This window comes from Macaca nemestrina, chromosome 1 (genome assembly GCF_043159975.1).
Source record: "Macaca nemestrina isolate mMacNem1 chromosome 1, mMacNem.hap1, whole genome shotgun sequence".
Taxonomy (NCBI): Eukaryota; Metazoa; Chordata; class Mammalia; order Primates; family Cercopithecidae; genus Macaca; species Macaca nemestrina.
Window position 1 is genome coordinate 181,288,825 of NC_092125.1, and position 274,587 is coordinate 181,563,411.

The 274,587-nt window shown below is 41.9% G+C and overlaps 2 protein-coding genes and 3 pseudogenes across 6 annotated transcripts in view; 2 read left to right on the plus strand and 3 right to left on the minus strand.

Annotated features, from left to right (window-relative positions):
- Window positions 1-15,076, plus strand: part of LOC105495052 (coiled-coil and C2 domain containing 1B) — a 15,265-nt gene extending 189 nt beyond the window's left edge. Inside the window, exons 2-25 of one of the 4 annotated variants that reach the window (XM_011764202.2) lie at window positions 1,409-1,491; window positions 2,969-3,113; window positions 4,113-4,219; window positions 4,597-4,752; window positions 5,177-5,302; window positions 5,493-5,652; window positions 5,843-6,027; window positions 6,200-6,275; window positions 6,377-6,484; window positions 6,577-6,707; window positions 6,975-7,047; window positions 7,271-7,401; window positions 7,838-7,955; window positions 8,038-8,210; window positions 8,610-8,735; window positions 9,302-9,360; window positions 9,442-9,558; window positions 9,906-9,979; window positions 10,089-10,147; window positions 10,306-10,357; window positions 10,817-10,916; window positions 11,058-11,148; window positions 12,103-12,232; window positions 12,514-13,206. In XM_011764202.2, the coding sequence (XP_011762504.2) occupies window positions 1,426-1,491; window positions 2,969-3,113; window positions 4,113-4,219; window positions 4,597-4,752; window positions 5,177-5,302; window positions 5,493-5,652; window positions 5,843-6,027; window positions 6,200-6,275; window positions 6,377-6,484; window positions 6,577-6,707; window positions 6,975-7,047; window positions 7,271-7,401; window positions 7,838-7,955; window positions 8,038-8,210; window positions 8,610-8,735; window positions 9,302-9,360; window positions 9,442-9,558; window positions 9,906-9,979; window positions 10,089-10,147; window positions 10,306-10,357; window positions 10,817-10,916; window positions 11,058-11,148; window positions 12,103-12,231 (2,562 nt within the window). In that variant the 5' untranslated portion in view covers window positions 1,409-1,425 and the 3' untranslated portion in view covers window position 12,232; window positions 12,514-13,206. The other 3 variants (XM_071092981.1, XM_011764200.3, XM_011764203.3) reach the window with 3 other exon arrangements.
- Window positions 15,077-19,168: 4,092 nt separating this feature from the next.
- On the minus strand, window positions 19,169-222,274 carry LOC105495054 (zinc finger FYVE-type containing 9). 2 transcript variants are annotated; one of them, XM_011764205.3, is made up of 19 exons: window positions 222,138-222,274; window positions 153,829-153,931; window positions 140,786-140,891; window positions 134,504-136,611; window positions 107,741-107,840; window positions 104,798-104,974; window positions 102,999-103,168; window positions 96,992-97,112; window positions 93,140-93,262; window positions 90,248-90,403; window positions 78,374-78,598; window positions 76,068-76,150; window positions 66,580-66,684; window positions 35,320-35,470; window positions 31,838-31,918; window positions 28,310-28,472; window positions 26,002-26,107; window positions 20,905-21,081; window positions 19,169-19,450 (listed from the first exon to the last, which is right to left on the minus strand). In XM_011764205.3, the coding sequence occupies exons 3-19, from the start codon at window positions 140,853-140,855 to the stop codon at window positions 19,289-19,291; spliced, it is 4,278 nt and encodes a 1,425-aa protein (XP_011762507.2). In that variant the 5' UTR covers window positions 140,856-140,891; window positions 153,829-153,931; window positions 222,138-222,274; the 3' UTR covers window positions 19,169-19,288. The 2 variants fall into 2 exon arrangements, with proteins under 2 accessions (XP_011762507.2, XP_011762509.2); XM_011764207.3 differs by lacking the exon at window positions 104,798-104,974.
- LOC105495198 (anaphase-promoting complex subunit 10 pseudogene) lies at window positions 117,484-122,446 on the minus strand (annotated as a pseudogene).
- LOC139362319 (phosducin-like protein 3 pseudogene) lies at window positions 191,208-202,046 on the minus strand (annotated as a pseudogene).
- On the plus strand, window positions 204,026-204,567 carry LOC139362321 (transformer-2 protein homolog alpha pseudogene; annotated as a pseudogene).
- Window positions 222,275-274,587: the final 52,313 nt, after the last annotated feature.

Below are 274,587 nucleotides of genomic sequence, written 5' to 3' on the forward strand. Positions count from 1 at the left end.
CCGCGGGGGAGATGGAGGCGGCGCGGGCGGGGCAGGGCGGCGCGTCCCGCAGCGCGGGAGTGGGGGTCCCGTGTCGCCTCCCCCTACGGACTCCGTTGCCCATCTCTCCTGAGGCCAGGCTCTGTCATCGGGGCCGCAGCCTTGGAGTGTCTGACTGGCCTCGCTTTCACCTGAGCCGGGGTCACTCCCGGGGCCCTGCCGCTCACCTAAGTCCCGAAATCTGACACTGAGAGTCTCCCGGAGCCCCAGCCAGCTCCTCTGCCCGCTCCCCGCCGCCCCCACGCCCGTCAGCTGGTCTCCCCGCCTGGGCTGTGGCGAGATGCGCCGGCTTCCTGCCTTCCCCTACCTCTTGTGCAGCTACCCTTTGCCGCCAGAGTGGGGTTTCTGAAACACCGATCCGATTCTGCCACTTCTTTCCCAGCGCCCTCAGAATAATGCCCAAACACTTTTCGGCTTAGAGGTTTTCATGTTGTGCCGCTTCCATCTCGGCTTGTGCATTCCAGCCTCACCGCTTATGCCCCAGTCATACCAGGCCTCAGGTTCCCTTGTACGAGCCAAGCTGCTCCCCACTTCAGAGCCATCAGGTGTTCCCTCGGCTAGAAATCCTCTTCCCCTCTTTCCTCCAACTTATTTGCGTGACTCAGCCCAGGCATCACCGCCTCGAAGGAGGCGGCTTTTTTCCCAGTGCTGAAGAAGGGGTCACCTCAGGGCACCCATAGCCCCTGGGGCAACCCCGTGTAGTCCACCTCCACCATATACATGGTCCTTGAGGGCTGAGGCCGTCTTAGATTCATTTCTGCGCTCCCAGTGCCCATCACACAGTCTGACGCAGGAGGTCCTGTGAATGACTGTGAGATCTTTATGGGAATCAGAATGCTGGGACAGCTTTCTCCAGAGCACAGCTGTGAGATGGAACTTTGATGAAGTGTCCTTGGATGATGAAAATGTTCTGTGTGTGTGCTGTCTGGTCATAGCCCCTTGCCACATATGGCTGTTAAGCACTTGGAATGTGTCTGTTGTGGCTGATGGACTGGATTTTTAGCTTTATTTCATTTTAATTCATTGCAATTTAAAATTAAATAGCCAGCTGTAGCTTCCATAAACACAGCTTTAGAACCTTTCTGAATTCTACCCAGCCTTCCACCCACCCTGAACCTAGAGTACTTCCCTGAATGTGCTTTTTAAATTTGAGTCCGTTCAGAACACTCCCCAGTAAACCCATTGACAGGTGATCCCCATCCCTTCCATGGCCTGTGCTGCTTCAGTGCTTTAATTAAAGGTAATCCATCCTTTGGTGTTCAGCATTGCCTTCTTTGGGAGTTTACTATCCACACCTTACCACAGGTAGCACTGTTGGGGGCGGGGCTTATGGGCTACTCCAGCCTGAATCTCTGTAACTGTTCCATAGGTATCTAGGCTGCCACGATGCCAGGGCCAAGACCTCGGAAGGGCCCTCAGGCCAGAGGCCAAGGGGTGGCCGCTGCCAAGCAGGTATGGAACTTAGCCTTCTAGGCTACTGGGTCGGTTTGGGGATGAGAGTCCCTAGACAGCTTAGGCAAACTGGATCACATGTAGTTCCCCCATTAGTTCAGAGACTTGGAGCAGTATCTCCTGGAGGTGGCAGAGCCCTTAGGCACCCTCCTACTAGTCCCTGTCACACACAAGTGGGGAGAGGGTTCAGGAATCACCAAAGTTTAGGATGTTCTGATGGGACCTCAGTGCTCTCATGGGTTCCTCAGATAGGGTCACAACTTTGCTTGTTAGTGAGGGATGCCAGGGTGTGAGGGCGGTAGTCAGTGGGAGGATTTCACTGCCTAGGAACAGATGGCTGTGCCCCAAGTGGAAGAACAGGGGGGTTTCCTCACCAATTTTCTTCCTTTATTTCTTCTGGGCCTACGTCTTGAGATTTCTTAGTCCATTTTTACTGTCTTTAAAAAGGTAAGAAAGGAGGTGGGGTAGAGGGCATAGACTCAAGTCGCAAAGAGCTTGTTTTAAATTCTGACTGTCTCACAAGACTCTCAGTTTCATCTGAACATTGGGATAAAAACAGAATGTAAGCTGGGCACCGTGGCTCACGCTTGTAATCCCAGCACTTTGGGAGGCTGAGGCGGGTGGATCACCTGAGGTCAGGAGTTTGAGACCAGCCTGGCCAACATAGTGAAACCCCATCTTTACTAAAAATACAAAAATTAGCTGGTGTGGTGGCATGTGCCTGTATTCTCAGCTACTTGGGAGGCTGAGACAGGAGAATCACTTAAACCCGGGAGGCAGAGGTTGCAGTGAGCCAAGATAGCACCTCTGCACTCTAGCCTGGGCAACAGAGCCAGACTTTGTCTCAGGAAAAAAAAAAAAAAAAGGATGTACCTCTACCTAGAGTAGTCAGATTCATGGAAACAGAAGAATGGTGCTTACCAGAGGCTGGAAGGAGGGGAGGAAGGGGGGTTAATGTTTAATGGGTAGAAAGTTTGTTTTACAACATGGAAAGAGTTCTGTGGGTGGATGATGGCGATGGTAGCAGGATAGTGTGAATGTCCTTATGCCATTGAACTCACCCTTAACAGTGGTTAAGATGATAAATTTCATATTGTATATGTTTTACCAGAGTTTTAAAATATAGGACCTTCTCAGAATTGTGAGAATTACCTGAGATAGTTAAGATAATCACATAGAACACTAAGAACAGTACATGGCAGCTATTGCTGTTAGTCGTAATAATGGTAGTGTGTTTTAAATTCTGACTCTCTCACAAGACTGTCTCAGTTTCAGTGTGGCCTTGCTGGGTTTTTTGTTGAGTCCCTAGGAAGGTTTCTCAAGGAGTAATGTTGCAGGCCTCAGTTTCTTTCTGCACATTGGGCCTCACAGGCTGAAGGAGCCACTGATGGGGACATGGAGAGTCCCAAGTCTGGCTCTGGAGCTGGGCTCTACCCTCCCTGTTGTGTGGTTCCTGAGAGTCCTGCTCTGCTCTCAGATGGGGCTGTTTATGGAGTTTGGCCCTGAGGACATGCTGCTGGGCATAGATGAGGCTGAAGATGATGAGGACCTGGAGGCTGAGCTGCTGGCTCTCACAGGGGAAGCACAAACTACAGGCAAGAAGCCAGCACCCAAGGGGCAGGGTGAGTTTGGACACAGGGCTGGGCTTGGTGCTGGGACAAGATGGGCACAGGCTGGGACAAGATGGTAGAGGGGTTCCCTTGCAGCTGGAGGGAGCCAGCCAGATCCCCTGGTCCTTCCAATACCCATGTACCTTCTGCAGCACTCCCTCCAAGAGGCGGCCTCACCCTGCTTCCCCACCTTGTGTCATGGCCTGGGCTGGCCCCTCCCCATTGTGGACAAATGTGTTTCTCAGACTGACTCAGGTCCCCATCCTTAGCCCTAGCCACGGTACTGGTGTAGGGTAGGGGCCCAGTTAGCACAGACTGAACTGGGTACATAGGAAATACATAGAAATTGTGTCCAGTGAGTTAAGTGAAATCTCCCTCCACAGCCCAGATGAGAACAGAGACTTTAGGCCTGGGAGGATCAGGAGGTCTAAATCTTCCTCTCTTTTCACCAGGAACCCTCAGAGAATTCCCCCGCCCATCCCCACCATTCTGTATGTCCCTGAGCTGAGGATAATGGGAGGACCTAGGAAGGGGCTCGCTGCTCCTGCCTTGGGGTGGCACAAGCCTAGGTTTGAATCCTAGCTCTGCCACTTACTAGGATTGCAGTGATAGGAAAACTAATGTTGGAAGTTTCTCAGTTTATTCAGTATATGAAAAGGGGATATTATCCATCTTGCAGATTTGTTGTGAAGCTCAATTGGACTTTGAAAATCTTTTCAGATGTGAAAGGTGTGGTTGCAGGTTGGAGAGAGTGGATGGTCATGTCTATGTCAGGCTACTGTAGGCGGAGGTGCAGAGAAAGGAGCAGCTTGTTGCTTGGTGGGGGGCCGAGGAAGGGTTCCCTGTTGAGGGTCTTTTGAACTAGGTCTAGAGGAAGAGCAGTTTTCCAGGTGGGCCTCTGCCGTGGGAGGGAAGGGGGATTTCTGTCTGGGTGGATCTACCAAGCCCCTCCTTTACTCATCCCCGACCTTACCTGTGCTGTGCTGACCTGCTGTGACCTTCTTCCCCCAGCCCCCCTGCCCATGGCCCACATCGAGAAGTTGGCAGCAGACTGTATGCGGGATGTGGAGGAGGAGGAGGAGGAGGAGGAAGGGCTGGAGGAAGATGCAGAGCTGCTGGTGTGTCTGCCAGGCTGGTATCCCAGGGCTCTGAGGCAAGCTTGGGGCTGGTGGAGGAGAGGGCAGTGGAGAGAGGCTGGGGGTGCCCCTCTGTTCTCTGACTCTGAGTGAGTGCTTGCCCCTCCTGGCCGTACAATGGGTGGCGTGTCTCTAACTTCTGGGCTAAGCTCTGCGGTTGAGAATTCTCAGATTTGGAGTAATTACTGTTTTCGAGGCTATCCTTGGTCAGATTAAAGAAATGTTTTGGTGAAGGGGACTGAGGCACAGTGACTGACGTTAGGGAATATCGCTGGGAGAGAGGGTCCTTTACTCTCAGGTCATGTCGTGGGTATGGTCTTGAGGCCCCCAAGCTCCTGGGCTGTGTTTTGTCTCCCTAGACGGAGCTGCAGGAGGTCTTAGGTGTGGACGAGGAGACTGAGCCCCTGGATGGTAATGAGGCAGCTGGCCCAGGCGGCTCTGAGGAGAAGGGCCTAGAAGACACTGAACCTCCAGTGCAGACAGCTGTCCTGACAGCTTCAGCCCCAGCAGCTCAGGTGGGTTCTGGCGCAGGGCCCCTGTGCCTCTGATGCTCCTGTGTGCCCAGACATAACATGTGTGTGGCCTGGCCTGCACGGCAAGGCCGCAGTCACCCTTTCCAGGACCCTCCTCCGGCAGCCGCCCCAAGCAGAAACTGAGCACAAGAAACTCCTCCGTGGCTGCCAGTCTCAAAGGCCTCTCTGTTCTCCCAGACCACCCCCGGGAGCCATTTCCTGGCTTCCACCAACTGGGGCTCTGTATTTGCCTCTGCCATGGCCTCTGGCCTCTCCAGTGAGCCTTTGCTTCCTGCCTTGAGGCTTTTAGGCTCTTCTTTCTCCTGGAGTCCCAGAGCTCCATCTTCTGGGGGCAGCTTCCGCAGAGGGAGAATGGTAGGCCTAGCAGGCCCTGGAGTGGCCAGGCCCTTAACCGAATTGTTCATAGGCCGGAGCATCTCAGGGGCTGCACGCTTTGCTGGAGGAACGAATTCGCAACTACCGAGAGGCTGCGGCCAGCGCCAAAGAGGCAGGCGAAGCAGCCAAAGCTAGGCGCTGCGAGCGCGGCCTGAAGGTGAGTCGGGCTAGGCTGGGAGCAGGGCAGGGGAGGGGACTTCATGGAAGGCGGCTGGTGGAGATTGCACCAGTGGAGGGGAGGTCACCCCACCAGACTTTGGGGGTGGGGGAGCCACCTCTGGCCTGTCTTGGAGCAGGGTCTGGGCTAAGATGGCTGGCTGGGTTTCTGGACCAGTTCTCTCCCTCAGACCTTGGAGTCGCAGCTAGCCACTGTGAGGAGAGGCAGAAAGATCAATGAGGATGAGATCCCACCTCCAGTGGCCTTAGGAAAGCGGCCCCTGGTCCCCCAGGAACCAGCCAACAGGAGCCCTGAGGCAGACCCTCCAGCTCCCCCTGCCTTGGAGTCAGGTATCTGCAGATGCCCAAATCCTGGTCTAGTTCCTGGGGTCATAGCCCACAGCCTGTCTCCCCAACCTGCCACCACTGTTCATTACCATTGGTCACATCCTCCCCAGGACATCCTCAGGCCAGTGAGGTCCATGGGCACCTTCTTCTGTGATGCTCATGTGCTCTCTGGGGACTGTTTGCTTCCTTATAGACAACCCCTCCCAACCTGAGACCAGCCTCCCTGGCGTTTCTGCCCAGCCCATTTCAGACTCAGACCCAGACCCAGACCCACGGGCCCTGCTGTCATCCCGACAGAGAGAGTACAAAGTGGCTGCCCTCAGTGCCAAGCGGGCTGGCGAGCTAGACCGTGCGCGAGAGCTCATGAGGATTGGGAAGGTATGGCATCTGGCTCAGGCCACCCACCCTCATTTTATAGATGGGGGAAACTGAGGCTCAGAAAGGGAGCTAGACTGAGATTGAGTGAGATTGGCCTGAGTGGGGGTTGTTTCAGCCCAGGCTCTTGGAGTCCCCCGGCTTTTGCCCACACCTGCTTTTCCAACTTCTGCAGAGATTCGGTGCTGTCCTGGAGGCCCTGGAGAAGGGGCAGCCCGTGGATCTGAGTGCCATGCCTCCGGCACCTGAGGGTCAGTATGTATCTGCTCAGGCTGGGGTGGGGTTGGGGAGGAGTAGCAGGCCTGGGGCTGACCAGGCCCTCCCACCTACACTTCTACTCTGGGTCCCCCAGATCTGAAGCCCCGGCAGCCGTCTCAGGCTCCCACAGCACCCTCAGTCATTCCCCCAGCTGTGGAGCGAGTGCAGCCAGTGAAGGCCCCTGACATCCCAGCAACCCCAGGTAGGGCAGGATGGTGGGACTGTGGTGTGGGGACCTGCAGGCATTGGGGGGCAGGCTGAGCTGATGCCCACTTCTTCCTTCTTTCCTTCAAGTGGCCCCTACAGAGTCACCGACAGTGCTAGATGCCCTGCAGCAAAGGCTGAACAAGTACCGCGAGGCAGGCATCCAGGCCCGGAGTGGTGGGGATGAGCGCAAGGCTCGGATGCATGAGCGCATTGCCAAGGTGGGCCCGCGGCTGTGCAGCCCCTGCCTGTGCTGGCCTCTTCCCTGGCTGGGTGCTCTGTCTCCCTGGTCCTCCGGCTAGTCCTCATCTTTTCTGAACCTTCATCTCTTTGTCTCTCTGGGGCTCTTGCTGCCTCAAGGATCTTTTTTCTCCCAGGGCTGCTGTCTTCCCACCAGTCTCCGTCTCCTTGCCCCACTGTGTGTTATGTTGGGCAGGGGGCCTATGGGCTGCTGCCAACCACAGGCCCCTCCCTTCCTCCCCTTGCAGCAATATCAAGATGCTATTCGAGCACACAGAGCAGGACGGAAAGTCAACTTTGCTGAGTTGCCTGTTCCTCCAGGTGAGTGGGGCATGGCCTAGGGGTGCTGTGAGGAGGTGGTCCCTGGGCAAGAAGGGAATGGGGGACAGCCAGTGGGGATGACTTCTCATGCATCTGCCCTCCCACTGTGGAGCCATCCATCCCAGCCATGCTCAGCAGAGCCATGCCCCAGAGAGAGCCCTGGGTAGCTCTGTGCTGCTCTGAGGCTGCTCCCTGCCCCTCCCATGCTGTCTCTTTCCCACAGGATTTCCCCCTATCCCTGGCCTGGAGCCCACTATGGGTGTTGAAGAGGACTCAGTGGCAGCGACATTGGCAGCTGCAGAGAAACTGGCCTCCGCAGAGGATACAGGCCCAGCTGATGAAGACGAGGACGAGGTTTGGCTGAGGGATCGACTTCAGGGCTGGTGGGGAGAATAGCAGGTGAGGGGTAAACCCAGACCCTGTTGTCCATACTAACAAGCCCAATAAGGTACATATTCTTTTCTCCACTGTACAGAGAAAAAACTTGTCCAAGGACACCCAGCTAGGAAATAGCAGAGCTAGGATTCAAACCAAGGTCTTTCTGAACCCAGAGCTCCGGCTCTGTCCCCATTATCCTGCAGTCTGTCTCCTGTTGGGGAGGTTAGATGTGAGAGCTTCTGAGGCTGCTTCTAGCTCTCAGATCTTTTAGGGCCCAGGAAGAGAAGCCACCCATCTCAGGTCACACAGTGATTTAGTACAGTGTTAGGAAGATAGCCCAAGCAAGTCTGGGAGCCACCTTGGCCATGCTGGGGAACAGATCCCCTCCTAACAGCCTCCTGGGCACCTGCAGGGTGAGCCCCCAGCACAGGCCCCAGTGGCCAAGAAACCTGCACGGCCCGCGGTCCCTTCATCTCAGCCCCTGCCTGAGCCCAAGGCCTCAAGTTCTAAGGAGTCACCTAGTCCATCTGGTGAGTTGGGGACAAGCAGGGTAAAGAACTGAGGGCCTAGGGAGGGCAGGTGTGGCCCTAACCAGTAGCCTTCTCCCTTCAGTGCGGGAGCAGCTGGCACTGCTGGAGGCACGGAAACTGCAGTACCAGCGGGCAGCCCTGCAGGCCAAGCGAAGCCAGGACCTGGAGCAGGCCAAAGCCCATCTGCGGGTGGCCAAATGTCTTGAGGCTCAGATCATCCAGGCCCGAGCTGGCAGACCTGTTGATCTGTCCAAGGTGAGTCCCACCTGGTTAACCACCAGGACTTCTCAGGCGGAGAAGGTGACTGGCAGGCTTGACAGGCTGTGAACGAGGGCAGCTTCTGGGATGAGGTGGGGTTTGGACAGGACATGATGACAGCTGGGAAAGAGCCTTTTGCTTATACCCCTCTAACTCACGGCCCCAAAGGAAACCAGGAGAAGGGAAGGTGGGCTGCCCGTGGTCAGAGATGACAAGGCTGGGCCAGGCCATGAGAGGCAAGAGTGTTATCTTGGGATAGAATGGGAGGCGATGAATTGTCATCAGTGGACTGTAGTAGAAGCTGAGGAATTGTTTAGTTTGGGTTCCTGCCTTTGTTGGACTTGGTAGAGGAGTAATCTGACTCTTGGGGCCCGAGGGGCCTTGTGACCTGGGTAGGTGCCTTCGCCCTTGACGGATGAGGAGGGTGACTTCATCCTCATCCACCATGAGGACCTGCGACTCTCCCAGAAGGTGGAGGAGGTGTATGCCCAGCTGCAAAAAATGCTTCTGGAGCAACAAGAGGTCAGCAGGCCCCTCGTCTGTTCCTCCCCTCTGTGCCCACAGCTTCCCCATGGAAGAAGGCCTGGAGCTCAGACCACACGGCCCTGGACTCAAATTCTTAGCTCTTCCACTTACTTGCTGTGTAACTTGGGCAAGGCACTTCCCTCTCTGAACTATATTTTCCTCATCTGTGAGATGGGGTGATAATACCCCTCTTTCAGGGTGGTACAGAGTTCAAACAATAGAGAAGAGGGAAAGAACATTGTGATGTGCGTGTATGTTTATGTGTGTATCTATCTGAACTGCCACCTGTTCTGGAAAGGCTGCCTTCTGAGGGGATGTTTGAATTAGGTTTTGATGGAAGGAGTTGCTAATTTGGGGCATGGCTGACCTCAGAAGAGAAAATGGCAAAAGTGTAGGCAGAGAAACCTGATGGGACTTGGGAGTAGTGCCCTTGGGGTTGTGTTATGGGAGGAGAGAGGTTAGGCTACAGAGGAAGGTTGAAGCTTTAAGAAGTCTACCCTTGAATGCCAACCGAGGCAGGTCCTGCTCTGGGCTCGGGAGTCACTCTGGGCCTCTATTTTCAGAAGTGCCTCCTGTTCTCCAAGCAGTTCATGCACCAGGGCAACGTGGCTGAGACCACCCGGTAAGTGCAAGGGCTGGGGCTGGGCTCCTGGGGTGGGGAGCAGAAAATCCATCGTCATGCTGACGTACCCATCCCTGTCAGATTTGAGAAGCTTGCTCAGGACCGCAGGAAACAGCTGGAGATCCTGCAGCTGGCCCAGGCTCAGGGCCTCGACCCTCCCAGCCACCACTTTGAGTTGAAGACATTCCAGACTGTGAGGTACCAAGGCCTAGGGAAACAGGGGCTCCAGGCAGGGAGGGGCAGGAGGCTGGGAGCCCAGGCCAGAGACTTCTGCCCCTTTAGTGAGGCTTGCCAAGCCTAGCCCCACTGTGGGCACTGGGGCTGTTGAGGAGTAGGACAGGGTGCATGCCAGTGAAGAGCGCACAGCTGTCCAGGTGCTGTGGAAAGAGCTCTGGACCAGAAGTCAGTGACCAAGGTCTGCATACCAGCTCTGCCTTCCCTCCCTCCTGTCACCACCCAGCTGAGCATACAGGCCCTGGAAGAAGGGACCTTGTTCCACCACTGTCCTTCACTTTGAGCATTTTCTCCTTCCCTCTTGGCTCTAGGATCTTTTCCGAACTCAACAGCACAGAAATGCATCTGATCATTGTCCGGGGAATGAACCTCCCAGCCCCTCCAGGTAACCCTAGGGCCGCCCCTACTCCAGGAGGCTCTTGCCCGGACACTCCACTCCAAGTGCTAGGCTCCTGGCCACTCCCTCTGACTTGACTCCCTTTTCTCCTTCCCAGGGGTGACTCCGGATGACCTGGATGCTTTTGTGCGGTTTGAGTTTCACTATCCTAACTCGGTGAGCTTCAGGTAGAAGTAGGATCCTCTGAAACCCGCCTTGCATTCCAGGACCCTGTGCTCACTTTCTTCCCATCCCTGGGAGGCCTGGCTGCAGTGCTTGCCCTGTGTGCCTCTGTGTTTATACGCTGTCCTGACTTCTCCCTCCTCACTGCTTAGGACCAAGCTCAAAAAAGCAAAACAGCTGTGGTGAAGAACACAAATTCTCCAGGTGAGGGCCACATGTGGGCCTCTTTCTCCTCTCTCTCAGAGAGTGTGGGCAGCACTGGTGTTTCCAGAGTGGGTTCCCATCTATGCCCTTACTCGATCCACCCCGCTTGGGAGATAAAGGTGCTGTTAACATGCCTCTTCTGTAGTTGGAGAAATGCGCAGAGGTACAGGGACTTGCCTGGGGCCTCATGGCAAGGAAGTGGTAGAAATGGGATATGAACCCGGGAATTCTGTATCCCAATTCCAAGTCTTTCCTACTTTGTTATAATCTATGTCTAAAAAGAGTACAAAAACTCACTTCCAAGGCCAGGACCTCGATGCTCTACCACCCTTTGGAGGCAGTCACCCCAAAATGCAGGTGGAGAGATCGGGGGAAGGCAGCCAGCCCTGGGCCTCCATTTCCACTTCCTCAGGAAATCCCGAGAGCCAAGCCCCTCCTTGCTTTCTCCCCCTTTGCCAGAATTTGATCAACTCTTCAAACTAAACATCAACCGAAACCACCGGGGCTTCAAGAGGGTGATCCAGAGCAAAGGCATCAAGTTTGAGATTTTCCACAAAGGGTGAGGCTCCCATCAGTCACACTGCCACGCGGGCTGGGAGGAGGGAAAAGCATTTGTCACTGCTGCCCCTGCATGAGCTCAGCCAGCACATTCCTGCCTTCCCTGCCCAGTCCAATCCTCTGCTGCTTCTTGGCTCCCCAGGTCCTTCTTCAGAAGCGACAAACTGGTTGGCACAGCACACCTGAAACTGGAGCGGCTGGAGAATGAGTGTGAGATCAGAGAAATTGTGGAGGTAGGGACTGGGGTGTGGGCAAGCCAAAGGGGTTGGTACAACAAGAGCCAGTATGCACTGAACACCACACCTTGTTGTAGGTTTTTGTGCTCATTACTTAATTTGAAATTCTCCACAAGTGTGCTTAGAGTAGGTGGAATCCTCATTTCACAGATGGAGAGGTTCAGAAGGTCTGAGAAATCTCATAGAGGGACCCAGCAGAAGGCAGCCTCCTTGTTTCCATGAACTCAGTGGATTCCACAGGCAAGGACTATACGACCTTGCCTCTGACAAACGAGGAAACTCAGATCCAAGAGGAAAGGGGGTTCTGTAAGCTCATATGATGTGTCTTGGCAGAGCCACGACCAGCTCCTTACTGATAACCTGTGTAGGCTGAGGCTCTTCCCACTGCAGCACACCTACCCCTACTGCCTGCCTGGGGAAGTTGTTCTTAAGTGGGCCCTGGTCTCTATTGGAGCCACTGAGGGTGATTGGACTTCTTGGGCCTGTTGTACTGCTTTGTATCCTGACTGCCCCATCTTCTGCCCAGAAGAGGGAGTAGTGTGGTGAAGGGGAAGAAACCCTGGGCATGGGGTTCCAGTGCTGACTCTGCCACATAGAGGCATCTGCTTCTCTGTCTTGGCCATCTGTGAAGTGAGGGTTTAGGTCAGTGGAAGGCTGCTTCTTCAACCAATGTTTCTTCCAGAAGTTGCCGTGGGGATTGAGGAGAAAATGAACAGAGCTCTAGCATGCTTGTCTAGATTTATTTATTACTTTTTAAATAAGACTCACCTAAAACCACCACCGCTTCCTCCTCTAAATACTGGGAGGGTAGGGTTGTCATGAATGGAGACTCCTGTGTTCATGCCACAGGACATCTTAGCTCCTCTCACTTCTTTTCTGGGAATGTAGGGACCTGCCTGTTCCCCATCTCTGTCCCCTTAGTTACCATCTCCCTCTCTGTGGCCCTCACAGGTCCTGGATGGAAGGAAGCCCACCGGGGGGAAGCTGGAAGTGAAGGTGAGGCTGCGGGAGCCTCTGAGTGGCCAGGATGTGCAGATGGTCACGGAGAACTGGCTGGTTCTGGAGCCCAGGGGCTTGTGAGGTGGGCAGTTCTCTGGGCCTTTAGAACTTTTGCCCCCTTCTTTTACTTAACTATTCAACTCATATCTGGAGAGAAAACCTAGGAGTTTCTCATCTATGAGAAAGACCAAGAGGCCAAACTGTTGGGTAGGGCTTATGGGCTGAGTTTCTGATGTTCCTCAGTAGAACTGGGGAGAGAAGGTAACCTTCCAGGGTTTAACTATCTTCAGGAAACCCTTTCTAAAATCTTTGTGTTTTCACTGCAGTTTAGACTGACTTCTTGTGCTTTGCACCCCTGTGTAGCCGATGGCCAGCACCAGGAGAGGAGTCAGGCCGCGACTGTGCAGGAGTTGACTTCCCCAGCTTTGCTGGCTTCAGAAGCCTTTGTACATAAGAGAGATGCTGCTACCCAAGCACCAAAGAACTGTTAAGCACCTGCACTACTGACCCCAACCCTGGTCTTTCCTGTTGGCCCCTTCGGGGCCTCTACAGAAACAGGCTGGGTTCCAGGAGCCCATCTCCCTGCTGTCTCCCCCTGCCCCCAGTCTGGATGAGGGCAAGGACACCTTCGTTCCTCTGTGCCATGGAGTCCTGCAGCCCCTTAACCCCTGCGTGGCAACTGTGTATAGCTTACACCTGCCTCCAGTTGCACCACTTCTAGATGTGCCTTTAAAAGATATAACTATGGGATGGGAGAACTTGAGGGTGATCGGGAACCTCCCCTGCTGAGGGTGGGGTCAGGGTTCCGTGACTCCAGTGGGCTAGTGGTAGCCTGTCCCAGACAACTCCATCACCCCAGCTCTGCCTGTGCCTTTATCCCTGACAGCTGCTGCACTAGCCTTCCTGCTTCCCTAAGGACTTTTAGTGGAGGAGGAAAGTTGTTTTTGGTACTACTTGGTGGGAAGTAAGGGGAAGGCTGGATCTTGGGTTTGGTCCACCCACCCAAGAAAAAAGACTGTTAACTGGAAGAAAAAAATATATATATATAAAATTTTATGTAGCCATGTTTATTTATTTAGGAAACTAACTCTAACTCATTGTAGGGATTTCATACTCAACTACAGAGTATCCATCAAAGTCCTAAACAAAAGTCCTGATCCCTGTCACTTTTTAAAAGCCAGGGTAGCAGTAACGTGACAAACGGCTGCTGTGGCTTCCCTCTTGAGGGCAGGGAAAGCCTTTCCTCTTCATCCTCTTCGGCTGGTTACCTGGGGGACTTCCTTAGTTTTTTCCAAGAAATTCTCCTTTGGCTTTGTATTTTTGAATGGATGGAGACTATGAAGGGGTCTGTAGTTGTAATAGATTTAATATTCAAAACTGAAATGTTCTACATTTCTTAGAAATACCCCATCTTCCCCCACCCCCTTTTTGAAGCATGAATTCAAGATCAACAAAGCATTCCTCAAGATCACTTTTAAAAAAGGTTAGAAGTGAAGCAAATACATTTAGCTTACTGATCACTATAGTATTGCCTAAGCACAGCTCGAGAACTGAGCTTTGTGTGTGTCCTTTTGGGGGATAACAGGGCTGGACCATGCTTCCTTGCCCTTAACAGCAGAGCTTTTAGTGGGTCACAGAGCAGGAAGCACACACAAGTGACTTTTCCCCAGGAGTCCTCTGGCCTTTTTTTGAGACAGAGTATCTCTGTCGGCCAGGCTGGAGTGCAGTGGTACGATCTCAGCTCGCTGCAACCCCCGCCTCCCAGGTTCAAGCGATTCTCCTGCATCAGCCTCCTGAGTAGCTAGGATTACAGGCGCCCACCACCGGCACCTGCACCTGGCTGGCCAATCTTATCAGAAGTGAGCTATCAAAACTTCCACAGATGTGAGATTTAACACTTAATTGCGGTCACGTGTATGCAACACAGCAATAATCTAGAATGAAAAGGAGGGTGGTTAGCCTTCATAAGATAACCTATAGAGCAAAGAAAAGTGGCTGGAAGGGTTCCCGACCCAACCTACTCCCCTTAGGGTGTGTATCCAACCCAGTGCTTCCTAAGAGGGTTAGGGACCACTATTATCCTCTAAAGTTCCAGCCAGAATTTAGAACTCTAAAGTTCTAAATTTAGAGTTAGAAATGGCCTATTTTGATAGATAAAAAGTTTTCTATGGCTCCAAAATTTCTCCTTTGCAACCCATTCAATTTCAGTCTGCTTCTCTGCTCTTTCAAAACAGAACCTCCAGGCTGAGGAAGCAAGACAAAGCCTCCCACCAGACTTGGAGACTGAAGTTCTTAAAAGGCCTTTGTTGTAACCAAAGGCATGCATGTGTCACTGTTGTGGGAGGAGCCTGTCCCAGCCTCATCTTGTCCTGAGATTTATCCACATACAGTAACCAGGCCGGACACGGTGGCTCACGCCTGTAATCCTACCACTTTGGAAAGCTGAGGCAGGTGGATCACCTGAGGTCAGGAATTCAAGACCAGCCTGGCCAACATGGAGAAACTCCGTCTACACTAAAAACAAAAATTAGCTGGGCATGGTGGCCGGCGCCTGTAATCCCAGCTACTAGGGAGGCTGAGACACAAGAATTGCTTGAGCCCAGGAAACAGAGGTTGCAGTGAGCCTCGATTGTACCACTGCACTCCAGCCTGGGTGACAGAGCAAGACTCCGTCTCAAAACCAACACAAATACAGTAACCAAACATTGGAGATTAGTGACACCTGCAGCTGGGAGCCAGCTACAACCCAAATCATTTAAAAATTTTCAGTTCTTTGATCTCATGCAATGCACGCTTTCTTCTGAATTAGTGAATTGAATGAACTATGGAAATTTTTTAGAATCAAGAAGTCTTACTTACAATTAAAGGGCAAACTCCTGTGACTCTAACATTTTTCCTTTCTCATAGCACCATTCTGAAACTTGAATTGTTGCTTCTGGATTTTGACGCCTTGTTTTCCATGGGCAGCTCCTAAAAGACTTTGTCCCTTAAGTAAGGGCAGCTGCTTTCAGGATGAAACCATGCAACTGAGACTGGCAGATCTTGGGAGCTTGCACCTGGGTCAGCTCCACAGATGGATGTTTCTTCTCTGCCTCAGCTGCCCAGGCTTTAAAATGGCATCATTTCTCCCTACTCCTTAGCCCTTCTGACTACATACAATCCCTGAATCCCCCTTGCCATTATTATTATTTTAGCATTATAAAAATAGAAACCAGCCAGGCAAGGTGGCTCACGCCTGTAATCCTAGCACTTTGGGAGGCCAAGGAGGGCAGATCACCTGAGGTCAGGAGTTCGAGACCAACTTGACCAATGTGAAACCCCGTCTCTACTAAAAATACAAAATTAGCTGGGCGTGGTGGTGTATGACTGTAATCTAATCCCCAATACTCTGCAGGCTGAGGCTGGAGAATCACTTGAACCTGGGAGGCGGAGGTTGCAGTGAGCCAAGATAGTACCATTGCACTCCAGCCTGGGGAACAAGAGCAAAACTCTGTCTCAAAAAAAAAATAGAAACATTACAAACTTGCTAATTCCAGAAACAATGTTCAGCAGGTTGATTGTTGTTTGAAATGTGTTAAATGCATAAATTATTTCCCAGGTGACCTATCTAGAGGTAAATTTAACTGAAAATCTTGGGCCCACCAGTGTTCAGGAACCACTGTGGCTGGGGGAAGACAAGATGTGGGGAATTTACAGAGGCAAAATTTCCAATCTCTGTAGCCCTACAGTCCCGTAGTTCCTCAGAAAATGTTGATAAAAATACATTACCTAGCATTTGGTAAGCATTTAATAATTCTTAAAAATTTAATAAATTACCAGAATGGCAACTCTATTCCTCTTCAGTACAGAAGGATCGCTGTATCTCAATCTTTAAATTTACAATCCAGAAAATTTGCCTATTTCGAAATGTGGTGGTTCAGTCCCTTGCTTTATATAATTCTTACAATATACATTGTATAAAAGCAAGGATAAACAAGGAAAACAATTAACTAGCATTGGCTATTTTATGGCCAATTCCACAAATGATTTTACTAAACACAGAGGACATTTGATGCCGCTGAGAAAGGATCTGGGCCAGAGTTCATCCTTAGTGGGAGAATTTAAAAGCTTGCAATGAGCCAGAAGAAGTAAGTACTATGGCAAGCAGGAGGATAAACCACAGGAAAACAGGACCAGTCCCTGTCGAAGTTCCAAACTTTTGAGGTATGTTCAGAAAAAGCTGGCTATTAGACCAAAAATAAGCTGCCCCTGTTAACAAGTGCTTCCTGTTCTTGTCAGGTTTGCAGGTAGCGGTTCCCAGGGCTTGGCCCTGATAAGCTACTGCTGTGTGGGCTAAGCTTCCCCCTTAGAAGCTCTGAGTACCTCTGAGCCTGTGGGAAAGGTCACAGTAAGAGTTCTGTGCAGCCACCATTGGTAAAACCTTTGGAGAGGCAGATGTCGACTATAAGCTCCCACCTCAGAGAGCAGGATGAACCTACACAGACATTTTCCAGACCAGCCTGGAAAATGGAAAGTTTCCACAGCCTGCTGTTGCCTCATGCTAAACCCAGCACTAGCCACTGGGGAGCAGCCTGTCGCCGTCCCAGAGGCCTGCGCTAGTTTCCAGGGAATTCTTGGAGCTGTACTAATAACTGCAGAAAAACTAGTTTAGCCTTGACTTTCAGAAGATGCCAGTAACAATGGAGTACATTGCCCTAAAGCAGTATTTTCAAAATGTGTGTTGTGGAATCCATTTGGTCTAAGACCAAAATAATTTTTTAATGAAACAGAAAAAGGTCAGAGTGCATCACACATCATGGATAAACCAGATTTTGGTTTCTAATACCACTCCCATTAAAAGAAGCCAGAGCTCCTTGCAGAAATGGCTGATTCCAGGGCTAGGGTAGGGTCACCACAAGATAAGCCTGAAGCATCTTGTTAGGATAGAAATAAAAAAGAAGTGCTCAAAAAAAAAAAAAAAAAAAAAAAGCTTGTCACCAGGATGTTGGAGCCAGCTTGAAGGGTCTCTTGTCTAGCTAAAGCTGAGACCATTTGTGTACCAAAATAATGAATTGGAACCACTGAAAAAGGCCAGGCTTGGTGGCTCATGCCTGTAATCCCAGCACTTTGGGAGGCCAAGGTGGGTGGACTGCTTGAGCCCAGAAGTTTGAGGCTGCAGTGAGCTAAGATTGTGACACTGCATTCCAGCATGGATGACAGAGTGAGACACTGTTTCAAAACAAAACAAAAAACAGTCTATGAGTGTATAATGATAATTAAATGAATAAATAAATTGGGAAGGAAGGGCTTCTGCTTATAGTAGATTACCAAGTGCAACCTGTAAAGCTGAAGAATGCGCTAGAATTGGAAAATCATTTTGCAAACATCATAGTAAAAGATCAGTGCAGGTAACGAACATCAATGCATACTAATTTAAGGGGACACTTTCATAGGCAAGATATTTGCATGGTCTGAAAGTCTATATATACTGGTTATAAGTTCCAGGTGGGGGGATATACAGAGAAGCTGGATAACACCTTGACCAAGTGATCAAAATTTACCACTGTCAATGAGGGGGCAGATGGATATCAAGTCATTCTGGGCAAAAACACATAACCCGATTCTAAATGTAAGGAAACATCAAACTGAGTTGTTTTCTGTTAAAAAAAAAAAAAGAAAGGGTGGGGGTGGGGGGGCATTTACCAAAAATATCCATGAGGCTGAGCGTGGTGGCTCACGCCTGTAATCCTAGCAGTTTGGGAGGCAGAGGATGGCGGATCACTTGAGGTCAGGCCTGGCCAACATGGTGAAACCCTGTCTCTACTAAAAATACAAAAAAATTATCTGGGGGTGGTGGCAGGCGTCTGTAATCCCAACTACTCCAGAGGCTGAGGTAGGAGAATCGCTTCAACCTGGGAGGCAGAGGTTGCAGTGAGCCGAGATTGCGCCACTGCACTCCAGCCTGGGTGACAGAGCAAGACTCTGTCTCAAAAAAATATATATCAATGACATAAAAGATCAAGACGAGTCATGACAGTCATAGCCATGTCTGATTCTCTACTGGAAGGTTTACTGGAGAGAAAAAATGCTACGAAGAACATCACTGGGCAGATGCCAGGTTAAAGTATCAAATCAATGTTTGAAGTAGAGAACTGTCCTACAGTTGTATAAGAGAATGTCCTTATTTTTAGGAAATAAGCATTTAGGAGTAAAGGCCTATGATGTATGTAATTTACTTCAAATGCCTCAATTTTTTATGGAGAAGGAGAAAGGCAGAGAGAAACCCTGACAAATCAAATGGGGCAAAATGTTAATAAGTGAACAAGAGGGGAATCTGGGTAGTGTGCATGGGTTTTTTTGTACTTGCAACTTTCCTAGAAGTTTAAATTATTTCTCAATAAAATACATTTTTAAATTCTTCCAGTATTTATAACTAAAAACGTCCTGGGTGTATTCCATCAGCATTCACAGAAATACCCAGTTGAATGCCTGCCATCCACACAGGCAGATCTCCAGCAATCCTGAACTCAGCTCTGCTCTCCAAATGACATTTACACTGAGTTGCCCTTCCGAAACTAGAAGAGTAGATTAAGCCCTTGAGTCTTCGATTCACTTCCATGAATAATCTGGTAAAAACAAAAATCTAAGTGTGACTTCTACTTGGTAAACAGCTGTGATGTAACTGGGACAAGATCAGTGGGGAATTATCCTTTTTATACCAATGCTGTACAAAGAGTGCAAGAATGGATGCTTCATATTTTATTTCCCTTCTGCCCTCCCCATCCCACCCTTGGTGATGGTTGTACCCATTTGAGCATTTCTGAGCACATGACCGTAAGTAAATCTTGAGAGAGGAGCAGAATTCTTGTCTAAACAGTAACAGAAGGGGATTAGCTGCGAGGATAGCATAACTGTTGTGCAGGAACAGAAGCTGCCCAGATCTTCTTGGTGGACAATGCATAGAAGACTTAGAATTATGGAACATCTGTCCCCCCAACCACCCTTTCCCACCCGTCTCCCAAACCCCCACTCCCACCCTATTCCCCACCCCATTAATAGTGTTAACAAAAGCTTAATCTTCCAGTTTTAAAGTGCAAATGATTTGGGTATGACTGCTGTTGCAACAAGTCTGAACAGAAAAAAATGAAGTCTTCTCTGTTTATGCGATGTTTTCCAGAATATAAAAGATGAGTTCCATGACGACAGGGCCCTCACTGAGCTGGCAGGCCCCTCCATGGATCACCGGCACCAAGGCGCTGTCCAGATCATTCATGTACTGCGAGGGAAGGGGCTGGCCATTGCTCCCTGCTTGATAGCCAACCTATACCACAGAGAGAAAAGGAGGAGAGGTTACTGAACAGAGGCCTCTCCAGGGCTGAGGGCAAGGAGGCTGAGCAGAAAACGAGATGTCCTTTTTGGCCATAGGCTAGACATATGGCAGTGAATACAAATTTATCCTCTTTTCCGGATTGTCACTTATCCTGTTGTTTATTCCTGACCACTTGACAATCATGAGGCACTGGGTAAGCCACTTAACCTGTTATGGTCTTAGTTTTCTGGTGAAGGGGAGAGGTGCATAAAAAGATATGGAGTATCAGAAATAACACCTTAATAAGCTTTGGTTGTGAAAATTGAGAAATGTACAATGTATAGCTCCCTAACATAGTAGGAACTGAATATTTGTTCTTGTATCCATCTGTTCATTCATGCACCATCTTCTGAGCACCTACAAATGCAGGGATCCAAAGACGAATGTAACAGGGCCCTGCCCTCAAGAGGCTCACATATTTAGCAGAAAAATGCTTTTTCTTTGTTTTACGTGAGGTAATTCCCTCCAGCCGAATTATCAATGTCATTTGAGACAGGACCAGAATACTTCATGAGTATAGCATTGGGCAAGCCGTTAAGTAGAAAATAAATATTTGTTTTTTTTTTTTTTTTTGAGACAGAGTCTGGCTCTGTCGCCCAGGCTGGAGTGCAGTGGCCGGATCTCAGCTCACTGCAAGCTCCGCCTCCCGGGTTTACGCCATTCTCCTGCCTCAGCCTCCCGAGTAGCTGGGACTACAGGCGCCGCCACCTCGCCCGGCTAGTTTTTTGTATTTTTTAGTAGAGACGGGGTTTCACCGTGTTAGCCAGGATGGCCTCGATCTCCTGACCTCGTGATCCGCCCGCCTCGGCCTCCCAAAGTGCTGGGATTACAGGCTTGAGCCACCGCGCCCGGCCGAAAATAAATATTTGTTGATTGATGAATAGTCAGGAACTGGGGCCAGACACAACCTTTCATCATTCCCTGATAATGGCACAACCCTGTGCTCGGGAACCAGTTTCTCCTCATAAGCACTCAGGCCAGAAGCAGCTTGCTAGGCAGAATTAATACTCAGGGCGAAGGGTGATCAAGCTGAGTCTACACCCAAGTTCTAAGTGACTCGAAGTTAAAGGGTTGAGGGAACAGAGAGGTCTGGCAATTTGTAAGCATCAAGGCAGGAACTGGCAGGTCCTACCACATGTTCCCCTCTTTACCCCACACTAAGAAGGAAACCAGCTCCTTGGTAAGCTATGCAGGTAAAGAAGCCACAGTTCAAATGGTTCTGAGAGAATCTGACCAAGCATCACATGTGGGTATAGTACTATTAAAGAGAGGGCCAGAACACTATATCTGGTCAGGCCAGAAGGTCGGAGAATTAAGCTCTCCAGGGTGATGCAGAAAAACTCGCATGTCAGAAATACAGACGTTGCCCGAGGCCAGCTTTAAAAGCTGCGGAAGACACATCGTACCTGATCTGAGTCAAGTGTCACACGTAGTCCCAGTTTGGTCATTCCATCTTCCTTCAGGAGCTTCAGGTGAGGACAAAGAGCAAGGCAAAAAGCTTTGGCAACATGCTCAGTCAATCTACTATGATCTGCAGGATCACTGAGGCAATTGTGCTGGTCATCGTTTTCTAGGAAAAACACCTGTTCCCCAAACAAGAGAGACTTTTAAACTTATACCTAGATTTTGGGAGAAGTAGATTAGCTCACTGTATATGAGCACCCTGATTCTCCAAGATCTGCAAGAAGACATGACGGGAACAGGACACCATAAAGTCCCTGGGCCAGGAAAAGTCAGGCATTTATGTCTTCCACCTAAAAAAAAACAATCCGTCTCTCCGTCTCTGTATCCACAAAGTGGCAGCAGAAGCCTGCCTAACTCCCTGCAAGCCTCCATGGTTGCAATGGCACGTTCTTAGAACTACAAAAGGCCTCCATTTTGCATTGTATGCCACTAAAAGGTAATCCCTATATGTGGACAATTTACCTAGAAAATGATCTTAAGTCTAAGAGAATGGCTCTTATAGATGATGTGACCCAGCTGCTTTATTTTACAATTACTCTTAGAAGGGAACTGACTGGCTCAAGAGGACAGAAGAACTTAAGAAACAGAGGAAGAGCTGGGCTGAGCCTAGCATCTGAGCCGTTTTTTTTTTTTTTTTTTTTTTTTTTGAGACGGAGTCTCGCTCTGTCGCCCAGGCTGGAGTGCAGTGGCGCGATCTCGGCTCACTGCAAGCTCCGCCTCCTGGGTTTACGCCATTCTCCTGCCTCAGCCTCCTGAGTAGCTGGGACTACAGGCGCCCGCCACCGCGCCCGGCTAATTTTTTGTATTTTTAGTAGAGACGGGGTTTCACCGTGGTCTCGATCTCCTGACCTTGTGATCCGCCCGCCTCGGCCTCCCAAAGTGCTGGGATTACAGGCGTGAGCCACCGCGCCCGGCCTTGCATCTGAGCCTTTTATTGCAAGCTTTTTCCACCACACAGCCCTGCCACTGCAGAGGCGGGAGCTGTGTCAGCATGCCCACACAGAGCCATGCACTGCACTGTGCACAGGCAGAAGCGGAACACACGTGGAACTGATGACCCAAGTCCTAGCACCATAGAGGAAGGGTCATGAGCAAGTCCCTTAGTCAGAGGACTAAAGGAAGTTAGAGGACCTTTTTTTTTTTTTTGAAACAAAGTCTCGCTCTGTCACCCGGCTGGAGTGCAGTGGCATGACCTCTGCCCACTGCAACCTCTGCCTCCTGGATTCAAGTGATTCTCCTGCTTCAGCCTCCCAAGCAGCTGGGATTACAGGCATGTGCTGCCATGCCCAGCTAATTTTTGTATTTTTAGTAGAGATGGGGTTTCACCATGTTGGCCAGGCTGGTCTCGAACTCCTGACCTCAGGTGATCTGTCCTCCTTGGCCTCCCAAAGAGCTGGAATTACAGGCATGAACCACTGTACCTGGCCCAAAGGACTTACTTTATTTTTTTTGAGATGGAGTCTCACTCTGTTGCCCACTACCCAGGCTGGAGTGCAGTGGCATGATCTCGGCTCATTGCAACCTCCACCTCCCAGGTTCCAGCAATTCTCCTGCCTCAGCCTCCCGAGTAACTGGGACAACAAGTGCGCACCACCACACCCAGCTAATTTTCGTATTTTTAGTGGAGACGGGGTTTTACTATGTTGGCCAGGTTAGTCTCAAACTCCTGACCTCAGGTGATGCCCCTGCCTCAGCCTCCCAAAGTGCTAGGATTACAGGTGTGAGCCACTGCACCTGGTCCAAAGGACTTCTTTTTTTTCTTTTCTTTTTTTTTTTGAGATAGAGTCTTGCTCTATTGCCCAGGCTAGAGTGCAATGGCGCGATCTTGGCTCACTGCAACCTCTGCCTCCCAGGTTCAAGCAATTCTCCTGCCTCAGCTTCCCAAGTAGCTAGGATTACAGGAGCCTGCCACCAAGCCAGACAATTTTTGTATTTTTAGTGGAGACGGGGTTTCAGCATGCTGGCTGGGCTGCTGACTTCTTAATAATTAATTTGCCTTGGGTGGGCGCGGTGGCTTACGCCTGTAATCCCAGCACTTTGGGAGGCCAAGGCTGGCGGATCACGAGGTCAGGAGATCGAGACCATCCCAGCTAACACGGTGAAACCCCATCTCTACTAAAAATACAAAAAAAAAAAAAGCCAGATGTGGTTGCAGGCGCCTATGGTCCCAGCTGCTCGGGAGGCTGAAGCAGGAGAATGGTGTGAACCTGGGAGGTGGAGCTTGCAGGGAGCCAAGATCGCACCACTGCACTCCAGCCTGGGTGACAGAGTGAGACTCCGTCTCAAAAACAAACAAACAAAAAAATTAATTTGCCTCTGTAAAGTGGAAAGCACCTGACTTCTCTGGTTATTGTGAAGATAAAACTATATAAAGGCAAAATATAAGGCCAGGCACGGTGGCTCACACCTGTAATCCCAGTACTTTGGGAGGCTGAGGTGGGTGGATCACAAGGTCAGGAGTTTGAGACCAGCCTGGCCAACACGGTGAAACCCTCTCTCTACTAAAAATACAAAAGTTAGCCGGGTGTGGTGGCACATGCCTGTAGTCCCAGCTACTCAGGAGGCTGAGGCAGGAGGATCGCCTGAACCCAGGAGGCAGAGGTTGCAGTGAGCCGAGATCAATACCATTGCACTCCAGCCTGGGCAACAAGAGCAAGAGACTCCGTCTCAAAAAAAAAAAAAAAAAAAAGGCAAAAATATAAAAGATACAGAAATGCAAATACATGATGTTTCCATATAGCTACTCCTAGCTTATTGCTCCATAAGGAGCTTACACTGAGAGGACTACAAAGGAGGCAGCTCCGAAGCCCTGTACCTGGATGCATTGGAGAGTGGTGGCATGAAGTGACAGAGTGGGAGTCAGGAGACCTGAGCGCTGGCCCCTGCTCAGGTTAACCAACATTAGTCACAAAGTTACAGTCACATGACCTGTCTGAGCCTGTTTTCTCATTTGCATCTTAGGATGGGTAGCTTGCCTACCTCACTGCTACTGGGGAGCAAAAAGGAGGGAACAGAGGTCAAACTGCTTTGTAAGCCATAAAGTGTTTTACACGTTCCAGACTCTGCGCTGCTCAAAATGTGTCAAAGGGACAAATCATTACATAGCAAGCAACTAAAATCCCTTGGCTGCATATGAAATCAAGGAGACTGTTATGCAGGATGAGTCCCTTAGGACCGCTGCTCAGAACTGGAGAACCAGGTCTCCTCTCTGCTATCAGGAACCAGCCATATGAACTTGAGTAAGAGACTTAACAACCCTGGGTCTGTTTCCTTTTGTGTGAAATGGAAAAGCTAGAAGTCACAGAATTTTTTTTTTAAATGTAAGAGTTTCAAAGCTGAAAAGAATCCTAGAGATCTTATAATTTAATCCTTTACAAATGAGCATACATGAGGTTCCAAAGTAATAAAGGAATCTAAGATCTACCTGTTTACTCACTGAGAACTTTTTTAATTTTTTTCAAATTTTTTTTTTTACTCAGACCTCTTGGGGATGAAGAGAATAAACTTTCTGGTCTATATGATATGTACATACAAAAAGGGGTCACTGCCCTGGCTCCTCTCATTTGCAGGTGAGCTTTTAATACAGCTTTCAAGGAACAAATTAATACAGTGGGAAAGAGCTTAGGAGTTGGCCAGATCTGGATTTTAATCAGGATTTTACCATTATTTATTTGGCTTGTAATCTTGAGCAAGTTAATTAGTCTCTGAGCTTTAGTTTTGTTTTTTTGTTTGTTATTGGAGACGGAGTTTGGTTCTTGTTGCCCAGGCTGCAGTGCAATGGCACGACCTCAGCTCACCACAACCACTGCCTCCCAGGTTCAAGCAATTCTCCCGCCTCAGCCTCCTGAGTAGCTGGGATTACAGGCATGCACCACCACTCCCGGCTAATTTTTATTTTTAGTAGAGATGGGGTTTCTCCATGTTGGTCAGGCTGGTCTCAAACTCCTGACCTCAGGTGATCTGCTCACCTTGGCCTCCCAAAGTGCTGGATTACAAGCATGAGCCACCACGCCTGGCCTAGTTTTTTTTTTTTTTTTTTTTTTTTTTTTGAGACAGAGTCTTGCTCCGTTGCCCAGGCTGGATGGAGGGCAGTGGCATGATCTCGGCTCACTGTAACCTCTGCCTCCCGGGTTCAAGCAATTCCCATGCCTCAGCCTCTCAAGCAGCTGGGACTACACACATGCACCACCACGCCTCAGCTAATTTTTGTATTTTTAGTGGGTATGGGGTTTCACCATGTTACCCAGGCTGGTCTTTTTTTTTTTTTTTGAGACGGAGTCTGGCTCTGTCGCCCAGGCTGGAGTGCAGTGGCTGGATCTCAGCTCACTGCAAGCTCCGCCTCCCGGGTTTGCGCCATTCTCCTGCCTCAGCCTCCCGAGTAGCTGGGACTACAGGCGCCCGCCACCTCGCCCGGCTATTTTTTTGTATTTTTTAGTAGAGACGGGGTTTCACTGTGTTAGCCAGGATGGTCTCGATCTCCTGACCTCGTGATCCGCCCGTCTCGGCCTCCCAAAGTGCTGGGATTACAGGCTTGAGCCACCGCGCCCGGCCCAGGCTGGTCTTGAATTCCTGACCTCAAGTGATCCACCTACCTCAGCCTCCCAAAATGCTGGGATTACAGGTGTGAGCCACTGTGCCTGGCCTAGTTTTCTTATTAGTGAAATAAGTCTATTTTTTAAAGACCATCATGTTATCTAAGATAGTTTGTAAGTGCAGAATAACTGACCCAGCTTTCTGAAGAATACAGCAAAGATGGAATGTACCATTCAGAGATGTACTTTTCTTGAGTTCCAATGCAAAGAAATCTCTAAAAGTTAGTTCACAGGAAGGAGGATACATCAGACGGGTGCAGGCTGCAACTGGCAGCATTTCTTCCTGGTAATTTCAGATAGACCAGGGGGAATTGGAGTATAAACGAGAAAGATTTTTCTCAGAGATATTTTTTTCTTATCCTACAGAGTCAACCCAGAATGTGGCTCTTGGCCTAGCAAAAAGTTGTGCTCAAAGTGGGTCAAGTATGCCAAGTTTCATTTCCTTACCTCTGTCCATCTGATGACTTTTCCATTTGCTTTATATTCTGATCCATGGAATATCTTCACATTCGTTATAGTCTCCATGGACTTCCCATCTATAGGACTTACGACACTAAAATAGAGGCAAAGGAAAGATAAAAGCAGCTCTTGAAGTTAGAAAAGCCTTTTTTCCTATCACATTTTGCTGCAGAAGTCTTCCTGCTAATCCCACTGGGCACCCTGCTGAACACACCTGTGCCGCACATCACAGCAAGAAGCAGCCACTGTATAAAAATGGACGTGAACTGAGCTCTTGGGAAAGGATCTATGCACTGCAATAATTCAAAGAACACACATGCAAAAAGGAATCATTTTTCCAGGAGCTAGTTCTCTTTAACGTAAAGAAATTGATTAATCAAACCTGCTCTTCTTCCAGTATTCCTTCTTTCAGTGAATGCATGGTCACTCACTCAATCTTGTTTTCACTCTGCTCCTGACTCTGTAATGATACTCGTCATGATATATTCTTCATGTTTGCATACCTGACTTACAAATGAACTTCTGAAGGGGAGGGAATATGATATATTCACCTCTATGTGCTTATATTCCCATTACTGATCCACTGCTTGGAACTTAGGAGTCTAATAAATATTTATTAAGAATCATTTGCTGGGCATGGTGGCTCACACCTGTAATCCCAGCACTTTGGGAGGCTGAGGTGGGAGGACTGTGTGAGCTCAGGAGTTCGAGACCAGCATCAGCAACATGGCAAAACCCCACCTCTACTAAAAATACAAAAAATTAGCTGGCCAATAGTGGTACACGCCTATAATCCCAGCTACTGGGCAGGCTGAGGCATGAGAATCACTTGAACCTGGGAGGCGGAGGTTGCAGTGAGCCGAGCTCGCACCACTGTACTCCAGCCTGGGCTACAGAGTGAGACTCTGTCTCCAAGAAAAAAAAAAAAAGGGAATTATTTGACCAAGTTGCTAATTATGACAGTGCTGGTATAAACAAGTATCTATGTATCTGTCATAACACATTCCCTTTAGTGCTAAATTATCACTCCTAGATTCCTAAACAGAAAGGCCACTTCTGACAGTCATTTCCTCCCTGAAATACAACAAGTATAAATATGTGGAGATACACATTCATTCTGATTAGGATTCAAAATAATTGGCACAAAGATTCTAAACTTTCCCTAACAATTTTCAAACCTGTTTATGTTCTTGAATCGCTATGTGTTTTTTTTTTTTTTCTTGAAACAGAGTTTTGCTCTTGTTGCCTAGGCCGGAGTGCAATGGCGTGATCTCAGCTCACCAAAACCTCTGCCTCCCAGTTCAAGTGAGTCTCCTGCCTCAGCCTCCTGAGTAGCTGGGATTACAGGCATGTGCCACTATGCCCAGCTAATTTTGTATTTTTAGTAGAGACGGAGTTTCTCCATGTTGGTCAGGCTGGTCTTGAACTCCTGACCTCAGGTGATCCACCTGCCTTGGCCTCCCAAAGTGCTGGGATTACAGGCGTGAGCCACCACACCAGGCCAAATCTCTATGTATTAAAAGTCGAATCTAACTTAAACTTCAATATCAGGCATTCACTTCATTTAGTCAAAATTACTTGAATTTAAGTTTAATTTCTAACTCATCAAATAGCAATGTTAAAAAAAAAAAACAACAACAAGAGCACCCTTCGTTGTGTAGAATCCTTTGAGAAAGGATACAAAGTTCAGTTTGTAATGTATAAATGCAATGTTTTCCAGCCTGTCCCTGAATGTCTGGGTATGAGAAAAAGAAAAGGGTGAGGGGAAAGAAAAGTGTCAAAGACGTCTCCAGGGTTTTGGTTTGAACCATTAGAAGAGAGTTGTCGAACACTGAGAAAGAATATAGAATTTGAAGCCCAAGAAGGTGGTTTTAAGAGCTAGTCTTATCACTTCCTAGCTTTGTAGACCTGAAAAGTCACTTAGCCTTTTGGTACTTGTTTACTCATTTATAGAATGGAAATGTTAACACCTGTTATTATATCAAACAAAACAATGTTGGCAAAAATGTGTTGTAAATCTTAAAAGGCTCAGGTATTACTGTTATCTCAATAACTACAGAGGGACTCTTGTTTCATCAACCCCTCTACTTATATTCCTCTCAAAAATACATACAGAAACTCTTTCAGAAACTAACTTACAAAACCAGAAATTTAAAATTCTATGTTAAGCATACAAAGCAGTCTTTCTTAGGCAGGGCTTTCAGTAAAGCTATAAAACACCAATGTAGACAGCAGACAAAACCCAGAGCCTAACCTATAACTAAAAGCCACAAGGAGGGACATGTACTGCATTTACCCCTTGCTAACGTTCTTGTCATCATCCACCCACTGGATGTGGATGTGCTCCTGGGGATCCTCTGCATCCGCCTTCCCACAGGTGATGGTGAAGTCCTTCATCTCTCGCAGTGCCTGCCTCAAGGAATCCATGTTCTCTGCGGTAATCTGGACCATAACGCCATCTAGCAATCAGCACAAAGCCAAAGGAGAGGCAAATGAAACACAGCACCTGGCATCTAGCAAATCCCTCCAAGTTTAATGTAAATCTTTGCTCTGCTTTCCAAAGCTGACTGATACAGAGGTTTGCTCTTTGAGCTGAACCTCTTACTGAAAGTGTGAAAAGCAATGCCAAGATTAAAACACTTGCTAGTTGATTTCACTTCCAACACAACTAAGTTGATTTCACTTCAGACACAACTAAGAATTTCTCCTGAGACTACTTAAGGGGAAAACTTAAACACAGTCACCTTCTTCTGGACACACTGAACATTTTGTTCCTATTTTCACTCCTGCATTTATCATCCTCTGATCATATTTATTTGTTTGCATCTCCATCTCTCTCACCTTACTATGACTGCCTGGCATAGAGTGAATGCCCAATAAATGTTTCTAAATAAATCACTGAATAAATTATAGTAGTGGGCTTGGAGATAAATCCATTTATTGACTAGCAAATAAGGCAAACCTACCACAGAGTTTCATATGGGCTACCAGATAACCAACAGATGGTTACTTTTTCAGCTGCTACCTACCTGAGTTGAAGGCAAACACTGAAATTGAGAGTAAAAGTTGTCACATGCTGAGCAATTACTCTGCTTCATTGACACACAATGAAATAATTTCTAAAGAGTCTCAATAAAAATTTCATAAACAGGCAGCCAATTGCTCCACTGAAACACACAAATGAAATGCAAGACCCAAGAAATTACCAACCCAGACACATAAACACATAATTTTTAAACACACTGCTTTGAATTGGTAAGGATCTGTGTCAGGTCAATGTATCCTCTTTTTTTTTTTTTTTTTTTTTTTTTTTAAAGAAACGACTGCACAGGTTGGAGCACAGTGGCTCTTCACAGGGACAATCATAGTGCACTGCAGCCTCAAGCTCCTGGCCTCACAGGGTCCTCCCACTTCAGCCTCCCAAGTAGCTGGTACTATAGGCATATGCCACCATGCCCAGTTCATTTTATCATTTAACAACATTTAAGGGGTATTTTAAGATCACCTTGTGAAGTCACAATTTCAACTATAGTCAACACTTGATCATATAGGCTTTAACTAGTTGCTTTAGACCAAATGACTTAACTCCTAGATTTTAAGAAAACAGTCCTTTCTTAGGCTGGGTACGGTGGCTCACGCCTGTAATCCCAGCACTTTGGGAGGCTGAGCCTGGTGGATCATTTGAGGTCAGGAGCTCTACACTAGCCTGACCAACATGGTAGAACCCTGTCTCTACTAAAAATACAAAAAAATTAGCTGGGCGTGTTGGTGCACAACTGTTATTTCAGCTACTCAGGAGGCTGAGACAGGAGAATCACTTGAGGTAGAAGTTGCAATGAGCCAAGATTGTACCACTGTACTCCAGCCTGGGCTATAAGTAAGACTCCATCTCAAAAAAAAAAAAAAAAAAAAAAGACCCCAAAAACCTCTTAGATTTTGTAACAATTTATTAACATGTTTCTGTTTTGTAGTCAGAGTTGTAAATTTTAGTTGTAAAATAGTGCACTCTGTGTTTCACTGTTTTATTAAATTTACCAAAAGAAGACCAAAGCCAGTATCTATAAATATATGTAAGATTATTTATGTATTTCAATCAACACACTGGAATCCAGCCCTAAGAAAGGACCTTTTTTCTTTCCCGAGACAGAGTCTCGCTCTGTCGCCCAGGCTGGAGCGCAGTGTTGCGATCTCAGCTCACTGCAAGCTCCGCCTCCCAGGTTCACACCATTCTCCTGCCTCAGCCTCCGGAGTAGCTGGGACTACAGGCACCCGCCACCACGCCCGGCTAGCTTTTTGTATTTTTAGTAGAGACGGGGTTTCACCGTGTTAGCCAGGATGGTCTCAATCTCCTGAACTCGTGATCTGCCCACCTCAGCCTCCCAAAGTGCTGGGATTATAGGTGTGAGCCACCACGCCTGGCCTTTTTTCTTTTTTCTTTTTTTTAAGATAGAGTCTCACTCTGTTGCCCAGGCTGGAGTGCAATGGCGCGATCTCGGCTCACTGCAACCTTTGCTTCCCTGCTTCCCAGGTTCAAGCGATTCTCCTGCCTCAGCCTCGCAAGTAGCAGGGATTACAGGCATGTGCCACCACGCTGGGCTGTTTTTTTTGTATTTTTACTTGAGATGGGGTTTCACCATGTCGGCCAGGCTGGTCTCGAACTCCTGACCTCAAGTGATCTGCCCCCCTCGGCCTCCCAAAGTGCTGGGATTACAGGCATGAGCCATTGCACCCAGCCTAAGAAAGGACTGTTTTTATACAGAGCTTTGGAGTGAGCTACTGTAATAATGAAAACCTGTCATCATGTGAGGCAGACTACATTTTCCATAGATGGCCATATCTCCCATCTTATTTTTCTACAATGCTATCTTCCCATTCTCCCATGTAGAAGTGAAGTCTAATTCCCCTCCCTTTTTCCAACACCAGAGTATGGTGGAAATGACACAATATAACTTTAAAGGATGGGTCACAAAAGGCAATGCAGCTTCCACCTTCTTGCTAGAAGATTCATGTTTGGAGTCCTGAACCACCATGTAAGAAGTCCAACTATCCCAAGGCTACCAAGCCATGTGAAGGGGTCCCCAGGGAAGTACGCCAGTCACCACTCCTAGTCTTTAAATCATCCCTGGCCAGGCCTCAGATGTGTGTGTGAACAAACCTTCATATAATTCTAGCTCCCAGTCATCAGAGAACTTCAAGTCATCCCAACTAAGACTCCAAACATCATGAAGCAGGGTTAAGCCATCCCTGCATTGCCCTGTCAAGATTCCTGATCTAGAGGATAAGCAAGCACGATAAAATGGTTGTTTTAAGCCAGCTGTTATGAAATAAGAGTAACCAGATCAAAACACAATGAATAACCCACAAAGAAAATAAATGGTGTGCCAATTAGCCTTTAGTGTAATTAACTTTTGTCAACATGTCTGTCATGTCTAATTATAGCAAACTAGCAGCCAGCACATCCCATTTTGTACTCCAAATAATGACAACAGCATTCTTGTGGACAGGAGAGACTGACTTTCATCTACACACTTACATATTAATGTTTCCACCCAATGATACATTTGAACTCAGACTACATGTCCTCAGGTACCTTATCCCAGAGCTCTGAAAGGCCATCTCCTAGTTTTAATGTCATTGTCACATGGTATCCCTGCCACTGACTCCTTTCTTTAGAGAACTAAGTACTCTCATGGCAGTTTTAATTTGCCGAAGAGATGCTACTGAATAAACAGGAGTCAGACATCTACAGCAGAAGTGTAAAGGATTCCCTTTATGTACATAAGCTCAATCTTTATTATAAGGACTGAACAAATTCATTCCTTACCTTCCACAATACTGGACTTGGCAAGGTATCCAGAAGAGGATTTCAGAGCGCCACTGAACACAAAGAAACTGGCACCAGTCACTAAAACAGCAATAGAAATAGTTTAGTAAGACAGACCCTAAGCTGGAGGGATTGAGAACAATAATGAAATATTCAGAAGTTGAGAATTCCAACCACCATCATACAGAAAATTTAAAAAAAATCAAATCTATATTTCACAATAAACATGTAACCAATAATTCTGGTGCTTACAATAGTTTTGGGAAAGAGGTTTTAAGATATACTCCTCCATTTTGTTTTGTTCTTCCTCTAATTAAGAATTCAAGTATCTTACAAGAAAAGGAGTCTTAATGGTTGAGGTCAGGGGTTGGCAAGCTATAGCCTGCTTGGCCTCCAGCCTGCTTTTGTAAACAAAATTTTATTGGAACACAGCCATGTCCATTCATTTACTTACTGTCTATGGCAGTTTTTGCACTATAATGCTAGAGCTGAATACTGGTTGACAAAAACCACAGGCTTGCAAACTCTAAAATATTTATCATCTGGCCCTTCATAAAAAAAGTTTGCCACCCCCAATCTAATCCATTGATTTTCAGATTTTTTTAGATCAAATATATTCTGGAGATGGAAATATGGCTGCCAAATATCTCGTCTGCCAAGTAGAGTTATTTTTTTTTAAAAAGCATCCATTTAAAAGATAAACTCTTATTACCACTATCTCTTCATAAAAGGAAAAAAAACAACAGTTACATTTAGCTTTATGGAAACTTCACTGTTGTTTCCTGATTTTTCCAGATCTTACTTAAACTGGACTGGACTAATCCAATTTCCTACCCACTGGCCCAATAATATTTCTTTTTTCTTTTTTTTTTTGAGATGGAGTCTCGCTCTGTCACCCAGGCTGGAGTGCAGTGGTGAGATCTTGGCTCACTGCAAGCTCCGCCTCCTGGGTTCATGCCATTCTCCTGCCTCAGCCTCCCGAATAGATGGGACTATAGGCACCCACCACCATGCCCTGCTAATTTTTTGTATTTTTAGTAGAGACGGGGTTTCACCATGTTAGCCAGGAAAGTCTCGATTTCCTGACCTTGTGATCTGCCCGCCTCAGCCTCCCACAGTGCTGGGATTTCAGGCGTGAGCCACTGCACCTGGCTGGCCCAACAAATTTCTAAGAGGTGGTCATCAGCTTTTTTTAGAGACTCCTAGTGACAGGAGCCAACAATCACACAAGGCAACCCACTGTACCTCTGGATAACTCCCAGGTTACACACTGCTCTCAAGTTGAGCCCAAATCTGGCTCCCTGTAACTTTCACCCACTGGTGCTGGCTCTGGCCTTTTGTAGCAATAGAGAAGTTCAGCCTTATTTCCACATAATAAAACACCGTAAGAATTGAGACGGCTATTTTTTCATCCCCTTCTAATCTCTACCTTTCCAGGTTACACATTCATACTTTATTCAAGAAGGCTTCCTTTGACCTAGGCTCCAGCTTTCTCACAGGTATTGAATCATCCTCTGGAGACCCTCTAGTTTTATGACTATATTTTCATTAATGATATACAAAACTTATTTGAATATTCTAGATACAATATGACTAATAAGGAGCATTGTATCCTTAACACCTACCTTATTTTGGATACTGCATTTGAATATACCTGTGCTAAATACCTTTTATAGATTTACTGAATAACTGATTTTAAAAATATATTGGCTGGCTGTGGTGGCTCATGCCTGTAATCCCAGCACTGAAGCTGAGACAGATGGATTCACTTGAAGCCAAGAGTTCGAGACCAACATGGTGAAACCCTGTCTCTACTAAAAATATAAAAATTAGCTGGGTGTGGTGATGCATGCCTGTAATCCCAGGATTACTCAGGAAGCCAAGGCAAAGAATCGCTTCAATCCAGGAGGCAGAGGTTGCAGTGAGCTGAGATCACACTACTGCACTCTAGCCTGGGTGACAGAGCGAGCGAGACTCTGTCTCTCTCTCTCTCTCTCGTTGTATATAGATACAGATATATCATATTTCATATCTATATATAGATATAGATACATACTGAAGACAGTGACCTACTGTATTCCTACTAGACAAGTGTTTCACAAAACATACGAAGGAACACTGGCTTTAGAGAAACACTGAGGAAAAAAAGACTTGTGGTTCAAATAAACTTGGGAATAGTTAGATGCTATCTTCCTTTTGAAAAATTAGATTACACACCAGCTTGTTAATGGATCTATAAAGTCCTATAGTAAAGAAGCCTGTCTAAACTTGTTTAACACACAGGGTTTGTTCTTTTTTTTTTGAGACGGAGTTTCACTCTTGTTGCCCAGGCTGGAGTGCAATGGTACAATCTTGGCTCACTGCAACCTCTGTCTCCCGGATTCAAGCGATTCTCCTGCCTCAGCCTCCCAAGTAGCTGGGATTACAGGCATGCGCCATGACGCCTAGCCAACTTTTTTGTATTTTTACAAATACAAAAGATGTGGTTTCCCCATGTTGTTTAGGCTGGTCTCGAACTCTCGACCTCAGGTGATCCGCCTACCTCAGCCTCCCAAAGTGCTGAGATTACAGGTGTGAGCCACCATGCCCAGCTCTTTTTTTTTTTTTAAGTGACAGGGTCTTGCTATGTTGCCCAGGCTTGTCTTGAACTCCTTAGCTCAAATGATGCTCTTGCCTCGACCTCCCAAAGTGCTGGGATTACAGGCATGAGCCACCACAGCTGGCCTAACACAGGGTTTCTTAGATGAAATGTATTAAACAAGACTTATATTTTCATGTGAACAGTTTTTAACACCATAGAGCCTAAGAAAACACTTTAGGTAATGTCTCTTGAGCAATGCTTCTCAAAGTCGAATGGGCACTTGAATCACACAGAGATCTCATTAAAATGCAAATTTTGATTAGCGAATCTGGGGTGTGGAGACCACATTCTGAATAGCACTGAACCTTCCTTCAGAATCCTGTCAATTAATTAGCATTCTGTGGGAATGGTCATCTAACAAGCTTCAAATTTACCTAAACATACTCTCATTATGGGGCCTAGTCTCACCTTCAAATGCCAGTGCTGGCCCTGTCAATATCCTAAGGGCAAATTTTCTTTCTTTTTTTTATAAATTATTATACTTTAAGTTCTAGGGTACATGTGCACAACATACAGGTTTGTTACATAAGTATACACATGCCATGTTGGTTTGCTGCACCCATCAACTTGTCATTTACATTAGGTCTTTCTCCTAATACTATCCCTCCCTCCTAAAGGCATATTTTCAAAACAGTTCCCTCAATAACAGATATCCCATTTGCAACTCTGAGTCTGGCCACTTGGGGAGTCAACATAATCCTGAAGAATACGGTTGGAAAGGTTAATTAATTTGTTTGTGGTCACCTATCTAGAAAGTGAGTGTTAGGGGACTGAGGTATCTAACTGTCCAAATCCAGTATAATTTTCCATTATCATAATCTCAACCAGCTCAAATGCTCACCTTTTCTGGGCTGATTGTGAATACTGATAGCCTGGGTCTGATAGTTTCCGTCATCATTCTGCACACACACAAGATGAGAGTCTGCCTTTTCATTGAAGCAGGCACCTCCTGCCAGGACATGCTCATTGGACTTGTTCATGGCTTTCATCATCTGCAATCAAAGACAGAACCTTTTTCTTGCAAGAATGGGCATTTTTCTATCTGACATGGAGCAACTCCATCTTCTCAAAAACAAAACTAACAGAATATTACATATTAAAGTAACACAAAGGGCCACCAAATAAGGAAACAAAGTAAAAAAAAAAAAAAAAATCAGTCACCATTGACAAATCAACGTATACAAAAATTCCCTGTACATTTTACAAGCGATTTGTACTATGACCTAATAAGCACAAAACACATTTTGCATTCATTTTTTGTCTTATTGCTGCACTGAACTCAAGTAGCTAAAATTAGTTTAGCTAATTGTAGTTTCTCCTATATACTAGATTCTCTGAGGGATTTAGATTTAGAGGGAAGATTCAACTTCCAAAGGAGTGAATCTTCTCTCTAAAAACATATGAAATTCATTGTTTCTTAATTTTACTAACTTATGTTCAAGATCTTTAATGAAATTAGTTACTAATATTTTGCTTTATTCTTCTCAAAAGATTTAACATAATTCTGACCTAATCCAAAAAAAAAAAAAAAATTCATGGGCCACTGTTTTGCATGTAATATGTAAGAACTCACCTTGATGTTAAACTCCAGCCCCTGGCTGAAACAGGTTAATGATAATTTGTTGTTATTTATTTATTTATTTGAGACGGAGTCTCGCTCTGTTGCCCAGGCTGGAGTGCAGTGGTGCGATCTTGGTTCACTACAACCTCTGCCTCCTGGGTTCATGCCATTCTACTGCCTCAGCCTCCCAAGTAGCTGGGACTACAAGTGCCCGCTACCATGCCCAGCTATTTCTTTTGTATTTGTGTAGAGACAGAATTTCACCATGTTAGCCAGGTCTCGATCTCCTGACCTCATGATCCGCCCGCCTCGGCCTCCCAAAGTGCTGGGATTGTAGGCATGAGCCACCGCACCCAGCCGACACCATTTTTTTTTTTTAAAGAGATAGGGATCTCACTATGTTGTCCAGGCTGGATTCGAGCTCCTGGGCTCAGGTGATCCTCCCACCTCAGCCTCTTGAGTAGCTGGGGTTATACAGACACATGCCACCTAGCCCAGCTAGGTTAATGATAATTTGTTTTTATTTCCCATTTTTTCCTTCATGTCATCCCATTTGTCCAACTTTCTGATCTAATCCTTTAAAATTAAGCCTTTAAAAATCTAATTCGAAACTTATTTTTACTCCCTGGTTCCTCCTATAGGTTGTAGTGTTGCGGGCCAGGCCCGGTGGCTCATGCCTGTAATCCCAGCATTTTAGGAGGCCGAGGTGGGTGAATCACTTGAGATCAGGAGTTCGAGACCAGCCTGGCCAACATGGTAAAACCCCGTCTCTACGAAAACTACAAAAAAAATTACCTGGGTGTGGTGGTGGGTGCCTGTAATTCCAGCTACTCGGAAGGCTGAGGCAGGAGAATCACTTGACCCCAAGAGGTGGATGTTGCAGTGAGCCAAGATTGCGCTACTACACTCCAGCCTGGGCAACACAGGGAAACTCCATCTCCAAGAAAAAAAGCTGTAGTGCTGTCAGAGTTGTTTGACTCCATCTTGAACAGGGGCTGGGTAAAATGAGGCTGAAACCTGCTGGGCTGCATCCAAGGAGGTTAGGCATTCTTAGTCGGGATGATAGGAGGTCAGCACAAGATACAGGTCACAAAGACCCCACTGATAAAAACAATGGTGTAAAGAAGCTGGCCAAAACCCGCCAAAACCAAGATGGTGATGAAAGTGACCACTGGAGGTCCTCACTGCTCATTATACACTAATTATAATGTATTAGCATGCTAAAAGACACTCCCACCCATGCATGACAGTTTACAAATGCCATGGCAATGTCAGGAAGTTACCCTATATGGTCTAAAAAGGGGAAGAACCCTAAGTTCCAGGAATTCCCCACCCCTTTCCCAGAAAACCCTTTGTTTAGCATATAATCAAGAAATATCGTAAGTATACTCAGCCAAGCAGCCCTTGACACTGCTCTGCCTATGGAGCAGTCATTCTTTCATTCCTTTTTTGAGATGGAGTCTCGCTCTTGTCGCCCAGGCTGGAGTGCAATGGCATGATCTCGGCACACTGCAACCTCTGCCTCCCGGGTTCAAGCAATTCTCCTTCCTCAACCTCCTGAGTGGCTGGGATTACAGGTGCCTGCCACCATGCCCGGCTAATTTTTGTACTTTTAGTAGAGACAGGGTTTTGCCATGTTGGCCAGGCTGCTCTCGAACTCCTGACCTCAGGTGATCTGCCCACCTCGGCCTCCCAAAGTGCTGGGATTACAGGCATGACCCACCAAGCCTGGTCTTTTTTTTTTTTTTTTGAGATGAAATTTCGCTCGTTGCCCAGGCTGGAGCGCAATGGCATGATCTCAGCTCACTGCAACCTGCTTGCCTCCTAGGTTCAAGCGATTCTCCTGTTTCAGCCTCCCGAATAGCTGGAATTACAGGCACCTATAACCACACCCAGTTAATATTTTTTGTATTTTTAGCAGAGATGAGGTTTCAACATGTTGGCCAGGAGGGTCTCGAACTGACCTGTGGTGATCCACGCGCCTCAGCCTCCCAAAGTGCTGAGATTACAAGCATGAGCCACCGCGCTCGGCCTATTCCTTTACTTTCTAATAAACTTGTTTTCACTTGGACTCAGCTGCGCGAGATGCAAGAATCCTCTCTTGGGGTTTAGATCTGGATCCCTTTCCAGTAACAGTACCACAGTGCCCCATTTCCCCCCACCACCATCTGCATCATCTCTATGTCTGTTCTGAATATTTCATACAAACAGAACTATATTACATGTGACAACTGTGTCTGGCTTCTTCACTTGGCATAAAATTTTGAAAGCTAACCCACATTGTAGCACTTATTAATACTTCATTCTGTTTTATGGTGGAAAAATATTCCATTGTATGTATATACCTCAATTTGCTTATCCATTCATCTGCTGATAGATATTGGAGCTGTTTCTAACTTTCATCTATTTGTAATGGTGCTATTATGAACATGTATATACATTTACTTATTGGAGTACCTTGTTTTCAATTCTTTTGGGCATATACTTGGGGACAGAATTGCACGGTCATATAGTAATCTATGTTGAACTTTTTGAGAAGCTGCCAAACTGTTTTTTTTATAGTGGCTGGAACATTTTACACTTCTAACCAGCCATGTACAAGGGTCCCAATTTTTCTACATCTTCACCAACACTCATTCTTTTTCTTTTTTTTTTTTTTAAATAATTCTAGTTGGTGTTTTTGATTTGCATTCCCATAATGACTAATGATGTTAAGCATCTTTTCATGTGATTCTTTTTTGAAATGTCTATTCAAGTCCTTTAACCATTTTTTTTTTTCTTTTTTTTTTTTTTTTTTGAGATGGAGTTTCACTCTTGTTGCCCAGGCTGGAGTACAGTGGCACTATCTCAGCTCACTGCAATCTCCACCTCCCGGGTTCAAGCGATTCTCCTGCCTCAGCCTCCTGAGTAGCTGAGATTACAGGCATGTACCACCACACACAGCTAATTTAGTATTTTTAGTAGAAATGAGGTTTCTCCATGTTGGTCAGGCTGGTCCCAAACTCCTGACCTCAAGTGATCCGCCCACCTCAGCCTCTCAAAGTGCTGGGATTACAGGTGTGAGCCATCGTGCCAGGCCTGCCCGTTTTTTAACTGGGCTGTCTGTTTTTTAGACACCACGTTGCTATGTTATGTTATGTTATGTTATGTTATGTTATGTTATCCAGGCTGGCGTTGATCTTCCCAACTTATCCTCCCAAGTAGCTGCAACTACAGGTACATACCCACTTTGCCTTGCTGTCTTTGCTGTTGACATGAAAGAATTCTTTTTCTTTTTTTTTTGAGACAAGAGTCTCGCTCTGTCTCCCAGGCTGGAGTGCAGTGGCGTGATCTTGGCTCACTGCAAGCTCTGCCTCCTGGGTTCATGCCATTCTCCTGCTTCAGCCTCCTGAGTAGCTGGGATGACAGGTGCCCACCACCACGCCCGGCTAACTTTTTGTATTTTTAGTAGAGACGGGGTTTCATCGTGTTAGCCAGGATGGTCTCGATCTCCTGACCTTGTGATCTGCCTGCCTCAGCCTCCCAAAGTGCTGGGATTACAGGCATGCACCACCACGCCTGGCTGATATGTAATTATTTACATATTCTCAATACTAGACCCTTATCAGAGATATGATCTGAAAATATCTTCTCCCGTTTTATAGGTTGTCTTTTCATTTTCTTGATAATATCCTTGAATGCACAAAAGTTTCTAATTTTTATTAAATCCAATTCATCTATTTTTTTCTTTTGTTGCTTGTGCTTTTGGGGTCATATCTAAGAATCCAATGCCAAATCTAAGGTTGTGAATAATTACTCCTATGTTTTCGTCTAACAGCTTTACGGTTTTAGCTCTTACATTTAGTTTGTTGGTTGATTGTTTTGAGTCAGTTTTTACATATAATGTGAGGTAAGGGTAAGTTTTAAAATTGAGAAGTATAAATCCACCAATTGTGTTCTTCTTTTTCAAGAACATCCACGAAGGGCTATTCAGGGCGCCTTACGATTACAGCTGATTTGAATATTGGCTTTTCCATTTCTGCAAAAAGGCCATTGAAATTTTGATAAGGCTTGCAATGAATCTGTAGATCACTTTTAGTTTTGACATCTTAACAATATTGTCTTCTAATCCATGGGACATCTTTCCATTTATATACATCTTTAATTACTTTCAGCAATGTTTTGTAGTTCTCAGGGTACAAGTCTTTTACTTCCTTGGTTAAATTTACTCCTAGGTATTATATTGATACAACTCTAAGGCATCATCATCTCTTGGCTTTACTTTGTTACAATTCTTGCAAAGCACCAGAGGTATCCAAACTATAACTGAATACTCCTCTTACACTGACATTTATCAACCTCACTAATCCAAACCACTTCTACTCAGGTTTTCCAAAGGTTACTTTGAAATAATTCTTCTGCAAACAGGATGAGTCAGCTAGAAGATTTTTGCTTAGCAAAGCCAACTGACAGACACATTTAGGTTCTCATTTGCGATTTACATTTGTATCACATGAAAGAAACTGAGATGATCACAATTTTAAAGAAATCATTTCTTCCGAATCATTAGGCTAAAGTGGTTTCTAATTTTGTCTACACGAAGCAGACTAAGAAACATTTTCAATCCAGACATTCTGAATAAATTAGCTGGCCTCAAAGGAAATCATTTCCTTGGATGTAAATTACAAGTCCAATGAAAGAAACTTCATATTTCTTTAGAGATAAATGAATATATTTTCTCTCTCTTAAAATAATGCTCAGTTACAACAAGAGCAGAGTTTCCAAGATATTCAAAGGACCTTACTGACCATAAAATAAACTTACAGTTGTCATATAATGATATAAATACTTGACTATCCATTTTGGTTGTGTTATTCTGCTGTCAATTCAAATTCTGAAATGTTTCTTGTATCTATACCTATCTTCACCATACTTCAAGGCCTAATTGCCTCTTCTCGGGACATAATGACCTTATAACTGGTTTTCCTACAGGGAATCTCTATCAGTTCTGATTCATCACATACGACGCTTCCATACTTATCAAAGCACAGCTCTATGTCACATCTTCTCCAGTTTGTCTTCCATTCAGAATCTCAAGGATCCTATGCTCTAACCCCACATCAGCTCTCCTGTCTTGCCTCCCTCCTATAGTATCCTTACATGCTGCTTACATGCAGGACTACTTCCTGATGGCCTACCATTTCCCATCCCTGAGGCTTTGCATTACTATTTTCTTTTTGGGTTTGTTTTTGAGACAGAGTCTTGCTCTGTTGGCCAGGCTGGAGTGCAGTGGTGTGGTTCTGGCTCACTGCTGCCTCTGCCTCCTGAGTTCACATGATTCTCCTTCCTCAGCCTCCCAAGTAGCTGGGACTACAGGTGCCCGCCACCACGCTGGGCTAATTCTTTGTATTTTTAGTAGAGACAGAGTTTGACCATGTTGGCTAGGCTGGTCTCAAACTCCTGACCTCAAGCGACCTACCCACCTCGGTCTTCCAAAGTGATGGGATCACACACGTGAGCCATCACACCTGGCCTAGCTTCCCTTTTCTTCTCCCATATCCAAGCACCTGAAAAAGTCATCCCCTGAAAATGCCAATTCCAGCATGAAGACTTTTTTTTTTTGAGATGGAGTCTCCCTCTGTCGCCCAGGCTGGAGTGCAGTGGCACCATCTCGGCTCACTACAACCTCTGCCTCCCAGGTTCAAGCAATTCTTCTGCCTCAGTCTCCTAAGTAGCTGGGACTTCAGGCACATGCCACCATGCCCAGCTAATTTTTGTATTTTTAGTAGAGACAGGGTTTCACCATATTGGCCAAGCTGGTCTGAAACTCCTGACCTTGTGATCTACCCGACTCAGCCTCCCAAAGTGCTGTGATTGATTATAGGCGTGAGCCACTGTGCCTGGCCAGCATGAAGACTTCCTTAACCCTCAATAAGACATTAACATGACCATTACCTTCTTTGAAATGCCATAGCACATTCTCTGTATTTTTTATATGCCATCATGCACATTCAACCTTGAATAATGCTTAATTGCAAGACCAACAGTATTTCTGTTTGTTTCTGAGACAGAGTCTCGCTCTGTCACCAGGCTGGAGTGCAGTGGTGCAATCACGACTCACTGCAAACTTCACCTCCTGGGTTCAAGCAATTCTCCTGCCTCAGCCTCCCGAGTAGCTGGGGCTACAGGTGCGCGCTACCATGCCCAGCTAATTTTTGTGTTTTTAGTAGAGATGGGGTTTCACCATGTTGGCCAGAATGGTCTCAATCTCCTGACCTGGTGATCCACCCGCCTCAGCCTCCCAAACTGCTAGGATTACAGGCATGAGCCACCGTGCCCGGCCTTGTTTGTTTTTGAAATGCAGTTTACTCTCGCTGCCCAGGCTGGAGTGCAATGGTGCAGTCTTTGCTCACTGCAACCTCCACCTCCCAGGTTCAAGTGATTCGCCTGCCTCAGCCTCTCAAGTAGCTGGGATTATGGGCACAGGCATGTGCCACCACGCTCGGCCAATTTTTTTTTTTTGTATTTAGTAGAGACAGGGTTTCACTATGTTGGTCAAGCTGGTCTCGAACTCCTGACCTCAGGTGATCCACCCACCTTGGTCTCCCAAAGTGCTGGGATTACAGGCATGATCTACCGTGCCCAGCCTTTGACCGTATTTGAATACTAGCTTTGCTAGTAACTATCTGTGTGTCTTTGGTAAACTTACTTAACCTCTCTGTGTCCCAGGACCCTCTTCTATAAAATGTGATAATAAAAGTAACTATTTCATAGAATTATGAGTTAAATTAATATTTACAAAGTGCTTAGGACAGCACCAAACATATAATAAGTACTGTTTTAACAAACAATTTGTTAAATAAAATTTGTATGCTAATCTTCCCTACCCTGCCTACTGAACCTTAAAGCAACCTTAAAATCAGCAGCAAATAATTCAACCAGGTAGCTCCTATACCTCTTATAAGATAATGAAATTAAGTACCTTTCCTAGAAGTTTACAAATTAATGAAAATGACATACCAGTAAAAGGCGGAGGAACAACAACTGCTATAACAACAGAATGTGCAAAGTAGGTAACATTTCCAGAGCACCAAGCATGAGCCAGGCACTGAGCAAGCTGAGCTAAATGCCACAGGAGTATTATCTCAAAAGAACCATTTTAGCACATCAAGTGAAACAGCATGATCTTTATCTCCCTGTGTTTCCCACCCTTGGAGTCCCTGAAAATCACAGGAGCCAATTAAAAGAACACAGTTCTATGAATGATTATGCTGCAGAAGTGTGTGAAGAGTTATAACATCTAATCCATCTTCGAGTTAACACATCATGTACTTCAGTTTCCTCTCTGAGATCTCATGTTTAAAAAATGACTGTTTATTTAGCCTTTTGATTTGAACTGGAAAGGATTTATAGAGGAGTTTAAGCAGGGTCTTGAGGAACAGCTACAATTTGTATATGTGTTAGGCTTAGCATAGGGCCTTTGTCATGGCAGGCACTCCATAAATACTTGCTAAATATACGAATTAGTAAAGAATAAGTAGGAATATATTTGGATGGTTTGTAATAGTCATAAAACTACACTGAAAGTTAATGTGGTTAGCACGATTTTTTTTTTAAAAATCTTGATTCACTTGTAATTAGTGTCACATAGATTAGGTATCTAATAAAATAAGTTTGTTTTTGTTTTCATTTCTTGAGACAGAGTCTCACCTTCTCATCCAGGCTGGAGTGCAGTGGCATGATCACCACTCACTGCAGCCTTGACCTCTGGGGCTCAGGTGGTCCTCCCAAGAAGCTGGGACTACAGGTATGTGCCACCACACCTGGCTAATTCTTTCATTATTTATTTATTTAATATTTTAGAGACAGAGTCTCACTCTGTCATCCAGGCTGGAGTGCAGTGGCATAATCTCGACTCACTGCAAGCTCTGCCTCCCAGGTTCACGCCGTTCTTCTGCCTCAGCCTCCCGAGTAGCTGGGACTACAGGCGCCCACCACCACGCCCGGCTATTTTTTTGTATTTTTAGTAGAGACGGAGTTTCACCATGTTAGCCAGGATGGTCTTGATCTCCTGACCTCGTGATTCGCCCGCCTCAGCCTCCCAAAGTGTTGCGATTACAGGCGTGAGCCACCACGCCCAGCCTAATTCTTTTATTTTTAATTTCGTATGGACAGGGTCTTTCTTACTATGTTGCCAAGGCTGGTTTCAAATCTTGGGGCTAAAGTGATCCTCCCTCTTCCGCCTCCCAAAGTGCTGGAATGACAGGCATGAGCCATTCCTTGTACCTGGCCAAATAAGGTAAGTTTTAGTGATTCAATTCTATAAACATTATGAGTGATTAACAAAGGCTTTAGATAGGAAGATCCAGTACAAAGATGAGGAAAATCTATGAAAGTGAACAACTACAAGGATACAGGGAAGCATGAAAGACACTCTGCCCTCAAGAGGCTCACCATTCAGAGGACAGGATTCATACCCATCACCCTGTGCATGTTACAGAAATAAAGAACATCAGGAAAATGGAGGAGAAAAACAGTGACACTGTCAAGGGTATGGAGAATTTTAGGGAGGTTTGCTAAAGGCTTTCAGGTACACAAAAGGAATATTCTGGACAGAGGAAACAGCATGAGTGAGGAACAGAACTAGAACTGAGAAAGAAACACTGAGCTGAAGAATCATGGAAAAGGTGGAAGAATATCCTTTCTTGGAGTAATTTTAAGAAAAATGTAAATATGTACCCTTCCAGTTAGCTGAAATTCACTAGTGTCCAGAGGCTAGACCCCATCTTCAAGTCCTATGAATGTACATATTGACAACTATGGGCCTACATTCATTCTGTTTTGGTTGTTTTTGTTTTTGGGTTTTTGTTTTGTTTTGTTTGAGACAGCGTCTCGCTCTGTTGCCCAGGCTGGAGTGCAGTGGCATAATCATAGCTTACTGCAGCCTCCAACTCTTGGGCTCAAGTGATCCTCCCACCTCAGCCTCCCAGGTACACAGACTAGAGGTATGTACCACTACGCCCAGCTATCTTTATTTCTTTTTTTTTTTCTTTTTGATACAGAGTTTTGCTCTTGTTGCCCAGGCTGGAGTGCAATGGCGCAATCTCAGCTCACTGCAAACTCCGCCTCCCAGGTACAAGTGATTCTCCTGTCTCAGCCTCCCAAGTAGCTCGGATTACAGGCATGCACTACCATGCCAGCTATTTTTTTTTTTTTTTTTTTTGTATTTAGTAGAGACGGGGTTTCACCATGTTAGTCAGGCTGGTCATGAACTCCTGACCTCAGGTGATCCATCCACCTTGGCCTTCCAAAGTGCTGGGATTACAAGTGTGCACCACCGCGACTGGCCTATTTATTTATTTTGGAGACCAAGTCTCACTCTGTCGCCCAGGCTGGAGTGCAGGGGGACACGATCTCAGTTCACTGCAACCTCTGCCTCCTGGGTTCAAGTTTTTCTTGTGCCTCAGCCTCCCGAGTAGCTGGGACTACAGCATGTACCACCATGCCTGGCTTACTTATTTTCAGTAGAGACAGGGTTTCGTCATGTTGTCCAGGCTGGTTTCAAACTCTTGGCCTCAAGTGATTCACCCACCTCTCACCTCAGCCTCTCAAAGTGCTGGGATTACAGGTGTAAGCCACCACTCCCGGTCTATTTTTTTTTTTTTTTTTTTGGAGACAGGGTCTTACTGTGTTGCCCAGGCTGGAAGTGGCGTGATCTTGGCTCACTGCCACCTCTGCCTCCTGGGTTAAAGTGATTCTCCTGCCTCAGCCTCCCAAGTAACTGGGATTACAGGCATGTGCCTCCACACCCACCTAATTTTTGTATTTTTTGGTAGAGACGGGGTTTCACCATGTTGGCCAGGCTGCTCTCAAACACAGGACCTGAAGTGACCCTCTCTCCTTGGCCTCCCAATGTGCTGGGATTACAGGCATAAGGCACCACACCCAGACCTCTGGCCTATTTTTTACTTTGTAGAGCCGAGGTCTCACACTACGCTGCCCAGGCTGCCTTCACTCATTCATTTAGAAAATACTTATTCATTTAGCCAATGGGCACTGAGTATCTAATATGTGCCAGACACTGTTTTAGTGTTTGCTTTATTCAGTAATAGACAAGCAGACAAATTCCTGCCCTCACAGAGCTTATATTCTTGTGTAGGAGCAGGAGACAAAAACAATAAACAAATAAGTAAAATACATAAAACCATTATACATAAGTGCTACAGAGAAAAATAAAACATGGAAGGAGGACTGGGAGTATTGGTGGGTACAATTTTAAATAGGAGAGTCAGAGGATGTCTTACTGAAAAAAGTGAGGGAAAAGCCAAAGGCTGTTATCCCACTGTACCAGGATATGTGCAAGGCCCTGGAGAGCAGTACAGTAGAATGCCCTGGAATTTCAAGGAACACAGAAGACAGTGTGGCCAGAGCTGAGTGACAGAAAAGGAAGAGGTATAAAAAATGAGGTCACAGAGATAATGAGTCAAGAAATACAAATGGTGTAGAGGACTTGTGTCATTCTGATTGGGATGAAAAATCTGTGGAAGGTTTTAAGCAGAGGAATGATATGATATGAATTAGTTTTGAAAGGACCAGGCCGGGCGCAGTGGCTCACTCCTGTAATCCCAGCACTTTGGGAGGCCGAGGAGGGCAGATCACAAGGTCAGGAGCTCAAGACCAGCCTGGCCAATATAGTGAAACCCTGTCTCTACTAAAAATATAAAAATTAGCCGGGCATGGTGGCACGTGCCTGTAGCCCCAGCTACTTGGGAGGCTGAGGCAGAAGAATCGCTTGAACCCGGGAGGTGGAGGCTGCAGTGAGCTGAGATCGCGCCATTGCACTCCAGCCTGGGCGAAACAGCGAGACTCTGTCTCAAAAAAAGACAAGACCAGACCATTTAAGTTTCTACATTGAGAACAGACTGAGGCAAGGGTACTAAGAGAAAGACCAGTTAGGAGGACACTGCAGAAATCTAGGTCAGAGACCAGACTGGTCCCAGGATTGAGAGGCAGCTGGATTATAGATATATTTAGAAGGTAGAGGCAGCAGAATTTCCTGATAGATTTGTCTATCAGGGAATGAGGGAAAGAAGATTCAAAGATGACTCTAAAGTTTTGGGCCTGGGTAACTGGAAAGATGACAGCACTGTCATTAATTTAGATAGAGAAGCCTGTGAGACAACCATGTCAAAGTTGAACTTGCTAAGCTTGAAATGTGTATGCAAGTGGAGATGTCGAGTGGGCAGTAAGACAGTCAAGTCTACAAAACAGGAGAGAGATTCGGGCTAAAAACAAACATTTGGAAGATGTCAGTTTAGAAACACTATTTAAGCCCATAGAACTGGATAAGTTAATCAAGGAAATGGATAGAGGCAAGTAAGACTTACAAGAACTAATATCTTGGGTTCTCCACAATGGGGTCAGAAAGGAGGGTGTACAGAGATGGAAATTAAATTATGATAAATGAGGGATGCCCTAGGACTCCAGAACTTCTTGTGGTGCTTGACATAAACACAAGATTGGAGCTGATGGTCTCAAGGACAAATATGGCAGTGAGGCTGTGAGTTCTGGGAGACAGAGAAAGTCAGGAGTTTGACTAGAAGTCCAGTGTAGTAGAACCACTCCCGTCAACGGACATGTACATAAGGGAGAAGACAGTACTATCCTGGGTATGCGGGGTTCAGCAGTGGCCTCCTCTTGTAGTCAGTGGAGGTACAGCATCACGGGCTTCTTCTTGAGGATTCTTTTATTTGAACATATCTATTGTTAAGTACTTGTATGTATAAACTAGGAAAAGCTATACCAATAATCAATGGGACATCATCTCTCTCCTCTGCACTATTCTCCAGAGGACCTTTGACCAACTCCTTTCATTCCTTTGAGAAGAGGACTATCAGCTCCTAATTCCCTAAAAGAAATGTATTCCTTGAAGGACAGAGAATCAAACATTCCTCAAACAGACTTTAGCACCATCTGTTCTCACCAGTGCTACAAAGAACCTATGAAATTATGCTTTTGTAATTTCACACTTCTCTGAAAAATATGTGTAGTTTCAAATTAAAATAAACCAAAACTCCTATTTTAGAAGCTCAGAGTGGGAAAGAATCTCAAGAGGCCATTCAGCCTATTTTTCAGCCTGTCTTATACAAGATGGAGAATTGTACAAATACATGATTTCACAGATTCTTGTATCACAACCAACATAAACTTCTCTATTCCTTTTTTGGTGTTGAGTAAAGAGTTAACAAAACCTTGTTCCTTTTTGTGTGAGACTTCAACAGGTTAACTCTTTGGCTATGTCACTGCAGTGACCTGATCAAAGTTTGAATGTCTACTACATTACTAGAAACAAAAATGATGTATTTCCTTTTACAGTTATATTTAAAATAACTGAAGAATTACACATATTTACAGTGTATAATTTGATGAATTCTGACATGTGCATATACCCATAAAAAGGCACTTGCAATCATCCCCCCCAAAATTTCCTTGAGCCCCTTTGTAATAAATTGTTCCCTCACCCTCCTTCAAGCCAAAGGTCACTAAGATTTTTCTCTTACGTTTTCTTTCAGAAGTTTTAGTTTAACTCTGTATAAATCTATAAACCATTTCCCATTAACTTTTGTACATGGTATGAGGTAACGGTTGAGGTTCATCTTCTTTTTTTTTTTTTCTTTTTTTTTTGAGACAGAGTATTGCTCTGTCGCCCAGGCTGGAGTGCAGTGGCCGGATCTCAGCTCACTGCAAGCTCCGCCTCCCGGGTTTACGCCATTCTCCTGCCTCAGCCTCCCGAGTAGCTGGGACTACAGGCGCCCGCCACCTCGCCCGGCTAGTTTTTTGTATTTTTTAGTAGAGACCGGGTTTCACCGTGTTAGCCAGGATGGTCTCGATCTCCTGACCTTGTGATCCGCCCATCTCAGCCTCCCAAAGTGCTGGGATTACAGGCTTGAGCCACCGCGCCCGGCCTCATCTTCTTTTTCAAACAACTGGTTATACAATTACCAAGACGATTTTTGTTCAAAAGATTATCCTTTTCCTAATGAACCGCCTTGGCATCTTTATGGAAAAGCAATTGAGCATCTGTGAGCATCTATGTTTTGACTCTCTATTCTGTTCCATTGGTCTATTCATATATATTTACACCCAAACAATACTGCTTTGATCACTCTACTTTTAAAATACATCTTAATAGGCAGGCACGGTGGTTAATGCCTGTAATCCCAGCACACTGGGAGGCCAAGGCGAGTGGATTACCTGAGGTCAGGAGTTCAAGACCAGCCTGACCAACGTGGAGAAACCCCATCTCTGCTAAAAATACAAAATGAGTTGGGCGTGGTGGCACGTGCCTGTAATTCCAGATACTCGGGAGGCTGAGGCAGGAGAATTGAACCAGGAGGCGGAGGTTGTAGTGAGCCGAGATCACACCACCGCACTCCAGCCTGGGCAACAAGAGTGAAACTCTGTCTTTAAAAAAAAAAAAAAAAGAAGAAAAGTCTTAACATCATCTAAGAAGTCCTGGAATTATGTTTTCTCTTTTTTTTTTGAGGCAAAGTCTCCCTCTCTGTCACCAGGCTGGAATGCAGTGGCACAATTTCAGTTCACTGCAACCTTCACCTCCCGGGTTCAAGAGATTCTCCTGCCTCAGCCTCCCAAGTAGCTGGGATTACAGGCACGCACCACCACGCCCAGCTAATTTTTGTATTTTCAGTAGAAATGGGATTTCACCATGTTGGCCAGGATGGTCTTGATCTGACCTCGTGATCCACCCACCTCGGCCTCCCAAAGTGCTGGGATTATAGGCCTGAGCCACCGCGCCCGGCTATTATGTTCTTTTTCAAAGTTGTTTTGGCTGTTCTAGGTTCTTTGCATCCCCATATAAATTTCAGGATCAGCACCTCAATTGTTATGTATTTTTATTTATTTATTTATTTTTGAGATGGAATTTTGCTCTTGTCGCCCAGGCTGGAGTGCAATGGTGCGATCTTGGCTCACTGCAACCTCCACCTCCCAGGTTCAAGTGATTCTCCTGCCTCAGCCTCCTGAGTAACTGGGATTACAGGTATGTGCCACCACACCCAGCTAATTTTGTATTTTTAGTAGAGATGGGGTTTCACCTTGTTGGTCAGGCTGGTCTCAAACTCCTGACCTCAGGTGATCCGCCCACGTCAGCCTTCCAAAGTGTTAGGATTACAGGTGTGAGCCACTGTGCCTGGCCAATTTTTATTTTTTAAAAAGCCTACTAGTATTTTGATTGGGATTGTGTTGAAGCTACAGATCAATCTGGGGAGAACTGACATCTTAACAGTACTGAGTCTACCAATCCATAAATATTATATATCTCTATTTATTTAGGTCTTTAAATTCTCATAACAATATTTTGTAGTTTTCAGTGTATTACAGATCACCTAAGAAATTTATCCCAAATTATGTCACATTTTTGAAGTTGTGGTTTTTTCTTTTTTTTTTTTTTGAGACAGGGTCACACTCTGTCACCCAGAGTGAAGTACAGTGACACAATTTCAGCTCACTGCAACCTCTGCCTCCTAGGCTCAAGTGATCCTCCCACCTCAGCTCTTGAGCAGCTGGGATTACAGGCATGTGCCATGACACCTGGCTAATTTTTGTATTTTTTGTAGAGACGGGTTCTTGCCGTGATGCCCAGGCTGGTCTAGAACTCCTGGGCTCAAGCAATCAGCCCACCTTTTCCCCACAGTGTTGGAATTACAGGTGTGAGCCACCACACCTGGCCTACTGTACTGTTATTAAATTTCTGTATTCAATTGTTCATTGCTAGTATACCAAAATGCTACTGATTTTTACACAATAATCTTGCAACTTTGCTAACTTCACTTAGTAGATCTAGTGGCCATTTTGTAGACTCCATAGGATTTTCTACATAGCCATGTTATCCATGAATACTGACAGTCTTTTTTTAATATATAATTTTATGACTCTTATTTTTCCCCCTTATTACATTGGCTAGAAGCTCCATTACAATGCTGAATAAAAATAGGGGTGAACATCCCCTTCTTGTTTCCAATCTTAAAAGGGAAGCACTCAGTCTGTTACGATTAGATAGGTTAATTATAGGTTTTTCAAAGATAATCATTAACTTGTGAACGTTCTCTTCTCAGATTGCCAAGATGCACACACACACACACACAAAAACACAATCATGCTCTCTCAAACCTTGAATGGAAGTAGGATTTTTGTCAACTGCTTTTGCTGTATTATATGGTTTTCCTTTTTCATCCTGCTAAAGGATCCTGTATCCTAAATTATGGATTGAGTTTTGAATGTTAAACCAACTTAGCATTCCTGAAATAAACCACATTTATTCATAATATACATTATTTTATATATTGTTAGAGTGGATTTACTAAAAATTTGTTAACTATGCAAATATCTTCATGAGAGGTATGATGTATAGTTTTCATTTCTTGCAATGTCTTTTTTGGTTTTGTTATTAGTATAAGGCTGACCTCACAGAGTAAGATTCCTTCTCTTCTATTTTCCTGGTGTGTTTGCACAGAAATGGTGTTATTTCTTCCTTCATTGTTTGTTAAGTTACCTGTGAAACCATCTGAACTAGGACTTTTCTTTGTGGGAAGGTTTTAAACAATAAATTCAGTTCTTTTAATAAATACAGGCCTATTTAGGTTATCTATTTATTCTTGAAAGCTGTGAAAACTTACTGTTCAAATAATTTGCCTACTTTATCTAAGTCAAACACGCACACTGGCCAAAACATGTTCATACTGTCTATCGGACCTGTAGTAATAGCTTCCCTCTTTCATATCCTAAAAAGGGAATTTGTTGTTTTCCCTAACTAATCAGTCTAACTAGAGGGTTATCAATTTTATTGCTCTTCTCAAAGAACTAGCTTTAAGTTTCATTAATTTTCTTTATTGTTTTTGTCTTCCATTTTATGGATTGCTTATCTTTATTATTTCTTCTATTTTGTATTTCATTTACTCTTTGTTGTCTAATTACTGAAGGCAGACAAGTAGGTCATTGATTTGAGATGTCTTTTTTCTTTTTTTTTTCTGAGACAGAGTCTCGCTCTGTCACCCAGGCTGGAGTGCAATGGCGTGATCTTGAGTTACTGCAACCTCTACCTCCTGGGATTACAGACATGCACCATCACACCCGGGTAATTTTTTTGTATTTTTAGTAGAGATGGGGTTTCACCATGTTGGCCAGGCTGGTCCCGAACTCCTGACCTCAAGTGATCCGCCCACCTCAGCCTCCCAAAGTGCTGAGATTATAGGCATGAGCCACCGTGCTTGGCCTTTTTTCTAATATAAGGGTTTAATGCTATAAATGTATCTCTAATCATTGTTTTAGCTATATCCCCCAATTTTTATATCTCATGCTTTCATTTTCAAGCAGTTCAAAATACTTCGTAATTTTCCTTTTGGTTTATTCTTTGACCCATGGATTATTGGGAAATGTACACTTTATTTCCAAATATTTGGGAATTTTCTAGAGATCTTTCTAGTATTGGTTTCTTATTTACAGCTGTGTGGTCACAGACCACACTCTGTATGATTTGAATCATCTTAAATTTATTAAGACCTCTTTTACGCCAAAGAAAATGGTCTATTTCATAAATGTGCTGTGTGCACTGGAAAAGAATGTGCATTCTGATGCTGTGGTGTGGAGTATTCTATAAAAATCAGTTAAGTAAAATTGGCTGTGTTGTTCAAGTTTTCCATAGTCCTGCTGATTTTCTATTTACTACTTCCTTCAATTAGTGAGAGAGGGTTATTGAAATCTCCAAATATTATTGTAGATTTCTCCATTTAACCTTGTAGTTTTACCAGTTCTTGCACTGTGCATTTTAAAGCTCTGTTATTAGATACATGTTTTGAAATTGTTGTATCATTTTGATAAATTGATCCCTTTATAAATATGGTATGTATTTTTTTATCCCTGGTAATAATATATGTCTGAAATACCTGGATATTAATGTAGCCATTTAGCTTTCTTTTAATTAATATTACTATGGTATATTTTCTACCCATTTACTGGTTTTTGTTTTGTTTTTTTTGAGATGGAGTCTCACTCTGTCGCCCAGGCTGGAGTGCAGTGGCGCAATCTTGGCTCAGTGCAACCTCCACCTCCCAGGTTCAAGCAATTTTCCTGCCTCAGCCTCCCGAGTAGCTGGGATTACAGGTACCCACCACCAAAGCCCAGCTAATTATTGTATTTTCATAGAGACGGAGTTTCACCATGTTGGCTAGGCTGGTCTAACACGCCTGACCTCAGGTGATCCACCCACCTTGGCCTTCCAAAGTGTTGAGATTACAGGTGTGAGCCACTGCACCCGGCCGTGGTTTTCTTTTCTTTTTTTTTTTTTTTGAGACGGAGTCTCGCTCTGCCACCCAGGCTGGAGTGCAGTGGCCAGATCTCGGCTCACTGCAAGCTCCACATCCCGGGTTCACGCCATTCTCCTGCCTCAGCCTCCCGAGTATCTGGGACTACAGGCGCCCGCCACCTCGCCCGGCTATTTTTTTGTATTTTTTAGTAGAGACGGGGTTTCACCGTGTCAGCCAGGATGGTCTCGATCTCCTGACCTCATGATCCGCCCGTCTCGGCCTCCCAAAGTGCTGGGATTACAGGCTTGAGCCACCGCGCCCGGCCGGTTTTCTTTTTTGAGATGGAGTTTCACTCTTGTTGCCCAGGCTGAAGTGCAATGGCAGGATCTTGGCTCAAAGCAACCTCTGCCTCCTGGGTTCAGATAATTCTCCTGCCTCAGCCTCCCAAGTAGCTGGGACTACAAGCACAGACCACCATGCCTGGCTAATTTTGTATTTTTAATGGAGACGGGTTTTCGCCATGTTGGCCAGGTTGGTCTCGAACTCCTGACCTTAGGTGATCTGCCCGCCTCGACCTCCCAGTGTTGGGATTACAGGCATGAGCCATCGCGCCCAGCCCCGTCCATATTTTTCTTGTACGTATGTTTCTTACACAATATATAGATGAATCTTCCTTATTCAGTCTGACAATTTCTGCCTTTTACTTGAAGGTATTTAGATCATTTATATTTGAGTGTTTTTTTATATGACTGGATTTAAATTTACTATCTTGCTATTTATTATTTGTCCCATCTCTTCTTTGTTATCTTTTTCAGCCTTCTTTTATTATTACATTTTATTTTTTTTGATTAGCAATACCTATCCATTAGATTTTTTTAGTGGTTGCTTTTGGGTTTATATTACGTATCTTTAACTTACCAATAAACTTTTAAGTAAAATTATACCATATCACATGTCATATACTTCCATATCCTCTTCCCTGGCCTTTTTGCTACTGTTCTACATTTTGTCTCTACATATGGTATAAATTCCGCAATACATTATTATTTAATATATGTTAGTTTATTTTAGAGACAGGGTCTCATTCCATTGCCCAAGCTGGAGTGCAATGGTGTGATCATAGTTCACTGCAACCTCCAATTACTGGGCTCAAGCAATCCTCCTGCCTCAGCCTAGAGAGTAGTTAGGAATACTGGTATGTACCACCATACCCAGCTAATTTTTGTATTTTTTTGTCAAGATGGTGTCTCACTTTGTTGCCTAGCTGTCCTTGAACTCCTGGCTTCAAGCAATCATCCCACCTTAGCCTCTCAAAGTACAGGGATTACAGGCATGAGCCACTGCACCCAGCCAAACATTTAATTTGAAACAGTTAATTGTCCTTTAAAGAGATGTTATGTTTACCTGTAAATTTATCATTTCTGTCACTTTTCATTCCTTTGTGTAGATCCAGATTTCCAATATTTGGTATGGATGGACTTTAACATTCTTGTGGAACAGGTCTGTTGGTGATAAACTCTACGTATCTGAGAAAACGCTTTGCCTTAGTGGCACGATCTCAGCTCACTGCAACCTCTGCCTCCCAGATTCAAGCAATTCTTGTGGCTCAGACTCCTGAGAAGCTGGGACTACAGGTGCCCACCACCACGCCTGGCTAGCTTTTGCTATTTTTTTTTTTTTCTTTTTGAGGCCAGGTCTCACTCTGTACGCTAAGCTGGAGTGCAGTGGTGCAATCTCGGCTCACTGCAACCTTTGCCTCAAGTGATTCTCCTGCCTCAGCCTCCCAAGTAGCTGGGACTAGAGACGCGCACCACCACACCTGGTAAATTTTTTTGTATTTTTAGTAGAGAACGGGTTTCACCATGTTGCCCTAGGTGGTCTCAAACTCCTGAGCTCAGGCGATCCACCCACCTTGGCCTCCCAAACTGCTGGGATTACAGGCGTGAGCCACAGCGCCTGGCCTACTTTTGTATTTTTAGTAGAGACGGGGGTTCACTATGTTGGCCAGTTTGGTCTCGAACTCTTGGCCTCAAGTGATCTGCCCACCTCGGCCTTCCAAAGTGCTGGGATTATGGGTGTGAGTCACTGCACCCAGCCTGCCTTCATTTTTAAAACATTTTCACTGGGTATAAAATATAGCATGACAGGTTTTGGTGGTGGTTTTTTTTTTTTTTTTTTTTGCAGCATTTTAAAGATTTTGCTGCACTCTCTTGCAACTTGCATTGTTTTCATGAGAAATGTGCTGTCATTCTTATATTTGCAAAATACCTAAGTATATAAGGAAGATTTCTTCCCTCAAGCTGCTTTTAAGGTTCTTCTCTTTATGTGAATTTTTATACAATTTCATTATGATCATAACATTTCCTAATGTAGTTTTTATCCTGTTTCTTGCAACTGGGATTCATTGAGCTTCTTGGATCTATAAGTTTATAGTTTTCATTAAATTTGGAAATTTTTTAACCATTGTTTCTTCAAATATTTTTTAGGTCCACCACCTTTTCTCTCCTTTGGGTACTTCAATTACAGAATTTGGCTGCTTGACATTTCCACAACTCGATGATGTGCTGTTCATTTAATTTTTTTTTTTTTTTTTAAGACGGAGTCTTGCTCTGTCACCCAGGCTGGAATGCAGTGGCCGGATCTCAGCTCACTGCAAGCTCCGCCTCCCAGGTTTATGCCATTCTCCTGCCTCAGCCTCCCATGTAGCTGGGACTACAGGCACCCGCCACCTCGCCCAGCTAGTTTTTTGTATTTTTTTGTAGAGACGGGGTTTCACCGTGTTAGCCAGGATAGTCTCGATCTCCTGACCTCGTGATCCGCCCGTCTCGGCCTCCCAAAGTACTGGGATTATAGGCTTGAGCCACTGCGCCTGGCTTTGTTCATTTAATTTTTAAATCTTTTCTCTTTGTGTTTCATTTTGGATCATTTCTGTTATGTTTTCATGATCACGAGTTTTTTTCTTCAGCACTCTCTAATCTGCATTTAATTTCATCCAACATACTTTTCATCCCGTTGTCACCTTCATTTCTTAAAGCTTGATTTGGGTCTTTTTTGTATCTTCCATAGCTCTCCTTAATGTGCCCATTCTTTCATCCTTTTCAAGCTTTCTTTAAAGCTTATCAGGTAGGATCAGAGCAGCTTGAATCTGTACATAATTTGAGTCATTAGACATAATGTGGCCCATGTAGTACAAGAACCTTTGTCACTCTGGCTGGTAAGAATACAAACTATTCCTGACCCTATGAGAATTGTTCTACCCATTTCTTTCCAGTGCTTTCCTCGTATAGATACACTGACAAGTAAGTAATCAGCTAAGACTCCAGAAATCTTTCCAGATCTCCTGAATTTAAAAAAAATTTCTGGCAATTGGTCCTGCAAATTCTAACCATCAGGGGCTCTCTACATTCTCAACTCCGTCTCAAGTCAGGGAGACCTCTAAGTCAGTTTGGGTTCCCCCTACCTGCACTATGGCCTGAAAACTGCAGGCAGTAAGATAAGGTAAGCACAAGACTCACCTCTGCCCATTATCTTTTGTTTTTAACATACTTTGTCTTGATATTTAGTTGTTTAAGGTGGACTGGTGTGATAGCATGCTTGCACAGCTATATCAAAGTACAAGCTGGATGGTTTAAACAACAGAAATGCATCGTCTTACATTTCTGGAGGCTAGAAGTCCAAAATCAAGTCCAAAATCGACATCAGCAGAGAGAGTTCTGTTTCCGTCTGAGGGCTGTGATGGAAGGATCTGTTTCCAGGCCTTTATCCTTGGCTTGTAGTTGGCCATCTTCTCCCTATGTCTCTTCACATCATCTTCCCTATATGTGTGTCTGTTTCCATATTCCCCCTTCGTATAAGGACACCAGTCATATTGGATTTCGGCCTGCTCCAATGACCTCATTTAAACTTGATTACCTTTGTAAAGACCCTCTCTCCAAATAAAGTCATATTCTGAGGTACTGGGAGGTTACAACTTCAATACATGAACTTTACAGGGACACAATTCAATCCATACAATCAATCCCTATTATTCCAACATGGGCAAAAGTGAAAGATAATAAATTATACTTGAACAGGGAGAACCATAAACCCCTGATAGATAAGTCATAACTTTGGTCTTACTTGAACAGTCACTCTTGTAACAGAGCAAGTCCCCTAGAGACACCCTGGAATCTATGCCTATGAAGTTGTTACAAGAGATATTCGTTGCTGTGAGGAATAAGATTTCTAAGCGGACAGCTCTTACACCTGCCTGATGTGAATATTGTCATTTGAGCAGTTATCTGGGGCTGGAGGAAGGCCCAAAAAGATGCTCCCAATTAGCTATGTCAGATGCTACATGGGCTGTTGCAAAGACTGTCAAAGGTAACAAACGCCTGACACTATACTACTATCAAGCTATGGTTCATGTTCTATATCCCTATGGGAACCCTAGGGTTAAATATATCCTATAATCAAATAACCTCATGAGTCTCAAAGTGTAATAGAGCCTACACATATTAATGGTGGATGCTGTGCTATTCCTTTATAGTCTTCTTTTCCTTATATTAAATATTTACAGTTAGATTCAATCTATATATTTTTAAATGATTTTTTGAGTCTTCATCACTCTGGTTAAGCCTTCTTGTAGATTTACCCAGATGCCATGTACTTCCTAAGGGAATTTTGCTATACTGGGAAGTTAGATATATCCTATAACCACATGAAAATGAGAAGTTTGTAACACAAGTTCAATAAAAGTTAACCAAATGAAGCCCGACGTGGCGGCTCACGCCTGTAATCCCAGCTCTTTGGGAGATTGATGCGGACCGATCACCTAAGGTCAGGAGTTCAAGACCAGCCTGGCCAACACAGCAAAACCCCGTCTCTACTAAAAATACAAAAATTAACTGGGCATGGTGGCGTGCGCCTGTAATTTCAGCTACTCAGGAGGCCAAGGCAGGAGAATTGCTTGAATCCAGGAGGCAAAAGTTGCACTGAGCCAAGATTATACCATTGCACTCCACTCTGGGCGATGGAGTGAGACTCCATCTCAAAAGTAAATAAATAAAAATAAAAATTAACCATATGAACAATTAATCTAAGTGATAAAAATGAAGACAACAATAGCATACAATTTATGTACAATTATAGTATACCAGGCTAATATACAACACTAGTTATTTGACACGTGATTGAAATGTCACAACACTTCATAATATGAGCATACCCATATTGCAGAAGAGAGATTAACCCACTAAGGTAATACAGCTAGTAACTAAACATCAATCCAGCCAGGCACGGTGGCTCACGCCTATAATCCCCGCACTTTGGGAGGCTGAGGCAGGCAGATCACCTAAGGTCAGCAATTGGAGACCAGCCTGGCCAACATGGTGAAACCCTGTCTCTACCAAAAATACAAAAATTAGCTGGGCGTGGTAGTGCGTGCTTGTAATCCCAGCTACTCAGGAGGCTGAGGCAGGAGAATCACTTGAACCCAGGAGGTGAAGGTTGCAGTGAGCCAAGATTGCACCACTGCACTCCAGCCTGGGTGACAAGAGTGAAACTCCATCTCAAAAAAAAAAGAAAAAAAAAAAACCAATCCAAGATCTATTTGATTCTAACATATCTTTTTCTTTTACTATGGCTCATCCTTTTTCCAATCTTAAACAAACATATTAAAAAACAGTCATGGCTGAGTATGGTGGCTCATGCTTGTAATCTCAGCACTTTGAGGAGGCCAAGGTAGGAAGACTGCTTGAGCTCAGGAGTTTGAGACCAACCTGGGCAACATAGTAAGACCTCATCTCTACAAAAAAATATAAAAATTAGCTGCGTGTAGTAGTGCACACCTGTAGTCCCAGCTTCTTCAGGGGCTGAAGTGGGAGAATCCCTTGATCCCAGGAGGTGGAGGCTACCAGTGAGCTACGATAGCACCACTGCACTCCAGCCTGGGCAACACAGCAAGACCCTGTCTCAAAAGAGAAAACAATGATGACAACAAAAAACTAATCACATATTAGGAAATGCCCCAGAGGTAATTTTAGTTTTACTGTTCCATGAGACTTCAGTATTTAAGTGCATGTACCAGCTACGCCAGTGATCTGGTTACATACAAAAATGTGAATAGAACCACATACAATCACTTTAACTCATCAGCCCTAAAACTAAATTGGTAATTATTTAAACTAAAGTCTACAGTGCAGTGGTTAAGAGTAGGGACATGAGAATCAGACGCCTGGGTTTGATGGCAGCTCCACCATTTGCTAGCTGTATGATCATGGGCAAGTTACTTAAGTTCTCTGTGTCTTTTTTGCTTCTTTAAGAGATGGGGTCTTGCCATGTTGCCTAGGCTGGCCTCAAACTCCCGGGTTCAAGTGATCCTCCCACCTCAACCTGTACCTAGGACTATACACATACACTATGGCACCCAGCTAAGTTCTCTGTATCTTAATTTCCTCATCTGTAAAAAGGTACTTAGCATACTCATGTCATAGAGTTAGTATAAAGATACATATATGCTTAGAATAGTGCCTGATACATACTAAATAATATTTATTTATTATTAGTTAATACAATGGTGAAAATAATCTCATTGTAAGAACATGAGGCCTGGTGTGGTGGTGCAATCCGAGCACTTTGGGAGGCTGAGGTTAGCAGATCGCTTGAGCCCAGGAGTTCAAGACCAGCCTGGGCAACATGGGGAAATCCCATCTCTACTAACAGAAAATTTGGCTGGACATGAAGGTGTGTGCCTGTAGTCCCAGCTGCTCAGGAGGCTGAGGTGGGAGTATTACCTGAGCCTGGGATGCAGAGGTTGCAGTGAGCCGAGATCACGCCACACTGCACTCCAGTTGGGCAACAGAGCAAGAGCAAGACTCTGTCTCAAAAAATACATATATATGTAAGCCAGGTGACCTTAACCAACAAGGATCTTTAATGGCCTTGACAAAATAGATTAGAAATTTTATATACAATGCTTATTTATTAAAATTTCCATGCTGTCAGAAGTACTATCTTCTAGCTTTCTAAGCTTAAAGTCTATCCTTAGTTCCTCCCTCTCCTCATTTTCCATATAGCCACCAAACTCAGTTTTCCAAAATCCTGCTTTCATTAAGTCACTTTTCCTGCTTAAGAATCTATAAAAGCTCTTTACAAATTATCATATTAAAATCTAAATTCATCTGAGTGGATTTTGAAGCCAGCAGTCTTAGTACAACCTCACATCCCACAAAGCCATCAGTCTGCTTTAACCCCCTCTTTGCTAGGCAGTTTGTTGTCTCCCATTTCCCTACGAGATATGCTCCTATGCTCCTTCCCTTCCTTTGTGTAGGCAGGTATCTATTCCCCTTTTCACTTAAGGTCTTTTCTGCCCTTTTTTTTTTTTTTTTTTTTTTTGAGACAGGGTCTCACTCTGTCACCAAAGCTGGAGTGCAGTAGAGAAATCTCAGCTCACTGCAGTCTTGACTTCCTGGGCTCAGGTGATCCTCCCACCTTAGCCTCCCAAGTAGCTGGGACTACAGGGCACATGCTACCATGCCTGGCTAATTTTTTGTATTTTTGTAGAAATGGGGTCTTGCCATGTCGCCCAGGCTGATCTTGAAATCCTAGGCTCAAGCAATCTGCCCACCTTGGCCTCCCAAAGTACTAGGATTACGAGCATAAGCCACCATGCCCCGTCTGCCCTTTTCTTTCTAGTGCCTAGGTATCATTCATTATCAATTTCAAATCTTTCATTCATCTAGTTATTTGGTGAACATTTATGAATATCTCCTACATGCAATGTGTTGGTTGCTCTGTTAAGGATTCAGGGTCAATAAGAAATTAAGAGACGTTCATGTCTATTCTGTTCATCTTCTAGAGATCTGCTTTCTCTGTACCTTTAGTATACTTGCAATAAATTTCACCACTTGTTTTCATATTGTTTTATCTATATTAGTTCTGTTTCATGTCTTCATCCAACAGATATTTCTTGCTCACCCACTCCGTACTAGGGTGTTTGCTAATGATACCTGTGGTATATAAGATAGACATAGTAGAGAAAATAGACACACAACAAGGAATTACAAATGTACTGATTATTACAAATAGTATGCATAGAATTCTAGGAATGCATATAATAGAGAGAGTTACCCCAGTTGGGAGTTAAAGTATATTTGAAAAAATGTCATTTATGGTGACACCTGAATAATGAGTGGGGGTTAGGCAGGTGAAGAGTAGGGGAAGTATGAATCAATAAGGAACCAGCTCTGCAAAAGCCATGAAGCAAAAGAGCACACAATATGGGCAATAATAAGAAAGACTATGAGTATAAATGGAAAAAAATGAATGAGAGGAAAAGAAGAATATTGTGATTAAATACAATGTACAAGAAAATTATGGCCAGGTGTAGTGATGCCTGTAATTCCAGCACTTAGGGAAGCCAAGATGGGAGTATCACTTGAGCCCAGGAGTTCAGGATCAGCCTAGACAACATGGAGAAACCCTCTCTCTACAAAACAAAAAAATACAAAAATTAGCTGGGTGTGGTGGTATGTGCCTGTAGTCCCAGCTACTTAGGAAGCTGAAGTGGGAGGAGCATTTGAGCCCAGGAGGTTGAGACGGCAGTGATCCATGATTGTGCCACTGGGTGACACAAACTTAGCCTGGGTGACACAGGGAGACCCTGTTTCCAAAAAGAAAAGAAAAAAGAAATTACTTTTTCAACTACGAAATGGAATGATTAGACACAACACAATTTAACTGTATGGGATTGTGTGAGACAAAATTTTGTTGAGTTAAAATAAAAATTTAATTAGAAAGAAAATTCAGTTTGCTAAATCAGGTAAGAAAAATACCTGATACATAATCCATAAAACAAAATCTAATAAATGACAAGAAATACAGTTACTCTTTTAGAACAAAGGATTCTGAACCTGCACACCATAAATGGAGGTAGCAGAGTTCAGATAAAAACAGGTTATATGAATAGGAGCTGTTGTGAATGTGTCCAGTCAGTACTGAAATAACTATGGGGGCTGCACGTAGTGGCTCATGCCTGTAATTCTAGCACTTTGGGAGGCCAAGGTGGGTAGATCACCTGCAGTTAGGAGTCTGAGACCAGCCTGGCCAACAGGATGAAATCTCATCTCTATTAAAAATACAAATATTAGCTGGGTGTGGTGGTGTGTGCCTGTAGTCTCAGCTACTCAGGAGTCTGAGGTGGGAGAATTGCTTGAACCCTGGAGGCGTAGGTTGCAGTGAGCCAAGACTGTGCCACTGCACTCCAGCCTGGGTGACAGAGCAGGACTCTATCTCAAAAAAAAAAAGAAATAAATAACTATGAGGGCCTCATAGCTTTTACAGATATACTTGTACAAACAAATAAAATTTCTAAACACACAGCGCTACCTCACAAACATCAAGGAGAGCAATATATGTTATTTGCTTGGGAATGACATCTGATCATCTAACTGTTACAGGATCCTTGGAGTGTTGCTTTTCTGGCTGGAAAGCTCTGTGGCCAGTGGTGCCTTTGCCCGAGTTTTGCTCAGGCCTGCTGTGCTTGTTCTGGCCACTCAGCCTGGCAGGCTGTGCTAGGCTTACACTACCAGCCTGGATCCCATGTCTGCCAAGCGTGAGCCAGGCATGGAGCAGCAAGGGGTGTGTGAGAAAGCAAGTATGGGTTCCAGCCACTGCACAGTCAGGCATGCTGGCTGCTGCAGTGAGGCAGGTAGCTCCAGGTGCCGGCACAGGCCCTGGCTCTCTGCCAGGCCATGGCTGGACCAGGTGCACCTCAAGCAGCTTCCACAGCTGCCACCAGGGAATGTGGTGGCATTCGGGAGCTTGGAGACTTCAGTAACCACAGGGCCCCAAAGAGGGAGTCACAGCCCTGGCTCAGGGAGCTCCCAAGTTTGGACTCCCCAAGGGGCTGCAGCTCTTCTCTCCTTCTCTTCACTTGCAATGTGGCAAGCAAAGGGCATGTTTCAGCCTTGTTTGTCACAGCTCTTTCAGCCCTGCCATTCAGCAGGTCCCGAGTTCTTGTCCTGCATCCAGGAAGAATGAGGTATGCAGACAAGTGGAGGGTGAGCAAAGTGAAGGGGAGCTTTATGAGTGACATAATAGCTCAGAGGAGGCCCTGGAGTGGGTGGCTCCTCTCTACAGGCAGGTCGTCACATCGAGTATTCAGCTCTCAGCAGAGAGGTGGCCCTGGAGTGAACAGTTCCCTCTCTACAGCTGGTCATCTCAACGTCTGCAGGTCTCAGCAGAGAGGAGACCCTGGAGTGGGTAGCTCCTCTCTGCAGTTGGTCATCCTGGCATCTGCTCAGCTCTGGCTGACCCCGGGGCTTTTATAGGCTTCGGAGGAGGGGAAGCGTGTGCCGACTGGTCCATGGGTGGCCATGGGCAGGCCGAGAAAAGGCACCACAAGTTCCTGCTACTGTCCATGGGACTGGTGGCCTGGCCCCCTAGCCTTCAGGCCCTTCCTGGGCCTTCACTGGGGACCTGCCCCCTTCTGTTCAGGAACGTGTTTGCCTCCTGCTATTCATGGTACCCAAGCTGTAGGTTCCATAGGGTATCTGCAGGCCATCATCGAGCTGCACACATCCCCCCATCAGCTTCCCTCCTATGCTCGTCAGTGCCCAAGATCCAGAGGGGGCCAAGGTGGCAGGGCACTGGTGTGTCAGCACTGCCCCAACTTTGCTCTGAGATTGGAGTGGGTGCTGACAGTAGGGAAAAGCCAGACAGTAGGAGCAGGCATTTCCAGGCCTGTGAGGCAGGGGGGCCTTCCCAGGCACCCAAGAGTGCAAGGATGCCTGGGTCTGTAGCCACAACTTGGGTAGCTACAGCTGCACCTGGGAGGGTGGGGCTCCTGCCTGCTCCATGGAGCAGAAGGCCCAGGTCTGCAGCCATAACTTGGGAGGCTGCACCTCGGGAGGTCCCACCCCACCAACTCGGAAGGGGTGGGGCTCCCACTTGTCCCTGGCTCCTACAGGCTCCACGGAGTATGCAGCCCTGGCAGCAACTCCCTGCTGCAGCCAGCATGATGGCAACAGCCACTCCAGACAGGCCACTGATGCCATCACTTTACTGGACAGCAAACTCTCAGAAAGCAGGCATAATGTTCTCTTTTTTTTTTTTTTTTTTGGAGACAGAGTTTTGCACTTGTCACCTAGGCTGGAGTCCAATGGTGAGATCTCAGTTCACTGCAACCTCTGCCTCCTGTGTTCAAGCAATTCTCCTGTCTCAGCCTCCCAAGTAGTTGGGATTACAGGCGCCTAGCTAATTTTTGTATTTTTAGTAGACATGGGGTTTCACCATGTTGGCCAGGCTGGTCTCAAACTCCTGACCTCAGGTGATCCACCCGCCGTGGCCTCCCAAAGTGCTGGGATTACAGGCATGAGCCACCCCGCTTGGCCAGAAGGCCTAATGTGCTTACTCTCATCTTTATATTTCAAATCACAGAATATATTTAATAAATGTTTGTGAAATAGATAATAATATTTCAAATTTGAGAAATAAAATAGGTTTTCAAACCACAATCTCTTTTAAAACTCTTTAGGCCATGAAAGATTGCACTACTACACGCCAGCCGGGGCAACAGGGCAAGATCTGTGAACTACAAATAGTTCACTTTAAAGATTTGACTCTACCTAGTCTTATCTATTACTCCTTGATATTCCAAGGCAGGATTATCTAAATGCTGAAGACTGCTAGTTGTATCCCAGAAAAAAGTAAGCACAGCTACTATATTCTAATATCCTTAAAAAAAAAATCACATGGAAAGTCATGGGTAAAAGCTTTCTTCACAGAGGTCGTTCTCATAATAATGCTGAGAACTGAGCTCACAAATCCAATAAAACATCTGTGTGATTCTACGTGCATACCAAGTACATAATGTATATTCAATGCATAAATGATTTAGTGACTAAATGAAGAAAAAAGGGAAGGAAAAAGGAAAAAAAAAAAAAAAAAGAAAAGGAAGGAAAAATTATTTTATACAAAGAAACCTGGCTGGGTGCAGTGGCTCATGCCTGTAATCCCAGCACTTTGGGAGGCTGAGGCGGGTGGATCACCTGGGATCAGGAGTTCGAGACCAGTCTGGCTAACATGGTGAAACCTCGTCTCTACTAAAAATACAAAAATTAGCCAGGCATGGTGGCAGGTGCCTATAATCCCACCTACTTGGGAGGCTGAGGCAGGAGAATCGCTTGAACCTGGGAGGTGGAGGTTGCGGTGAGCCGAGACCGTGCCACTGCACTCCAACCTGGGTGACAGGGTGAGACTGTGTCTCCAAAAAAAAAAAGTGAAAGAAATCTAAGAAAGAAGTGGAATTATCACCCTCTAATAAAACAAATTTTAATCATTATTATACCAAACTAAGTTTAAAAATAAAATCTCTTTAAAAGCCCAATAATTATCATTAGACATTTTACAACTGATTTTAAAAAATATTTAAATTCAAGAAAGACTTCACGTGCAAATAGGCAAAGAATATTTATATAATTCTGTTAATTGTGTATAGTATGCACAATTTCACTTTAGTTACAAAATATAGCTTAATTCAAAATGAATCATTTCCTTTTGGAACCTTATTTAAAGCCATTTTGGGACTTACACTAAGCTGTGTTTAAATATTAACAACAGTTAAAAATAATAAATATTGACCAGGCGCAGTGGCTCACGCCTATAATCCCAACACTCTGGAAGGCTGAACGGGGTGGATCACTTGAGGTCAGGAGTTCAAGTCTGGCCTGGCGAACATGGTGAAACCCCGTTTGTACTAAAAATACAAAAACTCAGCCGGCTGTGGTGGTGGGCACCTGTAATCTCAGCTACTCGAGAGGCTGAGTGAGGCAGGAGAATCGCTTGAACCCAGGAGGCAGAGGTTACAGTGAGCCCAGATCACACCATTGCACCCCAGCCTGGGCGACAGAGCAAGACTCCATCTCAATAAATAAATAAGTATTTATAGTAGGAGGGGGGACATTTTAAAAATCTCACCACTAATATTATAGATACGAGGCTAATTTTATGACCTAAATGCAAATCTAACACTAATTATCATAACATAAAAAGGTAAAATGACACATCCAATGAACAACTAGGTTACAAATTTGACATCTTGTCTTTCTGTAATGAAATTCCCCATAAATGAACTAAACCATACAATATGAACTGATTTCACTGTTAATTAATTATAAATAAAACTTATACATAATCATGCTTTTTTCACCTTCACTCATGTTTTCAACTATGAAAAATACGCCTTCATGGTAAATCTTACCTCATTGTATCTGTTGCTGGGAATTTTGATGCTGGTTTTCCGAACTTCCATATCAACCACCAAACCTTGAACTACTGGCAAGGTATACTGGTAATTTCTGAAGTCCTGCGCCAAAGCAGATTGAAGCAGAATAAAATAATTCATCAATGGTAGGGTTTAATTTATAGTAATAAAATTAACACAAATGGAAAAAATGTCAATATTGAAAGATCCTATTTATTTAAATAATAAGGAAATGTATAATGGAAGCCCCACTGTACATATTTTAGCTCTTCAGTTAGTCTTTAAACTCTTATAAGTAAACCAAACATTATCATATACCTCTTATACCAACATTAAAAAGTATTTTTGGGCCGGGCGGAGTGGCTCCACCCGTAATTCCAGCACTTTGGGAGGCTGAGGCGGGTGGATCACAAGGTCAGGAGATCAAGACCCTCCTGGCTAATATGGCAAAACCCCGTCTCTACTAAAAATACAAAAAAAATTAGCCAGGCATGGTGGCAGGTGCCTGTGGTCCCAGCTACTCGGGAGGCTGAGGCAGGAGAATGGCGTGGACCCGGGAGGCGGAGCTTGCAGTGAGCAGAGATCATGCCACTGCACTCCAGCCTGGGCGACAGAGCGAGACTCCGTCTCAAAAAAAAAAAAAAATTTTTTTTGAATGTTTACCCTGCTTTACCAGCACTTAACATTGTCAATATTTATTTGTTAACTATCTGTCTCCTCCCTCTAAGGTGAAGATCCAAGAGAGTATAAATTCTCAGTTGTTTTGTTCTTGCTATATCTTTAATGCCTGGAACATCTTAGGCACTCAATTGAATATCTATAAGGAAACACATACACACTAACACACCATCTATCTGGTATTGGTGAAACAAAATGAGCAAGAGTGTTGGAGTCAAGGTCAAAGTAATAGCAAATGGCTAGATTTTATAGGTTCTTATAGGTCACCACGAGGACTTTTGCCTTTAGGCTTCTGACCTGTTTTAACAGATCTGACTTCTCTGTAATGAATAGGCGGTAAGGGAGGAAGAATAGAAGAAAAGTTCAGATAAATACAATAAAAACAATCCAATAAAAACAATCCAGGTAGGAGATAGTGAGAGCTTAGTTTTTTTGTTTTTTTCTTGTTTTTTTGTTTTTTTTTTTTTTTGATATGGAGTCTCACTCTGTTGCCCAAGCTGGAGTGCAGTGGCGTGATCTTGGCTCAGCACAACTTCCGCCTCCAGGGTTCAAGCAATTCTCATGCCTCAGTCTCTCAAGTAGCTGGGATTACAGATGTGTGCCACCATGCCCGGCTAATTTTTGTATTTTTAGTAGAGACAAGGTTTCACCATGTTGGCCAGACTGGTCTTGAACTCCAACCTCAGGTGATCCAACTGCCACAGCCTCTCAAAGTGCTAGGATTACAGGCATCAGCCATCACACCTGGCCAGGATGTTAACAGTTTAAGAAGAGATAAGAAGTTGTCAGTTTCTAGATAGATAGGATGGATGGATGGATGGATGGATGGATGGATGGATGGATGGATGGATGGATGGATGGATGGATGGATGGATAGATAGATAGATAGATAGATAGATAGATAGATAGATAGATAGATAGATACAGAGAATTTATTTATTTATTTATTTTTATTTTTATTTTTTCCTAAGACAGAGTCTCGCTCTGTTACCCAGGCTGGAGTGCAGTGGCGCAATCTTGGCTCACTGCATCCTCTGCCTCCCGGGTTCAAGCAATTATCCTGCCTCAGCCTCCCGAGTAGCTGGAATTACAGGCATGCACCACCAGGCCCAGATAATTTTTGTATTTTTAGTATAGAGATGGGGTTTCGCCATGTTGGCCAGGCTGGTTTCAAACTGCTGACCTCAGGTGATCTGCCCACCTTGGCCTCCCAAAGTGCTGGGATTACAGGTGTGAGCCACTGTGACCAGCCTGTTTCTAGACATATTTTAAAGGAAAATCTGACAATATTTGTCACCATGGATGTGGAATGTGAACAAATGATAAAGATGATTCTAAATTTTATAGCCAGGGCTACTAGAAGACTGGAACCACCATTTACTGAAATGTAGAATATGATGTGAGATGGAAGGTATTTCTAAGTAACTTGACTTCATTACTTGCAAAAAAAAAGCTCAAGAATATTGATATCCAGCACCCAACTGGTAAAATCACAATGTCTGGCAACCAATAAAAAAATGCCAAACATGCAAAGAAGCAGGAAAATACAACTCAAAATAAGTTAAAAAAAATCAATCCATGGAAACTGAGCCAGAACTTATACAAGATGTTAGAATTACCAAAGGCATTACAATAGTTATTATATTGTATTCTACATGTACAAGATGCTAAGCAGAGACATAAAAGATCTTAAAAGACCCAATCTTAGCAGTATAACTTCTAGAGATGAAAATTACAGTATTTGAGATTGTTTAAAAGATTGATGGAACTAACAGCAGCTTAAACACTCCAAAATAAAAGATTAGTGAAATTGAGAGCACAGCAATAAAACCCATCCTAAATGAAAACAGAGAGAAAAAAGACTGAAAAAGAAACAAAAAGAACATTACTAAGCCATGAAACAATTTCAAGCAGCCTGATATATATGTAATTGGAGTAATCTCCTTCAGGGAGAGAAAGGGATGAACAGAAAAAATATCACATGAAAACTATAAACCCGTAGATTCAAAAAGCTCAATGAACCCCAAGTAGAGGAAACATGAAAACTACACTATAGCACATTATAATAAATTTGCTTCAAACCTGTGATTTTAAAAAGCTTTTAAAACTACCCAGAGAAGGTCAGGCACAGTGGCTCATGCATATAATCCTAATACTTTGGGAGGCTGAGGTGGAAGGATGGCTTGAGCCCAGGAGTTGGAGACCAGCCTGGGAAACATAGTGAGACCCTGTCTGTATAAAAAATAAACAAAATTAGCTGGACATAGTGGCATGCACCTGTAGTCCCAGCAACTTGGTAGGCCAAAGGTTGGGGGGATCACTTGAGCCCTGCACGTCAAGGGTGCAGTGAGCCATGATTGTGCCACTGCACTCCAGCCTGGGCAACAGAGTGAGACCCTATTTCCAAAAAAAGAAAGAAAAAGAAAAACAACAGCAAGAAAAGAAAAAATTGTTATGTAGAAAGGAACAAAGATGAGACGGAAAACAATGCAAACCAGAAGACAGTGGAGCAATATCTTAAAAATACTCAAAGAAGAAAAATCAGGCTGAGCGTGGTGGCTCACACCTGTAATCCCAGCACTTTGATAGGCCAAGGCAGGAGGATCCCTTGAGGTCAGGAGTTCAAGACCAGCCTGGGCAACATAGTGAAATGCTGTCTCTACTAAAAATACAAACATTAGCTGGGCATGGTGGTGCATGCCTGTAATCCCAGCTACTTGGGAGGCTGATGTGGGAGCATTGCTTGAGCCCGGGAGGTGGAAGTTGCAGTGAGCCAAGATTGTGCCACTGCACTACAACCTGGGTGCAAGAGTGAGACTCTGTCTCAAAAAAAAAAAAAAAAAAAAAAACCCAAAAAACAAAAACCAAAACTCAACCTAGACGTCTCCATCCACCAAAAGTATCTTCCAAATATGAAGATCAACTAAAGATGTTGTTAGAAATACAAAAGTTAAAATAATTCATCAGCAGCAAACCTACACTGTAAGAAATATTATAGGCGATCATTTTGGCAGAAGGAAAATGATACTAGATGAAAATACAGAGTTATACAAAGGAACGAAAAACACTGAAATGACAACTAGATGGGTAAATCTACAAGATTTTTTCCTTTTTTTGAAACAGGGTCTCACTCTGTTGCCCAGGCTGGCGTGCAGTAGCACAATCTTGGCTCACTGCAACCTCTGCCTCCTGGGTTCAAGCGATTCTCCTGTCCCAGCCTCCTGAGTAGCTGGCATTACAGGCACGTGCCACCACGCCCGGCTAATTTTTATATTTTTAGTAGAGACGGGGTTTCACCATATCAGCCAGGCTGGTCTCGAACTCCTGACCTTGTGATCCACCTGCCTTGGCCTCCCAAAGTGCTGGGATTACAGGCATGAGCCACTGCACCCAGCCAAGATTTTTTTTTTCTTATTTTTCTCTCTAAAAGACAGTGACATCAGCAAGATAGTTGACTGGAGTTGCCTAGCTCTTGCTCCCATCTACTCAACAAAAGGGACCAAAACAACTAATAAACAAACTATATTTCAACTGGAGTGGCTGTGGAAGTATGCTGGAGGCACCAGGAGGAATGCTGAAATTCCTGTGGAACACCAGATGCCCGGGATAGCACCACAGAGACGGGAGCAAAGCCTTCTGCCTCTGCCACACTGCCTCCCTGCAAGGAGTGGCCTGGAGTCAGGAAGGACCACTTCTAATGGGGAAAGGGTAAGCTGGGGACCCATGATCCCCATGACCATTGCAGCTGCCTGCATTCCTTGCTACAAGAGAGTCCCACAGTCCTCACAAACCCTGAATCCAGTTTGTAGCTGCCTGCAGTTCACTGGACTATATTGCTCCAGAGTTGGAGCCCATGTCATACACCTCCCAGCCCCCATTCCCAGTCACAGCATGGTGCCATCTTGAAACTGGACCCTCTGCTAGAGTTCATCCTGCCTGGGGGCCAATTGCCACTGCATCTCTCCATCTCTGAAGCCCCACTGTCAGTCCATCACACACACAGGTAGCTGTATCACCACCATCTAGCTGCTGAGAGCCTAGGCCCAACAGAATGAGGGAGCCCTGGCACTGAACTCATATGGCACCTCCCTGCCCCAGGGAACAGGCAGACCTGTACAGTGGAGAAACCAACACACAGCTGGCTGGCCTGCTGTGCCCAGCTGGACAAGCAGCCTAGCATAATAAAGGCCATATGTGACAAACCCACAATTAACATCATACTGAATGGGAACAATGGAAATCTTTTCCTCAAAGATCAGGAACAAGATACAGACGCCCATTTTAATCACTTCTATTCAACATAGTCCTAGCCAGAGCAATTAGGCAAGAGAAAGAAATAAAAGGCATCCAAATTGGAAAGGAGACAGTAAAATTGTGCTTGTTTGCAAATGATATGACCTTATACATAGAATGTATAAGGTCAAGATGCCACCAAAAACCTGTTAGAGCTAATAAACAAATTCAGTAAAGTTGTAGGATACAAAATCAACACGTAAAATTAGTAGTGTTTCTATATGCTAATAAAAAATAAAGAAAACAATTCCATTTACAGTAGCTATAAAAAAAATAAGATACCTAGGAACACAGTTAAGAGGTAAAAGATCTTTACAAGGAAACCTATAAAACACTAACAGGCCGGGCGCGGTGGCTCAAGCCTGTAATCCCAGCACTTTGGGAGGCCAAGACCGGCGGATCACGAGATCAGGAGATCAAGACCATCCTGGCTGACACGGTGAAACCCCGTCTGTACTAAAAAATACAAATGGGAGAAAATTTTTGCAATCTACTCATCTGACAAAGGGCTAATATCCAGAACCTACAAAGAACTCAAACAAATTTACAAGAAAAAAACAAACAACCCCATCAAAAAGTGGGCAAAGGATATGAACAGACATTTCTCAAAAGAAGACATTCATACAGCCAACAGGCACATGAAAAAATGCTCATCATCACTGGCCATCAGAGAAATGCAAATCAAAACCACAATGAGACACCATCTCACACCAGTTAGAATGGCGATTATTAAAAAGTCAGGAAACAACAGGTGCTGGAGAGGATGTGGAGAAATAGGAACACTTTTACACTGTTGGTGGGATTGTAAACTAGTTCAACCATTATGGAAAACAGTATGGCGATTCCTCAAGGATCTAGAACTAGATGTACCATATGACCCAGCCATCCCATTACTGGGTATATACCCAAAGGATAATAAATCATGCTGCTATAAAGACACATGCACACGTATGTTTATTGCAGCACTATTCACAATAGCAAAGACTTGGAATCAACCCAAATGTCCATCAGTGACAGACTGGATTAAGAAAATGTGGCACATATACACCATGGAATACTATGCAGCCATAAAAAAGGATGAGTTTGTGTCCTTTGTAGGGACATGGATGCAGCTGGAAACCATCATTCTTAGCAAACTATCACAAGAACACAAAACCAAACACCGCATGTTCTCACTCATAGGTGGGAACTGAACAATGAGATCACTTGGACTCGGGAAGGGGAACATCACACACCGGGGCCTATCATGGGGAGGGGGGATGGGGGAGGGATTGCACTGGGAGTTATACCTGATGTAAATGACGAGTTGATGGGTGCTGACGAGTTGATGGTTGCAGCACACCAACATGGCACAAGTATACATATGTAACAAACCTGCATGTTATGCACATGTACCCTAGAACTCAAAGTATAATAATAATAAAAAAAAATAAACAAACAAACAAACAAACAAAAAAACTAGCCGGGCGAGGTGGCAGGCGCCTGTAGTCCCAGCTACTCAAGAGGCTGAGGCAGGAGAATGGCGTAAACCTGGGAGGCGGAGCTTGCAATGAGCTGAGATCAGGCCACTGCACTCCAGCCTGGGCGACAGAGCGAGACTCCATCTCAAAAAAAAAAAAAAAAAAAAAAAAAAAAAAACACTAACAAAGGAAATTGAAGAGAATACAACTAAATGGAAAGAGATTCCATGTTCATGGATTGGAAGAATTAATACTGTGAAAATGGCCATACTACCTAAAGCAATCTACAGATTTAATGCAATCTCTATCAAAATGCCAATGACATTCTTCACAGAAATAGAAAAAAAAAAACCTTAAAATTCTTATAAAACCACAAAAGGCCTCAAATGGCCAAAGCAGTCATGAGCAAAAAGAACAAAGCTAGAGATATCACACTACCTGACCAAATATACTACAAAACTATAGTAACCAAAACAGCATAGTAGTGGCCAAAACAAATACATACACCAACTGTACAGAATAGAAGGCCCATAAACGAATTTGCACACCTACAGCCAACTGATTTTCGACAAAGGTGCCAAGAACACACACTGCAGAAAGGACTCTCTTCAATAAATAGTACTTGGAAAAGTGGATATATCCACATGCAGAAGAATGAAACTAGATCCCCTTCTCTCCCCATATACAAAAATCAACTAAAAATGGATTAAAGTCTTAAATATAAAACCCAAAACTATGAAACAATTAGAAGAAAACAGGGCAAATGCTTCACAATACTGGGCTAGGCAAGGAATTTTTAGATAAGATCCCAAAAGTACAGGCAGTAAAAGCAAAAATAAACAAATGGAATTACATCAAACTAAAAAGATTTTGCATAGAAAAGGAAACTATTAACAGAGTGAATACACAACCTACAGAAATCGGAGAAAATATCTGCAAACTATACATCTGAAAAGGAGTTAATATTCAGAATATATAACAAACTTAAGAGCAAAAAGACAACCCAATTAAAAGATAGGCAAAAGGCACTTCGGGAGGCTGAGGTGGGTGGATCACCCGAGGCCATGAGTTTGAGACCAGCCTGGCCAACATGCGTCTCTACTAAAAATACAAAAATTAGCTGCGCATGGTGTTTCGTGCCTGTAATTCCAGCTACTGGGGAGGCTGAGGCACAAGAATTGCTTGAAGCCAGGAGGTGGAGGTTGCAGTGAGCCGAGACTGCACCACTGCACTCCAGCCCAGGCGACAGTGCGAGACTCCATCTCCCATCGCCAAAAAAAAAAAAAAAAAAAAAAAAAAAATTTAAAAAAATAACTGGAACTATAGCTTTTAAGCCTGACAGATGAGGAAATCACCAAACCTACTCCTCAAAAAGCAACCAAAAAGCTGTATAAGTGGTTTAAAAAGAACCATTTCAGTGCTCTGGAATTAGATCAAAGGCATACAACATTAAGAAGCATTTTGGCTGGGCATGGTGGCTCATGCCTATAATCCCAGCACTTTGGGAGGTTGAGGTGGGCGGATCACCTGAGGTCAGGAGTTTGAGACCAGCCTGGCCAACATGGTAAAACCCTGTCTCTATGAAAAAATACAAAAAATTAGCCGGGCGTGGTGGCGGGCACCTGTAATCCCAGCTGCTCTGAGGGCTGAGGCAGGAGAATCTCTTGAACCTGGGAGGTGGAGGTTGCAGTGAGCCGAGATTGCGCCACTGCACTCCAGCCTGTACAACAGAGAGACTTCGTCTCAAAAAAAAAAAAAAAAAAAGGTGTTTTTTTCATGAAAACTACTGAACTCTGAATTGAGTCTGTGACCTTCTTGCCTGGGGCTGCCCCCTAGCCCCATTAGGCAGTTAGGTAGTTCAACTAGGGCAAGGTAGCTTGTAAAAACAATAAGCTTTGCAGCCAGGAGCAGTGGCTCACGCCTATAATACCAGCACTTTGGGAGGCTGAGGCAGGTGAATCATTGAGGCCAGGAGTTTGAGATCATTCTGGCCAACATGGCAAAATGCTCTCTCTATAAAAAATACAAAAATTTGCTGGGTGTGGTAGTGTGCTCCCATAGTCCCAGCTACTCAGGAGGCTGAGGCATGAGAATTGCTGGGAGGTGGAGGTTGCAATGAGCTGAGATCGTGCCACTGCATTCCAACTTGGGCGACAGAGTGAGACTCTGTGTCAAATAAAATAAAACAAAACAAACAAAAAAATGAGCTTTGCTACTTGAAGGCGTTTACTTGCTATGGAACATTGTCAAAGTGGTAATCTCAGTGGTTACTAAAAAGGGAGGCTCAGTAGATTGATTAGCTTGAGTTCACTAAACCTGTTTGGGGTAAGTTCTGGGAGATGTGACAACCATAGGTAGCTTCATAAACTGTTTATTTAATATCCAGATATCCAGGATTGATCCTAGTCTGTGCATATATGCAGCGGAGAACTTAGTGGACTCAAGCCAACCAATATTCTTGGCCAACAGAGTCAGAACCTGTGCATGTGTGTAGGAGACATGAGAGAGCCCAGAAGAAAGGAAAACAATGAAGTTTAAATTCCAGTCCATATTCAGATCCATCAGCAGAGAGCAGTAGCCTTACTGGCTTGGGGTATCTGGGTACAATCTCTGACCAATCTCTGCTTGGATAATAACCTATATAGACACAAGAGAAACTCATAGAATGCCAGTCTTAAAATAAAAACAAGACAGAATGCTAGGTGTTCTATTTATATATTACTTCTAGTCCTCACAATAATTCTGCAAGGTTAGACAGTAAGTGTATAATCAGGCACTGGAATCCTGTACCATTTCACTTCATGTTTGCAAAAGAGTATATATATATATGTGTATGTGTATATATATGTATATATTTATATATGTGTATATATGTATATATGTGTGTGTGTGTGTGTATATATGTGTATATATATACTGTTCTTTATCTTCAGCATAAATCTTTACCTGCCTGAAGCAGCTTGGGCACAACTACCAAGAAAATAATAAACTTGCTTTCTTCTTTCTCCCATATAAACTCCAGTAAGGACAAAGGAAAAACAATTCCCGACTTACTGCAAGAAGATTCATGATGGTATGCCCCGTCTCTCCAAACAATGGCTTCCGAAATCTGACACTGAATAGTGGGCATGGATAAACTATGGAAATGAGAAATGATCAAACTTAAGTTTGGCAACATAAAACTTTGGTAAAAGAGATTTCATGACTAACACAATTTTCAAAATATAATTGTAATGGCTCATTAGAACATATCAAATTTTGGGCTCAAAAACTATTTGGCATGGTAGCAGACAAATCCTAAGCCACATTAAGTCTTCTGATAACCAGAATAAGCCTTTTGACGTAAATATTTCAAAAATGGCACACAATAGCCAGACACAGTGGCTCATGCTTGTAATCCCAACACTTTGGGAGGCTGAGGCAGAAGGATCACCTGAGCCTAGGAGTTTGAGACCAGCCTGTGCAACCTAGGGAGACCCTGTCTCTACAAAAAACAAACAAAAAAATCAGCTGAGTGTGGTAGCATGCACCTGCAGTCCCACCTACTTGGGAGGCTGAGAGGTAGAAGGATGGCTTGAGCCCAGGAGGTCGAGCCTACAGTGAGCCATGACTGTGCCACTGCACTGCAGCTTTGGTGACAGAATGAGACCCTGTCTCCCCTCCAAAAAAAACCCCACAAGGTTAGGGAGCAATCTTCTTCAAACTGAATAGATACAATCCAGGAAAAAAAAAATCTCCTGATTCCTCTGTGGTCAGTAAGTTTAAGAGTTCACTTTTTTTTTTTTCCAACACATTTAAGAGTTCACTTTTTTTTTTTTTTTTTTTTTTTTTTTGAGACAGAGTCTCACTCTGTCGCCCAGGCTGGAGGGCTGGAGTGCAGTGGCATGATCTCCTGCCATAAGAAGGTTCAAGTGATTCTCCTGCCTTGGCCTCCCCAGTAGCTGGAATTACAGGCATGTGCCACCAGGCCCAGCTAATTTTTTTTGTATTTTCAGTAGAGATGGTATTCACCATGTTGGCCAGGCTGGTCTCAAACTCTTGACCTCAAATGATCTGCCCGCCTCAGCTGCCTTTCAAAAGTGCTGGAATTAGAGGCATGAGCCACCACACTCAGCCAAGAGTTCATTCTTCTATACTCCTAACCAGGATCCTCCTTAGGAGAGGCAAATCACAGGCTGGCTCATCTCTTGAACTTTATGGTTTGAAACGTCTGCATAAAACAGGAAGATACACATGTTGTTCTTCTGCACACAATCTTTCCCTTTCCCTGATTCATTTAGCTGATTCATATACCACCTTCAGAGTTAATCCAGAGGCACTCTGGTCCAAGAAAATTGAAAGTCCAACTATTCCTTCATTCCTGGTCAAGTTAGAGCCCGTCTTGGAGCTCCCAATGAACTTAACTTTGAGCACAGGTTTTAACACAATATACTGCTATAATCATGATTTCTGTATGTATTCCTTATAAAAGTTCCTAAGAGCCTATAATCACATCTTAGCTATTTCAGAATTCCCAGGATTCAGGATATATGGGAGGTCTTTATTAAATTCTTACTGAATTAATAAATAATTGGTGAAAGAATGAAATTGACTTGCTGAGAACACAGTTTTATGGTTTATAAAATAATGTTTCATTTATTCTCTCATTGGATCCTGTTAACAATCCAATATAAAATAAAAATCAAGCATTATTATTTCCAGTTTACAAAAGAAACACAATCAGAGAACTTGAGTGACCTGCCCAAAGTTACGGAGCTTATAAGAGGCAGAGTTGAGAATCTTACTCAAGTGGTCTGATTCCTAGCACAGGACACTTTTAATTAGATGGAACTATAAAATTAAAATCAAGCTTGCATTTAACCATTAATGTCTTTTTAAAAATCACATCTTAGTTGCACTGCTAGAGCCATGGGCAAGGAAGCTCTTCTTCTGTAGCATATTCCTTACCAACTGAGAGTGGTTTCCATTTCACTAGCTTCCAGTATGTTAAGTAAAATATAATTGATCATAACTGTTTTCCAACCAAGTGACAAAGAATATGCTCATCATATACAGATGCTACAAAAAATAAAGTTATTTAAGTTCAAATTCATTTTTCTAAAGATGATCATGTTTTTTATCAATGAACTATAAAAGCAGTAAGTTTACAAGGTATACATAATCAACTTCCTCATTCGTTATTTTCAGTGCTTCCCATTACGCCCAATATACGCAGACAATGGCCAAATTTAGTTTAGCTATTTCAAAAGACTATTTCTGCTGAATTATATCACCAAACAGAGGGCTCTGAATATTTCAGGCATTATTTAGTCATCATGCCTTGGTCATGTGGCTTTGAAAAACGTGTTTTTATTACTTACGTCGATATTCAGCTCCAAGTCTCAACATCAGACGGATAGGAAATACTTTAGCCCAAGGAGTTTCCCATTTCTGGATAAGAATCCCAAACAAGTAAGGTGGGGTTGGGAGTACTAGGTCTTGCAGTGACTGGTAGGTAGATGTCACATATAAGAATCCACCATGTTCTTTACTGCCAAGGAAACTTTGACTGAAGAAGGAATGTCCCAAGTTGCTCACCACATTCCCTAAAAACAAAAAAGTTCGTTACTTTGTATCAATAAATTAATCATATTTTTCTTTTCTTTCTTTTTTTTTTTTTTTTTTTTGGGAGATAGAGTCTGGCTGTCGTCCAGGCTGGAATGCAGTGGCACAACCTTGGCTCACTGCAAGCTCCACCTCCTGGGTTCACCCCATTCTCCTGCCTCAGTCTCCCGAGTAGCTGGGACTACAGGCACCCGCCACCATGCCCGGCTAATTTTTTTGTATTTTTAGTAGAGACGGGGTTTCACCATGTTAGCCAGGATGGTCTCGATCTCCTGACCTCGTTATCCACCCACCTCAGCCTCCCAAAGTGCTGGGATTACAGGCGTGAGCCACCGTGCCCAGCCAATTAATCATATTTTTAATAAACATTATTATGCAACACTGGGCTGGATGGACACTACCAAACAGTAATTCCCAATCTTTCACTATGAAAGACTTACATTTAAAAAGCTGATTTTTAAATACATGGCATTTATTAAACGAAAATTTGGTTTCCAATTTTATCAGGGCTTCTAAAGAGCATAAACTAAGTTACATTATCACACTGTTGAAGTTTGTCTAGATAAAAGCCAAAAATATTAATGCCTTCCTTGGTTAAATTGTATAGCTTTACTGTATGAATTGCTTTAGAGGTCTCAAGAATATCGCCTCAAAGGTCATAAAGAAATATTCAAGGCCGGGAGCGGTGGCTCACACCTGTAATCCCAGCACTTTGGGAGGCTGAGGCGGGTGGATCACGAGGTCAGGAGTTCCAGACCAGCCTGACCAACATGGTAAAACCCCGACTCTACTAAAAATACAAAAATTAGTCGGGTGTGGTGATGTGCACCTGTAATCCCAGCTACTCAGGAGGCTGAGGCAGGAGAATCGCTTGAACCTGGGAAGTGGAGGTTGCAGCGAGCCAAGATTGTGCCACTGCACTCCAGCCTAGGCAACAGAGTGAGACTCTGTCTCAAAAAAAAAAAAAAGAAGTGTTCAGATTAGGAAGCTGCTGTCACCAAGCTTATAATTTCACTGGGTGAAGAAAGTCAACTCATGAACATAATGAATTATGGTAATAACTACAGTTATAAGACATTAAGGGAAGATGAGGATTTATGAAGATGGTACCACAGACAAGTTTGTTTTGTTTGTTTGTTTTTAGATGGAGTCTTCCTCTGTCACCCAGGCTGGAGTGCAGTGGTGTGATCTTGGCTCAATGCAGCATCTGCCTCCCAGGTTCAAGCAATCCTCTCACCTGAGCCTCCTGAATAGCTACGATTACAAACATGCACCACCATGCTCAGCTAATTTTTTTCGTATTTTTAGTAGAAACAGGGTTTCACCATGTTGGCCAGGCTGGTCTCAAATTCCTGACTTCAAATGATCTATCCACCTTGGTCTCCCGAAGTGCTGGGACTACAGGAGTGAGCTACTGTGCCTGGACAGGATTTATTGTTTATAATTTTTTGAGAGAAATATGAAACATAGCTCTGTAATTTAGAGCTTATTTAAATTCACATTAAGTAGGTTTCTCTCTCTTTTTTTTTTTTTTTTCCTGGAGACAGTCTTGCTCTGTCACCTACTCTGGAGTACAGTGGTGCAATCTCAGCTCACTGCAACCTCTGCTTCCTGGGTTCAAACAATTCTCCTGCCTCAGCCTCCCGAGTAGCTGGGACTATAGGCACCCACCACCACGCCCAGCTAATTTTTGTATTTTTAGTAGAGATGGGGTTTCATCATATTGGCCAGGCTGGTCTCAAACTCCTGACCTCAAGTAATCTACCCGCCTTGGCCTCCCAAAGTGGTGGGATTACACTGTGTGAGCCACTGTGCCTGGCCAAGCCATTTTACAATTCAAAATACTTTTGTGAATGAAACAGTAACAAACATATCAACCCTTCATTAAGGAGACATTTTCCTCAGTATAGAATTGCAAAAGGACTTCCTGACAAGAGCTGCTCAATGATGGAACAACAAATGTGTTCACTAGCCACGTATGAGCTTCCTTTGATACCTTTGAAAGCAATAACACCAAATGAAGCAGTCTCCATCAGAGAAATTAATGCTTACTTTTCTTGAAAACGAGAGTTTATTCTTATAATGGTTATGGGTCTTTGCATCCTTGATTTTAGCGGATAGGTATCCTGACAGTAGGAACCACAAGTGAAGGGAATGCCTCCCCATTAAACTCAGAGAAGCTTTGTGGCTGAAAGTCATGTTCACCTAAACATTATCATCTATATTTTACATTTAAGGTAGTACATTTAGGAATTTAGGGGTAGTACCCTTACTCCAGGATTACCCAGGTCTGGCTGCACAATTAAGCTGCTGGGCCAGATCTATAAAAACAAAAGAATTGTCATATCAATGTAGCAGTATGGCATTTTGAAAAATAAATTGCAGATTTTGGAGTCCCAGAGATACGGGTTTGAATGCTAGTTTGATTATTCACTATTGTGGGATTTGGGGTAAGTTACTTCTCTGAGCCTCAATGTCCATGTAAAATGGAAGGAGAAACTATATTAAATTCCAGATGTGTTATAAAGAATAAATGAAAGGAAATCTATAAAATGCCTAACAGGACCAGCAACACTGTATTCTCAAAAAATTGTAACTATTATTATTCTAATGCAAATATACATATATTGATTAGCCAAATATACGATTTTTGGGGGGACTTTCAATGATTTTAGAGCGAGATTTAGATAAATTTAAATTTTTTCTGGCAACCATTGCAGAATCAAGGATACAATGTCAGGAACTTTAGGGAGATCAGATCCCCAAATTCACCATTGCCTCTTTACCACTCCCCTTGATTCTGGAATTCTAGGATACAATGTAAGAGATACTTCATACAAAATTCAACAGATAATTTGTTAAAGAGAAAAAAAATTTTTTTCATCTCTTTATCTAGCTTTGGTGAATAAGGAGGAGAACAGGGAATTAAAGAAAGAGATGCTTTCCCTCCACAATGTAAGGTGCATGACAGCATTCCTCTAACTCTATCAACGGCATGCTATAGTTTGAATATATCCCTGAAAAAGTATGTGTTGGAAACTTGGTGCTAGGAGGTAAGGCCTCATGAGAGGTGACTGGATTAATGCTGTTATCCTGGGAGTGGGTTTGTTATGAAAGGACAAGTTCGGCCTCCCTTGTGCACATGCCCTCAGGCACATGCACATTCTTTCTCTCTCTTCCCCATCCCATTTGCCCTTCTGCCACAGGATGATGCAGCAAAAAGGTCCTCACCAGATGCCTACCCCTCAACCTTGGACTTTGCAGCCATGAGAACTATAGGAAATACATTTCTGTTCATTATATATTATCCAGTCTGTGGTATTCCATTATGGCAGCAAAAATAGACTAAGACATGGTGTAATGTTTATATTTCACAAAGATTGTCCTAGTAAATATAGCTTAGAGGTGAAAAATATGTTGGCTTAGTACACAAGGCACTCACTCATTCCTTTGCGATTTCCCTATTAGAACCTAGAATCTATTAGCAGTTATTTTCCACAGATATTGATTTCCTTTCTGCCTCTTCCACTTAACACTCTCTTCATCCCAATCACAGATTCTTCACGAAGTCCCCTCTCATTATAAAATATATCTTTTATCCTTTAAATATTTATTACTTTAAAAAAATGTAGATTACCAATAATGACTGATTTAGACTGTCATATACTATCTTATCTACAAACAAGTAACACTGCACAGGTGTAGATACTGGCAAAAATAAAACAGTGGGTATAACAATTTGACAAAGAAAGGAAGGCTTTCATTTGAAGACCTAATCTGAGGCTCTTGAACTCATAAAGTCTGTTATGTACTAATTTATATAGGTACTTCTCGATGACTGCATTCAATGCCATGAATCCACAGAACTAATTTTATATATACCCCAAGACTAGTGAAGAACCCATATAACTAAAATGACACAAAATCTTCCTTCTGAGTTTAAATGACCTGGCAAAGATGTTAAATGCTTTATATCAATAGTTTATAAAGTAATTTTACATAACATTAATGAGATAATCATCAGATCAGTGCTAGCAGGTAAGCAGAACGGTACCATTTCCCTGAAATTTGGGGTTTTATTTGACAAATGAAGAAACTGAAGCTTAGAGGTAGAGGTGAAGTGACTGAAAAGACATGAGGGTAAATAAGTGGCAAAGTAAAACCTAGAAAGCAGATCTTTCAATCTCCTAGTCTTTGTATGTCACACAGTCTTTCAAAAAATATACAGATACAGTAATTTACAATTTTCCATCTTTAATTTGGAATTTAAACTATTTTTCAAATCCTTACAAGTAGCCAGCCATCTTTAAATTCAATTCAAATATAACTTAAATATCTGACAATAGCTTCCTTTTGTTTCAAAGCATATTAATCCTCACATCAACTCAAATGGAACCATTTCCAAGCAAATGGTTCATTCATTTCAATAAATACTAATATTTATTTCTTCTTTTTTTTTTTTTGAGACAGAGTCTCGCTCTGTCACCCAGGCTGGAGTATAGTGGCATGATCCCGGCTCACTGAAACCTCCACCTCCCAGGTTCAAGTGATTCTCCTGCATAAGCTTCCCAAGTAGCTGGGACTATAGGCGTGCACCAACACGCCTGGCTAATTTTTATATTTTTAGCAGAGACAGGGTTTAGCCATTGTTGGCCAGGCTGGTCTCAAACTCACGACCTCAAGTGATCTGCCTCCCTCAGCTTCCCAAAGTGTTGGGATTACAGGCGTGAGCTACCGCGCCCAGCCAATAAATACTAATATTTCTAAGTGCTAATATGACTAAAACTCAAGCCATCAAAAGAATTTAGAAAGTTTCTTGGAGTTCTTTGTAATGCAATAAACTGAAGTTATGCATGACTACTTCATAAAAGGTCGTGTCCTCAGTTTAGTGTATCTGTGAGATTGATCATGAAAGCTCAAGTGAAGTCAGGTCAGGTGGCTCATGCCTGTAATCCCAGCCCCTTGGGAGGTTGAGAAGGAAGGATCACTTGGGCCCAAGGAGATCAAGGCTGCAGTGAGTATGCTATGGTGGCACCACTGCTACCCAGCCTGGGTGACAGAGCAGGACCCTATCTCTTAAAAAAACAGCTCAAGAGACACTATAGGACTTCTTATGGTTCGAAACATGAGATTTACAGACTACATAAGTGAGTTTAAACCTGGGTTCAGCCAATTACCATCTAACTGTGTGATCTTAAGTTACTTAGGCCGTCAGTGTCTGTCATTTTCCTCATGTGTAAATAGAAACAGTAACAGTATGAATCTGAGTTGCACTTAAGAAGAAATAAAATAGTGTACATAAGGCAATGAATACACTGCTTAGCGTATATTAAGTGCTCAAAAATGTTAGGTATTTGTCTTAAATCACCTCTTCATAAATAGTTCCATGTAACTTTCTCATCAGTTGAAAAATTACTTTGCAAAGAGGCCGGGTGCGGTGGCTCACGCTTGTAATCCCAGCACTTTGGGAGGCTGAGAAGGGTGGATCACGAGGTCAGAAGATCAAGACCATCCTGGCTAACATGGTGAAACCCCATCTCTACTAAAAAAAAATACAAAAAATTAGCCAGGCATGGTGGCGGGCGCCTGTAGTCCCAGCTACTCAGGAGGCTGAGGCAGGAGAATGGCGTGAACCCAGGAGGCAGAGCTTGCAGTGAGTAGAGATTATGCCACTGTACTCCAGCCTGGGCAACAGAGCGAGACTCTGTCTCAAAAAAATAATAATAATTACCTTGCAAAGCTACAATACCATAATTCTAATACATTTAATTTACCAAAAGGTTCAGAATTTGAAAAATAAAATAAAAACATGAACCATGACATGATGTTATTATTATTTTTTTTTAAAGATAGGGTCTCACTGTGTCACTCAAGCTGTAATGCAGTGGTGCAATCATAGCTCACTACAGCCTCAAATTCCTGGGCTCAAGGACTCCTCCCACCTCAGCCTCCCAAGTAGCTGGGATTACAGGGATATGCCATTAGGCCTAGTTAATTTTTTTTTTGGTAGAAATAGGGTCTCATTATGTTGACCAGGCTAGTCTCAACGTCCTGGCCTCAAGCAATCCTCCTGTCTCAGCTTCCCAAAGAGAGAGCAAGAGGGGAATGAACCCTCTCTTTTTTTTTTTTTTTTTTTTTTTTAACCCTCTCCTTTTATAACAGCACTAATCCCATCCATGAGGGTGAAGCCCTCATGGCCTAATCACCTCTTAAAGGTCCCACCTCCTAATATTGTTACAATGGCAATTAAAGTTCAACATGAGTTTTAGAGTGGACAAACACTGAAACCATAACAATACCAAATACTTTCTTAACAATAAAAGATTAGACTGGACACGGTGGCTCACACCTGTAATCCCAACATTTTGGAGGGCCCAGGCGGGTGGATCACCTGAGGTTTGGGAGCTCAAGACTAGCCTGGCTAACATGGTGAAACCTTGTCTCTACTAAAAACACAAAAATTAGCCAAGTGTGGTGGCATGAGACTGTAGTTCCAGCTACTTGGGAGCTACTTGTGAGGCTGAGGCAGGAGAATCACTTGAACCCAGGAGGCAGAGGTTGCAGGGTGCCAAGATCGCAACACTGCACTCCAGCCTGGGCGACAGAGCGAGACTCTGCCTCAAAATAAATAAATTAATTAATTAAACTAAAAATAAAAGATTAAGGGAGCTCAGAAGAGATTACTTCTGTCTGAGAGGACCATCAAGAAAGAATTCATGGAGAAAGTGGTCTTTAAGATTTAGGACAAATGACAGGATTGAGACAGTTGGGGTGTTGGGAAATAGCATGGTTGGGAGTAGCATAATCATGGGTAATGAAATGGAAAATCATCAGAATATACATAAAAGAAACCAAGAAATGTTTCGTTTGGCTACAATGGAAGTATGGAGAGATGACTAGCGGGAAATGAGACTAAAAATTTAGGAACAGATCATGCAGAATACTGAATGTTGGAGCGCAGTTTATTCTAAAGGCAATACAAAGCCAAAGCAGCTTTTGAGTAAGAGAGGGAAACAACCGGAGATTAACTCCAGAAATAACAATCTTGTAGATACAAGTCCAACTTCATTCAAGTCTATATTCTGAATAGATGGTTTGCAAAAAACAGGTACAAAATATGGAGGAACGAACAGGAGACAGGGAGAAACAATACACAGTCTAGAACCTCCGATGGCACTGTCATAACCAGAAGGCATTCTGAAACTCCCAGAACATAATTTCTCACAAATTATAATGTTTCTTTTCACTGCAGAATGCAAAAACTGTGTATGACAAAAAAGTGTGTGTGTATATACAGGTAAAACATAGATACACACACATATATAGATATATAATACACATATGATTATTAAATACCTGTAGTTTAGATTTTAAAATTCACAGGAAATTATTAAAAAGTTCATCCAATAGCTCCTAAGGCTTTTCTGTGATTTAGGGCAGAATAACCCTAAGCTAGTGATACAATATTCAAGGTTTCACACTCAGGAGAAATTTAAGATACAATTTGTCAATTTCACTCAATGTACTACACAGAAGAGAAAAATAATAAATTGTGGTATTTTTTTTTTTTTTTTTTTTTTTTGAGATGGAGTCTCACTCTTGTTGCCCAGGCTGGAGTGCAATGGCATGATCTCGGCTCACTGCAACCTCTGCCTCCAGGGTTCAAGCAATTCTCCTGCCTCAGCCTCCCAAGTAGCTGGGATGACAGGTGCCCACCACCACGCCCGGCTAATTTTTTGTATTTTTAGTAGAGACGGGGTTTCACCATGTTGGCCAGGCTGGTCTTGAACTCCTGACCTAAGGTGATCCACCTGGCTTGGCCTCCCAAAGTGCTGGGATTACAGGTGTGAGCCACCATGCCTGGCCTGCGATCATTTCAGAACAGTAGCCTCCAACCTTTTTGGCACCAGGGATGGGTTTTATGGAAGACAATTTTTCCACGGACTGTGGAGGAGGGGAGATGGTTTCAGGATGACTCAAGTGCATTAAATTTATTGTGCACCTTATTTCTATTATTATTACATTGTAATCTATAATGAAATAATTATACAACTCACCATAACGTAGAATCAGAGGGATCCCTGAACTTGTTTTCCTGCAACTAGACTGTCCCATCTGGGGGTGATGGAAGACAGTGACAGATTATCAGGCATTAGATTCTCATGAGAAGCACACAACCTAGATCCCTCACATGTGCAGTTCACAATAGGGTTCACACTTCTATGAGAATCTAATACCGCTGCTGATCTGGCAAGAGGCAGAGCTCAGGTGGTAACTTGAGTGATGGGGAGAAGCTATAAATACAGATGAAGCTTCACTTGCTTGCCTGCCACTCACCTCTGCTGTGTGGCCTGGTTCCTAACAGGCCACGGACCAATACCAGTCCATGGCCTGTGGGTTGGGGACTCCTGTTTTAGAATACCCAAAATATGTTTTTACTTATTAAAAAATTTATAGTGAAATATATCAAGCTATTACCCTGATTATCTAAAAATAGGATTCTTAAAAAACATGTATAGTATATAGATAATATATCTGCGTTTTTAAGAACTGACATATTATTAATGGATACACGGAGGCAACTGACATAATGTAAAGAATACTGATCTGGGAGCTATAGTCCTAATTCTGTCACCAACTTGGTCTGTGATTTAGGTAAGCCATTCACACTTCTAGGTCTGATTTTTCTTATCTAAAAAATGAAGTTTGTATTAAATTATCTAAAATGCTTTCTAGTCCCAATACTGGATGAGCTGTGAAATGATTCCTATTCAAGGAAAAACTCTTTCATCTTATTTATGCTTTTGAAATGTTATTTCCTTACATATACATCTATATGTTCATGTCCCTATCCTACATTATAGAAAATATTTTTAGTTGGCTTAGATGTATTATAGTCTGACCTTGAGACTATCCTTAGTATCATGTAATCAGTTCCAAGTATTTTTGTTGTTTCAAAATTTTTGCAATTTAATAGTTCAAAATGGACTCAACTGACATATAAGTATCCTTTTAAAAAAATGTAACCATTTATGCTAAACATATCTTAATAATTCACGCAATAATTGACATCCTCTCCTTGCCGAGAGAGGATGTCTATCTCCCAGGATTCCATCTATGGACGTAGTCTCTTCACACGGGCCTATCCCATTTACAACCATACTCTCAACTATCCCATAAAAACTGTGTCTCCCAAATCTGTATATCTTAACTCAGACCTATCTTCTGGGATCCATACCCATATATTCATCTGCCATTTTCATGTTTCATCTGATGTCATTATTTCAAATTCAGCACACTGAACAAAGAATTCCCTTTCCTCTGCCAAATCTGTTCTATTCACCATCTTGATGAATAAGACCAACATACACTTAGGTGCTCAAGCGAGGAATCTGAGGCCAACCTTAACTTGCCCCCTCTAACCCCCCATATCCAATTAGTCACCAAATCCTACTGAATTGAAGCGCCACATCTTTCTTATCTCTCCAATACTCTTTATTTCCACTGCAATCACTTAATTTAAATCCTGATAATTTCTTAATTTCTTGCTGGATTCCTGCAATATCTTTTTTAAAAATAAGTTTTACTGAGGTATAATCTATATATTATAAAAGCAATAGATTTTAAGTGTACATTTCAATGAGTTTTGGCAAACAGCCATGTAACCACTATCCTAATCCAGATATAGAGCTCTCATCTCAGAAAGTTTTCTGGGACTCTCTGTAATTAGTTCTAGCACCTGCACCTCCACCTCACTTTAGGCAAACACTGACCTAATTTCTATCACCACAGATTAATTCTGCCAGTTTCAGACAATCATATAAATGGAATCATCCAATATGTACTTCTTTGTGCCTGGCTTTTGCTCAGCATGTCTGTGAATTCATGCATGTTGTTGTGTACATCAGCAGTTACTTCATTTTTACTGTTGAGCAGTATTCTAGTGTATGAATATACATTTGCTTATCCTGAAATTGCTTCTTAACTGCCACCAGACTCACGGACTTTGATCCATTTTTCACAATGCTTCCACAGTCATCTTTCTAAAATGTAAATCTGATTATGTCACTCATCATCTCAAATTCTTTCAATGGTTCTTCATTGCCTACAGAATAAAGGATGGGCTCCTAAATAAGACATTCATGAACCTCCCATACCCTAGTCTCTGACACCCTCTCAAAACCCACATGAACGTACAATTACTTGAACCTCCAATGCCATTTTCTAGAGTTTTTAAAAGTGAATACATTCAGATTGAGGAGAAAAGTGAAAGTTCCCAGTTATCTCCAGGACTAAATTCAGCTCCAGGGTATTATGTGGCCTGGAGGATCTGGGTGATTTCAGATTTAACCCTACACATTTTGGAACAGACAGGGTAAACACTCAAAGGTACTTCACAGGTATCGTGTGGTCAGTTTCCAGTGTATCACCTTGCCCTATGTAATGCTACACCTAAATCATCGTAGAGACTAATGAAGACATAAAGGCACAATCTTTTACGCATAATCTATTCGCATTAAAAATACAATTATATATTCTGCTTCTGTAATTATTTAAAGAGCATTTTCCATGTTATTACATTCTTTTCATAAATATTGTTTTAATGGCCAAAAAAAGTTCTCAAAAAGATGCTCACATCTAATAAGTATAACACAGTTAAACTTTTCACCAAAACTAAGGCATTTAGGTTGCTTCTGAATTTTTGTGTTAAATTTAGGTAATGCTGTAATAAACACTTTCATTCACAGAAGTGCATTTTATATTCTGGATACTATCTTTGGCACAGAATCCCACAATGAAAATTATTACATTAAGAAAGTCTGAAAAATTTATGGTTTTAATATTATGTATGAAATATTATCAAGTAATACGTGAAAATAGCTCTAATACCCCAGTCACCCGCACACCATCTCCAAGTCTTCTTCCTCAAAGATAAATCCTATTTATCAAGTACAGATATTATATACTGACGTCCTGTTACAATAAATGAGAACAGTTCAATTACACCATATTTTACCTCATTTGTTAAATCAAAGAGAGGCTGACTTTGCAATGTCAAATAACACAATGTCATAATAAATAATTGTAATGCCAAATAAATATTGTGCTTCTTTTCTCTCAATCTTAGTTTCTTTTTATGTTAATATCCTTAGTCTTTCCCAACTTCTAACCTCTATGCCTTTACTTTTAAATTGCTAGTTAATATTTACAATTTATTTTGGAGCCACAAGCCACAAAGTCATCTATGCTAATTGTTTTTGAAATTTGAATATTCATTAGCATTTACACTATGATTAAATAAATATTGTTAACCAAAGAAACAAGAAGTAGGTTACAAATATGCTTCCTTCTACCCGATACCAATATCCTGACCCCTAGGCCACTAAAAAGAAAATATTCTTACGCTTAGGTCACCAGATTCTCTTATAGCTTTGATTTCAGCCTCTGTAAAATAATAACCATACCAGGTACAATACTAAAATTTATAATTTCCTCAAACCATGGAAAGCTCCAACTTGCCACTAATATCAAAGACCCCTGACATGCTTATGTCCAAAGTTAAGACTATTATCTTGTATTTGAATTCAAAATTTTTTTGTCATCTACAAAGGGAGCAGACTAAGTCATACCTGCCAGGGCGTCCCGATAAAGCTGCACAAAGTGATTAAAGATATCCTTTGGCAAACACTTTTCATCTGGTAAACACTGTAGAAGAATGACTATCTCAGACTGACCCACTGCATGCATTCCCTTGGTTGTGAAACACCAGCACTTCCTGTTCACATCTACAGATGGAATAAAAATATAAAAATAAAGAGATTCCTATCAATCCTTATTCTTAAAAAAAGTTGCACAGAAATCTGTTACAATACAGCAAAGATTAAAATAGATCACACTGAGTCTATGTAATTCAACTATGAACTGTCACTGCATTGCGCCAAAAAACTACTGTAGAAAATAAAACATGCCGGCCAGGCGCGATGGCTCAAGCCTGTAATCCCAGCACTTTGGGAGGCCAAGATGGGCGGATCACGAGGTCAGGAGATCGAGACCATGCTGGCTAACATGGTGAAACCCCGTCTCTACTAAAAAAAAATACAAAATTAGCCGGGCAAGGTGGCGGGCGCCTGTAGTCCCAGCCACTCGGGAGGCTGAGGCAGGAGAATGGCGTGAACCCGGGAGGCGGAGCTTGCAGTGAGCTGAGATCTGGCCACTGCACTCCAGCCTGGGCGACACAGCGAGACTCCATCTCAAAAAAAAAAAAAAGAAAAGAAAAGAAAACATGCCAATGCCTCTGGCTCTTTTCTAAACACTTAGAAAAGATTGAAAAGGAAGTAAAAGAAATAATAATAAAATGCACTTAAAACTTTTAACTATTATTAAAAGAAGCAACATTCTATTAATACTAAAATAAAACCAAACTATGTATTGTAAGCCAATACATAGCCAAATATGATTAAAGAACATAGTCTTCCACCATTATATTTTTAAAAATCACATCATCAAAGGAAGTAATTACCTATGTAAGGCTAGAAGTAATTATAATAAAAGACAGTAGTATACCTTTGTCTTCAGGTTGTGACCTAAAGAAAATATATTTTTATGTATATTGATTAAATTTAATACATGACCAAAAGATTCGAGCTATTTTAACTATAGTCCTTTCTGGGAAAAAATTCTAGATAATCAGCAACATGACTTTACTTGGCTTCATGCCATAAAAATTAGTGAAAAGGATGGCTTTTCTGAACTACTTAGTTCCACTCCTTCACTTTAAGGCTATATGGAGAGTAGGAACAGCAGAAACCATATGTAGTCAAAAACAATGTTTAATCCTTGACACTTTTACTCTTCATACCCCAACACAATGGGATCCCCAAAGGAACTGAAAAAGGATTCACATAAAATTATGAACACCACCCATGTAAATCCAAACAAATGTAAATTAAAAAAGAAAGACATCTTTATTTCACTTTGGGAATACTTGTTTTATGTACCTAAATAGGACATTCCTAATAATGGTATATACTTCAAGAATCTAGGTTAGCTAATTTTTTTTTGTTTTTTTTAAATAGGGTTTCGCTCTGTTATTCAGGCTGGAGTGCAGTGGTATGATCTCGGCTCACTGCAACCTCTATCTCCTGGGCTCAAGAACTCTTCCACCTCAGCCTTGTGAGTAGCTGGCACTACAGCAGCATGTTACCATGCCCAATATATATATATATTTTGTGTGTGTGTGTGTGTGGGATGAGGTTTCACCATGTTGAGCAGGCTGGTCTCGAACTCCTGGGCTCAAGTGATTCATCTGCCTTGGCCTCCCAAAGCACTGGGACTACAGTTGTGCACCATGGTGCCTGGTCTTAGGTTAGCTAATTTCTAAGCAAAATTTATAAACTAGATATGGCAAATTGAAATTTCAAGCAAATTAATTTTAAATCTGATCCTAGAAGGAAAGGTAGCAAGCATTAATAACTGGCCAAACTTACAAGAGTGTGATTAGCAAGTAAGCCAGAAACCCACATTTCATCAATGTAGAACTTCTAAGGAAGTAGTATACGTTTCTGGTTTCCAAAATCAACTTAAGTACACGTGGAAAACTGCAGGATGGTTCCCCAGAGGTTCCTTCCTTTAAAATTGCCTATTAACACTCATTCATAATAAACACATTCTCTAAATAATTCTCAAATTTACTAGCTGGCGCGGTGGCTCACATCTGTAATCCCAGCACTTTGGGAGACCAAGGCAGGCAGATCACTTGAGTCCAGGAGTTCAAGAACAATCTGGGCAACATGGTGAGAATCCTGTCTCTACAAAAATATGCAAAAAAAATAGCCAGGCATGGTGGTGTGCACCTGCAGTCTCAGCTACTTGGGAGGCTGACATGGGAGGACTGTTTGAGCTCAGCAGGTGGAGGTTGCAGTGAACAGAGATCATGCCACTGCACTCCAGCCTGGGTGACAGAGTGAGACTCTGTCTCAAAAAATTCTGAAATACTGTCATCGTTCTCATTCTGATGCCCATGATGCTAGCATCAAGAATTGAGAAGTTTCTTCTGAATCTCAATTTATGATATACTGAAGCTTTACTGTGTGTTAGCTAACACTTTTCCTAAAAAAAGTTTTGCACCATAATTGAGGTTTCTGGGATTAAAACCTAGCATATAAATTATTTGAGTAACCTGTATAATTTATCTACCACCAGTTATTCTAATGGTAAGTTGTCATTTAACATACTCATCTCAAGAAGAACTTAAGTCAGATAAGTTCAAGATTTGTTTGGCTTTCCTCCATGGAGAATTCACCTACCTCACCCCTGTAACTAAATGTGAGAGTTTCAGTTAGTTCCACAGCTGTCCTCTGGGATATATTATTTTATACAAACCAACTTTTTCAGAACTCAGTGTTCAGTAAGATGTGGCTCTATATAAAAATACTTGTGTGTAATAAATCTGAAAGTTTTATGTACTATCTATGAGTCAGTAAACCATATCTAATTTTAATTTTTAAGAATTTATAACTTACAATTCACAATTTTAACCATTGACAACAAATTTGCATTTAAAACAAATACAAGTGGGTCAGGGCCACCATCCTCCAACTGCTGCATTACTGAAATCTGTGATGGTTTCTCTTCCACAGCATAGTCTGAAAGGGGAGAAAACAATGTAATAAGGTTGGTTAAACGGACAAATCAAGAAAGAGATCAGATGGAGAAATGAGCTAATTATTTACAGAAAAGAGACATGCATTTGACTTATCAACAGGTGCATATAGAGCATGGTTTGTATCTGCTAGCTCAGTATCATGTTAATAGTGCCCCCTTTTACTCTCAGAAGTGACCCACTCCACTTTAGATGATAATGTGGTTATCCTGTGTATAGACCTCTCCCCACAGTAGTTTGTGCCACAATCTAAAGACTACCTTTCTATTTAATAAAAAATTTCCAACTATTATAACAAGAATTTCACATAATAAACGTTCAAGACCAGCATTTAAAATAACTCATGATATACAAGCAATAATATACTAGTTACCTCTGGAAAGGATATCAAATAGTTGGGGTAGAAGAGAGCCCTACCTTTTACTCTATGACCTTTTGTACTGTTTGACATTTTTGACAATTAAAAACTTAAACTTTAAAAAATGAACCCAGAAAATAAAAGTATCATATGTGACTGGCTTCATAAAACAACTCCTTTAAGTATAATTCAACAGTTTAGTACATATATCACTAAAATCACCAGTAAATCACACATAAGATTCTGAACATGAACAGGTTAATACTGAATGTAAACTCTTCCCATTTAATCTCTGGAAGCACAGTATGTGCTTCAGCACCTCATTTTGAATGACAGTGGTCCTTTCAGCTTGAAGTCAAATCATGGGTAATAATCACTGTAGAACCTAGAGATGTGGGAAAGGAACTGAAAATCTAAAAGTTGAATGTTGCTTAATTGATCTTATATAAAATGCATCTTTGTGGGACAATCAGGTAGAACAAAGTAACATCATTTCTCATTTTCTAATGGAAATTTTAAAATTGATTTTTTGGCTACAATGGGAAATATCTACCCCATTATTAAAAATACTTATTGGAAAGAGAAATCCTGAGTTTAAAATTTTTTAAATAAAGTCATCCCACTGGAATAAAAAATTGCAAAATTTTGGTAAAGAGACTGCAATATAGTTTAAGTAATACAGATAATTAACTGTTCTTTCTTGGTAGGAGAAGTTTTGACAATTAGATTTAATGGATATAACTTTTTATGAAAATGGAATCCAGCAGTCTGACTTTTTTTAACAACAGAGTAGGCCAATTTAGTTCCTTGTTATTCTAAGATTTATTAAAATAAAAATCTGAACCCTAAGCAGCAATTTTACTAACAATAGATGTTTTCACAGGGTCCTGGTAAAGGAGCAAAGGCATTATGCAATCAAAAGAACGCTTAACTGTATATGAAAGTTCACTGCTGAACTATCTGGGACATAACTGCATTTGAGAGCCTACTACAGGCCTAGCACCATGCAAGCAGCAGTAAACACAAGTATAAAATAAGATGAAGAAATTCATAGTCTAAGTGAAAGAATATGATCTGAAAATACAATATCTAAATTGCAATGAGAAAAAGCGTTAATGTAGCCAACAGTCTATAGGAACTGCTATTAGAACACAGATAAAGAAGCAAAACACTATTTTCTAAGCAGCCCAGGTAAGGATTCAGAGAAGAGTTAACCATTAAGCTGGATTTTAAAAGGTTGAGGAGTTCTTCAGGAAGTCTACAGTAGAGGGGGTGTTCTAGGCAGAAGAAAGGAAGAAATGGAAAATATTAATTACATGCCTACTTTATGCCAGATACCTTCTTGGTATGTACCTACAGGTATAAAATCTAACTTAATACCCACAATGACTCTTAAGAAGGTGTAGTTAGAGAAATATTTAATAAAACAGAATAGGAAACAAATTCAGAGAGGATGAATGACTTGTCAACTGGATCACACAGCTAGAATGGAATGGTACTGGCATTAAAAGTCAGGTTTGTTCAATTCTGAAGTCCATTCTTTCCCATTATTCCACAGCACAAGAAAAAGTACAGAAGAATGAAAAGTAAGTATTCAAAAAATAGCAAATAATCTGCAGTATACATGTAAGGTGCTGAGGAATGGCTGGAAATAAAGTTGATAATAAATGGCTAGAAAGACAGGCTGAGATAAGGTTATAAGAAACATTGTCAGACCGAGCACAGTAGCTCACACCTGTAATCCCAGCACTTTGGGAGTCCGAGGTGGGCAGATCCCCACGTCAAGAGTTCAAGACCAGCCTGGTCAACATAGTGAAACTCTGTCTCTACTAAAAATACAACAATTAGCCAGGCGTGGTAGCGTGTGCCTGTAGTCCCAGCTACTCAGGAGACTGAGGCAGGAGAACTGCTTGAACCTGGGAGGCAGAGGCTGTGGTGAGCCGAGACTGTACAGCTGCACTCCAGCCTGGTGACAGAGCGAGACTCCGTCTCAAAAAAAAAAAAAAAGAAAGAAAAGAAACATTGCCTGCGAAGATAAGTAATTTACACTAAAGGCACTGGGAATCCATTAAATATTTCTAAGTAAAAGCAATAAAGATAATATCTATGTTTAAAAACATAACTGGCAACAGTGTGGAAGACAAAATGAAGGAGAGAAATACTGAAGGCAAGGAGACCAGGTAAAAAAGCCTAGGACAAAGTTCAGGAGAGGTTAATTAATAAGCCACCTTCTGAAAATGCAGTAATTGTATACTAATCTGTATATGTCAGCAATAAAATTTCACACTAATCATCAGAGAAATGCAAATCAAAACCACAATGGGATATCATCTCACACCATTCAGAACGGCTATTATTAAAAAGTCAAAAAACAATAGATGCTGGTGAGGCTGTGGAGAAAAGGGGACATGTATACACTGTTGATAGAAATGTAAATTAGTTCAGTCACTGTGGAAAGCAGTTTGGAGATTTCTCAAAGAACTTAAAAGAGAATTACCATTCAGCCCAGCAATCCCATTACTGGGTGTATATCCAAAAGAAAATAAATTGTTCTACCAAAAAGACACATGTACTTGAACGTTCACTGCAGCACTATTCACAATAACAAAGACATGGAATCAACCTAAGTGCCCATCAGTAGCTGACTAGATAAAGAGACCCTGTCTCAAAAACATAAAAAAACAAAAAAAAGAAAGCAGGAAAAAAAAACAAAACCCTACCCATTGGGTACTATGCTCACTACCTGGGTGACAGGATCAATCATAAGCCAAACCTCAGCATCATGCGCTATATCCACGTAACAGACCTGCACATGTACCCTTTGAATCTAAAATAAAAGTTAAAATTATAAAAATAAAATTTCACATATTAAGCATTATTTTGATAATAATTTTACTTCTTACCAGGATTCCCTAAAAATATTTTTAACAGTAAAATTGCCATTTAAATTCAGTGCTCTTCACACTTACTATTCGTTCTTTCTGAAAGTATATTATACTTCAAAACAAAAAGCTAAATAAATGACTGTATCAGGGTGGGTTAATCCTAAACCACAAGCAATCCTTCAGAATATTATGTGCTTTGAAATATTTTTTAAAACTGCTAATAAGCTACATTTACATTATAAGTAGTATCATATCCATTCAAAAAATGAAAATGACATTATAATATAAAACATAAGCCTCTACTCTAAAATAATCAATAACAGCAACAACTGTTTCCATAGTATTCGGGGAGTTTGTTTTGTTGGGCAAGAGAAAGGTGAATGTCACTCAAATTCTGTCTCTCTCCCTTAATTAGAAGGTAACATTTGACAGATAGAACTATCACTGTCTAAATATGTAGTCCACATACCTCCTTTTACACCCGTGGAGATGAGAATGGGAGGAAGGCCATCTTCAGGAATAAGATTCATTGCACTTCCAACAGGACTTCCGACCTGAGTTATACTCCCAGAGAACAGACAAATATCCGTCTAGGAAAAGCAAATCAACAAAGTGAGCACTACAGAGAATTCAATACTTTGGCAGGACATAATTAAAAATATAAATGGGAACTTATGTGAAAATTTGAAATTCATACTTTTTGAAAGGCAGCACAAAATATTCATTAACCCATGGGTTAAAAAAAAAACAAATTAGGCTTACACCATGAAAATGTTTTCAAATGCGTAAGTTTCTCCTTTTGGTATCATCAAATCATTGTAATGACAGAAGAGGCCTTAAAACCTGCATTAAAGCTTCCTTTACCCAGATTTCTTTTGCCATAAGAGAAAAATATTTTTAAACTGTAGTGGCAAAAGAAACAAAATTTCAATAATTATTTCATAATTTCTTTATCTTTAATATCTTGGGAACTACTTAAGGTCTAATTTATATTGCTTTTAAAAATTAACTTTGAAAACGGCAACAGTTGCAAAACAATGTGAATGTACTCAATGTCAATGAATTCACTTAAAAATTGTTAAAATTGTAAATCATGTTATATATATTAATATTTTTCCACAATAAAAAAGGGAAAAAAATCAACTTTGATAAAATGTCATCACTTTTCATTTACTATGTAATAAAATAAAACTTGAAGTTCTTTTTTTTTTTTTTGAGAAGGAGTCTTGCTCTATCGCCCAGGCTGGAGTGCAATGGCATGATCTGCAACCTCTGCTTCCCTGGTTCAAGTGATTCTCCTGCCTCAGCCTCCCGAGTAGCTGGGATTACAGGTGTGTGCCACCACACCTGGCTAATTTTTTGTATTTTTAGTAGAGACAGGGTTTCACCTGTTAGCCAGGATGGTCTCAATCTCCTGACCTTGTGATCCACCAGCCTTGGCCTCCCAAAGTGCTAGGATTACAGGTGTGAGCCACCGCGCCCAGCCTGAAGTTTATTTTTCTTTGCATTAGTAGGCAGATCATGTTAGCTATATTTAATGAAGTATAAGGTTGCATAACACGTTGGTTGGCGTTAAATCCACTTAATTATTAAATAGAACATGTTCAAATATCTATTAAAATGATGCTCTCCTCTCTATATTCTCTATAACTATTATTTCCCATACTACACAGATGTATATTCTCTATAACTTAAACATGAAACTGAAGTTTTTAAAGAGTTAAAAGAGGCCAGGTGCAGTGGCTCATGCCTGTAATCCCAGCACTTTGGGAGGCCACGGCGGGTGGATCACCTGAGGTCAGGAATTCGAGACCAACCTGGTCAACATGGTGAAACCCCATCTCTACTAATAATACAAAAATTAGCTGGGCATGGTGGCACACGCCTGTAATCCCAGTTACTCGGGAGGCTGAGGCAGGAAAATCACTTGAATCCAGGAGGCGGAGATTTCAGTGAGCCAAGATCACACCATTGCACTCCAGCCTGGGTGACAAGAGCAAAACTCCGTCTCAAAAAAAAAAAAGAAAAAGAAAAAGAAAAGAAAAATATTTGAAAGCTGTTTTTAACATGTATAACAATATTCATATGGCCGGGTACAGTGGCTCGCGCCCGTAATCCCAGCACTCTGGGAGGCCAAGGAAGGCAGATTGCTTAAGAACAGGAGTTCAACATCAGCCTGGCCAACATGGTAAAATCCCGTCTCTACAAAAAATATAAAAATTAGCCACGCATATGCCTGTAATCCCAGCTACTTGGGAGGCTCAGGCAGGAGAATTGCTTGAACCTGGAAGGTGGAGGTTGCAGTGAGCCGAGATCCTGCCACTACATTCCAGTCTGGCCAACAGAGCGAGACAGAAGAAAAGAAAAGAAAGAAAAAAGAGAAGAGAAGAGAAGAGAAGAGAAGAGAAGAGAAGAGAAGAGAAGAGAAGAGAAAAGAATATTCCTAGCAGCTTCATATCATTCAGAATAGCCAAAAACTGGAAACAATTTGAATGGCCACTAATAGGAGAACATAACATAAATTATGGCATATCCATACAATGGAATACTACTCAGCAATAAATTAACTTTTGATGCATATGGATAAATCTCATAAATATTAGGTTGAGCTTAAAAAGCTAAACACAAAACATTATATACTATTGTTTCGATTCATATGAATTCAAGAATAAGCAAAACTAATCTGTAGGGACAGAAGTGAGAACAATGGTTACCTTGATGAAAGGGGAAGGTGCTGACAGAAAAAGTGCATAACCCGTATGAAGTACTGGAGATGTTCTGTATCTTCACCTGGATGGTGGTTACATATTTTATGTGTGTGTATACACACACAAACACACACACACACATATATATAAAAAACCATGTATAAATTCAAGTTGTTTCCTAAAGATTAATGCTCCTTAGTTATGCATTTTGCTATATATTTTATACCTGAACAAACATTAAAACTATTTCTTCAAAATATGGCCGGACACGGTGGCTCATGCCTGTAATCAAAGCACTTTGGGAGGCCAAGGAGGAGAGATCACCTGAGGTCAGGAGTTCAAGACCAGCCTTGCCAATATGGTGAAACTGTCTCTTACTAAAAATACAAAATTTGCCAGGTGTAGTGGTGGGCACCTGCAATCCCAGCTACCCGGGAGGCTGAGGCAGGAGAATCACTCAAGCCCGGGAGGCAGAGGTTGCAGTGAGCTGAGATCATGCCACTGCACTCCAGCCTGGGCAACAAGAGCAAAACTCTGTCTCTAAGAATAAAATAAAATAAATATGCCCATGTTTTACCATACTTTTGTCTCTACTTAGGACAAAGTTTTTAGGACTATACGTTTTTAGTGGGATTTCTAAAATTTTCCAATATGGCATCATATAGGAACTTTGTAAAATTTTACTGGCAAACTACTATTAACTGACTTGAAGGCCTGGTACAGAAAATAATCGATTCTAACCTACTATTGAATGGCGCAAAAATCCTTCTTTTAATATCATAAGAAGTGGTCAGTTGGTCTCTACTTAAATGCCTTCTGTGAAAAGGCATTTACTGAGGGGCTTAAAATCTAGATGACAGGTTGATGGGTGCGGCAAACCACCATTGCACATGTATACCTATGTAACAAATCTGCAGGTTCTGCACATGTATCCCAGAACTTAACGTATAATAATAATTTAAAAAAAGACATTTACTTCATTTCTTGGGCACTTTTTAAGTGCCAGGCACTCTACTAGACCATAAAATAAGAAAACTATTAATATTTTCTAGTCTGGCATTAAAAAGTTTGTTTTCTCTCATTTTACCACATAAATATTAGAGTGCTGCACAATGTGAGAGCACAACATAATATGGCTTAGCTTGTCTTATAATGAGCAGAAAATTGTTTCCCTATAACATTCACTCACTACACCTTCCTCATTCTTTCAAAAATGTTTACAGTTTAAGAACCAATCATACAAACTAAGAGATAGGAAATAAATTTAATAGGAAGAAAAAAATCATCACCCTCCCGCCTCAGCCTCCTGAGTAGCTAGGACTACAGGCATGTGCCATCATGCCCAGCTAATTTTTAAATTTTTTGTAGAGACAGAGTCTGACTATGTTGCCTAAGCTGGTCTCAAACTCGGGGCTCAGGCAATCCTCCTGCCTTGGACTTCCAAAGTGCTGGGATTACAGGTGTGAGCCACCGCGCCCAACCCAAACTAACACTTCTTGATGTGATCCTTTAAGAAATCACCCTCATGGCCGGGCGTGGTGGCTCAAGCCTGTAATCCCAGCACTTTGGGAGGCCGAGATGGGTGGATCACGAGGTCAGGAAATCGAGGCCATCCTGGCGAACATGGTGAAACCCCATCTCTACTAAAAAATACAAAAAACTAGCCGGGCGAGGTGGCAGGCACCTGTAGTCCCAGCTGCTCAGGAGGCTGAGGCAGGAGAAGGGCGTGAACCCGGGAGGCGGAGCTTGCAGTGAGCTGAGACCGGGCCACTGCACTCCAGCCTGGGCGACAGAGCGAGACTCTATCTCAAAAAAAAAAAAAAAGAAATCACCCTCACTTATGTAGGATTGTCATTACTGCCAAAAAATGTTTAATCTGAAACTAATCATGAGAAAAAAAATAAAAAAGACAAATACAAATTGAGAGTCTCATGTAAAACATGGCCCAAATACTTAAATATTAATGATACAAAAACTTAAAAAAAAAAGTAAGAGAACTGTTCAAGATTAAAGCAAACCAAAGAAATATGACAACTAAATGAAATTGTGGTCCTTAATGAGATCTTGATTTTTAAAAATAAACTTTATTTAAAAAATTAATATATCTGTGCACACACATATATGTAAAAATGAAATCTATAAAGAACATTATTGTGACATTTGGGGAAATCAGAATTATATGTTAAGTTTCCGTCTCATGTGATAATTGTATTGTGGTTATATAAGAAAAGGACTTTTCTTAAGGTACACAAGTTGAACTATCAAATGGTGAAGTGCAACCAATCCTTAAATGGGTCATTAAAAAAAATGTGTATGTACTGTGAAGTGGTAGAGTAAATGTGGCAAAATGGTAATAGTTGATGAAGATAGGTGAAGAGTATATGGGTATTCACTATACTATTCTTGTAACTTTTCTATAGGTTGAATTTGTTTCCAAATAAATAGTTGTGGCCAGGTTTGCCTATAGTTCCAGCTATTTGGGAGGCTGTGGCGGGAGGATCCCTTGAGCCTGGGACGTTAAGGCTGCAGAGAGCCATGTCTGTGGCACTATACTGCAGCCTGGGCGACAGTGAGACTTTGTCTCAAAAAAAACCAAAACAAACAAACAAAAAAACAGTTGCGGGGAATAAAGAAAAAACTTTCTTGACAGTCACTGTGGAGATACAAAGAAGGATTAGACATAGTCCTGGCTGTCACCCTCAGCAGCCATAGAAAAATTTAAAAAATAGAAATATTTGAAGACAGATATTACATGGTTCAAGAACTCACCAAACAGGTAACTCAGCTCTGCATGTCAAAAAATCTAATCTTAACAACATGCAATTTCAATTACAATCAAACTCACAAATTATATAGGATGTAAATGTCTGAAAAAATATTACTTGTTAATATAAATAATTAGTAACTAACAATTCTATGAAAACATCAGGAGTAAAATTTTTATCCAATCCTGATAGGGTGTGGTGGCTCACACCTGTAATCTGAGCACTTTGGGAGGCTGAGGCGGGTGGATCACTTTAGGTCAGGAGTTCGAGACCCAGCCTGGGTAACACGGTGCAACTGTGTCTCTACTAAAAATACAAAAACTAGCCTGGCATGGTGGCAGGTGCCTGTAATCCCACCTACTTCAGAGGCTGAGGCAGGAGAATTGCTTGAACCTGGGAGACAGAGGTTGCAGTGAGCCAAGATCACGCCACTGTACTCCAGCCCGGGCAACAGAGACTCTGTCTCAAAAAAACAAAAAAAAAGTATCCAATCCTAACGTAAAATGTGGACTTGGATTGATTACGACGTGTCAGTGTAGGTTCAACAAGTGTAACAACTGTACCACTCGGGTAGGGGATGTTGATAAGCCAGGGTTTTCAACTCAGCTCCTCAGCCCCTTCATGTTACCTGCTCTTCCTCACCATAGCACTCCTGAGAGGCTGCCACAGAACCTGGGGAACATGCTTTAAAAACCAATGTAGCAAGGGGATAGAACTCTCTACAGCCCGACTGCTAGCTACAGTGGAGCACCTGAGCTCATCTGAGAACAATCTTCATTAAGAACCTTTCTCCTGAAAAAAACTTCTAAATATACAGTAAAGAACAACAGCTGATTTTTGCCACATTTACTTTATCCATATATGTGCACATACACACTAAGTTGTATCCAAAACCTAAAGAGTTCCACACAAAAGTAATTCAACATAGAAAAAGGCAAGACAGACGCAGCACAATGCTGAGTAAAGTAGCTATGCAATTTTAGTTGCTGTTTTGTTTTCTTACCTCTGCTGGTAGAGGACTGGTAGTTACTGGCTTGACTGGGTCATGTGACACAGCCAGGGTTCCTGCAGAGGAAGTTCCATTCATTGTTAATTTGGCTGCATCAGCAACTTCTCCATTGGGCAAGATCCCATCAGCAAACCAAACTCGCCTCTGCTCTCTGGGCTGAGCCACTTGAGGGGCCAGAAAAATAAAACAGGCATCAATGTGACATTGGAAGGTTTTCTAACATCAAAGAAGAGAAGGTCACCAATTCCAGTTGTACAAAGAAATCACAACTTGGCAACTTACAATCAGAAACATCAGAAATGTAACTGTATATAAAAGTGGTTATAAATGAATTAAAAATACAAATGTAAATATATTCTTTACTTCTTTAACTTATATGCAAAGAGTAAAAAATACTTTGCTTTGAAATATTAAGAGTGCTTAAACACATCTATGATTATGTCACATACTCTGTCCCGTATCACTGACAGAGAAACTAAGGAAAGTGTTCAAGTGCCTCGGAAATAAATTAATGGCAAGGGGAAAAAAGCAATAGACATTCACATTTTCTAAAGGTATGAGGTTTCCAAAGAAATTAAACATCTGGAAAAGTGATATGGTACTTTTAAAGGGCAAAAGATGCCCTGAAGAATGTTAAAGAATAATTCATTTATAATGGAAGAGCTGGCACAGACATGTAAGAATTGGGAAGCAAACTGACCAGATCGTTGCCTGAAGTGTAACGGAAGAAGAAAAAGACTGATCTGGCAGTGCAAAAGTAATTTGTGTTTTAGTAAAAAGACGGAAAAAGCTGGAAAACTGACTCTGATGAAATGATCCTTTAAGTCCAGTTTTTGAAATCAGTTCAAACAGCCAAAACACACAGAGACTAGGGAAGAACAACAAAAACAACAAATGAAGAGAATAAAGATTTTAAGAAAGCCTAAATTCATAAAAATACAAGGAGTATGACTAAGGGATGATCTGAAAAGAGAAAAAATGGGGAAGAGTATGATAATGTCAATAGAAGTCTATGATCTTCAAAAGGGGAGGTAGGTTATTTAGCAAGGGGAAGGGAATATTAATAGATGAAAAGATAAAATTAATGAAAGAAGACTGATTTTCATTACCAAGGGAAACCTGATAAGATCATTTTAAGGAAATAAATGTTATTTTTACTATTCATAATCCCCTGCACTTACACAGTGTCTTTCATCTAACAATATCATAATCATAAAGATATAATAAATCAATGTAAGTTGAGCCTGTAATTTTCTACCTGTCATATGATATAATCAGAATTAAAGTTCTAGATTTAAAGTCTATGTCCCTAACACAGAAATGTTCATATTTTTATATGGACAGATTAAAAATGAAAAGAGAAAATGGCAATGTATATTCCAAAAAGCAATACTTGATTGGGCTGGTCAGAAAGAAGAACTCTCATTTTTACCACTTACTAAACTCCTACAAAAAACATTAAGGTAGGCATGAGGTAGGCTAGGAATTTACAGACTGACTTCAAATTCTGCACCTCTTTTTAAGGACAAGCAGTGTAATTACTCCATTCTTAAGTTGGAGAGGAGACTGACATATATTCTGAGGTGCCTCTAAAATACCAAGCAACACAATATTATTCTCTACTTGCCCAGAAATAGTCTTGACACATTTCTCACCTTATTGTTCCATTTTAATAACCATCCAAAGAGACTTATCTGCAGTGTTTTTTAAGACTTGTGCTGTAAAGTCATATCAGCACCTTTTCAGAGGAACTTCGTGAGGAAAAAGAGAGAGAATAGCACATGATCCCCTACCTTCTGCTCCAGGGTGCTTTAAAACTCCCACAGGTACCATCACAGTGGGAGGTGGAGAGCTCAGAGCTCCTGAGGCCTGAGCTTGCTGCAAGGGAGGGATAGTAGAACAGTATTCAGCAGGATTGTTAGGGTTAGGGCTCTGGCTTGAGGCACTCATCATGTTCTCCCAGGCTTGAGCTAAAGCAAATACAGACACAATCAATGTGAATGGATTGCAAAATATGGACATCAAGACCTCCACAATATTGGATAAATACTGCAGCTTCTCCTAATTAATACTCATAGTATGTCTCTCTTCCAGCTAGTGAAGGTATTAAAGAGATAGATGATTTTATGTAATAAAGGAGACCATTTAGCCAAGTAAACTATTTGGTTGGAACAAATAAGAACATGATTTTTTTTTTTAAAGAATTAGACTGGGCACGGTGGCTCATGCCCGTAATCCCAGCACTTTGTGAGGCCGAGGCGGGCAGATCACGAGGTCAGGAGATCAAGACCATCCTGGCTAACACAGTGAAACTCCATCTCTATTAAAAATACAAAAAATTAGCCAGGCGTGCTGGTGGGCGCCTGTAGTCCCAGCTACTCGGGAGGCTGAGGCAGGAGAATGGCGTGAACCCGGGAGGCGGAGCTTGCAGTGAGCCAAGATCACGCCACTGAACTCCAGCCTGGGCAACAGAGCAAGAGTCCATCTCAAAAAAATAAAAATAAAATAAAAAAGAATTATCGGATATTTCTGATAGACTGATAGCAGATCAGTCTGAGTTAAAGGTTGGAGCCTGGCTTCTTTATAGGAGACCAAACATTTCCTTAAGAGGGAGTGAAACAACAACAAACTTTAAGAATTTGAAACCGGGATAGCATTTAGACATTTTTTCATTTGTTTTAATATTTAATGCATTTTATAAAGTTCTATCAAAAAGCAAAATCAGGGGCTAAAATAGCATAACTCTACTGTATAATTTTAAGTTTCATTTCTAAACTTTTAAGGCTCTTGTTAAAGTAAAATCTCATTAAAAATTTCTAAAGCCTAAAGCTCAGGAGGACACATCTCAATATTTTTCTGGATTCTGCTTTTATGTAATCATCACCCTGTACAAAAGTATCCATCAGTAACAACCATTTCACATCTTTGGTGTGTCTCAAAAGCACAGGACCTATTTGAACATGAAAATGTGCCAATATCATATAAATGTGATCAACCAATATAAATGATCACAAATACATTAAGATTCTGTGTACCCTATAATTTTACTAAATACTGACACATCACCTATTGCCTTTAAAGCAAATAGGATGAAAGGTGCTACAGAAATGAAAGATACCACATTTTATCTTCTAGGTTCAGGTAATACCACATGCCCAGAAATAGAAGTCACCCTCTTTTTAGGCATCCTTTCAAAAATCTCATTCAACATCAAAGAATGATCCATAAGATTCTGAATATTTATTGCCTCTAAACTGCAAGACAAGGCTAGTAACAAAAGCTATGTTCCTTTGAAAGCACTGGCAGGAAGAGGGGAGGAAGAGAAAAGGAGAAAGGGAAAAAGGAATAGGGAACACTGAAAAGCATCAAATTAAATATTAAGAAAAAGACCGGGCTAAGCCATGCGAGAGGAAAGACGCTGGAAAAACCAGGAAAAGTGGATTACCTTAGGATCCCCTGTTAAGGGCCTCCTTGGCTTAATAAAAAGTAAGTATTCCATGTGAATCCTCTGCCATTTCCTTCATCTTTAGCTATGCCAAGTTAAAAACAAATTAGCTATCAAGTTGGAAGATCTCATCAAATAAAAGAGGTATTAGGTACTATAATTAAGCAGCATGCTCTTATCTGTGAATATGTGCCCGAAAATGAAAGCAGCAGAATAAAAATCATCAATTGAGCAACCAAGTGAAAAAACCACTATTTAAAAAGTAACCCTTAAGAGTGGAGAGAATGATTCATATTTGGTCAAAATCACAAGAATTCAGAAATGGGAGGAAACTGGGTGGATCATAGGAAATTAGAACAGATCAGATTAACTGTCATGCAATAGGTTAATAAGCCAGCAACAGGAAAACGTCACTATCAGCAATGCAGACAGACAGAGCAGGAGGGGTCTCAGAGCAGATAAGTTCCAGCCTCCAGGAGGCACACTATCCTGGCACAGGTAGCACTGGTGTTCAAGTTCAACATTTTATGTCTATTAGTAATTGTTCCAGCAACTGTACAAAGATGCGTTCAAAGAGAAAATACTATAACCTGAACAATTTTAGTGTATCTTTTTACAAGAATACTCAGGGTTTTAACTAATATGCCCTTAAAATCATTTCCAGTCCAGCAAAAGATGAACACTGGATAAGTTTTATTTACTTTCCCCAGCCATATTCTTTTACCACATAAGAACTAGATTCTAAACCACTATTCTCATAGCAAATCTAAGTAGCATTAAAGAGATAAATAGGCTTTAAAAATGCAATTTCCTACTTGGTCCTAGATGCTAAAATACTTATTTTCAACAAGGTGAGTGAAACAAGGTGTTGATAAGAACGCATGCTAAGTTATTAAGTTGTTCCTTAGAAAGAGATGGCTTCTCTTAAAAGGAAAATCTCAGCCCAATTTTAACATCTCATCATCTGGTGATCAAAAGCTCCCCGTTCCCACCTCACCCTGGTTATTTTATAGGAACACAAATAACTACCTCGCACCAGATTTTCAAAGAACTTCCACTATTCCTGCAAAACTTACCTGGCTTTAGCATTCATTCATTAAATTAGGCACAGGAATTCTGAAATGCTAAGATACTTCCAAAACATAGAAATTTAGCTAAATATTTTCAGTTAAAGTTATGACATTTGAGAAGGTGAGCAACTTGTAAAGAAAGGCGGGGGGAAAAAGTATTTTCCTGGGCATTCCCTTATTCTGTCTCAATAACTATGAAATCAACCTGTTTTAATACTTACCATTCATTAGCACTGAATGGCAGATTACACACACTCTAGCTTCCTTTCTGTCCATGTATAACAGTTTACATTTCAGGCTACAGCAGGAAGCACAGAAAACCTGTGGGGGGAAAAGAATACACAAAATTTACTAGGGATTACAGTGCAAAGAGAGTGAGCCAATATCGACAAATACTGATTGTCAGTGAACCTTATTAAACTACAATACTAAAGTTTCAAAGAAAATGTAGTTCAGGAAGTTGGGTAATTCAAAAGCAAGAGTGAGACTACAAGTCTGTCAACAATACAGAAATGGAAAACGTTGGCTGAAAATAAAAATCTTAGCAAAGATCACGTGGCAAATACACAGCAGTAGGGAAAAAAAACGACCTGAATTACCCTTAGGCAAGATTTCTATGCACACAATCACCTAACATGGGTACTGAAAGATAGTTACATCTGCTATTTCCATATGGAAAGGAATTATAGCAGGATGAAATAAACAAAGATTGGAATTGCGTTTTAACTTCTGTTTGTTACTATCCTTACATGTGGAATAACAACTACACCAGCTGTTTTCACTGTTTTTGCTATGAAGGCCAAGGGTCAGTATATACAACTCAATCATAAACACATGCACTGCTTTAGCTACAGGAAATCAGAGCAGGCAATCAAAATCTGCCATGCCAATTTCCACCTTCTGGGCTTGGTTCCTGGTAATCTCACTTCCTTCTCCCTTCTACACTAGGCAACAACAATCTCCTTTGTTCCTGTTAAGATTTTTCTCTTTTTTTTTTTGAGACACAATTTGACTCTGTGGCCCAGGCTGCAGTGCAGTGGTGCGATCTTGGTTCACTGCTGCAACTTCCACCTCCTGGGTTCAAGTGATTCTTCTGCCTCAGCCTCCTGAGTACCTGGGACTTCAGGTGTGAGCCACCACACCTGGCTAATTCTTGGTTTTTGTATTATTAGAAGACATGGGGTTTCACCATGTTGGCCAGGCTGGTCTCAAACTCCTGAACTCAAGTGATCCACCCACCTCAGCCTCCCAAAGTGCTGGGATTACAGGCATGAGCCACCACACCCAGCCATTTATTTTCTTGAAAACTCATCAGTCATTTATCACATAGAGCCTTACGGTGGCAAAAGCCTGTTCCCAGTAGGATAAATTCTACTTCTTCAGTTTTTACGCCAAGAAGCATCCTATACTTTACAAAGTTGAACCAAGAGATGAGGGGTCATATTAAAGGCTAAGTTAGGATAGATATCTCCCATCCTACTATGTATAATTAATATCTAGTTACTATGATTGTTATCAGTTTACAATTTTTATAGGGCTTGACATTCTTAAATGTGATATAGGAAGATATCCCTGTGATATAGGGAGAACAAAGGGTATATATATTATCCTTATTTTCTATCAGAAGAAAGAGTTTAGAGGGTTAAATGACTTCAAGTTCACAGCAAACTATATGAATACTAGGCACTTTACATGTGTTACATTTAACCTCAAAAATTCTATGAAGACACTCATTTACAATTAGCAGTTAGGTAAACAGATGAATGTTCCAAAACTCCTATGTTGAAATCTTAACCCCAAAAGTGATGGTATTAGGTAGTGGGGCATATGGGATTAGTGCCCTATAAAAGAAGCCTGAGAGAGACTCCTCACCCTTCTGCCCTCTGAAGTTAGAGTGAGAACACAGCTATCTATAAGGAAGCAGGCCCTCACCAGATACCAAATCTACCGGTGCCTTGATCTTGGACTTCCCAGGCTCCAGACTGTAAGAAGTAAATCTCTATTATTTATAAGCCATCTAGTCTATGGTATTTTGTTAGAGCAGCCCGAGTGGACTAAGACGTTAGGTAAAATTACCAAGATCATACAGTTAGTAAGTTACATGATTAATCTGTAGGACTTCAATGGCTCTGTAGTTAACTAGTCTGTAATACTACTTCATACTAAATTACATATTTCATTTACATTTTGAGTCTTGACTTTTCCTTCTCCCTCCCCATGACCACATCCAGTCAGTCATTAAGTCTTGTTGGTTTTTCTTCTGAAATTGTTCTTCCAAAATCACATCTTCTCTTATCTCTAACATTGCTGCCTCTGTTCAGGCTGTTATTATCTGAGGACTAAACAATCATGATGATAAACTAACTGTTCTCCTAATTCTTCACATCTGCCTTTCCAATTAATCTTCCACACAAAGACTAGATGAAGGAACTTTCTAAAAAATAAATCCAATAATGTTAAATTTCTTAAAATCCTTCAATAACCTTTCTTATAAAGAGACAAAACCAAGAATCTGTCATTCACTCATTTATTTCACAAATATATGAACTCTTATTATGTACTGGGCACCAAGCTATCCAATGGGGATGTCGCAGAAAACAAAACAGACATGGTCCTTGCCTTCATGCAATGCAATTTAGTGCAAGGGTTTCAGGTTATAACCTAAAATCAAATAATAACACAAGGCTGGGCACAGAAGAGTACGCCTGTTGTCCCAGATACTACGTGGGAGGCTGAGGCAGGAGGATGACTTGAAGCCAGGAGTTTGAAGACACATTACACTATGACTGCACCTGTGAATAGCCACTGCACTCCTGTCTGAGTAACATAGCAAAACCCTGTCTAAAAAAAAAAAAAGAAAGAAAAAGAAAAGAAAAAGAAAAACCACACAAGTGAATATAAAATTATGTGTTTCAAAAGTGGTAAATGGTGAAATAAGATCATGTAATCTAGGCTCTAGCCTAGATTGGCAAGGTCAGGGAAGGTTTTATTTAGGAAATGACAAGAGATCAAATCTGAAGGATGGATAAGAGTTTTCTGTGCACAAAGAGGTGCCAACAGTAGAGGAATAGTATGTAACAGTACAGGAAATAGTATGTACATAGTTTCTATTAGGGGAAGAAGCATGGACCCACCAAAGAACTAAAACGTTAATATAGCTTGAGGCCCCAACAGTTAAGGAATGCATGGAATAAGCTGAGGCCAGACCAAGCAAAGGCTCTCTAGGATCTGTTTTGACCTTTTTAATAAAGCAATGGGAAAGCCCTTAAGCACTTTTTTTTTTTTCTTTGAGACAGTCTTGCTCTGTCGCCCAGGCTGGAGTGCAATGGCACAATTTTGGCTCATTGCAACCTCCGCCTCCAGGGTTCAAGCCATTCTCCTGCCTCAGCCTCCCAAGTAGCTGGGATTACAGGTGTGTGCCACCATGCCCAGCTAATTTTTGTATTTTTAGTGAGATGGGGGTTTCACCATGTTGGTCAGGCTGGTCTCGAACTCCTGACCTCAGGTGATCAGCCCGCCTCAGCCTCCCAAAGTGCTGGTATTACAGATGTGAGCCACCGTGCCCAGCCCCCACTTAAGCGTTTTAAACAAAAAGAAAGACATGATCAGATCTGTATGGCCACAGTGTAGGGGAAAAAAAAGTAAGAGAACAAGAATGGATTTGGGAAACTTTAACGAGCTACTGCAATTATTATAAAAAACATTAATTTATGATAAAAACATGAGCTTCAATAACCAATAAATACCTCCAAGGAAATAAGGCAAAGAACTCACATTGGTAAATACACACAAAAAATAAATAAAATGGCCAATAGATATAGTAAATACCACCCATGACAAAATAAAACAATGAGGTATGTTTTTACTAAGAGACTAGCAAAGATTTTTTTTTTAACAGTGATATCTAATGGTGGTGAGGGTATAGCTCTCATATTCTGCTGGTAGCAATATACACTGGTAGGTTAATTTGACAATATCTTTTAAAATTGTGTTTATTCAGTATGACTCAGCACACACAGTTTTAAAATTTTACCCTACTGAAAACATCCACATGTGCAAAGAGATCTACACAAGAATTATCTCCATATTGTTTATAATAAAAGTTTTAAACAATCCAAGTGCTCATCAGTAGTATAACAGCTAATTAAACTGCAGTATACCCATAAAATGGAATCCCGTTTCCGTAAAAAGAATGAGATAGTTCTGTACGTACTGGCTGACATGGAAAAGAAAAATATAGTCAAGTTGGAGGATGAGATCAGAATGGAAGTAGGGCCTTTTTTTTATTTTTAGACACAGCCTTGCTGTGCCACCCAGGCTGGAGTGCAGTGGCACCATTTCAGCTCACTGCAACCTCTGCCTCCCAGGTTTAAGCGATTCTGGTGCTTCAACCTCCTGAACAGCCGAGATTATTATTTTTTTATATTTTATTTTTATATTTTATTATTATTATTTTTTTAGACAGGGTTTCGCCATGTTGGCCAGGCTGGTCTCAAACTCCTACCTCGAGTGATCTGCAAGCCTGGGCCTCCCAAAGTGCTGGGATTACAGGCATGAGCTACCACAGCCAGCTGTCTTTTTCTCTCTTTTACTGTATATATTTTTTAATATATACATTTAAATGTTGTATTGGGATATTTTATTTTATTTTGATTAGTTTTTTCTGCACTGTTTAAATTAGAAAAAATAAAAAATAAATTAGTTGGTTTTATGGGTTGAACTGTATCCCCAACAAATACTTAAGTTGAAGTCTTAACTCCTAACACCTTAGAATGTGACCTTATTTGAAGACAGGGTCTCTACAGAGGTAATCAAATTAAAACGAAGTGATGAGGGTAGTCTCCTAATCCAACAGGACTGATACCCTTACAAAAGGGGCAAATATGGATACAAGAAGAACACTTTATGAACATGAAGATGTCCATCTATAAACCAAGGAGAGAGACATGGAAGAGATCTTTTCCATACAGCCCCCAGGAGGAACCAACCCTACTATCACCTTAATTTCAGACTTCTAATAACTGTGAGATAATAAATTTCTGCTTAAGCTGCCCAATTTGTGGTATTTTGCTAACTCTAGCAAACTAATATAGTTGGGAACATTCAGAAGTAGTGAGTTAGTCTTTGGGACAATAATCTCAAATAAGAATTATTTTTTAAGAAAGAACAAAATATCTTTTAAAAAAAAAAAAAAAAGCAAGGGAGCAGCAAATGGAGTAAACACAGAAGAACCCAAGAATACCCATCTTTCTCAACATCCCACAGGCCGAAGAACAGTATAGAGAGATCCTTTACATTTCCAATGGGATTAGAGGAAAGCACAGGAGTTAGCTAGAAAAGTAGATGACTCTTCAAAGACAAACTATGACATAGTGAGATTCATAGGTCATAAGAATTAGTATCACAAAGGAGATGGGCAGAATCTAAGAGATCTAAGCCAGGCTGGGAACAGATTAATAATCCTGAATTTGAAATTACTGGATAATAGTCAATTTGCCTGAAAAGATCAAGATAAAATTATCTACCATGAGCCAGGTTAGTCAGTGCTTCTCAACAGGGGCACTCCTGGCATTTTAGGTGGGCCAATTCTTCATAGGACAATACTGTCCTGTGCATAGCAAGATGTTTAGCAGTCTTGGTATGCACAGGTTACTAAACGCCAGTAGCAGCCTCAGTCATTCTGACAACTAAAAATACCCCACCATATTCCAAATACGATCTAAGTACCTTCCCCAGTTCTCTAAGCTACAGGTTTAGAGTAAAAAAGTAAAGTCAGTTCTAAAAATTAAGAGACTTACATATTTGCGAACCTGAACTTAAATTATACTGCTGAAATATCTTACCATATGCCATATATCTTTAACACAACACAATCTACTGCACTGATTGAACTTATTCTCCATTTCCCCACACTAGAATGTAAACTCCATGGAATAATGAGCTAAATTATTTTTAATACTGGTATCTTCAATATTGTGTCTGAAACATAGTACTCAGTAAATATTTGCTGATTGTTTCCTTGAAAAGTAAAGTTATTGCATAAATAAATGTTATGAATGGGACTAGGCACAGTGGCTCATGTGTGCAATCCCAGCACTTTGGGAGGCCGAGGCAGGTGGATTACCTGAGATCAGGAGTTCGAGACCAGCCTGGCCAAACATGGTGAAATCCCATCTCTACTAAAAATACAAAAATTAGCCAGGAGTGGTGGCAGGCACCTAGAATCCCAGCTACTCAGGAGGCTGAGGCAGAAGAATCGCATGAACCCAAGAGGCGGAGGTTGCAGTGAGCAGAGATCACACCACCAGATTCCAGCCTGGGAGACAAGAGCAAAACTCTGTCTCAAAAAATAAATAAATACATAAATACATAAATGTATGAATGGAAAAACAAACAGTAATGTACACTTTTCTGGGAAGGACTATATCATTCATACCCAAATTCAGAAAATAATTTAGAGCCATTAAAATTTTGCAACAACACATTTTAATCTGTTTTACAAGAGTGATCTCAAGATTTGGATGCCTAATGGTTATGACTGACATCATATGGCAGGATCTGTATGATCTGCCTAAGTGTAAAGAGACAAAACAAGGTAACTTATAATATACATTCTAAACGATGTTTCAGCTAAGTACTGGTTAAAAGGTTCCATTTGTGTGTTTATATGTAATTTTCTTTAATGTGGCACTTCTGTGTTCCTATTTCAACTTGATTATTCTCTAGTCAGATGACCTCATGGAAATAATGTAAACTCTCTAGGTCTTAGTTTTTCTCACACGTAAACTAGAAATGCTAATACAGTATTCCCTTCATAAGGCTTTTATGAAGATTAAATGAGATTATATGTGTAAAATGTAGCATATAATAGGTTCTAAATGTATGTTGGGACCTTTCTTATTTCCCTTTCCTTTCCTTTTAAAATTTCCCACTGCAGGCTTTCCACATAACAAATCCTATTGCTAAATTTGTGAACATGCTTTATATTCAAAGTACCACTTTGTGCCTATTTATACCCTCTTACAGTGTGAATAACACTTATTCCTTTGCAATTCTTGAAAATTCAAATCATCAAATGCTCACTTATTTCTTTCCAAATTAGAAAATGCAAAAAATGATGTCCCAGGTCTTCAAAAAGCCCTATAATTATGACAAAAATAACTGTGATGTGAGAATAATAAAAACAGGAGAGGAGAGTGCATAGGACTGACCAATGTCCAGCTGTTCACAAAGACCAGTGAAAGTAACAACTTACAAAAATTGTGAAATGCAAAAGAGTACTTTATCCCTCCACTTACTAGCACATAGCAAAAATCAGTATCATAAGATCTAAAGCAGTTCAAACAAATCCAGACCCTTGCCTCTGTCTAAACACCTGTTTAAACTTCACTGTTATTAATAGAAAACAATAATAACTATGAGTCATTTTCATTTTAAGTGTCCATTACGGAAAAGGTTAAAGAGATCTCTAATTCAGATTTTCAATATTATATCCAAGTGAGGCTGTACAAACAAAAAGCTGTAACACCAGAATTGGAATAAAACAACATTCATCACAGAACTTTAAAAATGTTTGCAATTCATGTAATCAGAAATTACTTCCATTAATGTACTATGAATTAATTTTTATGTATTCTGAAACTATCTTCTAAATAGCACATGTATATTGCATTAAATGTTTTATGTGTAAGTTAAAAAGTGTAAATTTATCATAAAAAGCAATTAAAATATATCCTTATATTTTGTAATCAAGTTCTGACCATTCCATTCTTTTTTTTTTTTTTTTTTTTTTTTGAGATGGAGTCTCACTCTGTTGCCAGGCTGGAGTGCAGAGGCCCAATCTCGGCTCAGTGCAACCTCTGCCTCCAGGGTTCAAGCAGATTCTCCTGCCTCAGCTACCCCAATAGCTGGGATTACAGGCGCACGCCACCACACCCAGTTAATTTTTGTTATTTTTAGTAGAGACGATGTTTCACCATGTTGGCCAAGCTGGTCTCGATCGCCTGAACTCGTAATCTGCCTGCCACAGCCTTCCAAAGTGTCCATTCATTTTTAAAACTTTTTATTATACAAATTTTCAACCATACAAAAGTACACATAACAGTATAATAAACCCCGTGCCCATTACACAGTTTCAACACTTGTTTTATTTATTTATGTATTTATGTATTTATTTATTTATACGGAGTCTTGCTCTGTCGTCCAGACTGGAGTGCAGTGGCCCAATCTCGGCTCATTGCAAGCTCTGCCTCCCGGGTTCACGCCATTCTCCTGCCTCAGCCTCCTGAGTAGCTGGGACTACAGATGCTCGCCACCACGCCTGGCTAATTTTTTGTATTTTTAATAGAGATGGGGTTTCACCGTGTTAGCCAGGATGGTCTCGATCTCCTGATCTCGTGATCCGCCAGCCTTGGCCTCCAAAAGTGCTGGGATAACATTTATTAAAACGAATTCCTACCTACTTCTCCCCATCCGATCACTCTGAAGTAAACCTCAGATATCATTTCATCTTTAAATATTTCAATATATATCTTGAAACATAAAAAAAAAATTTTTTTTTTTTGAGACGGAGTCTCTGTCACCCAGGCTGGAGTGCAGTGGCACGATCTCTGTTCACTGCAACCTCCGCCTCCCGGGTTCAAGCCATTATCCTGCCTCAGCCTCCCACACAGCTGGGACTACAGGCGCCCGGCACCATGCCCAGCTAATTTTTCTATTTTTAGTAGATACAGGGTTTCACCATGTTGGCCAGGATGGTCTCAATCTCTTGACCTCGTGATCCGCCCACCTCGGCCTCTCAAAGTGCTGGGATTACAGGCGTGAGCCACCACGCCCAGCCATAGAAATATTTTTTAAACATAACAATGTCACTTCCATACCTTAACCAAACAACAATTTCTTTTCCTTCCTTTTTTTTTTTTTTTTTTTTGAGACAGAGTCTCACTCTGTCACCCAGACTGGAGTGTAGTGGCCATGGTCTCGGCTCACTGAAACCTCTGCCTCCCGGGTTAAAGAAACTGCCTCAGCCTCCCGAGCAGCTGAGACTACAGGCACATGCCAATAAGCCTGACTTATATTTGTATTTTTAGTAAAGACGGGGTTTCACCATGTTGGCCACATTGGTCTCAAACTCCTGACCTCAAGTGATCTGCCTGCCTTGGCTTCCCAAAGTTAAAGGATTACAGGTGTGAGCCACTGCGCCTGGCCAGTTTTGTTTTTTTTTTTTTTTTTTTTTTTTGGAGACAAAGTCTTGCTCTGTTGCCCAGGCTGGAGCGCAGTGAGGCAACCTCAGCTCACTGCAACCTCCGCCTCTGGGTTCAAGCAATTCTCCTGCCTCAGCCTCCCAAGTAGCTGGGACTACAGGCATGTGCCACCACGCCCAGCTAATTTTTTGTATTTTTAGTAGAGACGGGTTTCGCCATCTCGGCCAGGATGGTCTTGATCTCTTGACCTCGTGATCTGCCCACCTTGGCCACCCAAAGTGCTGGGATTACAGGTGTGAGCCACCACACCAGGCACAGTTTCTTTTTCTTTTTTTTTTTGAGATGGAGTCTCACTCTTTCTGCCCAGGCTGGAGTACACCGGCACGATCTCGGCTCACTGCAATCTCTGCCTCCTGGGTTCAAGTGATTCTCCTGCCTCAGCCTCCCAAGTAGCTGGGATTACAGATGCCCACCACCATGCCCAGCTAATTTTTTTGTACTTTTAGTAGAGACAGGGTTTCACCATGTTTGGGCAGGCTGGTCTCGAACTCCTGACCTCAGGTGATCCACCCGCCTCTGCCTCCCAAAGTGCTGGGCTTATAGGCGAGAGCCACCGTGCCCGGCCCAGCACAATTTCTTAATAACATGAAATGTCCACTGTTCACATTTTCAATAGTAACATTTTTGACCCAATTTTAATGAATGCATTATTTCTTCTCTTTTTTTTTTTTTTTTTTTTTTTAAAGAGTCAGGGTCGGCCAGGCGCGGTGGCTCACGCCTATAATCCCAGCACTTTGGGAGGCTGAGGTGGGTGGATCACCGAAGTCAAGAGTTTGAGACCAGCCTAGCCAACATGGTGAAACCCCATCTGTACAAAAATATAAAATTAGCCGGGCATGATGGTGAGTGCTTGTAATCCCAGCAACTCAGGAGGCTGGGGTGGAAGAATCACTTGAACCCGGGAGGCAGAGATTGCAGTGAGCCGAGACAGTGCCACTGCACTCCAGCCTGGGTGACAGAGCAAGATTCCATCTCAAAAAAAAAAAAAAAAAGTCAGGGTCTCGTCCTGTCTCCTAGGCTAGAGTGCAGTCGCACAATTACAGCTCACTATAGCCTCAAACTCCAGGGCTCATGCAATCCTCCCATCTCAGCCTCCTGAACAGCTGGGAGTATAGGCACATGCCACCATACCCATTTAATTTTTATTTTGTGGGTTGGGGGCTGTCACTATATTACCCAGGATGGTCTTGAACTCCCGGTCTAAAGCCGTCTTCTCACCTTGGCCTTCCAAAGTGCTGGGATTACAGATGGGAGCCACCATGCCTGGCCTTATTTCATGCTTGAACCAGGCTTCAAATAAGGACCATACACTGTGGTTGGTGAATGTGACACAAGTCTCTTATTATATAGGTTCTCTTCAAACAACTTTTTTTGAAGAAACTGAGCCATTTTTCCTGTACTGTCCCACAATCTGGCAATTCTGATTGCTACCTGCAACACTGTTTAATGTATTTCTTTAACTATGTAGCTCCTATAAACTGACTGTTAAATTTAGAAATGTGACTAGATTCTATCTGACTCTTTTGGCAAGACTGCTTCATAGAGCCTACACTGTTTTTAATGGAATCAATGCTAACGGAATCAGTGCTAAGAAGCACTATATTCTATAATCTCAACACTTTGGGAGACTGAGGTGGGAGGATCATCTGAGTCCATGAGTTCAAAACTAGCCTGAGAAACATAGCGAGATCCCATCTTTATTATTGTTAAAAAATAAAAATTACCCAAGCACAGCTGCAACGTAAAAATAAATAATAAAAATTAAATTTTAAAAATGAACCACTATAATAGTTGAAAAGGAAAGAAAAAGAGGTTGGGTATGCTGGCTCGCAACTGTAATCCCAGAACTTTGGGAGGCCGAGGCAGGCGGATCACCTAAGTTCAGGTGTTCGAGACCAGCCTGGCCAACATGGTGAAACCCCATCTCCACTAAAAAGATAAAAATTTGCTGAGCGTGGTGGCACACGCCTGTAATCCCAGCTACTCCGGAGGCTGAGGCAGAATTGCTTGAACCTGGGAAGGGAAGCGGAGGTTGCAGTGAGCTGAGGTTGTGCCACCTGCAACAAGAGCAAAACTATCTCAAAAAAGGAAAAAAAAAAAAAAAAAAGAGCCAGGCGTGGTGGTTCACGCCTGTAATCCCAGCACTTTGGGAGGCTGACATGGACAGATCACAAGGTCAGGAGTTCAAGACCAGCCTGACCAACATGGTGAAACTCCATCTCTACTAAAAATACAAAAATTAGCCAGGCGTGGTGGTGGCACATGCCTATTATCTCAGCTACTTGGGAGGCTGAGGCAGGAGAATCACTTGAACCCGGGAGGTAGAGGTTGTAGTGAGCCAAGGTCACGCCATTACACTCCAGCCTGGATGACAGAGCAAGACAAGGAAAGGAAAGGGGAAAGGGGAAAGGGGAAAGGGGAAAGGGGAAAAGGGAAAAGGGAAAAGGGAAAAGGGAAAAGGGAAAGGGAAAGGGAAAGGGAAAGGAAAAGGAAAAGGAAAAGGAAAAGAGGGTATAATAGCTCAAACTCAATGAATTAAAATTATTATTTTTTTTTTTTTTTGAGTCGGAGTCTCTCTGTTACCCAGGCTGGAGTGCAGTGACACAATCTCGGCTCACTGCTACCTCCCAAATAACTGGGACTACAGGTACACACTGCAATGCCCACCTTATTTTGGTATTTTTAATAAAGATGGAGTTTTGCCACGTTGCCCAAGCTAGTCTTGAACTCCTGACCTCAAGTGATCCACCTGCCTTGGCCTCCCAAAGTGCTGGGATTACAGGCGTGAGCCACTGCGTTCAGCCTAAAATTCTGTTTTTTGTGTGTGGTTTTTTTTTGAGATGGAGTTTTGCTCTTGTTGCCCAGGCTGGAGACTGGAGTGCAATGGCACCATCTCGGCTCACTGCAACCTCCGCCTCCCAGGTTCAAGCGATTCTCCTGCCTCAGCCCCTCGAGTAGCTGGGATTACAGGCATGTGCCACCATGCCCAGCTAATTTTGTATTTTTAGTAGAGTCAGGGTTTCTCCATGTTGGTCAGGCTAGTCTTCAAACTCCTGACCTCTGGTGATCCGCCCGCCTTGGCCTCCCAAACTGCTGGGATTACAGGCATGAGTCACCACACCTGGCCTTAAAATTACTTTTTAAAAGTATGTTTCCTTCAGACATATCTGTTTCTATGCCCAAGAATAATTTAATTGTAAACAAAGCATAAGCTTGCATTATAACTCTATTCATATGCCATCATAAGCATTTTTCATACTACCTTGTAATAATTTTTAATGGCTGAAGCAAATGTATGTATTGTATTTAATTTACCATTAACCTTTTTTTTTTTTCTTTTTTTTGAGACAGGGTCTCTTTTATCACCCAGGCTGAAGTGTACTGGCACAATCATGGCTCACAGCAGCCTTGACCTCCTGGGTTCAAGTACCTCCCAACTCAGCCTCCCAAGTAGCTGGGACTACATCGTCTATGCCCTACCATATCCAGCTATTTTTTAATTTTTAGCAGAGATGATATGTTGCCCAGGCTGGTCTCAAACTCCTGAGTTCGAGGAATCCTTCCACCTCAGCCTCCCAAGTAGCTAGGACTACAGGCATGTACCACCACATCCAGCTATTTTTTAATTTTTAGTAGAGATGAGGTCTCACTATGTTGCCTGGGCTGTCTCGAACTCCTGAGCTAAGAGATCCTCCCACCTTGGCCTCCCAAAGTGCTGGGATTACAGGAGTGAGCCACCACACCTGGCCCATTATCCAATTTTGGACACAAATTACTTTAAATGTATTTGCTATTCTAGTTTAGTAACACTAAAATACACATCTCTTTGTTTACTGCACTTGTTTTAAGAATTATTTACTCAAAAAAGGAATCATTCGCTCAAAAAATTGGAACATATATCCCCCTTTTATTGGCAGAGATGAGGTTTTGCCATGTTGCCCACACTGCTCTTGAACTCCTAGGCTCAAGCGATCTGCCTGCCTCGGCCTCCCAGAGTTCTGGGATTACAGGTGTGAGCCACCACGCCCAGCTACAGATGGTTTTCTTTTTTTTTTTAGAAATGTAAAATATGTGAGCTTTATTACATGTTAAAGAAAGATAATATGACCCAAATTTACCAAAGTTACAATAAAATATTTTTAAACATACCCAACATTGCAAATAACTGATGCTTTTTTCAATAAAGGTACCTGATATACTATTTAAAGACAGGATAAAACAAAGATACGTTTAATGACTTCCATATCATTTTAAAGTCATCTTATTGAACAACACATCATGAACTCTATAGTTGTATATCTAGGAAATTTACCAATGGCGCTCTCTTCTACCGGTGTGTATATTTTAATTTGTCTCACATGGGTGTCTCTTCCATTTTGATGACTGGCTAGAACAGCAATCTGTATCATGAATGCGCGAGTTGGCTTCCTATGATTACCAGTTAAGGGAATGTGAATCCAGTCACTTGGTTCCACCAATTCAAGTTGCCGAATTTCTTGAAGGTTGTGAAAATTATTTCCTACTTTGGCTGAGATCTTGCTTGGAGTACAGCTTTCATCAGATTTGTAGTCTGCATAAATACATAATGTCTTAACTGTTGTTTTTCTTCTGAATTGGATGTTCACTAAATAAGGCTGGGAACCATCTGATTGCCAATAAGATTCTAGATTGTCATCTCGTAACTGATCTACTCCAAATCCTGGTTTGCAAGATGAGAGTGACCAAAAAGCCTGTGACCCAATGTCCCGTACTGTTCCAGTCCTTTCCAACTGCTTAGGGTCAGCACCAGGAGATGTCTTGTTTGGTGTGGTCAGTTTTTAAATATTCTGGCTGCTTGCCAAAACTCAGGTTCTCAGGATCTCCAGCAGCTCTGTGCCACTCCCACTCGGCTTCCTAGGACAGCCTGGGTTCCCCAGTGACCCACATGTGGCTTTTCAAACGTATAAATATAACAGTGTCAATTTCACCAGCATTGAATACTATCAACATTTTCTATTTTTTGTTACATAAGCATAAAATTTTAATTTCTACCTCTTAGTGTCTAGTAAATTAAAATATTTCTCCATTGTTTACTAACTCACTAAACATCTTTTTGCCCATTTATATATTGAAAATGTGATGGTTTTAACTAATGTAGATGCTGTAAATAATAAAGATACTTTGCCAGTTGACATTCTATAACCAACTTCTGATTTGTTCTGCCAGAGAGAGCACTGATTTAAGACTCAATATACAACAATAATATAAACTCTGTGTTTTTCTTTCTTTTGTCACCTAGACTGGAGTGCAGTGGTATGAGCACAGCTCACTGCAGTCTCGACCACCCTGGGCTCAGGTGATCCTCCTGAGTAGCTGGGACCACAGGTACATGCCACCATGCCCAGGCTGGTCTAGAATTCCTGGGCTCAAGTCATCTGCCTGCCTTGGCCTCCCAAAGTGCTGGGATTACAGGCATGAGCCACCACACCTAGACTGTTTTTCAAATAATTCTCTTCTTTAAAAAAATTATATCCGGTGGTTTGTGCTTGCCATCAGTGGCTGTGTCAGTCTCTGGTAAAGGTGTGTCACTGTTGGCCGCAACCTCTGGGCTGGAATGAGCCATGCTCCTGGTGCAGCAGGGAGCCCAGCCATGGCCAGTACAGTGGCAGCAGTCGGACCGACCATTGCTGCTGCAGGATTTGCCGGCTGTTATGTTTTACAACCCATAAGGCATGTAGAACCTCAAGTAAAACAAATTTTTCGGCCAGGCATGGTGGCTCATGCCTGTAATCCCAGCACTTTGGGAGGCTGAGGTGGGCGGATCATGAGGTCAGGAGATCGAGACCATCCTGGCCTCCTAGAGGTGAAACCCCATCTGTACTAAAAACACAAAAAATTAGCCAGGTGTGGTGGCACACGCCTGTAGTCCTAGCTACTTGGGAGGCTGGTGAGCCAAGACTGTGCTACTGCACTCCAGCCTGGGCGACAGAGTGAGACTCTGTCTCAAACAAAACAAAACAAAAAAAACCCAAAACAAACAAACAACAACAAAAAAAACCCAAATTTTTCAAAGTCTACCAAAATCTGCCTTCGGTGGAGGCTATTACAGAGGTGTGTTTGAACCCGAAATGACAAAATGGAAAGTAGCATTAACAGTAGCTGTAAGCACTACTGCCAATAAAGAGAAAATAAGAGGTGCTCATTGACAAATTACGCTCTTAAATCATCCAGGTAGATCTTCTTCTATCATAACCAAAAATCAATGGAGCAAAAGATTTGCTAGAATGTCAAGCTAAAAAATGAAGTGAATGTATGAATTTTAAGTTCATATTACTTTACGTATATGAGTACCAATTTTTTTGTAATAAAATGCCTCAGCGCTACAACAAAAATGTGACCTAGATTAAATGGATAAATTTCCAGAAACACAACATCTACCAAGACTGAATCAGTAATAAACAGAAAATCTGAATAAACCTATAACTAGTGGGGAGATCGAATCAGTAATCAAAAACTTCTCAACAAAGAAAAGTCCTAGATCAGATGATTTTGCTGGTAAATTCTACCAAACATTTAAAGAACACCAATCCTTCTCAAACTCTTCCAAAAAATTGAAGAGGAGGAAACACTTCCTAACTCATTCTATAAAGCCAGCACTATCTCAATACCAAAACAAGGCAAACATATTATAAGAAAACTACAGACCAATATTCTGGATGAATGTATATTGATACAAAAATCCTCAAGTAATTAATAGCAAATTAAATTGAACATATTAATAGAATTATACACCATGACCAAGTGATACTTATTACTGGAATGCAAGGATAATTCAACATACGAAAATCAATTAATGTAATCACATTACCTGAACAAAATGAAACAAAAAACCCCAAATGATCATCTCAATTCATATAGAAAAAGCATTTAACAAAATTCAACACTTTCATGATTTAAAAAACTTTAAAACAACCCTAGTAACAGAAGTAAATTATCTCAGCATAATAAAGGCCATATATTAAAAATCCAGAGCCAACATCATATGCACTGGCAAAAGACTGAAAGCTAGTCTGGCCAACATGGTGAAACCCTGTCTCTACTAAAAATACAAAAATTAGCCAGGCATAGTGGCATGTGCCTGTAATCCCAGCTACTCAGGAGGCTGAGGTAGAAGAATCACTGGAACCTGGGAGGCAGAGGTTGCAGTGAGCCGAGATCACGCCACTGCACTCTAGCCTGGGTGACAGAGTGAGACTCCATCTAAAAAAAAAAACCAAAAAACAAACAAACAAACAAACAAACAAACAAACAAAAAACGACTGAAAGCTGGCCAAGCATGGTGACTCACACCTGTAATCCTAGCACTTTGGGAGGCCAAAATAGGCAGATCGCTTGAGCCTAGGCGTTCAGAACCAGCCTGGGCAACACAGTAGACCTCGTGTCTACTAAAAATTTTTAAAAATTACCCAGGTGTGGTGGTTCACACCTGTTAGTCCCAGCAACTCAAGAGGCTGAGGTTGGAAGATACCTTGAGCCCAGGAGGCTGAGGATGCGGTGAGGTGAGATGGTGGCAGTGCACTCAAGTCTGGGTGACAGAGTGAGACCCTGTCTCAAAAAAAAAGACTGAAAGAACTTTTGCTTTAAGATAGAAAAAAGATAAGGTTATGTACTTTTGCCATGTCTATTTAATATAGTATTGGAAATTTAGCCAGAGCAATTAAAAATAAATAAAAGGCATCCAAATTGGAAAGGAAAAGGTAAAATTATCTCTGTATACTGACAACATATGCTACATTCAGTAAACCTCAAAGATTCCCCACAAACTAACACACAAAAACTGTTAGAGCTAATAAATGCGGCAAAGTTTCAGGATACAAAATCAACAAAAAAGTCAGCTGCATTTCTACATACTAATAATGAATTATCCAAAAACGAAATTAAGGAAACAATTCCATTTACAATAGCAACAAAAAGAATAAAATACCCAGAAATTAACTTAACCAAGGAGGTAAAATACTTGTACAGTGAAAACTACAAAAGACAAAAGATTGCCAAAAGAAATTAAAGAACATATAAATAAATGGAAAAACATCCCATGTTCATGGACTAGAAGACTTAAGATGTCAACAAATGCCCAAAGTGATCTACAGATTCAATGCAATCTGTATCAAAACCCCAACTATGTTTTCTGCAGAAACAGAAAAATCCTTCTCAAATTCAAATTGAATCTCAAGGGATCCAAAATAGCCAAAATAATCTTGACAAACAACAACCCCAGAGGACTCTCATTCCGTGGTTTCAAAACTTACTACGAAGCTATGGTAATCAAAACCGTGTGGTACTGACATTAAAGACAGACATAAAGACCAATGGAATAGAAAAAAGCCCAGAAATAAACTCTCACTTATATGGTCCAATAAGTTTTGACAAGAGTGCCAAAACCATTCCGTAAGAACAGAACAGTCTTTCCAACAAATGGTACTGAGAAAACCAGATACCCACATTCAAAAAAATAAATCTAAGCTAATACTATACATGAAAAATTAATTCAAAATGGATCAAAGACCTAAACACAAGCACTAAAACTGAAAAACACTTAGAAGAAAACATAAGGGAAAGACTTCATGACATAAAATTTGGAGATGATTTCTTTGATACGACACCAAAAGCACAGGCAACAAAAGAAAATGTAAGTTGGAGTTCATCAAAATTAAAAACTTTGGTGCATCAAAGGACAACAGAGTGAAAAACCCAAGAATGAGAGAAAATATCTGCAAATCATTTATGTGATAGGAGACTGATATCCAGAATTATATATAAAGAGCTCTAAAACTCAACAACAGAAAAGACAATCCAATTTAAAAATGGGCAAAAGACCTGAATAGACATTTCTCCAAAGATATATAGAGACCAGTAAGTACATGAAAAGATGCTCAACATCACTAATCATTAGAGAAATACAAACCAAAACCACAATGAGATACCACTTCATACCTATTAATATGGCTATTATCAAAACAATAGAAAACAAGTGTTGACAAGTATATTAGTCCATTTTCACATTGTTATGAAGAACTACTGGAGACTAGATAATTTATGAAGAAAAGGGATTTCACTGACTCACAGTTCCACAGACTTAACAGGGAGCTTGACTGGAAGGCCTCAGGAAACTTACAATCACATCAAAAGGCAAAGGGGAAGCAAGCACATCTTACCATCGTGGAGCAGGAGAGAGAGAGCATGCAAAGGGGAAAGTGCCACACTTTCAAACAACCAGATCTCATGAGAACTCACTATTATGAGAACAGCAAGGGAGAAATCTGCCCCCACTATTCAATCACCTCCTACCAGGCCCCTCCCCCAACACATGGGGATTACAATTCGGATGAGATTTGGGTGGGGACACAGAGCCAAACCGTATCAACGTATCATATACCATATATATATGTGGGAAACTGGAACTCTTGTGAATTGTTGGTGGAAATGGAAAATTGTGCAACTGCAGTGGAAAAAGAATATGTTGCTTAATCAAAAAATTAAACACAGGACTACCATATAATCCAGCAATTCTACTTCTGGGTATACACACAAAGAACTGAAAGCAGGGACTCAAATAGATACTTGTACACCCATGTTCATAGTAGCATTATTGGTAATAGGCAAGAGGTGGAAACAACTGAAGTGTCCATTGATGGTTAAATGAATTAACAAAATGTGGTACATACAATGAAATATTCAGAGTTAAAAAGGAACGAAACTCTGATACACGCTATGTGATGATTGGTATTAGGCGTCAACTTGACTGGACTGAGGAATGCCTAGATGGCTAGTATTGCTTCTGGGTGTGTCCGTGAGGGTATTGCCAGAGGAGACTGACATTTAAGTCAGTGGACTGGGAGAGGAAGACCCACGCTTAAATGGGGGTGGGCACCATCCAATCAGCTGCCAGCGCACTAAAACAAAGCAGGCAGAAGCAGCAAAGATAAGCCTGCTTGCTGAGTCTTCTGACTTGCTTTCTCTTTTTCCTTATCAGATGCTTATATCCCCTCCTCCTGCCCATGTACATCAGACTCCAGGTTCTTTGGGCTCTGGATTCTGAGACTTGCACTTGCAGCCTCCTGGGGGCTCTCAGGCCTTGGGCCTCAGATTGAGGGCTGCACTGTTGGTTTCCCTGCTCTTGAGGCTTTCAAACTTGGGCTGAGCCATACCACTAGCTTCTCTTTCCCCAGCTTGCCAATAGATTATTGAGGGAATTCACCTTCTAACCATGTGAGCTGATTCTCCCTAATAAACTCTTGTATATATACATATATCCTACCTATTAAAGTCATATATATATCATATACCATATATATATCATATATGATATATATATATCTCCATATCCTATTGGTTCTGTCCTTCTGACTAATACATGCTACAACATGGATGAAATGTGAAGATAGACACAAAGGTACAAACATTGTGTAACCCCTCTTATATGAGGTGCCTAGAATAGTGAAATTAATACAGAGAGTAGAATAGCAGTCACCAGGCATCAGGGGCAAGGAAAGATGGAAAATTATTAAGTTTGAGATGATAAAAATGGCCGGGCACGGTGGCTCATGCTTGTAATCCCAGTGCTTTGGGAGGCCGAGGCAAGCAGATCACCTGAGGTCAGGAGTTTGAGACCAGCCTGACTAACATGGCGAAACCCCGTCTCTACTAAAAACACAAAAATTAGCCAGATGTGGTGGTGGGTACTTGTAATTCCAACTACTCGGGAGGCTGAGGCAGGAGAATCACTTGAACCCAGGAGGCAGAGGTTGCAGTGAGCCAAGATCACGCCATTGCACTCCAGCCTGGGCAATGAAGCGAGACTCTGTCTCAAAAAACACAAAAAGTTCTGGAGATAATTGTTACAGTCGTACAACAATGTGAATGCATTTAATGCCACTGAACCATACACCCTCAAACCCATATACACTAGTAAATTTTACGTTATGCATATTTTACCACAATAAAAAATTATGACTAGTATTTAGAATGTATCAGCAGACTAGATATTGAGAAGGAGATGGCTTTCAGGAGAAGAGATGCAAAAAACAAAAAATAGCATGAACTCAGTGCAAACATTTTCTAGCTACATGTACTTTATTCCACTTTGCACCTAAGTTAACTGTTAATAACATTTGGTACTGAGTGAGGGCCTACTATCTTTCTGTTTCCCAAGGAGCCCAACCAGTGGCCATGTTTTAAAACCAAAGGAAGCGAGGAGCAGTGGCTCACACATATAATCCTAACACTTGGGGAGGCTGAAGCGAAGGCGATCCGTTGACCCCAGGACTTCGAGACCAGCCTAGGCAACATTAAATTCTTTTAAAAAATCAGTGGCTGGGTGCAGTGGCTCACGCCTGTAATCCCAACACTTTGGGAGGCCAATGTGGGTGGATAACCTGAGGTCAGGAGCTCGAGACCAGCCTGGCCAACATGATGAAACCCTGTCTCTACTAAAAATACAAAAAATTAGTCGGGTGTGGTGGCAGGCGCCTATAATCCCTACTACTTAGGAGGCTGAGGCAGGAGAATTGCTTGAACTCAGTAGGCAAAGGTTGCAGTGAGCCAAGATCTTGCTACTGCACTCCAGGCTGGGCAACAAGAGTAAAACTCCATCTCACGAAAAAAAAAAAAAAAAGAAAAGAAAAGAAATTAGTTACGCGTGGTGGCACATGCTTGTTGCCCCAGCTACCTAGGAGGCTGAGGTAGGAGGATTGCTTGACCCTGGAAGGTCAAGGTTGCAGTGAGCCATGATTATGCCACTGCACTCCAGCCTGGGCAACAGAGCAAGAGTTTGTCTCAAAAAAATAAATAAATAAAACAGGATTAAAAAATCCTTAAGAAAACTGATCTCTGAAGTTATTGTCTTAATGTGCTACTAATACAGATTTTCTGTATTCACACCTAAATTCTCAAATGTTAAACAAAAATGACTTCAACTCAAGTTACCCAAAAATAAACTGCAACTAATTTAGCACATAACTATTCAAAATAAGAAATTTATATCTAATAAAATAAATATTAGACATTTTTCATCTTTCTCTTTGAAATAGTATTTAAGGAATTTGTTTTAAAAATGATGCCATAAAGGCCAGGCATGGTGGCTCACACCTGTAATCCCAGCACTTTGGGAGGCCGAGGCTGATGTATTGCTTGAGCCCAGGAGTTTTGAGACCAGCCCAGGCAACACAGCAAAATCCCATCTCTACAAAAAAATACAAAAATTAGCTGGGTGTGGTGGTGTGTGCCTGTAGTCCCAGCTACTCAGGAGGCTGAGGTGGGATAATTGCCTGAGCCCAGGAAGTAGAGGCTGCAGTGAGTTGAGATTGCATCACTGCACTCCAGCCTGTGTGACAGAGTGAGACCCTGTCTCCAAAAATTAAAAATAAAAATTATGGTGTAAATGCAGACATTCCTCTCAGAAATGCAAAGAAAATAACATAAAAATCACCATAAAGAAACCTATTTAATTGTTTTATTTTTATTCTCTCAACTTTATTTATGGGAAAGAGCATGAGTTATACAGCTGGCAAGACTGCTTCAGAGTTCTACCATAGCAGTTTCTTCAATGTTAATTAGGGATACCATCATCTCTCTCATAGGTTTACCAGGAAGATTAAGTTAGATAAAGCAGAGTAGGTACGAAACAAATGCCAGCTCCCTTTTGTTTCTAGAAGTCAAAGTCCCTGAGTTTGAATCCTAACTCTACTTACCGGCTGTGTGATTTTGAACAAGTTACTAAATCTTTCTAGGCCTATTTTGTCACTTGTAAATGTGGATTGCAACAGCAGCTACTTCCTAGGGTTGTTATGTGTATTAAATAAAGCCTGTAAGTCTGGATTTAGAAAAGCACCTGGCAAATGATAAACAATAAATATTACTACGTCATTCTCCTCACAACCACCACCACCACCACAATCTTTCTGCTTCCCACTGAAGAGCATCTGCAGCTTTCTAACTGTTCATTTCTCATTTCATATCTTTTTTTTTTTTTTTTTTTTTTGAGGCAGAGTCTTGCTCTGTTGCCCAGGCTGGAGTGCAGTGGCCGGATCTCAGCTCACTGCAAGCTCCGCCTCCCGGGTTCATGCCATTCTCCTGCCTCAGCCTCCTGAGTAGCTGGGACTACAGGCGCCCGCCACCTCACCCGGCTAGTTTTTTGTATTTCTTAGTAGAGACGGGGTTTCACAGTGTTAGCCAGGATGGTCTCGATCTCCTGACCTCGTGATCCGCCCGACTTGGCCTCCCAAAGTGCTGGGATTACAGGCTTGAGCCACCGCGCCCGGCCCTCATTTCATATCTTTAAGTCATCTACAGAAACATGAATGGTATGTTTTACCAGGAGGCCCATTCTTTTCCTTTTTTTTTTTTTCTGCTTCTCTTTAGTAAAAAACAGAATACTACACAATAAGTAAATGCTCACTGAATTAAAGAACAAATAATATGTCATAAATTTTTTTTTGTTTTGAGACAGAGTCTCGCTCTGTCACCCAGGCTGGAGTGCAGTGGTGTGATCTCAATCTTGGCTCACTGCAACCTCCGCCTCCCGGGTTCAAACAATTCTTGTGCCTCAGCCTCCCAAGTAGCTGGGATTACAGGCGCCTGCTAATTTTTGTATTTTTAGTAGAGATGGGATTTCACCATATTGGCCAGGCTGGTCTCGAACTCATGATCTCAAGCTATCCACCTGCCTCAGCCTCCCAAAGTGCTGAGATTACAGGCGTGAGCCACTGCATCTGGCTAAATTTAAAAAAAAATTTTTTTTTAAAAGAACAAATGAATGGAAATAGGTGGACAGGTAGCAGCACAGACTGGTCCTACAGAACTTTTCTTGCTTCTCCAACCTAAAATGCTTGTATTGCAGTTCTTTGAAGAACTGACTCCTCAACCTTGATGTGCCATCTATGTCACTTCTCAGATGCCTTCTCATACCTTCTTCTGCCACCCCCATTTTTTATATTATCCCTCCTTATCTCCTTCATAGCCCTTGCCACAAATCATGCTTTTTTGTTTTGTTTTGTTTTTGTCACTGGCCTACTCTTTACATACCATGAGGGTAAGGAGCACAACATCATTGATGTAAACTTGCCACAGACAAATAACAGGCACTCGGTGTTTGCTGAATTAATCAATGATCTGGGACTCATTTACTCACTCATTAACAAACATTTATTGAGTACTTCACAGGTGCCAGGTATTTGTGCTGGATGCTGAATACAAAAACAAATCAGAGGCAATCTCAAGATCTTTACAACCTCATGGGGAACAAAGACAAAGACAATACTGTGTGATAAGTGCTATGACAGTCAGGGTGAGACCACTTTTAACCAATACAGCCTTTTGGAGGGTGTGTAATGGAAAATATTTCCCTGGGTTCAGCTTCACTAGAACCCATTAATTTAAATGTTGGTCCTGTTTTTTTTCATGCCAGATGGCTAAAATCACATCAATTACAAGGCAAGACAAATTTTCATGCAAAGTATGAGGGAAACCGTAAAACTGACATGTAATATTCCAAAGCAGCTACTTACTACTCTCATATCTATTCGTTCCCATCAGTATATAAGTAAATAAAAAACTAGGGAAAGAAACATTTTGGTTTGAATCTGTTCTTAAGTAGGAACAATACATATGACTAATTTAAAAATATTTTCCAAAGTTCTTACACCCATTATATCTAAATTTGATACCATCATCTAAAGATTGAAGGCACTGGATTAAAAAAAAAAAGTACTGCTGCATTAAGAAATAGTATTCATTTATTTTTTAATTCATCTAACAAATATCTACTGAGCACCCACATGCCCTAGGGCTGAGGATACAGCAGCAATCAAGGCAGAAAAAAATCCTTACCCTCATGGAGCTTGGAACTGAATTGTAAAAACAAATAATAAACTAAGATAAGATATAAATGAAATCATAATTAGAAAGTCAGTAGATTAGCTGGGCACAGTGGCTCATGTCTGTAATCCCAGCACTTTGGGAGGCCAAGGCAAGTGGATCACTTGAGGTCAGGAGCTCCAGGCCAGCCTGGCCAACATAGTGAAACCCCTTATCTCTACGAAAAATACAAAAATTAGCCAGGTGTGGTGGCACATGCCTGTGGTCCTAGCTACTCAGGAGGCTGAGGCAGGAGAATTATTGAGCCCAGGAGGCAGAGGTTGCAGTGAACTGAGATCACAAGAGATCACACCACACACTCCAGCTTGGGCAACAGAGACTCCGTCTCTCAAAAAAAAAAAAAAAAAAAAAAGATTCCCATAAGATCATAAATTCCAATTTACATACCTCTGAATCCCTAATACCTAGCCTAGAACTTTTTATATATTAGACACAATATATGCTTGTTGCAGTAAAGGGAATATAGCTATAAATGCTAAGTAATTACTATATATGCTTAATTTCCACTGAAATGGAACACTTTCTTTTTTTTCTATATCTAACACTATTTTACAAAATCACATCGCTTGGGGTATTTTTCTAGCTGCATTCCCAGCACAACCCAATTAATATCTATGTTTATAAGCCCTTTGCTTCTGAGAAGCTCAAGGATTTTTACAGATATTATCTCATTAATACTTATAACATCTCTAAGGTAAATGAGGGAAAAAGATGAAATTATGAATCCATAATCCACATGAATCCATGAATTCATAAATTCCACAAATTCCACTCAGCAAAAATTCCAACCATTTTGCAATTTGTGATGCATTTTGTGCATCATTTTCTTTCTGAATCCACCTAAGGTACCTATTTACTCATTGTAACTGGATGTGCTGGCCTTTACCAAAAATGTTTTCATTATTTACTTAAGAAAGCAAAAATTTCAGAAAGTGTTACAGTAAGCAAAATACAGAACAACGTAAGAATGATGAATTTAATCTCCAAACAGTATTTCAGCTAACAAGAAGAAGACTGGAAAATATTTAGGAATTAGACACATCATTTTCTTCAAACTTTAGCAATCAGAGACCAACAGCCCAGTGTCGCTTGGCTTCTTTCTGCTCCCGGTAATTTGGTTCTTTTGTGCTAGGATTTTCTAGTAAACCTTAGTGACTGCCCACCTAGGAACCATTTTCCTCCTCTTTTTTAAAAATAAATTTTATTATATACATTTAAGGTATACAACATGATGTGATGAGATACATCCAGATAGTAAAAAGGTTACTATAGTAAAGCAAATTAACCTATCTATTGTCTCACATAGTTACCCGTTTTTGTGGCAAGAGGAACTAAACTCTGCTCATTTAGCACGAATCCCAAATAAAGTATAATTTTATTCTGCAGAGTCCTCATGTTGTAGATTACACGTCTAGACTTACTCATCCTACATATCACTACTTTCCCTTTTCCTTTGATAACAGAATCCCACCTTTAGTCAGCCAAAATTGTGCTCAGCCCCAGGAGATAAATCATGATTGATTAGATAATCCCAACCCCCTTTGCCTATAATTGTCATGGTCTAAAACTGGCCAGTAAATTGAAGGAAGTTGCTGGAGGTCCCTTCCTCCCTGATAGGAGGATGGCAAGAGTAGAGTAGGCTCTTTTGCCCCCCAGCCAGTTTCTTTGTGCTTAGGAAGTTGTCAGGTTGAGACCTGATAATTAGAACTGAGATACTATCTTCTGACATGAGGGGAAGACCAAGAGAACTTCCATGATCCTGTCTCTGCACCCAGACATAAATCACTGAGTCTCATAGCTTCTGTTTAGATGAAATAAGTGTTATTTTCACCTAAGTCACTGGGGGTCAAATACTCTGTTCCTTGAAGCTGAAAGAACCGTAATTAATACAGATGGACCAAAAAATCAGGCAAGAAGGGAGGAAGAGATTAATCATTGAGCGCTATGACTTCTCAGATCTCATTTAATCTTGACAACAGCCCAATAAAAGCTATTAATCTTTTTTGGTTTCTTTTTACAGATTATAAAACTAAGGCTTAGTAAAGTTATGTAATTAATAGTAACAAAGCTGACATTTTATTCTAGACCTGGCACCAAATCTCAAAAATATAAAATCTCCTTCCCTCCTTATTTACAACTCTAAACAAACAAACAAACAAAAAAACTAGATGCGTTTTTAGCTAATAAAATTTGGGGAGAGCTAAGGAATCTCATTCTTACAACCTTGTCATAAAAATCTACAGACTTCATCTCTACTTCGTATCAAAGTTATATAGGAGAAAAGACAAAAATATGTGTGCATGTGTATAAAGAGTTCCAGAATGTTTCGTATAATGGCAAAAATCTCACAGAAAAAAGTGGAATGGATTCTAAGTGTAATATTTTTCAAGAATTAAACATAATTTTTATTTTTATTTTTTGTATTTAAATGCATTTTTCAATAAATAATGAAATAAAAGTTAATGACAAATATTTCCTAAACTGAAAGAATAACTTCCTTATTTCAAACTATTACATTAACCAAGTAGCTATCAATACAGAAACCACAAAGTTTACACTTCCTCAATTCTCATCTCTTCATAAAAACTGATTCAGCGTAAATCATGGCAACAAAAAAAAAGTGTATATACTATCTAAGAATCAGTGAGGTCATTTTTTATACAGAAATTTACTAGAACTGGGTTTTCAAAAGTGCTATTTATGTCAACTCAACCAGACATATATTCACCTTACATTGCCTTTATTACTATCTAATTCAGCATTACAAAATGTGCATGCCAGATTTCTGAGCTTATGCATGCAACTTACCTTCCCACATGCTCTGCAGTGGTGCCTCCTTTTGGTGAATGTAAACCTGGCTTCACATTTCATGCAATTTGGAGCCTGAGAATCCGGTACCCACACTGGAGCCACCTCACCCAGAGTGGTGAATGGCTTTCTGGCAGAAATTCCAAACTGACCAGCTCTGAGATCATTATCTGGGCTATCTGGAGCTAACGCAAGGCATGGTCTACTGGAGATCTCAGCCTCATAACTTTCTAAATGTTCCCCATTTGTATCAACATTAGAGATGTTTCCCAAAGATGCACCGCATACATTGGTTGCTGAGTTTTCCCCTAATTTTGCTTTCCCAAGAATATCATTTTTATTTTTAGTATTATTTCCACTGTTTGCAGGAAGGTCATTTTGTAAATGGTCTGATAATGGCTTTGGAATTTGAAGTTTAAGATTAGAAGGTTGCTTGGGTCTTGCACCACCAAAAGGAACACTGATAGATGGCAGGCTTGCTACTACCTTGGGGGAAGACTGCCCAAGCACTGATGGAACTTGACTACAGAAATTACGTAAATAATTTTTCTTCATTAGGTCACCAGTGCTATTTAAAAGTAGTCCGCTCCCTTCTGTGGCCTCATTTCCTCTCTGTTCATAAATATTTGAGTAGCATTCTGACTTGCTTTCCTCTATTTCTTTTTCTTCTGTTACTGAATCTTCTTTGGAGGGTAAAGTCTTTGGAACAAAAGAAACACCTGGGCCCTGCATTCCATAGGAATCACAACCATTATATAGAGAATTTGCTGCTGGTGTATCTATAACAGTGGAGAAATCACATTCTTCACTTTCACTGATGCAAGTTCCTTTTAAATCTAGACCTGCATCTGCCAATCCAACACACTGTCCTCCACTATCACCATTAGTGTCCTCAGGCTGACTAATCTGTAGAAACTTTTCCTTTTCTTCGTTTACTTGGCTATCATTCATCTCATTTAGTTTAGTCAACTTCCAATTAGTCATGTCCTGAGATTCAGAGAAATGCTCTGTCATATTAAGGAATTCTGTAGTGCCAAGAATTTCTTCATGTTCATAACCTTCATTTTCATCAGCCCTAACTTCACTAGGCACAATGCAATCTGAAAACTGTTCACAGTCATTATTCCTTCCAGACCCATTAGGCACGTCTGGTTTGAGAAGCAAAGGTAAACCAGACCGGAGGGATTCTTCAGTTGTGCTCTCCTCTGCTGGCTCTTTCTTCGTCAAAATCCCCTCACTCATGTGGGAAAAGGAATTTGGACTCCCTAGATCTGTCCTAGGAGACCTGATTTTGCCAGTGAGGTCCTCATCTGGTATATAGTTCTCTTGCTTTCTAATAGCAGGACCTCCATCTGTTCCATGGGATGAGATTACTGAATCAACCGTTAAATTTGTAATCGCAGATATGGAGGGGTCTCTACCTATACTTCCATCATCCTTTAATTGTGAAGGGGAACAGACACTGGCTAGACTATCAGATGAAGTAGTACACAGATGGTTAACAGAATTCCCCTCTATTTTCGGTCTATTCAACGGATCCAATTGTTTCTCTGAGTTCATATCTTTTTCAGTGGACTCATTTATACTAAAACTAAATTGATCAGTTTGTCTGTTTTCATTATCCAGTGAACAGCTAAAAGCATCCATAAGGGATTGACTATTATAATTATTACAATCCTGTAAATCGTTTTGTAATGTCCTTTTGTCACAGTTATGCATGACGGCTACAACAAGAACATTCTTCTCATCTGGCAGACAAGTCAGGTTTCCACATTTCTTCTCTCCCACTTCAACAGCACTGCATTGATCATCACGACTATAGTTTCTCTTAATTAACTGATCTTCTGCAACAGCATTTTCATCAATCCACATTGTGGCAATCTCTGGATTTAGATTACAGTCTTGTCCATTAGCACAATGATCCTCTTCCTCTGTGGTCAGGGGAGCTGAATGAGCCAGGGAGAAGACTTTCAGTTGTGGTTGTGACTCATTAGAAACTGCAGATTCATTCACACTGGCCAAAGTAGGGTTAAATGACAGCCGGTGAGAAGAGGGATCTAGAATCTTATTCCACTTTGTATCCAATAAAGTAGAAGAAACTGTTTCATCTGGAAAAAAAATAAGTAATTACAATAAGTTTGCTTGTAACACTAGAAAAGCTTATGACTAAGTTAATCAACATTTCTAACTATCCTTTGAAAATTAAATATTCCAAGGATATTAGATTTCTAATTCGGGGCTAAAAATAAGAAAACATATTTCAGACAATTCTCTGCAATTATATGTCACCAAATGGTAATATCTCAGACTATTCCAAACAACAAGAGAATTCTACCTCAATCTAATAACATAATTAAACTGACCCACAGGTGAACGGGACCCAGAAGAGGGGAAAGCACCCTTGGATTGAGCAAAGCCAGGACAGGTGCTAATCTAATGGATTAGATGGAAAAAATATTAGAACAGTGGCTAGGATAAGTAATTAAGTAGGAGGGAAAATGAAATTTTCTGTAGAGACTGAATGTTCTACAATCTATATCATAATTGGGATGTGGGTTTGAGTGATATACCCATTTGTCAAAACTGGACAGTTAAGATCTATGCATTCTAATATATATAAAGTTTACCTTTTAAAAAGCTGTAAAAAAATAAGAGTGAAGCAGGAAGTGAGAAGGTGATAAAGGTATAAATGAAACAAAATGGCAGCATATGAAATGCTGTGAAAGCTGGATGATGGGTACACTGGGGTTTATTACACTTTTTACTTAAAAATATTTTAAATTTGCCCAACACATGTTAAAAGAACGTTTGCCACGGTATGTGAAATTCTGCTTGTAACCATGTCACAAGCAGATATTGTATTTGTCACAATACAAAATATTAATCAGGTTCATATTTATATTATTATCTAAGGACACTGGGCAAAAAGTGTTCATTTATCATATTAAATCAACCTTCTTATAGTCTACCAGTAAGCATAATTTCATATAATGTTTCTGTTTAGTTTTTAACAGGTCATAACTACAATGGCTAAGTTATTCTCTCAAGTTACAGGGCTATTGCATATGTCTAAGTAAACCAGAGAAATAAGGAACAATGCATTCAGTGCTTTTCCTGCTTTCTTCCTCCAGTATCTCTGATAATCGTGGCCCTGAAATTATGCAGATATATTTGTAACCTCAATCCTCATCTGTAACATTAATCTTCAATGTTTCCATAGCACCTTAATCAAAACTTTATTAAGGCATTTACTACACTGAAATGCAATAGTTTATTTACCCTTCTCTTTCAACCACTGAATGATTTCTGAAGGCAGAAATCATTTCTGTCAATATAAGTCCTCACTTTGCATAGTGCCTGATAGGTAGTAGATATACAATAAATATATAAGTGAATATCTACCATAGTAAAATCATCAGGATTGAGGAACATGAAGATTAAACGATAGCTCTTGCCTCTAAGAAGGATACAATCTCATTGGGAGAATAAGAGATACATACAAACATCTAATTAGCAGTATGGAGTAGCATAGGTACAGTAAGTCCTCACTTAACATTGTTGATAGGTTCTTGGAAACTGCAATTATAAGCAAAACAACTCACTGTATAAAGAAGCCAATTTTACTATAAGCTAATTGATATAAATAACAGTTAAGGTTCTCCGGCATACAGTACATCAATTTGCTTAAAGTCACAGTTTCCAGGAACTTATCAAAGACATCAAGTGAGGACTCAGTGTATCTGAAAACTATTATGTAGGAGTAGAAAATAAATTCAGAGGAGAAAGATATTTTCCAGGATGAGGCAAGTGAGCTTGAATTCATGGAGGCAGGAAGAACTGGGCTACGCTTCAAAGACAGTTTTATGTAAGTTTGGAAAAGAAAGCATTAATAAATAGAGGAATAAGGAAAAGCATATCCCCAAATACAAGAATTTAAGGAAGCAATAAGTAAATCAGTTTGGGGTGAGAAAAGAATTAGTGTAAAGAAGTAGTTGTTGTTGTTTAAAAGGGCATAAAACTCAGATTGTGTGAAGAATGGGCTTAGTATCCTCTGAAATGTCAAATCCTGAATTTACCAAATTTGAACCAGTACAGATTTTACAGACATTTGAAGTTTAGTAACACAGGCTTCCTTAAAAGAAAAGAAAAGGAAAAAAAAGCAAATAAGTCATATTTCCAATATGGTTCCTGGAAACAAAAAAATAGTTACAGCTTCTTACAAGAATATTTAGCAATGTTCAAACAGAAATGATCGGGTATTAAAATTTTCATTATTCAACTGCCTCCTACCTGGGCATAATGTTAACTGCCTAGTGTCATCACAGTCTGTGGTATATTTTTTCATTTAAATAAGAAAATAAATTAACACAAAATGAAAAATCATTTTATTTAAAGTATATTCTCTAAGATACCACGAGGCTTGAAGTGGTAGTTTTTAATGCAACTGGTAGTGAGATTCAAAAAAATAGTTCAAACAAATGAACCACAAAGTTACAACGAAGAAGCTGGTTTCAGAAATCCTTCTCCTTCTAAAGGAGTTATTATTTTGTAAGCAATTGCTCTATTTTCTAACTAAAATATTTTTACTGATTCAACAAAAATGTATTGAAATACAACTATACACAAAGCACCCTAATAGAATCTACAGAAGTCACAAAGAGACAAATGTAATGAACCAAGAGTTTGATTAGAGTCAGTGGTATTCTAGCACAGTATTCACATGATTAGGTATAATACACATCTAGGTACTTATGACTCAAAGAACTGTGATACACAGAGGGCTAAATCTAATAAAAGATTAAGAAAATACTTATACAAACAGTTGAAACTCAGAAAATAATATACTTTCCAGCTTGGTAAGTACAAAGCCCACTTGGATGACATAAAACCCCAAATGATTGGATTTCACATTTACATGAATCAGGAATGAGTCTAGGAATACAGGTTAGTGTTAGGTCATCAATGGTAAAATATGAGAAGAGCAGGCCATTCTGGTAGCCTTCCTCTCTCTCTTCCCTCCTTACTGTCATGATCCCATATTCAATTTAAGGCTGGCTCTATTAAAGATCTAAAGCAACAAAATCAAAACTAATCTGTCTTCCCATCTGCTATCAACGAATAGCCTGAATCACTGAATATAGCAAAGGTTTGTAAACCAATATGAAAATCATGGGCTACATTATTTTTTGAGACAGGGTCTCACTCTGTCATCTGGGCCGGAATACAGTGGCATGATCACAGCTCACTGCGGCCTCTATCTCAAGGGCTCAAGTGATTCTCCCTCCTTTGCCTCCCGAATAGCTGGGACCACAGGTGCACCACCACACCTGGCTAATTTTCTTTGTATTTTCTGTAGAGATGGAGTTTCGTCATGTTGCCTGGACTGGAATCATGGACTTTGGATGGAAATATATCACTTTGTAAACTTGTTAATGCCATTTCCTGTTAGAAATAGAGAACACAGGGGAAATACAGTAAGGAGGAAGAAATTTAATTATAGCTTACCCATTCAAGTTAAACCAAGAGGGAAATTAGAAGTGAATCTCTTGGCCAGGCATGGTGGCTCATGCCTATAGGAGGCTGAGGAGGGAGGACTGCTTGACACCAGGAGTTTAAGACCAGCCTGGCCAACATGGCAAAACCCCTTCTCTACTAAAAATACAAAAATTAGCCAGGCATGGTGGTGGGTGCCTGGAATCCCAGCTACTCTGGAGGCTGAGGCATGGGAATCACTTGAGCCAGGGAGGCAGAGGTTCCAGTGAGCACTGCACTCCAGCTTGGGAGACAGAGCAAGACTTTCTCAAAAAACAAACAAACCAACCAACCAACCAACAAACGAAAGAAGTGAATCTTAAGTGGACATTTCTACTGATGCTTGAGAATATATAATTAACCATTTAGGCAGTTGTGATATAAATAGTTTTAAATGTATCTTTACTGGGCAATCAATATGGAACGAGCTATTTTTCTTAGTTTAGGAAATGCAAGCGCATTTCTTGACAATACATTCACTGTATAGGGTAGGTAAAGCTCAGGCTCTAGTGTCACACTGCCTGGATTCTAATCCTGCCACTTGCTCACAAGACAACTTTGAGAAACTTGCTTAACCTCTCTTTGCCTCTACTCTCATCTATAAAATGGCAATAAGAAGGTCTGGGGATTGTAAGTATCTGGCATTTAGTGCTAAAAAATGTTATTTCTTCCCCTGTATATTATTAAATAATATATCCCCACATTCTCTATACCACAAACGCAAAGAGATTCACCAATGTAAATTCTCACCTTCGTTTTGTTCAAATTCATCCAACACCTTGTCCAGGTTGTAAGCTTCTGCTTGGAAGTAATTCTCCATCGGTGATGAAACACCACTTAAGAGACTTGTTTAAACCTAAAAAGTAAATGTGTATTACATTTTGAATTATAAAAATATAATTTATAAATCTTAAGTATATACACAAGGATAAAATCTCTTATAAATCTTTCCAGATAATGGTAAACTATAAAATCTGGCATCCCACTGGATATATTATAAAATCTTTAAGCTAATTAATTCTAAAAACCTGTAAGCTGACAATCAACAAAATATAACTAAATATAAAACGCAGACTTTGTGATCATTTCATCCTTCAACAGATACATTTCAGATGCTGGGAAAGGAATCATTGTTTGGTATAAAATTGTGTTTCTATTAAAGAACAAAGCTTACAGAACTTTTTTCAAATGGGAAATGACAGGAAAGTTTAAGAACAGGAGTAAGGGATACGAGTTCCAAAATGCTAATGATGACTCTGACCTGGTTATTTCTTTCTTTTTTTTTTTTTTTTTTTTTTTGAGACGGAGTCTCGCTCTTGCTGCCCAGGCTGGAGTGCATTGGCTCCATCTTGGCTCACTGCAACCTCTGCCTCCCAAGTTCAATTGATTCTCCTGCTTTAGCCTCCCAAGTAGCTGGGATTACAGGCATGCACCACCATGCCCAGCTAATTTTGTATTTTTAGTAGAGACAGGGTTTCACCATGTTGGCCAGGCTGGTCTCAAACTCCTGACCTCAAGTGATCCGCCCACCTCAACCTCCCAAAGCACTGGGATTACAGGCATGAGCCACGCACTTGGCCCTGACCTGGTTATTCTTTTAACCCTCTTCTTTTCAAGTACCATTTCTAAACTTTCTTTACTGTTAATCGATCCAAATGCATCCTCTGGGCATATATACTAGGTGTGTTGATGACTTAACAGATGCCACGGGCACATAATAAGTGTTAAGTAAATGCTACCTATTATCTCCTTTTTTCCATCATTATCATGATCTCCACACCTATTTCCTTAGTGTTTCAAATTTTTCTTTCCAAATTGAAAATTCTGCTTGGCTTCTTATTGATATAATACAAGGAAGGGAGATCAAATTACAAATTCCCCAAAAAGTCTGAGTAAGCAAAACATGAAAAAGAGAGAAAACCAGAAATGTAATAGCCTGTCTTTGTAAACTTTAAATATAAAAAGTGATGAACTTTCTTTGACTTACAAAGGTAGTGTTTTCTTCTCCTCTGAGGTATATAAAAGTGTCAATGATATTTCCCTCACTTTACAAATAAGAAAACAAGCTCAGGGAATTTAACTGACTTATTCAAGTATTTCCCGGACAGGCGTGGTGGCTCATGCCTGTAATTCCAGCACTTTGTGAGGCCAAGGTGGGTGGATCACCTGAGGTCAGAAGTTTGAGACCAACCTGGCCAATGTGGTGAAACCTCGTCTCTAGTAAAAATACACAAAAAATTAGCAGGAATAGAGTGCCAGTAAAATCAACCATGAGAAATTAGAATTCCTAACCTAGTCCTCACTCAGGAAAAAGAATATATTAAGTCTTCTCATCCAGGAACATAATAGGATTTGTCTTTATGCTAGCCCAGCTCTTCCTATGACTTTTAATAATGTTTTTAACTTTAAAAAGTCATTAAATATTGGACAGTCAGGAGAGAGGGTACATGCAACTACAAAGGAGTAACAATGAGGATCTTTGTGGTGATAGAATTATGCTGTATCTTAACAGTGATGGTGGATACACAACTGCAAAGAAGGCTGACTGGACTGCAACATCACAGCTGCGGCGACTATAGAAGGGAAAAATGGATTTTGGTGATTTTGGTGGATAACTGAGAGTTTTTGCTACAATGGGTGGAAACTTCCTAAAGAGGCAACACCTGAAGGATGAGATTTTGACAAGTGAAGGCAGAAAAGGGCACTCTCTTCTCACATTCCCATGTGAAAAGGCTAAAGGAGGAGAAATAGCTTGCCAACTGCAGACTCAGAGTTTTGGTAAAGGCATTGCTGCCAAGTACCTCTGCTCCATCCTCAACTGAAGAGAAAAAGGGCTCAGTTTCCTATCAAACACTGCTGGTCCCATGCCTTTCCTTACAGCTTACATGGAAAAGTCAGATAACTCAGCCAGAGTATGCAACATTCCATTAGTGAGTAGTGTAATCAGTTTTTGTAAACTTTCTCACCTATATACCCTCCACCATTTTCTACCCCTTCTGAAAGGAAAATCTTGGGGCCCCAAAATCACTAAGCTAAAGGGAAAAGTCAAGCTGGGAACTGCTTAGGGCAAACATCCCTCCCATTCTATTCAGTCACCCTTCTGCTGAATGAGGTAAATGCACATCTGTTGCCTCCTTTGGAGAGGCTAATCAGAAACTCAAAAGAATGTAATCATTTGTCTATTATCTACCTATGATCTGGAAGCCCCTCTCTGCTTCCAGTAGTCCTGCCTTTGCCTTGAATTGTCCCACCTTTCTGGACAGAACCAATGTTCATCTTACATATGTTGATTGATGTCTCATGTCTCCCTAAAATGTGTAAAACCAAGTTGTGCTCTGACTACCCTGGGCACATGTTGTCAGTGATACAGGAGTTAAGAAGAAATCACCTAGGCAGATAGTAAGGGTATGAGAGTCCTCAGTAAGGCTTTTCTTTTTAATGAAAAGCAGCCCCAAATCATTTTCTTTTTTCTTTCTGAGTTGGAGTCTCACTCTGTTGCCCAGGCTGGAGGGCAGTGGCGTGATCTCAGTTCACTGCAACCTCTGCCTCCTGAGTTCAAGCAATTCTCCTGCCTCAGCCTCCCGAGTAGCTGGGATTACAGGCTCGCGCCACCATGCCCGGCTAATTTTTGTATTTTTAGTAGAGATGGGGTTTCACCACATTGGCAAGGCTGGAAATCATTTTCAAACAAAGAGTAGTTTGTGAAGTTGAGCTGTAGACATAGACAAGCAAGTTGGGAGCTTGCACGGGTGAATGCCAGCAGGAACTAGGGACTAGACATGCTCAAGATGGAGGTTCCATCTTCCCTTCTCTGCCAGCCACATACACAGTAAGGAGCAGGTAAGATGGCGTCTGCCAAGGAGAAAGTTTGTTTGCATAGTAAGATTAGGGTGAGGCAACCAGCCTTCCCTGCATGCTATGTAAACTTCATACCTGATCGAATCAATCTGTGAGCCCTATGTAAATCAGACACCACCTCCTCAACCTGGACTATAAAATTCAGTGCATCCACCACCTGCCAGTCTTTTCCCTCGGAAGACTCCTCTCTCTCAATAGAGAGAACTGTTTTTCTTTCTCCTTTCTTCTGCTTATTAAACCTCCACTCCTAAACTCCCCATGTGTGTCGGTGTCCTAAATTTTCCTGGCACAAGACAATGAACCCTGGGTATATACCTCAGACAACACAGTTGCTTCATCGGGACCTCCTGAGTGTCCTCAACCTTGGCAAAATAAACTTTCTAAATAAACTGAGACCTTTCCCAGATGTTGGGATAACTGAGTTCCTCTTCAAAGACTCAAATTCCTGGTCATAAGTTGTAAACAATCCTACCCTCTCTTCTGTTAAGTCTAACCGTTTCTTTTTTACCACCACCCCTTCACAAATCGCACATTTACCCTATTTGGAAAAGTTTAAGCCTTGGCCAATCAGGATCAGCTTAGACTGTGCAGTCCAACCCAGCCAATAGGGGAAATACACAGAAACAGAAGCTGTGTTAAGGTTAAAAACCCCTCCCTTAGTTTGGTGTGCTCTTGTATTTGTAACAGGCATAAGCAGCACCCTTCTGCAGAAGTAAAGTGCCTTGCTGAGAAAATTTCTAAGCGCAGGTTTCTTTTGGCTACACTGAGCACTTGTTTCCAACAAATTTGGGGGCTTGTCCAGGATCCCATTCTCCTTTGGGAGGGGCTAGTGATTATCTTTCACAGGGAGACGCATCCCACTGCCTTGTTGTGGTGGCCCCAGGAGTGGAGGATCGAATCCTGCCCAAAGTGATGAATAAATCCAGACTCTCAGCAACATGGGCTGTAGGGAAGATCCTTAAGAATTCCACAGTGACCAGGTAACTCTGTGCACAGACCAAGGTAAGAAACGTTGCTACTGGGGTGACAAAGTATTCCTTGGTGGCTGGGTTGAAAGGAATGAGTTAGGTGGCTAGAGGTTGAAAGTGTGTGAGTTAAATGCGCCACTGGGCATGAAACGAGTGTGGAGTCCAGACTTGGTTCCATGGTCACCTCATAGGACTTAGGGCAGTTTTGCAGTCAGCGGATCATACCAACCCACCAATGTTAAGGGGGACTTAAAATTCCCACAAGGGAAGCAGTCAATAAGGACAAAGTGGGTGCTCACAAGAGTACAAGAAACCTCCAGTGGGAAAAGGGGAGGTTCAGCCTCTAGGACACGGGAGCACAAGAAATCTCTAATATGAAACATTTAGCCTCACCAACTGCCAGGATGGGAAATACCCCAAGTAAAAGGCCAAGCAGACAATAAAATTCTCCCTGACAATCCCCTATGCCTTATGTTAAAATACTGGAAGGATAATGAAAGGACCAAACACAAGAAAAGACAGCATACGATAAAGTATTGCTGTTTTATTTGGACTAAGGAACCCATCCTCAGACCTTCAGTCTTTTGGCCAGTAGGTCAATGATAAAAGTCCAGTTTCTCAAGAGGAAACAGATTATGCTCTATGTTGGAGAAAAAGACCTGTCCTTCTCTAACCCCTAAAGGATGAGAAAGCAAAGCCAAACTTAATACCTCCCAAAGATGACCTACCTAAGTCAAATTCTGTATCTAAAGATGCATGGGATCCTCTAGACCACCTTCCCCTGCCTATCCCTCCACTCCAAGTGGAACACTCAGTCCTTCCCCTGCCTACCACTCCACCCCAAGCTGAACACTCAGTTCCTCCCTCATATAACCCTGCCCCATGGGCCTTGCCACTCCACATCCCTGCTGAACAGCCACCAAACATGCCTTTTCCTCAGGAAAGCTCCAATGGGAAACAGAACAATGCCAAAGGGATATCCAAAACTTTCCTTTCCTCTCTTCCTCAAAGAAGTCTGCCCTAATCCTTTTTCCCTTAAGGGAAGTACCACTAGGAGGAGGGGATATTGGCTTCGTAAATGCCCACTTAACTAGTTCAGAGGTTAGAAATCTAAGAAGGGAACTCAAACCACTGTTAGATGACCCTTTTGGAGTCGCAGATCAAATTGGCCAATTTATGGAGTCACAACCGTACACTTGGGCTGAATTAATGTCTATTCTAGGTATTCTCTTCTCAGGAAAGGAAAGAACCATGATCTGCAGGGCTACTATGATAGTCCAGGAGCGTGAACACCCTCCTGTTCAAAATGTCCTTGCAGCGAAGCATAAATTCCTGGCCCAGGACCCTCAGTGGGATAACAACAATGAAGCCCACTGAGAAAACATGAGAGATCTCAGGGATATGACAATTAAAGGGATTTGGAATCAGTTCCTTGGACCCTAATATTTCCCAAGCATTTAATGTACAACAAAGGAAAGATGAAGGGCCCATAGAATCCTTAAACAGACTTAAGGAACAGATAAGAAAATATGTAGGTTTAGACACAGAGGACCCACGGGGACAAGGAATGTTAAAGCTCCACTTTGTCACCAATATTTGGCCGGACATTGCAAAAAAAAAAAAAAAATACAAAAGACAGAAAATTGGAAAGACCATCCCATAGAGGAACTTTTAAGAGGCCCAAAAGGTATATGTACAGAGGGATGAGGAAAGGAAGAAGCAAAAGGCAAAGATTACGCTGTCCACCCTATAACAGGGAACTCTTCAACAGGAAGCCCAGGGAAATAGAACTTGTAGACCTTCTAAGTACCCAGCTGTCCGACTCTATACAGGAAGCAAAGGGATGAAACCTGAGAGTCAGGGAACAGGGAGGGGGAGAAGGGAAAACAGATGTTTCTGGTGTGGAAAGCCAGGACATTTAAAGAGGGAATGTCCTGAATGGGAGAGGGAAAAGAAAGTCCTTCCACTCATGACATTTGAAGAATAGGGGGGTCAGGGACTCTACATCTTCCATCTTGAGTCCCACCAAGAGCCCTTGATAAATTTAACGGTGGGACCCAAATAAGAGATAGTCACTTTCTTAGTCTGTTCAGGAGCATCTCGCTTTCCCTATGTTTTCTCTCATCAGGTTTAGCATGTTCAGCAGAAAACCTTACTGTCTCAGGGGTTACAGGGGAAGGATTTGGGGCAAAAATTCTAGAGGAAACTGAAGTCAAATATAAGAATAACTCGGCCACTAAGTTCTTGTTAATTCCCAAAGCAGGAACTAATTTATTAGGAAGGGACTTAAGGTTAAGGTTAGGCACAGGCTTATATGTTAATCAGGGAAAACCCCTTACTTCCTTAAACCTGCTCACCACTTCGGAAGAAAGCCAAATCCATCATGATGTATGGTCGAAGGAAAGAAATCGAGAAAAGCTACAGGTTCCTCCAATTCATGTCAAATTAAAAACTTCCAGGGATGTAGTAAAAAGAAAACAATACCCTATTTCCTTCGAAGCCAGGATAGGTTTAAAACCTATAACTGAAAGCCTTGTCCACAATGGGCTCCTTGAACCCTGTATGCCCCCTTATAACACTGCAATATTGCCTGTAAGGAAGCCAGACAGGTCATACCAGCTAGTGCAAGACCTCCAGGCTACTAATCAAATAGTTCAAACCACCCACCCTGTTGTTCACAATCCTTACACCACTGTCAGTAGAATCCCACACAACCACCAGTGGTTCACAGTGATAGATTTAAAAGATGCCTTTTGGGCTTGCCCTTTAGCGGAGGACAGTCGGGACATGTTTGCCTTTGAGTGGGAGGACCCTGACTCCAGTAGAAAAGAGCAGTACCAATGGACAGTCTTGCCCCAAGGGTTTACAGAGTCCCCAAATCTATTTGGTCAAATATTAGAACAAGTTCTAGAAAACTTCTCCCTGCCTTCATCCATACGCCTTCTCCAGTATGTGGATGACCTGCTCATTTCAGGAGATGACAAGGATCAAGTAACAGCAATTTCAGTTAACTTCCTAAATTTCCTAAGAGAACAATGGTTACAGGGCTCAAAGAATAAACTCCTATTCGTAGAACCTGAGGTGAAATACCTAGGACACCTCATCAGTAAAGGTAAATGAAAGACAGCACCCAAACAAATTAAAGGTATGGTATCTTTGCCTTTACCCGAAACAAAGCAGGAGCTTACGAAATTCTTAGGATTGGTTGGTTATTGTCATCTGTGGGTTAACTCTTACGCCTTAAAAACAAAGCTGCTATATCAAAAACTCACTCAAAAAAGACTAGACCCTGTAAATCCTCCTTTGGACCCCATCAGAGATCCAACAGGTAGAAGAATTAAAACACCTACTTGTAACAGCCCCTGTTCTGGTCTTGCCCTCCTTAGAACAGCCATTCCACCTTTTTGTTAATATAAGCAAAGGAGTGGCCTTAGGACTACTCACCCACAAACACGGAGGCCACTGACAGCCTGTAGCCTTCCCGTCAAAAATCCTTGACCCAGTAACCCATGGATGGCCCAAATGCATACAATCCATACCAGCAACTGCCTTGCTAACAGAAGAAAGCAGGAAAATAACCTTTGGGGGAAACCTCATCATAAGTACCCCTCATCAAGTCAGAACCATTTTTAATCAGAAGGCAGAGAGATGGCTCACTGACTCAAGAATTTTAAAATATGAAGCTATCTTATTAGAGAGAGATGACCTAACACTAACTACTGACAATTCATCAACCCCGCTGCTTTCCTAACAGGAAATCCAAACCCGGAAGAATCTGAGCATAAATGCTTAGATCTAGTCAGTTATCAAACTAGAGTCAGACTGGATCTAAGCAAAACCCCTTTCCAAACAGGGCATCACCTCTTTAGACGGTTCCCCCCAGATCACTGAAGGAAAAAGGTACAACGGGTACTCCGTAGTTGATGGGGAAATCCTCACAGAGGTAGAGTCAGGAAGACTGCCAAATAACTGGTCTGCCCAAACATGTGAACTCTTTGCATTAAACCAAGCCTTAAAATCCCTGCAGAATCAAGAAGGAACTATTTACACTGACTCCAAGTATGCCTTCAGAGCAGTTCATACCTTTGGAAAAATCTGGACTGAACGAGGCTTCATCAATAGTAAGGGCCAAGATTTGGTCCACAAAGAATTAATTTTGCAAGTATTAGAAAATCTTCAGCTGCCAGAAGAAATTGCAGTTGTCCAGGACACCAAAAGAACCCATCCTTTGAAAGCCAGTGAAATAACCTCGCAGATCAAATGGCTAAGCAAGCTGCCTCTTCCCAAAAGGCACCCATTTTCCATCTATCCCTTTGTCTCCCCCTCCAGCTGTGATCCCCATCTTCTCTCACGCAGACTTTTCTCTAAAGAAAATAGGAGCTCAGGAGAGCCCAGAGGGAAAGTAGGTATTACCAGATGGAAGGGAAATGCTGTCTAAGCCTCTCATGAGGGAAATATTGTCACAGCTTCATCCAGGAACTCACTGGGGTCCTCAAGCTATGTGTGATGCAGCCCTCACAGTCTATGGGTGTGTAGAGATAAATACCCTCACTAAGCAAGTGGAGGATAGTTGCATCATGTGCAGAAAAATTAATAAGCAAACCCTAAAGAAGCAACCTCCCATGGGAAGAAACCCAGGGTTAAGGCCGTTCCAAAGCGTCCAAGTTGATTACACTGAAATGCCCCTAATAGGCCGCCTCAAGTATTTACTAGTCATAGCAGACCATCTCACCCACTGGGTAGAAACCATCCCCTTCCCAAGTACAACTGCCAGCAATGTAGTCAAAGCACTGTTGGAACATATATCCAGGTTTGGACTAATAGAGAACATTGATTCAGACAATGGGACCCACTTCACTGCACACATCATTAAGGGGCTAGCCCAAGCACTAGGAATAAAATGGGAATATCATACTCCCTGGCATCCGCCTTCATCAGGGAGGGTAGAAAGAATTAATCAAACTCTAAAAAAATCACCTAACCAAATTAATCTTGGAAATCCAGTTACCATGGACAAAATGCCTTCCCATTGCCTCAGTAAGAATCCAAACTGGGCCGGGCGCGGTGGCTCACGCCTGTAATCCCAGCACTTTGGGAGGCCGAGGCGGGCGGATCACAAGGTCAGGAGATCGAGACCACGGTGAAACCCCGTCTCTACTAAAAATACAAAAAATTAGCCGGGCGCGGTTGTGGGCGCCTGTAGTCCCAGCTACTCGGGAGGCTGAGGCAGGAGAATGGCGTGAACCCGGGAGGCGGAGCTTGCAGTGAGCCGAGATCGCGCCACTGCACTCCAGCCTGGGCTGGGCGACAGAGCGAGACTCCTTCTCAAAAAAAAAAAAAAAAAAAAAAAAAGAATCCAAACTGCCCCTCAAAAAGACCTTGGCCTGGCAGGGCGTGGTGGCTCACATCTGTAATCCCAGCACTTTGGGAGGCCAAAGAGGGCGGATCACAAGGTCAGGAGTTCGAGAGCAATCTGGCCAATATGGCGAAACCCCGTCTCTACTAAAAATACAAAAATTAGCCAGGCGTGGTGGCTGGTGTCTGTAGTCCCAGCTACTCGGGAGGCTGAGGCAGAAGAATTGCTTGAACCTGGGAGGTGCAGGTTGCAGTGAGCCAAGATCGCTGCGCTCCAGCCAGGGCAACAGAGCGAGACTCTGTCTCAAAAAAAAAAAAAAAAAAAAAAAAAAAAGATCTTGGCCTGGCCTGTCCCCTCATGAAATACTCTATGGGCTGCCTTATCTAAATTCCACTACTGACCTTCCTACATTTGAAACAAAAGATCAGTTTCTAAAAATACATATATTTGGTCTGTCTTCCACCCTTTCCACCGTCAGGACTCAAGGCCTCCTAGCACAAACTCCACCCCTCGAATTCCCAGTTTACCAACACCAGACCAGAGATCATGTCCTTATCAGATGTTGGAAAGAAGGAAAGGTTAAGTCAACCTGGGAAGGACCTTATCTAATACTCCTAACCACTGAGACAGTAATCCGAATGGCCGAAAAGGGGTGGACCCACCACACTCGGGTAAAAAGGGCCCCAAACCTTGCAAAGTCATGGACCATCATTCCAGGATCAATGCCCTCCAAACTACATTCAAAAAGGTTTAATCTATCTTTTTATTCTACCTTTAGCTACCCAAGGACACCTTATCATCAGTGTAACCCCATCACCCTCCTCCCAAACAATTACATTCAATGCTTGTCTTGTCATACCCTATGGAAACCTCCAAAGTCAAAGACAGCTAGCTTCTTCAGAAAAGTACCTCTGCCCCTCCACCCGCAGAAAAACCAGTATCACCCCGGACCCTTGCAATCGACGACCACAAGCCTTTAAGGGGTTATGTTATAGTTGAGGAGATGTTATCTTGACCACCAAATATCAGGGCTGGACCTCCTTAGAGGGTTGCACCACCCTAAAACCCTACCTCCACTTCACCAAAGGAACCACCCCCTCAAATTGCCAAAACCACCAGTGCAACCCAGTACTTCTCTCTATTCCTATCCCCACCTCCACCGACCGTATCCCCACTTTAGAGCGCCTTTATGGCCTAGGAGCGGATGTCACTGCAAAAGACCCTACAGGCATCTTTGAAATGAGGTTTGCTCCTCCTCCTCCATCTCCCTCCATTACTCACTTCCCAAAACCACAAAAATCAAACCATTTCTCGCTTCATGTCTAATGACAAAACCAAAGTAGCTATAGTAGAAGTAAAGGATTTACAGCAAACCCTAGCCATAGAAACCGGTTATCAAGATGTAAATGCCTAGCTGGAATGGATTAAATATTCCATTCACACCCTAAATAAAACCAATTGTTATGCTTGTGCAACAGGCAGGCCAGAAACCCAAATTGTTCCCCTCCCACTCAGATGGGCCAACCCATCAGGCAAAGACTGTATGGTAGCTCTCTTCCAGCACCTCACAGCCTGGGGAAACAAGTCATGTGCCACTCTTTCACTACTTTTCCCAAAAGTCAGGAGCCCTATGGGACAGCCCCCAAGGGACATTCGACTTCCCGCTCTCAATGCCAATTTTACCTTGTGTCTCTTACAACAAGGGGAAAATTTGACATTCCTTGGAAACCTGATGGGATGCAGTGGACCTAAACCTTTTCAAGAGCTAACCAATCAGTCAGCCCCAGTCCATCCCCAAGTGGATGTATAGTGGTATAGAGGGGGACCAATATTTGGAACACTGCCAAGCAACTGGAGTGGCACTTGTGCTCTGATCCAATTGGCCATCCCTTTCACCTTGGCATTTCATCAGGAAGCAGGTAACCAGAAGAAAAAAAGAAGCCCCAATAAATGGGTCCTTTGACCCCCAAGTTTACATAGACAGCATCGGGGTCCTGCAGAGGGTACCAAATGAATTCAAAGCTCAAAACCAAATACCCACCAGGTTCGAGTCTATATTATTCTGGTAGTCCACTATAAACAAAAATGTAGACTGGATACATTACATATACTACAATCAGCAGCAATTCATCAATTATACCAGAGATGCCATAAAAGGAATTGCTGAAATTAGACCCCACCAGCCAGATGGCCTGGGAAAATAGAATAACCCTTGACATGGTGTTGGCCAAAAAAGGTGAAGTCTATGTCATGATCAGGGTCCAGTGTTTTATTTTATTCCTAATAATACAGCCCCCGACGGGACAATCATAAAAGCCTTACAAGGCCTTACCATCCTAGCAAATGAACTAGCTGAAAACTCTGGAATAGACGACCCCTTTACAGGACTAATGGAAAGGTGGTCTGGAAAATGGAAAGGACTCATGACCTCAATCTTTACCTTCCTTGCAATTGTTAGAGGTGTACTCATCCTTGTGGGTTGCTGTATCATACCCTGTATTTGTGGGTTAACCCAAAGGCTCACAGAAGCAGCTCTCACAAAAACCTCCCCAACCTCTCCCCCTCTGTACTCAGATAAGCTCTTGCACCTAGATAATCAAGAAGAACAACATAGCCAGATCCTGTTAAAGAAACTTGAAGATGAAGAACTATAAGACAGAAGAGGGGAGATTGTTGGTACAACTGAGTTCCTCTTCAAAGACTCAACTTCCTGGTCATAAGTTGTAAACAATCCTACCCCCTCTTCTGTTAAGCCTAACCATTTCTTCTTTACCCACCCTGCCCCTTCACAAATCACACATTTACCTTATTTGGAAAAGTTTAAGCCTTAGCCAGTGAGGATCAGCTTAGATTGTGCAGTCCAACTCCAGTCAATAGGGGAAAGACACAGAAACAGGAACTGTGTTAGGGTTAAAAGCCCCTTCCTTCCTTCCTTTGTTCGGTGTGCTCCTGCATTTGTAACAGGAGTGAACAGCACCCTTCTGCAGAAGTAAAAGTGCCTTGCTGAGAAAATTTCTGTCTAAGTGCAGGTTTCTTTTGGCTACACCAAGCACTTGTTTCCAACACAGATACTGGGGGTTCACACCCTTAAATAATCTTAAGACTTGAAAAAAAACAACATGACTCCTAGTTAGGAAAAAGTCAAGGGTTCCTGCTCTACAAGAATACTTCCAATTTTCTGCTGGAAATTATTGCTCTACATAATAACTTATCTAAAAATACAAAATAAAATAATGTAATTAACTTTACATTTCTGATTCCCCATCCCCAAATCAGCTTTACTTGTTTAGCTCTTGCATGAGCTAAAATATTGCTCAAAGTCATATTTTTTTCTGAAATTACCTTTCTATACTCAACTAACTCTAAAACGAAGGAGCCAGCACTGGTAGGGAAATTAACATTGTGACCACTGTGACATAAAATAACAGTGATTTTTAAATACCCTTTTCCTCTGAATTTAAGTCAAATCTTTTTGAAGAAAATCATACTCCTGATTTAATAAGATACAATGTTACAAATGAAGCAAATAACATATGCATCAGCATTATCTTCTATAGATCTCATTGGTTTCTCAAGTTCAATCTCTAAGAGAAATAAAAACATTTTCTTACCTTTTTCCCCTTACACACGTGATAAGGAACAGACTTCTCGGTGCTTACTCATGCTTGCTGCACCACCAGCCAGTCCTGCTGATTCAGTATGCTCTGTTTGATCCTAAATGAAAAACACATTGCTCATTACACTTGCTGAAACAATAAACCCTAATTTTCTTCATATAAATCTATCATAGCCAGACAAACAAAAGCAATGGGGCTTGAACAGTAAATACAATTATACCTTTGGATTCAAAGACCTGGCTTGCATGCAAGGCAGCAACAGAGACATTTTATTGTCTGAAAAGGCCAAAAGTTAAATGTTTCAACAAAGAAGAGTTTTTGCACTTTTATTTTCAATGGATAATGCAAAGTGAAACATCAACAGCAGGCACTTTCTACCCAATGACTTCAATTGTGTTAATTCATAAGTATATAATTTGCCTTATAATGGGCCCTCCAAGAATCCAAAGCTAAGAAAACTGCTGCTTCACAAGAATGTCCTTCTAGCGTGATTTTTTTTCAATACATACAGAATTCTTAAGTTGAGTTTCACAAGTTTCTTGTTGTGATTTTTACTGCCAAACTATTTTTTTCTCCAAATGGAGTCTCTTCATTCCAGTCCTCCTCCAACTGCTTAGAAGCAATGGATCTATTAACCCAATATTAACCTTCCCTATCAGGGGTATATGCAAAAGACAAAGGCTCTTCAAATATTACTACCTTCTTGTGAAAATATGACAATATCCATTAAGTTATGGTAGCCCAACTATAACTGCTTAGAGACAATGTAAAATTCTTTAAGGGCCTAATTTAGCCTTGAACAAGATTAGTAGTTGAAGCTAATCAGAATAAAACTAAGACTATGAATATTATATTATCAAGTATAAAATATCTAACACATAATCATAGTATTTTCAGAACAGGTAAGTATATTGGAGATAATTTAATGAACACAGATAAACTGTGTTAAAGATAAACTGAGGCAGCAAGAAAAATTTCCTGACATTACAAATATTCTATTATCAGACGTGAAAATGATGTGCTTAATAAAAAATAAGAGAATAAGAAAAAGACCTAAAATTCAAGTTTCCAAGACCCAATAAAGAATAAAGAATGAAAATCACTGGTAAAAGATTTCCCTGTCTTGAGAACTAGAAAAATATGCACGCTATGATATACTCTAAATGAGAAGAGCTACTGACACTAAGAAACAGATTTATATCTATTAAATAAAGGACTAAGTCATATCAGAAGTATGAAAGTATAAAAATACAAACCAAGGTCAAAATGAGAAAGAAAGTAAAGTAACCACCCCTCTAATATCTAGCTAATTAAAGATTTTCTTAAACAAAATTAACTCTATAGATTCAAGGTCAAATCATATATACAGTTTTTCAATATTGTGAGGCAAGTCCAATAATACAACAGATAATTTTATATATCAACTTGACTGAGACATGGGGTACTCAAATTAAATACTATTTCTGGGTATGTCTGTGAGGGTGTTTCTGGATGAGATTAGCATTTGAATCAGTGTACTGAATAAAACAGATTGCCCTCCCCAATGTGACCAGACATGATCCAATCCATTGAGGACGTGAATAAAACAAGGCTTGAGGAAGAGGGAATTTTCTCTGATTGGTTGAATTGGGACATCAATCTTCTGCCCTCAGAATGGGACTTACACTATTGGCCCTCTAGTCTCAGAATGACACCACCAGCTTTCCTAGGTCTCCAGCTTGCAGAGAGCAGATTGTGAAACTTCTCAGCCTCCATAAATGCATGAGCCAATTCCTTATAATAAATTTAAACACACACACATATGCACACACAGCCCTCTATATACTGTTGGTTCTGTTTCTTTGCAGAACCCTGACTAATACAAATAATATTATAGGTTTTTCTACTGGAATTATATTCCAGTCTCAGCTGGCAAAGCCTCCACTGTAGCTAAATCCAACCATCCACCTACTACATACATTCCCTTAAGTAGCTGAAATCTACTAGATTTCAGGAAAACCACACAAGATTTAAGGAAAATCACACAAGACCACTAGTGGCTGGTCTCAACTATTTTATTTTATTTTATCTTATTTTATTTATTTTTGAGATGGAGTCTCACTCAGTCGCCCAGGCTGGAGTGCAGTGGTGCAATCTTGGCTCACTGCAACCTCTACCTCCCAGGTTTAAGAGGTTCTTGTGCCTCAGCCTCCTGAGTAGCTGGGATTACAGGCATTTGCCACCACGCCCGGCTAATTTTTGTACTTTTAGTAGAGATGGGGTTTCACTGTGTTACCCAGGCTGGTCTCAAACTCCTGATCTCAGAAGATCCGCCCGCCTTGGCCTCCCAAAGTGCTGGGATTACAGGCATGAGGCACCGCGCCTGGCCACATTTATAACTTTACATTACATTTTCCTTAATCTACTTTCAACCTGCACCTCATCCCCTCCTGATATGCTTGGTATCCTTCAATTCAAAGTATCCTCTATTCAATTCTTCCAGAAAATAAACTTCTAGACCCCTGCAGGATGAAGGGGAAAGTTATTTGGCTACATAGGTAGGATTCAGCAGAACATATGCAAAACTAATCATTCCTTGTATCATATTCCAGCCAATCTATTTTCAGTACCACACCTCACCTAAGCCCTTAGAGATCCTTGGAGTCTCTATATCACAAATCTCTCTAAGGTGTTGTGGGGCTTCTCAACATATCTCCCTCTGCAGGCAAGTAGCTTATTGCATCTTCAGTTTGAAGACCTTCACTCTTTCCATTTACTGAAATCTTTCATCCACTGTTATCTCCTCTTCTGTTCTTACTTACCATTTTATGAGGGTTTCAAGACAGAAAGAAAATAAATGGTGTGTGTGAGGAAGGGTCAATCCATCCTTTTTTTTTTTTTTTGAGACAGAGTCTTGCTCTGTCGCCAGGCTGAAATGCAGTGGCACGATCTCCGCTCACTGCAACCTCTGTCTCCTGGGTTCAAGCAATTCTCCTGCCTCACCCTTCCGAGTAGCTGGGACTACAGATGCATGCCACCACGTCTGGCTAATTTTTTCATATTTTAGTAGAGACAGGGTTTCACCAAGTTGCCCAGGCTGGTCTCGAACTCCTGAGCTCAGGCAATCTGCCCACCACAGCCTCCCAAAGTGCTAGGATTTCAGATGTGAGCCACCACGCCCGGTCTCATCCTGTTTAATTATAAGTCTCCATTCTTACCTTTGAGAAGTGACATATAATAAAATAAAATTACTGCATTCATTCTTAAAAGTAGACTTACAGTTGCTAATGCCCTAATAAATAAAGAAATAGTTCAGAAAAATGAAGGGAAAGGGAGACACAGAGAGAAACATAAGCAATAGGTAGTGAAAAGAAGTATTCCATCACCTCCCATGGAGAATATGCTTCTTAGGTAAAGAGACAAATACTCCAGTACTTTTTACCCAGAATGAGCAATTTACAGTAATGACTTCTTCATTGTCTTTTGACATTATAGAATCATTTTTTGGAAGTAACAGAAGTTTAGTAAATGGATAGATGGACAAGTATACAACATAAAACAGTACAAATGTCTTAAATACAGTTCAAGATACACGAGAGGAAAACAAAGAATTTCACAGAACTCCTCTAATATTCCACTCAAATGTCACCTCCCAATGTGAAATTAATAATTACAATAATTAATCACATAGTTCTCCATGCTCCTATAATGTTTATATTTCATATTCCCTCTTTACAAAATGACTACACTAAACCATACGTCCATCCAAGACAGGAAACCCTTTTTATTAATCCTTTTATTCCAAGGCCCCAGCACAATTCTTTTCACACAGTAGTATTCAAAATATGTGGAATGATTTAATTATTTATTAAGTATAGCATAAAACACACTACCATGGCAAGGATTCCAAAGAAGTTCCTAATTTCATCACCCTCATCCCATTTCTACAACTGCCTTAGCTTAGGCCCTCATCAGTTCTAGCCTAGAGTGGTTCATATAGTTACCAAACTAGTGTTACTGCCTTCATTTCTCTATAAAATATATCCTTCATAATCTTACTGAAATAGCTTTCTAAAAAGAAAATCATAAATCATAAATCTGGCCAGGTGCAGTGACTCACACCTGTAATCCCAGCACTTTGGGAGGCCAAGGTGGGTGGCTCACTTGAGGCTAGGAGAGTTCAAAACCATCCTGGCCAACATGGCGAGGCCCCATCTCTACTAAAATTACAAAAATTAGCCAGGCATAGTGGCGCATGCCTGTAGTCCCAGCTATTTGGGAGACTGAGGCAGGAGGACAGTTTGAGCCTGGGAGGTGGAGGCTGCAGTGAGCTGTGATCATGACACTGTACTCCAGCCTGGGCAACAGAGTCAGACCTTGTCTCAAAAAATAAATAAATAAAAATAAATTTTTTACTTTGAAATATAAAAACTGAAAAGCAAAGGGAATGGAAAAGATAAGGAATCTCCCTGGGGTATATAACAGAAGACTAAAATTTTAACTGTAATACGAAGGAACGTTAAAGAACCATCATTTAAAATTAAGAAACAAAGATTTTATTTTTTATATAAACTTATAAGGAAAGGTGACAGGTATAAAGATGATGTTTAAAATATAAAATGCAAGAAATTCATTCTGATATGAACATGTTTATAACAGAAGATTTGTGAGGGTGAAAATTTCCAAAATCCTGGCCACAGATTTTTAAAAAGAAAAGAAAAGGAGGATATATTAGAAAATATTCTTAGTTAAAGATGTTTCCTGTCTTGGCTGTGATTAATACTATTCTCTACAGACAAATTCAGTATCTGACCAGTAATCAAACTTTTAAATTTTATTTTATTTCTTAGAGATGGGGTCTCGTAGTGTTGACAAGGCTAGATTCAAACTCCTGGGCTCAAGTGATCCTCTGGCCTCAGCCTCCTGAGGCTGGGAGTAGCTAGGACTGCAGGTACACACCACTGCACCCAGCTCAGTAAAGAAACTTCTTAACATTTCTGCCAGAAAGTCTGACGCAGTGTTCAAACTCAACAGGTACAAAATCACATTCAATCTTCCAAGTTCTCTCTTTTGGTTCCCAATCTTAGTCTGAGCAGGGTTCTCAGGTAGGGATGGCAGATTGTATTTTTTTTAAATGGCTGCTACCATATCTCCCATCCCATATGATTTTTTAATGTAGTTGTGACACAGCACCTGTGACTCAGGTATCACAGTCACATTAAGAAGATAGTGTGGAATGGGAGATTTCAACTGAGTGGTGAAATCTACGTCTCCTTCCTCTAAACCTGGGCAGACATTCACGACTACCTCACCTAATGGAGTATAACAAAAGGGAAACTATGTAACTTCCAAGGCCAGGTCATAAAAGGCAATACAGTTTCTGATTGCTCCTTTTGGGACACTCACTCTTGGAACCCAGTAACCATGCCAGAGAAACCACATGGAAAGCCCACATTTTGGTGATCTGTCCCATGAATCTCTACACATGTGAATGAGCAAGCCTCAAGACGACTCTAACCCAGCCACTGACTACAACTGCATGAAAACCGTAAGAGAGAACCACCTGGCCAGGTGCAATGGCTCACATCTGTAGTCCCAGCACTTTGGGAGGCTGAGGTGGGCAGATCATCCGAGATCAGAAGTTCGAGAAGAGCCTGGCCAACATGGTGAAACCTCGTATCTGCTAAAAATACAAAACTTAGCCAGGTGTGGTGGCAGGCACCTGTAGTCCCAGCTACTGGGTAGGCTGAGGCATGAGAATCCCTTGAACTCAGGAAGTAGATGTTGCAGTGAGCCAAGCTCGCACCACTGCACTCCAGCCTGAGCAACACAGTGAGACTCTGTCTCAAAAAAACACACAGAGAGAGAACTGCCTAACCAAGCGCAGTCAATCCCCAGAACCATGAGAGATAATTAAATTGTTATCTTAAGCCACAGCATTTTGGTGTAATTCAAATGGAACAGCAGGTTAGTAATCTGATAGTCTTCAAACCAATTTCATATAAACATTTTAAAGAAAAAGGTAAATACCTTAATAGGGACAGGAAAAAAAAGAAGAACCACTGATGGTAGCCATTCAATAAAACAAGCTTTGGGTCTCTTAGAGTACAGTTTAGGAAACAACTAATGTTATTCAAGCAAAAAGCCAGGTGAGAAAGGAGTCTTACTCCAACTACAGTAGCTTATCCAAGTTTTCCTCCAACCCACATACACTACTAATAAGTAAAGAGTTCCAGTAAATGCATTTTTTTCATCTCATTAATGTTCCAGTGCCATTTTAGTACTTACATATTAGCACCCCAGGAACTTACCTAGCAGCCAGCTCCTTAATGACTATGTACATTATAATCCACTTGTCTCATGAACTCAGAAATTTAAGTATATTCTAGATACTATCCTCTCCTTCTCCCAACTCTACGTTCAACTGAACATCAAGTCTTGTCAATCTTACCTCTTAAATCTTTCAAATCCATCCACTTCTCTCCATTCCCACTGCCATATCCCATAACGCCTCCATCTTTCTGTAGCCTCGATTTTTGCAAGAATCCTACTCTGCCCCATTTTGTACCCATCTAGCCTACTCTCCACACAAATACAAAATCTAAATCTGATTGTATCATTTCCATACTTAACACCATTCATTGTCATCCTATTGCCCCTAGGATAAAGTCCATACTTTCGTAACATAGCTGACAGTGTTCTGCTCTGTTTGATTTGGCTTCTGCTTACTTCTCTAGTATGACATCTTATTCTCTATTCTCAAATTCTTACTCTATGCAGTAGTCATCTTGATCAACACAAACCCTCAATTCTCAATCTTGCCTATCTCTATTTTCCAAAACATACCTTCATACCAATACATGCTACAACATGAATGGACCTTGAAAACATTATGCTAAGTGAAGGAAGCCAGTCACAAACAACCACATATTATGTGGCTCTATTAATATGAAACGTCCAGAATAGGCACATTCACAGAGACAGAAAGTATATTAGAGTTGCCAGAGGCTGGGGAGAGGAGGAAATGGCGTGTGACTACTAATGGATAGGGAGTTTCTGAGGTGATGAAAATGTTCTGGAATTATAAATGGTGATGGTTACACAACTCTGTGAATACACTGAATTTCACTGAATGTATGTTTCAAAGTGAATTTTACGATATATGAATTATATCTTAAAAAACAGTTTTTTAAAAAAGAAGTCTTCATCCATATTATTATTATTTAAGCCTTGAACACTCTCCAAACTTTGCGCCTGCCACTGTCAGTTGACTCTTACTTGTCCTCCTCATTCTATCCAAGACATCACTTCTTCCATTAAGTCCTTCTGATCTAGGTCTGAGATAGATGCCCGTTCAATCTTGTGTACCTTTTACCCCTATCAGAGCACTTATCAACTGATCCATGATTTTTTAAAACTGTCTGTCTCTCCCTTCCAGGCTATTAAGGTTTCTCAGGATAGAGATATTCTTTTGTCATTGTATCCCTGGTGTATGATACCATGTATAATACAGAGTATATGCTCATACTTGTGAATCAAACTAAAATAACTAAAGGATTTACTTTCAAAGAACTTCCACCTAGGAAATGGTCCCATACAAAGGATCCCAAGAGTTGTACTGGGACCACTAAAACTTCAATGTACTTACTACTTCAAAGTTTATTAATGCCAACACATACTAAAGAACAATTCAAGGCTGGGCACGGAAGCTCACGCCTGTAATCCCAACAATTTGGGAGGCCAAGACAGGCGGATCACCTGAAGTCGGGAGTTCAAGACCAGCCTGACTGACATGGAGAAACCCTGTCTCTACTAAAAAATACAAAACTAGCCAGGTGTGGTGGTGCATGCCTGTAATCCCAGCTACTCAGGAGGCTGAGAAAGGAGAATCACCTGAACTCGGGAGGCAGAGGTTGCGGTGGGCCGAGATTGCGCTGGGCCGAGATCGCACCATTGCACTCCAGCCTGGGCAACAAGAGCAAAACTCGTCCCAAAAACAAAATAAAAAGAACAATTCAGACTTAAACCATGTTTTCTCAAGGATTTGTGCTGTCTATTCACAATCACAACTTAACAGAAAGTTCCTATTAGTTCGATGATTTACCTTTAAAGAAAGAAAAAGTGTGATTCAAGAGTGTGACTACAGCAATGGAATATCTGGCAAAACTGAGTCTGGAATTTTAAATCAACCATTAGCAATATGTAACAAAGCTGGCTTGATATTTAATCAAAATGAACATCTTTTATGAAGAGTCAGTGGAGTTTGGTGGAAGGAACACTGGTACAAAAATCTGGCTGATCCAGGCTTGAATTCATGTTCTATTATTTATTGTATTAATATTATTTTTTAATAGAGACAGGTTTTTGCTGTGTTGCCCAGGCTTGTCTGGAACTCCTGGGATCAAGCAATCCTCCTGCCTCAGTCTCCCAAAGTGCTGGGATTACAGGCATGAGCCACCACACCCAGTCCATGCTGTATTATTTAATAGCTGTTGCTACTTTGAGCAAGATAACCTCCCTGAATCTCAGTTTCCTTTTTTTTTTTTTTTTGAGACGGAGTCTTGCTCTGTCGCCCAGGCTGGAGTACAGTGGCCGGATCTCTGCTCACTGCCAGCTCCGTCTCCCGGGTTTACGCCACTCTCCTGCCTCAGCCTCCCGAGTAGCTGGGACTACAGGCGCCTGCCACCTCGCCCGGCTAGTTTTTTGTATTTTTTTAGTAGAGATGGGGTTTCACCGTGTTAGCCAGGATGGTCTCGATCTCCTGACCTCATGATCCGCCCGTCTCGGCCTCCCAAAGTGCTGGGATTACAGGCTTGAGCCACCGCGCCCGGCCAGTTTCTTTACACTTTGTATGAAAACTATACTTTGCAGGATATTTTTAATGGTGATGAAGGTGTTTATATAAAGTGCCTTGCACAAACCTGATATGTAACTGCTCAATAAATGATAGCTATTATTATTCATCATCAAAAAGCATTTTGTGTGAAAGAATTAGAAGAGAAAGGCAAAGATGCAATTTGAACCATGAAACCAACCAGTGGACTAGTTTATACAATTAATAATCCATTAGGGCCACTGGTCTTAAGTGATCAACTCAAGTCTGAACAATGAAACAGAAAAATAGGAACAAAAAAGTAACCTGATGTTCAACTTTCTGAAGAGGCTAAGTAAATTTGATCCTAAAAAGACACCTTTGAATACGAACACCCTTACTCACAGCGGCAGAAAAAAGAAATGAAGTAAACTCTGAAAAGAGCTTTATTCCTGTAGATCAAGACCAAAATACATTAAGAGAATAGGATCTGGGAAGCTGACATTGTTGCTTCCCCACATTCACACAGGGCTTCAGTTTCCAGGATATCCATCTGGCATCTTTCACAAACATCAAATTCCCAGTCAACAGCTATAAAGAACAAGGTGATTGTTTTCACCTAGTACACACTAAACAAAAAGCAGAGTAGTTTAACAAATATTGGAAAATGTGGTAACAGATGTATCAAATATACATAGGCATTGAAATCTCTAGAACAGCAACTGATTTGCGATTGGAACTAAAAGAAGGAGCATGTTTAATTCTCATGTCTGGAGTAATCAGACTCAAAATGACATAAATTTGCATAAACATGACATAGGGACAGAAACTATTGAGATATACAACATCCCTGTGATGGTTAATTTTACATGTCAACTTGACTGGGCCAAGGAATGCCTAGACATTTGATTAAATATTATTTCTGGGTGTGTCTGGGAGAATGTTTCCGGAAGAGATTAGCATTTCAATGGAACTGAGTACACCAGATTGCCCTCCCCATGATATAAATACATACCTACATATATATAATTCTCTCTGTGTGTGTACACACATAATGAGACTTATTAAATGAAACTGACTCACAAACTTATGGAGGCTGAGACATCTCATGATTTGCTGTCTGCAAGCTAGAAACCTCTATCTCTGGGCTGCGCACGGTGGCTCACGTCTGTAATCCCAGCATTTTGGGAGGTCGAGGTGGGCAGATCACCTGAGGTCAGAAGTTCGAGAAGAGCCTGGCCAACATGGCGAACCCCCGTCTCTGCTAAAAATACAAAAATTAGCCAGGTATGGTGGCAGGCACCTCTAGTCCTAGCTACTCAGGAGGCTGAGGCATGAAAATGCTTGAACCTGGGAGGTGGAGGTTGCAGTGAGCCGAGATCATGCCACTGCACTCCAGCCTGGGTGACAGAGCAAGACTGTCTCAAAAACAAAAAACAAAAAACAAAAAACCTCTATCTCCTTCTGGTTCTGTTTCTCTGGAGAACCTCAAGTAGTATATAGATTGTCTGTCCATGATTGAAATATTAATTAATATCATATTAGTCCAAGTCTGTATCTCCAATTTTGAGATGGTAGACATCTCTTGGATTTTCTTTGCCAACAGAATTATAGAACTGTCTACCGCCACCCCATATACACATATACACTTTTCATCACAAGATAAAATACCATGTTCAGGGAAAACCTATCTACCTAACCAGTTTATTAGTCTGGTGTGAGCTCCTGACCTAAGCTGAATGAATTACAGACCCTTCTATGCTATGCCCGAGAGATACAGCTACAACAGCTGCCTTTGGATTCTGTGAGATATTGTCATATCCTTATAACTCTTATTTTTTTTTTCTAACTTAGCTCCAGTGGATTGCCTTAACCTGCAACAAGAATCTTAAAAAATATATCCCAATAGCATGATATAAATTGAGGCAAATGGCATCAAAATCAGTTTCAACTTTAATAGGACACCTATACTTTCAAAGATTAGACACTAAACTGAGATATTCTACAATCTACAAGTAGATAACAAGAGATAAATTCACAGAAAGAGGGATGGGTCTTATACTTCGGATCATTCTGGGTGGCCAACTAACAGAGAGATATAATTTGTATACCACAAATTGTGTGAACCAAGAGTAATAACAAGAGTAGACATAGACTTCCAGTTTCTAGTGCAGCATTTAAGAAGCTTGGAAGTCACTATTCTGCCCGAACAACAAAGTAAAAAGACTGAAACATCAACAACTCTTCTTAGATCCATAAAAGAAGTGAGGTGGCCAGGCATGGTGGTTCACACCTGTAACTCAGTGCTTTGGGAGGCCAAGGTAGGAAGATAGCTTGAGGCCAGGAGTTTGAGACTAGTCTGGGCAACATAGCGAGACCCAGTCTCTATTAAAAATAAATAAATAAATTTTAATTAGCCAGGCATGGTGGTGCACACTTGTAGATCTACTCAGGAGACTGAGACAGAAGGATTGCTTGAGCCCATGAGTTCAAGGTTATAGTGAGTTACCACTGCACTCCAGACTTGGCAACAGAGTGAAACCCCATCTCTTAAAAAAAAAAAAAAAAAAAAAAAAGCTGGATGTGGTGACTTTGCCCTGTAGTCCCAACACCTTGGGAAGCCAAGGTGGTCAGAGAGCTTAAGCTCAGAAGTTCAAGACCAGCCTGGGCCACTTTGCGAAACCCTATTGCTACAAAAAATACAAAAATGAGCCGGGTGTAGTAATGCATGGCTGTAGTCCCAGCTACCTGGGGAACTGAGGTGGGAAGATTGCTTGAGCCCAGGAGGGCCAGGCTGCAGTGAGCCCAGATCATGCCACCACATTCCAGCCCAGGCAACAGAATAAGGTCCTGTCTTCAAAAAACAAAAAACAAAAAACAAAAAAACAAAACAAAACAAAACAAAAAAATTCACAGCACAAACCACTGACACAAATTTGAAGGGACAGACAGGTGAATACAAAAAAAGTCACAAATTACCTGAGCAGAAACCCACAAGCAGGAACCTCTGTGGGAACCAGAGGTCAGGCAGAAAAGCTTGAATTATAATTGACAAACTGCTAGAGGCTCAGTGTGGACAACTCTGAGAGTTAAAAACTTCAAGCAGACTCCCACACTTTTGTGGGGAGCTTGACCTAGATCTCACAGCATCAAGGGGGAAATCCCCTCATTTTTCTACAAGGGAAAGGGGAAAGGGAACCATTTTGAAATAAGCCAGAGCATTCTACTCTTTTTTCTTTTTCTTTTTTTTCAGACAGGGTCTCATCACTCTGTTACCCAGGCTGGAGTGCAGTGGCGAGATCTCAGCTCACTGCAACCTTCAACTCCCGGGTTCAAGTGATCCTCCCGCCTCAGCCTCTTGAATAGCTGGGATTACAGGCGCAGGCCACAACGCCCAGCTAATTTTTGTATTTTTAGTAGAGATGGGGTTTCACCGTTTTGGCCAGGCTGGTCTCAAACTCCTGACCTCAAGTAGTCTGCCCACCTCAGCCTCCCAAAGTGCTGGGATTAGCAGGCATGTGCCACCCCAGCCTAAGAGCATTCTATTCTTAATACGGTCTGCCCTCAGCAGAAACTATTTGACCAAAGCCTTACCTGCTGTGGTTATATCAGAGCCTAACTGACCTGGAGAAAGCTCCAGCCCTTTCTTGCTATCCTGTCCCCTCTAAACAGGGGAGAAAACTGAGAAGCACCTGTGAAGTTCACAGTCCAGGAGCAGAGGCTTGCTAAAAGACTGAGACTTAATTGTAGAACTATAGAATGCTCCCCTTCTCCCAACAGCTTATCACATTACTAAAGGTCTACTTTCAGCAGTTCCTCTTACCCAATATATCATGTCCAGCTATCAAGAAAAGATTACAAGGCATAAGGTTAAAAAAAAAAAAGTTTCAGGAGAAAGAGCAAACATCAGAACTAGACTCAGATATAGCAGAGATGCTGGAATTATCAGACCAAGAATTTAAAACAACTATAATTAATATGCTAAGGGCTATAATGGGTAAAGTAGACAGCATGCAAGAACAGATGGGCAATGAAAGTATAGAAAAATTCTAAGAAAGAACCAAAAAGAAATGCTAGAGATCAAAAACACTATAACAGAAATGAAGAATGCCTTTGATAGGTTTATTCAGGAGACAGGACATGACTGAGGAAATAATCTCTAATTTGAGGATATCTCAATAGAAACCTCCAAACCTGAAGCAAAGTGAAAAATAATAATAATCATAAAAAATAATAAAACAGAACAGAATACTCAAGAACTGCGGAACAAATACAAACAATGTAACATACGTGTAATAAGAATACCAGAAGGAAAAGAAAGAGAAAAAAAAATTTTTGTAACAAAAATGACTGAAAATTTCCCCCAAATTAATGCCAAGTACCGATTCCCAGATATAGAAAGCTCAGAGAACACTAAGCATGAAAAATGCCCAAAAAAACCCTATACATAGTTATATTCAAACTATAGAAAATCAAAGTTTAAAAAAAAAAAAAAAAAGATGGGGCTGGGCGCGGTGGCTCACGCCTGTAATCCCAGCACTTTGGGAGGCCGAGGCGGGCAGATCACGAGGTCAGGAAATCAAGACCATACTGGTTAATACAGTGAAACCCTGTCTCTACTAAAAAATACAAAAAAAAATTAGCCAGGCGTGGTGGCAGGTGCCTGTAGTCCCAGCTACTTGGGAGGCTGAGGCAGGAAAATGGCGTGAACCTGGGAGGTGGAGCTTGTAGTGAGCCGAGATTGCACCACTGCACTCCAGCCTGGGCTTTTTTTGAGACTGCGTCTCAAAAAAAAAAAAAAAAAAAAAAAAAAAATGGATCTGCAACCCCACCACTTTGGGAGGCCAAGGCAGGTGGATCATTTGAGGTCAGGAGTTCAAGACCAGCCTAGCCAACATGGTAAAACCCCGTCTCTACTAAAAATACGAAAATTAGCTGGACGGTAGTGGGACAAGCCTGTAATCCCAGCTACTTGGGAGGCTAATGCAGGAGAACTGCTTGAGCCTGGGAGGTGGAGGTTGAGGTTAGCCGAGATCGGGCCACTGCACTCCAGTCTGGGCGAGAGAGTGAGGTGCTGTCTCAAAAAAACAAAGCAAAACAAAAAAACACTATACCTACAGAGGAGTAAAGAAAATAATTACAACCAATTTATCCTAAGAAACCTAAACAAGAAGAAAGAGGAGTGAAGAAACCATATAAGCAAGAAGAAGAGAAAAAAAACGACCAACCTAAAAATCTGTAAAATTGTCCTTCAAACATCAAGATTATATCAATAATCACTTTGGGCTGGGCGTGGTGGCTCACGCCTGTAACATCAGCACTTTGGGAGGCCAAGGTATGCAGATCACCTAAGGTCAGGAGTTCGAGAGCAGCCTGGCCCACGTGGCAAAACTCTGTCTCAACTAAAAATACAAAAATTAGCCAGGCGTGGTGGCGCGTGCCTGTAATTCCAGCTACTCAGGAGGCTGAGGCATGAGAATTGCTTGAACAAGGGAGGCAGAAGTTGCAGTGAGCCAAGATCGCACCACTGCTCTCCAGCCTGGGTGACAGAGTAAGACTTCATCTCAAAAAAATAATACATAAAATAAAATTTTTTTAAAAAATTGCTTTGAAGGTCAATGGCCTAAATGCACCAATCAAGACAGAGACTGTCGCAATGCATCAAGAAATAAGACCCGAGCCAGGCACAGTGGCTCATGCCTGTAATTCCAGCATTTTGGGAGACTGAGGCAGGTGGATCACTTGAGGCCAGGAGTTCAAGACCAGCCTGGCCAACACAGTGAAACCCCGTCTCTACTAAAAATACAAAAAAATTAGCCAGGCATGGTGGCCACACCTGCTATCCCAGCTACTCAGGAGGCTGAGGCATGAGAATCATTTGAACCCAGGAGGTAGAGGTTGCAGTGAGCCAAGATCACACCACTGCACTCCAACTTGGGCAACAGAGTGAAACTCTGTCTCAAAAATAAGTAAATAAAAAATAAGACCCAACTATATGCTATCTACAAGAAACCTGCTTCAAGTGTAGACACATATAGATTAAAAGTAAATGGATGGAGAAACATATACCATGCTAACACCAATCAAAAGAAAACAAGAGTAGCTGTATCAATTTTAGACAGAGCAGAGTTCAGATTAAGGAATGTTATCAGAGATGAAGAGGGGCATTACATAATGATAAAGGGGTCAATTAATTCTCAAGAAGACATAACAGGCAGGGCACAGTGGCTCATGCTTGTAATCCCAGCACTTTGGGAGACCAAGGCAGGCAGATCACCTAAGGTCAAGAGTTCAAGACCAGCCTGGTCAACATGGCGAAACCCTGTCTCTACTAAAAATACAAAACAAAACAAAAAAATTAGCCAGGAGTGATGGCGGACACCTGCAGTCCCAGCTCCTTGGGAGGCTGAGGCAGGAAAATGGCTTGAGCCCAGGAGGCAGAGGTTGCAGTGAGCCGAGATCGCACTCCAGTCTGGGTGGCAGAGCGAGGCTTCATCTCAAAAAAAAAAAAAAAAAAAGACATAATCCAAGCCAGGCGCAGTGGCTCATGCCTATAATCCAAGCACTTTGGGAGGCCAAGGCAGGCGGATCACCTGAGGTCGGGAGTTCAAGACCAGCCTGACCAACGTGGAGAAACCCCCATCTCTAGTAAAAATACAAAATTAGCCGGGCATGGTGGTGGTGCATGCCTGTAATCCCAGCTACTTGGGAGGCTGAGGCAGGAGAATCGCTTGAACCCAGGAGGCAGAGGCTGACGTGAGCCGAGATCGCACCATTGCACTCCAGCCTGGGCAACAAGAATGAAACTCCGTCTCAAAAATAAAACAAAACAAAACAATACAATACAAAACAAAATAAATAAAATAAAATATCCTTAGCATGTTTGAGCCTAACAACAGAGTGTCAAAATATATGAGGCAAAAACTGACGGAACTGCAAGGAGAAATAGATAAACAACAGTCTCCACTGTTGCAGCTCTACCAGACACCCCTGTATCAGAAATGAACACATCTAGCAGGCAGAAAATCAGCTGAACTCAAAACACTATAAATAAAATGGACATCTGTAGACTACTTCATCCAACAACAGTAAAACACGCATACTTCTTAAGCTCACATGGGACATTCACCAAAACAGATCACATTCTGGGCCATAAAATACATCTTAACAAATTTGAAACAATTTAAAAGAAAGAACAGAAATCATACAATGTCTGCTCTCAGAACACAAAGGAATCAAACTAGATATCCATAACAGAAAGCTTGAAAATCTCAAAATACTTGGAGATTAAAAAACATACTTCTAAATGAACACATAGGTCAAAAAGAAAACTGAAGAGAAACTTTAAAATATTTTGAAATAAAAGTGAAAACACAACAAAATTTGCAAAATACAGCAAAAGCAGCACTTAGAAATTTACAGCATTAAATCCAAGAATTCAAAAAGAAGAAAGATCTAAAATCGATCACCTAAGCATCTACTTTAGGAAACGAGAAAAATAAGAGCACTATAAATCCAAACGAAGTTGAAGAAATAATAAAAATCAGAGGAGAAATCAGTGAAATCAGAAACAGAAAATCAATGGAGAAAAATCAATGAAAAAGCTGGTTATTTGAAAAGGCTAATAAAATCAAAAGCCTATAGCCAGGCTAACTAAGAAAAAGAGAGGACAGATTCCATGGACATTAAAAGGATAAGGAATACTATTTATAACTCTATGGCCACAAATTTGATAACTACATGAAATAGATCAAATCCTTAAAAGACACAACCTGCCAAAACTTACCCGAGAATATAAACAGACAATATGAATAGGACTATATTAAAGAAATGTAATCAATAGTTAATAACCTTCCAAAACAAAAAGCACCAGGCCCAGATGAATTCACTGATGAATTCTGCCAAAAATTTAAAGAAGAAATTATACCAAGCCTCTACAATCTCTTTTAGAAGAGAGAAGCAAAGGAAATACTTCCTAACTTATTCTGAGGCCAGCGTTACCCTAATACCAAAACCAGACAAAGGCATTACAAGAAAAGAAAACTAAAGACCAATATTTCTCATGAACATCAATGCAAAGATCCCCAATAAAATATTAGCAACTCAAACATGACAATGGGCCAGGTGTGATGGCTCACGCCTGTAATCTCAGCATTTTGGGAGGCCAAGGAGGCAGGCGGGTCACCTGAGGTCAAGAGTTTGAGACCAGCCTGACCAAAACAGTGAAACCCTATCTCTACTGAAAATACAAAAATTAGCCAGGCGTGGTGGCGCACACCTGTAATCCCAGCTACTCAGGACCTGAGTGACAGAGTGAAACTGTGTCTCAAAAAAACCTGACAATGTATAAGAAGAATTATAGACCACAACCAAGAAGGATTTATTCCAGGTACATAGGCTGGTTCAACATTTGAAAATCAGGCCAGGTGCAGTTGCTCATGTCTGTAATGCCAGCACCGTAGAAGGCCAAGGTGGGCAGATCACTTGAGGCCAGGAGCTCGAGACCAGCCTGCCCGACACAGCAAAACCCCGTCTCTACTAAAAACACAAAAAATTAGCCAGGCATGGTGGCACATGCCTATAATCCCAGCTACTCAGGAGGCTGAGGCACAAGAATCACTTCAACCCAAGCCTATAGCCAGGCTAAGAAAACACAACAACCCAAGGGGCAGAGGTTGCAGTGGACCAAGATCGTGCCATTGCAATCCATCCTGGGCACAACTCTGTCTCAAAAAAGAAGAAAAAAAAAGAAATTTTTAAAAATTTGAAAATCAGTTAATGTAATCCATCATATCAACAGGCTAAGCAAGAAAAATCACATGATCATATCAACAGATGCAGAAAAACCTAACGGCAAATTCTAATTGATTCATAACAAAACTCTCAGTACAGTAGGAATAGAGGGGAATTTCCTCAACTTGGTAAAGAGTATCTATTAAAAAAGCCCTACAGTTGGCCAGGCATGGTGGCTCACGCCTGTAATCTCAGCACTTTGGGAGGACAAGGCAGGTGGATCACCTGAGGTCAGGAGTTCAAGACCAGCCTGACCAACATGGTGAAACCCCATCTCTACTAAAAATACAAACATTAGCCAGGCATGGTGACACATGCCTGTAATCCCAGCTACTTGGGAAGCTGAGGCAAGGGAATCACTTGAACCCAGGAGGCAGAGGGTTCAGTGAGCCAAGATGGAGCCACGGCACTCTAGCCTGAGCAACAAGACGACGATGTCCCCTCTCACCACTGCTTTTCAACATCATACTGAAAGCTCCCAGCAAATTCAATAAAGCAAGAAAAGGAAATAAAAGGTATACAGATTGGGAAGGATGAAACAAAACAATTTTTGTTCATATATGACATGACCATCTATGTAGAAAATCTGAATAAAATTACCAAAAAACCTCCAGGAATAAGTGATTATAGCAGGGTTACAGGATACATGGTTAATATATAAAAACCAATCACTTTCCTGTATACCACCAATGAACAAGTCAAAGTTAAAATTAAAAACACAATACAATTTTTACATTAGCACCAAAATAAACAAAACGCTTCTGTATAAATCTAACACAATATGTTCAAGATTTACATGAAAAAACAACAGAACTCTGATAAACACTATCAAAGAACTAAATAAATAAGAAGATATTCCATGTTCATGAACAGAAAGACAATATTGTCAAGATGTCATTTCTTCCCAACTTGATCTACAGATTCAACACAATCCCAATCAAAATCCCAGAAAGTTATTTTATAAATATTGACAAATTGATTCTAAAATGTATATGGAGAGGACAAAGACCCAGAATAACCAACACATTATTGACAGAGAACAAAGTCTGAAGCCTAACACTACCCTACTTCAAGACATACTGTAATCAAGACAGTGTCAAATTGGTGATAGACAAATAAATCTATAAAACAGAACAGAGAGGCCAGAAATAGACACACACAAATATAGTCAGCTGATCTTTGACAAAAAAGCACAAGTAATACAATGGATCAAAGATAGTATTTTTACAAATGGTACTGGAACTAGACATCCACATACAAAAAAGGATAAATCTAGACACAGACCCCCTATACCTTTCACAAGAGCTAACTCAAAACGAATCAGAAAACTAAATGTAAAACACAAAGCTATTAAACTACTAGAAGATAACAGTAGAAAATCTAGATGATCTTTGATTTGGCAATGACTTTTTAGATACAATACCAAAGGAATGATCTATGAAAACAAGAATTGATGAGCTGGACTTCACTAAAATTAAAAATGTCTGCTCTGTGGCCAGGCACAGCGGCTAACATCTGTAATCCCAGCACTTTGGGAGGCCAAAGTGGGCCATCACTTGAGCTCAGGAGTTCAACACCAGCATGGGCAACATGACAAAACTCTGTAGTACCAGCTACTCAGGAGATTGAGGTGGAAAAATGGTTTGAGCCTGGAAGGTCGAGGCTGCAGTGAGCTGTGATTGCACCACTGCACTCCAGCCTGGGTGAGAGTGAGAGGCTGTCTAAAAAAAAACAAAAAATAAAAATTCTGCTCTGCAAATGACACTGTTAAGAGGATGAAAAGACAAGCCACAGACTGGGAGAACAAACTTGAAAAAGATATATCTGATAAAGGTCTATTATCCAAAATACACAAAGAACTTTTAAAACTCAAAAATAAAAAAACAAACAACCGGATCAAAAAACAGACCAAAGACCTGTACAGACACTTCACCAAAGAAGGTATACAGATGGCAAACAGGCATTATAAGATACTCCGCATTATATGTTATAAGAAAAATACAAATTAAAACTATGAGATTCCACCACAACCTATTAGGATGGCCAAAATCAGGAAGACTGACAACACCAAATGCTAGAGAGGATGTGGGTGCAACAGGGGCTCTCATTCATTGCTATGAGGATGCAAAATGGTACCGCCACTTTGGAAGACAGTTTGGCTGTTTCTTACAAAACTAAATATACTCTTACAATATAACCAGCAATTGTGCTCTTCAGTATTTACACAAAGTAGCTGAAAACATGTCTACACAAAAACCTGCACATAGACGTTTATAGCAGCTTTATTCATAATTGCCAAACTTAGAAGCAACTAAGATGTCCTTCAGTAGGTGAATGATAAGTAAATAAAAGCTGTGGTACGTCCATACAATAGATTCAGCACTAGAAAGAAATGAGCTCTCAAGCCACAAAAAGATATGGAAGAACAAAGGCAAACTTCTAAGTCAAAGAAGCCAATCTCAAAAGGCTACATACTGTATGATTCCAAATATGTGACATTCTGGAAAAGTCGAAACTACAGAAATAATAAAAAGATCGTGATTGTCAAAGACTAAGGGAGAGGAATGAATCAGCAGAGCAAAAAGATTTTTAAGGTGGTGAAAACACTCTGTATTATATTATGATAAATGACAACATTAAACGTATGTCCAAACCCATAAAATATACAACACCATTGAGTAAACCCCAAAGTAAATGATAATCTTTGGGTGATAATGATGTTTCCATGTAGGTTCTTAAACTGAAACAATTGTGGAGGGTATTGATAATGGCAGAGGCTATACATGTGTGCGGGCAGGAGGTACACAGGAAATTTCTATTTTCCTCTCAATTTTGCTGTGAACTTAAAGTTGCTCTAAAAAACAAAGTCTACTAAAAAAGACAGAGTATATATAAAGCAGCGTTATGAGTCACTACTAATCCAGTCAATGCAAGTGATATATTTCACTTATAAAGTACCAATTGGAAATCTAGCCAAATTGGTAGGTCCACAAAATCATATAGCTTTATACTTGCAATAAAATTAGATCCTATGTATGCTCCTATCTTGACAACTCTTTGTGAGCATTTAGGGCATTGTTTCTAACTTTTAACCACATCAAATTTGAAAAGAACATAACCTGAATTGTCTCAGCCAAAGCTTAGGATAACAGTTAGATGTAACAAATCCATGCTCAAATTACTTGTATTAAAGAACACTACAGGCTGGGCACAGTGGCCCACACCTGTAATCCCAGCACTTTGGGAGGTCGAGGTGGGCGGATCACCTGAGCTCAGGAGTTCAAGACCAGCCTGGGTGAAATCCCGTATCCACTAAAAATACAAAAATTTTCTGAGTGTGGTGGCGGGCGCCTGTAATCCCTGCTACTCCGGAGGCTGAGGCAGAAGAATCGCTTGAAGCCAGGAGGCAGAGGTTGTAGTGAGCCGAGATAGCATCACTGACCTCCAATCTGGGTGACAGAGTGAGACTCCGTCTAAAAAAAAAAAAACACTACAATATTATTTAATGACAACCCAAAGAAAATCTCTGCCTATAGGTGCTCTTCCAGTGTGGCTCCCTTTTCTTCTAAAGTCTTTACCACCCCTATTCAAATGACTCAGATTTCTATAAACATCACCTCGCACTCAAAAGCCAAGGCCAGAGCTTCACCTATCTGGTATGAAATACTTCTCCATCTGGTTGTTTCACTATACCTCAAATTTCAAACAGTGAACCTTCACATTCAACAGGAATATTTTCTCAAGAGAGCTGTCTACTTTCTATACATCCTCCTCTCTACCTTCTACTTATGCTCTCACTCTTCTCTGGCTTCCCCACCATTCTTGTTTGAAGTCACTGATAACTTCCATATTGTTAAAACTAATGGACACTTTTGGTCCATTATTTCTGTAGTTTCGACTTTTCCAGACACATATTTGGAAACTAATGGTCCTAATTTCATCTGACATCTTAGCAACATTCAATTATATTAGATCACATCCTCCTCCTTTATGAAACTCTTCTTCCATGACTTGTGTGATACTACAAATTCTTACTTTCTTCTATTTTTTTGACATCTATCTCTCACCTTCATCCCTGACTCCTCCTCTTCTACCCAATCTTAAATGTTGAAATTCCTCAGAGTTCTGTACTCAATCCTCTTCGTTTCTCAATTTATACTGTTTTCCAAGAGAATTATATCTACTATGATTGCTTCAAACACCATCTGTTAAGAAATTCCAATTTAAAAGAGTGACCTGTTTTCTGGGTTTTAAAGCTATACATCTAAGTGCCTACTCAACGTCTCCATGTCCCACACACATCTCAACACATACATCTATTTTCATACTAATCAATATTTTCTTCTCTATTCTCTGTATCATCTACCCAGTTGTTCACGCTATAGTCATTCTCTATCACTCCCTCTCCCCATAATGCTCACAATCAACATTCAATCATGTCCTTGTTTAATGAAAACCAATTTACTTTTCTGTCTACAACTACTACCTTGGTCCAAGCCACTATTATCTCACATCTGGATTACTGAAACATTATCTTCAATAATATTCTTATATCTACTTCTGCCACCTCCTCCTCTAATCCATTCTCCATTCAGCTGTTCAACTGATATTTTGAAAGATCTATTCAAGTGATTCTTTTACTTGAAATTCTTCAATTGTTTGATATTAAATACATCTTGATAATATTAATATAATTAAATATAATATAAAGACTCCTTACTAAGACCTTATGAGGTCTTGCATAATTTCAACACTTGCCTACCTCTCCAGTTTATACTTTTGTCACTTTTTTTGCTTACTTCTCTACATCCACACTGACATCTTATTCCTCAATAGCATCATGTTCTTTCCTACCTCTGATCCTTTATCCATGTGAATAAACGCTGAGATTTTATAAATTTACAAGTTAATAAATACCACTAAAAAATTTATCCTATTAAATGCTATACAATTAATAATCAATCCTTCCAGGCCTTGTTGATGTTTATCATGACCTCCAATTGACCAAGTGTTTTTTTTTTTTTTTTTTTGAGACGGGGTCTTGCTCTGTTGCCCAGGCTAGAGTGCAATGGCGTGATCTTGGCTCACTGCAACCTCTGCCTCCTGGGTTCAGGCGATTCTCCTGCCTCAGCCTCCCGAGTAGCTGGGACTACAGGCTCCCACCACCAAGCCCGGCTAATTTTTTGTATTTTTAGTAGAGATGGAGTTTCACCATGTTGGCCAGGATGGTCTTGAACTCCTGGCCTCAAGTGATCCACCCACCTTGGCCTCCCAAAGTGCTGGGATTACAGGCGTGAGCCCGGTCAATTTACCAATTTTTACAATGTGTTGATCTTTACACTCTTGACTTCTCTATCATTTCCATCAAGACTCCTTAAAAGAACCACTGTAGACTTTCCTTTCAACATTTAGCACATTCTAAATATGTGACAGAGCACTCACTGGTTGAGAGCTTTTGTAACATGGCATATGGTAAGATTTACTGATCAGTAATGTACAAGTCTACCAAGTTAGAGCTCAGTGACAATGTACAGGGGCACCCAGATTGTGGACAAATAATAAGACTATACTGGCCAGGCACGGTGGCTCACGTCTGTAATCTCAGCACTTTGGGAGGCCAAGGTGGGCAGATCACAAGGTCAGGAGTTCCAGACCAACCTGGCCAACATGGTGAAACCCAATCTCTACTAAAAAATACAAAAATTAGCCAGATGTGGTGGCATGCACCTATACTCCCAGCTACTCAGGAGGCTGAGGCAGAAGAATTGCTTGAATCCAGGAAGAGGAGGTTGCAGTGAGCTGAGATCGGGCCACTGTACTCCCGCCTGGGCGACAGAGTGAGACTCTGTCTCGGGGAAAAAAATAATAATAATAAAATAAAAGACTATACTGAAACAGACTTCATATATCTTTTAATGCTATTCATTTATCAAAAATTTTCATAAACTAGTTAATACATTAATACTCTGTGTACAAAATAAAAATTAAAAACACTCTGTGTCTATTTTGCAGGAAGAAGAGAGGGAATAATAATATTTATTGACCACTTACTATGTACCAGACACTCTTCCAAGTGCTTTTTAGGTATTAAACTTTTACTCTTCTTAACAATCCTCAATAGTGGGTACAGAACTAGGCCCTACAAGAGGGCAGAGATTTTCTCTTAATGCTCTTTGTTGTATTGCTGGTACCCAGAACAGTGTCTGGGATATATAGTAAGCACTCAAATATTTGCTGAATGGATAATGAAGAAATGGAGGCAAAAAGAATTTAAGTGACTTGCACAAGATCACACACAGTGACACAGTCACAAGTTGAATCTAGGCAATCTGGTTTCACGTCTCAGATTCTTAACCACTAGGTATGTATATATTTGGAAACAACATTCCTCCTGTACCTCTTTTCACCCTTTAGAAATATTTTCAGTGTAAAAATGCTTCCATGAGCCAGAAGTTATGCTCATTGTTTTGCAAAGAAGAGAAAGAAAAAAAATAGTTTAATAACATATAAACACTATAGTGTATCTGAATTTATTAATACTCCCACTACAGATGGCAGTAAGCACTACAGAGCAGGGAGAGAGGTATAGGATAACAGGTTACTACCATGGATTTTAAAAATATATACAGGTCTATTGTTATATATTATTATAACATATTCATACATATTATTTAGCATAGCATTATAATCAATCAGCACTACACAGTGCAGTATTAAATAAGTTATGCATGTACATCTAGACTTGCTGTCTTTTTAAATAGCTGAATAGCATTCCATTAAATAGATGTATAATACTATAATTTAGCTCTCATCCCTATCAATAAGCATTTAGATTGCTTCCATGTTTTCATGCATATCAACAATATAATGAATATCCTTGGCCGGGCGCGGTGGCTCACGCCTGTAATCCCAGCACTTTGGGAGGCCGAGGCGGGCGGATCACAAGGTCAGGAGATCGAGACCACGGTGAAACCCCGTCTCTACTAAAAATACAAAAAATTAGCCGGGCGCGGTTGTGGGCGCCTGTAGTCCCAGCTACTCGGGAGGCTGAGGCAGGAGAATGGCGTGAACCCGGGAGGCGGAGCTTGCAGTGAGCCGAGATCGCGCCACTGCACTCCAGCCTGGGCTGGGCGACAGAGCGAGACTCCGTCTCAAAAAAATAAATAAATAAAAAATAATGAATATCCTTGTACCTATATCTTTACCCTTTAACATGCAATAAATCTCTAAAAGCAAAGTTTGAGAGGAAGGTAGTGCACATTTTAAATTTTAATAAATATTGCCAAGTTTTCCACCAAACATGCTGTTTGTTTTTATTTCCTCAAAGGGGTATATACAAGAAATTTTTTCTTCTGATCTAATCATTACTGAATAAAATCAATCTTTTACCAATCTCACAGGTAGTAAATGGAACTTTATTTTCTCATTTGTATTTTTCATTATGAATAAAAGCTAAACATCTATTTATATCTTTCATATGTTTATTGGCTTTTCTGCAAATTGCCTACAAATATTCCTTATATGTATCATGTTTAGAATCTTAGTTTAATGTTTGAGGTTTTTTATATATGAAGGTCTTCCATTTTATGTAGTCAAATTCGTCAATCTTCATTTTTGGCTTATGCATTTCGTATCATGCTTAGAAAAAGCCTTTGTTATGCCAGTATTATGAACACATTAGCCCATGTTTTCTATGCTATTTTCATGTTATTTTTGTTTGCTTCACTCTTTCATCATCTAGAATCTATTTTGGTAGGAAAGGCTCTGTAACTTGTTTTTCTCATTCAATAATATATCCTAGATATCTTTCCAGATAAACTATTTTGCTTGTTTTTGAGATGGAGTCTGGCTCTGTTGCCCAGGCTGGAGTGCAGTGGCACGATCTCAGCTCACTGCAATCTCTGCCTCCCAGGTTCAAGTGATTCTTATGCCTTGGCCTCCCAAGAAGCTGGGATTACAACTACTTTGTTTTAATTGTACATACAGAATTCTAAAATATAACCATACATAGTTTTCCTGTTATTTATCAGTTATATAGAGCACTAATAAGCATTTACATTTTCCCCTATTTTTCAATGATTACCAAGAATGCTCCCATTAACACCCTTGTATATGCCTCCTTGGACGTGTATGTGTGTGTATGTGTTTGGAGATAAACATTAAGACATTAAGATGCAGAATTACTATTACTGAGTCACTAGTGTGTTTTTTTTGTTTGTTTGTTTGTTTGTTTTGAGACAAGAGTTTTGCTCTTGTTGCCTAGGCTTGAGTATACTGGCACGATCTCGGCTCACTGCAACCTCCTTCTCCCCAGTTCAAGCAATTCTCCTGCTTCAACCTCCTGAGTAGCTGGGATTACCGGTGCCTGTCACCATGCCCAGCTAATTTTTGTATTTTTAGTAGAGGCGGGGTTTCACCACGTTGGCCAGGCTGGTCTCAATCTCCTGACCTCAGGTGATCCACCCGTCTCGGCCTCCCAAAGTGCTGGGATTATACGCATGAGCCACTGCACCCGGCCATGTGTATCCTTTTTTTTTTTTTTTTTTTTTTTTTTTGATACTGACAAATTACCCTCCAAAATGACATGCTAATATGCTTTCATTTTAAAAATTAATTACCTGTATCCATTCATTCAACAGATATTTAAATGTTTTCTTTCTGTTAGGCACTGTTCTAGAGGTGGGATACACAGCACAATAATAGCCAACCCAGACAAGGGTACTACTCTGGTGATTAAGAGTGCAAGCTCTAAACTGCACCGGGTAGTCCCAGGTACTCAGGAGGCTGAGGCAGGAGGACTTTTTGAGCCCAGAAGTTCGAGTCCAGCCTAGGCAACAACAAACAAGAGTGCAGGCTCTAGAGACTGACTGCCTGAGTTCAAATGGCGGTTCAACAAGCACGAGATGTCTGATCTTGGACAAGTTACTCTACTCTTGTGCCTCAAGTCCCTTATCAATAAAACAGTAATAATAATAGTATCTATCTCACAGGATTGCTGTGGATTGTTTTGCCTACAGTTTAGAAAGTACTCAAAGATTTCTTATACTTAAATTTGCTATTACTATTATTTTTGCCAATGAGAGACACAAATAATATTTCATTATGGAATCATCATTTTCCTGATAAAAAGTAAGACTGAACATATATTTTTACTTTTTTAGCCTTTTGAATTTCCCATTCTATGACCTCCTGTTCAAATTCTTTGTCTATTTTTTCTGTTATGATATTTGCATTTCTCCTTAATGATTTGTCAGAGTCTTTACATATCCTGTGCATTAATCCTGTTAAATATGATGCTAATATTTTCTAGTATGACACCTATGCTGTCAGGTTTTGTTTGTGGCCAAATCACAAGGATGGCAGTATTGACTACTGTTTTGCCAAGAGAATTTCAAGTCCTGCTCTCTACTTTAAAAGGTTTGTAATTACTTAGATTAAGGGAAGGAGGTAGCAAATACCCTCCAAGCAACTGAGAGTAAAAGCCAAAGGCTTAGGAGCAATTTCTAACTTATCTACTCTTGTCTCCTAAATACCTGGTACACGATCTTGTACATAAAAGACTCCAGATGAACAAGCATATTTGAATGCAGCAAAATCTCCTTATTAGGTTACACACTTCTTATGGGCAATGATGGTGTCAAACTTACCTTGGTATCACTCCCACAATGCCTAAAAGTGCTTTTACACAGAACAAGCACTCAAATGTTTTTATAGGATAGATTGCATCTCTGAACATACATGAAAGTAGCTAAAGTAATCAATGTAAAACAAAGCAATCCCCTCCTATAAGATTATACCCTGATTTGCAGCAGCATGTAGCTCTGTACAGAGTCTGATGTTTGGGTATCTTCCTCTTAAATTCACTGTGTTTCAGGTGTTTGTTCTAGAAAACAAAAAAAAAAAATGTCCCTGGCAATTACTGTGTCCTAAACCTGTCTAGGTGCTGTTAAGACCATGTCCATTTAATATTTTTTATGTTTTAGTCTCTCTCCAAAGCATTTCTTCTCACTACCATTATTTAACAATAAGTCCATTTCAGCACACTAGACACAGCTTTTGGGTCTCTGGATTCTATTCTTTTCCCACACACCCTGCCTGATTGAGCTCTCCTTTGCTAAGTGCCGCTAGACTGGTTACTTTCCAGGATATCACTCTTGGTGATCTAGGCTTACAGTTTCATGTGAAATCATGAGACAACGTGGTGTAATGGAAAAAAAGTGCAGGATTGTTGGAGCCAGATGATCTGGGTTTGTGTACTGGTTCAGCCATTTACTAACTACATGACCTTAAAACCCTAAGTATCAGTTTCCCTACTTTCAAATGGGGATAATATCAATAGTATCTAACCCATCTGTGTCATAGGACTGCAGTAAGGATTAGAAAATTAGATGACAATGCAGAAATACTTCATAAAGAATTCTACAAATATATGTCACTACTATATGAAATATGGCTCAAAGAAATATCAGTAAAAGGACTCCACCAGACAAGTCACTCCATGAGGGCTAGTGTCTGACTGGGTCAATGGCTCCATCTTCAAAGCCTGGTATATTTGTTGAAAGAATAACAGAGAATGAAAAGAGAACTTATCAGTGACCTTAGCCGAATTAATAAATCTCTGGGCTCTGGGTTTCAATTTCCTCGTTTGTAAAGTAAGACCATCATCTCCCACCTCAAAAGACTGTTACGAAGAGTAAAAGAAAATAATATTCATTGACTGGACATGGTAGCTCATGCCTGTAATTCCAGCACTTTGGGAGGCCAAAGCGGGTGGACTGCTTGAGTCCAGGAGTTCAGAACCAGCCTGGGCAACATGGCGAAACCATGACTCTACAAAAAATACAAAAATTAGCCAGGCATGGTGGCGTGCATTTATAGTCCCACCCACTGGAGGGGTTAGGGGGCTGAGGCAAGAAGATCACTTGAGCCATGGAGGCTGCAGGCAGTGAGCTGGGATCATGCCACTGCACCACAGCTGAAGGAAGGAAGGAAGGAAGGGAGGGAGGGAGGGAGGGAGAGAGGGACTATCCATAAACTGTAATAGACATTTACCTATTTGCTTCTTCCTGTCAAGCCAGATATAGTTTAAGACTTGGTTGTATAAAAGGTAGATGCTAATAGGCCGGGTGAGGTGGCTCACGCCTGTAATCCCAGCACTTTGGGAGGCCGAGGCGGGCGGATCACAAGGTCAGGAGATCGAGACCACGGTGAAACCCCGTCTCTACTAAAAATACAAAAAATTAGCCGGGCGCGGTTGTGGGCGCCTGTAGTCCCAGCTACTCGGGAGGCTGAGGCAGGAGAATGGCGTGAACCCGGGAGGCGGAGCTTGCAGTGAGCCGAGATCGCGCCACTGCACTCCATCCTGGGCGACAGAGCGAGACTCCGTCTCAAAAAAAAAAAAAAAAAAAAAAGGTAGATGCTATTAATAGTTACTGACACAAATTCTTCTAGGGACAGTCAAGAAATAATACACTATCATCTACCCTTTAATCTCAATAAAAATTAATATACTGACAAAGTGATTATTTAAGTACTTCATCTCAGCCATGTTGAAAGTGCTGCAGTTCACTGTGACTCACATACATACAGACCCTTATAATGAACCACAGCCCCTCTGAAGTCAAGAGCCTTCTCAGAGACAAGTGCTTCTTTATGTAATCCAGAAATGACAATCTACTACTGATGAAACTGAAAATATTTTAAGCATCTAATCCATATCAAAACAAGCTCCACTTATTGGTCACAGCACATGAGACAGAAACATTGTTTTTAGTTATCACCAGTATTAACATACAGAGAATCCAATCCATATTGTGCATAATTTTGATGCACAATAAAATTAAAACCAGAGCACCTAACAGAGTCCCAAAGTACACTAAGCATAAACTGACAGAACTGAAGTGAGAAATACACAATTCAACAACAACAGTTGAAGTTTTGCCACATCTACTGCAAGAATGAAACAATTCTCAGCAATCAGACTGTTGACATTCCAGAAAATGTCAAAACCATTCTGAAGAAACACAGAGGTATTATGAAGGAACCCAGAGGTGCCCTGCAGAGGGACATCAATGTAAAACACAATCTTGTTGGAAAGAAAAAAGAGCAGCTCCAAGTTGACAAGTAGAAAAATGGGAACTGGCTACCATTTGCACTATTTGTAGTCATGTATAGAACATGATCATGGGTGTTATACTGGGCTTCCATTATAAAATGAGGTCTATGCTCACTTCTCATCAACACAGTTATCCAAGAGAATGGGTCTCGAAATCCAAATTTTCTTGGGTGAAAAATACATCTGCAGGGTTCAGAAGAGGCCAGGTGTTGCCTGTTTAGTATCCAAGCCCAGGATACTAACACAATTCCATAAGGAAAGAACATTTTTCAACAAATGGTGTTGGATGTTCACATGCACAAGAATGAAGTTGGACCTACCTCACACCATATACAAAAATTAACTCAAAATGGATAATAGATCCAAATATAAGAGCTAAAACTCTTCAAAGAAAACATAGGAGCAAACCTTTGTGGCCTTGCACTAAGCAGTATGACACCAAAATCACAAGTTTAAAAAAAAAACCTAAGGCCAGGTGCGGTGGCTCACACTTGTAATCCCAGCACTTTGGGAGGCTGAGCGAGACAAATCACTTGAGGTCAGAAGTTTGAGACCAGCCTGGCCAACACGGCAAAACCCCATCTCTACTAAAAATACAAAAAATTAGGCAAGGCTCAGTGGCTTGCACCTGTAATTCCAGCACTTTGGGAGGCGGAGGTGGGTGGATCATTTGAGGTCAGGAGTTAGAGACCAGCCTGGCCAACATGACAAAACCCCATCTCCACTAAAAATACGAACATTAGCCGGGCATGGTGGAGCACATCTGTACGCCCAGCTACTTGGGAGGCTGAGGCAGGAGAATCACTTCAACCCAGGAGGCAGTTCAAGACCACCCTGGCCAATACAGTGAAACCCCATCTCTACTAAAAATACAAAATTAGCCGGGCGTGGTGGTAGGTGCCTGTAATCCCACCTACTCGGGAGGCTGAGGCAGGAGAATCACTTGAATCTGGCAGAGGTTGCAGTGAGCCGAGATCACGCCACTGTACTCCAGCTTGAGTGACAGAGTGAGACTGTCTCAAAAACAACAACAACAAAAAAAAAAACAAAAACACACAACGAGTTTCTCACTTCACAATAGCTAGGATAGCCAGAATAAAAATGCCAGACAAGAGCAGGTATTGGTAAGGATCTGAAGAAACTGAAATCCTCATATATTACTGATAGGAAGGTAAAATGATACAACCACTTTATAAAACAGTCTGGCAGTTCCTCAAAAAGGTAAACATAGAGTTACCATATGGCCCAAATAATTCTACTCCTTGGTAAATATCCAAGAGATTATGCCCACAGAAAAATCTGTACACAAATGTTCACAGCAGCATTATTCATAGAATCCCAAAGTAGAAACAGCCCAAATGTCCATTAACTGACAAGTGAATGAACTATAGTATACACAATGCAATATATAATATTATAAAAATAAAAAAAATGGGCCGGGCACAGTGGCTCATGCCTGTAATCCCAGGACTTTGGGAGGCTGAGGTGGGTGGATCACGAGGTCAGGAGATCAAGAACATCTGGCCAACACGATGAAACCCCGTGTCTACTTAAAATAACAAAAATTAGCCAGGCGTGGTGGTGTGCGCCTGTAGTCCCAGCGACTCCGGAGGCTGAGGCAGGAGAATTGCTTGAATCTGGGAGGCGGAGGGTACAGTGAGCCAAGATCATGCCACTGCACTCCAGCCTGGGCAACAGGGCAAGACTCTGTCTCAAAAAACTAAAAACTAAAAAATAAAAAATAAAAATAAATGAAGTACTAATACATGCTACAACATGGATGAACCTTGAAAATATTATGTGAAGTGAAAGAAGCCAGATGCAGATACCATTTATATGAAATGTCCAGAATAGGCAAATCCATAAAGATGTAAAGTCGATTAGTGGTTGTCAGGGGCTAAAAAGAGGTGAGAGAAGGAATGACTGTAAATAGTTAGAGACCTTCTTTCTGGGGTAACTTAGTGTTCTAAAATTATGGGGCAGGGCGCAGAGGCTCAGGCCTGTAATCCCAGCACTTTAGGAGGCCAAGGCAGGTAGATCACTTTAGGTCAAGAATTTGAGACCAGCCTGGCCAAAATGGTAAAGCCCCACCTCTAGTAAAATACAAAAATTACCCAGCCGTGGTGGCACACGTCTGTAATCCCAGCTACTCAGGAGGCTGAGACAACAGAATCATTTGAACCCAGGAGGCAGAGGTTGCAGTGAGCCAAGATCACACCACTGCACTCCTGGGCAACAGAGCAAGACTCCATCTCAAAATAAATAAATTAAATAAATAAATAAATAAATAAAATTAAATAAGACAGTGGTGATTACTGCATGACTCTGCGAAAACTACTGAAAGTATTCACAACTGAAAACTACTGAATCCTATAATTTGAACAGGTGAATTTTATGTTATATGTGTATTTCAATAAAGCTATTTTAAAAACAAGAATTAAAACTGGAAATACTATCATTCTGATCCGCCTGAACTTAGCATGCATATTCTGCCATGTACATCAGTCTACTATATAAACCATTGCAACTCATCTTCAATTATAAGATAGAAAAATTAGCAGCCAGTCCTCTCATACCTATAAATTCATTTTATAGGCTACAAAACTATTTTTTGTACAAAATTACAAAACTATTATTTTTAATGAAATCATATTATTCAAAATTTTCATTAAATGCCAATTCTAACTATTGGATAAACCAGGCAATTTTATTTAAAATTTTTTTAAGTTGTATTTTAGGTTCAGGGGTACAAATGCAGGTTATACAGGTAAACTCATATCACAGGGGTTTATTGTACAAATTATTTTGTCACCTAGGTAAAGGCCTAGTACCTAAGAGTTATTTTTTCTGATCTTCTCCCTCCTCCCAACCTCCACCCTCCAGTAGGACCCAGTGTCTGTTGTTCCCCTCTTTGTGTCCATGCGTTCTCATCATTTAGCTCTCACTTATAAGTAAGAACATGTGGTATGTGGTTTTCTGTTCCTGCATTAGTTTCCTAAGTATAACGGCCTCCAGCTCCATCCATGTTCCTGCAAAGCACACAGTCTCATTCTTTTTCATGGTTCCATAGTATTCCATGGTGTATATGTACCTCATTTCCTTTATCCAATCTGCTATTGATGGGCATTTAGGTTGATTCCATGTCTTTGCTATTGTGAATACTGCTGCAATGAACATACGCGTGCATGTGTCTTTATGCTAGAACAATTTATATTCCTTTGCGTATATACCCAGTAATGGGATTGCTTGGTCAAATGACAGTTCTGTTTTTAGCTCTTTGAGGAATCACAAAACAAGGGAATCGCTGTGGAAAGAAATCGTTTTCCATAATGGTTGAACTAATTTACACTCCCGTCAACAGGGTATAAGAATTCCCTTTTCTACACAACCTTGCCAGCATCTGTTATTAATTGACTTTTTAACAATAGCCATTCTGACTGGTGTGAGACAGTATCTCATTGTGGTTTTGGTTTGCATTTCTCTAATGATCAGTGATGGTGAGCTTTCCTTCATATGCTTGTTGGTTGCATGCATGTCTTCTTTTGAAAAGTGTTCATGTCCTTTGCCCACTTTTTAATGGAGTTGTTTTTCTCTCGTAAATTTGTTTAAGCTCCTTTTAGATGCTAGATATCAGACCTTTGTCAGATGCATAGTTTGCGAAAAATTTCTCCCATTCTGTAGGCTGTCTGTTTACTTTGTTGGTAGTTTGCTGTGCAGAAACTCTTAAGTTTAATTACATGCCATTTTTCAATTTTTGCTTTTGTTGCAACTGCTTTTGGTGCCTTCATCATGAAATCTTTGCCAGTTCCTATGTCCAAAATGTATTGCCTAGGCTGTCTTCCAGGGTTTTTATACTTTTGAGTTTTACATTTAAGTCTTTAAACCATCTTGAGTTGATTTTTGTGCATGATATAAAGAAGGGGTTCAGCTTCCATCTTCTGCATATGGCTAGTCAGTTACCCCAGCACAATTTATTGAATAGGGAGTCCTTTCCCCATTGCTAGTTTTTGACAGTTTTGTTGAAGATCAGATGGTTGTAGGTATGGGCCTTATTTCTGGGCTCTCTATTCTGTTCCATTGGTTTACATGTCTGTTTTGTGCTAGTACCATGCTGTTTTGGTTACTGTAGTATAGTTTGAGTGGGTAACATGATGCCTCCAGCTTTGTTATTTTTCCTTAGGATGCCCTTGGCTTTTTGTATTTTTGGTTCCATATGAATTTTAAAATACTTTTTTTCTAGTTCTGTGTAGTATGCCATTGATAGTTTGATAGGAATATCATTGAATCTGTAAATTGCTTTGGGCAGTATGGCCATTTTAATGATATTGATTCTTCCTATCCATAATCACGGAATGTTTTTCCATTTGTTTGTGTCATCTCTGATTTCTTTGAGCAATATTTTTAATTATCATTGTAGAGATCTTTCACCTCCCCAGTTAACTGTATTCCTAGGTATTCATATTTTATTCTTTTTGTGGCAATTGTGAATGGGATTGTGTTTCTAATTTGGCTCTCAGCTTGGCTGTTGTCGGTGTCTAGGAATGCTAGGGATTTCTGTGTTGATTCTGTATCCTGAAACTTTGCTGAAGTTATCAGCTGAAGGAGCTTTTGGGCCAAGACTATGAGGTTTTCTAGATATAGAATCATCTCAACTGCCAACATGGACAGTTTTACTTCTTTTCTTCCTATCTGGTTGCCCTTTATTTCTTTCTCTTCCCTGACTGCCCTGGCCAGGACTTCCAATATTATGCTGAATAGGAATAGTGAAAAAGGGCATCCTTGTCTTGTGCCAGTTTTCAAGGGAATGCTTCCAGCTTCTGCCCATTCGGTATGAGGTTGGTTGTGGGTTGGTCATAGATGGCTTTTATTATTTTAAGGTATGTTCCTTCAATACCTAGTTTACTGAGAGGTTTTTTGGGTTTTTTGCGGGTTGTTTTGTTTTGTTTTGTTTATTTGTTTGAGACAGAGTCTCACTCTGTCACCCAGACTGGAGTGCAGTGGTATGATCTTGGCTCACTGCAACCTCCGCCTCCCAGGTTCAAGCAATTCTACTGCCTCAGCCTCCCGAGTAACTGGGATTACAGGTGCCTGTAACCAAGTCCTGCTAATATCATATTTTTAATAGAGATGGGGTTTCACCATGTTGGCCAGGCTGGTCTTGAACTCCTGACCTCAACTGATCCACCCCTCTCGGCCTCCCAAAGTGCTGGGATTATTGGCGTGAGCTACTGCACCCAGCCAGGATACTGAATTTTATCAGTCTTTTTTTTTTTTTGAGACAGAGTCTTGCTCTGTCCCCAGGCTGGAGTGCAGTGGTGCAATCTCGGCTCACTGCAACCTCTACCTTCCGGCTTCAAGCAATTCTGCTGTCTCAGCCTCCCGAATAGCTGGGCCTACAGGAGCATGCCACCACGCTCAGCTAATTTTTGTATTTTTAGTAGAGATGGGGTTTCACCATGTTGGCCAAGATGGTCTTGATCTCTTGACCTTGTGATCTGCCCGTCTCAGCCTCCAAAAAGTGCTGGGATTACAGGCATGAGCCACCGCACCCAGCCATCAAAAGCCTTTTCTGCAGCTAGCCAATTTTAACAAAGGATTTAAAAGTGCTTAGCAATACTCTATATTAAAACTTCCAACTCAATAAACAGTATATCTTACTTATTTGATTTATTAATTAGGGACCAATACTCTACAACTACCTAAAGGAGTTAAGCAATAGAATTTTAGACATCTCTCAATAACATTTCCCAGGCTTATAATTTCATTTTTAATTTCATAAAAATACACTAAGCATTGATAATTTTGTCAGAATAAGTATTTCCATGGGAACTGACAATCTTTCAGCACAGTGTGATATCAGAAAACTTGCTTGGCTTCTTTCTACCTGTTTTTTTCTCCTCTTAAATACGGATAATAAAAATATCTGTTCCAACCCTTTATTTGTTATGAAAATCAAAGAGAAAGCATTCTGTAAGGTGTAATTATTACTCCCTCTTAAATGAAAAAGCTGAACTAGCAGGTATTAAATTGTTGAACACCTCTTAAGAAACGCAAAAACCTGGCATGAGTGCTGGCAAGTGGGGAGATAGTACTGCAATGCGGAGGCAGACCCAAAGGATCTACTTCCAAGCAAATAAACAAAAAATGTTGTAGGTCATGAGATTTGCAAAACATTTTATGAATTCTTTTTTTGTTTTGTTTAGCTTAGAGATAAGGTCTCAGTATGCTGCCCAGGCTGGTCTTGAACTCCTGAGCTCAAGCAATCCTTCCCCTTATCCTCCCAAAGTGCTAGGATTACAGGCATGAGCCACAATGCCCAGACTTTGTTTTGTTTTTGAGATGGGGTCTTGCTATGTTGTCCAGGCTGGTCTCTAACTCCTGGCCTCAGGTGATCCCTCCTCCTCAACCTCCCAAATAGCTGGGATTATAGGTCACCACACTCAGTTTCTAATTCTTTTACACTGAACATTAGTAGCTATTTAAATCTAAAGGATGGTAATCTGGAATAATCGTCCTGGATAGTCAAGGAAGAATTTGTTTCTTTGCTGTTACATTAAGTATCCGATTCAGGACTCACCCCTGCCCCGACCCCCCTGACTCCGCCTCCAGCCATCCAAAAATGGAAAAGGCTGACTTCAAAATTATTTTCCCGGCCGGACGCAGTGGCTCACGCCTGTAATCCTTGAACTTTGGGAGGCCAAGGTGGATGGATCACCTGAGGTCAGGAGTTCAAGACCAGCCTGGCCAACATGAGGAAACCCCATCTCTACTAAAAAAAAAAAAAAAAAAAAATTAGCTGGACTTGTTGGCAAGTGCCTGTACTCCCAGCTACTTGGGAGGCTGAGACAGAAGAATCACTTGAACCCGGGGGGCAGAGGTTGTAGTGAGCCAAGCATGCCACTGCACTCCAGCAACAAGTGTGAAACTCCATCTCAAAAATAAACAAATAAATAATAATTTTCCTGAAAGCTTTTTAAGTAGTAGGTCACAAAAAAATATCATGCTGACCTGGTTATTCTAAAAATACTACAAATAATATTTGGGCAAAAGTAACACTTTCTCCAACACCATCCTAAGCAAACTGTAGTAAGAACACCATGCCAGGGAGGCATCCACACTTGTCATTAAAGAAATGCCAAAAGGACAAATAGAACCATGAAATGACCTAGTTTAAAGCTGCCAGCTGAAAAGGTGAACTATATCAAATCACCTGTCCGTTGTGTGAATGTACGACATGACTCCATGATGTCCTCTCTGCAGCCCTACTCTACCTTACTGTGTCTTTTTTTTTTTTTTTTTTTTTTTGAGGCGGAGTCTTCACTCTATCGCCCAGGCTGGAGTGCCGTGGCACCATCTCGGCTCACTGCAAGCTCCGCCTCCCGGGTTCTGGCCATTCTCCTGCCTCAGCCTCCGAGTAGCTGGGACTACAGGCGCCCGCCACCGCGCCCGGCTAATTTTTTGTATTTTAGTAGAGATGGGGTTTCACCGTGTTAGCCAGGATGGTCTCGATCTCCTGACCTCGTGATCCGCCCGCCTCGGCCTCCCAAAGTGCAGGGATTACAGGCGTGAGCCACCGCGCCCGGCCTTACTGTGTCTTTTAAAAATCATTTTTATAAAAAGAAAAGCTCGGCCGGGTGTGACGGCTCACACCTATAATCCCAACACTTTGGGAGGCCAAGGTGGGTGGATCACGAGGTCAGGAGATTGAGACCATCCTGGCTAACACAGTGAAACCCCGTCTCTACTAAAAATACAAAAACAAAAATTAGCCAGGTGTGGTGGCGGGCGCCTGTAGTCCCAGCTACTTGGGAGGCTGAGGCAGAAGAATGGCGTGAACCTGGGAGGCAAAGCTTGCAGTGAGCCGAGATCGTGCCACTGCACTCCAGCCTGGGCGACACAGCGAGACTCCATCTCAAAAAAAGAAAAGAAAAGCTCTGACAAACTTATACATTAAAGACACAGCCGAGGCTGGACCAGTGGCTCACGCCTGTAATCCTAGTACTTCGATAGGCCGAAGCTGGTGCACTGCATAAGCTCAGGAGTTTGAGACCAGCCTGGGCACCATGGTGAAATCCCATCTCTACTAAAATACGAAAAAAAATTAGCCGGGTGTGGTGGCACGTGCCTGTAATCCCAGCTACTCGGGAGGCTGAGACAGGAGAATTACTTGAACCCAGGAGGAGGAGGTTGCAATGAGCTGAGATCACAACACTGCACTCCAACCTGTGCTGGACAGAGTGAGATTCCAGCTCAAAAACAAACAAATAAATACATAAATAATTCTAAATAAAATTAATAACTTAAAAGGCAAAAGTACAAACACAGTTCTCAATTTCCTCACATGTTCAATAAAGAAACTGGTCTAGAAAATCTCTTAGTTTCCTATGACTTCTAAAATTGAGTTTGAGTATTCTATTTGTTGGTGGTTGCTGTTCTAATAAGTTACAACAAACATATATCCCAAACATTCATACTCTCCTTAAGTGATTAATTTACTTCCCAACATATACCTTAATTAATTTTGAAACAACCTACTTTACAATATACTCTAAGTGCCTGTGTCCTCTGTCTTTTCAACCTTTCCCTTTTATGGTCTGTAAACATCCTCAACATCTTTTGATAATGAACATTAAAACCTCTCCTTCAACCCTACATTTCCCTCTAATTACTGGCCTTTCACCTTCCTTTCACAGCCACATTCTTTTAAAAGAAAAACATTACTGACCCATCTTCTTACTTTCAATCTACTAAAACTGCTCTACCTAAGGTCATCAATGACTTTCTAATTGCCAATCCTAATAGACACCTTTTTTTAATTATTATTTATTCACATTTATTTAAAACTAAATTTTTTTTATAGTTATATGTCAAAAAATAGTGACTAGGTTTTATGGCTTACTTAAAATATAAATGAGGAAAACAGAAATGTGCCACACCAATAGCTGATTTCAATTTTTTTTAGAGGAAATACTATAATTTAAAAAAAGAGTTCCAAAATATTTAACAGAATTTCCAGCAATGATTATTTCCAAAATGTAAAGATTTGAAACATAATTTGTACAAAACTAAAAACCAGAAGAATTCGTTCTTACTTTTTCCTTGTTTAAAAAATACAGACAATTTGTCACAAGAAAGTTTGACATGTGATAGCAGCTGCAGCCCCAGTGACCCTCAGAATCACTGTCCCTCTTCACGGGGACAGAGCATTGCACTGAGGACAGCAATACATCTTTGATTGGCTTCTTAGGGTTTTCCTCCAGGTCCGTCTTAATTGCTCCAGATTCAGACAGTTTTCACTAGAAGAGTTTTCACTGAACAGTTTCAGGTTCATGCTGCCAAACACCAGAGGACCAATAAACTGAGCCTTGATATCTCCAACCAGGTAAACAAATATCATGGGCAGATTTCTATCAGGATAACTGGGTATGCAGGTTGTTGAAATGGCTTTGATAAATTTGACATCAGGAAAGTTCCTGGCAATTCCACTGAGGTGCTGATTTATCAGGGCACAGAGGGGAATTCCTTGTTTGTAAAGGTGCAAGATGACCCACAAGCCCTCACCGGCTTTGATAACTTCTTGAACAGAATCCTTCCCTGAGATCTCCAAAACTTCTCCAAATTTATTATTCAGTTTAGTTGCGTTCCACTCAGCCAGTCTCTGCCGTCTATACATTTCAATAGCACGCACATCCTCTGCATAAAACTCGTCTTCATGATCCTCCAGCTCTTCCAAAGTCATACCTTCCTATGTTGTCATCACTGACTGCTGGACAATGCGCTGCTACTCTTCTGCCTCCTCTTCCAATTCTTTCAGACTTTCTTTGGGGGGTAAGATGCCCTTTTTGTGTAAGATGTCATTCCATTCAGTGTCTGCATTGCGGTCCTGCATCTTGTTTCCAATCGCTCAAGCCAGTTGTGCTCCCTATTAGACACTTTAAATCCTTATTTAGCCTATCCACAGGAACATTCCTTTTTAAAACTCTCCTCCTCTGCTCCTATAAAAACGTGATAGTTTCTATTGATTTTCCTGTACTTTTCTTTCTGTCTCCTTTTGTGGACTTTATTCCACCGTGTCACTTAAATGTGACCTTTTTTTTTTTTTGAGACACAGTCTTGCTTTGTTGCGTAAGTTGGAGTGCAGTGGCACAATCTCAGCTCACTGCAACCTCCACCTCCTGGGTTCAAAAGATTCTCCTCCCTCAGCCTCCCAAGTAGCTGGGACTATAGGCATGCACCACCACGCCCAGCTAATTTTTGTATTTTTAGTAGAGACAGGTTTCACCATGTTAGCCATGCTGGTCTCAAACTCCTGACCTCATGCAATCTGCCCACCTCAGCCTCCCAAAGTGCTGGGATTACATGCATGTGTCACCATGCCCAGCCTTAAATGTGACTTTTATCCAGTCTCATGTTCTCTCTCATGACCTCTTCTCTCTTCACTCTACATGGTTTCACTGGATGATCTCATTCAACCTTGTGGCTTTAACTACTCCCTAACACCTAGCATATCTTCTGCACTCCATCTCCTCATCTAAGCCTGAATGATACACTCCATCATCCAAACCCAGACATTTAAGAACCACTCTACCCACCAATCAATCCTAACAATTCAAACCCTAAATCTCTCTCGTGGCCAGGCACAGTGGCTCACATCTGTAATTGCAGCACTTTGGGAGGCCACAGAGGGAGGAGTGCTTGAGCTCAGGAGTTCAAGACCAGCCTGGGCAACAAAGGGAGACCCCGTCTCTACAAAAAACAAAAAAATTAGCCAGGCATGGTGGCACATGCCTGTGGTCCCAGCTACTCAGGAGGCTGAGGTAGGAAGATTGTTTGGGCCAGAAGGTTGAGGCTCCAATGAGCCATGATCACACCACTGCACTCCAGCCTGGGTAACAGAGCAAGACTCTGTCTCATAAATAAGTAATTATCTCTTGAATCCACCCCTTCCTATCCACTCTACATGTTGCTACTCTAATTTATATTATCTTCCCTGGCTTTGTTTTCTTCAATAGTTTCCCCCAATGATAACCCTGTATCCATTCTGGCCCTTGTCCAACCCATCTGCTACACAGACAACAAAATAATCTTTCTAAAAGCCCAAATAGGCTGGGCGAGGTGGCTCATACCTGTAATCCTAGCACTTTGGGAGGCTGAGGCAGGTGGATCACAAGGTCAGGAGTTTGCAACCAGCCTGGCTAATACAGTGAAACCCTGTCTCCACTAAAAATACAGAAATTAGCCAGGTGTGGTGGCAGGTGCCTGTGGTCCCAGCTACTCAGGAGGCTGAGACAGGAGAATCACTTGAGCCCGGAAGGTGGAGGTTACAGTGAGCCAAGATCGCGCCACTGCACTCCAGCCTGGGTGACAGAGCGAGACTCTGTCTCAAAAACAAACAAAAAAAAGCCCAGATATGCCCAAGTAGCCTAAAGTGTCATCATTTCCATCAAGCTTTCCTTGATCTCTCCAGATGGAATTGATCATCTTCACAGAATTCGGTGTATTTACTCATTTACATATTTGCCTTCCCAACTAGTCCTCTAATTCCTTGATGGCACAGATGTCTTATTCCTTTTTCTATATCTAGCACTTAAACATGGTCTTGAGAGAGTACATGGGTCATGTATTGGACTGATCTCCCAGACAGAAAATCAACAAAGAAACATCGGACTTGGGCCGGGTGCGGTGGCTCATGCCTGTAATCCCAGCACTTTGGGAGGCTAAGGTGGGTGGATCATGAGGTCAGGCGTTCAAGACCAGCCTGGCCAAGATGATGAAACTTCATTTCTATTAAAAAATATAAAAATTAGCCAGGCGTGGTGGCTCATGCATGTAATCCCAGCTACTCGGAAGGCTGAGGCAAAAGAAGTGCTTAAACCTGGGAGGCAGACGTTGTGGTGAGCCGAGATCGTGCCATTGCACTCCAGCCTGGGCGACAAGAGCGAGACACCATTTCAAAAAAAAAAAAAGAAACATCGGACTTAATCTGCACTATAGAACACCTGGACCTAATAGATATTTACAGAAAATTTCATCCAATAACTGCAGAATACATATTTTTATCTTCAGCACGTGGATCATTCTCAAGCAGAGACCATATGTTAGGTGACAAACAAGCCTTAAAACATTCAAAAAACATGGAAATAATATCAGGCATCTTCTCTGACCACAAGGGAATAAAATTACACATCAATAACAAGAGGAATTTTGGAAACTATATAAACACATGGAAATTAAACAATATACACCTGAATGGCCAGTAAGGAAATTGAACATTTTATTGAAACAAATAATAATGAAAACACAACATGCCAAAATCTATGGGATACAGCAAAAGCAGTACTGAGAGGGAAATTTATAGCTATAAGTGCCTACATCAAAAAAGAAAAACCTTCAAATAAATAACCTAATGACAAATCTTAAATAACTAGAAAAGCAAGAGTAAACCAAACCCAAAATTAGAAGAAGTAATAGAGATCAGAGAATAAATGAATTTGAAAATTAAAAAAAGGAAAAAAGAAAGAAATGAACTTGAAATGAAAATAATACAAAAGAGCAATGAAACAAATGTCAGTTTCTTTGAAAAGATAAATAAAATTGACAAACCTTTAGCCAAACTAAGAAAAAAAGAGAGAAGACTCAAACGAAAACAGAGATGAAAAAGGAGACATTATTACTGATACCACAGAAATTCAAAGGATCATGAGCGGCTACTATGAGCAACTATATGCCAGCAAATTAGAGTAAACGGGTCAATAAGTGTTGTTAAATGAATAAATGGTGCAATGGATTTACAAATAATAGTATGTTCATAAATTAATGTTGTAAAAACTAAGAGGAAACAATTATTACAGCTTAGAATTATCTGACAAGACGTCCCGAAAAGCTTTGAACTGAATATTAAACAAGGATAGGAAGAATTTTTTTTAAAACAGCAATAAATTTTTTCAAAATCTTCTTAAGTAAAATCTGCAAAAGGTCAAAACGAATTACTGGCTGTTTCAATGTATATAACTGTTACATCATATAACAAAAATATATTTCTGCAGGAAAAAAATTGAGGTTTACTGATTGACGAATCCATTCAAAAAACATATTAGCTTACTATAGGCCTAGATCAAGTTGAAAATAAGAGGACAGCAAGGAGTTAGGGTACAAATACTCCATAATAGCAAGTTTTGGGGTCAAATCTCATTACAACATAATTACAATAAAAATCTCCACATAATTTATATTTTTATAAATATTCACTCAACCAATACTTGAGCACCTGGATACTATGTTCCTTGAACAATCAAGGGTACAGATTAAGCCCTCTACTATTATAACATTTTAAAATAATTAAGTCAGGTAAACACTCAGTGGAGTTTATCTAACAAGGTTGTTGAATTTGAGTATAAGCACTGGAGATGAAAGAGCAAGTAAACAGGCAAAACCCGAGCCCTCAGAGATTACATTCTAATGGATGGAAATGAATGATAAACAAGATAAATGTAAAATATATGATATGCTAGATGATGTGTTAAGATGAAAAATAAAGAAAGGGAAAGGAAAATTTGAAGGTTACAAATTTATTTTATTTTATTCAGACAGTGTCTCGCTCTGTCACCCAGGCTGGAGAGCAGTGGCACAATCATGGTTCATGGCAGCCTCGACCACCTAGGCTTAGGTGAACCTCACATCTCAGCCTCCCAAGCTGGGAGTGCAGGCGTGTACCACCACGCCTGGCTAGTTTTTTCTATTTTTTGTAGAGATTGAGTTTTACCATGTTACCCATGCTGGTCTCAAACTCCTGGGCTCAAGCAATCTGCCTGCCTCTGCCTCCCAAAGTGCTAGGATTATAGGCCTGAGTCACAGCACTCGGCTGGGGGTCATAATAAGGCAGCCAGAGAAAGTCTCACTGAGTCACATCAAGATCTGGAAGTCAGGGAGTAATCTCGAGAATTCAGAGGAAGGTAGTTAAAAACAGAGGGACAGCAAGAACAAAGCACAGATTAAGGGAGGCAAAGAGTAGCAGATGATGAAGGAGTTTCCAGGGGGGTCAGATTAGGGTTGGCCAACTGCCACTTATTTCCAGCAAAAATCAATACAGCAAAATTTCAATACATTAAAAGAAACCTGATGCCTCATCTAGAATTTGCTTTTAAAGAATCTAATCTGGCTAGGTGTAGCTCACACCTGTAATCCTAGTACTCTGGGAGGCTGAGCACAAGGTATTGCTTGATCCCAGGAGTTCGAGACGAGCCTGGACAACATAGGAAGACCCTGTCTCTACAAAATAGTAAAAAATTAGCCGGGCACGGTGGTGTGTCCCTGTGGTCCCAGCTACTTGGGAGGCTGAGATGGGAGGCTTGTTTGAGCCTGTGGTCAAGGCCACAGTGAGCCACAATTGAGCCACTGCACTCCAGCCTGGGCTACAGAGCAAGACCCTGTTGCTTAAAAAAAAAAAAAAGGGGGCCAAGCACAGTGGCACATGCCTGTAATCTTAGCACTTTGGGAGGCCAAGGCAGGCAATCACCTGAGGTCAGGAGTTCAAGACCAGCTGACCAACAGGGTGAAACCCTGTCTCTACTGAAAATACAAAATCTAGCCAGGTGTGGTGGCGTGCACCTGTAGTGCCAGCAACTCAGGAGGCTGAAATGGGACAATTGCTTGAACCTGAGCAGCGGAGGTTGCAGTGAGCTGAGATCACACCATTGCACTCCAGCCTAGATGACAAAGAGAGAGACGAAGAGGAAGAGGAAGAAGAAGGAAGAAGGAAGAAGAGGAGGACGAAGAGGAGGAATCTAATCTGTAACACAAACTTGTTTATATTTTCAAATTTGCTTTATGACAGATTTTAATGAGTTTTCTTAAATAATGAGTATACTAAAAGAAAGCAGTCCCTCTTCACTCCCAAGGAAGCCCCAAATTTCACACAGAAACCACTCTATGATCTACACAATGACAAAATGCATATAATACTATAATGCAACTTACTTCTAACTCCTTTCAAGAGCCTGCTGAAAATATTTCACTAATCCTAAATTTATTTTCCTCTTCTCCAAAAAGCTACAGAAGCAAAGATTTTTGCTGCAAGCATCTCACAGGATCTAAATGTTCCAAAGATCAACTGTGATTCTGCTGTCTGCATGCTGAGAGGTCATTGCTTTGGACCTGGTATCATAAAGGCTCTCTTAAAGTTATCTTTAGTTCATCTGCTTGTTGCTGTGACTTTGTTTGGATATGCAGAATCAAAAGTATTACTGTACTCTTTATTGGCTTCACATCAAAATTAAAGCACTGACAGTTGATGATTCGTATGTGCTTTCTGATGAGGTGCTTCTGAGAAGTGGGTGTCCTGTAACCAACATGTGGCAAGATTTTTATATGTTTTTGTACTCTACAAGTGACTGTGGCATCATTTCTCAGGGTAAAAGGGTAGGTTATTTTTAGATCTATGCCAATATTCACCTCTAGAACATGACCAAGGCGACGATTCATATGTATCTCATGTGCTCTAAGTGAGACAGGTCTTCATGGCAACCTGCAGTTTCATTTATCCATCCAAGGCAGGCAAAATCACTGGCTTCTCCCACTTACCAAGACTACTATTGAAACATTATCAAGTGCTTGAAATCATGCTTCAAAGCTTAAAACGTATTTTTCTTATTTATCCACCAAGATTGATGAGGTCAAGGAAGCACCTAACATTAGATCATTGCACATCCTATGCCTCATTTTATCTTCAACGGGAAACAGAAGGTGAGCTATGTAATGTGATGCACAGAGCAACTGCAGTAGCCTGAGGACTTAGGAACAAGAGGCCTAAATTATAGCAATCCTGACAATGGCAGAGTTCTTACTGATATCATGTGTTTGTATTAATCTGCAACTTTAATAAAGCAGACATTTCTTTTTATGACTCCTTTTGAAAAATGTTTTTAATTATATTGGAATCATATTCAATACATAATTTTTCTTAAGCTAAAGGGAATTATTTTTTATAAAGATCAATTGCTACATTTTTTTAAAAAGATTTGTTCAGAGTAAAGAAGTATGAAAGGCAAGCCTTAAAACTTTTTTTTTTCTTTTCTTAAGATCTGGTGTCACCCAAGCTGGAGTGCAATGGCATTATCACAGCTACTGCAGCCTTGACCTCCCCAGGCTCGGGTGATCCTCCCACCTCAGCCTCCAGCTGGGACTACAGGTGCGTATTACCATGCCTGACTTTTTTGTTTTTTGTAGAGATGGGACCAGATGTTGTCCAGGCTGGTCTTGAACCCCTGGTCTCAAGCAATGCTCCCACCTTGGCCTCCTCACACTGGGATTACAGGCATGAGCTACCGCACCCAGCCTAAAACTTTTTGTTTTTAATCATCAGGGTAGAATTAGTACATATGAGCAAACAATAAAGTGTTCAGATGAAAAACCATGAAGGGTACAGATTAAGCACTGTATTATTAAAACATTTTTAAATGATTAGATCAGTTAAACACTCAATAGTTTATCTAACCAGGTTGTTGAATTTATAAAAACTTTTAAACAGGCTAGGTAATCTTATGAGGTAAAGTTCAGGTTGCAACATTCAAAGAAAAAATGGGATGAGTTCAGATTACTCCAGTGATTCTCAAAGTGTAGTCCACAGACTCATGGGAATCCACATCTTAGTATGTATGCCCTTTTCACCATGCTGACAACTGGAGCGAAAGTGCAATAGCAATGATGGGTAGGACTGCTTGCACCTTAGCACCAATCAAGGCAGCAATACCAAACTATACTGGTAGTCTTATTCTTCACTGCCATGCACTCTCAGTTGTTCTAAAATGTCAGTTTCACTTGATTGATGAAGCAATAAAAATTATTAACTTTGTTAAATCTCAACTCTTGAGAAAAGTCTTTTTAATATTCTGTGTGACAAAATGGAAATATGAAGAAGGCACTTCTACTGCATACTAAAGTGTGACAGTATGCAAACTCACCCCTTTTTCCACATAACTATTGTTACTTCAAAGAAAAGAGGGCATTAAAACAGAACACGAGGCCGGGCGCGGTGGCTCAAGCCTGTAATCCCAGTACTTTGGGAGGCCGAGGCGGGTGGATCACGAAGTCAGGAGATCGAGACCATCCTGGCTAACATGGTGAAACCCCATCTCTACTAAAAATACAAAAAACTAGCCGGGCGTGGTGGCGGGCGCCTGTAGTCCCAGCTACTCGGAGGCTGAGGCAGGAGAATGGCGTAAACCCGGGAGGCGGAGCTTGCAGTGAGCCGAGATCGTGCCACTGCACTCCAGCCTGGGTGACACAGCGAGACTCCGTCTCAAAAAAAAAAAAAAAAAAAAAAAACAGAACACGAATAGCAGAAGGAGATTCAAAGAAGAGGAGCTAAGTAGGATACAAGGTATGATTCCAATCCTCCAATAATTGATGACACAGTCTAGAAGACAAAGTTTGCTATTATTATTTATATGCCCATCTCTTCAATGATTGTTCTGACAATTTCAATCACTTTGCTATGTTCTAGGAACTATGCTGACCACTAACTATTGAAATCAACCTGAAATAGTAAACTTTTCTGCCAGAAGAATCCAGAGTTCTAAGCCAATGGTTCTAAACTCTTAACAGCAAAACCTCTATTAACTGCAGAATCCCAGTAGGAGCTCACAGGAAAGTGCTCTGATTGAAGCAGCATATAGAAAAGTTCAGATACACACATTCCATAAACTTGCCTTCTATCTCCCATTTACCTATTCTCAATGGTGATTCTGCAGGCCATGTAATTCAATCATATTTTTCCCCAGGTCTCAACTGATTTATTCTGTTCCCTTCTATACACACACATGCATGTACACATGCAGGTACACACACAACACTCCCTCACAGACTGTTCAGGGGTCCCATTATCCTTCCCCTTCATTTCTCTAATTCATATTGAAAGATCTCAATGAGGCCCCTCCACCAAATCACTTGCCTTTTTCTAATGATCTTTCTTTCTTGTCTAATTACACTGATAGTTCCTCCAAAAATGGTGAAGGTGGACATTTTCTTTTGTTTCTGACTTAAATAAAAATTCTTTCAGTATTTCACCATTAAGCCTGATACGAGTTTTTTATTATATTTGTATAATTAAAAACAAGACAGGCAGTGGTTCCTTAACATTATTGTTACTATTATTCAATACCAGCCTACTCTCTGGATTTCTTTTTTTTTATTGTGGTAAATATACATATTTACTGTTTTAGCTATTTTTAAAAGTGTGCAATTTCATGGCATTAAATATGTCCACACAGTTGTGCAACCACCACCTCCATCCATCTTCAGAACTTTTTCATCTCCCCAAACTGAAACTCTCTACGTAATAAACAGTGATTCCCCATTTCCCCTTCCCCACAGCTTCTGACAGCCACCATTCTGCTTTGTCTCTATAAACTTCCCAATCATATTATTTTATTGCTAAGATTCTCAAATCCTGAAAGGCTGAGTCATTTTTCCAAGATCACCCAGCTGATTACTGGCAGATAAAAGCCAAAAGCAAGCACTTACTTAGAAGTGAAAGCAGCAATCATCTACAGCCAAATAGCTTCATTTCCTTTTCTGCTTCAATGCCTTGTTAGCCTTGGTCTGGTGGGTATCTGCAAAGGATGGATGGATGGATGGATGGATGGATGGATGGATGGATGGATGAACAGACAGACAGACAGATGTATAAAGATATATACTCATTGTCAGCTGGGCCAGTGGCTCATGCCTGTAATCTCAACACTTTGGGAGGCTGAGGCGGGCGGATCACTGGAGGTCAGGAGTTCAAGACCAGCCTGGCCAATGTGGTAAAACCCCGTCTCTACTAAAAATACAAAAATCAGCTGGACATGGTGGTACATGCCTGTAATCCCAGCTACCCGGAAGGCTAAGGCAGCAGAATCACTTGAACCTGGGAGGTGGAGGTTGCAGTGAGCCAAGATCGTGCCACTGTACTCCAGCCTGGGCTACAGAATGATACTCCATCTAAAAAAAAAAGATATACACTCATTGTGTCTTAAGCAATAAATGTAGAAATTCAGTCTGGCAACATGGTGAAAATCCGTCTCTACAAAAAAAAAAAACCAACAAAATTAGCTGGGTGTGGTGGTGTGTACCGATAGTCCCAGCTACTGGGGAGACCGAGGTGGAAAGATGGCTTGAGCCTAGGAGGCAGGGGTTGCAGTGAGCAGTGATTGAGCCACTATGCTCCAGCCTGGGCAACAGTGAGACTCTGCCTTAAAAAAAAAAAAAAAAAAGTAGAAATGTGGGTCATATTCAATATGGTCAATTTCTAACAGGCTGAACAGTGTTGACTATAAATATCTATCCATCTGAAGGCACACTGCAAATGGCATGGCCTACAGCTTGATTCTTGGACTTATCCTATTTAACATTTTTTAAAAAATAATTTAGATGAGGTCTCACTATGTTGCCCACACTGGTCTTGAACTCCTGGGCTCAACTGATCCTCCCAAAGTGCTGGGATTACAGATGTGAGCCACCGCACCTGGTCCTGTTTAACATTTTTATTAATGATTTGGATGTGGCCATTTACGGTACAATGAAATATGTGATGGAGATAAAGAAAATTATGACAGCTGAATCTGCTGGATCAAAGAATCAGTATTCGAAAGATCTAACCAAATTAGAATATTAGAATACTAAACTAAATCATCTCTTACAGACCTAAACTAAAAGAAAATTAATAAATAAAAATAAAATAGGTCAGCACCATTTTGCTGGAGCCTGCAACCGAGTGGGAGTGGAGTGGAGCGGCCATTGTTGCCAACTCTTTCCTCTCTCCCACAGTTCGGTCAGTGGGTCAATTAGGCCATCAGCCCTTGAGCCAAGACTTATCTCTTATTTAGTTTTGGGGAGCACCTCATTGACATAAGTGATGTAGAGAAGAACAACTTCAAGGGCATAATGTTCATGAAGAAATTGAAGAGCTTTTTCCAAGAATGCGGAAGATAAATCAAGATAAAAGAAGGCTAATGTAAAGTATTACAGATCAGAAAGTTAAAATTGAATGGGGGAAAAATTAAACAAAAGATTGGTCGGATAGAAGCACTTGAATTTTTTTTAAGGCTATTTTGAATTGTTTGAATTGGGGAAGAATACACAAAGTACAAAAAGCGAAAAACTCAAGAATGAAGAGAAGTAGAAAGTAAGAGTGAAGTAGAATTAAAAGAATCTGGAAGAATAAATGGATCCTAGATTAAGTAAATGAGTCTCACTCTCAGTCAAAATCTCCAACAGGAACTCCTGCTCATGTAAAATTGGAGAGACGGTCAGGATCTCACAGTCCTTCAAGTGTTTCCAAACACTCTGAATCCCATTCTCTATCAAGATCAAAATCAACGTTGAGGTCAAGGAGGCATTCTCATCGACGTTATACACTCGATCCAGATCCCACTCTCTCTGACAGGAGATGATCTTGAAGTAGATCATATACACCAGAATACTGGCAGTGAAGGAGCCAAAGTCATTCTCCAATGTCTAACCAGAGAAGACATACTGGCAGAAGGGCAAATTCAGATCCCAACACTTGCCTTGGAGTGTCTGGCCTTAGTTTGTACATAACAGAGAGAGATCTTCGTGAAGTATGTTCTCAATATGGACCTTTGAATGGTGCCAATGTGGTTTAAAATCAACAAACTGGGTGATCTCGAGGATTTGTTTGTATATTTTGAGAGAATAGATGACTCAAAGGAGGCTACGGTAAGGGCAAATAGAACGGAGCTGGATGATAGAAGAAATTCGGGTAGATTATTCTATAACCAAGAGAAGGCACACACTTACACTGGGCATCTACACGGGCAGAACAACTCATAGTGGTGGTGGTGGAGGTGGTGGTAAAGGTGGCAGTGAAGACGGTGGCAGACGTTCAGATTCTCACTATGATAGCGGGTATGATTGTGGATATGACAGACATGAAGACTATGATTATCAGTACAGAAGATAATCACCTTCTCCTTATTATAGTCAATACAGATCACAATCAAGATCTCATTCCTACAGCCCAAGACACTATTGACAATGAAATGGTTGCAATGAAGGACTTTTTTTCTTCTTTATTTTCTTTTTTCTATCTCTTTTTTTTTTTTTTAATTCTGGATTTCCCCAAGCTTCTGATTCTTCCCACTCTTTAAAAAAAAAAAAAAAAATTGGTTTATTTAGTATCTACATTATACTCCTAAAGATGTAACTGTTGTCATTTTGAGTAAACATCTTGAGTAGAAGAGGAACCCTAGTGTTATGCTTCGTAAATTTTCTTTTTTTGCTTTTACTAAGAAAAACTCCTAGCTAATCAAGTAAGAAATTATCTTTTTAAAGCTTCTTTTGTGTTAGATATTGTATTAGAGATCCACATTTAGGAAGAACTCCTTTCTAAACTTTCTTTTGAGGAAGACAGTAACACATGAAGTAGTTCAGTCATGTCATGTTTTCTTTTACAGCTCTTTTACAGTCAAGTAGTTAAGTGCAGAAAATTTGAAGCTGTAAAAGAAAACACTTGGACATTTCTTTTGAAGAATGGAATTTTTGAGCCCTAAAAATTAAGTCATTTTTTAGAGATGAAAAACTTGTGGATTCCTATAAAACATGTATTTAAAATACGTCTGTTAAAACCCTGGCTGGGCGCAGTGGCTCACGCCTGTAATCCCAGCACTTTGGGAGGCTGAGGCGGGCGGATCACGAGGTCAGGAGATCAAGGCCATTCTGGCTAACACAGTGAAACCCCGACTCTACTAAAAATACAAAAAAATTAGCGGACGTGGTGGAAGGTGCCTGTAGTCCCAGTTACTCGGAAGGCTGGGGCAGGAGAGTAGCGTGAACCTGGGAGGTGGAGCTTTCAGTGAGTCGAGATGGCGCCACTGCACTCCAGCCTGGGTGACAGAGTGAGACTCCGTCTCAAAAAAAAAAAAAAAAAAAAAGGAAAAAGAAAAACGTCATCAAAATCATCCTAACAATAATACCTAACATTTGCTTATTACATGTGGCAGCCATGGAGGTATGTCGCTGATATCAACCTTTATGAAATAACTTTCCAACAAGCTTCTAGGTGCACAGTTAGCTGACAGCCTCCTACTGCAGTCCCTTCAGGATGCCCAGCTTTCAAGCTGAAGTCACACTCTTCCTGGGCAGCCCCACCCAATGACTGCTCATAACATAGGAACTAAGGCCTGGCATTTCTGTCCAATGCAGGACTCCTTTAATGAACAATTTTTGTTTGAGTCTTCACTGTGTTGTCTGAAACTCTGTCAGACCTGCATCTCACTCTGAGACTCTCCCTGACAATTGTGCCCCCTCTCCCTTTCCTTTCACAGAAGTCCTCTCCTACCTCATGTATCTCTTATATTCCTGTCTCAGCAGCTGCTTCCTGAAGGACTCAAACTGGCACAGCTGGTACCAGAAATTGATTGAGAAAGCAGAAGGTAAGACAGGGCTTAGGAACTAGGTAACTTATTGCCTGACTGACAATGAAGATCTCATCCCAGGTAGTACATGAGGCATGAGAGGCCCTGACACAAGCTGGTGGCCCAACTGTTAACACACAAGTTGTGACTTGGAAGAATGTTCCCAGAGATGAACACTCAAACTGGTATAAACATTCAGATATTTGGGAAGGGGAACACAAAATATACAAGAACAATAGAGTTGGCTAGCTGTTAGACTGCCCTGGCTCCCTAGAAAGCAGCTAACAAACAACTGAAAACTAAGTGTGAAGGCCAGAGGGCTCTTTAACAGCTCACAAACAGGTCCTTATCACCTACCATGGAAGGCAGTAAAAGATGAAGAACAAACTCTGGATGGCTAAAGACCACTGCTTCACGATGACTGAATGCTCAGCCAAGGAAGGCTTGTTATGCCAAGGTCAGGATCCTGGTTTAGAAAACCCAGAGGCCTGATAGACAAGTTAGGAGATGGTTGCCCCCAAAGATTGTCATTTCCAAATCCTTTGAACTCAGGGATGAGTTAGCACTCCCTGCTGTGCAGAAGCACACTTCAGAGGTCTGTCACCTGCAAGGCAACACAGGGGGTCCCTAAGGATCTGTCCCTATCTGTGTTCTTGGATGCCATGATAATAGCTAGTGCTAACCCTGCCAAGGACATCTTGGACCTGATAAGGGAGAACGGAGACTATAATTCCCAAAAGAATGGCAAGAATTACCCAGTATAAGTAAACGAGCAGGACTGGCATAAACCACAGTGCTAGATTTTCAAGGTGCTTAATCAAGAAAGCAGGGACATTAGACTAAGGTCAAGTTTACTGGTTGAAAGGGGGGCTGTCTCAGGATATGAGAATTAACACTGTGGCAGGGACCTGGGAGATGGTGTAAACTTGCTGTCAGGGTGGCTCCTAGGAGTCTGGAGAAAATGATGGCCCAAACTAATTGAGGGTGAAATGACCGAATTGACATAGCAGAGAGCAGTGGACAGGATTAAAAGGCTCAGGAAAGTGGATATGATAGAGTTGTGTACACCACGGGAGGAGAGAAGACCATTCATCAAAGCCATCAGGAATATACTGATGAGAGAGGCACCAGCATCACTAAGAAGCTGAGTGGTGGCACTCCTCTAAAGGAAAGGCTCATTGATAGCAATAGGGGACAGGTAGTGGCACTTAAACACCAGAAGCTAGTGAACCGTTGCCATTATGATTCATGTCGAAAGACAGCCAATAACACTTAACTTTCAGGGAGCCATGGAGATAGTTAAGAGAATATGGTGCAGGCTGGGCACGGTGGCTCATGCCTGTAATCCCAGCACACTCTGGGAGGCTGAGGTGGGTGGATCACCTAAGGTCAGGAGTTCAAGACCAGGCTGGCCAACATAATGAAAACCCCGTCTCTACTGAAAATACAAAAATCAGCCGGGTGTGGTGGTGGGCACCTGTCATCCCACCTACTCGGGAGGCTAAGGCAGGAGAATCACTTGAACCCAGGAGGTGGAGGTTGCAGTGAGCCGAGACCGCACCACTGTACTACCGCCTGGGCAACACAGTAAGACCCTGTCTCAAAAAAAAAAAGAAAAAAAGGAAAAAAAGAGAATATGGTGCCATAAGGAAAAAAACAGGTAGTCAAAATCATTGCTGCTTAATGTATATCATCAAAACAAGGCAAGAATTGAATAAGCAGGAGGCTGAAGGTGATTGCACCAATAAAAACCTACCATCCCTTTCCCAGTTCCTGAACCTGGGCCAGTTTTCAGATCTAGACTCATACATACATATGTAAAATTATTCCCAAGTCCATCCCCAAAGGAACCTATGACCATTTACTCAGGCAACTATAAAGTGGAGAAAGGAAAATACCCATCCCCTGGGTGTAATCAAAACCAAAATTGTGTACTGGGGAGAGATAAAGGCAACGATTAGTGTCACCTTTAAGGATCTCAAAGATTCAAGGGCAGTAGTCCCTAAATATATCCATTTAATTCAAAAGTCTGGCCCCTACAGGAACCAGCTGGATCTACCACAAACTCAAACAAGTAGCAACCATGAACACATTGCCATGCTAGATGCAATATGTTTGTTACAGCAGATAAATATAGCTTTGGGTACATGGCATGCAGCCATTTGTATGGCAAATAAGTTCCTTTCTATCCTAATCAGAAAAGAGGATCAGAAACCGTTCACTTTCATGTGGAACAAACAATAAAATGCATTCATGGTTTTGCTTCGAGGCTGTTAACTTCACTCTATCATAATACAGTCTGCAGAGATCTGGACTCAAAACAGCACATAGATCCATTACGTCAATGATATATGTTGATCTTGTAAGATGAGCAAGAGCTGGCTAGCATAGTGAAGGGCTTGGTGAGGGACATGTGTTCCAAAGAGGGTAAAGAAAAACCCTACAAATATTCAGGGAACTACCATTTCAGTGAAGTTTTAAGAGTCCAGTGGTCGCAATCATGCCAACACATCCCCTCCAAAGCAAAAGACAAATTGCTGCATCTTGCATCCCTGACTACAAAAAAGGAAACACAATGTCTGGTAGGCTCCTTCAGATTCTAGAAGTAACACATTCTATACACAGGAATACCGCTGTGGCCCATATACTGGTTGACATGAAAGGCTGCCAGTTTTGAGTAGGGGCAACAACTCTGCAGCAAGTCCAGGCTGTAGTGCAAGCAATACATATGCTGTTGGAGGTACCAATGGTGGGAAAAGATGCAATGTAGAGTTTATAGCAAGGAAGAGAATCAAAATGCAGGCCCCTAGAGTTCTGCAGGAAAGCCATGCTATTAGAAAAACAGGTCCTGGTGTGCAACTGTGTCCTGTTAAGAGATAGAATGCTTCATCACTGGGCACCATGTGTCCAGACTTTCCATAATGAGCTGCATTCACTAGACTTGCCAGGTCATAAAGCCACGTGAGCACAGCAGCAATCCATTATAAGATAGGAATGGCATATCAAGGATCAAAATGAAACAAAACCAAAGGGCACAACGAGACTGCTATAAGCGGGCAGCCAAGACTTCCCTGGCACCCACCACACAAGCACCCCTTCTTCAGTTCACATCTATAGCTGTTTGGTGTATCCTACATGACCCATTTAAGGAGGAGAAAAAAGCCAAAGTTTTGCTTATAAGTAGGTCAGCTCCGTATGTGAATGCAAACTGAAAAAAACAAGTTCATTATAGCCACACTTAGGTGTGACCTTGACAATGAAAAGGGAAAATCTTCTTAACAGATAGAACTTTGTGGGGTGCACCTGGTTATGAATTTTATGCAGAAAGAAAAGTGGCCTGGGGTGAGAATATATAGACTTATGGGCAATGGCAAATAGACTGGCCAACTGGTTAGAGGCCTTTAAGGAGAAGGACAAGGGCAAGAGGTATGGGTGAAGGCAAATGAATGAACATATGGGAGTGGATGAAAAGTATGAAAATATTTGTTTCATATGTTAACGCCCACCAGAAAGTATCCAATACAGAAGAGCCAATGAACAGCCAAGGAGACAAAATGACTCAACTAGCTAACATCGGTCACCCAGAGGTGGCAAGACGGGGACATAAATGGAGAGGTCACCATGGCAGAAATAGAGATGGAAGCAGAGAAGGAGACATGGACTCCCATTTACCAAGGCCAACTCTGAACATCCAACCTATGAGCAACAAAGACCAACACCAACCCTCCATATAGCATTATGCCTCAGGCAGACCAACAGACTATTAAGTGGCAAGCTAACTACACTGTGCCTCTTCCATCTTGGATGGACCAATGATTGATCTTCACAGGATTAGACACTTATTCCAGGTATAAGCTTGCCTTTCCTGTCCACAGAGACCTAGCCAGTACCACTAAACATGGACTTACACAGTGCTTAATCAACAGACATGGAACCCAGCCAAGCGAATCACTTCACAGTGAAAGATTTGTGGCAGTAGGCCCATAACCATGAGCTCCAGTAGTTACATCCATAACAGCTCCATACAAAAGGACCCAGTCTTACAGAGTATTGGAATGGCCTGCTGAAGGTACAGCTAATGTATTAGCTCAGAGACAAAAATGGTGTGCTACCCTCTTGTATGCAGTACATGCACTGATTTAGAGCTAGGTTCCCAGTAAGAAGAATACACGGGTCTGAGAACCAAGAACTGGAAAGAGAAACAGCCCCTACTTGCCATCATTCCCAATGATCTACTTTGTGCTTCCTATCTCTGCAATGTGGGGGCTCTATGGCGTTAGAAGTCCTGGTACCCAAAGCGGGCACACTTTTGCCAGGAGACACAGTCAAAGGTCACAATGAACTAGAAGTTACAGCTGCAGCTTGAATATTGGATATTCCTCGTGTCCAAGGACTAGAAAGCAGTAAGAGGAATGCCCATCTTGGCAAGATTAATTAACCCTCATCCTCAGGAGGAAGTAGGGCTGCTGTTACACAAAGGGAACAAGAAGGAACATGTGTGGGACTCAGATGATCCCCTAGGATACCACTTAATGCTCCCTGCCCAGTTGTGACTATGAATGGACAAATGCAACCACTCCAGTCTGAGAAAGGCATGGTTCTCAGACTCTCAGAAATGAGGGTTTGGGTCATACCACTAAGTAAACAACCAACACCAGCAGAAATGATAGCTGAGGGCAAGGGCAATTTAGACTACATAGTGGAGATGGCTCTAGAACCTTGTGGCTCTGAGACCAGCTACAGTGATAAGCCTGAGGCCTGTCTCAGTAATCTCTTTCTACATTTCCTCCCTTGGAGGAGCTGCTCTCAGAAACTGTGAAGACATGGATCTGTGCATCACAAGAAATGGACTGTAGCAGTCACTTACTTGGATCTTCCTTCAAAAAAGAATTGCCATTCAGGTACAAGGAGTTTGGTTAGCTAACAGCCTCCAGCTGCAGCGTGTCCAGAATTCATCTCAGCTTCCCAGTCATGACCATGCTCTCCTTGGGCAGCTCTAGCTGGTGACTAAACATGGTGGGTGTACTAAAATCTGGCCATTTCTGCCCATGCAGGACTCCTCTAACAGGCAATATGTGCTCTGAAGTTCCCAGTTAGGTTGACTGAGATTTTTTCAGATCTGCATCACAGACTGAGGCTCTCCCTAGCCAATTCTGCTTTCTCCCCATTTCCTTTCACAGGCATTCCACCCCATAAAACCTCTTGCGCTACTATATCCATTTCAACGTCTGCTTCCCAGGAGACGTGAACCAATATACTATGTAATTAGCTCTTTATGTGTATCTATTCATTTAACCCACTGATGTATTATTGTTAGTCCATTTTACAGGTGAGAAAACTGAGGCACAAAGAAATTATTAATTTGCCCAAGATCACAAAGTGAAAGGAGAATTAAATTTGAACCCAGTTTGACTCTGGAGCCTGTAATTTAATCACTATGCTAAGGGAGACAGGATACTGTCTTGTCATCTTTAGATATTAACAGTGATTATTCCGTGTAATTTTAAAGAGTAAAAGAGCAAAAGGATATACGCTAGAGGAAAAGCTACATTTTTGGCTAAATATAAAAAGAAATAATACTGCTAAAATTCTAATAATGTGCAGAATGAGCACCTTCAGGAAGTAATCAGGACCTATCATCTGAGAGTTCAAATAGTCTTGGATATGGTGAGGGTGAGACTTTAAAAAACAGATAAAAGTTGACCTACATCAGTAAAAGGTGTTAATTACTAAGCCCTATGTAGAAAAAAGGGGTTCCACAACCAAATAAGTTTGGGTAATACAGCCAGGCACAGTGGCTCATGCCTGTAATCCTAGTACTCTGGGAGGCCGAGGCAGGTGGATCACCTGAGGTTAGGAGTTTGAGACCAGCCTGGCCAACACGGTGAAATCCCATCTCTACTAAAAATACAAAAATTAGCCAGACATGGTGGTGCATGCCTGTAATCCCAGCTACTCAGAAGCCTGAGGCAGGAGAATTGTTTGAACCTGGAAGGCGGAGGTTGCAGTTAGCCAAGATGGCACCACTGCACTCCAGCCTGGGCAACAAGAGCAAAACTTCATCTCAGAAAAAACTGGGGTAATACATAGCTGAACAAAGTTAAACAAGTTTCTTCTACTCCTTAGTCTTTAGAATACTAATGTGCATTTGCAAACTTCTACCTGAGGGATATAGTAAGCTGAAAACCCAAACTTATTTGACTGAAGAACATTTCCTTGCTCCTAGGGAACATGCTTTAGAAATCCTGGATGGGCCTGGAGCGGTGGTTCATGCCTCTAATCCTAGCACTTTGGGAAGCCGAGGTGGGCGGATCACTTGATGTCAGGAGTTCAAGACCAACCTGACCAACATGGTGAAACCACGTCTCTACTAAAAATACAAAAAATTAGCCAGGTGTAGTGGCGGGTGCCTGTAATCCCAGCTACTCAGGAGGCTGAGGCAGGAGAATTGCTTGAATCCAGGAGGCGGAGGCTGTAGTGAGCCGAGATCACACCACTGCACTCCAGCCTAGGTGACAGAGCGAGACTCCATCTAAAAAAAACACATATACACACAGACACATGAGAAGATGCACACGATGAAAAAAGAGTGTGGACTTTCCAGTCAGAGATATATGAGTTTGATATATAAGTTTGAATCATGGATGTGGGCTTAAGCTTAGGAAAATCAATAAAACACTCTAAGCCTCAGTTCCCTCAGCTGTAAAACGCATAATAATACAATGATCTTATAATAGCCTTAGTAAGAGTTAGAAATAACATATGTGAAATACTTACCAGAAAGATGGCACACTACAAGGAAGGCTTTTATATTACACAAAAAGTAATACAAAGTAAAAGAATCCAAAAAAACTCCATAAACCTGGAATCATGGAAGAACCGGATGCAAAAATAGCAGTGAGGAATGATCAGCTTGGAACCAAATCATGACGGCTATATGCCAGGTTAAAGAATCTCAACCTTGCTTTTTAAACATTGAGCAGAAATTTCCAAGAGTGACCTCACAATAACTTCAAAAATAATTTACCTCAGCTACTACTACTAAAAAAAAAAAAAAAAAGGGACAATTATCACCAGAATCACAAAAAGGCCTACATGATGTATTGTGAAGTTCAAGTTTCAAACTGGCAGTGTTTTATTTTAATTACATTTTAGGGATTGTTTCTCCTGCTCAATTGAAAATGAAAAATGGAGACTAAAGTTTATATAAATCCTGACAGGATGTTTTGACAAAACTTTGACATTGCTTGTTCTATCTTTTTTTTTTTTTTTTTTTTTTTTGAGAAAGGATGTTCCCCTGTTGCCCAGGCGAGAGTGCTGTGGCGCGATCTCGGCTCACGGCAGCCTCCCCTCCGGGTTCCCAGGTTCAAGCGATTCTCCTGCCTCAGCCTCCTGAGTAGCTGGAACTACAGGGGCCCACCACCACGCCCAGCCAATTTTTGTATTTTTAGTAGAAACCAGGTTTCACAATATTGGCCAGGCTGATCTTGAATTCCTGACCTCAAGCAATCCATCCACCTCGGCCTCCCAAAGCATTGGGATTACAGGCATAAGCCACCGTGCCCGGCCCTATCTATCTAATCTTATCTTATCTTATCTTATCTTATCTTATCTTACCTTTCTATCTACCTACCTACCTACCTACCTATTTAGAGATGAGGTCTCACTATTGTTGCCCAGGCTGGAGTGGAGTGCAGTGGCTATTCTCAGACATGATCCCACTACTGATCAGGATGGGAGTTTTGAGCTGCTCCATTCCCATCCTGGGTCAGTTTACCCCTCCTTAGGCAACCTGGTGGTTTTCCACTTCCAGGAGGTCACCCCCTCCCAGGAGGTCACCATACTGATGCCAAACTTAGTGCAGACACCAATCGGCATAGCACACTACAGCCCAGAACTCCTGGGCTCAGGCAATCTTCCTGCCTCAGCCTCCCAAGTAACTGGGACTACAGGCACATGCCACCACACACAGTCAATGTATTTTAACAAAGAGAATTTTGATATAGACTCTGTTGGGCTATGAAACAAATCATAAAAACATGTACAGTTTACTCTTTCTTCATTTTAATAAAATGAAATCTCACAGATAAACACCAAACCTTAATCATTAAAGGTTAGGAAAGAACCAAACCATATTGCAAACAGAAATGCATACTTTTTCATTAATCCTACCAAAAAGGCTCCAGAACTGCTGTTTTTTTAACTTTATATGGAAATTATGCCAACCAAAGGAACTAAAGGATTGTATAATAAACCAGAACAAGAATTTCAGCTCAAAATCACCACTATAGGCCGGGCGCGGTGGCTCACACCTGTAATCCCAGCACTTTGGGAGGCCAAAGCAGGTGGATCACAAGGTCAGGAGTTCAAGACCAGCCTGGTCAAGATGGTGAAACCCCATCTCTACTAAAAATACAGAAATTAGCTGGACATGGTGGCGGGTGCCTGTAATCCCAGCTACTCAGGAGGCTGAGGCAGAGAATTGCTTGAATCCAGGAGGCGGAGGTTGCAGTGAGCCAAGATCATGCCACTGCACTCCAGCCTAGGCGACAGAGTGAGACTTCATCTAAAAAAAACAAAAAAAAACAAAAAACACCGCTATAGATTCTAAAAATGAACTTCAGCGGGAAAATACCGTGGGTGATCCACTGCATGTAGAATGAAGGTCTAAAACTTGCACTTTGTTTACTCTCACAGTGGTTCCCTGTAGTATTTCCTAACCGGTTTGAAAAAACTTTAGAAACATTAGCAAGTAATTACTGCTGAGTTTGAACTATGTCCTAAAAAAACCTCACAGGGAGGCTTTAATACCTTGAATGAGTAACCAAAACATTGGGTGATATTCTACATATAAGACAATCACATTTGTATTTATATAAAATTATGTATCATTGAGAGGTAATGGCGAGTCTTAAAATCTGTCATGCCTGACTGCCTAGAAATGTTAATATGAAACTGGACTGTAAATTTTTAGAAATGCTTCAGTAGAGTTAAAGAAAAACTAAACTTAGGCATTACAATTGCCTTTTCTTAAGAAATATTCGTATTGCCTGGGCACAGTAGCTCGCCTGTAATCCCAGCACTTTGGGAGTCCGAGGCAGGCGGATCACAAGGTCAGGTGTTCAAGACCAGCCTGGCCAACACAGCGAAACCCCATCTCTACTCAAAACACAAAAATTAGCAGGGCGTAGTGACAGGTGCCCATAGTAAAAGCTACTCGGAAGGCTGGGTCAGGAGAACTGCTTCACCTGGGAAGTAGAGGTTACAGTGAGTCGAGATCACGCCACTGCACTCTAGCCTGGTCGACAGAGCGAGAGTCTATCTCAAAACAAAACAAAACAAAAAAATTCATGTTAAGGCTGGGCACAGTGGATCACGCCTGTAATCCCAGCACTTTGGGAGGCCGAGGCAGGTGGATCACTTGAGGTCAGTTCAAGACCAGCCTGGCCAACATGGTGAAAGCCCGTCACTACTAAAAATACAAAAATTAGCCAGGCGTGGTAGCGCGCACCTGTAGTCCCCACTACTAGGGAGGCTGAGGCGGGAGGATCGCTTGAACCAGGGAGACAGAGGTTGCAGTGAGCCAAGACTGAGCCACTGCACTCCTGCCTGGGTGACAGAGCAAGACTCCATCTCAAAAAAAAAGAAAGAAATATTCATATTAATAGAAGACAACCTTTTATATAGCTGAAGTCCTCACACCACCATTCCTATCACCACCCAATGTGGTTAATCAGTTCCATCCACCAGAGTTCACTGTTTACTAAATAGGAAACTAGAAAGTTTACAGCTATTTTTTGTTTGTTTGTTTTTGAGATGAAGTTTCGCTCTTCTTGCCCAGGCTGGAGTGCAATGGTGCAGTCTTGGCTCACTGCAACCTCCACCTCCGCAGTTCAAGCGATTCTCCTGTCTCAGCCTCCCAAGTAGCTGGGATTACAGGTATCCACCACCATGCCCAGCTAATTTTTGTATTTTCAGGAGAGATGGGATTTCACTATATTGGCCAGGCTGGTCTTGAACTCCTGATCTCAGGCTATCTGCCCAACTCAGCCTCCCAAAGTGCTGGGATTACAGGCATGAGCCACCGTGCCTGGCCTACAGCTTTTATCCTCATGCCAAAAACATTCCTTATCATCAAAGAATCTGGCAATGTATCTGCAAGTAAAAGCTTCAACAATTTACCTAATGACTGTAAATAAAAGTTATTAACCAAGAGCATGGTGGCTCATGCCTGTAATCCCAGCACTTTGGGAGGCTGTGGGTGGATCATTTGAGGTTAGGAGTTCCAGACCAGCCTGGCCAACATAATGAAATCTCACTTCTATTAAAAAAAACATTAAAAAGTTATGAACCACCAATAGAGCCTTATATTATCACTTCACACTCACTAGGATGGTTATAATCAAAAAAACAGATAACAAGTGTTGGTGAGGATGTGAAGAAATTGGAACCTTCATACAATGCAGGTGGGAATATAAAAAGGTGCAGCTACTTTGTAAAAACAAGCTGATAGGTTCTCGAAAGGTTAAACATACAGCTACCATTTGGCCCAGCAATTCCATCCCTATAAATACCCAAGAGAAATGAAAGCATATTTCCACACAATAATTTGCACATGTATGTTAACAACATTATTTATAGTAGCCAAAAAGTAGAAAGAGCCCCAACTGATGAATAAATAAAATGTGGTATTTCCATACAATGGAATATTATTCAGCAATAAAAAGAAATGAAGTATTGACACTTGCTACTGAACCCTAAAACTATTATGCTAAGTAAGAGAAACCAGTCATATATGGTATGATTCCACTTACACGAAATGTCCTGAATAGATAAGTAAATCCATAGAGGCAGAAAGTAGTAGTTGCCTAGGACTAGAAGGATTAGGGAGATCCTGGGAGTGACTGTTAATGGCTACAAATTGCTTTTTGGAGTGATTAAAATGTTCTAAAATTAGAGAGCAGTGATGTTTGCACAACTCTGTGAATACATAATACTGTTCTAACTTTTTCAGTTCCGTAAATGGGCTGTTTACCATAATTTAAAAGAAAAATGTAAGTACTACTTAATTTGTAAAACAGAAAATACTTTATGCATTGAGTATCCCTTATCTAAAATACTTGGAACCAGAAGCATTCGGGACAGATTAGAATTGCGACGCAAATCTAAACACAAAATTCATTTGTTTCATATATACCTTATACACATAGCCTAAAGGTAATTTTATACACTATTTTTAATAATTTTGTACATGAAACAAAGTTTTGACTATTTTGATTGTGATCCATCACACAAGGTTAGGCGTGGAATTTTCCACTTGTGACATGATGTCAGTGCTCAAAAAGTTTTGGATCTTTGAGCATTTCGAATTTCAGACTTTTGGATTAGGGATGCTCAACCTGTAAAAACAGCACTTTTCACATTATTTTATTAAATAAAATTTACCATTATAAAGCACAAGATATTCTACTAACCCCATAACCAAATACTAATTCTACTGACACCTTGGTTCCTCCTTAATTTAGCAATCTCTAATAGTTCAAAATTGGATCATGCTGATTTTACTTATTATTAGTAAACTATATAAATAATTAACAATCTGGCCAGCCTGGTGGCTCACGCCTGTAATCCCAGCACTTTGGGAGGCCGAGGCGGGCAGATCATGAGGTCAGGAGATGGATACCATCCTGGCTAACACGGTGAAACTCCATCTCTACTAAAAATGCAAAAAAATTAGCCAGGTGTGATGGCAGGCACCTGTAGTCCCAGCTACTCAGGAGGCTGAGGCAGGAGAATGGTGTGAACCCGGGAGGTGGAGCTTGCCGTGAGCCAAGATCACGCCACTGCACTCCAGCCTGGGCGACACAGTGAGACTCCATCTCAAAACAAACAAACAAACAAAAAAACAAATTAACAATCTTTCAAGCTCTTTTTTCAAAACTCAAGAGAAATATATTTTCCACTTCCAGAGTCCAGATTTAACAGGACTCATGGGACTGAACTCTGATTTACCCATTATATCATTTAATACTCACAATAATCCTGTAAGGTGACCATTATCAGTCACATTTTATAAAAAAGTAAATTGAGACTTAAAGAGGGTAAGAAACTTGTCCAAGGTTATAAGAAAAGACTGACAGGCTATTAAATCTAGTTCTTGCCTACTGCAGTTTATAAGGAAAAGTCTATGTTCTGAAAACAGTTAAGTAAATTTAATAAATTGAGAGTTTTTTGAAAACTAAATATGTGAACTATTTCTATTCAGTGCCTGCAACTATATATTTTCCAATGATTATTATATACAGTTGTCTCTCTGTGTCTGTGGAGGATTGGTTCCAGGAACCCACAGGATACCAAAATCTGTGGATGCTCAAATCCCTTATATAAAATGGCACAGTATTCGCATATAACCTATGCATATCCTCCTGTATACTTTAAATCATATCTAGATTACTTACAATGCCAAATACAATGTAAGTGCTATGCAAGTCAACTGTTATACTGTCTTGGGTTTTTACTTGTATTATTTTTATTAGTGTATGATTACTTTTGTGTGTATGTGTGTGTCTGGATATTTTTGAGCCACAGATACAGAGGTCTGACCGTACCAAGAATGTAGTTCTATATAATGCAGGTCAAGTATACAAAAGTAAAATTAAAGATCAACGTAAAACACTGAAAATAAATAATCTGCAACAAGTATACCCTATACTAAGGGAATACTAATTTATTGGCTAAAACTGAAATGGAAAATATACTAAGATCGAAATTGTTTTCCATAAAAAAATTCCAAAGAATTCCAAAAGTAGACTTAGTCTAAAAAAAATAAAGCAACCAAGTTTTAAGTCACGCAGAAATCCCAACGCCTGATTTTTGTTTTTCCCAAAAGGAAGAAAGAAATGTACATTTATTGAGCACCTCCTGCATGACAAACACTGAGCTAATTGCTTTTGGTTACTTTTATCTCATGGAACCTGTTCTACTTTGCTGGGAGGGGTAGTGTTACTCCAATAGTACATAAGAAACTCAGAATCTAAATGTCACATTGCTCTAAGAGGTGTAGTAAGGATTCCTGCTCACATCCGACTCCATACTCTGTACCACATTATGCAATTAACAACCATAAAACACACATATATACACCATCCCTTTAGGAACATAAGAACTTAAGCTAAAATCCAGGCAATTATCTTTTAAACAAGCTTTGTGCCTTGCAACCAGTCTGTGGCTAGCACGTTAACAAGGTGCCAAATAAAAGTTTACTGAATGGAATGAACAGTGGTAGCTTAGCAACAGAGGAAGGAATTACCATCTCTACTCACTCTACCTTTCTAAAGGAGTTAATACGAAACTATCACCAGGCAAAATAAACAATTATTTCCTTAAACAAAACACTGAATCAGGAATTGGAAGAGAAAGGAATAATCATATATAAAAATTATTATCAATGTCCTTAAAGGGCAAGATGAGACACAGACGCCTTAAACAGAGATTTAGTACGTTCCACTCAATTACAACACTTGTCTGACCTACCTTGTAACAGTTAATTAAAGGTATTCTGCTTCCACAGGACAAGTTTAGTAGAGCCCTTGGTCATTTTTGTGTTTCCCAGAATACCTACAACAGGATCTGGCACTTAAAAGCCAAAACTCCATAAAAATATTTTACAGATTGTAATACCTTTTCAGATGTATTTATCCTAAAAGCCTTGCAAGGTAAGCATAATAACTGAAGTATATGCATTTTACAGACAATGACATTGGTGTCCATTAAGTGCCAAAGTAAATAACGAGGTGTTCTATCACACCACAGCTATCACAGGAGGCTCTCAATAAATGGTTGCTGATTGGATCAGCTGTCCCTCAAAATATCATTTTTCTTTCTAAGATTATTTACTACGAGAAATGACATCCTTTGAGCTGGAGCTGCAAGGAAGTGGGAAAAAAAAAAAAAAAGAAATGACTATTGCCACTAAAGATTTGTAATTTTGCTAGAAAACAGACACCTTCCTTCAGCTCAGCAAGGTTAGTTAATTTTAAATTTACTGTATCAGTGATTCTCAAACTTCAGTAGGCCTAAGAATCAGGGAGACTGATAAAAATAAAGTTCTTTGGGCCATCGTCATCCCTAGAATTTCAATTCAAGGGACCAAGAATCCATATATTACATATAATACCTATGTTATATATATAACAAGCACTCTCAACTGATTCTAATGTTGGTGGTCTTTAGGGACACACTGAGAACTGTATTCGACTGAATTCGAACTGTATTCGAATGGAGTATTGCTCTGTTGCCCAGGTTGGAGTCAGTGGCCCAATCTAGGCTCACTGCAACGTCTGCCTCCCGGGTTCAAATGATTTCATGCCTCAGCCTCCAGAGTAGCTGGGGCTACAGGTGCGTGCCACAACACCCGGCTAATTTTTTTATTTTTAGTAGAGACGGGGTTTCACCATATTGGCCAGGCTGGTCTCGAACTTCTGACCTCGTGATCCACCTGCCTCGGAGGGGGGCATCTTGCTTACATTGCCCAGGCCGGACTGGAACTCCTAGGATCAAGGGGTCCTCCCAATTCAGCCTCCCCAGTAGGCCTAGCCATCACACTTTGCCTGAATTAGGCTTTTAAAAATCTAAATTAACCTACCAAAATAACTGGTAATCAAGCCAATAATTAACAGAAATACTTAAAATCTGACAAAAACAATGCAAGCCTACAGCATGTAAGACAGTAGATCTTCAAAAACGTGTACCATGCCAAACTTTCTCCCTACATGGAGACCCCATGCTGCATAGAAAGTTAAGTTAGGGATCTTTTAGGTAGTTACCCATATTCTTCTGTTTCAATTGATGAATTCAACTACGGTTCCAATGTAATTTGGTAAAATATTTTTATAGGTCCTATACAAATGGCAATGTAAAATGGAGCAGTCAGATAATTTTAAACCTAATATACAGAAATAATTTTAAAAATCACTGTCAGTACAAGCCCATTATAAACCTGTACTGTTTACAATCTGTGAGATTATGGGTGATTTCTCCTATTATTATTTATTAAGAGCCAACACGGTACCTTTCCATACTTTCCAAATTTTCTACAAAAAGCATATTTTTTCATGATTATAAAAGTTTTGCAAGTACCTATAAGTCTTATAACTTTCACACACATAACAGGAAACCAGGACTAACCTGTAATCACATTTCTCACAAAACATAAATATCTGACTTACGGTATCAAACTGTAAGTATTAACATTTTCCAACATTAATATCAGAACAAATCATTTTATTTCTAAAATTTAGTATGTGTCCCATTTCCTTCAGGTATTTATTAGAGTAGCTGGCACTTAAAGAGGACTTAAAATCCTCTTGCCAACCATTATCTGGATCTCTTTAAGTGGAACATTTTCGTACCGAACACTGAAGCATAAAAATATTTCCTCTGGCGGCGGGGGGTGGGGGGGAGAACAGACCTTTGTAAAAGACGTTTTTATAACTGTGAGTGTTTATCTAGAAAACTTAGCATCGCAAAGATGCGATGGGGCTTTCTCCAAGGCAGACCACGCTTAGAGACAAGATACAATACAAGGAGGCTGGGCTGAGCAACCGGCAGGTGATGAAATTTCACCTCAAATAAGACGCAAAAGGTTGTTCTCGAGCAAGTCAGATCCATGAATGACACTCTAGGAGTACCACGGGCTCTCTTGGTCCCGCACTCTCTGCACCCCAATTCTCACCCTGGCCGCCTTCTCCTCCCCATTCCCCCGCCACTACCGGGATTCTGAGGTACTCGGTATGGGACGCAGGGAAGCCAAAGCTGTTTGCAAACAGGCGTCATCTACCTCCCTCTGGGATGTACGTGCAGGGCCCAGGCGAAGAGGCTGCGCTCGGCCCGGGCCCGTGCAAACCCGAAAGGCGGCCGTGCTCCTGCCGGCCCCCAGCTCCACACACCGGGCCGCGCCGGAACCGAGGCCGGGGCGAGGGCTTCCCAACGGCGCGGGGCCTAGTCGCCCCCCACGGCCTTCAGCCTCCCGGGGGACGCAGGCAGAAAGGGCTGAGGCCCCAGGACCGCAGAATGGGGGAGGCGGCCGCAGTGGCAGGACGCCCCGTCCGCCCGGCCCGAGGGCTGCCGCCAAGGCCCCCACAAGCGGCGGGAGGCGGGCGAGCCCCGGACCGCGCCGCGCCACACTCACCTCGAGCAGCGGCCGCCTCCGCTTCAGCATGGCCAGGAGGGTCGTCCCTGAGCCGAAAGCCTCCTCCGGAGGGCACCGGCGCGGCCCCAGGCGCCACCGCGAAACCTCCCACTCCTGTAGGAGCTGCGGTAGCTGCGGCTGCGGCTGCGGCTGCTACTGCTACAGCTGCTAAGGCCCGGCACCCGCCCAGCCGCATCGGCGCCCGGGCCGCGGCAGCCACGCGGATCCCGGAGAAGCGCCGCCGAGCCAGGCCGGGGGCGCAAGGCTGCGGCGGGACGACCGAGGTGCAGCAGGCGGGGATCCTCAGCGAAGCCTCCAGCGTCGGGTGGCCGCTCCTGCCGCCGGCGCCGCTGGGCCACAGCGCCCCCTGGACCCCACGTCCGGCTACGGCGTCGGGACTGCGGCGGCCGCGCCGGGCACGAGCCGCAGGGAACGCTAAGGAGCGCGGCCTGGGGGCGGCGAGGGCCCCGCGCTCCCTGCGCAGCCCGCGGCCCGCGGCCGGCCGGGGACTCCACTTCCCGGGAACCGGAAGCCCCTCAGTTCCCACCAAACCCTTGACGTTCCCCGCCCCCCGCCAGACCCGAGCACCTTTTCCTTCTCTCCCGAAGGTACGTGAACGTTCTTGTCACTCGGACCCGCACCTGAGAGCAGGAATGTAAGGGAATCCCTTCGTTTGTCTCTCCCGGCTTCGGGGGTGGCGGGGAGACCCCGTTCTAATCCCTTTAATGCGTCTGGATGAAAGAAGAGTGACCCAGAACAAACCTTTTTTTCAAACATACACACACTCCTCTCCCAAAACAGACGAAGGAATTGTCTTTGACCTTAACTTTTTTTTTTTATCCACTGTGTAGATCATTACAGAAATTTTCTACAGATACCAACCAAACCCTTAACACCTAAACCACCACCCCCACAAAACAAAAATGAAAATATATATGTATATATATGCCCAGCCAGAGAAGAGAATAGCCAAAGGGTTGTCCTGAAATTCATAAACAACTTAAAGGTAAGCAAAGAATCACCCATCTTTTACTAACACCCTCCCCGTCCCAACCTCTTCTATCCCACCTCCACCCCTCATCCCAGCCGAATCCTAGTAAGGCTCTGAAGGAAGGAAATTATTACACAGTGGGGGCTATGGAATCATTCTGTTTACAGATGCCCCATATTTGATCCCAATCAGCCTCTAGGGTGCAAACGTCAGAACCAAAAACAAACAAGACTGTCAAATGGGAAGTAGGGAAAGATAATTCTCCAAATCCTCTGATCCCCAAATTTTCCAAATACACTTTTTTGACAGAGTGGTGGTATATTAGAATGTGTAGTGACTTTGGTGTCAGACGTATACTGACACTACCAGTTCCAGTTCTGTCATCTATAGCTTTATGACCCTGGGCAAGTTATGTAACATTTTTGAACCTCAGTTTTCTCCTGCCTGCCTTGCTGGTTGTTGTGCAGATTGGAGATAAAGAGACTGGCCCATAGAAGATACTCAATAAATGCTAGTTCCAATTTTTATTGGTTCCAGTTCTTTTTCTTAGGCTCAATTTTGTACTCATCTGTTTTTGTTTCTCATTCTCTGTGTGTGTGTGTGTGTGTGTGTGTGTGTGTGTGTGTATATATGTGTGTGTGTAAGTGTATTCCTATCAAAAGATGGATGCTCCATTCTTCATCCTCCCTAGTCTGGGTGCAACTTCCCTAAATTTCACTAATGGGTTTATGTAACACCCCTCTACAGAAAAATAGAGCCTCATACACTGGATCCTATGACATTCTATTGTACAGCAGATATCAGCATGCAACCAGTATTTTTTATGTATAAAAAATGTTATAAGGCAATCTCACCTTACCTTAGGTTATGGCCTAATGATGATAAATAATAATGAGAAACTACAGGAATCATTCATTTAATAATTGAGCAGCCACCACGGAGAAGCTGTCACCTAGTAGCTCTCTTAATGAAAGCTGTTCCTGTATAATCCTAACTGTGCCTTTGCCACATACTCCTGAGTCACAAAAAAATCACTATACCCTTTCTATAACAAGAGAAACTGGGGCTCTAAGGGAAACCGTGATTCATCCTCGCAGTGATTCTATGAATTAGGTGCTATGCTACCACCATTTTACATGTGAAATACATCCAACCTAAGGAAAAGCTGTAAGTAGACCCTGAGATTCCCTTCAGTCCCCAACCTGATGCCCCAACAGTGCTTTCAGCAATATTAATAAAATGCTGTAAGGGTCATTTGTTGCTACAAAATTTTCAGTCGAGAGAAATGGGCCCTTCTACTGATTGAGATCATTAACTCTGTAACCTAATATTAGCACTGTATTTTTCATGCCTAGATCACTGCCACCACAGGAAACCTGCATTTGTTTATGAATAATCATGCAACCCAGGGCATAGCTACTACATGAAGAAGATGATTCATTTGTTCCCAAGACCAGTTTCCTCTTGCTTCACACTTTCTCTCCTTGTTGCTGAAAGCAGCTGCCTTTATCATCACCACCTCCTCCCCGATCAGAGTAGTCCACTTTAAATCCTTTCATACTCTACAATTTCATTCCATCGTTTTCAGTTTGCCTTCTGCTCCTAAAATGTCTCTCACTTGTTTTCCTCTCTTCTACTGTAAATCTCTTGTTCATTTTAATCTACTTTGGCCTTCTGTCAATTGATTTGGCTACCCTACTCTCAATTTTGCATTGATTTCCACTATTAGCTAGCAACTGTAAAATGTCTCTGTATTCCCAACCTGGTAGACCTCCCCACTTTCATTTTTATACTGTCTACATCCTGTAGAAAGCCAATATTCTAAGAATTTTTTTTTCAACAGAGTTTAAGCTCTAGCACCCCAAGCAAAATATTCTTTGCTCTTTAAAATTAGTTTTTAAAATTCAGGCCAAAAAGATACCCGTTTCCTGACTTGGTGAATGGCACCATCATCCACCCAGGTGCCCAAACCAAAAATCTTGGATTCATTCTTAACTCTTGCCTCTTTCTCCTGGGCAAGTAGTTACAAAGCCTGATAAATTTTACTTTTTTGCTTTTTAAATTTCTCTTCTCCTGTCCAACTCCACTGCCACTCACTTTGATCTAGTAAATATGCTCAATAAATTATAGGTGAACTGAATGAAAAAAAGGAATAAGGAATGAATGCATGTTCTATTTGGATATAAGAGTAAATACTGGTCGGGCGCGGTGGCTCATGCCTGTAATCCCAGCACTTTGGGAGGCCGAGGCATGTGGATCACCTGAGGTCAGGAGTTCAAGATCAGTCTGGCCAACATGGTGAAACCCCATCTCTACAAAAATACAAAAATTAGCCAGGCATGATGGCAAGTGCCTGTAATTCCAGCTTCTCGGGAGGCTGGGGCAGGAAAATCACTTCAACGCGGGAGGCAGAGGTTGCTGTGAGCCAAGATCGCACCATTGCACTCCAGCCTGAGCAACAGAGCAAGACTCAGTCTCAAAAAAAAAAACAAAAAACAAAAAAGTAAATACTATAGAAAAGTTTGTTTAAAGGAAGGCACAAAACCCCTTCCATGCTCCTATTAACCCTTGTGCTTCCTAATTTGTAACTACTCATCACTGTAGAGTCAGTATCTATTTACTTATATGTCTCCATTGCCAAATTGTAAGCCCCTGTGGGATGGGTTCAGTGTTTGATTCATATCTGTGTCCCTAGAACCAGTCTCAGCACAAAGTACACCCCAGAGAATGTTAAGCTGAACTGAACCTCCCTCATCAGACTGTAGATAGCCTGCATCCCACATGCTCAGTGACTTTTTAGGACTTTTCCCTTAAATTTCAGGGCCCACAAAAAATAAGACTCCCGGCCGGGCACAGTGGCTCACACCTGTAATCTAGCACTTTGGGAGGCTGAGACTGGCAGCTCACAAGGTCAGGAGATCAAGACCATCCCGGCCAACATGGTGAAACCCTATCTCTACTAAAAATACAAAAATTAGCCAGGCATGGTGGTGTGTGCCTGTAATCCCAGCTACTCAGGAGGCTGAGGCAGGAGAATCACTTGAACCCAGGAGGCGGAGGTTGCAGTGAGCTGAGACCACGCCACTGCACTCCAGACTGGGCAACAGAGTGAAACTCCGTCTCAAAAAAAAAAAAAAAAAGTTACCAGGCATGGTGGCAAGAGCCTATAGTCCAGGCTACTTGGGAGGCTGAGGCAGGAGGATCGCTTGAGCCCAGGAGTTTGAGGTTACAGTAAGCTATGATTGCCCCACTACACTCCAGCCTTGGAGACAGAGTGAGACCCTGACTCTAAAAGTAAAAAAATTATTTTTAAAAAATTAGCAAAGCAGTTCTCATTCTAGGAGATGAGGATATGTAACTAATCAAATATATGGACAAAGATATATGCAAAAATATGTTAATTGTAGGTTTTACTGTAAGTTTATAACATAATGTGAGGAAAACCCTAAATAAATTAAATTAAAATGCCTCCACATGCCAGGCACTTTGACCCAAGCCTGTAATCCCAGCACTTTGGGAGGCCAAGGTGAGTGGATCATCTGAGGTCAGGAGTTTGAGATCAGCCTGGCCAACATGGCAAAACCCCATCTCTACTAAAAATACAGAAATTAGCTGGGCATGGTGGTGCATGCCTGTAATCCCAGCTACTCAGGAGGCTGAGGCAGGAGAATTGCTTGAACCTGGGAGGCAGAGGTTGCAGTGAGCTGAGATCATGCCACTGCACTCCAGTCTGGGCAACTAGAGGGAAACTCCATTAAAAAAAAAAAACCACTCAACACAAAGAAGTATTATGCATCCATTAACAATTGTTTTTAAATAATTTTAAATATTGAAAACTGCTAATGATTCAATATCAAGTTAATAAGACACAGTGTTAAGTAAAAAAAGACTATTATCCCAATTATGTGCTTTTTATACTTACAAAATATATAAATATACTTAGAAGGAAATAGTTCAAAATGTTATATGTTTGTGGAATTTTTTGATTTTTTAATTTTGGAATAATATCAGATTTAAAGAAAAGTTGAAAAAATAGTACCCCAAAATCCCACATACTTTTCACCCATATCTAACCACATTTGCTTCATCACTCTGTCTCACTCTTGCTCTGTGTTTCTTCTATCTCTATAGAGAGATATAGATTTTGTATTAGTCTGTTCTCAAGCTGTTATGAAGAAATATCCGAGACTGAGTAATTTATAATGAAGAGGTTTAATTCACTCACAGTTCTGCATGGCTGGGGAAGCCTCAGGAAACTTAAAATCATGGTAGAAGGCATCTCTTCACAGGGCAGCAGGAGAGAGAATGAGTGCCAAACAAAAGGGAAAGCCCCTTATAAAATTGTCAGATCTCATGAGAACTCACTATCATGAGAACAGTGTGGGGAGCGAGAACTGCCCCCATGATTCAATTATCTCCACCTGGTCCCACCCTTGACACGGGATTTTTTTTTTTTTTTAATAGAGTCTCACTCTGTTGCCCAGGCTGGAGTGCAGTGGCACGATCTCGGCTCACTGTAACCTCCACCTCCCAGGTTCAAGCGATTCTGCCTCAGCCTCCCAAGTAGCTGAGATTACAAGCATGCACCACCATGCCCGGCTAATTTTTTTAGTTTTTTAGTAGAGATGGGGTTTCACCGTATTGGCCAGGCTGGTCTCAAACTCCTGAACTTGTGATCCGCCTGTCTCGGCCTCCCAAAGTGCTGGGATTACAGGTGTGAGCCACCTCCCCTGGCCATGACACAGGATTATTACAATTCAAGATGAGATTTCAGTGGGGACATAGCCAAACCATATCAGATGTATAAAGAGGCTATTGTAATTTTTTTTTTTTTCTGAGACGAAGTCTCGCTCAGCCGCCCAGGCTAGAGTGCAGTGGTGTGATCTTGGCTCACAGCAACCTCTGCCCCCTGGGTTCAAGTGATTCTGCCTCAGCCTCCCAAGTAGCTGGGACTACAGGCACATGCCACCAAGCCCAGCTAGTTTTTGTATTTTTAGTAGAGAAGGCGTTTCACCATGTTGGCCAGAATGGTCTTGATCTCTTGACCTCGTGATCTGCCTGCCTTGGCCTCCCAACGTGCTGGGATTACAGGTGTGAGCCACTGTGCCCAGCCTAATTATTATTATTTTTTTTAAGAGACACTGTTGCTCTGTTGCCCAGGCTGGAGTGCAGTGGTGCAGTCACAACTGACTGCAGCCTTGAACTCCTGGGCTCAAAGAACCCTCTTGCCTCAGCCTCCTGAGTAGCTGGGACTGCAAACATGCACCACCATACCTGGCTTATTTATTTATTTATTTATTTATTTATTTATTTATTTATTGGTAGAGGCGAGGTCTCACTGTGTTGCTTAGGCTAGTCCCAAACTCCTGGCCTCAAGCAGTCCTCCTGCCTCAGCCTCCCAAAGTACTGAGATTATAGGCCTGAGCCACCATGCCTGGCCCATTGTAATCTTCTAATCTATCCCTAAATATTTTTCTGTGTATTTCATCAAAACAAAGACAGAGTACATATATCACAGTATAATTATCAAAATTAAAAACTTAACATTGATACAGTACTGTGATCTCATCTGTGACCTTGGATGGGCATGATGGATCACACCTGTAATCCCAGCACTTTGAGAGGCCAAGGTGGGAGGATCACTTTAGCTCACAAGTATGAGACCAGCCTGGGCAACATAGCAAGACCCCTATCTCTACAAAAAAAAAAAAAATTTGGCCAGGCACAGCGGCTCACACTGGTAATCCCCGAATTTTGAGATGCTGAGGCGGGCAGATCACCTGAGGTTGGGAGTTTGAGACCAGCCTGACCAACATGGAGAAACCCCGTCTCTACTAAAAATACAAAATTAGTCAGACGTGGTGGCACATCCCTGTAATCCCAGCTACTCAGGAGGCTGAGGCAGAAGAATCACTTGAACCCAGGAGGTGGAGGTTACTGTGAGCTGAGATTGCGCCATTGCACACCAGCCTGGGCAACAAGAGCAAAACTCTGTCTCAAAAAAAACAATTTTTTTTTTTTCAGGCCAGGCACAGTGGCTTATGCCCATAATCTCAGCACTTTGAGAGGCCAAGGTGGGCAGATCACCTGAGGTCAGGAGTTCAAGACCAGCCTGGCCAAAAGGGTGAAACCCCATTTCTACTAAAAATACAAAAATTAGCCAGGCCTGGTGGATCACACCTGTAGTCCCAGCTACTTAGGTGGCTGAGGCACAAGAACTGTTTGACCCTGGGAGGCAGAAGTTACAGTAAGCTGAGATCACACCACTGAACTCCAGCTAGGGCAACAGAGTGAGACTCCATCTCCTGCCTCAGCCTCCCAAGTAGCTGGGACTACAGGCGTGTGCCACCACACCTGGCTTATTTTTGTATTTTTAGTAGAGATGGGTTTTCGCCATGTTAGCCAGGCCAATTTCGAACTTGTGACCTCAGGAGATACGCCCTCTTTGGCCTCCCAAAGTGCTGGAAATACAGGCGTGAGCGACCATGCCTGGCCTAACATTATTTATAGAAAAAGAAAATAAGTTTTTGGTTCTGGTTCAGGATCCAGTGCAGGATCACACATTATAATAAATTTCAAGTTTCTTTTATTTTCTTTAATCTGGAACTGTTTCTCGGTGTTTTTTCTTTTACGTCTTTACATTTTTAAAGAATACAGGCCATTTATTTTTAAAATATCCCTCATTTTGAGTTTTTCTGATTTTTCTTTATTAAATTCAGATTATGCATTTTGGGCAGTAATACTACACAATTGAAGTTGTGTCCCTCTCAGTGTATCTTATCCAGAGTCATGTGATACTTGTATGTCTCATCACTGATGAGAGTAACTTTATTCACTTAAGATGGTATTGGCAGCCGGGCGCGGTGGCTCACACCTGTAATCCTAGCACTTTGGGAGGCTGAGGCAGGCAGATCACGAGGTCAGGAGATCGAGACCATCCTGGCTAACCCAGTGAAACCCTATCTCTACTAAAAATACAAAAATATTAGCCAGGCGTGGTGGTGGGTGCCTGTAGTACCAGCTAGTCGGGAGGCTGAGGCAGGAAAATGGCGTGAACCCAGGAGGTGGGATTTGCAGTGAGCCGAGATCGCACCACTGTACTCTAGCACGGGCGACAGAGCGAAAATCCGTCTCGAAAAAAAAAAAAAAAAGATGGTATCAACCAGATTTCTCCACTGTAAAGTAACGGTTTTTCTCTTTGTGATTATTAAATATCTTGTGGGAGATAATTTGAGACTATCCACTTTTTTTTTTTTTTTTTTTTTTTTTTTTTTTTTTTTTTTTTGAGACGGAGTCTCACTGTGTCGCCCGGGCTGGAGTGCAGTGGCCGGATCTCAGCTCACTGCAAGCTCCGACTCCGGGGTTTACGCCATTCTCCTGCCTAGCCTCCCGAGTAGCTGGGACTACAGGCGCCCGCCATCTCGCCCGGCTAGTTTTTTGTATTTTTTAGTAGAGACGGGGTTTCACCGTGTTAGCCAGGATGGTCTCGATCTCCTGACCTCGTGATCCACCCGTCTCGGCCTCCCAAAGTGCTGGGATTACAGGCTTGAGCCACCGAGCCCGGCCGAGACTATCCACTTTTAACATTCATTTGTTATTCTTGCTTGAGCCAATATTACTATAATGGTCGCCAAATGATAATTTTCTAATTCCATCATTATCATTCCTTATATATTTTAAATTTGTCTTTCTGCTATAAGGGATAGCTTTTTTATTCTCCATTTATTCATTTATTACTTTGTTTATATCAGATAAACTCATTGATTTTTATTCTATGAATTATGTAATGATTATTATATAGAGATGCACAAATTGTTTCAGATTCAGCTGGTTTCTGTATTCTTTTAACATTTCTTCATCATTTTTTAAGACTTCCCTTACTTTCTGGTGCTGTGTCCCAGGGGCACCTTGTACTTTCCCAGCCCCATCCCTGGAATCACCCATTCCCCTAAAAGCCCAAGTTCCACTTAATAAAGAGTGGTCATTAGAAATAAAAACCTATGTGCTAGTTGTTTTCATTGCTGCTATAATGTCATTGCTTCTAGTCTCTTTCACTGAGCACAGCTAGAAAATACAAACACACACACACACTCATGCACACACACACATGCCCCAGTTTTGTTTAAACATCATTTTTACCTTGAACAACAGACAAGCTATCGTTATCCAGAGTTGGAAATTTGGCAGACATTTTCTAGAAAATGGACAAAGTAAGACTGTCACTTCCAGGAAAACAACTAACAGTATTTGTTGCCAATGATAAAATTCAAGTTTTCAAATGAATATTAGAATTTTGAGGCCAGGTGCAGTGACTCAACCTGTAATCCCAGCACTTTGGGAAGCCAAGATGGGAAGACCACCCAACATCAGGAGTCCGAGACCAGCCTGACCAACATGGCAAAACCCCGTCTCTACTGAAAATACGAAAATTAGCCGGGAGTGGTGGTGGGTGCCTGTAGTCCCAGCTACTCTGGAGGCTGAGGCAGGAGAATCGTTTGAATCCGGGAGGCGGAGGTTGCAGGGAGGTGGAGGTTGCAGTAAGCCGAGATTGCGCCACTGTACGCCAGCCTGGGCAACAGAGTGAGACTCTGTCTTAAAAATAAATAAATAAATAAGTAAATTAGAATTTTGAAAAACTCGTATTCACCACTATGAACTTGAGAGCTTTCTAAACTTTTCTGAAGAGATGGGTAGAGATATTAGCTGTTGGGTTTTTTTTTTAAATATCCTATAGTGAAATGTGTCAACATGTGGAAGATCTGCATAACTTAGTGAACCAGTATTTTTTCTTTTTTTTTTCTTTTTTCTTGAGACAGAGTCTTGCTCTGTCGCCCAGGCTGGAGTGCAATGGCGCAGATCTCAGCTCACCGCAACCTCTCCCTCCCAGGCTCAAGTGATTCTCCTGCCTCAGCCTCCCAAGTAGCTGGGATTACAGGCACATGCCACCACACCCGGGTAATTTTTGTATTTTTAGTAGAGATGGGGTTTCACCATGTTGGCCAGGCTGGTCTCAAACTCCTGACCTCAGGTGATCTGCCTGCCTCAGCCTCCCTAAGTGCTGGGATTATAGGCGTGAGCCACCACACCCGGCCATGAACCAGTATTTTTTCAAATAACGAATGCATGATGTTACAAAAGTACATATAGGCCAGGCCCAGTGGCTCATACCTGTAATCCCAACACTTTGGGAGGCTGAGGTGGACAGATCACCTGAGGTCAGAAGTTCAAGACCAGCCTGTCCAACATGGTGAAACCCCATCTCTACTAAAAATATTAAAATTAGCTGGGCATGGTGGCGGGTGCCTGTAATCCCAGCTAAGGATTACAGGCTGAGGCAGGAGAATCACTTGAACCTGGGAGGCAGAGGTTGCAGTGAGCTGAGATTGCGCAACTGGACTCCAGCCTGGGCGACAGAGTGAGACTGTCTGAAAAAAAAGAAAAAGAAAAAAAAAGCACATATAGATAAAGTATCTATTTAAAATGTAATATAGAGCAATGGATTTAATGTAACAGTATGAAAAGTTCACTGATTCAGTTTCAGAGTCCGCATTGCAACTCACCTTTAATACATTACACCTGTGGCCAGACATGGTGGCTCACACCCATAATCCCGGCTCTATGGCAGGCTGAGGCAGGAGGATTGCTTGAGGCCAGGAGTTCGAGACCAGCCTGGGTAACATAGTGAGATCCTGTCTCTACAAATACTTAAAAATTAGCTGGGCATGGTGGCACATTCTTGTAGTCCCAGCTACTTGGGAGGCTGAGGTGGGAAGATCACCTGAGCCACGAGGTTGAGGCTGCAGTGAGCTATGATTGCACCATTGCACTCCATCCTGGTTGACAATGAGACCCTGCCAAAAAAAAAAAAAAAAAGAAAGAAAGGAAGGAAAAGAAAGAAATTACCACTTCTCAAGTTTTAGAAAGAAAGAAAGGAAAGAGAGAAGGAAGGAGGGAGGGAGGGAGGGAAGGAAGGAAGGAAAAGAAATTACCACTTGTCAAGTTTTGATGTAGTATAAAAAATATCCACAAATATCAGAAATGACTATTAAAATACTCCTTACTTTTCCATTGGCATATCTGTGTGAGGACAGATTTTCTTCATATACAGCATTTTCCAACAGATTGAATGCTGAAGCAGATACGAGAATCCAACTGTCTTTTCTAAAGTCTTTCAGACTTTAAAGAGATTTGCAAAAGTGTCAACAATGCCACTCTTCTCACTTTTTTGTTTTGGAAAATATAGTTACTTTCATTAAAATAAGTTATATATTAAAAGATAATGGGTTCACTATTTTTTTTATTATACTTTAAGTTCTGGGATACATGTGCAGAACATGCAGATTTGTTACATAGGTATACACACTTGTCATGGTGGTTTGCTGTACCCATCAACCCATCACCTACATTAGGTATTTATCCTAATGCTATCCCTCCCCAGCCCCCCACCCCTCAACAGGCCCTGTTGTGTGATGTTCCCCTCCCTGTGTCCATGTGTTCTCATTGTTCAGCTCCCACTTATGAGTGAGAACATGCAGTGTTTGGTTTTCTGCTCCTGTGTTAGTTTGCTGAGATGGTTTCCAGCTTCATTCATGTCCCTGCAAAGGACATGAACTCCTCCTTTTTTATGTCTCCTTAGTATTCCATGGTGTATATGTGCCACATTTCCTTTATCCAGTCTATCATTGATGGGCATTTGGGTAGGTTCCAAGTCTTTGCTTGTGAATAGTGCTGCAATAAACATACATGTCCATGTGTCTTTATAATAGAATGATTTATAATCCTTTGAGTATATACCCAGTAATGGGATTGCTGGGTCAAATGGTATTTCTGGTTCTAGATCCTTGAGGAATCACCACACTGTCTTCCACAATGGTTGAACTAATTTACACTCCCACCAACAGTGTAAAAGTGTTCCTGTTTCTCCACATCCTCTCCAGCATCTGTTGTTTCCTGACTTTTTAATAATCGCCATTCTAAGTGGCATGGGATGGTATCTCAAAGATCCTGGGCTAGAGTGTGAAAACCTGGCTTCTAATGATGTAAACATGGACTGGACTGAGGAGGAAAGTTTTGATTTACAGCTCTCTAATGACTAGTGATGATGAGCTTTTTTTCATATGTTTGTTGTCCATATAAATGTCTTATTTTGAGAAGTGTCTGTTCATATCCTTCACCCACTTTTTGATGGGGTGGTTTGTTTATAAATTTAAGTTCCTTGTAGATTCTGGATATTAGCCCTTTGTCAGATGGATAATTGCAAAAATTTTCTCCCATTCTGTAGATTTCCTGTTCACTCTGATGATAGTTTCTTTTGCTGTGCAAAAGTTCTTTAGTTTAATTAGATCCCATTTGTTGATTCTGGCTTTTGTTGCCATTCCTTTTGGTGTTTTAGTCATGAAGTCTTTGCCTATGCCTATGTCTTGAATGGTATTGCCTATGTTTTCTTCTAGGATATTTATGGTTTTAGGTCTTACGTTTAAGTCTTTAATCCATCTTGAGTTAATCTTTGTATAAGGTGTAAGGAAGGGGTCCAGTTTCAGTTTTCTGCATATGGCTAGCCAGTTTTCCCAGCACCATTTATTAAATAGGGAATCCTTTCCCCATTGCTTGTTTTTATCAGGTTTGTCAAAGATCAGATGGTTGTAGATGTGTGGCGTTATTTCTGAAGCCTCTGTTCTGTTCCATTGGTCTATATATCTGTTTTGATACCAATACCATGCTGTTTTAGTTACTGTAGCCTTGCAGTTTAGTTTGAAGTCAGGTAGTGTCATGCCTTCAGCTTTGTTCTTTTTCCTTAGGATTGTCTTGGCTATACAGGCTCTTTTTTGGTTCCATATGAAATTTCAAGTAGTTTTTTTCTAATTCTGTGAAGAAAGTCAGTGGTAGCTTGATGGGGATAGCACTGAATCAATAAATTACTTTGGGCAGTATGGCCATTTTCACAATATTGATTCTTCCTATGCATGAACATGGAATGTTTTTCCATTCATTTGTGTCCTGTCTTATTTCCTTGAGCAGTTGTTTGTAGTTCTCCTTGAAGAGGTCCTTCACATCCCTTGTAAGTTGTATTCCTAGGTATTTTATTCTCTTTGTAGCAATTGTGAATGGGAGTTCACTCATGATTTGGATCTCTGTTTGTCTGTTATTGGTGTGTAGGAATGCTTGTGATTTTTGCACATTGATTTTGTATCCTGAGACTTTGCTGAAGTTGCTTATCAGCTGAAGGAGATTTTGGGCTGAGACGATGGAGTTTTCTAAATATACAATCATGTCATCTGCAAACAGAGATGATTTGACTTCCCTTTCTTCCTATTTGAATGCCCTTTATTTCTTTCTCTTGTCTGATTGCCCTGGGCAGAACCTCCCATACTGTGTTGAATAGTAGTGGTGAGAGAGGGCATCCTTGTCTCATGCCAGTTTTCAAAGGGAATGCTTCCAGCTTTTGCCCATTCAGTATGATATTGGCTGTGGGTTTGTCATAAATAGCTCTTATTATTTTGAGATACATTCCATCAATACTTTTTTTTTTTTTTTTTTTTGAGACAGAGTCTTGCTCTGTCACCCAGGCTGGAGTCCAGTGGCACAATCGCGGCTCACTGCAACCTCTGCTTCCCGGGTTCAAGCGATGATCCTGCCTCAGAGTAGCTGGGAGTACAGATGCGTGCTATCACACCCGGCTAATTTTTGTATTTTTATTAGAGATGGGGTTTCACCATTTTGGCCTGGCTGGTCTCGAACTCCTGACCTCAAGTGATCCGCCCACCTCGGCCTCCCAAAGTGCTTGGATTAGGGGCATGAGCCACCATGCCCAGCCAACTATTGTTATTTTAATTTCTAAAGTGATACATATCCATATATATAATCTATAGAAACAAAAGATCTTTTGGGTCCCTTATAATTTATGAGTGTATAGGGGACCTAAGACCAAAATGTTTGAGAACTGCTGCTGTAATTTATTCAACCATTCTCTTATAATTAGGTATTTAGATTGTTTCCAGTATTTTGCAATTGCAATGTTGCAGTGAATAATTTTGTGCATATGTGTTTTTCTATTGTTGTAGATGTATCTTTAGGGCAAATTCTTAGTTTTGCCTGATCAAATAATGCATATGTAGTTTTGTTAGATATTACCAAATTCCCTTTCCAAAAGGTTGTACATCAGTGCTACCCCTGTCCCTCTCTCCTACCAACACCCATACTTTCTGTCAAACCTGATACAATAAGATATAATAACACTTTCTTTTTTTTTTTTTTTTTTTTGAGACGGAGTCTCACGCTGTTGCCCAGGCTGGAGTGCAGTGGCGCGATCTCGGCTCACTGCAAGCTCCGCCTCCTGGGTTCACGCCATTCTCCTGCCTCAGCCTCCTGGGTAGCTAGGACTACAGGCGCCCGCCACCGCGCCCGGCTAATTTTTTGTATTTTTAGTAGAGACGGGGTTTCACTGTGGTCTCGATCTCCTGACCTTGTGATCCGCCCGCCTCGGCCTCCCAAAGTGCTGGGATTACAGGCTTGAGCCACCGCGCCCGGCCAACACTTTCAATAAGATAATAATAAGATATAATAACAAAATATAATAACACTTTCAAGACTGTGTAATAGGAAAAGCTTTGAAACAGACAGACCTGAGTTCAAATCCTGAGTAACTATTGGATATGAAAAGAAAGACCTGTTTTCCCATCAATAAAATGAAGCTAATGTCTGCTACATATACAAAGGAATTGGCACATAGTAGGTGCTCATTAAATGGTAGCTGATGTTATTTATTATCTGAATCACTCTGGGCAGTAGAAGTAGTGGTGAAGGTGGACCAGCACTGATATCCTGGATTCCTTGGGGGTAAAGAGTGGACTGTGCAAACTGGAACTGTAGATGATGCTGACTGTAAGAAAGCATACAGAGTTGAGAATCTTGGAAGTTATCTAGGGTGCAAAAAGAGAATAGGTCAACCTAACCAAAAAAGAGGCCAGAAGCAGATGCTGAAAGCTACGGTATAGAGCCAGAAGTTAGAAGATGCAGGCAATGAAATCACCAAATAGTTCATTAATTCAGCCAGTTGGTCAAATATTTATTGAACGCTACTATGTACCAGGCACAGTGTTCCGTGGTAAGCAAGGCACTATTCCTTACAGATGTTAGACTCTAGTGGTGGAAGCAGATGAGGAAATAGGCAATTACAATCTTAAGGGGTAAGTGCAGTGTGCTTTAGGAACACAAATCAGGGGTATTTGTGAACTTATAACCTGAACTTAAGGATAAGGAAAAACTTCTTAGAGGAAATGTCATCTAAGGTGAGACCTGAAAAATTTCCAGGACTTTGCTAGGTGAATTGGGTAGAGGGGAGGGAAGACAGTAGATAGGAAAAGAGTTTTTTGGGCAGCAGAAATAGAGTATGCAATAACCTAGAAGCAGGAGAACACATAGTATGGTATGCCTGAAGAACTGAGAGGACAATTTTGGCTGAAGCAGAGAGTACAAAGTTGGGAAGCAATGACAGCCAAGACAGGCCAAATCAAGAAAGGCCTTCTAACTCTTGTCAAGGACTTTGGATTCTATCAGCGTTGAGAAGCTGTTAGAGCTTTTAATCTGGTCAATGATGTTAACAGATTTGATTTTAGAAGAGATCGCAATGGTGTTAACAGATTTGATTTTAGAAGAGATCACTAACTGCTATGTGGGAAATAGAGGACACAGACTTGGAGGCAGGGAAGCCACTTATAAGGGTTTATTGCAGTCATCCAGGCAAAAGTGATGGTAACCTGAATTAGGCAGAGGAGGGAAAATACAGATTTCAGGAAGTAAAATCATCAAACTCATGATTGGATTGGCATGTGAAAAAGAGGGAGAGGTCAAGGATGACACTTGGGTTTCTGGGTTGGGTAACTTAGTAGTCAGTGCTGTCAAGCAGGGAAGACAGCAGAGGAGAAGCCTTGAGGGAGAAGATGATGAGTGTTGTTTCAACATGTTGCCAGATTAGGAAACAGATTCAGAGAGGTGAAGTTGCCTCTTCAAAGTGACTAAGTGTCAGAGCTAAGATTCCAACCCGGGTCTGACTACAGATTTTCTTACTGCTTAAGCATTGCCACACCTCCCACGCTCAAGATGGGAATATGCTCCAAGCACCAGGGAGAGGCAAACCACTGAGACCACTTCTAATGTGGGTAAAGTGCTTTCGTGCAAGTTAGATTTGACTGGAGAATAATGGAAGAGGGTATTCCCACAAGCATAATTATTGTTATTAACATTCTGTCCATGATGACTCACACTGCCATCTTCTGGTGCCTGTAAGGAAGCATTAGGATACACTTGATAGTGGGGAATGTTTATGTTTTTCATACAAATTCTGTATGAGGCAGTATGGCATGTATGGTGCAACGGAAAGACCCTGGGCTAGAGTGTGAAAACCTGGCTTCTAATGATGTAAACATGGACTGGACTGAGGAGGAAAGTTGTGTAGGTATTTGAATCTCTGGGCTTTTCTTCAGGGTATCCAGTTCAGTCAGAGCTCCTTTAACCTACCAACCTATTTCAGACTGCCCACAAGTACAGAGATAGTGTAGTGGAAAGAGCTTGTGTTTTGCAGTAAGCAGATCTGAATTCGAATTACAGCTCCACTAATTTCAGGTTGACTGGAGAAAGTCACTTATTCTGAGCGTTGTTTTTCTGATTTGTATGCTACAGAGTTGTAAGGGCTAGCAAGAAAGTGCCAGGTGCATGGTAGGTACTCAACTAAAGTTAATTATCTTCCCTTGCCTTCTCTTATCTTTTAAACCTAAAACACTGTTTCTCATCACTATCTCTGGCAGCTCCAGAAAAGAGTTAACAACTACTTCATACCCTTTCCTGTTCTTTCCAATGTACATGTATTCTCTCATAATCAGAAAACCAAATAAAAAACATTTTGTTGTACAGAATAGACCAGCCAAATAGTGAGCATCCATTGTGGCCGACATTTATTTTATTTGAACGTGCTGCATCTCATTTGTGCACATGAGCAAATGATGTGGACTCGTGTGTGTTCTCATGTGAATGTCAATTCACTTTAATTCTGCAAACACTGAGGTCTACCTATGATCCAGACACTACAGGAATAAAGAGTTGGGTGCAAATAGTGTTTTTGCTTGGTTTTGAATGTATTTATGTGTATGAGCGTACATGCTTTGGCTGAAGGAAGGGAGGATTCATAAAATTGAGGCATGTGTGAGGTGAAAGCAGTGATGGGCTGGCACTAGCTACTGTTGGCTCATGAGAGGCAATTGTTAGATTTTAAGAAACTTCGTGAGCCAATTGTTAAACATTGCCATAATAGAAGATTTGAAATATTCCCAACTCAAAGAAATTATAAATCTAAGGTGATGGATATCGTAAGTAACCTAATCTGATCAGTACATACTGTATGGAGGTATCTAAATATCATATATACCCCATAAATATGTAAAATTTGTATCAATTAAAATGTTTACTTAAAATTTAAATTATGTAAACTTACAGTTAAATTATGTTAAAAACTAAAGTAATAAATACAGGCAGCCCTTGCTTTGCACAGTTCTGAAATGCATGAATTTTAGTTACCATAGTTTAGTTAACAACACAATCCAAATTTCATTTATCACAGTATAGTAACTATAACTAATTCCACACATTACAAACTTTGCTGCTAGCTCCTCAGTCCATGAATCACTATGTAAATAACAGATGCACATTATGATCAGTGATCAATCACACCACTTCTTTCAAAGTCAATCAGTGATAGACTTTGGTCTATCATTGCATATTTGTTATTCAGTTCTTGGACAAACAGCAAAGGATATATTGTGTTGCCTCCTTTTCTACCAGTAATAAAACTCACATGACGTTTTGGAAAAATGAGTAATCAAAAAGGGGAATTAGAAAAAAAAAGATCAAGTGAAGTAAAGAAACAAAAAGTGATAAAGCTGGAAGTGAAACTTGAAGTAGTTGAGCATGGAAACTTTGACACTGTTCCCTTTTGAAAGACTTTAGATATGTCACCAGAGGAACTTAGTGAAGGCAAAGTTTTGAAAAAAAATGAAGAAAATAGTTATAACCAAAAGGATGAAGATGTCCTAGAGACAGTAAGACCAGCAAAAAAACTTCACATTAAAGGAACTCTGGCCAGGTACAGTGGCTCATGCCTGTAATCCCAACACTTTGGGAGGCTGAGGCGGGTGGATCACTTGAGGTCAGGAATTCGAGACCAGCCCGGCCAACATCATGAAACCCCATCTCTACAAAAAATACAAAAATTAGCTGGGCATGGCGGCAGACACCTGTAATCCCAGCTACTTGGGAGGCTGAAGCAGGAGAATCACTTGGATCGGGGAGGTGGAGGTTGAAGTGAGCCAAGATCGTGCCACTGCACTCCAGCCTGGGCAACAGAACGAGACTCCATCTCAAAATAATAATAATAATAAATAAGTAAATAAATAAGGGAATTCTTAGAGATACTTCAAGACATTGAGAGTACCAAAAATTTTTTGTTTTAAACAGGTTTTTAAAAATATATATTGAAAGTACAAAGAATAAGATGTTTGAAGTGGACCAGGCACAGTGGCTTTTGACTTGTAATTCCGGAACTTTGGGAAGCCAAGGCAAAAGGATTGCTTGAGGCCAGGAGTGTGTAAGACCCAGCTTGGGCAATATGCAAGTCCCTGTGTCTACAAAAATAATAAAATGTTTAATTAATCGGGCATGGTGGCTCATGCTGCATAGTCCCCGCTACTCAGGAGGCTGAGGCAGGTGAGGACTGCTTGAGCTCAGGAGTTCGAGGCTGCACTGAGCTATGATAGGGTCACTGCACTCCAGCCTGGGTAACAAAGCAAGACCCTGTCTCTAAAAAAGTAAAAATGAAATGTTGGAAGTGGATCCAAACTTAGAACTAGGACCATGTTCCAAGCATGGAAATGTTGGTCACTCGTAAATTATACAAAAACAAGCACTATTCAAATTACTATTGATACTTTTTTTTATATACAAAGAAATACTTATTAATGTTTCAAATTTATTGTTTTTAATTAGTATACTGTATCATTCAATGGGCAAAAAATAGTTTTCTCAACAAATGGTGCTGGGGGCCAGGCACATCTATAATCCCAGTACTTTGGGAGGCCAAAGTGGAACGATCACTTGAGGCCAGAAGTTCAAGACCAGCCTGGGCAACATAGTGAGACCCCTGTCTCTAAAAAATATTTGAAAATTATCTGGGCATGGTGGTGCATACCTGTGAGTCCCAGCTACTCAGGAAGCTGAGGTGAGAGGATTGCTTGAGCCCAGGAGTTTGAGGCTGCACTGACCTATGATTGCACGACTGCACTCAAGCCTGGGTGACAGAGTGAGACCTGTTTCTAAAAAAATAATGAAATGAAATTATTGGCCAGGCACAGTGGCTCACACCTGTAATCCCAGCACTTTGGGAGGCCAAGGCAGGTGGATCACCTGAGATCAGGAGTTCGAGACCAGCCTGACCAACATGGTGAAACCCAGTCTCTACCAAAAATACAAAAAATTAGCCGGGCATGGTGGTGGGTGCTTGTAATCTCAGCTACTTGGGAGGGTGAGGCAGGAGAATCACTTGAACCTAGGAGGTGGAGGTTGCAGTGAGCCAAGATCGTGCCATTGCAATTCTAGCCTGGGCAACAAGAGCAAAACTCCGTCTCAAAAAAAAAAAAGATTAAAAGAGGGCTGGGCGCAGTGGCTCACGCCTGTAATCCCAGCACTTTGGGAGGCCCAGGCGGGCAGATCACGAGGTCAAGAGATCGAGACCATCCTGGCCAACATGGTAAAACCCCGTCTCTACTAAAACTAAAAAAATAAGCTGGGTGTGGTGGCATGCGCCTGTAGTCCCAGCTACTCAGGAGGCTGAGGCAGGAGAATCGCTTGAACCCAGGAGGTGGAGGTTGTAGTGAGCCGAGATCATGCCAGTGCACTTCCAGCCTGGCAACAGAGCGAGACTCCATCTCAGAAAAAAAAAGAAATTATTAGAAGAAAACATAGATATAAATCTAACCTTGGATTATGATGTAGTGGTCTCTCTCTCTCTCTCTCTCTCTCTCTTTCTCTCTCTCTCTCTCTTCTTTCTTTTCTCTTTTTGAGACAGAGTCTTGTTCTGTCACCCACCCAGGATGGAGTGCAGTGGCACAATCTTGGCTCACTTATACAGTGGTTGCTTAGATATGACACCAAAAGTGTAAGCAACCAAAGAAAAAAATAAATTGGACTTCATCAAAACTTAACACTTTTGTGAAGCTGGCTGTGGTGGGAATATTTATACCAAAGAAATTGGCAAATGGTATATATCAGGGCTTGTTTTGTTAAGTGTCTAGACTTAAGAAAGTGATAGAGCAACTGTGAATAATGCAGATGAAACTTAAAATTGTGTTGTGTCTGTAGCTGTTACACTGGGAAAAACATGAAAAAATTAAGAGATGATCTTTTAGTATTGGAAAACCATTATTTGATTCAGCAAAGAAATCACTGATACCATTCATAAATGAGGGAAGTTCCAATAGATGTCTTTGTTTCATTTTTGTTTTACTCGTTAAACCAACATTCATGTCAGAACTACACTTAGCCAGGAGTTAAAACATTTATCAGCACACCACTGGCTAGAAAGGACCGCACAGATCCTAGAATCCAGCATCTCTTACCATTTTACATGTTGGGCACTGAAGCCCAGGACCTGTCCAGGGTCACAAGCAAGTGAATGAATGAATTCTCAACATTTGAATTGTGCTATTCTTTTACATTTTAACACTACCTCCCTGAGTATTCAGGAAAATGTGTTTTCCTTAACATGCCACAGTGAGGATGGGCAATGACGATGTATGAAACAGTTGTCATCAGTTTAGCTAATAAAAAGCCCTTCTCAGGATCACCTGACCCTGGGGAGGTCAAGGCTGCAGTGAGCCATGATAGCGCCACTGCGCTCCAACAAGGACACATACCTGCCCTGAGGGTAGGAGGAGCCAAGAAAATTAGGACACAAGAAGAGACCTGCTAGGTCCCTCTCCCTATCTGGGCAGACAGCAGTAGGGCAAGCAAACAAGCCATGTCTTATTTTGGACTTTTCTCGCATTTACACTCTCCCCTCTGAGGCATTGAAGAGATACTCGGGCTTCTCTCCAATCAAGAATTAAACAATGGCCTGGCCCCATGAGAGAGAGTCAGGTTTGAACTTGGCCTCCAGTCCAAAGCCCTCACCTTGACCTTAATCACTTGGAGTATTACTTCAACCTTATCTTATTTATCCAGAGTCTCCTTGGGAGGTGAGCCAGGAATTAATACTTTTACTTACAGTCATTTACAGTTTGCAAGACCTTTGTACATGCACTATCCTTTGTGAGCCCCATAATGGTCCCGTGTGGTGAACAGGAATGGGATTAGTGAACCTATTTTATAGATGAGGAAAATGGGGCTCAAAGAGAGTACCCAGATTCATGGAGCCAATTTCAGGACTGGAACCCAGGTATGCTGACACAAAATTTAGTTGTCTTCCATGGCACAAAAGTACTGTAATACATACCTAGGGGTATTCAGAGAATTATTCTTAGTGATAGTTATTAATAACAAAAATAGCTATCATTTGTAAGCACTTACGTGTCATACTGCATTAAGCGCTTCATATACCTCATTTAATCTTCACAACAATCTGAGGTTGATGCTAAATTCTCCATTTAACAAGTAATAAACTAAAGCTCCAAAAGTTTAAGGAAACTATCTTGGGTCACACAGCAGAAGTGTCAGAGCAAGGATTTGAACCCAGATCTGTTTTCAAAGATTATACCCTTAGCTCTTAAGATAGATGACTGGCCCCTAACACTTGAAACAATATTTTTGTTAGCAGCAAAGTATTTCATTAGGTGTGTCTGGTAATAATACAAAAAATGAAGACAGGGCCTGGCACGGTGACTCACGCCTGTAGTCCCAGTACTCTGGGAGGCCGAGGCAGGCAGATCACTTAAGGTCAGGAGTTCAAGACCAGCCTGGCCAACATGGCGAAACTCTGTCTCTACTAAAAATACAAATATTAGCTGGGTATGGTGGCAGACACCTGTAATCCTAGCTACTCAGGAGGCTGAGGCAGGAGAATCACTTGAACCCGCGAGGCGGAGGTTGCAGTGAGCCAAGATGGCGCCATTGCACTCCAGCCTGGGCGACAGAGTGAAACTCCGTCTCAAAAAAAAAAAAAAGAAGAAGAAAGGTCAGGCATGGTGGCTCACGCCTGTAATCCCAGCTACTCGGGAGGCTGAGGCAGGAGAATAACTTGAACCTGGGAGGCAGAGCTTGCAGTGAGCTGTGATTGCACCACTGCACTCCAGCCTGGGTGAGAGAGTGAGATTCCATGTCAAAAAAAAAAAAAAAAAAGTGAGGAAAGGAGAAAGAGAAGAAAGGAAATTAATTCACCATCCACTTTTCATTCACTTAGTAAATATTCCCGAATAACTGCATCTTCAGGACTGTGCTAGGTACTAGGAATAGAGGGGGTGTAAAAGCAGACTTCATCCTTACATTTAAAATGCTTATTTCTGGGAAGGTATATAAAGCATTAAGTAAACACAAATGAATATATAATTGTAAATGGTATAAGTCCTATAATATTACGGATTACTGGGAGAGAGAATAATGGGGTCAGGGAAATCTTTGAGAGACAATAATTCAGGAGGGTCCAGGAAAGTCTTTTTGAGGAAGGGACGTGTCAATTGAGACCTAGAAGGCAAGTTGTAGTTAGCCAGTGGGGCAGCAGGTGCAGTGGCTTGATGTGGGAAAGAGCCTGAGCGTGAGTGGCAAGAGATGAGGCGCGGTAGAGACAGGCAAAAGTCAGATGGAAGTCAGATCAAAGGATTTGTAGCCCAAGGTAAGGATTTGGGATTTTATCTCAAGGACAATAAGGTGTCTTGGAGGGTTTTCAATCAGAGAAAGGATACGATCTAATTTATGTTTAGAATATCATTCCAGCTACGGAAAGGTAATGGAATTGCAGAGGCAAGATTTGAAACAGGGAGACAGGAAGCTCTTTCAGAAATCCAGGCAAGGGCTGGGCATGGTGGCGCACACCTGTAATCCCAGCAATTTGGGAGGCTGAGGCAGGTGGATTGCTTGAGGCCAGGAGGTTGAGATCAGCCTGGCCAACATGGCAAAACTCTGTCTCTACTAAAAATACAAAAATTAACCAGGTGTGGTGGCACGTGCCTGTAATCCCAGCTGCTTGGGAGGCTGAGGCACAAGAAAGAATTGCTTGAACCTGGGAGACGGAGGTTGCAGTGAGCTGAAATTGCGCTACTGCACTCCAGCCTGGTGTCTAAAAAAAAAAGAAAGAAAGAAATCCAAGCAAGAGGGTGATTTGGATTAGGTCATGGTATTGACAGTGGAGGACAACTATAAATGGACGAATTTGAAATTGGTGCCAGATATTATCCTAGATACTGTAAAATATACTTTCTTATTTAATCCTCACAACAACTCAATGATAAGGTTATTTTACCGATTTTACAGATGAGGAGGCTGAGGCTTAGAGAGGTTCAGTCACAGAATGATACTTCTCTCTGTACAGCAGTGATCTGCCAGATAAAGAAACTGATATTCACAACCCAGGGTAGGTGTCAGGATGATCTGCATGATAAAGACTTGTCTGTAAGGCTTCAGTCTTCTCTAGATAAAAGAGGTCGATCTAGTTAGGGAACTTCTTGGGGCGGGAGGGGGAGGAGGGAGAAGATTATGTCAACTAGAGAACGATCTGTGACATAGAACATGATCGGGTCATCAGGACCCCTGGATTCTAGTCTGTGTGGAGCTTCCTATAGCTAGGCAACATGAAAAACTTAGCGGGCCAATGGATTTGCTTTGCCCGCTGCCTATACGGAACTGATTTATTAAGACAGGGGAATTGCAATGGAGAAAGAAAATTCACACAGAGCTAGCTGTGCAGGAGACCGGAGTTTTATTATTACTCAAATCAGTCTCCCTGAGCATTCAGGGATTGGAGTTTTTAAAGATAATTTGGCGGGTAGGGACTCCAGAAGTGGAGAATGCTGATTGGTTAGGTTGGAGATAGACTTATAGGGGGCAAAGTGAGGTTTTCTTGCTGTCTTCTGTTCCCGGGTGGGATTGCAGAACTGGTTAAGCCAGATTACTGATCTGGTCTGGGTGGTGTCAGCTGATCCATTTAGGGCATGGTCTGCAAAATATCTCAAGCACTGATCTTAGGTTTTACAATAGTAATGTTATCTCCAGGAGCAATTTGAGGAGGTTCAGACACGTGCAGCCAGAGACTGCATGACCCCTGAACTGTAATTTCTAATCTTGTAGCTAATTTGTTAGTCCTGCAACGGCAGACCGGTCCCTAGGCAAGAAGGGGTCCTTCCTTCCTTCGTTGCTTGCTTCCTTCCTTCCTTGTCTTCCCTCCCTCCCTCCTTCCTTCCTTCCTCTCTCTTTTCTTTTCTCTCTTTTTTCTTTTTCTTTTTGAGATGGAGTCTCACTCTGTCTTCCAGGCTGGAGTGCAGTGGTGCAATCTCGGGTCACTGCACCCTCCGCCTCCCAGGTTCAAGTGATTCTCCTGCCTCAGCCTCCCCAGTAACTACGATTACAGGCGCATAACACCTTGCCCGGCTAATTTTTGTACTTTTAGTAGAGACGGGGCTTCGCCATGTTGGCCAGGCTGGTCTCGAACTCCTGACCTCAAGTGATCTGCCTGCCTCGGCTTCCCAAATTGCTGGGATTACAGGCATAAGCCACCGCACCTGGCTTCTCTCTCTCTCTCTCTTTCCTTTCTTTCTGACAGTGTCTTGCTCTATTGCCCAGCCTAGAGTGCAATAGCTCAATCTCAGCTCCCTGCAGCCTTGACCTCCTGGGTGCAAGGACTCTTTCCACCTCAGCCCCCTGAGTAGCCAGGACCACAGGCGTGCACTACCACAAATGGTGAATTTCTTATATTTTTTGTACAGAGTTTCACCATGTTGCCCAGACTAATCTTGAACTCCTGGGCTCAACCAATCCACCCACCTCGCTCCCAAAAGTGCTGGAATTACAGGCATGAGCCCCCGCACCTGGACATGTTTTATTTTCTTTTTATTGTATTTTATTATTATTTTCTTGAGATAGAGTCTTGCTCTGTCACCCAGGCTGGAGTGCAGTGGCACTATCTTGGCTCACTACAACCTCCACCTCCCAGGTTCAAGTGATTCTCCCACCTCAGCTTCCCAAGTAGCTGGGACTACAGGCACCCGCCACCACACCTGGCTAATTTTTGTATTTTTAGTAGAGACAGGGTTTTGCCATGTTGGCCAGGCTGGTCTCCAACTGCTGACCTCAGGTGATCCACCCACCTTGGCCTCCTGAAGTGCTGGGATTAAATAAGCGTGAGCCACTGAGCCTGGCTGGCCATGTTTTCTTAATACTCTGGTCCCAACCTGCGTTTGCAGTCTTAAGTCTTTGGTGTAGTTTTTTGTTGTTGCTGTTGTTTTTTGTTTTTGTTTTGAGATGGAGTTTTGCTCTTGTTGCCCAGGCTGGAGTGCAATGGTGCAATCTTGGCTCACTGCAGCCTCCACCTCCTGGGTTCAAGTGATTCTTCTGCCTCAGCCTCCTGAATAACTGGGATTACAGACGCCCACCACCATACCCGGCTAATTTTTGTATTTTTAGTTGAGTTGGGGTTTCACCATGTTGGCCAGGCTGGTCTCGAACTCCCTCAGGTGATCCACCTGCCTCGGCCTCCCAAAGTGCTGGGATTACAGGCGTGAGCCACTGTGCCTGGCCTGGTGTAGTTTTTAAAAAGGATAGGATATGGTATCCCACATTAGCCATTTAACCTGCTTCCTCCTCTGTAATACTGGAATAGTAATTTCTGCCTCATAGATTAAATAGTAGTAGCTTATGGTAGTTACAAATTATTGCAGTTATTAAGTGCTGGCTAGTGCATAAGAACTCGACAAACATCTCAATCCTGACAAGAGTTCAATTTTTATTTTTGTATGAGAAAATTTAAACTTACACAAGTTAATTAACTATCAAATACAACAGTTTTCAAATATAGCACAGTTAAACCCAGGGGTAGCTGCCATCACTGTATATGGTGTCAACCCTTGTGCCTTAAAGCCTTCCTTGAAAGCACGTGTTTGAAAGTACTTTGCATACAGTAAAGAGCTGTGAAAATTGGCTTTTTTTTTTTTTTTTTTTGAGACGGAGTCTTGCTCTGTTGCCCAGGCTAGAGAGCAGTGGCCAGATCTCAGCTCACTGCAAGCTCCGTCTCCCAGGTTTACGCCATTTTCCTGCCTCAGCCTCCCATGTAGCTGGGACTACAGGCGCCTGCCACCTCGCCTGGCTAGTTTTTTGTATCTTTTAGTAGAGATGGGGTTTCACGTGTTAGCCAGGATGGTCTCGATCTCCTGACCTCGTGATCTGCCCGTCTCGACCTCCCAAAGTGCTGGGATTACAGGCTTGAGCCACCACGCCCAACCGCGAAAATTGGCTCTTAATCACTATCATCACCTTCTCCTTTCTTGGATCCAATGCTCTGATTACACAGAGCAATTCAGCATTTTTATAGCTCTGTGCCTTTGCCCATATTGTTCTCTCTGCCTGAAGTGGTCTCATTTCCCTCTCAAAATGATACTTCTTAGGCTGAGCGTGGTGGCTCATGCCTGTAATCCCAGCACTTTGGGAGGCCAAGGCGGGTGGATCACGAGGTCAGGAGATTGAGACCTTCCTGGCTAACACGGTGACACCCCCTCTCTACTAAAAATACAAAACATTAGCGAGGCGTGGTGACACGTGCCTGTAATCCCAGCTACTCGGGAGGCTGAGGCAGGAGAATCACTTGAACCCGAGAGTAGTTGCAGTGAGCCAAGATCACGCCACTGCACTCCAGCCAGGGCAACAGAGCAAGACTCCATCTCAAATAAAATAAAATAAAATAAACAAAATGATACTTCTTTCATAAAAGTCAGACAGGAGGGCCGGGCGCAGTGGCTCATGACTGTAATCCCAGCACTTTGCGAGGTCGAGGCGGGCAGATCACGAGGTCAGGAGAATGAGACCATCCTGGCTAACACAGTGAAACCCTGTCTCTACTGAAAATACAAAAAATTAGCCGGGCGTGGTGGTGAGCGCCTGTAGTCCCAGCTACTCCAGAGGCTGAGGCAGGAGAATCCCGTGAACCCGGGAGGCGGAGCTTGCAGTGAGCCAAGATCAGGCCATTGCACTCCAACCCGGGTAACAGAGCGAGACTCCATCTCAAAAAATAAATAAATAAATAAATAAAATAAAATTTAAAAAGCCATATATGAGATGACCTATGCTGTGAAGTCTTCCCTAACACACTGGCTTGCCCTTTACTCACCCAGGGGTAGGTACTAAGACTTCTCCATCTTTGTCTTCCTGTCCCTTTCCACTTGATAAACGTTCAGTAGATAATCATTAATCATTTATTATAAATTCGGTGAAACCATCCAGAGGGTCTTCAGTTATGACAAAAATCTAAGGTGATGGTTGGATGATGTTTAGCAGAAAAACAGCAGTGTAGTTAAAGCCATGTCCAACAGATGGCACAGTAGCCATGGTCAAAGCAGCCTGAGAGGTGCTCCTTTGCATCATGTTCACAAAGCTTTTTTACATATATTATCTACGTGCATTCTTGTCCCCATCTTACAAGTGAAGAGGAAAATGAAGAGACTTTTCCAAATCCCAGAATCTTTTAGGAACACATTATCAATTAGGTAAAGGTGATTTTAAGGATCTAACAGAGGTCCTGTGATTTTCCTTCCATATGACCTTCCTCATTCCTTGAAAATATGTGAGATGTTCCTTTAAAATTTGCACTTAAGGCCGGCCACCATGGCTCACGCCTGTAATCCCAGCACTTTGGGAGGCTGAGGCGGGCGGATCACGAGGTCAGGAGATCAAGACCATCCTGGCTAATGCGGTGAAACCCCGTCTCTACTAAAAGTACAAAAAAATTAGCCAGGCATGGTGGCCAGCACTTGTAGCCCCAGCTACTCGGGAGGCTGAGGCAGGAGAATGGCGTGAATTCATGAGGTGGAGCTTGCAGTGAGCTGAGATTGCGCCGCTGCACTCCAGCCTGGGCGACAGAGAGAGACTCTGTCTCAAAAAAAAAAAAAAAAAAAAAAAAAAATGCACTTACGTGTAATAAAGTTTCAAATATATTCTTGAGAGTCAGTCACTTGACCTAAGTAGGCTGAATGGCCACAGGGAGAGTGCATAGAAGCACTGGGAACTGAAAAAGAGCCACAAGGATGAGATGGTGAGTGGGGAAAGGAAAAGGGAATGGTAGGCAGTTTCATTAACATAACACATTTTCCATGGGGCAGCTTGGTTCTCTATTGCTGTAGCTATTGCCAAGGGACTCCATTCAAGGGATTTGTTATCACAGGAATTTGAGAGCACAGTTCAGGACAGTTAATAATCAAGTAGTAATGCCTAGGAAATTCTCAAGAAATCCTTCTCAGCATCCTCTGGTCAGAAGCTAGAAAAGAGAGAGTTAAATCTCGGTTTATAAGAATGAAACAAGGCCGAGGTGGGTGGATAGAAACCAGGCCAGGGAGGGTGGATCACCTGAGGTCAGGAGTTCAAGATCAGCCTGGCCAACGTGGCGAAACCCATCTCTACTAAAAATACAAAAATTAGCCGGGCATGGTGGTGGGTGCCTGTAATCCCAGCTACTTGGGAGGCCAAGACAGGAGAATCACTTGAACCTGGGAGGCAGAGGTTGCAGTGAGCCGAGATCACTCCAGCCTGGGGTGACAGAGGGAGACTCTGTCTCAAAAAAAAAAAAAGAAAGAAAGAAAAAAAAAAGAAAGAAAGAATGAAACCTGGAGTAAAAGAGTAAAATCTGCAATTCCAAATTTGGCACCTGGAGTTCAGTATTAGAATCTCAGACTTTGATAGAACTTGGAGGTCACAAATAGAATCTGGAGGTTATAGATTAGAATTTTGTAGTCCAAATATATAATCTTTGATTGCCATTATTGAAATTCCTTAAGTATTATGGAATCTAACTGTAGGATTCAAGTTCAGAGAATAGATCCTATCCTTTCAATATTAGAATTCTAAGGTCCCAAGTAGCTGCTGAGTTCTAATGGTAAAATGCTTAGATTCAGAGAACTAAACCAGAAGTTGCAATAGTAGATTTCTGGAGTTTCATATTAGAATCTCAGGCTCTGAATTTGGAAACTGGAGTTCTAATAGTAGGATCTCATTATGAAAGTAAAATCTAGAGGTTCAACAGTGGAATTTCAGTTTCACGGAAAGAACCTGGAGTTCCTCAACTAGAATCTTGATTTATAAGAATAGAACTGGGAATTATATTCTTAGAACCTTGCACTTTGAGACTGAATATTTAGTTCCAATAATGCAATACAGGTATTGAAGTTTAAAATATAAGGTTCAGAGAGCACAATCTTGAGTTCCAAAGAGGTATCTTGAGTTTATATAGTAGAACCTTGAGGTATAATAGTAAATTATGAAATTCTAAGATTGGATTCTATCATATTAAATTAGATTCTAGCATACTAGTATATTAGATTAGGATTAGGATTAGCCTCCAACAGTAATAATGCTAATGACTAACATTTATTAAGTGCTTACTATGTGCCAGGCATTGTTGTGTTTTACATGTAATACTGTTATTATTGCATTTAGTGCTCAAAAAAAAAAACAAAACTGGCAGGTGAATACTATTGTTATCATCCCTGTTTCACAGATGAGGAAACTGAGGCATGGAGAGGTTAACTTTCCAAAGGTCACACACCTGAGAAGTACAGAAATGGTATCTAACCATAAGTAGTCGTGCTCCAGAACTTGTGTTTTTAACCTCTGTGATAAGTGCCTCTAGATTCTAGAGTCTAAGAGAATCTTGAATTCCACTACTATAATAACATTTGGGGGCTAGTCAATAGAACCTAGAGTTACTATAATAGAACTATAATTCCAATAACAGCATCTTGGGGTTTGATAATGTAATTTGTATGTCCAATGGTAGAATATATGGCTCACACAATACAATCTGGAGTTTCCAACAAATTCAGTTCTAAAATTAGGATTCCTATGGCTGGTCTTCTGTAATCCTAGCACTTTGGGAGGCTGAGACAGGCAGATCACCAGAGGTCAGGCATTCAAGACCAGCCTAGCCAACATGGTGAAACTCCGTCTCTACTAAAAATACAAAAATTAGCCAGGCATGGTGGCACGCACCTGTAATATCCCAGTTACTTGGGAGGCTGAGGCAGGAGACTCGCTAGAACCTGGGAGGTAGAGACTGCAGTGAGCCAAGATTGTGCCATTGCACTCCAGCCTGGGCAACAAGAATGAAACTCTATCTCAAATTAATTAATTAATTAATTAATTAAAATAAAATTAGAGTTCCTAATGAAGAATTTCGATTTAATCCCAATAATTGAAGTCCAAGATTCTACTACCAAAACTTTCGTCTCAACTCTGAACCTTCAGGTCTAATTCCAATAATGGAATCTGTGTTTCTGAGAGTAAAGCCTAAGTTCTTATAGTAGAATTTTAGTTTCTAAGAATAGAACCTTGAGTTTTAATAGTAGAATCTTCTGGGAAGAGTAAGACATGGAAATAGTAGAATCTAGAATTATTAAAGTAGATCAAGTTCCAATATTGGAAATTGAGTTTCTAATAATGGAATTTTAAGTTTCAGTAGAAGAATGTGAACTCCAATAATAGGATCCTGGGTTCAGAGAATACAATGTGATGTTCCAAAAATGGGATATGTGATTCCAAAAACAGACCAGGAGTTCTAATGTTAGAATCTTAGGCCTTGATAGTAGAAACTGTGTTACTAGAATATTAGAATCCGGGGGTTAGGGAATAGAATCTGGAGTTGCCATAATAGAAGCTATAGTTCTAAAAGCAGTGTATTGGGCTTTAATAGCAGAATCTGATTGCCCAGTGGGAGGATATGGGATTCACAGAATATAACCTGGAGTTCCAAACATAAATTACTGGATTTGTAGAGTTGAGTCTATAGCTTAATAGAATAATTTCAATAGAATGATAGTCAAATATGGACTAACACTGGTAGAATCAGGTTAGAATCTGGGGTTCACAGAATGGAACCTGAGAATTAATTATAGGACTGAAAGTAGAACTTGGAGTTGTAATGATGGACTCTTGATCTAGTTAGCTTTTATCTCAGTTTTTGATCCTTACCCTGTGTTAGTACTGGATTTATTGTGCCTCCTTCTTAAAAATCACTGTTTCATTGGCCAGGTGCAGTAGCTCACACCTGTAATCCCAGCACTTTGAGAGGCTGAGGCAGGCAGATCACCTGAGGTCGGGAGTTCGAGACAAGCCTGACCAACATGGAGAAACCCTGTCTCTACTAAAAATATAAAAAATTAGCCAGGCGTGGTAGCACATGCCTGTAATCCCAGCTACTCAGGAAGCTGAGGCAGGAGAATCACTTGAACCCGGGAAGCGGAGGTTATGGTGAACCAAGATCACGCACTCCAGCCTGAGCAACAAGAGCAAAATTCTGTCTCAAAAAAAAAAATAAATAAAATACTGTTTTTTAAAAAAACAGTGTCTCTAAAAAAAATACAAAAATTAGCTAGGCATGGTGGCGCTTGCCTGTAGCCTCAGGAGGCTGAGGCAGGAGATTTGCTTGAGCCCAGGAGTTCAAGATTACAGTGAGCTATGAACATGCTGCTGTACTCCACCCTGGAGAGAACAAGACACTGTCTCAAAAAAAAAAAAAAAAAAAAAAAAAAATTACTGCTTTTTTGTTCAAAGAGGGAAGATTCTTAATTACAGAGTAGGAGTTAGACTGCCACTCTTCGAAGTGTGTAGAATTGAAATGTAACTTTCTAATATTACTGAAGGCTATTTGGCTCTAGATGAAAAAAGTCTTCCAATCAATGAGCCATGTGATTAGGCCTCTGCTATGTGCTCTGGAGCATTCCAAAGTGAAGACCTTGTCCTTGATCTGAAAGGCTAACAATGAATAAAGCAATACAAGTCCAACATAGGGAAGAATGTAATCCGGGGCTAAAGTGTGTAGGCTGGCATTATTCTGACACAGGAGAAAGATCGCTGTAGGTTGTAAGCCAGGCATGGTGGGCGCATGCCTGTAGTGCCAGCTACTCAGGAGGCTGAGGCAGGAAGATGCTTGAGCCCAGGAGTTCAAGTCCAGCCCAGGCAACATAGCAACACCCTGTCTAAAATAAAATTTAAAAGAGAGAGAGAGAGAAGTGTATATTGCCATAGCTAAGGAGACTCTACAGAGGAGTCATTCCAAAGGATAAGTAGAATTCAAATAGAGAGGAGGCAGTGCATTTGTGCACTTCAGGTGGGAAAATTCTCAAATAAAAACATGGAAGTAGGATCTAACGTGATGTACACTAGCAATTTTTTCAGCAAAGAACTATTTATGGAGTGCCTACTTATTCACCAGGCACAATGTAGGTCTCGGGGAAACAAAGAGAAAGTATAAGAGATTTCTGTCCCTAAGGAGATCATGTAGAAAAAACAATTACAGTGACTTTGGAGTTAGATAGAACTGGGTTTGAAAAGCAGGCACATTAACTTATTAGCTATGCAACTAAGTTAGCCTCTTTCTATCTCTGAATTAGTCTATCTATAAAGAGGATAGTGATATCTTCCTTGAAGAGTGGTTGTGAGGATTCCTGATTTTGTGTGTGTGTGTGTGTGTGTGTGTGTGTGTGTGTATAAAGAGGCATATGGGGGATGCTAGGTATTATTAGTTGTTCAAAGAGAGTTATATACAAAGTATAATGAGACTACAAAGGAGGTAACACTTGAACTGAATCCTGAATAATGGTAGGATGCACCTGCCGATCAGAAAATAGGAAGGGCATTTCAGACAGAGGAAACAGAAGTTCTAAAAGTACTGGGCATGAAAGGGAACAAGTAGTTCAGAAGACCTGGTCAGAGGCTGGGGAGCTGGGCTGCAGCCAGACAGTAAAAGGCTTTAGTGCCAAAGTAATGGCGTTTAGGTGATGGTAACCGTTGAAATATTGTTAATGGGGGACTCAGTCAACAAAAATATATTGAACCGGTTCAGAGCCTTGCTGAATAATAGACCACTATAGGAGAGATGGTCTTTCTTACACGTCTACCTTATACAAATTTATCAGGAGAGATAGTACATATACCCAAGATAAATAATAATATTGGCATGGACAGAAAAGAATGAGCTTTTAGGCCTGGTGCAGTGGCTCACACCTGTAATCCCAGCACTTTGGGAAGCCAAGGCAGGCAGATCACTTGAGTCTAACAGTTCGAGACCAGCCTGGGCAACATAGCGAGATCTTATCTCTATAAAAAATAAAAAATAAAAAATAAAAAGAAGAATGAGCGTTAAAGGTAGAAATCCTTACCATGCTTCATCTCTCAGATTTACCTTGTTTCTACCTTTATTTCACCCCCACTTGCAAGAATAAATTTTGAGGGACTTAGATTAGTATTATGTTGAAGGAAACATTGGTATAATGAAAAGGCAAGGGCTCTGGAGAAGGGTTCAAATTCTAGCTACAACACAATGTGTTTTTTTCAGGTGAATTCACCTCTCAGTTTCCAAAGTTATAAAATGAGGATACTCATCCCTACCTTTCAGTGACACTCATCCCTACCTTTCATCAACTGAGTTGCATGTGTTGTTTTAATTAAGCTTTTGGAGGTTTAGGAAACTCACTTTGATTATCATAAATAATAGGAGTTTCTTGTAAGGATCCATGTGGAAATGAAGAAACATTTCTTCATTTCCCAAACAGTAATGTCTGATAGGGACATTACAGCCAAGCCCATGTTAGAGCAGGAAACTTCTGTGCAGTGCGGCAGCTTCAAGCATCCAGTAATGTAGTTTGGAAACAAGGTGGATGCTGTGGTACACCTCTCAGAGGTGTACCCAATTCAGGATTAAGGCAATCTTATCCCCAGCTACTGAGTCATTTTCTGGGAACTGCCATGGCAAAGGAACTGCCCATCCAAGTGTATGACTCCATCCTGGGCGCTGTCTGCATCTAATGAGGGGTTGATGGTGGGACAAGTGGGAGACTTAAGCGTCTCACCCCTTTGCCTCAATTCCAGATGACTCTAGAAGGTCATTTTGGCTCCTGTGCTCTCTGAAGGGCCAGTGAGGTTTGTTTATAATGCAGGTTTGTTTATAACTGCATCACAGCGCAACTTCTTCCTCCTCTGCTCAATCAAATGCCCTTCACTTCCTCTCAGGTGCTGATCAGAAGAGCACGCCCCAATAAGGCCTCTGCCCACTCATGTCTGAGGCAGAGTGCGGGAACCCAACCTAAGACAGGGAACTAAGAGGCAGGTCAAGATCCAAGCAGGAGGCTGTCTCATTAACCCTTCAGCCGCAGGCATTCTTTCCACTGTGGTGGAAAGACTACCCATTGTCCACCTTTCCTGCTTTTGCAGCTATCAACAAACTTCTCTTTTAATTATCCCTGTCAGGCCGGGCGCGGTGGCTCAAGCCTGTAATCCCAGCACTTTGGGAGGCCGAGGCGGGCGGATCACAAGGTCAGGAGATCGAGACCACAGTGAAACCCCGTCTCTACTAAAAATACAAAAAAACATTAGCCGGGCGCGGTGGCGGGCGCCTGTAGTCCCAGCTACTCAGGAGGCTGAGGCAGGAGAATGGCGGGAACCCGGGAGGCGGAGCTTGCAGTGAGCCGAGATCGCGCCACTGCACTCCAGCCTGGGCAACAGCGTGAGACTCCGTCTCAAAAAAAAAAAAAAAAAAAAAAAAAAAATTATCCCTGTCTTTGTTTCATGGCTTTTGTTTTCTGCCTCCTCTGTCTTTCAACTTTGCCCCCAAACCAAATGCTGATTCCTTCATTTAGTCAAGTTTTCACTGTTTCCCTATTAGGGGCCCAGCAATATCCTAGACACTAAGGAGGATGCCTAGTGAGGAGGGTGGCGAAGAGGATGGCCCTTGCCTGATAATGATAACCTTATAGGAAATAAATGAGATTAAGTGTGTAAAATCAGTTGTGAATGGGAAAGTCTCTATACTAATGTGAATTCTTTGTACCATAGGAATTCATACCAGGGAAAGGAGAGTTAACTGTGGCAAACTGGGAAAGCCAGAGCAAATGAGATATTCCAGGGTCAGCCTGGCCAATATGGTGAAACCATGTTGCTACTAAAAATACAAAAATTAGCCAGGTGGGGTGGTGTGCACCTGTCGTCCCAGCTACTCAGGGTGTGGTGGTGTGCATCTGTAGTCCCAGCTACTCGGGAGGCTGAGGCAGAAGAATTGCTTGAACCAGGGAGGCAGAGGTTGCAGTGAGCCGAGGTCATGCCACCACACTCCAGCCTAGGTGAAAGTGAGACTCTGTCTCAGAAACAAACAGGCCGGGTGCGGTGGCTCACTCCTGTAATCCTAGCACTTTGGGAGGCTGAGGCGGATGGATCATGAGGTTAGGAGTTCAAGACCAGCCTGGCCAACATGGTGAAACCCCATCTCTACTAAAGATACAAAAAATTAGCTAGGTGTGATGGCACATGCCTGTAATCCCAGCTACTCGGGAGGCTGAGGCAGGAGAATCGCTTGAACCCGGAAGGTGGAGGTTGCAGTGAGCCGAGATCGTGCCATTGCACTCCAACCTGGGCGACAGGGCGAGACTCCATCTCAAAGAAAGAAAAAACAGACCAGGTCCAGTGGCTCACGCCTGTAGTCTCAGCACTTTGGGAAGCCGAGGTGGGCAGATCACGAGGTCAAGAGTTCGAGACCAGCCTGGCCAATATGGTAAAACCCTGTCTCTACTAAAAATACAAAAATTAGCTGGGTGTGGTGGCAGGTGCCTATAATCCCTGCTACTTGGGAGGCTGAGGCAGGAGAATCGCTTGAACCCGGGAGGCAGGGATTGCAGTGAGCCGAGATTGTGCCACTGCACTCCAGCCTGGGCGATAGAGCGAGACTCCATCTCAAAAACAAACAAACAAACAAACAAAAAAAACAGATAAAATCAGCGTTGGAAAGTGGCTAACTGGATTCACCCACGCTCAGCATAACCTGACATTGGTGGTCATTCATTCCATAAAGTATATACAAGATATAAATGGGTTGGGTGTGCTGGCTCACACCTGTAATGCCAGTACTTTGGGAGGCCGAGGCAGGTGGATCACCTGAGGTTAGGACTTTGGGACCAGCCTGGCCAAAATGCTGAAAACCCCGTCTCTACTAAAAATACAAAAATTAGCCGGGCATTGTGGCAGGCGTCTGTAATCCCAGCTACCCAGGAGACTGAGGCAGGAGAATTGTCTGAACCTAGGAGGCGGAGGTTGCAGTGAGCCGAGACTGTGCCATTGCACTCCAGCCTGGGCAACAGAGTGAGAAAAGATATAAATGTTCTCTGGGTCAGGCGCAGTGGCTCACACCTGTAATCCCAGTGCTTTGGGAGGCCAAGGCAGGCGGATCAATTGAGGTCAGGAGTTTGAGATCAGCCTGGCCAACATGGTGAAACCCTGTCACTATTAAAAATACGAAAATTAGTTAGGTGTGGTGATGGGAGTCTGTAATACCAGCTACTTGGGAGGCTGAGGCAGGAGGATTGCTTGAACCTGGGAGGTGGAGGTTGCAGTGAGCAGAGATTGCGGACTGCTCTTCAGCCTGGCTGACAGAGCAAGAAACTGTCTCAAAAAAAAAAAAAAAAAAAAAAAAAAAAAAAGATATAAATGTTCTCAGGCTCAAGCTCATTTTTACAAAAGGAAAAAGTCATACTTTCACAATCTTTTTTTTGTTATCTAGAGAAAAAACCTTTGATTTCTTTTATTTCTTGGTTATATTTTGCAAAAATTGCCAGGTATGATGGTGTGCACCTGTGTCCCCATGTAGCCCCCATTACTCGGGAGGCTGAGGCAGGAGAACTGCTTGAGCCCAGCAGTTCTGGGCTGTAGTGTGCTATGGTAGCACCTGTGAATAGCCCTTGCACTCCAGCTTGGGCAGCATACAGACATCTGTCTCTAAAAAAAAAAAAGGGAGGAGGGAGGTAGGAGAAGGCAAAAGGGAAGGAGAAGGGGAGGGGAAGGATGGAGAAGAAGACATATTAAATCTAATATAAGGTATTCAGTCTGGAGAAATAGGAGCCTGACATCTAGAGACCAACATTTCTCCCTGCTCCGCCACCATATCCTGCAGTGACATACTCTCATTATGTATTATTGAATGAATGATGTGGCAAAAACTGGATTTGAATTTAGGTCTAACTCCTCCTTTTTTTTTTTTTTTTTGAGAAAGGGTCTTGCTCTGACACCCAGGCTGGAGTGCAGTGGTGTGATCTTGGTCACTGCAACTACTGCCTCCCGGGTTCAGGTGATCCTTCTACCTCAGCCTCCTGAGTAGCTGGGACTACAGGCATGTGCCACCAAGCATGGTTAATTTATTTATTTTAATAGTAGAGATGGAGTTTTACCATGTTGGCCAGGCTGGTCTCGAACTCCTGACCTCAAGTGATCCGCCTGCCTTGGCCTCCCAAAGTACTGGGATTACCGAGATAAGCCACCGTGCCTGGCCTAAGCCCATTTCTTTTTCACTTGATCTTGATGTTCTCATAAGCATTCCTTTCCCAATCCCATGAAAATTACTGAGAGGAATAAATGCTAGTAAGTAAAATAGGAAGTTCTCATTTTTGGGCAAAGCTGAAGCACAGGTCCTCTGTAAATGTTAAATAACAATGGTGATAATCTATTAGTGGCAGTGTGCTTAGAATTTATAGAATCAGGCCAGGTGCAGTGGCTCACGCCTGTAATCCCAGCACTTTGGGAGGCCAAGGTGGGTGGATCACCTGAGGTCAGGAGTTCGAGACCAGCCTCAGTATGGAGAAACCCCGTCTCTACTAAAAATACAAAATTAGCTGGGCGTGGTGGTGCATGCCTATAATCCCAGCTACTCAGGAGGCTGAGGCAGGAGAATTGCTTGAACCTGGGAGGCAGAGGTTACGGTGAGCCGAGATCATGCCATTGCTCTCCAGCCTGGGCAACAAGCGCAAAACTCCGGCTCAAAAAAAAAAAAAAAAAAGAGAGAGAGAGAGAGAGATTTTATAGAATCACACGGCTGGGTGCAGTGGCTCACACCTGTAATCCCAGCACTTTGGGAGGCCGAGGCGGATGGATCACGAGGTCAGGGGATCGAGACCATCCTGGCTAACACGGTGAAACCCCGTCTCTACTAAAAATACAAAAAATTAGCTTGGCGTGGTGGCGTGCGCCTGTAGTCCCAGCTACTTGGGAGACTGAGGCAGGAGAATGGTGAGAACCCAGGAGGCGGAGCTTGCAGTGAGCCGAGATTGCACCACTGCACTCCAGCCTGGGTGACAGAGTGAGACTCTGTCTCAAAAATAAATAAAAAATAAATTTAAAAAAATAGAATCACACAGAATCCTAGGGGGTGGAAAACACCATTAAAGTCATGAAGTCCAGGGATTTTCAAACATGTTTAGGTAGTAGAGCTCCTAGAAGTCACAGTGCTCTTTGCAAAACATCACAGATTACTGTCAGCAAGTATCGTTATATGAACTAGCAATGATTTCACCAGCAGATACAGCATGATATAATGGAAAAGATCAGGCTTTGAAGTCTTACAGACCTGACTTTTCCATTCACTAACTTGACTACTTGAGTAAGTTAGTTAACCTTTCTGTACCTCTGGTCCTTCATCTGAAAAATGGAAAAAACAAATCCTTTTGCAGGGTTGAGTTACTTTTGATACATGTATATGTACATATATGTAATATTTGAACCTTAAAAATGATAGCAACAGGTCCATAATTCCTTATCCAAACTTTTTGGAGCCAGCTTTGTTTCAAAAATAAGACTCTTTTTTACTTAAAAAATGTAATATCGGACCTGTGTCATCCAAATGATACCCCAGCTGAGTTTGTAGCAGTACCCTATAATCTAACACTTTACATTTCTGTAGAGTTTGCACCAAATTTATGAAAAATATTCTTTGTTTTAAAATCATTTTGAATTTAGTTGGTATTTTTGATTTGTGGAGAAGGGATTGTAAACATGTGTTATTATTTGAAGATAATATAACTTCTATGTTTCAGGTCTACACAGCTTAAGAAAATACAAGCCAAGGCCGGGCGCGGTGGCTCAAGCCTGTAATCCCAGCACTTTGGGAGGCCGAGATGGGCGGATCACGAGATCAGGAGATCGAGAGACGATCCCGGCTAACACGGTGAAACCCCGTCTCTACTAAAAAATACAAAAAAATAGCCGGGCGAGGTGGCGGGCGCCTGTAGTCCCAGCTACTTGGGAGGCTGAGGCAGGAGAATGGCGTAAACCCGGGAGGAGGAGCTTGCAGTGAGCTGAGATCCGGCCACTGCACTCCAGCCTGGGTGACAGAGCAAGACTCCGTCTCAAAAAAAAAAAAAAAAAAGAAAATACAAGCCAAGTGCAGTGGCTCATACCTATAATCCTAGCACTTTGGGAGACAAGGCCAGGAGAATCACTTGAGGCCAGGAGTTTGAGAACAGCCTGGGCAACACAGCAAGAAAAAAAAACAAAATTTTTTTTTTTTTGAGACAGAGTCTTGCTCTGTCACCAGGCGGGAGTGCAGTGGCGCCATCTTGGCTCACTGCAATCTCTGCCTCCTGGGTTCAAGCGATTCTCATGCCTCAGCCTCCCAAGTAGCTGGGATTACAGGTGTGCATCACCACACTCAGCTAATTTTTTGGTTTTTTGGTTTTTTGAGATGGAGACTCACTCTGTCACCAGGGCTGGAGTACAATGGCGCAATCTTGGCTCACTGCAACCTCCACCTCCCAGGTTCAAGCGATTCTCCTGCCTCAGCCTCCCAAATAGCTGGGATTACAGGCCTCTGCCACCACACTTGGCTAATTTTTTGTATTTTTAGTAGAGATGGGGTTTCACTATGTTGGCCAGGCTGGTCTCGAACTCCTGACCTCATGATCCGCCCCTGCCTCAGCCTCCCAAAGTGCTAGGATTATAGGCATGAGCCACCACGCCCTGCCATTTTTTTGTATTTTTAGTAGAGATGGGGTTTCACCATGTTGGCCAGGATGGAAAAAATATTTTTTAATTGGCTGTGGTCATACGCCTGTAGTCCCAGCTACTTGAGAGGATTGCTTGAGCCCAAAAGTTCAAGGCTGCAGTGAGCTATTATCACACCACTGCACTCCAGCCTGAGCAACAGAGTGAGACCCTGTCTCAGCTGATACAACTCACAGCTGTCCCCTTCTTGGAGACGTGCCCTCAACCAAAGGGAGCTATCTCTCTTGGTGGTGAGGGAACCAGGGAGAAGACTTGTCAATGACTGTCTGACACAGTCCCTTGTTTCAAAGGACTAATTTTGGGGTACAGTTCTTGTTTCAGTTTCCCTGTGGGGTTAGACTGGAGCGGGAATCCACACTCTTCCCTACCTTTACTCCACTGCTTCAAAAAGTTACTTCAATAAGTTACTTGAACCAGAATCCCTATCTCAGGCTCTGCTTCTAGGGAATCTACGGTAAAACATTTGGTACCACGAATGGTCCTAGAAAGCAGACCTAAGGATGGGATTCTGGAGGTGGATCACACATGGACTGGATGGTAATGCGGTAAGTGGAATGAAAATCTCTGGCATGCCATATATGTAACTGCAAGACTTTCACCTATAATGAATTGGGGTGGAATACAGATGGAAGGAAGGGGATATTCAGTGTAGCTGGTGCAATATCTCAGGCATTTGAGAGATACATGGGAAATACCAACTATAAGGATAGTGGAAGTGGGAGTCTGTTGCTAATTGCCATTGATTAACTGATGAAAGAAAATGAGCCAGGTGTGGTGGCTCACACCTATAATTCCAGCACTTGGGAGGCTGAGGCAGGAGGATCACTTGAGCCCAAGGAGTTCAAAACCAGCCTAGGAAACATAGTGGGACTCTGCCTCTACAAAAAAAAATTTTTTTAATTAGGTGTCTGTGGTGGCTGATGTCTGTAATCCCAGTTACTCAGGAGGCTGAGGTGGGAAGATTCCTTGGGCCCAGGAGTTCAAGGCTGCAGTGAGCCATGATCACACCACTGCACTCTGGCCTGGGCAACAGAGCAAGACTGTGTCTCTAAAGGAAAAAAGAAAAAAGAACAGAAAAAGAAAGAAGGCCAGGCATGGTGGCTAACACCTGTAATCCCAGCACTTTGGGAGGCTGAGGCAGGCAGATCATGAGGTCAGGAGATCAAGATCATCCTGGCTAACACAGTGAAACCCCGTCTCTACTAAAAAATACAAAAATTAGCCTGGCATGGTGGCGGGCGTCTGTAGTACCAGCTACTTGGGAGGCTGAGGCAGGAGAATGGCGTGAACCCAGGAGGCAGAGCTTGCAGTGAGCCAAGATCACGCCACTACACTCCAGCCTAGGTGACAGAGCAAGACTCCATCTCAAAAATAAATAAGTAAATAAATAAATAGAAAGAAAGGAAATGACAAGCTCAGATATATTAATCAACAATTTAAAGCAAAGGACCTCACTGGTAGCATTTAAAGAGACTTTCATCCCTTGCAGCCAGTAGGCAAAGGTAGTTAATTATTAGGCAGAATTGTGAGAATGGGAGATTTGATAAAAGGCTGAATTCTCAGCATAGGCAAGTCTCCTCACAAAAATTGGGTCCTAATAGGTAAGAAGTAGGATCCTGAGATTGGAAGTGAGGATATGTAGGTAGATACATTTGAGAAGCTTGAATCTCAAGATTCCTTTAAACCCCCTGGGCCTACTGAAGTGACTCACTGTCTCCAGTAGGAAGATAAAGGCCTATTTCCTACTCCCGTTGTAGGTAACTTATAAGACAGTGCAGGCCCTCCTCAGAATCTGTCCTGATCACTCCTCCTGGCCACCAGTCCCATAACTAAAATAAAATAACACAACTAGGTAAATGCAGGGTACGCTAAGGGAAAAGGGAGATATATGCCAAAGTGCCTGTAGGATCTGGCTTACGTGTGCTGGCCAGTACCAGAAGAATATGCCTGAGGGGTGGATAAATGGTGAAATTTAAAGTTGGATAGGAAGAGTTCATCACTATCAGGGCACTCTCCTGTGACACAGGATTTAAAACCCTACAAGGGCCCCAGGAGATGATTCTGTACACTGCTGGAATGGATCTTTGAAGCTTGAGAAAAGGGACAGCCTACATTCACATTAAAGCAGAGATGCCAGAACTGCCACGGCAAACTATGGTAAAAGGAATCAAAAGACTCAGAGAGGCCGGGCGCCGTGGTTCACGCCTGTAATCTCAGCACTTTGGGAGGTCAAGGCAGGTGGATCACCTAAGGTCAGGAGCTCAAGACCAGCCTGGCCAACATGGTGAAACCCTGTATCTACGGAAAATATAAAAAGTAGCCAGGCGTGGTGGTGGACGCCTGTAATCCCAGCCACTTAGGAGGCTGAGGCAGGAGAATTGCTTGAACCTGGGAGGCAGAGGTTGCAGTAAGCTGAGACCACACTGAGACCGCGCCATTGCACCCCAGCCTGGGTGACAAGAGCAAAACTCTGTCTCAAAAAAAAAAAAAAAAAAAAAAAAAAAAAAAAAAAAAAAAAGACTCAGAGAAGGGGACCTGGTGGAATGGGTCTAAATAATACTGGAGAATCCACCAGTTGATTTGAAGCTTGAGAAAAGGGACAGCCTACATTCACATTAAAGCAGAGATGCCAGAACTGCCACGGCAAACTATGGTAAAGGGAATCAAAAGACTCAGAGAGGCCGGGCGCCGTGGCTCACGCCTGTAATCCAACAGTTGATTTCCAAGGCCCACCCTTGGAAGTGCCTTGAGGACATGCCATTTTCCAAGGAAACAAGGAATGCACTAGTTAGGGGAGGTACCAGCATCATGATTATAGCAACTATCCTCTAAGTCAGGACTAACGGTAGGAGATTGGCTCCCAAGTAGCAATGGGGATAGATCTCAGAATAGCAGAGGTCAAGTGGCAGCACTTAATCATTGAAAAAATGTTGGACTTAATGTCAGAATGGGTAGCCAGGAGGGCATGGCCAAGAGAGACTTTGAAGGTGACTCAAAGAACATGATGTTCTCAGGGACAAGATAGATGGATGTCCCTTGTATAAGTAAAAGATTTCAAGAATGTATGGGAAGAAAAAAAGACAAATACTGTATGAGTCCAAGAATGATGGTCCCTGTGATATTTCCATTTAACAGTTTTAATTTGTTTTTCTTAATTTTTCTTAACCTCTGCCTCCTGGGTTCAAGCGATTCTCATGCCTCAGCCTCCAGAGTAGCTGGAATTACAGGCGCATGCCACCACACCTGGCTAATTTTTGTATTTTTAGTAGAGACGGGGTTTCACCATGTTGGCCAGGCTGGTCTCAAACTCCTGCCATCAAGTGATCTGCCCGCCTCGGCCTCCCAAAGTGCTGGGATTACAGGCGTGAGCCATCACGTCTGGCTTCAAATGCCCTTGCTCTAAGAGCATTTGTTGGCAAGGAACAGTCTCTCAAGCTGGTTTAAACAGAATGATGGTGGCAGAGGGAGGTGTTTTTTGTTTTGTTTTTGTTTTTTTGAGATAGTGTCCGCTCTGTCGCCCAGGCTGGAGTGCAGTGGCACGATCTTGGCTCACTGCAAGCTCTACCTCCTGGGTTCACGCCATTCTCCTGCCTCAGCCTCCCGAGTAGCTGGAACTACAGGCGCCCACCACCACGCCCAGCTAATTTTTGTATTTTTAGTAGAGACGGGGTTTCACTGTGTTAGCCAGGATGGTCTCGATCTCCTGACCTCATGATCTGCCCGCCTCGGCCTCCCAAAGTGCTGGGATTACAGGCGTGAGCCACTGCACCCGGCCAGGGAGGTGTTTTTAAGAACACAAAAATTTCACTGACAGGTTAGCAACCTAGGGACAGAAAAAGAACAGCCAGGCATCATGGGACAGAAATTGTGAAATCATTTTCTGAGGCTGTTCTCTTTTTAGGGTTGTCTATTATTTCGGCTTCATTCTTATAGCTTCCACTGCTTGTACCTGGCCCAACATTAGTTCTGGCTCAATCCTACAGGATCATTTAGTTCAAGGGTCCATTAGCATCTGATTCAGTCTGTTTTAGTACAGAATCCTTAGAAATAAATGGGTTGGCTCAGCTGTTAGTCTATGGATTGGTTCTTGGGTCAGTGTTCTGCCTTCGATCTGAGCATCTATTACTGGTGTGGAGTCACGCTCTGTAAACATGGCTGTCTAGGCTTCTTGAGAAGGATATGTGGATGTAAAACAATTTTAGAATGGCTGTGAGTTGGGCTAAATACACCGTGATAACAACCTTGCTCTAGCAAACATAAAGATGGGATGAAGATCCTTTTCTTCTGTGACACTTAAAAAGAGTCTGTAGCACAGACCTGGTCCTTGGTATGACCGTTAATTTTTTGAGTGTATGCTATTTTCTAATAACTGTAATACCGTGGAGGCAGGGATTAGTGCCAATTCATCTCTGACTCCTCAGAGCACCAACTCAAGGTTTCTCAACACTGTGGTCTTGGGAATGACTTATTGCTGTGGTAAACTGTATCCATAATGTTTTTGATGGGTTATACTTACCTACAGTTGGTTGATCTCTTCCACATGGGGTTCCCAGAGGCATGTCACAGGGTTTTTGTTGTTGTTGTTGTTGTTGTTGTTGTTATAGTAAAATATTTATAAAGTTGACCCAGCACAGTGGCTCATGCCTGTAATGCCAACACTTTGGGTGGCCAAGGAAGGCAGATCGCTTGAGTCCAGGAGTTCAAGACCAACCTGGGCAACATGGTGAAACCCTGTCTCTACCAAAAAAAAAGTCCAAAAATTAGCTGGGCATAGTGGTACACGCCTGTAGTCCTAGCTACTTGGAAGGCTGTGGCAGGAGGATCACTTGAGCTCAGGAGGTGGAGGTTGCAGCAAGCCAAGATCAAACCACTGCACTCCAGCTTGGGTGATAGAACAAGACCCTGTCTAGAAAACAAAAACAAAACACACACACACACACACACACACACACGATATACATAGTTTGTCATTTTAACCAATTTTGAGTATACAATTCAGTAGCATTAAATACATTCATATTGTTGTGCAAACAACGTGACTATCCATCTCTATAACTTTTTCATCCATTCCAAACTCAAACTCTGTACTCATTACGCAATAACTCTCCATTCTGCACTCCCTTTCTACCCCTAGCAATTCTTTCTGTCTCTATGAATTTGATCATTCTAAGGCAGGGGTCCCCAACCACCAGGCCATGACCCATATTGATCAGTGGCCTGTTAGGAACCAGACTGCACAGCAGGAGGTGAACAGAGAGTGAGTTAACAAAGCTTCACCTTTATTTACAGCTGCTCCCCATTGTTCACATTACTGCCTGAGCTCCGCCTCCTGTCAGATCAGTAGCAGCATTAGATTCTCATAGAAGCGTGAACCCTATTGTGAATTGCACATGCAAGGAATCTAGGTTGTGGGCTCCTTATACGAATCTAATGCCTGATAATCTGTCACTGTCTCATATGACCCCCAGATGGGACAGTCTAGTTGCAGGAAAACAAGCTCAGGACTCCCACTGATTCTACATTATGGTGAGTTGCATAATTATTTCATTACATAGTACAATGTAATAATAATAAAGTGCACAATAAATGTAATGCACTTGAACCTTCCCAAAACCATCCCCCAGTATGCCCCTAACTGGTTTGTGGAAAAAACTGTCTTCCATGAAACCAGTTCCTGGAGCCAGAAAATTGGGGACCACTATTCTAAGGTACCTCATTTAAGTGGAATCATATAACATTTGTTCTTTTATGTTTCACTTATTTCACTGAGCATAATGTTTTAAAGGTTCATCCACGTTACAACATGGATGTGTCAAAATTTCCCTCCTTTTAAAGGCTGAAAAATATTCTGTTGCATGTACATACCATATTTTGTTTACCCATCCATTCATCCATCAATGGGTACTTGAGTTACTGTTGTGAATAATGCTGCTATGAACATTGGTGTACAAATATGTTTGAGTCCCTGCTTTCAATTCCTTTGGATATATACCTAGAGGTAGAATTGCTGGATCATATGGTAATTCTACATTAAATTTTTTGAGGACCCTCCACACTGTCTTCCACAGTGGTTGCACCATTTTACATTCCTACCAGCAACATACAAGGATCCCAATTTCTCCACATCCTGACACTTACTTTTTATAATAACCATCCTAATAGGTTCACACCTATTAGGTATGCTAGCTCCTTGTTGTTTTCATTTGCACTTCCCTAATGATTAGTGATGCTGAGTATCTTTCCACGTTCCTGCTGGCTATCTGTTTATCTTTGGATAAATGTCTATTTAAGTCCTTTGCCCACTTTTTGTTGTTGCTTTTTTTTTTACTACTTTTTTGAGACAGGGTTTTGCTCTGTTGCCTAGGCTGGAGTACAGTGGTCTGACCATGGTTCACTGCAACCTCTGCCACCTGGTATCAAGCAATCGTCCCATCTCATCCTCCCAAGTAGCTGGGACCCTGGCTAATTTTTAATTTTTTTGTAGAGACGAGGTTTCACTATATTGCCCAGGCTGGTCTCAAACTCCTCAGCTCAAGGGATCCTCCTACTTCAGCCTCCCAAAGTTGCTGGGATTATAGGCCTGAGCCAGGATGCCCCGCCTTTTTGACCATTTTTTAATTGGGTTCTTTTTATACTGAGTTGTAGACATTCTTTCTATGTTCTGAATATTAATCCCGTATCAGATACTTGATTTGCAAATATTTTCTCCCATTCTATGGGTTGCTTTTCTAATTTTTTTTTTTTTTTTTTAGAGAGAGGGTCTTACTCTGCCATCTGGGCTGTAGTGCATTGGCCTGATCATAGCTCACTGTAGCCTCAAATTCCTTGGCTCAAGAGATCTTCCACCTCAGCCTTTGGAATAGCTAGGACCACAGGTACATATCATCATGCCTGCCTTTTTTTTCTTTTCACTTTTTTGTAGAGACAGGATCTCACTATGTTGCTGGTCTCCAACTCTTGGCCTCCTGCCTCAGCTTCCCAAAGTGCTGGGGTGATTACAAGTATGAGCCACCATGCCCAGCTGCTTTTCTCTTTCTAGTGTCCCTTGTACAGTTTGAATTTTGATGTAATACAATGTATCTACTTTTTTTATTTCATTGCCTGTGCCTTTTGGTGTCACATTGAAGCAATCGTTGCCAAACTTAGTTTCACAAAACTTCCCTTTCTTCTAAATTTTTTGCTTTTGTTTTGGTTTTGAGGTAGAGTTTCACTCTTGTTGCCCAGGCTGGAGTGTAACGGCGTGATCTTGGCTCACTGTAACCTCCACTTCCCAGGTTCAAGAGATTCTCCTGCTTCACCCTGCCGAGTAGCTGGAATTGCAGGTGTGTGTCACCACACCCGGGTAATTTTTTATATTTTTAGTAGAGACGGGTTTCACCATGTTGGCCAGGCTGGTCTTGAACTCCTGACCTCAGGTGATCACCCACCTCGGCCCCCCAAAGTGCTGGGATTACCACTGCACCCGGCTTGTTTTTTTTGTTTTTGTTTTTGTTTTTTGAGACAAGTCTTGCTCTGTCGCCCAGGCTGGAGGGCAGTGGTGCCATCTCGGCTCACTACAAGCTCCGCCTCCTGGATTCACGCCATTCTCCTGCCTCAGCCTCCGGAGTAGCTGGGAGGACAGGCGCCCGCCACCACGCCCGGCTAATTTTTTCGTATTTTTAGCAGAAACGGGGTTTCACTGTGTTAGCCAGGATAGTCTGGATCTCCTGACATCGTGATCCGCCCGCCTCGGCCTCCCAAAGTGCTGGGATTACACGCGTGAGCCACTGCGCCAGGTCCCCGGCTTTTATTTTTTTTATACAGTCTTGCTCTGTCTCCCAGGCTGGAGTACAGTGGCGCCGTCTCTGCTCACTGCAACCTCCGCCTCCGGATTTAAGCCATTCTCCTGCCTCAGCCTCCTGAGTAGCTGGGATTACAGGCGCACGCCACCACGCCCGGCTAATTTTTTTTTTTTTTTTTTTTTTTTTTTTTTTTTTTTTGAGACGGAGTCTCGCTGTGTCCCCCAGGCTGGAGTGTAGTGGCGCGATCTCCGCTCACTGCAAGCTCCGCCTCCCGGGTTCACGCCATTCTCCTGCCTCAGCCTCCTGAGTAGCTGGGACCACAGGTGCCCGCCACCACACCCGGCTAATTATTTTGTATTTTTAGTAGAGGCGGGTTTTTACTGTGTTAGCCAGGATGAGTCTCGATCTCCTGACCTCATGATCCGCCCGTCTTGGCCTCCCAAAGTGCTGAGATTACAGGCTTGAGCCACCGCGAGACTGAGTCTTGCTCTGTCCCCCAGGCTGGAGTGCAGCGGCGTGATCTCGACTCACTGTAACCTCCGCCTCCCGGGTTCAAGCGATTCTCCAGCGTCAGCCTTCGGAGTAGCTGGGATTACAGACACGTGCCACCGCGCCCGGCTAATTTTTTGTTCTTTTAGTATGCACGGGGATACATCATGTTAGCCAGGACTGTCTCAATCTCCTGACCCCGTGATCCGCCCACCTCGGCCTCCCACAGTGTTGGGATTGCAGGTGTGAGCCACTGCGTCCAGCTAGGAATTCTCTTTATCTATGCTGTAGGTACTCGGAACTGGCATATTCTTTCTGAAAAGCAATTTTACAATATGCATGAAGAGTTCTAAAAATGTTCATGACTCTTTCAGCCAGTAACTACACTTTCAAGAATCTATAGAGGAGGAGTGCAGTGGCTCACACCTATAATCCCTGCACTTTAGGAGGCTGCGGCGGGTTGATCGCCTGAGGTCAGGGGTTCGAGGCCAGCCTGGCCAACATGGTGAAACCCCATCTCTACTAAAAATACAAAACATGAGCTGGGCTTGGTGGTGCGCACCTGTAATCCCAGCTACTAGGGAGGCTGAGGGAGGATAATCACTTGAACCCAGGAGGCGGAGGTTGTAGTGAGCCGAGATCACGCCACTGCACTTCAGCCTGGGCAACAAGAGCGAGCAAAACTCATCTAAAAAGAAAAAAGAAACTATTGAAGGAACTCAGATATATATGTATGTGTGTGTGTGTGTGTGTGTTTTTTTTTTTAAACGTAGTCTCACCCTGTCGCCCAGCAGGCTGTAGTGTAGTGGCACGATCTCGGCTCACTGCAACCTCTGCCTCTCGGGTTCAAGCAATTCTCCTGCCTCAGCCTCCTGAGTAGCTGGGACGACAGGTGCATGCCACCACACCCGGCTAATTTTTGTATTTTTGTAGAGATGGGGTTTCATCATGTTGGCCAGGCTGGTCTTGAACTCCTGACCTCGTGATCTGCCCGCCTCGGCGTCCCAAATGCTGGGATTACAGGTGTGAGCCACCGCGCCTGGCTGTGTTTTTTTGTTGTTGTTTTGTTTTGAGACAGCATCTCACTCTATTGCCCAGACTAGAGTGCAGTAGCACAATCACAGCTCACTGCAGCCTTGACCTCCCTGGGCTCAGGTGATCTTCCCACCTCAGCTTCCTGAGTAGCTGGGACTCTAGGACTATAGGCAGGTGCCACCATGCTCAGCTCTTTTTTGTAAAGATGAAGTTTTGCCATGTTGCCCAGGAGTCTTGAACTCCTGGGCACTATATTACAGGCTCAAGGGATCTTCCTTCCTCAGTCTCCCAAAGTGCTCGGATTACAAGCGTGAGCCACCTTGCCTGGCCCTCTTTCAAGTTTTATATCTTAGGTTTTCGTCTTTGATCATTTTGAGGTTTTTTGAGACAGAGTCTCATTCTGTTGCCCAGACTGGAGTGCAATGGCGCAATCTAGGTTCACTGTAAACTCTGACTCCCGGGTTCAAGAGATTCTCCTGCCTCAGCCTCCCAAGTAGCTGGGATTACAGGTACCCGCCACCAGACCAGGCTAATTTTTGTATTTTTAGTGGAAATGGAGTTTCACCATGTTGGCCAGGCTGCTCTGGAACTCCTGACCTCAAGTGATCCACCCACCTCAGCCTCCCAAAGTGCTGGGATTACAGGCATCAGCCACTGCACCTGGCTTCATTTTGAATTAACTTCTGTGTATGATGTAAAGGACCTGTCATTCTTTTGCATGTGGATATCGTTTTCCCAGTGCCATTTGTTGAAGATTTTTTTCCACAGAATGGTCTTGGCACCCTTCTTGAAAAGCATTTGGCCATACATGTGAGGACTCATTTCTGGACTCTATTTTATACCATTGGTCTATATATGTCTTATACGTCTTTATGCCCAGTACCACATGGTTTTAATTGCTGTAGCTTTTTTTTTTTTTTGAGATGGAGTCTTGCTCTGTCGCCAGGCTGGAGTGCAGTGGCGTGATCTTCTTGGTTCACTGCAACCTCCAACTCCCTGGTTCAAGGGATTCCCCCGCCTCAGCCTCCCGAGTAGCTGGGACTACAGGCACACGCCAGCATGCGCAGCTAATTTTTGTATTTTTAGTAGAGACGGGTTTCACCATGTTGGCCAGGATGGTCTCGACCTCCTGACCTCGTGATCCACCTGCCATGGCCTCCCAAAGTGCTGGGATTACAGGCATGAGCCACTGCACCTGGCCCATATTGCTGTAGCTTTTAATAAATAAGCTTTTAAATCAGGAAGTGTTAGTCCTCCAACTTTGCTGTTCTTTTCCAACGCTTTTGGCTATTTTGGGTCTCGAGATGCCATATGAATTCTCAGATGAGTTTTTCTATTTCTTCAAAAAAACATCATTGGGATTTTGACAGAGATTGCATTGAATTTGTAGATCACCTTGAGTAGTACTGACATCTTAAGTCTTCCAGTGTATTAACACAGGATGTCTAATTATTTGTTTTCAGTGTACATACTGTCACCATACATCACTGGTTATTTCTAAGTATTTTATTCGTATTGATGCTATTGTAAATCGAATGGTTTCCTTAATTTCCTTTTTGGATTATTCTTTGTAAGTGTACAGAAATGCAACTGAGGCCTGGCGTGGTGGCTCACACCTGTAATCCTAGCACTTTGGGAGGCCGGGGCAGGCAGATCACAAGGTCAGGAGTTTGAGACCAGCCTGGCCAACATGGTGATATCTCTACAAAAATACAAAAAAATTAGCCAAGCCTGGCCTTTTTTTTTTTTTTTCCTTTGTGAGACAGAGTTTTGCTCTCGTTGCCCAGGCTGGAGTACAATGGTGCCATCTGGACTCACTACAACCTCCGTCTCCTGGGTTCAAGCAATTCTCCTGCCTCAGCCTCGTGAGTAGCTGGGATTACAGGCGCCATCACACCTGGCTAATTTTTGTATTTTTAGTAGAGATGGGGTCTCACCATGTTGGCCGGGGTGGTCTCGAACTCCTGACCTCAGGTGATCCACCCACCTTGGCCTCCCAGAGTGCTGGAATTACAGGCATGAGCCACCGCGACTGGCTATTAGTTTTTTTTGTTTTTGGAGACAGAGCCTCATTCTGTCATCCAGGCTAGAGTGCAGTGGTGTGATCTCAGCTCACTGCAACCCCTGCACCCCAGGTTCAAGTGATTCTCATGCCTCAGCCTCCCAAGTAGCTGGGACTACAGGTGTGTGCCACCACATCTGGCTAATTTTTTTGTATTTTTGGTAGAAATGAGGTTTCCCCATGTTGGCCTCAAACTCCTGACCTCCTTCAGTGATCTGCCCACCTCAGCCTCCCAAAGTGCTGGGATTACAGGTGTGAGGCACCACACCCAGCCTCCTTTATTAGTTCTAATAGTTTGTGTTGAATAGTTTGATTTTAAACACAGAAAAAGTATGGCTGCAAGATAAATTCACTGCCTTGTTCAGGTTTATAGTTCTTCTTTAACAAGGTATGCCTAAAAGGTAGCAAAATTTTAAGAAACACCAGTGTCAAGATCAACATACATAACCCAAGAATTTTTGCCCAAATGCTGCTATGAAACATCCTGAAGTATGCAAAATATTTAATTATTAACTTTATAAAAAGTCAACTCCTGAATACATGCAAAAATTACAAACCCTACTTATTTAAAAAAGAAAATCCTTAGACCCTGAACAATCTTTATGACAGGTTTGACTTTCAGGCTAATATTGAGTGATATTAATTGGTGAGAATGTCTAACTGGAGAGGCTATGTAAACATAATTTTCACTTCCATAAGTATTTGTTGAGTGGTATGGAGTGATAAGTTTAGACCCTGGGATTTGATAGCTTTTGATTAGAATCCTGGTTCCCCACCAATTAGTTGTTTGGCCTTTTGCCAATTTCCCTAAACCATTTTTTTTCGTTCTTTTTTAAGACAGGGATTATAGACCGGGCATGGTGGCTCATGCCTGTAATCCCAGCACTTTGGGAGGCTGAGGTGGGCAGATCATTTTGAGGTCAGGAGTTCAAGACCAGCATGGCCAACATGGTAAAACCCCATGTCAACTAAAAATACAAAAATTAGCCAGGCATGGTGGTAGGCACCTGTAATCCCAGCTACCTGGGAGGCTGAGGCAGGAGAATTGTTTGA

What these genes read in the sequence shown, in the direction of transcription:
- LOC105495054 (XM_011764205.3), bottom strand. Translation starts at nt 140,855, where the DNA reads ATGGAGAATTACTTCCAAGCAGAAGCTTACAACCTGGACAAGGTGTTG. An exon ending in CAAGTCCAGTATTGTGGAAG is followed by an intron (nt 28,473 to 31,837) that starts GTAAGGAATGAA and finishes GCTGATTGCTAG; the next exon opens with ATGGCGTTATGGTCCAGATT. An exon ending in AAGTCATCAGATGGACAGAG is followed by an intron (nt 21,082 to 26,001) that starts GTAAGGAAATGA and finishes TTTGGGGAACAG; the next exon opens with GTGTTTTTCCTAGAAAACGA.